Raw genomic sequence first — 282,586 nt, 5'->3', positions numbered from 1 at the left:
TCTGCATGTCCCCGAGGTAATACTTAAAATCTGGCCTGTTGGTGGGTCCCGAGGACAGGAGTTGAAAACCACTGGGCTAGATGGAGTCTGATTGGTCAGCGCCGTCCATGTGACGGTGCTGACCAATTGGAATGCTTCCTAACTACAAGCGGAGAGGTACGGATAGGAGATTAAGCCACAGGGATTTGAAATCCCCCTGACCAGTAAAGCTACATCCCCGTGTCTGACAGCAGGAGATCATGGAACTCCAGCACAGCGGGACATGGGGGGGGTCCAGTGTAAGTTCACCTTACAGATTTTCCGTAAAGGCAAACTTACCCTTTTATGGGTTACTTCCACCAATGTGCTGTTTATACTTTGTTCTGTACCTTGCAAGGTGAGCAAGGCTCGTGCTTCTCCAAAGTCATTACATAGAATTGATGGATGGTTCGGATTGATTCCAGAAGGACTTGGAAAGAGGGTCATTGAAATCTATTAAGCAAGTATCTCTGCCAGTTGGTACATTGTTACCTTCTATTTGGACCTTACTCCAAAGACTCGTCCAGTGTGGAAAATGTTCCCTATAAGGTTGAAAAACATTACATGCAGTGTCCACTCCAAGCAGAAAGCTGTAGTCTGTCTACTTTCAGGATAATTGATAATCCTGTATAGGGGGGGTCAGTCTTTAACCTACTCTTCTCCTGCACACTAAAACGAGGTGCTGATGTAATCTCTCTGCTTCCTACACAGTCACAGAGAGGGCGGAACTGCAAGGACGCAGGGCGGGCGCCGGGAAATGTCATCTCTCTGCTCCTGTGCCTGCCGGCTCCCTGATTGGCCAGCAGCGCTCACACACCGAGCAAATACCCCCCCCCCCCCCCCCCCCTCTGGTCTTTACTGAAAACATAGAGTCATATTTGGCTCAATGCTGCACCACTATAAAGTAATGTGGTGTTTGGCTTTTGCTTGCATCAGGTTTTGCATTCCCATGCAAGTCTATGGGAATGCCAACCATCTGCGGGTTAAATGTGCTTGTTAAATTATGAATAATCTAAGAAGCTTTTCAAACTTATGCTGTTGACATAGGCCCTTAAAGTATAACTAAAGGCAAAACTGTTTAGATTTTGGTCAGAGTGAAGAGGGATTAGAACACTTGTCAGTTTTTTTTGTTGCGATCTGTGTCCCATTTAGGGAGATTGACCCTCCCTAATTGTCTGTAATTACCGACAATCCCAAATTTTGGGCTGTTGCCAGAACAGAGGGAAAATATTCCAGTAGAGACACTAGTTCTGGATTTCCTAACTTTGGGGCAGTTTCCTGGAACTTCCTGTTTTGGCTATGAGACAGGAAGTGAAGGGAATTCTCAGTCTCCAGTAGTTTCCTTTACTTTAAAGCGGAACTAAATGCAACTTTAAAAAAAACTGCGGGCAGTTTCATTCCTGCAGAAGACATGTTATGTTATTTCTCTTCTATGTGAACCTACACTTACGCTTGCAGTCTATTGATTGCATACTTGAGTTGCGTATGCATGTACGTTCTTGGCACACTCTGGCTGTGCCGCAATGACTGACTCCTGTGCGCATGTTCAGGATGATGTCATCCTCCACTGGCCAATCGAGAGGCTGAAAACCCAGCACCTGGAGGTAGCCAATGGATAAGATGACGGTGGTCAGCGGCGGATGTAACTGTCACAATGCTGGAAGGTGGAGCTGGGAGTTTAGTTCTGCTTTTGTGATAGAAAAGTCATGAGCTACCACTGCTGACTTGTGTTAGGAGGTGCTTGCTCCAGGGCTGTCCTCATTGCTCTCCTTTCACTACTTGGTGGTGACAGACCTAAAACAAGCACATGTATACAAAGTATTGGGACACCTGATATGCCATGGGCCATATTAGGCTGGATTTACATCTATGCATTTGGTTAAAGAGTGCTCAATTCTATTTTTATTTTTTTTAACTATTAATTGAATTGCGCTATACATGCCTTGCCATGCATTCTAAATTGGCTTTCCAACGCACATCTATGGTAATTAAAAAAAAAAAAAAAAATTCATGTGTTGAGAGCACAGTTATTGAATAGGTTGCACGAATGCAATGTGCAAGCATACAATTGTGAATGGGTCCTTAGTATTGCAGCAAGGGTAATACCAGCCCTGGAATCTGCCATCACTTGTTTTTTTTTTTTTTTTTCAATCTAAAATGCAGTTAAAAACATTTTGGTGTTTTGCCTAGTGTTAGTCTCAGTAGAGCCTTTCTAAGGTCTGAATACATTAAGATTACTATAGTGCTTAAATTCCTAGAAATGAATGGTGCAGAGAAAAGCATAGATATACACAGCAGCCTATCAATTTCTCTTTTCTATACTTGGTGCAGCCTAGAGGAAGGAAGCAAGTGCCCGATTGGTCACTGAGGACTAGTTTATTCCGTTATTTGTTCCAGTTTTCACTAATCGGTCAGTGTGTAAAAAAAAAAAATGGGTACTCCCTTATAGAATTATTATTTTTTTTTTTCTCAATGTAAAAGGTATTAAACTTTTTTTTATATATAATGCAGTTCTCTATTGCAAACTCCCATACCAAGAAAAACAAATGGTTGACTTTAACCGCCCCCTCCCTGGGTCAGTGTGGCCTTGTAGTTGAGTGTTGACTGCTTCCCTGCTGGAGTGTCTTGTATACATGGCCTGTGGCTCTGAAATGCATTACAGGCCACTGTGCAAGCAAATATATTGTATTTTTTGTTTTGTTTTTATCTTGCTTCGTTTTGTCTTGAAAATGTTCTTGACCTGAACACACTGTGATGGCTTTATAGTTATTTTTTATCATTTTTGTTCTGTGCAGGTGTTTTTTTTTTTTTTTCTTAACAACAAATTTAAATCCTGTATTTTTTTGTGAAATGCAAATATAAGTTAATAAAAATGTTTGGAGAGACTTTCTCCAATAATCATTGAGAGTTGTGTAATTTTTATTACTGGTGCGAATACCTTTTTTTGCTTTCATCATTCATTGAGGCATAAGAGTTTTTGGAATGTCGGGTTATACTGCCACCTACAGGAAAGATGGACACTGGCAACAAACTATTGGTTGACCAACACACGGTAAACCTGCCTACTGTCGTGCTCAGTTTTTTTGCTAGTTTCCTGAGGATAGTGGATGAGTGTTAGGCCCCTTTCACACGTGCGGGACCGTATGTCCGCTTTTTTATCCATCTGCGGATGAAAAAGGGACATGCATTGGTCCCTATGAGACTGCGGGTGTCAGCGGATGAACATCCGCTGACACCCGATCTCGTCCGCCTCCGCAAAGAAACCCGATTTTGCAGACTGAAGAAAACCCTATTTTTCCTTCCGTCATCGGATAAACATGGACATACGGTCCGTGTTCATCCTATCTCCCCATAGGAGAGAAAAGACAGGGCGGTCCCCGCACACTGTGCAAGGACCGCCCTGTCATCCGCCAGCTCAGCGGGGATCAATGGAGCGATCCCCGCTGAGCATACTGATCCGCCCCGTGTAAAAAGGGGCCTTAAGCTCTGCTGTTCTCTCTTCAGTTGGAAGATTTTTTTCTGCTATCAACAGCTGCTGATCGATTGATGCCAGATAAATGAAATCCTGGGAGATTCTATAGTCATCTAACAAGTACTTGTAGGCCCCGTACTCACGACCAAACATGTCTGCTGAAACTGGTCCGTGGACCATTTTCAGCAGACATGTTTGGCCGTGTGTAGGCCCGAGCGGACCATTTTCGGACGGATCGTACAGGTTTCCAGCGGACAACTGTTTCCTGGACTTGCTGGAAACCTGTCCGCCCGGACATGTACGGTCGTCTGTACAGACCTACCGTACATGTCCGGCCGCCCGCCATCCCTCGCATGCGTCGAATGACTTCGACGCATGCACGGAAGCATTTTAAAGGCAGGTCGCCGTGTCATTGTCGCGGCGACACCGCGGACACGCCCCGCGTATTGTTTACGTGCGGGCCTCTGTTCGATGGTGTGTACAGCCATCGAACAGAAGTCCCCGGGCAGACATGTCCGATGAAAACGGTCCGCGGACCGGTTTCATCGGACATGTCTGCTCGTGAGTACTCGGCCGTAGATTCTTGCTGGATAAAAGGTACACGCAAATAGAGCTTTTGTTTGGTGGTATTTGATCATCTCTGCGGTTTTTATTTTTTTGCGCTATAAACAAAAGAAGAGTGACAACTTTTTTGTTTAAGAAGAAAAAAATAAAATTTTTTCTCAGTTTAGACCGATAAGTATTCTAAATTATTATTTTTTTTTTTGGTAAAAAATTGATTGGTTTGCGCAAATGTTATAGCGTTTACAAAATAAGGGCTAGATTTATAGCTATTTTTTTAACTAGTAATGGCGGCGATCTCCGATTTTTGTGACTGTGACAATGCGGCGGACATATCAGACACTTTTGACACATTTTTGGGACCATTCACATTTATACAGCGATTAGTGCTAAAAAAAACTGCACTGATTACTGTGTAAATGTGACTTGCAGGGAAGGGGTTAACACTAGGGGGTGCTGAAGGGGTTAATATGTTCCCCAGGGAGTGATTCTTACTGTAGGAGGGAGGGGGACTCACAAGGGCAGGAGACTGATGTGTGTTCCTCTGTACTGGGGACACACATCGGTCTCCTCACCTCTGACAGGAGGTAGATCTGTGTCCACACTCCTGCCGTCATCGCGGGTGCCCGGCAGACATCGCGGGCACACGCACCGGGTCCCCAGCTGTGGCGCGCGCCCTAGATTGCTAGGAAGAAAATACGTCATATGACGTCTACCCGGAGGGAGGCAGGGTTCCTGCCGGCGTCATATTATTAAGGCCCGATAAGGAAGGGGTTAATAGTGTACACAACTTTCAGACTATTTATTTTTTTTGCATTTCAAGGGGTTGTACATGTGTTTTTTTTTTTTTTTTTTGTATTTAAATCAATCTTAATCATTAGGATAAAAAGCCTTCTGTGTGCAGCAGCAGGCCCCCTAATACTTACCTGAGGTCCCGCTCTCTCCAGCAATGTCTCAGCCATCTGAGAGTCTCCTTCCTGATTGGCTGAGATAGCGGCGCTGTTGGCTCCCACTGCTGTCAACTAGTCAATCAGGGGAGAGAAGGGACAGGGTGGGGCTCTGTGTCTGAATGGACACAGAGCTGTGACTTAGCTTGGGTGCCCCCATTGCAAGCTGTTTGCTGTGGAGGGGCACTGAACAGGAGGGAGGGGCCAGGAGCGCCGAAGAGGTACCCAAAGCTGTTCTGTGCAAATCCCCTGTAACATAGGAGGTAAGTATAACATGTTGTTTTTTTTTTTTTTTTTTATAGGAAATGAATAAATCACTTTAACCACTTGCCGCCCACCCACCGTCAAATGACTGCTGGGCACAGCGCCTCTCATTCTGGGTGGACACCATATGACAGCCGCCCAGAACGACCGCTCTCGCCTGCCCCCGGGGCTTCAACCAAGTGATCGGCTGTGACCAATCACAGTCGGTCACATGTAAACACGGAGATGCCGGTAATTGGCTCTCCTGACAGAGTGTGAGGAGAGCTAGTCATTGGCATCTCCTCACAGGGGACAGCTAGGTATGTAATCGGGGCACTGATCATCGGTGCCCTGATTACAATTAAGTGCTAGCAATGATTGCCCATCAGTGCCCAAAAGTGATGCCAGTCAGTGATTACTTATTTGCAAAACTTACTGACAAACAAAAAAACTTTTTTTTTTCTTTTACAATTTTTTTTTTTTCAAAAGATATTTTTATTTTTTTACAAATTATTATTATTATTATTTTTTTAAAGATATATTTATTTTTACAAATTATTATTATTTTTTTAAAGATATATTTATTTTTACAAATTATTATTATTATTTTTTTAAAGATATATTTATTTTTACAAATTATTATTTTTTTTCAAAATTTGGGAAAAATTACTTATTTGCAAAACTTACTGACAGACAAAGAAAATATTTTTTTATTTATTTTGGTAATTGGCTCTCCTCGCCTCACACTGACAGGGTGTGAGGAGCGCTAATCAGTTTTTGGTCTTTTTTTTTCTTTCCACTTTCAGTGCAATTTCAAGTGCACTTTGCACTTGTAGTGCAAAGTGGATTTGTCTTTCGTAAATAACCCCCTCTGTCATTCGTTTTACAATATGAGCAGTGTAAATACCTATTTTGAACTGGCTTCAGGCCGGTGACATGTCTCACAGCCGATTTCCAGCTCCGATGGATTTGTCTGAGGGAGGGGGCCATGGTTTCCCTCTGATGTCAGTTGGGGAGATCACATGGCCGCTCGTCTCCTCCACAGAAGCTCTGTCTCGGAGCTGTAAAGCGGCTGCGAGTCATGTGACCAGCCTGAAGACGGCTCCAATTTGGTATTTACAGTGCTTGTTTTGTAAAACGAATGACAGTGTGCTATGCCAGCCTCATGACTGAGGAACGCACTTAGACCACAGTGATCAGGGCAGAACTACCCTGGTTATTTTGGGTCTATTTAGAGAGGGCATACAGGAAGTGCAATATTTTTTTTTTCTTTTTTTTAAACAGTTTAGAGAGGGGCAGATTACACAGCACAGGCGCTGTACTGTGTAATCTGCTTTAAAACATCAGGATCTACAATTTTTTTCATTTCAGTGCAAGTTCTCAATTTTTATTGTGTTCCCCCTGCATCAGGCCTACAGTTGGCTGTGTTCCAGTTCTCACAGGACTTCACTATTCAATTCAGGGAGTGTGCACATCGTATATAGAGTTAGTAGTGATCCTGGCAACTATACTGTAAGTTGGCTTTCAGTGGGAAGGACCTATACTAGTGGCTTGGGCAGTTGCATTAGAACTACAACCCTAATTCCCAAAAAGTTGGCAATTTGTGTAAAATCTACATAAAAACAGAATGCAATGATTTCCAAATCTCAAACTCATATTTTATTCACACTAGAAAACATACAGTGCCTTGCGAAAGTATTTGCCCCCCCTTAAGCTTTGCGACCTTTTGCCACATTTCAGGCTTCAAACATAAAGATATAAAACTGGAATTTTTTTTTTTGAAGAATCAACAAGTGGGACACAATCATGAAGTGGAATGAAATTTATTGGATATTTCAAACTTTTTTTTCAAATAAATAACTGAAAAATTGGGCCTGCAAAATTATTCAGCCCCTTTACTTTCAGTGCAGCAAACTCTCTCCAGAAGTTCAGTGAGGATCGCTGAATGACCCAATGTTGACCTAAATGACTAATGATGATAAATAGATTCCACCTGTGTGTAATCAAGTCTCCGTATAAATGCACCTGCACTGTGATAGTCTCAGAGGTCCGTTTAAAGCGCAGAGAGCATCATGAAGAACAAGGAACACACCAGGCAGGTCCGAGATACTGTTGTGGAGAAGTTTAAAGCCGGATTTGGATACAAAAAGATTTCCCAAGCTTTAAACATCCCAAAGAGCACTGTGCAAGCGATAGTATTGAAATGGAAGGAGTATCAGACCACTGCAAATCTGGCCGTCCCTCTAAACTTTCAGCTCATACAAGGAGAAGACTGATCAGAGATGCAGCCAAGAGGCCCATGATCACTCTGGATGAACTGCAGAGATCTACAGCTGAGGTGGGAGACTCTGTCCATAGGACAACAATCAGTCGTATACTGCACAAATCTGGCCTTTAGGCTGGGTTCACACTTGTCCGACAGAGTCCTACATTGGGAGCCTCATGTAGCATGACGTGTGAAAATCAATGTTTCCCTATGAGAGCCGTCTTAACTGGTCCTACACAAGTCGGTCCGACTTTGAAAATGCTCCCTGTACTACTTTTGGTCCTACATTGATCCTACTTCAACCCATTGAATATCATTGAAGTCGGACCAAAGTAGTATCCCGTTCATGAAAGTAGGATGGATGTAGGACCAATGCAGGATAAATGTAGGACCAATGTAGCAGAGCAAAGTAGGATGAAAGTAGTGTAGTAGTGTGAACCCAGCCTTATGGAAGAGTGGCAAGAAGAAAGCCATTTCTTAAAGATATCCATAAAAAGTGTCGTTTAAAGTTTGCCACAAGCCACCTGGGAGACACACCAAACATGTGGAAGAAGGTGCTCTGGTCAGATGAAACCAAAATCGAACTTTTTGGCAACAATGCAAAACGTTATGTTTGGCGTAAAAGCAACACAGCTCATCACCCTGAACACACCATCCCCATTGTCAACCATGGTGGTGGCAGCATCATGGTTTGGGCCTGCTTTTCCTCAGCAGGGACAGGGAAGATAGTTAAAATTGATGGGAAGATGGATGGCACCAAATACAGGACCATTCTGGAAGAAAACCTGATGGAGTCTGCAAAAGACCTGAGACTGGGACGGAGATTTGTCTTCCAACAAGACAATGATTCAAAACATAAAGCAAAATCTACAATGGAATGGTTCACAAATAAACATATCCAGGTGTTAGAATGGCCAAGTCAAAGTCCAGACCTGAATCCAATCGAGAATCTGTGGAAAGAACTGAAAACTGCTGTTCACAAACGCTCTCCATCCAACCTCACTGAGCTTGAGCTTTTTTGCAAGGAGGAATGGGCAAAAATTTCAGTCTCTCGATGTGCAAAACTGATAGAGACATACCCCAAGCGACTTACAGCTGTAATCGCAGCAAAAGGTGGCGCTACAAAGTATTAAAATAAAAAGAGGGGGTGTAATGGCGCTTGCCAATTAAACAATAATAAGTAACAAGCCAATTCACAATATAAACGCACATTAGCGTGAATAAATGACCAATGTATCCAATTGTAAACCGTGTTTCACTCCTTATTCCTTATATCCCACCAAACATCAACAGCAATGATGAGAGGGATGAATACCGTGATAATAATGAAGTCCAAAATGTATGATTGACTAAAAAATATTAACAGTCATCAAATGATTTCCAAAATAAAGTGAACAAACATCAAAAGTAATGGTGGGATGAAACAGTCCCTTAGTGGGTGTAACCAAACGTCCAGTGAAAAATTAAACAAATTGTGAAAAAATATTAATAATATACATATCAGCTACAAAGTATTAACTTAAGGGGGCTGAATAATTTTGCACGCCCAATTTTTCAGTTTTTTATTTGTTAAAAAAGTTTGAAATATCCAATAAATTTCGTACCACTTAATGATTGTGTCCCACTTGTTGTTGATTCTTCAAAAAAAATTACAGTTTTATATCTTTATGTTTGAAGCCTGAAATGTGGCAAAAGGTCGCAAAGTTCAAGGGGGCCGAATACTTTCGCAAGGCACTGTATCAAATGTTTAACCACTTGCCGATCGCCCGCCATCATTTGACAGCGGCAGTATGGCTCCCCTGCGTGAATCGCCGTAGCTGTGCAACAGTCACTTTAAGGGCTATAGGGCGCAAGCCCACCGCGTCACTTAGGAACGGGTCCCTGGTGGCCGCCATGTCTGCTGGGCACACGTGATCGCTTCTGACAGAGCCAGAATGGGGATCTGTGTATGTAAAACACAAATCCCAGTTCTGTCAGGGGAGTAGAGACAGATTGTGTGTTCCTAGTAAGTAGGAACAACGATCCCCACAGTTAGAACACACACTGAGGGAACACATTTAACCCCTTAACCACTTGCTTTCCAGCCCATAGTCAAAAGACGTCCTGTTTTTAAAGATGGATATCTCAGTAACGGCAGCAGCTGCTGCCACAACTGAGGTATCCATCTTTAGTGCCGACGGTCCTGTACACGATAACGGCGGTCTCCGCGGCGGATTCGCCGCGAGATCGCCGTTATCGGTGGCGGGAGAGGGCCCCCCCCCCTCCCGCCGCTGTCCCGCGCCCTCCGCTGCTTACCGGAGCCGTCGGTAGCGGCGGAGGGGATCGCGACCATCCGGCAGCTGAGCGGGGACGAGACTGAAGGAAAAATCTCCTTCGCCCGTCCCCCATAGCTCTGCTGGGCGGAAGTGACGTCAAAACGTCAGTCCCACCCAGCCTCTTAAAGAGAAATTTTTTTTTTTTGTCATTTGAAAAAATGACATTTCCAAATTTTTTTTTTTTTTTTTTGCATTTAAGCCCAAATATGAGATCTGAGGTCTTTTTGACCCCAGATCTCATATTTAAGAGGACCTGTCATGCTTTTTTCTATTACAAGGGATGTTTACATTCCTTGTAATAGGAATAAAAGTGATAATTTTTTTTTTTTTTCAGTGTTAAAAATTCTAAAATAAATAAAAATAAATGCGAAAAGCAAAAAAAAATTTTTTTAAAGCGCCCCGTCCCGACGAGCTGGCGCGTAGAAGCGAACGTATACGCGAGTAGCGCCGACATATGAAAACGGTATTCAAACCACACAAGTGAGGTATCGCCGCGATCGTTAGAGCGAGAGCAATAATTTTAGCCTTAGGCCTACTCTGTAACTCAAAAAATGCAACCTGTAGAATTTTTTAAACGTCGCCTATCAAGATTTTTAAGGGTAAAAGTTTGACGCCATGCCACGAGCGGGCGCAATTTTTAAGCCTGACATGTTGGGTATCATTTTACTCGGCGTAACATTATCTTTCACAATATATAAAAAAATTGGGCCAAATTTATTGTTGTCTTATTTTTTTATTTAAAAAAGTGAATTTTTTCCAAAAAAAGTGCGCTTGTAAGACCGCTGCGCAAATACGGTGTGACAAAAAGTATTGCAATGACTGCCATTTTATTCTCTAGGGTGTTAAAAAATATATATAATGTTTGGGGGTTTTAAGTAATATTCTAGCAAAAAAAACTGTTTTAGTCTCGTAAACACTGAATCTGAAAAACAGGCTCAGTAACGAAGTGGTTAATTGACCCCCCTAGTGTTAACCCCTTCCCTGCCAGTGACATTTATACAGTAATAAGTGGCTATTTATAGCACTGATTTCTGTTCAGATGTTAGTGGTCCCAAAAAAGTGTCTGATCTGTCCACTGCAATGTTGCAGTCCCGCTAAAAATTGCAGATTGCCACCATTACTAGAAAAAAAAATGCCATAAATATTCCCCCTATTTTGTGGACGTTATAACTTTTGTGCAAACCAATCAATATATGTTTATTGTGATTTTTATTTTATTTTTTTACTAAAAATATGTGGAAGAATGCATAATGGCCTAAACTGATAAAGAAATGTGTTTTGTTTTTTGGATGGGGGTATTTATTATAGCAAAAAGTATAAAATACAGTTTATATAATATATATATTTATTTTGGGTTTAAAATTGTCGCTTTTTTTTTTTTTATAGCGTAAAAAAATTAAAACTGCAGAGGTGATCAAATACCACCAAGAAAGCTCTACTTGGAGGGGGGGGGGGGGGGTAGGACATAAAATTTGTTTGGGTACAGCGTTATAAGATAATTGTCGGTTAAAGCAACGCAGTGCAAAAAATGGCCTGCTCAGGAAGGGGGCAAATTCTTTCAGGGTTTAAACTGAAAAAATTTACCATTTTGAGATTTGTTTTAAAATAACTTAATTTTGATATTGATGGCAGCAATGGGACTCCAAACTGTTGGGTCAGGGCAACAAATATCTGGTAAGTAAGTGGTACTTACAAGGAAGAGCTGGAGGAACATTTTGCAAATAATTAGTGTAATCTGCAGCAGTTTAGTAACTTGATTGGGTATAAAAAGGGCATCTTAGAGAGTCAGAGTGTCTCAGAAGTAAAGATGGGCAGAGGTTCACCAATCTGTGAAAAGGTTTGTCCAAAAAGTAAAAAAAAAAAAAATAAATACGCCCTAGGACAAACTTATTTCAAGTATAAAGAATAACACCACTGTGCAATTTGTAATACTCAATTGTGTCAGTAATAAAGTTATTTAAATTAGTGCTAAATTCTCCTAAAATGTGGTATTGATTTATTAAGAAAAAATGAATACATACACAAATTATTCTTATAGAAATAAAGTGCAAAGAAGTGCTTAACATGAAACGTGCTAAATTAAAGTGCAATTGCAACCTCAAATCATAACAGTTCCACCAGATAAGTGTTGTATTAGAAGGCAACAGTTCATGTGTTGATGCAATCTGTTTCCAAAAATGGTCAAAAACACTTAACCACGCTGGTCATCCAATGGCCTCCTAGGGCAAGCTGTATCCCCGATATGGACCATCTTCACCGCTGGGTATCGCCAACAAAAAGCAAGAGCAGTACAGATCCATAGTGAAGTATGTAAAAACTGTGCCTTTTATCATTTATTTTTAAATTACAGGTTGCGCTTATATAGCAAAACAAAAAAAAATATCCACAATCCTATACTCCTATATTCTTCAACTCTGGTAGCCAGCCAGCAGGCATGATGACGTCAAGTCGTAGCCACGTCCTACGAGTTTTGTCGGAAATTACATCAGGGGCAGCCTAGAAGGCGTACACCAAACAAGTTGTATAAATACTGCCTGTTGCTTACAACTACCACAGACGCCTTCATTAAAGGACATCATGCCCTGTAATCAACTCCCAACAATATCAGTATAAAACAATACATTGTATTACTTAATGATACTTCCAGACTAGGATTGGCTGCACTTCTACAGTCACTACTGCTGTGTAATACATAGCAACTTCCAGCTGCCATTTTGACAGCCAAGAATTGCGCATAATAGCAACTGGGAAGAAGGACAGGATTATAAGAATGAATATTGAACCCATCAACAATATACCGTATTTATCGGCGTATAACGCGCACTTTTTCCCCCTTAAAATCAGGGGGAAATCGTGGGTGCGCGATATACGTCGATCCCCGCTGTCTCTGGGCGCCGCCGACATAGACCGAGCCGAGCCGAGTGTACTGCGCACTCGGCTAGGCTCGGCCAAGCTCGGCTCCGCCCGCAGGACTGCAAGAGGAGCGAACACACAGGAAATCTGGCTCTGTACAGTTCGGCTGAGGCACCAAACTCAACAATTCACACTGGGCAAGACAGCAGACGGACGCCGGACAAGGCCGCCGAGAGGAGCCGGGCAAGCCACAGATGGACACCCACAAGGCTGGATGGACTCTGCGCAAGTCCACAGACGGACGCCGGACAAGGCCGCCAAGACAGCAGACGGACACCGACAAGGCTGCACCGACGAGCATTCAAAATGTACGTTTTTTTTTTCCTTAAACTTCCCTTAAGCTTGGGGTGCGCGGTATACGCCGATAAATACGGTACATACATTTTGGACAATTTCATGCTCTCAAATTTGTGGGAACAGTTTGGGGATGGCCCCTTCATAGTTCAACATGACTGCGCACCAGTGCACAAACAATGTCCATAAAAGACATGGATGAGCGAGTTTGGGGTGCAGGAACTTGACTGTCCTGACCTCAACCCAATAGAACACTTTTGGGATGAATTAGAGCAGAGACTGCGAGCCAGGCCTTCTCGTCCAACATCAGTGCCTGACCTCACATATGCGCTTCTGGAAGAATGGTCAAACATTCCCATAGTCACACTCCTGGACAGCCTTCCCAGAAAAGTTGAAGCTGTTATAGCTGCATAGGGTGGGCCAACTAAATATTAAGACTGGGATGCCATTACAATTCATGTGCGTGTGAAGGCAATATAGTGTATTTCAGAATTTTAGCATAAGGGGCCTTCATTTTATTATTTGCCCTGGGCCCATTTTGTGTTAAATTGGATATGACAGTAGCTGTCAGAGCACATGCCATCTGTTTTGGTGTGCTGCATTACCTACAGTATGACTGCAGCAAAGCCCCATTATTATTATAATATGGAATCTACATATTATCAACAATTTTGGCTTTACAATATAAAGGGAGACAATGCAGTTACAATACAATTCAAGACAAGATGGTTAGGAGGGCCCTGATTGTGAGAGCTTACAATCTAATATATTGCGAGCTGTGCCATGGCGTGATGTAACAAAAAGCATGACAGCTTATATGAAAGGAACCAGCCCTTAGGGCTTAGGCTAATGCCGCGTACACACCATCACTTTATGTGATGAAAAAAAACGACACTTTCTGTGAAGTAAAAAATGACGTTTTTGAAACTTCAATTTTCAAAGACGAAGTTGCCTACACACCATCGTTTTCTCACAATGATCTTGCAAAGTGAGGTTACGTTCCACCACGTTTTACCATTGAAGCTTGCTTCATAAGTAGCTTCTGGGCATGCGCGGGTGAAAAAACGTCTTAGAAAACGACGTTTTTTGCTACACACAGTCAATTTCTGTGAAGTAAAAAGTGCACTTTTGAAAAACGACACATAAAATTGAAGCATGCTTCAATTTTTTTTGGTCGTTTTTTACAAGACATAAAACAACGTTTTCCCCCACACACAGTCAATTAAAGTGACGTTTTTAAAAACGTCATTTTTTTTCATCACATAAAGTGATGGTGTGTACGCGGCATAAGAAGAGGCAGCTGAACCAACAGAACCTGAGCGCATTCTTCAGGTCTGTATGGGTCATTCATGGTTCAACAGTGCCACCTAGAGATTGTGCAGGAAGGTATTGAGCTTCTGTACTGTATATTTCTGATTGCTTAGTAGGAAGTGTTTGGGACTTGGCTAAAAATTCTCATTATATATAAGATGGGCACATCGGCATGGGTTTGATTCACAGAGATTCCGCCTATTGGGCTAGTAGGCAAACTATTGTCAAAAGTGACATGAGGAGCCCTGGCACTGTTAAGATATATAAAAAAAATAAAAATCAGGTCCTTTTAAAAGAGGATCGAAGGTAACATCAATGTATGTTATCGAATAGTACGATTTCACAGACCGCATTAGCAACGCCCTATTCTGTATTACATATTTTTGATGTTCTGTGATTTATTTTTTTTTTTAACATTTAGCTTTGTTTAGATAGAACAGCAGCACCCCAACCTGATTTATTTCAACCTGAAAAAAAAATTTTTTTAAGTAGTTTTAGCTGTGACACCAGATTTTCTTATCAAGAGGCAACTAGCTGAAATGGCTGATGGAAGTTACAAATTTAAAAGCTATAGGAGAGCTAAAGCTTTAAATTTCATATGAAATGCATAACGGTTTATTAGTATAGTTTGAGAGCTTCTTCTTTTTCACTACTACCCTTTAAAAGAGACGTTTGTTTGTTTTTGATTTATACTTACCTCGGTGGATGCCCCATCAGACCGATGCTGCATCTGTCCCCCACCGTCTCTGCACTGAGATCCGAGACACCAAACACTGCTGATGGCTCGAATTTCACAGATCCCTGAGAAGAGAGCTGTTGACTGTCAGTCAGCGTCTCTCCTCTCTGCTTCTCCACGCTCATTGGAGCGCTGAGCTCTGCAGGGGCAGGGAGCGGCCATCTCAGCGGCTCGCTGAGATGCTGAGACTGCCAGACTTGGGAAGTGGGGATGACGTGCTGCCTCGACTGATGGCAGTGACGTCAGCAGACTTCACTCCACTGAAAACGGGTCACAGGAGTCCAAACGAATTGCACTCCTGTGACCCAGAGGAGAAGCCCAGCCAAAAAGCTCAGGCTGGACTTCTTCTTTAAAGCCATATCCTTACACATAATACTAGGTATTATTTGAGAGACAATAGCAATGCATGTTGCACTATTAATTATATTGTATAGTATCAGTTGTGGCTGCACAGTATGTAAGCAACTTGATTAGGCTGCAATTTAAGAAGGACAGAAGAGGCAGGTTTTATATGTAAAGCGGAGTCCCAAAAGTTGAACTTCTACTGATATGTCTAACCCCCCCCCCGTCAGGTGCCACATTTTGCACCTTTCGGGGGGGGGGGGGAAGCGGATACCTGTTCTCACTTGGGGCATGGCACATGATGTCACCACTCGGCTCCCTCCTCCTCCCTCTGCCGCCTGGTCAGTAGGAAAGAGGAGTGGAGCCTTGCGCATGTACAGTAGGGTTCCTGGCGTGAAGCCTTAAGGCTACACTGCCGGGTTTCCTTACCCGCAATGGCGGCGGCATGCACCTGACAGCTGATGGAAACATCAAACGCGGTGCCGACATCGCTGGACTCCAGGACAGGTAAGTGTCCTATTATTAAAATTCAGCATCTGCAGTATGTGTGTAGCTGCTGGCTTTTAATTTTTGCAGCGGTGGGCAGAACACCGCTTTAAAAAACACAGTGAAACTCGGGTTGAAACTCGGGTTGTGGGTTGTGTTTCTTCTTGTACTAGTGAAATTCTCTTTTAGGCTCGGTTCACACTGCCGCGACTTGGAATCTGACTTTTGAGACCCTAAGTCACGAGACATGAAATCCCATGTGAGTTCATGAGAGCTGTCTTAATTAGTCGCTCCGACTTCAGAAAAGGTTCCCGTACTACTTCAAGGCGACTTCTAGGCAACTTCTATTAACTTCTATTCTATACTTCTATCAAAGTAGCACAAGTTGCCAGGCAAAATCACAACGCAAGTCGTTTGACTTTCAGGTCGTGGCAGTGTGAACCGAGAGTAAACCCTTGTATGATTTTTACCTATAGGTAATCCTATAGTAAGGCTTACCTATAGGTACAGTAACTATCTCTTGAACGTGCACCGCTTAGGAAATATTTACTTTAGATGCTCCTGGTGACGTCACCAGTGCATGCACTCTGAAGGAATAGCATGAGTATGCCGTAAACCGCGAATCCCGCATGCATGCGTGGGAGTGACGTCATCGTATTCGGTCATTCATATCTCCAAAGCCCACAAACCTGGAAGGAAGACAGGATGAAGATGGAAGCACCTTCAGCGGTGACAGCACACCATTGGAGGGCTTCGTTGTTACTACCGCTTTAAATTAAGAATGTAAAAAAAAAAATTTTATTATCTGGGGCACAACAGCCCCAAAGGTTGAATAGTGGCTCAACAGTACATAAACAGCTTGGTTAGACAGCAAAGTGAGGGGAGAAAAGAAGCAGCTGCAGGCATCATCCCGGTGGCTTTCCAAGGATAACAACCAATGTGGCTCGGTTGTTATCCTGGAGGAGCGTGAGGGGACACCTGGGCCTCCCGTCCCATCGGGAGACCCGATCCACAATGCGCCACTTCCGGCGCTTATACTGTAGACAGCCTGGCACGAAGCCGGAAACGGCTTTGTTCCAGTCTTCTTTCTGTAAACACGGAAGCGACAACACAACATCACTTCCGGTTTACTCGGCTGCCAATGGCGCCGGATTTAAAAAAATATACAGTATTCAGAATCACCGTTTTCATTGATCTGAATACTTTCAAGTTCAAATGAGGGATTGGAGGTCCTTTAGACCCCCAATTCCTCCATAAAGAGTACCTGTCACCACCTATTATTGTCACAAGGGATGTTTTCTTTCCTTGTGACAGCAATAAAAGTGATTAATTTTTTTTAAACACAATGTAAAAATATAAAAAAAAATAAGAATTTTTTTTTTCTTAAAAGGCCCCGTCCCCACGAGCTTGTGCAGAAAAAAAATGCATACGGAAGTCGCGCCCACATATGTAAACGGTGTTCAAATCACACATCCTCAGAGCGAGAGCAATAATTCTAGCACTAGACCTCCTCTGTAACTCTAACCTGGTAACCGTAAAAAAAAATCAAGCAACGCCTATGGAGATTTTTAGGTACCGTAGTTTGTCGCCATTCCACGAGTGCATGCAATTTTAAAGCGTGACATGTTTGGTATCTATTTACTCTGCGTAACATCATCTTTCACATTATATAAAAAAATTGGGCAAACTTTACTGTTTTTTTTTTTTTTTAATTAATGAAATTGTCTTTTTCCCCAAAAGGTTGCGTTTAAAACACCGTTGCACAAATACTGTGTGACATAAAATATTGAAACAATTGCCATTTTTTTCTCTAGATTCTCTGCTAAAAAAATATACCACCAGACAGGCGTCAGGAGAGGCGTTCTCTTCCTCACACCACTTGGTGAGGGCAACAGGATCCATTGTGATGTTGACGAGGGTTTGTCTAGGGGGAGGTTAACCGCCAAAGCCGTAGAAATCCTGGACAAGCCCCCACGTGTAGCACTACCCCCGGAGGAGCTGCTGGTTTGTTTTGGGTCTACGCTTTGTGGTCAACCCCTGAAAGTGGCTCAAAACCCTGGGAATTGTGAACCCCAATAAATCGTTGGAGGGAACAATATCCGTTACAGTAGATCAAAGTATGTAAGTTAGAGGTTACCTTAACTTGAATGGATCCTGCAGTATGACAGATAGACTGTACACAGATTTCAGCGTAACCAAAGTGATATTTTACTTGGAAAATAAAGCAAAGAAACAAAAGGGTAAAACAGTGATAAAATACCCGCAGAGCCCTGCAGAGTCAGTAACAATAATAATACATAGGTGTAAATGTAACTATAATGTCTAACAGACCTGTGGAAGCACACAGCAATGGGATTCCTTCAACAAGACATCCACGTTGAAGCACCCCCCCCCCCCCCCGCCAAGCCTCACCCAGCTCTCTCTAAGACTGCACAACATAAATAAAACAATTAAACATTACTCAATTAAAGAATATAAAATGGATATCCACGCTCTGTGATAACTAAGTAGGCAGTCTTTAAGTAGTATTACTAACTAATGTGGTTTGGCGGGCCAGGCCAAATCTCAGTTCAAATTATCCCAAGAGTCCGTGCACTAATACGTTGGCATGCGTTGGCGCGCAAGGGGTAATTTGTAATCCAATATGGTAATGAGTAAACTGGCAAAAGAACCCAAACATTGGAGCCTGTAACAGGCGCCCCCGCGCGCCTGCTACTTCGGTTATGACAGGCGCTTACAGCGCCGTAATGCATTACATGCTGGAACGCATATGGCGCTCGCACGATGACATCATCGCCCAGGGCAGTCCTGCGCTCCAGCGTGGAACGCGGAAGTGCGCCGTGGTATACGCTGATCCTTCTCAAAATCAATACTAATGCCTTCAGCTGTTCACTGCCTATAAAGGCATTCAGGAAACAGATGAACAGCATTCTATTATTGTCAGCCGTAGCTTGGCCTACGCTACAGAGATGGATGCCATTGCTCCCCATGCTGGAACACCGCTCCAGCCTCAACTACTTCTTTAAATGCCATCTACACTTACTGCTACCCGGAGCCATTGCTGGGAACAACCTTTCAGACTTCCCTTCTGAACATCCTTCACCACAGGATCCCTAGTACCTATACTGAAGCCTGCAAAACGGTCCTATTTCTGTTACTTGTAGTGCTATAGCAAGACCTGCTACTTATATACCAGCTATACAATTGCTATTGCTTATCATGTCTTCTGTTGCTCAACATCTAGGATATACTGTTGTGTTATAGGACTGTCTGCTAAGGAATATGTTAAAGGCACATCTACACTCAAATACCCTGAGCGTTTCACCTCTCATATATAACTACTGGTTGTTACTACAGCTCCTAACTAATATATGTACTCTCAAAGTACATGAGCTATTTACCTCTCATATATACTGTAACTAATTAGTTATTACTACAGCTCTTAGTTACTACATGTACTCTCAAAGTACCTGAGCTATATTTACCTCTCATATATAACTATTAGTTATTACTACAGCTCTTAGTTAATATATGTACTCTCAAAGTACCTGAGCTATATTGCCTCTCATACGTTACTATTAGTTGCCAGTACAACTCGTGTATTACTACGTAAACTCTCAAACTACCTGAGCTATATTGCCTCTCATATGCAACTATTACTTGTTACTACAACTCATATTTGCTACGTGCTTGACAGAAGTATAAAATACTTATAGGCCTTGTCCTAACTGTTTGAACATGTTCGCTCTAAATTTTCTATGCTAGAGGTTGATGCTATTTCATAGCTGCTCCCCTAGTGGCCTAATACATCCCTATATGCTCAAAGTGATATGATGTAGAGAATCCCCAAACTCCTGTTGCGACGCCTGGGGTCCCTTACTGATAATCACTTGCATATAGAGGTGTATTGGAATATTGATCTTGAACTATAATTTTAAACGCTAAGCTCTGGTCGCATGTCGTAATGAGCCTATGCTTAGTAGCGCAACGCCTTTCTTTATGTGACACAGAGATGATGTATAGATCCCCCTAACTCCTGTTGCGAGGAGTGATGCCTGGGGCCGGACACTGAGCTGATCGCCGCCATTAGTAGTAAAAATTTTTTTTTTATAAAAATGCAATAAAACTATCCCCTATTTTGTAAACGCTATAAATTTTGCGCAAACCAACCGATAAATGCTTATTGCGATTTTTTTTACCAAAAATAGGTAGAAGAATACGTATCGGCCTAAACAGAGGAATTTTTTTTTTAAATATTTTTGGGGGATATTTATTATAGCAAAAACTAAAAAATATTGCATTTTTTTCAAAATTGTCGCTCTATTTTTGTTAATCGCGCAAAAAATAAAAACCACAGAGGTGATCAAATACCACCAAAAGAACGCTCTATTTGTGGGGAAAAAAGGACGCCAATTTTGTTTGGGAGCCACGTCGCACGACCGCGCAATTGTCAGTTAAAGCGACGCAGTGCCGAATCGCAAAAAGGGGCAAGGTCCTTTAGCTGCATTTTGGTCCGGGTCTTAAGTGGTTAAGCATTAATGTGTCCCTGAGCACATTGTTTGGTGAGTTTGGTGTGGAGAAAATTGAGTTGTCTGCACAGAGCCTTGACCTCAACCCTATTGAACACCTATGACATGTATTCGAATTTAGCCTGTTAGCTGAATCTTCTTGTGCCCTATCTTAGTGGAGGCTGTTATAGCCGCAAAAGTGAATGCCAACTCTTTAATAATGACCATTTTAGAATGAGATTTCCACAAGCTCAGATGCGAAGGTCAGGTGTCTACAAATGTGACCATAACATTTAATTTTTTTGTGACAACTACCTTCCATTTGTGGCAGAGTTTGCTTGAAGTCTATTTTGATGTTTTTAGTCTCTTTCTAATTTAATTATGTTCATGCATAAAATTATGAACTAATTATGACTGATGTGGTTATTTATCTGATATTACATAATTAATCACGCAGTTAATGCTTTGTTTAATTTTAGTCATTTTTAATTATGTCTTACAATACTCGGGGGGTGATAATGTGAGGCCCAGCTAGCTAAGGTGGTTTGTTTTAAAGTGAATGTATATTTACATATACATTATAAATTTCGGGTGGTACTTTATGATGTATTATAAAAGTATATATTTCTTTATTATTATTCTTACGAGGAATCAGTATGTAGATTCAGGTCTTGCAGTTGGCAGAGTTGTCTGCAGGATGGGCTTGGCAACATGTCTGTGTAATCTACTACTTCACTAGAGTGTGATTAGTGGAGACAGCTACTGTTTTCTCTTGTGTTTTATAAATCATCCCACTGCCTGTAAAGAGATATTCTTCCTTTTTTTTTTTACATTAAAGATTTTATTGGCAAAAGTTCCAATACAGAATAGATATGTAGCAAAGTAATGCCAAGATGTTTAACATACTGTACATGTATCACAATTAGTAAAGAGATATTCTTAATATTACTAAATTTAAAGGGTCACTAAAGGAAAACATTTTTTTTTTGCTGAAATGACTGTTTACAGGGTATAGAGACATAAAAGTTAACTGATTCCTTTTAAAAATGATTACAAATAGATAAAAATCAATCCTATAATGTGCCTGCAGGTTAGTTTCACTTTTAAACTGGTTTCATGTTCCTGTGAACTAGAGAGACACACAGAACAAAAACAAACAAATCCAGAGTAGTGTTTTGTTTTTAAAATGAATCTGATTGGTTCTGTTAAGTTTTAGACACACAGTAATGACAGCTTAGACCACCGTGAAAAGCTCCCAGTACTGTGGTTAAAAGGAGCCAGACAAGCAGGAAGTGTGGAGATCACAGCAGAATTACAGCAACTTCAAAGCAAAAACGAACAATGAGGACATGAAACCAGTATTGCAGTAAGGTAAAGGAAGCTATTTAGCTAAAAAAAAAAAATTCCTTTAATGATCCTTTAAAGGAAATTGATTTTATTTTAGATACAGATAAGCTTGAAGCATAAAATGTAATCGGTCCATGTCAATGTTTTCTATATTTCTGTGTATAGTGTGTAATTCTATACGTAAATGGAGGTATTGATACCTCCCAACTTTTTGAGATAGGACTAAGGAAACACCTATCAGCAAAATTATGCAGGCATAGGACACACCCCTTGCACCACCCCTTAAAGGAGAATTGGACAAAAAAATCAAGATTGTTTAACCACTTGCTTACTGGGCACATATACCCCCTTCCTGACCAGGCGAAATTTCAGCTTTCACCACTGCGTCGCTTTAAATTAAAATTGCGCGTTCTTTTGGTGGTATTTGATTACCTCTGTGGTTTTTATTTTTTGCGCTATAAACAAAAAAAGAGCGACAATTTTGAAAAAAAAACACAATATTTTTTACTTTTTGCTATAATAAATATCCCATTTTTTAAAAAATATATATATATTTTTCTCAGTTTAGACCGATATGTATTCTACATATTCTTGGTAAAAAAAAAAAAAAATACAAAAAAAATCGCAATAAGCGTATAGTGATTGGTTTGCACAAAAGTTATAGTGGCTACAAAATAGGGGATAGAATTCTGACATTTTTTTTATTATTTTTTTTTTTACTAGAAATACGGCGATCTGCGAATTTTGTCAGGACTGCGATATTATGGCGGATAACATCGGACACTTTTGACACATTTTTGGGACCATTCACATTAATACAGCGGACAGCGCTATAAAAACGCACTGATTACTGTATAAATGTGACTGGCAGGGAAGGGGTTAACACTAGGGGGTTAAATGTGGATCCTGGGAGTGATTCCTACTGTGGGGGAGGGGACTGACTGGGGGAGGTGATCGATGCTGTGTCCCTATGTACAAGGGACACAGCATCAGTCTCCTCTCCCTGACAGGACATGGAGCTCTGTGTTTACACACAAAGCTCCACGTCCCTGCTCTAAAACTGCCGATCGCGGGTACCTGGTGGACATCGCGGCCGCCAGGCACGCGCATCGGCATCGCGGTGACGCGCCGGGGGCGTGTGCGCCCCCCATTGGCCGGAGGACCTGAGGCCGTAAAAAGATGGCCTCCCGGATTTATAGAGCCACCTTGAGGCCGTCTTTTTACATACGCCTGGGTCTGAAGTAGTTAAAGTGCTTTTTTTACCACTACTATTCTTTTATATTGGCTTTTGTAATTTACAACTGCAGCAATTTAGAAATCAGATGAAAGGTTTAGCACTGGAAAACACTTTTTGATAGATAAAAAGTGCATTTTATATACAACTAGATAGATCAGACTAAAATGAGAGACAAATGAGGAGGAAAGAGGGACAGGGGGACATTGTTCCAAATCAGGGACAGTCCCTGGAAATCAGGGACAGTCCCTCGAAATCAGGGACAGTTGGGAGCTATGCCATATTTGCTCACTGTATACAGTACGCATGTTTTTCATGCTGCCTTGGCCTGCTACCCAAATGTGCTTTATTGCTCCCTTTCTCAAAGCCAGTCTATAGGGGTTGATTTACTAATGGAATAGAGGCTGTTCACATAGCAAACTTAAAGTGGTAGTAAATTGCATTTTTTTTTAAACCTGCAAGGGAAGTTATAATGTGCTAGTATGCATCGCATGCTAGCATATTATGTGAAACTTACCTTAAAACAAAGCCCTCCACTGTCACCGCTGACAGGGCTTCCATCTTCACCCAGTCTTCCTTCCGATTTGGCAGGCTCCGGTCCTTTGATTAGAGAAGCCGCAATGACGTCACTCCAGCTCATGCGCGTGGAAGTCGCTGTTCGCGCCACAGCGCTCTGAAGGAACACCACGGTATGCCATTCCTTCAGAGCAAATGCGCCGTTTAGGAGATGCTTACTTGTGAAGCTGCCGGCGCACGTTTAGAAGATATTTACTGTACCTACAGGAAAGCCTTACTTTAGGCTTACTTATAGGTAAAAAATGTCCATGGGAGTTTACAGGCCTCTTCTCTTATGTGAAAGGATCTTGTGGCAGACCGGGGTATAGCTGAGAGGTGCTGGCAGTGTTAGAGATTGGTGGGGGAGGTGGGGAAGAACTGTGTAGGGTTGGACGATGGTGGGAGATAGCGGTGGGTAGGAGTACTACAGGTATATTAGAGCCCAGTGTTAGGCCCCATGCACACGAGACGCTGCTAAACTCGAGTTCAGAGGCATTTGGGCATTTTTTTCTACTGCCCCTGAACTCATTTAATGTTATCCTATGTGTCCATGCACACAATCACGTTTTTGGGCGTTTTAAAGCAGTTGGCTTTAGGGCCGTTTTTTCAGACGCAAAATTTTGGGTTCAGAAGCGTTTTTTTTGCGTTTTAAACTTTGGGAGGGTCTACAATGTCTTTCAGATAAGCACTGACAGCCGCAAACGCGGTAAAACGCCGCTAATCGCGGCAAAACGTTGCGCAATTCGCGGCAAAAACGGGTGTTTTAAACGCCGGTGTTTGCCTTTGAAAACGTGAGTTTAGAGGTGTTTGTAATTGCTTCTCGTGTGCATGGGGCCTTACAGTTGAGAATGCTGGTGTTGACAAAGTAGTCAGTTGCAAATAGAGTAAGAGCGGCAAGAAGATGGTGCATGTACCCTAAACGTAATAAAAAGCTGTAGGTGTGTAAGAACCCTCCATTTGACTGGAAATTGGTTGGGCTTACTTTTTTTATACTATAAAAGAATGGACACAGCGGGCACATTGGGGACGTCGTTTTCAAAGTTGCACTTATCTGTGTGAAAATGTCAAATGGTTTAGCAAAGTCTGAAGATACTCTATCCAAATGTCTGCTTATTTCAAGTTCAAAGGTACTCCATCCATGTTTCTGCCTATTTCCTTACAAAAATTGTAATTTTGATATTTTTCTTGAATGCATCCTGGCCATCATTTAAGTTATTCTCTTTCCTATATTCTTGTACATATGTGGGCTCTTACCAGCCTTTCAGAAAACTTTCTGACTATGGAAGTTACAGGTCTGTAGCATCTTAGTACAATAGTCCTCATACATAAAACTGCCTGGAGACCAAAAAGGAACATAAGTGCGCCTTATTTGCAGACGACCTTTTACTTTTTTTGACTGCACCAGAAACATCCCTGCCCGAAGTATACTCTCTTATGGACGAATTTTCTCTGGTTTCAGGTCTTGCTGTAAACATAGCCAAATCCAGGGCCCTCAATGTTTCACTTACTGAGTCCACTGTTTCTCTACTGAAAGAATGTTATAGATTCAAATGGGACGCCTCTTATATTAAATACCTAGGCATTAATTTGACCCCCAATATTCAGAATTTATATCTAGCCAACTATACCCCTATGTATAGAAAACTTGAGAAGGATCTGAAAGACTGGGGTACTCAGAATATAGGTTGGATTGGTAGAATTAATTCGGTCAAGATGACTCTTCTCCCTAGGCTTTTGTATCTCTTTCGATCATTACCTATACCGATAATCAAAAGTCAACTAAAATCCTTTCAAGGCAAAATTACCAAGTTTATATGGAACAACAAGGGTCCACGCCTTCCATCTCGCACTCTCTATAACTTATCTGAACAAGGCGGTCTAGGTGTGCCTAATTTGATATGGTACTACCAATCAGCGAGATTAGCGCAATTATCAGAAATTTTTCTTAAAAATGAACGTCCTGATTGGATAGACATCGAAGAACAGGCGATTCCGAATCTAACGATAGAGGATTTAATGTGGAGTCATACCAAGAAAAGGCCTTCTATATTATCTCCGACTCTATCTCAAACTTTAGTTTTATGGGATTCACTTAAAAACAATCCCTCTCTAATCTCTAAAGGTAGGCCTTTATCGAATATTTTCATAGACCCATTCTTTACTTCTAAAATTGATAAAGATTCCTTTAAATGGTGGCATGATAAGGGGTTGTATCGTATAGGACGCTTCTTTTCTCGTTCGGGTCCCCTCCCAGAGCAACATTTTATTGACAAGCTAGACCTTCCTGTTTCAGAAAAACTAAGATTTTCTCAACTACATGACTACGCTCAAAGCCTATGGGATAACGACTCGATATCTGGACTTTTGACACCCTATGAAAGTAAATGTGATCAGGGTTTGTCCAGGAAGGGGAATATTTCAATTATATATAATTCACTTGCTACTAATGACACCAAATTGCCGCATATGCTGGCATGGGAAAAGGAACTTAATAACGAATGGGATTTGTCGGACTGTTATAAGAATTATACCAGATCCATTAAAGGTTATGTGAATGTCTCTCTTATAGAAGCGAACATAAAAATTTATACTAGATGGTATTTAGTTCCCGTCAAACTGACCTCTATGTATCCGACAACTTCTCCCCTATGTTTCAGAGGCTGCCATGGATTGGGGTCTATGATACATATTTGGTGGGAATGTCCCAAAATTCGGGGTTACTGGAATAAGGTGTTCAATATAATCAGACGAGTCACAGGCTGTAACCTGCATCAATCTCCTACTATTGCTTAACGGAATGTTACCTCTAACTTCTAAGGTTACCAGAAAACTCATCTTATATATTATGACGGGTGCCAGGATTACACTCGCAGCTGCATGGAAAAAGACTAATGTTTCCATCCTATATATGAAAAGAAAGGTCACATGGATTATAGAACAAGAGAAAAGGGTCTGCTCCATGTTGGATAAGTCTACTCTTTTCTATGAAATCTGGGAACCTTGGTTGGAATACATGGGGATAACTTATACTCCGTGAAGGTTTTGATGACATCAGTGTCTTTTGGACGATGCTGGTAGATGGCAGGCAGGCTAATTTTCTATCTCTCCTGATTTTCTTCTGGCTTTCTTTTTTCACTTCCTCTCTTGTCTTTTGTCACTCTTTCTTTTTTTCTTCTGATTCTTCTTAGGTTTTATCTCATTATTTTATCTCTGGGGATAGAATCCTTAAGATTTTTGGTCCTCAGTTTGTTTTATTTTGAAAAGATAAGTTTATGTTTAAGTAATTGAAGGATTCTACCAAACCTTTGAAATAATTAGATTTGATGGGGATTCCGAAAATTTGTTTTCGGTTATCGGAGAGTTCCAGTAATAGTTATTGGAGGGAGGATTGGAGGTTTTGCTCAACCTCTTGGACACAGAAAGTTCCCGTTAAGGGTGTCGGAGAGGTTGATGCACTCCGGATATCTTATCCTTTAATTATTCTAAGTAATTTAATCTGGTACACTCAATTAGTTTTATTCCTTATATAACTTATTGTGTGATAACGCTAGACCTAGGAATTCCTTGATATATGAAAATATTCTGTTTCTCTTTCAAGTTTAAAGTATTACTTTGAAATAGTCTTTTAATTTAGCTTATGTGAACTGCCTTACTTTCACCACATGGTGTAGAGCATATAGGATGGATAGATATAAGTGTCAGTTAATAAGACAGGAATGATTATTATGAATTGAAATGTATTTAAATTATTATATTTCTGCGTGCTATTGACTTATTTCTTGCTAATTTAATACAAATGTATGTATTTATTTTATTGAAAATAAACTTAAATTTGAATGAAAAAAAAACTGCCTGGAGAAATAACGATCTTTTAGAACCAGCATTGGTAGCATGCTTGGTCAGAACCCTTTACCCAAAAGTGCCAGAAAGGTCTGCACCACGAGCTAGCCCTTTAGGCTATGTTTACATTGCTGTAATCTGATTGATTATGTAGTGCTACTTGGACGCTACTAGGATGTGGTCTGCAAATACTATGAAGCCAAAATTGTGCTGAAATCACACCCAAGTCGTACAAGAACCTTTTCCAAAAGTGCTCCATGCTGAATCGCATTGATGTGAATGGACACAATTGAAAATAATGTGATTTCCATTGTCATGCTATGTCTGAAATCGCAATAGTGTGAATCAGGTCTAATGCCGCTACACACGACCGTTTTTCATGACGTGAAAAATGCTATTTTTTTAATTGGTCATTAAAAACGATCGTGTGTGGGCCCCAGAGCAATTTTAAAAATGTAAAAATTTAGAACATGCTCTAATTTTTCTCGGCGTTTTTTCACGTTTATCATGAAAAGCGGTCGTGTGTGGGCTTTAACGAAATGAAAAAAAACGTGCATGCTCAGAAGCAAGTTATGAGACTGGAGCACTCATTCTGTCAAAACTAGCGTTTGTAATGGAGATAGCACATTCGTCACGCTGTAACAGACTGAAAAGCACGAAGACTGAAAAGCGTGAATCGTCTCTCACCAAACTTTTACTGAATGAATGAATGAATGAATGAATGAAAAACTTAACTTATATAGCGCAGCACATGCGAATTTAATCGCCTCTGGGCGCTTGTTGTTCCTGTCTCCTTTGGTATCAAAAGAGATGAGTCTTGATCTTTCTCCTGAATGCTAAGTGATTCTCCTCCAACCGAATGCTGGTTGGTAAAGCGTTCCATAGTCTAGGCCCTTGGACCGCGAATCTCCTTTCTCCTTTGGACTTGTATCTGGCTTTGGGTATCTGGAGGAAATTTTGATTGATGGAACGCAGAACGCGATTGGGTTTATGAGCTTTTATTTTTTCGCATAGATAATGGGGAGCATTCCCATAGATACATCTATGCGTTAGACAGAGTGCTTTAAAAGTGATTCTGTCTTTTACTGGTAACCAGTGAAGGGCTCTCAGTGAAGGTGAGATTGATTCCCAAGGTTTTTTCCCAGTCACAAGTCTAGCGGCCGTATTTTGAACGACTTGTAGACGAGCGATTTGGTACTTGGGGAGTCCGAGGTAAAGGGCATTTGCATAGTCCAATCTTGAGTTTACAATAGCTCCCACCACGACCGCTATGTCTTCCTTGGGAATAAAAGGAGTAAGTCTGCGTAGTAGGCGCAGCAGATGGTGAGATCCGCTGACTACTGACCCTATTTGTGCGTCCAATGTCATGTGAGAGTCAAAGATGACCCCGAGACTTTTGACTTTGGCGCTAGGGGTGATGATTTTGCCCAGAATGGGCGGGGGGGTCCAAGTTGTTGTAGGTTGATTCATACGCTTGGCGTGAAACAGGAGAAGTTCTGTTTTCTCTCCGTTGAGTTTAAGATAACTCTTTGTCATCCAGTCCTCTATCAAAGAGAGGCATCTCTCTAGATTGAGGTGATGATCCTTTTTATTGCAAATGCGGAAATATAGTTGCGTGTCGTCTGCATATGAGTGGTAGAGCAGTTTTTGACTGCTAATAATCTCAAAAAGAGGGCGAAGATAGATGTTGAATAACACCGGCGACAGGGGGGATCCTTGAGGAACTCCGCACGATACCGTGCGTTTCTCAGAAGTGAAAGTTCCTAACTTCACTATTTGCGATCGGTTTTCCAAAAAAGAGGAGAACCAAGATAAATCGCCTTCTGCGACTCTGGCTACTTCAGCTAGCCGAGTCAATAAAAGCTTGTGGTCTACTGTGTCGAAGGCTGCGCTCAGGTCCAACAGAACCAGAAGACAAGATTCTCCTTCATCTGCGGCCTCGAGAGCGTTGTCCCATATTTTGAGCAATGCGGTTTCTGTCCCGTGTCCAGGCCGGAATCCTGATTGAAATGGGTCAAGTAGGTTGTGGGTATCTAGATGACACTAACACGAAATCAGCAAAAGCAGCCCAAAGGGTGGCGCCATCTGAATGGAACTTCCCCTTTATAGTGCCGTCGTACGTGTTGTACGTCACCGCGCTTTGCTCGAGCATTTTTTTTCACGATCGTGTGTATGCAAGGCAGGCTTGACAAGCATCACGTCGAAATTTTTTTTTTTTCTAGGACATTAAAAATGGTCGTGTGTACGCGGCTTAAGCCAATAACCATTTCAGAACCATTTAAAAAGGAAAACACCAGCCTCAAGAAAAGACTTCAAGTCGTTGACTTGAGTATCACGTGAGTACAGTTTAAAGTGGATCTAGACTCAATACATTCTGCACCACTGTGTGCCTGCAATGAGGTCACCATATTGGTAAAGGCACAAGTTACCACTGGATAGCTATTCCTGAAGATACCATCAATGTAATCCTGAATCAGAAGCTGGAGTGAGTGGAATTTACCTCCAGGAAAACTGCGGGGAGAGCTTTTGGCCGAGAAAACCGGCCGTGTGTATGCTTCCTCACAGTTTTCCCGACAGGAAAACTTCCGGGAATCCCAGCGGGAAAATAGAGAACCTGCTCTCTATTTTCCCGCCGGTTTTAAACCCGAAAGTTTTCCTATGGGGAAACACTGTGAGGGAGCATACACACGGCCGGGATTCCCGGCCAAAGTTCTCCCCGCAGTTTTCCCGACGGGAAAACCTCTTGTGTGTACACGGGGAAAGTTACCGAGCAGGTTTTCGGTTTTCCCGGCGGACTTTATACCGCCAGGAATCCCAGTCGTGTGTACAGGGCTTAAAGACTCCTGATAGGCTTTTGTGAGGCTATAAAAATGGAAGGAACTTGCACTATCACATGCAGAAGTGCTCTACTATTAATTGGGAATTATATGCAGAAGAACATTTTTTAATAACTACTTTATCACTAATTAATTCCCATTACACAGCAAGACTTTGGATTTTAAGGATAAATCAGCTTTTACATTTTTTTAAAATAAAATCCTTTGGTTTGTGCTCTACGCAGGGGTGCTTTTCTACTGTTTGTTTTTCTTCAGCATCGCTTTCTTATTGTACTAAAGGCTGCCTGCTGCCCCAACATCCCAGACTGTTTTTTTTATTATCAGCATTTTGCTTTAGCTGAGAGGGAGACAGGCGTTCAGGAAGTGTACCACCTACACACTCACCCACTCTCCCAGATGCCAGTTATCAGTGTGAATTGTACAGTGATCATTACTTCTGTTCAGTACATCCTGTGCCCTGTGCCATTCTGAAGATGCATAACTAAGAAAGCAAAATGGAATATGGTGCAATTAATAACAGGGCTAACTAATGCTGTATTCAAATCATAGTATTGTAATTTATGTGTAGACCTGGGATCCAGTCTGCTGCGATTGACCTGTTAATTTTGGAACAGAATTGTATCTTTCATGTTCAGGATAACTGGTACTTTAACCACTTCCATACCAGGTACTTACGCAGCTTCCCGCCCAAGCCAATTTTCAGCTTTCAGCACTGTCGCACTTTGAATGGCAATTGCGCGGTCATGCTACACTGTACCCAAACAAAATTGGCGTCCTTTTTTCCCCACAAATAGAGCTTTCTTTTGGTGGTATTCGATCACCTCTGCGATTTTTTTTTTTTGCGCAACAACTAAAAAAAGGCTGAAAATTTGGAAAAAAAATTACGTTTTTATTTTTTTCTGTTAATTTTTTTGTAAATAAGTTTTCTCTTTCAATTACGGGAACTGATATGGCGGCACTAATGGGCACCGATGAGATGGCACTGATGGACATCGATGAGGTAGTACTGACGGGCACAGATGAGGTGGCACTGATTGGCGGCGCTGGTATGCGACACTGATGGGCACACATAGGCGGCACTGATGGGCACACATAGGCGGCACTGATGGGCACACATAGGCGGCACTGATGGGCACACATAGGCGGCACTGATGGGCACACATAGGCGGCACTGATGGGCACACATAGGCGGCACTGGGCACTCATGGGCGGCACAGATGGGCACTCATAAGCGGCACAGATGGGCGGCACTGATGGATACTTATGGGTGGCACAGATGGGCACTGATAGGTGGGCACTGGGCATGGATGGGCACTGTGGGGTGGCACTGATGGACACTGGGGTGGCGCTGATGGACACTGGGGTGGCGCTGATGGACACTGGGGTGGCAGCACTTATTTTTGCCAGGTTGCCAGTCAGTGCCCATTTGTGGGCACTGACTGGCATCTTTTTTCTTTATGCTTTTTTTTTTTATTTATTTTTTAGACTTTTTTTTTTTTTTTGCCATTTTTTTTTTTTTGCCCACCCTGGTGCTCCAGGGTGGGCATCCCTGGTGGTCCAGTGTGGCGATCCGAGGGGGGGCTGCGCTGATAAACAATCAGCGCTAACCCCCCCTGTCAGGAGAGCCGCCGATCGGCTATCCTCTACTCGCGTCTGTCAGACGCGAGTGAGGAAGAGCCATCGACGGCTCTTCCTGTTTACATCGTGATCAGCCGTGGTTGGACACGGCTGATCACGTGGTAAAGAGTCTCCGTGAGAGGCTCTTTACCGAGATCGGAGATGCAGGGTGTCAGACTGACACCCCGCATCACCGATCGCCGCGATGCGCGCCCCCACGGGCGCGCGCGGCATGAAATCCTGCAGGACGTTCGAGAACGTCCTGTCAGGATTTCATAACCACTTCCCGGACGTAAATCGGCCATAGGCCGGGCGGGAAGTGGTTAAAGTGGAGTGAAATTACATAAAAAAATAAAATAAAAAAATTCTAAAGCCCTCCTCAGACCTCAGATGCAGCTTAAAGATATACACGATATTACCAAAAGTATTGTGACACCTGTCTTTGCACACACATGAACCTTAATGGCATCCTAGTCTTAGTCCGCAGGGTTTAATATTGAGTTGGTGCACCCTTTGCAGCTATAACAGATTTAACTCTTCTGGGAAGGCTGTTGACAAGATTTAGGAGTGTGTCTATGGGAATGTTTGACCATTCTTCCAGAAGCGCATTTGTGAGGTCAGGCACTGATCTTCGAGAGAAGTCTGCGCTTTAATACATCCCAAAGGTGTTCTATCAGGTTGAGGTTTAGGACTCTGTGCAGGCCAGTCAAGTTCCTCCACCCCAAACTTGCTCATCCATGTCTTTATAGACCTTGATTTGTGCACTGGTGTTCAGTCATGTTGGAACAGGAAGGGCCAACCCAAAACTGTTCCCACAAAGTTGGGAGAATTAAATGTCTTGGTATACTGATGCCTTAAGAGTTCCCTTCACTGGAACTAAGGGGCCAAGCCCAAACCCTGAAAAACAACCCCACACCATAATCCCCCCTCCACCAAATCATTTGGACCAGTGCACAAAGCAAGGTTTTTAAAGACATGGATGAGCAAGTTTGGGGTGGAGGAACTTGACTGGCTTGCACAGAGTCCTGACTTCAACCCCATAGAACACCTTCTCACCCAACATCAGTGCCTGACCTCACAAAATGTGCTTCTGGAAGAATAGTCAAACATTCCCATAGACACACTCCTAAACCTTGTGGACAGCCTTTCCAGAAGAGTTGAAGCTGTTATAGCTGCAAAGGGTGGGTCAACTCAAGATTGAACCCTACAGACTAAGACTGGAATGCCATTAAAGTTCATGTGCATGTAAAGGCGGGCGTCCCAACACTAACATTGTGTACATTCAATTAACAAGAGTGAAAAAACAAAAGCTGCAGTGAGGGTCTGACATTGCCTAGTGACAACCATCCCAACCTTTCCTCTGGTGGGAAAGCCTCAATACCACCCCCCCTTCTAGATTCTAGATGGACATTAGATTTCAGACTGACCAAAATCTAGAAGTTGACTTACCAGATCTCTGATAGATTTCCTACTCCACATACCCACAGCGCCCCCCCCCCCCCCCCCCCCCCAGCCATTATAGGAAAAGCGTATTGCCACTTCTTCTGAAAGTGATCAACCTTTTCCTACCTATTTTTGGAAAAAAGCAGAAGTTCTAACTATGGCAGAACTAGAAAGGTATTGGACATTAGGGAGTCAGGTCAATGGATAGCCACATGTAAAGACTGATATGATAAATTCTATTGCACATGGACTACATGTAGCTCCGCCATTTTGAACAAGGTGAATAGCACTCTAATGCCCCGTACACACGATCGGTTTTCCTATTGGAAAAAGTCAGATGAGAGCTTTTGCTCGGGAATGTGTGTATGCTCCATCTGACTTTTTGCAACGAAAAACTGCTGGAAAAAGATAGAGAGCAGGATCTCTTTTTTACCGTCAGGAAAAAAACTGATCGGAATTTACGATCGTGTGTACAAATTTCAACACGCAAAATTCCGATGCATGCTTAGAAACATAGGGCCAGATCCACAAATATCCTGCGTAACTTAAATCTTCCGATTTAAGTTACACCGCCGCAAAATTTCTACCTAAGTGCCCGATCCACAAAGCACTTACCTTGAAATTTGCGGCGGTGTAACTTAAATGTGTCCGGCGCAAGGCGTGCCGAATCTAATGGGGCGAGTCCCATTTAAATTAGGCGCGCTCCCGCGCCGGACGTACTGCGCATGCTCCATCGGGTAACTTACCCGACGTGCATTGCGCTAACAGACGTCGCTCCGACGTCATTTGCTTAGACGTTAACGTAAATGGCGTCCAGCGCCATTCACGGACGTCTTACGCAAACGACGTAGAGTTTAAAATTTCGACGCGGAAACGACGGCCATACTTAATAGGGCTTAGTCAAATAGGACTTAGCCCTATTTTTACACGGCGTAACTCGACGTAAACAACGTAGATTTAGCGCGACGGGCCCGTCAGAACGTTCGTGGATCGCCGTAAGTGTTCATTTGCATATTCTAGGCTGGCCGCAATGGCCTCGCCACCTAGCGGCCGGCCTAGAATTGCATCCTTAAGATCCGACAGTGTAATTCAATTACACATGTCGGATCTTCTGCCTATCTATGGTAAACTGATTCTGTGGATCAGTTCCATAGATAGAAACAGGGATACGACGGCGTATCAGTAGATACGCCGGCGTATCCCTTTTGTGGATAACCCCCATAGAACTTAATTTTCTCGGCTCGTCGTAGTCTTTTACGTCACCGCGTTCTTGGCAGTCAAAAGTTCACCGAACTTTTGTGTGACTGTGTGTATGCAAGGCAGTTGACAGGAATTCCATCGGAAAAACCATCCGTTTTTTTTCCGAAGGGAAAACCGCTCGTGTAAGAAATAAGAAATATCCCAACTAAACTGAGATACTGTATAGACCCTTTACACCTATTAAATACTAAGGGGCAGATTCACAAAGAGAGTACGCCGGCGTATATCTACTGATACGCCGGCGTACTTTCAAATTTCTCACGTCGTATCTTTGTTTTGAATCCTCAAAACAAGATACGACGGCATCTGGGTTAGATCCGACAGGCGTACGTCTTCGTACGCCTCCGGATCTAAGATGCAATTCTTCGGCGTCCGCTGGGTGGCGTTCCCGTAGTTTTCCGCGTCGAGTATACAAATTAGCTATTTCCGACGATCCACGAAGGTACGAGCGGCCGTCGCATTCTTTTACGTCGTCTCTTGTCGGCTTTTTTCGGCGTATAGTTAAACCTGCTATTTGGTGGCGTACTCAATGTTAAGTATGGCCGTCGTTCCCACGTATAATTAAAAAAAAAAATATTTGTTTGCGTAAGTTGTCCGTGAATCGGGCTGGACGTAATTTACGTCCACGTCAAAACAATGACGTCCTTGCGATGTCATTTAGCGCAATGCACGGCGGGAAATTTAGGGACGGACCTACTTGCCAATTTGAATTAGGCGCCGTTACGCCGCGAGAGATACACTACGCCGCCGTAACTTACAGCGCGAAATCTTTATGGATTCGAAACAAAAAAAGTAAGTTACGGCGGCGTAGCGTATCTCAGATACGCTGCGCCGGGGGAAGATCTTTGTGGATCTGCCCCTAAGGCTTACCCTTTTAGACACTACTACTAATGGGAATTCCAATGCTGTTTGCGGTTTCTATGACAGTTGGCCAGAGTTGGGTCCGCATTGTGGATGATTTTTTTTTAAATGGTTTTATTATTATATAACAACTCTTTCTCCTATTTGGAGTCTAAGTGATTAACATCTTTTTTTCTAATGCCGCTTTCCTATTCACTTCTCAACATGCTTTTTTCACTTCTCAACACTTTCCTTTTCACTTCTCAACTATTACCATATGTTGTGTTATCTGATATTACAGAAAGGCAGCTGAAATACTTTCAGTGAGGATATTGCATTTGACGTACCTTTCTCTTTTCCAAACTTTCTTTGGTAGCTCAGTAATCTTTTATATAATGCACTTGGATAATTCAAGAAAGTAAAATGTGCATACAATATATGCTGATAAGATATATTATTCAGACCTTCTTTTTTGTCTATGGTGTTAAAATATTAAACTGTCAGAATAGAAACATGGGCGCCTTGCCTACGGAAATTATCTAAGAATGCAACATGCAGGCACCCGGCCAGCAACCTTACATTAGCAGGGCTTTCATCCTTTCCAATCGGATGCGTCCCATTATCACAACCCATGATTATGGTTCAAACAAGTTAAATAACGAAAAACTATCAGTGCACAGTTATAGTTAATGGGGTAGATTCACATACCTTTTGCGGCGGCGTATCTCCAGATACGCCGCCGTAATTTGAATTCCGCGCCCGCGTAGCGTTACGCCGATTCACAAAGGCAGTTACGCTGAAAAAATAGGCTTCCTCCACTGACGTAACTTGATTGCGGCGGCGTAGAATTGTGTGCAATATAACTTTGGCCACTAGGGGCGCTTCCGTTGTTGTCGGCGTATAATATGCTAATTTCCTAGATACGCCGATTCACAAACGTACGTGCGCCCGGCGTTCGTTTTTTACGACGTTTGCGTTAAGGCTTTTTCGGCGTAAGGCTGCTCCTGCTATTAGGAGGCGCAGCCAATGTTAAGTATGGACGTCGTTCCCGCTTCGAAATTTGAATTATTTACGTTGTTTGCGTAAGTCGTTCGCGAATAGGGCTGGATGTAATTTACGTTCACGTCGAAACCAATACGTTGTTACGCCGTACTTGGAAGCAATGCACACTGGGGTATGTACACGGACGGTGCATGCGCCGTTCGTAAATCACGTCAGGTCATCACATATTACCATAAAACACGCCCCCCCTTCCCCATTTGAATTACGCGCTTACGCCGGCCCCATTTACGCTACACCGCCGCGACTTACGGAGCAAGTGCTTTGTGAATACTGCACTTGCTCCTGTAAGTTGCGGAGGCGTAGCGTAAATACACTACGCTGCGCCGCCGTAACTTATAGCGTAGCTACCTGAATCTACCCCAGTGTAAAGCATTTTACTCTGAGAGAGATTTAAAAAAAAAAAAAAGAGTGCCTTGTTAGTAAGACCCTCCGCCTACTCTTACCCTGCCTTTGGAGCTTTCTATCACCTCCATCAGAAAAGATGGATTCCACTAAATTCATCATCTCCATTGATGATGTTACCCTTTGGGCAGAAGCACTCACAGGGAGTAGTGTATTGCATAATGCATATTTTCTCATGTGTTCTTATGCTCATATTTTGTATTCCAATGTCAACTGTTAGCATCAGGAAAATTGGGTTTACAGCCATGCGCAGGGGCGGACTGACAACTCATGGGGCCCCCGGGCAATAGGAGATTCTAGGACCCCCGGGCAATAGGAGATTATGGGGCCCCCGGGCAATAGATTATGGGGCCACATAATATACACACACATACAGTATACATACACAGTATACACAGACACCCAATATACACACACAGTATACACACATACAGTATATATACACACACACAGACACACAATATACGCACACAGTATACACACAGAATACACATACACACACTGAAAAGGTACTGGAGAGGCGGGGCAGCTATAATCTTGGGATTTCTTTTAAAAACACAGATTTTTTACATACTGTCCCTGGTTTTACTGAGGCTGGCAACCCTGATGGGGCCCCCCTAGTGGTATGGGGCCCTCGGGCAGTGCCCGAGTGCCCAAATGGTCAGTCCGTCCCTGGCCATGCGCCAAGGTATGCGCATAATACAGTTTGTGCACCCACATGTGCATTACCATGGAAGAGTGTGCATATGGGTACTGACGTTTTTGGCACCTAATGGCCTATTTAAAACTGTACGGGAAGTCAAAACATTGCTGAGTGGTCGTCAGCTTCTGTGTTCAGACCTGGCTTTGTTTGACTCTGTTGATCCTGATACTGTTGCTGACTTAGGCTTGTGACATGACCTTGTCTCCTGCCTGCTGTTCCGCTACCCTTTATGCTCGCCTGATACTGACCTCAGCCTGGCCTCGACTCTGCTTCTGTCTCCTGATTCTGTACTTCTGCCACCTGGTTGTTGCCAACTCTTGCCTGCCTGACCACAATTCAAAATTCTGCCTCTGCCAGCTGCCTGCTTGCCTGCCGCACAGACTCTAGTTCTGAACTTGCTACAGACTTGCACTCAGGGCCGCTGATAAGGCAGCACAGCTGGACCTCCTGTAGTGAGCCCAGGCCCCATCAGTTCAAAAGTGGATGGTTGTCCTGCCTTATTGCTCCTCTTGCGGTCCCCCTACAGAGCTTCCAGCTTCTCCCTGCTTTCTCCCTCTGGCTGTGCATCTGTGCCCCCATCGCCTTTCTGTCCGGGCCCGCTTGTGGTCACTCCCTCCACAGTCTTCCCGGCTTCCCTCCTCTCCTTTCCTGCTGGCAGCTGCTGAGGGCACAAAGAGGAATTGGTTTCATGATGGAGAGCAGGAAAATGTGCCCTATTTACTTGCCCCCTTCTTTCCTAAATGAACACAGTAAGCGCTCGGCATTGATTGTTCCTGTGCCCATTCATTACTGAAGCATGGAAAACTGTTTATTATGCTTTCGTTTGTGAATGAACAGGAAGCCCCTCAGCACAGAGTGCTTGCCATTCAATCACTGCCCAGGAATCTCTGTCCTCAGTTCCTTTCTCAGTCTGACACCCTGCATCTCCGATCTCGGTAAAGAGCCTCTGGCGGAGGCTCTTTACCACGTGATCAGCCGTGTCCACGATGTAAACGATGTAAACAGGAAGAGCCGTTCACCGGCTCTTCCTCACTCGTGTCTGACAGACGCGAGTAGAGGAGAGCCGATCGGCGGCTCTCCTGACAGGGGGGGTTCGCGCTGATTGTTTATCAGCGCAGCCCCCCCTCGGATCCCCACACTGGATTACCAGGGAGTGCCCCCCAGTGCTCAATAGAGCACAAATAGATATATATAAAAAAAAAAAACAATACGTCTGGATCATTGACGTCCAGCAGGATAACATGCCGGCGCACGCCCGTGGGGGCACGCAGTGCAGCGATCGGTGGTGCGAGGTGTCAGTCCAGCGGAGGCTCTTTACCACGTGATCAGCTGTGTCCAATCACGGCTGATCACGATGTAAACAGGAAGAGCCGTTAATCGGCTCTTCCTTGCTCTCGTGTCTGACAGAAGCGAGTAGATCGGAGAGCTGATCGGCGGCTCTCCTGACAGGGGGGGTATACATTGAGTGTTTATCAGTGTAGCCCCCCCGCTGATGCCCACACTGGACCACCAGGGAAGCCACCAGGGAAGGGGGCAATGTGGATGGCCAGGTATGTACCACTTGGCCATCCACATGTTAAAAAAAATATTTGCAATAGATGCCAATCAGTGCCCACAAATGGGCATTGACTGGCAACATGGGCACAACATAGGAAACATTTAAAAAAGTGCCCAGCAATGCCACCATCAGTGCCACCCCTCAGTGTCCATCAGTGCCACCCCTCAGTGTCCAGTGCCACCTCTCAGTGACCATCCATTCCCATCAGTGCCCACCTATCAGTGCCCATCTGTGCCACCTATTAGTGCCACCCATCAGTGCCGCCTATGAGTGCCCATGAGTGCCGCATACCAGCCCTGCTTATCAGTGCCCATCAGTGCCGCCTATCAGTGACCATCATCAGTGCCCATAAGTGCCACCTTTATCAGTGCCGCCTTATCGGTGCCCATCAGTGCAGCCATATCAGTGCCCGTAATTGAAGAAGAAAATTTACTTATCTACAAAAAAAATTAACAGAAAAAAATAAAAACGTTATTTGATTTTTAAAATTTCGGTCTTTTTTTAGTTGCTGCGCAAAAAAAAACGCAGAGGTGATCAAATACCACCAAAAGAAAGCTCTATTTGTGGGAACAAAATGATAAAAAAAATTGCTTGGGTACAGTGTAGCATGACCGCGCAATTGTCATTCAAATTGCGACAGCGCTGAAAGCTGAAAATTGGCTTGGGCAGGAAGGTGTGTAAGTGCCTGGTATGGAAGTGGTTAACAAGTACAATCATTTTGCTAATTTTTGTCCTGCCTTTATAGCATAGTCAGAAAACTATTTACTGTAACACGAGAGGGCGCCAGAGGAAGGAGAGTGCAGCGAGCCAAAGCCAGAGCCAGTCACTTGTTTGTCCCCAGAGTAGAAAACACAAGGTGGAAGGAACTCCAGAGAGGACGGCCTCTATTGTCTTTAATTACCAGACTGAAAAACCAGTGGGCTGTGTGCTGTACACACTACATGAGCAAATACATATTGATGTTTTGTTCCTCGCTCTCTCCAAGCCTCAATTATTTATAAAAAAGAATGACAAATAGTAGACCTTTTTTGTTAGAAATTCTGCTTCTGTCTACCATTGATCACAGTTTACATAGGTGACAAAATCCAGATGTATTGTAAACAAGTTTCCTCATTACTGGGCACTTAAATCCCCTTCCTGCCCAGACCAATTTTCAGCTTTCAGTGGTGACGCATTTTGAATGACAATTGTCATGCTACACTGTACCCAAATTATATTTTTATCATTTTTTTCCCCACAAATAGAGCTTTCTTTTGGTGGTATTTGATCACCTCTGCGATTTTTATTTTTTTGCGCTATAAACAAAAAAAGACAGAAAATTTTGAAAAAAAAAGCACAATATTTTTTACTTTTTGTTCTAATAATATCCCAATTTTTTTTTTTTATATATATATTTTTCCTCGGTTTAGTCCGATACGTATTCTTCTACATATTTTTGTTAAAAAAATCGCAATAAGCATATATTGATTGGTTTGCGCAAAAGTTATAGCGCCTACAAAATAGGGGATAGATTTATGATTTATTTTTTACTAGTAATGGCAGCGATCTGCGATTTTTTTGTCAGGCCTGCGATATTGCGGCGGACATATCGGACACTTTTGACCCAATTTTGGGACCATTCACATTTATACAGCGATCAGTGCTATAAAAATGCACTAATTACTGTATAAATGTGACTGTCAGGGAAGGGGTTAACACTAGGGGGTGAGGAAGGGGTTAAATGTATTCCCTGGGTGTGTTCTAACTGTGAGTGGGGGGAGGGAACTGATGCTGTGTCCCTATGTACAAGGGACACGGCATCGGCCTCCTCACTCCCTGACAGGACGTGGAGCTCTGTGTTTACACACAGAGCTCCACGTCCCTGCTGTCACCGCCGATTAGGGGCACCTGGCGGACATCGCGGCCGCCAGGCACGCGCATCGGCATCTCAGCGATGCGCCGGGCACAGTGTTTCCCTGCTGCGCGCCCCCAGTGGCGTGCGCGGGGAATGCACATAAAAGGTCCACCCAGCAGTTGAGAACCGCGCTGTGGACGTCTTTCGTCTATAGCGCAGCTCTCAAGTGGTTAATATGCATTCATTCTATGCAGTGTTTTCTCTATGGTGGTCCTCTGACATACCTTAAAACCAGATTTATGGAAAGGTCACATTTTTTTTTTTTTTAAACGTCTCGCTAAAAGATTTTTATTTCTTTTTTTAACACATCTCCCGCTAAAAAACCTCATTTTTAATCTTGAATTTATTAAGCTGTAAGAAGGTGGTCCTGAGGGTTAATGAGAGGAGTTAACCCAAAGTGTGCTGACGGGAGGACGACCAGGAAATACCCATTTTCATTCTGAAGCTGTCACTTTTTGCAGTTCCTATTCTTCGCCACAAGATGTCATCATTCTTCCAGGTTAAATGACACCCAGCAACCCCCAACTCAGAAGACATGGTGGGCTTGATTTACTAAAGGAAAGTAGACTGTGCACTTTGCAAAGTGGAGTTGCACCAGAGCTTAGTAAATAAGGTAAAGCTTCACTTTGCAAAGAATACCCAATCACATGTAAGGAATTCTAAAAGAAACAACAATTTTGCTTGCACATGATTGGATGATGGAAGTCAGCAGAGCGTCTGCTCATTTATTAGGCTCTGGAGCAACTGCAAAGTGCACAATCTATTTGCCTTTAGTAAATAAACCCCTGTGAGTGCAGGGTGTCATGGCCCGCCATTTGAGAACAGAGTTGTATTTTGATGCAGAGGGCAGGGCCGTCGTCATCATGTACCCACGGGTGAAGATTAAAGAGCAAAAAGGACCCAAGGCATCATGTGACCAGTCAAAAGACCTCAGAAAAACAAGTAAAAAGGTGGGTGGCGCTCAGTGTACCTTCTTGGTACCGGCAGGGCCGTCTTTAATACTGATTGGACCCTGGGCAAACACGTTCATGTATATGAATTTATGGTTGATATTGCAGGAGATTTGTTTATGGGCTTTCACATCTTTATGTCATTTCATTGAACACAGCCAGCGCAGGGATTCTTTACTCAAATTTTTAAAGGAACATGTACCTAACACCTGCACATCATAGGGCGGGGACATTTATATTATGTATAGAGTTGAGCGAACCCGAACTGTAAAGTTCAGGTTCGGTACAGACTTTGGGTTTTTCCCGAACCCGGACCCGAATAATTGGAAAAAGTTCAGGTCCGGGATCGGAGTTCGGGGAAAAAAAATGCGCGGAGGTCCCCGCAAATTCAATAACCAGACCCTTTAGGTCTGGTATGGATATTAAGGGGAACCCCGCCGTCAATTTAAAAAGAAAAATGACGTGTGGTTTCCCCTAAATATCTATAACCAGACCCTTCAGGTCTGGTATGGATATTAAAGGGGAACCCCGCCGTCAATTAAAAAAAAAAATTACGTGCGGTTCCCCCTAAATATCCATAACCAGACCCGTTATCCGAGCACGTTGACCTGGCCGGCCGCAGAAAAGAGGGGGGGACAGAGTGCGGCCCCCCCCTCTCCTGAACCGCACCAGGCCACATGCCCTCAACATGGGGAGGATGTCCCCATGTTGAGGGTCTCATCCCCACAACCCTTGCCCGGTGGTTGTGGGGGTCTGCGGGCGGGAGGCTTATCAGAATCTGGAAGACCCCTTTAACAAAGGGGACCCCCAGATCCTGACCCCCCCCCCCTGTGTGAAATGGTAATGGGGAACACTGTACCCCTACCATTTCACGAAGGAAGTGTAAATTCTTGTAAAAAAAAAACACACAGACACCGTAGAATAAAGTCCTTTATTAATAAAAAAAAAACTCCAGCGGTGATAATCCACTCGTTCCCGACTTCCTGCTCCAACGTTGTCCTGATCCAGCGACGGGTGCGGGTGATCTCCAGCGATGAGAAGATCCAGAGTCTTCCCTCTTCCTGGGCTTCCCTAGTGACGTAGCAGAGGGTACGTCAGAGGGTGCGGGGTCACGTGACAGGTGGCCCTGCCTCCCCTATATAAGTAATGTCACAGCTTCAGCACGTCATTCGCTGGGCTGTGTCCAGCGGTGAGAGGAGGTCGGCGATGCTGCTCTCTGGATGGATGGATCTTCTCATCGCTGGACAGGAGATCACCCGTCGCTGGATCTTCTCATCACGGGAGATCACCCGCAGCCGTCGCTGGATCAGGACAACGTTGGAGCAGGAAGCCGGGAACGAGTGGATTATCACCGCTGGAGTTTTTTTCTTTTTTTTTTTATTAATAAAGGACTTTATTCTACGGCGTGTGTTTTTTTTTTTTACAAGAATTTACACTTCCTTTGTGAAATGGTAGGGGTACCCCCATTACCATTTCACACAGAGGGGGGGGGGGGGGGGTCAGGATCTGGGTTCTGGTCATTTTACTAACTCCTCCCCTTTACAAATGTTTCTATAGCAATGACTCAATCACAGAGATGCTCCCACACAAAGTTGTCATTAACCTGGGATCCTTACATGATCTCTTAACAATAAACAAAATACAGAAAGAGAAGCAGAGTACTTTATTGGGACCTGGAGGGGGGGACATACTACAGACATGATAGACTGACAGACTACAGACATACTACAGACATGATACAGGAGATGGTCAGAGACTGCAGCCATCGTACAGGAGACGGTTAGAGACTGCAGACATGATATATGAGACGGCCAGAGACCGCAGACATAGTACAGGAGATGGCCAGAGACTGCAGACATACTGCAGACATGATATATGAGACGGCCAGAGACTGCAGACATGGTACAGAAGATGGTCAGAGACTGCAGACATGATATATGAGACGGCCAGAGACCGCAGACATAGTACAGGAGACGATCAGAGACTGCAGACATGGTACAGGAGATGGTCCATTGCCCTTTCACACTGGAGGCATTTTTTAGGCGCTTTAGCATTAAAAATAGTGCCTGAAAAAAGCCTCATATGCAATCCCAGTGTGAGAGCCCGAGTGCTTTCACACTGGGGCAGTGTGCTGGCAGGACGTCAAAAAAATTCCTTCAAGTAGCTTCTTTGAGGTGCATTAGGAGTGGTGCCTGCAAAGCGCTTTGGCACTGGTGCCTTTGAACCCTTTATTTGGCCGCTAGTGGAGGTTAAATGTACCTCTAAAATGGCAATAAAGTGCCGCTAAAACTAGCTTTACCGCTGATGCCCTCGCACTGTCAGTGTGAAAGGGCTCTTGATATATCTCATTATACATCACATCTGTAGATGGACTACTGAGGCGCAGGCATGGGCAGGGGCTGTGTATTCTATGCAATCTATCATGCCATAGAACATCTAGAGCAGGGGCAACCCAGAGCACGTGTAAAGGGATGCTGTGGATGCCATCCCCCAGCACACAGCATGCAGCACACTGAACACTGTGACTCACCTCAGTTCTCTCTCTCTGCAGCCCGAAATAGAGATGGAAGGGGAAGACATTCCAACTTGAGTTGGTGGAGACAGTGTGGGATACAAGACTCCCAGTGTGAGGAATTAATTCCTGCACATCAGCACTCAGCAGCCACTGAAAACTAGAACCCTCGTGTCAGGAGGAGGAACGTCCCCTCCCCCGAGCACTACCAGGCTGGACGGGCTGCCCTATGCTCACACATCTGTTCTGGACAGACACACACCTATGCTCAGAACACTAGTTCTGGATGGACACAAACAAGGAGAGAAGGAGGGAGGGGAGAACTCTGGACATTCGGCGCCCCCACCTCTGCAGGCACCTGGGTGCAAAGCACCCTGTGCACCCTGCCTAGGATCGGCCCTGGATTCGGCTGGTATTTTGAGACTTTAACAGACTTTTTTTACCGATGCAGCAATGGGGGGCGGGGCTTGGAGTATTTTTTTTTTTTTTTAATTCCTGGTGTTCAGCTTTCATTTTTGTACAGCTATTAAACCGTGGCATTGTGCAACCAATCAGGTCAATCGTACTACCCATTTTTTTTTGTAGCAGCCCAAATTAAAATCAATGTGATACAAGTAGATTTATCTCAGGACATACCAGCGGTGCAATCAAGATACTAAAAATCACCTATGCCAAAAGCTACCTGTTGAAAACTAGAGATAAGAAAGAGAAAAAAAAAAGTGGAGTTGTTGCCATAGAAACGAATCAATGTTCTTTTTTTTTTTCTTCTCACTGTGCCCTCCTGCTCCATGTACTGTGCCCACTTACCCTCCCCCTGTGCTGTGCCCACTTACCCTCCCCATGTGCTATACCCTCCTGCCCCCTGTACTGTGCCCACTTACTCTCCCGCTGTGCTATACCCACTTATCCTTAACCCTGTGCTGTGCCCTCCTGCTCCCTGTGCTGTGGCCATTTACCCCCCCCCCCTGTGCTGTACCCTCCTGCCCCCTGTACTGTGCCCACTTACCCTCTCCCTCTGCTTTGCCCACTTACCTTCCCCCTGTGCTGTGCCCTCCCACATCACACACTGGCACAGACCTACCTGCAGATACTGACTGGGATAAGGGGGGCAGAGGAGGTACTGTGGATTGGGACAGGGCTCTGATCTCCCCCTCTCTCTCATCTCCCTTCTCTCTCTCTGTCAGCCCCCCTCTCTCTCATCATCTCCCACGTTCTTTCTCTCTGTCAGACCCCTCTCCCTCATCTCCCCCTCTCTCTGTCAGGGGTCTCTCTCTCTCTCTCTGTCAGCCCCCCTCTCATCTCCGCCCTCTATCTGTGAGCCCCCCTCTCTCTCTCTGTTAGCCCCCCTCTTTCTCATCTCACCCTCTCTCTCTGTCAGCCCCCCTCTCTTCTCTCTCATCTCCTCCCTCTCTCTGTCAGCCACCTCTCATCTCCCCCTCTCTCTGTCAGTCCACCCTCTCTCTCATCTCCCCCTCTCTCTCTCTCTGTCAGCCCCCCTCTCTCTCATCATCTCCCTCGTTCTTTCTCTCTGTCAGACCCCTCTCCCTCATCTCCCCCTCTCTCTGTCAGGGGTCTCTCTCTCTGTCAGCCCCCCTCTCATCTCCGCCCTCTATCTGTGAGCCCCCCTCTCTCTCTCTCTGTTAGCCCCCCTCTTTCTCATCTCACCCTCTCTCTCTGTCAGCCCCCCTCTCTTCTCTCTCATCTCCTCCCTCTCTCTGTCAGCCACCTCTCATCTCCCCCTCTCTCTGTCAGTCCACCCTCTCTCTCATCTCCCCCTCTCTCTCTCTCTGTCAGGCCCCCTCTCTTTCAGCCTTCCTTTCTTCTCAGTCCCCCCTCTCTCTCAGCCCTTCTCACTGAGCCCCCCTCTCTCTTAGCCACCCTCTCTGTCAGTCTCTTTCTCTCATAGCCCCCCTCCTCTCTCTCTCTCTGTCAGCCCCCTCTCTCATCCACCCTCTCTGCAGAAACACTGCACATACTGACTCCTACCACTGGGACACTTACCTTACAAACAAAAACGAAACCTTCCAGCGGGGCGATGTCACCGCCGACAGGGCTTCCATCTTCACCTGGTCTTCATTCTGGGTTGGCGGCTTTGGTCCATTGATTGGATGAGCCGCAATGACACCACTCCTGCGCATGCGAGCTACTGTTCACGGTATGCCATTCCTTCAGAGCGCATGCGCCAGTGACGTCACCGTTGGCTTTACAAGTATTAATCTCCTAAATGGTGCACGTTTAGGAGATATTTATTGTACCTATAGCCAAGGGCGGACTGACAACTCATGGGGCCCCCGGGCAATAGAAGATTATGGGGTCCCTGGGCTTACAGATGGCCACCACGCAGCAATGCCTTACTATAGGCTCACCTATAGGTAAAAATCATTCATTGGAGTTTACTCCCACTTTAAGTCTATGGGGTAAGGCCTGGTTCACACCTATGCAGGTTGTAGTTTGCATACTCTAGGTGCATTTTGCTTTTTTCAATACACGTTTTTGATCTATTTAAATCTATGAAACCAAAAACCTGAAAAAAATTTCTGGCCCTTTCCATAAAATGCACAGATGTGAACCTGATCCATTGGAAACCATGGTAAATCGACTATAGTGTGTTTCTGCAAATCAGGAAATGCAATTAAAAAAATGCATATGTGTGAAGCAGGCCTAAAGGAAAAGGCTGCAATACTTACCTTATTCCTTGTACTTTTCTCTCCAGTGAATTGTGGGTGGGTCATTGCCATCTTCACATATAATGCAGGAATATTGACCCTGCATTGTTCGTGATGATGTCAGTGTATGACCGCCAGCTGAAGCGCCTTGGAGATAAGGCTGCAGGGTGCCAGTTGCACAGTGGGAGGAAGGTTGCTGGAGCAAGTTCTCAACCCCTAGACCTCAGCATTATATAAGTCTGCATTCACACTAAAGTACGAACGGTTGCAGGACGGTTGTGGCACTGACATACGCTTAATAATGCAGTTATTGCATTGGGGCCACAACAGCTCTGTACAGCTCTGAGCGGCTGCATTCTCTTTTGTAAAACTGCAGCCCATCCGCCTGCTTTTATTGCTCCCTGACTGTGTATGTCAATGAGCCCTTAACGATGCAGTCCCAGTTCATTTTTATAGCTGGCCGTCAGGATTACACCACTGTCCCCAGCCATTGCAGTTGGGCTACTTGTTTATTGTGTCACATTCTGTGGAACTTTCCAGAAGCCTGAGCTCTGCATTTAATGGGCGAAGGCGGTTGGATCTGAGGTGTTATGTAGCTGCTGTTGGGGAGGGCAGGGTGTGAGGTTAGCAGCTGCTGCAGGTTGAGTCCTGCTTTCTGCTGATGTTGTTTACCTGGAGTTTGAACCTCTCCTCGCATGGGCGTTGGCCTGTCTGAGGATAGTCATTATAGTGGCGGGAAAGGGAGGGATTGGCAGGCTGGGTTTGTGCATGGAGTAAATCAGGATGTGTGGGTGTAATCGGAGTTAACCCAAAACGAGCTGGCACCCTGAGCTCAGAATCTCCACGTGCAGATACTATATTACGTGGCCTCAGGCAGAGCAAGGGTTAGCTGTGTGTAGGAGCTCTCGTGTGAGGGACCAACATGCCTGTCACAGCTTGTGTGATGTCTATAGAAAGCACTACGCCGAGTGTGTACATAATACTCAGCTCCAAATTCCACACCGGGGACAATTCATGAAAACAAGTGTAAAGAAAATGGAGGCCTTGTTTGTAGCCACTGGCCACGTTTTTTTCCCCCCAGTTAAAAGGTTAATGAATTAAAGCTAAAATCTAATTGGATGCTAGAGGTAGAATACACTAGCGATTATACAGACAAGGCTGAAGTACTGGATATATACACAAAACTCACAGTAGTAAACAGCAACTTTAAGGCCCCTTTCACACTGGTTCGCTTCAAAACTGGCAGTAAAACGCTGAGCGCTTTTGCTGTGCTTTTGAGACGTTTGTGTTTTTTTAAGTGTCCCAAATACTGCACCAAAAAGGCTGTGGGGCATTTTTAAGGTGCTGCTCATTTATTTCAAATAAAAGGAAACATTTTGGTGCATTTTTTAGCTCCCTAATCATGCCCCAAAGGTGCTGTAGTATGTGCAGGATGGTATCAGTAGGGCAGTGGAAAGTGTTAGTAGTAACGTTTCTGGTGCGTTTTTTTTAGCTCCCCAAACATGCCCCACAGCGGTGGGTAGTATGTGCAGGATGGTGTCTGTAGGGCAGTGGAAAGTGTCAGTAGTTATTATGGGAATGAATACAGAAATCTTTAACCTTCTATAAATAAATACTATGAAACCTTCTGAGATGTCACCGCCGCTCTGCTAACGGTTTCTAGATGTCCACTTGTATTTATAGGCTCTCCAGGCTTAACAACTGACCAAGGGCTCGTGCTTATTTACTGACCAATCATCTTATTGCCTTATTAACCAATCCTATATAACAATCTATCTTATATTTTTTTTTTTTTTTTTAATTAACTTTATTACCTGATTCTGTCTCATTCCCATATTGATGGGAAACTAATTGTTTCCCCTCTCCCAAGGATGAGCTCCAGTGTGTTCGCATGGTACACGTGCAGAGCCCGCCAGGAAGTCTGCACGGCGCTGCGCTAATGATAGCCAGGGAGACATTTCCCCATCTCTGCAGCCAAGCATCGGGAAATGTCTCCCTGGCTGTGATTGGCGCAGCGCCATGCAGACTTTCTGGCGGGCTCTGCACGTAGGGTTGCCACCTCATCCCTTTAAAACAGAACACATATGAATTACACAGGTTCTGAGGCTAATTTAATGCAGGTAAGGCACCAAATGAGTCTAATTACCACCTTAATTAGCCTCAGAACCTGTGTAATTCATATGTGTTCTGTTTTAAAGGGATGAGGTGGCAACCCTATCTGCACGTGTACCATGCGAACACGCTGGAGCTCATCCTTAGTAGGTATTTATTTTTCTTATAATTTTCTTCTTCTTTTTTTTTACAACTGAATTTTTTTTATTTTCTTTTTTTCAAAATGCTTTTTAGGGGGCCAATGGATGGTGTCAGTAGGGCAGTGGATCAGAATTTATTTTATTTTTATATATTTTTTTTACAGTTTTTTTTATTATTTTTTACAATTTTTTTGGGGGGGATGATTGGGAGTGGGGGGTAGCGGACGGTATCAGTACAGCAGTGGATGGTGTCAGTAGTTTTTTCTTAAATATTTACAATGCTCTTTGTGGGGAGGGGGTTGGGGCAGTCATTTTTTATTTTATATATTTTTTTACAATTTAATTTTTTATATATTTATTTCAATTTAATATTTATTGCATTTTTTTTTTATCTGTTGGGGGGCTTTGGTGAGATATTAGTGGTCTAAACAGACCCCTGACATCTCCCCTTTGAGAAAGGGATTGAGGACAGAAATTACCCAGTTCTTTTCAGCACTGAAGATGAATGGAGAGTTTTTACAGGACACATGAGTGATCTTGCAGGAGCTGCAGCCAAAATGCAGGAGACTCCTGCACCTCACGGGAGACTTAGGATGTCTGCCAGTGTGAAAGCATTCATTGGTTTTAAAGGGTAGCATTTTTCTTGAGCTTTTAAAGGGCTTTTTTTTTTTTTAAAGCATAAGCGCTTGAAAAACTCCTCAGTGTGAAAAGAACCTAAAGCTGAACTCCAGGCAGATATAAAATATAAGAATGAATGCAGCCCTTTATTCATTCATACATCATTAAAGAGTTGATTCACCCTTATCCTATGCAGATAACAAGCTGTACAACTTCGACCAAAGTTGAATAATCCCCTTGCTATAGGTGTAGGCTAACATCCTGGGAGTATTCCAGTTGGGCTTTATGAGGTATATAAATGGTCTACATGGTGTAGGCCATTTATATACCTCATGAAGCCCGACTGGAGTACTCCCAGGTTGTTGCTAGGAGACACCTAGCTGTTACCGTTCACCTTCACCTTCACAGAAGTGAACTCTCCAATGCTGAACTCAGAGCTACTACATCAGGGGAGAGAAAGCACATGTGAGGGGGTTTGAATCAGAGAAAGAGATCACTCCTGTGATGGTGGAGGTAAGTGGTTGCAACTAGGCCTCCCTTAGCAATGTCCTTTGCAACGTCCTAGAAATTTTCCAGTCAGGCTTCATGAGGTACATAAATAGCCTATACCTACAGCAAGGGCATTATTCAACTTTAGTCAAAGCTGCATAGTTTGTTTTTATCTACAGACTCCCTTTACCTACATGGGCAGTTTTTTGGTAAAGGTTAGCTAAACCTTTAGGCCTCATTCACACGAGGCGGATTCTTCGCTACAGAGTCCGCCAGCTCAGCGGGAAATCTCTCCAATGATCTCCGCTGAGCTGGCGGATGACAGGTCCCTCTCTGCTCACTGAGCAAAGAGGGGCTTGTCGAGCGCCGCTGTCTCCTATGGAGAGATCTGACGAAAACGAACAGCATGTCTGTTTTTATCAGATCTCCCCCGATCCGATATGGATGGATGGCGACGTATTGCCATACATCTGATTTTAGCGGATCGGTTTGGATGTCAGCGGACATGTCACCGCTGACATCCGACGCTCCATAGGCTTGCATGGAGCGCCCGTTCAGGTTCGCCTTAAGGCCTCTCCTACACAGGTGGCCAAACTGCCATTTTACTACCCCCTGACCTTCCATGTAAAGTCTGCAATCCAGCCAAAGAGGGCTGTTCATATGGCGCAGTGTTATGAGTCTTGGCTGCAGCAAATTTAACGCAGCATACCGAGTTGACAGGCAACATCAATTTAGGTCAATGGGGTTGCAACCACAAACCAGATGTATACATTAGTCTCAGGTCTGAGGTGAGACATTCCCCGCACTGTTAGGCCCCTTTCACACGTGGTGGATCGCTCCGCTGACATCCGCCAACCCATACAAGTCAATGGGTGGCCCACTCAGATCCGCCTGAAAAATGGACAGGCAGATCTTTGCGGGCTGATCATGTGAAAGGGGCTTTGGGACCCTTTAGTGCCACATGCAGTGCAGTGCTTTCTTTCTGCATCAAAAACCCATGAAATTTAGATTATATGGGTTCCAATGGCCTATTTCGCACCAGTGCAGTGCGTTCCAGTGCTTTTCATTTCCAGAAAAGTATGATGCCGCGTACAGACGGTCGTTTTATGCGATGTAAAAAAACGACGTTTTCTGTGAAGTAAAAAACGACGTTTTTGAAACTTCAATTTTCAAAAACGATGTTGCCTACACACCATCGTTTTTTCACAGTGCTCTAGCAAAGCGAGGTTACGTTCACCACGTTTTTCCATTGAAGCTCGCTTCATAACTAGCTTCTGGGCATGCGCGGGTGTAAAAATGTTGTTTGAAACGTAGTTTTTTGCTACACACGGTCAATTTCTGTGAAGTAAAAAACGACGTTTTGAAAAACGACACATAAAATTGAAGCATGCTTCAATTTTTTTTGGTCGTTTTTCAGAAGACATAAAACGACGTTTTCTCCCACACACGGTCAATTAAATTTACGTTTTTAAAAACGTCGTTTTTTTACATCGCATAAAACCACCGTCTGTACGCGGCATAACATTCTTATTATTTTCCTGCACAGAACTGTACTGAAATGCGGTAAAAAAAAGCATAAACGGTGCATCAAAAGCACACTGGACCCCAGTAGAGTGGAAAAAAAGCATCTGAAATGCATCCGGAAACGCGTGAAAAATGCACTGGAATGCATAAATAAAGCATAAAAAACAAGCATGCAGAAATGCATCCAGATCGGTCCTGGAGAACGTTTTTGTGGTGTGAACGGGCACTCGGGGTTAAACGCTTCCTGCGCCTAGGGGGAGATGACAAGGTTGTGTTAGGTCTCTTTCAGACAGGCAGCAGTCGCTTTGTAGAGGGCGGTAGAGCAGTGGCTGACAAGCGGTCAGGAGGGACCCTACTGCCACCTCATGATGTCTGTTTTATTTATTTTTATACTTTTTTTAATTGCAGAACAGTTTAACATTTTTGTCCTCTTCTCCCTCTGGGTTGTGGGCGGTCCTTCAGCGTCATCACTTGCAATGTAGGGCCGATCAACTCTGCATTCTAATTGGAGGGAGAAGGAGTGTGACCATGGCCGGGAGCGCCTTAGAAAGCGGGCATGGTCCACGATTGTCACAATAGGGAAGCCCGCCATAGGAAATGCCATGCAGCCATTGCCGCAGTGCATGTATGTCTATAAGAAGTAGCTACAAAGAGGCTGCAGGAGATGAAACAAAAATATTGTCATTTAGTTAGGATTTGACTGCACTTCTGCTTTAATTAGAATTTAGAATACGGTTATTCTTACTTGGTACTCTTATACAAATTCGTTGTAGTTGGTACAAACACGCTGGCATTTTTTTGTTTGGTGCCATCCAAGTTTTTGTCATTGATAGATAATGGCATATTGTTTTGTCTTGGCACTGGAATATTTCTGTACAAAGTAATACCAGTGCGAAATTTGGCTGTGCTTGAAGTTTTAGATTAGCATACGTTTCTATGAATAAGGCTTTGAGGTGTAAGTGGCACACTGAAAACATCAGCGCTATATACACATGGCCAAATGTCAGGGATAGAATCTTCTGCCCTAATGATCCCACTTCAGAACCATAAGAACTAGCTTCTTGCAGTCTACAGTACAGCAGAGCTCAGACTGTCGGAGGAAGAGCAGCACAACAAGGGACCAGTCAGGTGTGCCGCAGTGAAAGGAGCCATGCTGATAGGAGGAGGGAACAGAGTGATGAAGAGGTGGACTTATCAGTCTGCTGCTTCTCTTTCACTGTCCAGTCACGGTGTGGGGGTGGAGGGGGGACCTGTTAGCAAATGTGAAACTGTAGCAGAGAATTATCCGGTCCTAATGATCCCACCTTAAAACCAAAGAACCAATGATGCCAGACCTACGTGATTTACCAGCCAATCTCCTGGTAAAACAAACCTGATAGGCCCCTTGTGCTGCTTCAGTTTCTCCCAGCCTGAGCTCTGTTGTACAGGGAATGCAACAAGCGAATACCAAGCCAAATTCACTTAGTACTATTTGCATTTATAAATGCACTTAAAATCCAACACCAGGCAAGACTCCAAATCTAACTTTGTTTTGGCAATAAAATGCCGTTATCGGTGCCTTCCGCAAACACATAATGGTGACACATACAGCTATATCCTCTCTCAGAGTCACGGTTACATTGCACTGTCATCCTTATTTCCTGTCCTAGGGACTGGACACATTTGCCTGCTCATTGGGATTTCATTTCTCTCATGTAGTTCTCAGCGCTGTAGTGCTAACATAAATTAGTCAGTGTGTTGTGGGCGGGGTTATTCCATTGCCACTATGTGCAGCGCTGCAAAAGACTGGGGGCACCTGATAAAAGGAGACACTCCGCTGGGGGCACCTGATGAAAGGAGGGAATCTGCTGGGGGCACCTGATGTAAGGAGGGACTCTGCTGGGAATGCCTGTTGTAAGGAGGGACTCTGCTGGGAATGCCTGTTGTAAGGAGAGACTCTGCTGGGAATGCCTGTTGTAAGGAGGGACTCTGCTGGGGGGCACCTGATGTAAGAAGGGACTCTGCTGGGGACACCTGATGTAAGGAGGGACTCTACTGGGGATGCCTGGGTTAAGGAGGGACTCTACTGGGAATCCCTGGTGTAAGGAGGGACTCTACTGGGAATGCCTGGTGTAAGGAGGGACTCTACTGGGAATGCCTGGTGTAAGGAGGGACTCTACTGGGAATGCCTGGTGTAAGGAGGGACTCTACTGGGAATGCCTGGTGTAAGGAGGGACTCTACTGGGAATGCCTGGTGTAAGGAGGGACTCTACTGGGAATGCCTAGTGTAAGGAGGGACTCTACTGGGAATGCCTGGTGTAAGGAGGGACTCTACTGGGAATGCCTGGTGTAAGGGGGGACTCTACTGGGAATGCCTGGTGTAAGGGGGGACTCTACTGGCAATGCCTGGTGTAAGGAGGGACTCTACTGGCAATGCCTGGTGTAAGGAGGGACTCTACTGGCAATGCCTGGTGTAAGGAGGGACTCTACTGGCAATGCCTGGTGTAAGGAGGGACTCTACTGGCAATGCCTGGTGTAAGGAGGGACTCTACTGGCAATGCCTGGTGTAAGGAGGGACTCTACTGGCAATGCCTGGTGTAAGGAGGGACTCTACTGGCAATGCCTGGTGTAAGGAGGGACTCTACTGGCAATGCCTGGTGTAAGGAGGGACTCTACTGGCAATGCCTGGTGTAAGGAGGGACTCTACTGGCAATGCCTGGTGTAAGGAGGGACTCTACTGGCAATGCCTGGTGTAAGGAGGGACTCTACTGGCAATGCCTGGTGTAAGGAGGGACTCTACTGGCAATGCCTGGTGTAAGGAGGGACTCTACTGGCAATGCCTGGTGTAAGGAGGGACTCTACTGGCAATGCCTGGTGTAAGGAGGGACTCTACTGGCAATGCCTGGTGTAAGGAGGGACTCTACTGGCAATGCCTGGTGTAAGGAGGGACTCTACTGGGAACGCCTGGTGTAAAGAGGGACTCTACTGGGAACGCCTGGTGTAAAGAGGGACTCTACTGGGAATGCCTGGTGTAAGGAGGGACTCTACTGGGAACGCCTGGTGTAAAGAGGGACTCTACTGGGAATGCCTGGTGTAAGGAGGGACTCTACTGGGAATGCCTGGTGTAAGGAGGGACTCTACTGGGAATGCCTGGTGTAAGGAGGGACTCTACTGGGAATGCCTGGTGTAAGGAGGGATTCTACTGGGAATGCCTGGTGTAAGGAGGGACTCTACTGGGAATGCCTGGTGTAAGGAGGGACTCTACTGGGAATGCCTGGTGTAAGGAGGGACTCTACTGGGAATGCCTGGTGTAAGGAGGGACTCTACTGGGAATGCCTGGTGTAAGGAGGGACTCCGATGACAGTGAAGATGGGAACCCCCCCCCCCCCCCTCGGCAGAAGACGTCGAAGAAGCCCGGGGCCCCCGCTCGTAAAAGAAGAAAGCGGGGGCCCCGGTAGAACGCCCCCCGGAGCTGACTAATAAATTACTTTAAAAAACCTGTGTAGTGTGTTTTTAAAAAAAAAAAAATCCGCCAGGTGAATGGGTAGGGGTACGATGTACCCCATACTCATTCACCTAGGGTGGGGGGCCTGGATCTGGGGGCCCCCTTATTAATTTATTATGTATTAATTTATTATTTTTTGTTAATAACAAAGATGTTATACTTACTTTCTCTGTGCAAGGGTTTTGCACAGAGTGGCCCCGATCCTTCTCTTCTGGGGTCCGCCCTGTGATGCTATTGGCTCCCACACGCATCGAGTGCCGTGTATACAGACGGCCATTCAAAAGAACTGCTGTTGAATGGCAAGAACGCGGTGACATCATCGACTACGACGAGCCGGCGCTCGTCACATTCGATGCCGTCGCCGCCGCCATCTTGCTACACCCTACACTATGCCTTGTATGCTACCACGCATGCGTCGAAGGCATGCGCGGGTTTACCTTTGGACAGGAAAGCGTATAGACGACCGGTTTTCTCGTCAGGAAACACTCTGCCGGGAAACCCGACAAGAAAATAGAGAGCAGGTTCTCCATTTTCCCGTCGGGATTCTCGGCTGTTTTCCTGACGGGAAAACTGCTAGGAAGCATATACACGGCCGCGATTCCTGGCCAAATACTCTCCTGGTAGTTTTCCTGCCGGGAAAACCGGTCATGTGTACGAGACTTTAAAGCGGAGCTCCACCCTAAAGTGGAACTTCCGCTCATCGGAACCCTCCCCCCCTCCGGTGTCACATTTGACACCTTTCAGGGGGGATGGGGGTATTTGCACCCACTTCCAGGAGTCCTCTCTGCGGGTAGTGCGTCACTTCCCGCCCCGCCCGTTGTGTTCTGGGAAACACTCGGCTCCCAGAACACAATGGGGACCAGTGAGGACAGCGCTGTGTGACTCGCGCATGCGCCGTAGGGATTCGGGCAGAAAATATTTACGTTAACAGAAAAAACACTACATGTCCTTTTTTTTTTTTCTGCAAAAACACACCAAACTTCACTTCGCTATTGTGAAATAGTCACATAGGAACAAATTGGATTTCTACCTGACGCGCACAAGTGTGAACAGGCCCTTGCATTGTCAAAAATACCTACAACGCTCCACGCTTTAAAGGGATGGCGACCACTTCCATAGGTGCTACAGATTGCAATGTACTCGCTGTATAAAGAGATGTTTTCAGGACGACACAGGATGGTGGAACCCTAAATTACCGAGCAGAATAAGGAGTAGGAAATGAGGCGGGTGTGCTACACATGGGTGAATCATGCTGTGTACCTGGAGTGGACTTAGGACAGGGGGAGGGGAGACACCACAGGCTGTCAGTGTAGTAAAGGAGGCGAGGAGGAGAAAAACCGTAGGAGGTGATGGTGGAAAAAGCAGCAAAGAAAGGTTATACCAACCGTGGAGATCGCGGGATGATTGAAGACAATAGAAAGGTGGCAGGAGACACAGGATATATATGTGAACAAAAAAAGGAAGATTTCCCTTAAAGCGGAACTTACTAAACAACAATGTCCTAAGTCTAGTACACACTATTAGAAAATTTATCGATCCCATATTGAAAACAAGAATGCCTAAAATAGTACAGAATTCTCAAACGACAGAAGACAACTTCCCACATGGGATTGATGTCCTTTTTTCCCCTCACAAATAGAGGCCCAGATTCAGGTACATTTGCGCGATATTTGCGGGGGAGCAGGACAACGATTTTGCCCTGCGCCCCCACAAATATTTTGAGCTGCCCTCGATTCACGGAGCAGTAGCTCCGTAAATTGCGAGGGCGCGCCGGCAAAATTGCCCGGCGTAAGCGCGCGCAATGTAAATGATCCCGCCGGGGGCGGGAATCATTTAAATTAGGCGCGCTCCCGCGCCGAGCGTACAGCGCATGCTCCGTCGGGAAACTTTCCCGACGTGCATTGCGGCAAATGACGTCGCAAGGACGTCATTTGCTTCAAAGTGAACGTGAATGGCGTCCAGCGCCATTCACGAATCACTTACGCAAACGACGTGAAATTCAAATTTCACGTCGCGGGAGCGGCGGCTATACTTTAGCATTGGCTGCCCCTACTATTAGAAGGGGCAGCCTTGCGCTAAAGTTGCCGTACGGAAACTCCGTACCTGGCTTGCGCAGGGCCCGCGCAAGTTTGTGAATCAGTGGTAGTATGCAATTTGCATACTACACACTGATCACAATGGGAGCGCCCCTTAGCGGCCCACGCAAGAATGCAGCCTAAAATCTGCGTGGCATAAGAGCCTTATGCCGCGCAGATTTTAGCCTGCAGTCGGTGTAACGAGGTTCCTGAATCAGGAGCACTCGTTACACCGGAGCAAGTAAGCAATTGCGCCGTGTAACTTATGGTTACACAGGCGCAATTGCTTCTTGAATCTGGGCCAGAGATTTATTTTGGTGGCATTTGATCACCTCTGCGGTTTTAGTTTTTTGGGCTATAAACAAAAAGACAGACAATTAAAAAAAAAAAAAAAATTAAACATATATAAAACATATCCAATAAAATCAAAAATCAAATGTATTCATCAATTTAGACCAATATGTATTCTGCTACATATTTTTGGTTAAAAAATCCCGATACGCGTATATTGAAGTGGTTTGCACAAATGTTATAGCGTCTACAAACTATGGGATATTTTTATGGATTTTAAGTATTTTACTAGTAGTTTTTTTACAGCGATTTTTAGCAGGACTGCGACATTGTGACGGACAAATCGGACACCTAACTGACACTTTTTGGGGACCAGTGACACCAATACAGTGATCAATGCAAAAACAATATGCACTGTCACTGTACTAATGACACTAGCATGGAAGGGGTTAACATCAGGGGCAATCAAAAGGGTTAAATGTGTCCCTAGGGGGTGCTTTCTAACTGTGGGAAAGGTGCTTTGCCTGGGGGAAGACAGAGATCCGTGTTTCAGAAACATCTTCCCCTCTGGCAGTCTGCCTCTCCCGAATGACATTGCGTCTGCCTGACCCGCTGTGTCCAGTTAAAGCGAGAGCGGGTCGCCGGTTGCGTGCGCCCCCAGATCCTGTGCACAAAATCACGTACAGGTATGTGATTTTGGGCAGGAGGGCCACCCGGACACAGTATATCTACGTGGAGCAGTCCAGAAGCAGTTTAACACAGGAGAAATTATCTGGGAACTATAATAAGTTCTCACACACACTGGCCTCCTGCTTCACGAAGGGTCTGATCAGGTCCGCCTGTCCGTTTTTCAGGTGGACCCGATCAGAAGGTTCATTCACCCCTATGGACTGGTGGGTGAAAACTGATTTGTGTCCATTTACCTCTACCTCCAGTCCAATCCGTTCCGCTAAAAAACAAACAAAGGGAGATCAGAGGGCAGAGTGCATTTACTCTTGGCTGCCCATCAGTGGCAGCTGGTGCTCAAAGTTTTTGGGGAGGGGCACAAACGAACTGAAAAATACTGAAACAAAAACATCCAATGCAGCCACTGTGCCATCATATGCAGCCAACTGTGCCCAGGAAATGCAGCCAACTGTGCCCATCATATGCAGCCACTCTGCCCATAGCAAATGGACGAAAAAACTCTGGATAGCCGCACTCCAAAATAACTAAAATAAAGTTGGTCTTTTATTCAAATGCACATGCATTCACCGCAAACAACAGATACAACAGATACAGGAATGGCCGACGCGTTTCACGCTGTACTTCAGCGCTTAGTCATGGCTCATTGTGCCCATAATATGCAGCCTCTGTGCCCATCTTATGCCCATCTTATGCACCCAACTGTGCCCAGCAAATGCAGCCAACTGTGCCCAGCAAATGCAGCCAATTGTGCCCATAATATGCAGCCTCTGTGCCCATCTTATGCACCCAACTGTGCCCATCATATGCAGCCAACTGTGCCCATCATATGCAGCCAACTGTGCCCATCATATGCAGCCAATTGTGCCCATCATATGCAGCCTCTGTGCCCATCATATGCATGCAACTATTCCCAGCCAACTGTGCCCAGCAAATGCAGCCAACTGTGCCCATCATATGCAGCCAACTGTGCCCATCATATGCAGCCAATTGTGCCCATCATATGCAGCCAATTGTGCCCATCATATGCAGCCTCTGTGCCCATCATATGCACACAACTATTCCCAGCAAATGCAGCCAACTGTGCCCATCATATGCAGCCAATTGTGCCCATCATATGCAGCCTCTGTGCCCATCATATGCACGCAACTGTTCCCAGCAAATGCAGCCAACTGTGCCCATCATATGCAGCCACTGTGCCCCGCCCACTGTCTGCCCTGCACTTACCCCATACGCCAATACTAGTAAAAAATAAAAATAAAAACCCAAATATCCCCTAGTTTGAAGACGATATATCTTTTGCGTTAACCAATCAATATACGCTTATTGGAAAAAAAAATTAACCAAAAACATGTAGCAGAATACAAATTGGCCTAAATTTATGAAGAAATTAGGTTTTTCAACTTTTTTTTTATTAAATGTGTTTTATAGCAGAAAGTAAAAAATGTATGTTTATAGCGCAAAAAATAAAAATAAAAATTGCAGAGTTAATCAAATACAGCCAAAAACAATCTTTATTTGTGGTGGAAAAGGACATACATTTTATTTGGGCATGACCGTACAATTGTCAAAGTAACACAGTGCCATATCGCACAAAAAATTACGTGGTCATGAATGGGGGGGGATTTAAAATCATGACATTGCACTTAGGCCCCATTCACACCTAGGCGTTTTTACGCCTGAAACGCACTGCTCACGAACGCGGGAGGGCAGATTTAACATTGTTTCCTATGGTGCCTGTTCACACCTGAACGCCTGAACGCCTGTCGCGCGAAGCTCAAACTAGTCCCGGACCTTTTTTTGTCGCGCGAAGCGCGCGACATAGGCGTTTCCGCGCGTTTTTTTTTACCATAGAAAGTAATGGGAAACGCGCGAATTGAGCGTATCGCGCGACAGCAAGCGTTTTTATGCGCGTTTTTACGCGCGTTTTGACGCCCATACAGCTCCAAAACAAAACAGGAAATGACATATTTTTTTACAGGAACTTGTGAAATCACCATTTTACTTTACTTACAATAAAGAAAAGTCACATTTTTCTCAATGGAGGCCGAATTTGATCGAACCCTTTCGATGCTGGAGCCTGAAAATTTCATCAGGATGGTGAAGGAGCACCCCTGTCTTTATGACAGCAGGGCACCGGGCTACAAAATGAGGACCACCCGTTGGGACGCTTGGTGTTCTATTGGGAGCCAAATCTACGAGAACTGGGCACGGATAAATAAGTCCCATGATAGCAAAGGTAAACTCTATCAAAAAACATAACAGAAATACAAAATGCCACTAATGAAATAATGGAATGATTGTTTGTCGTTACAGTAGGCATTTATTACCGTACCAATATGCTGTTAAGTTTAAAAATGTGTCTTTACAAATATGACTATTGTGCGGTCATGCGACATGGCTTAGAAACATAAATTGCGTTCTCTTCTTCCCACAAATAGAGCTTATTAATGGTGATATTTGATCCCCTCTGTGATTTTTAATAATCCAAAAATTTAGTGACATTTTTCAAAAAAAATATTATTTTACACATCTTTAATCTAAAAATATTAAAAAATTCAATCGACCTAGCGACTACAGCGTCAGGTGGGGACGGGGGCTACACAGGACCTACACTCTGCCTGCAGTGATCAGTAAATATATGTTCACTGCATTCATTGATACTGTGACAAGGGGATGGGGGAGTGGATTGGAGATCCAAAAGGGGATTGTGCCTACGTGTACTGGTGTCAATGTCATCACTTCCCTCTTCCTGTGTTTACACAGGAGGAGAAAGTGACACGCAGGGGGACACATATAGAGCCACTTAACCCCCGGATGTACCCTGGGGGTCCTGATCGGACCCCCAACCCACGTCTAGGCGGTCACTTACAGGCCCTTTATTAGACCACAGAATAAATACATAAACTAAGTTTACAATAGATAGAATGTCACTAATATAAAATGGCACACAATATCATAGGGCTATTGAACCCAATGATAAAACTGTATCAAAATAAAATTAGAATGAGACTTCTTAAAACATGAATCATTTTTTATTTTTTTCCACAAAACAGCATAGTAAAGAATATATTTCACAAAATAAGCGTGTCAAAAGCTGAAAAGTTCAATAAATTAAATGGAATTGAGCTGCCAAGGGACCTGCCCTTCAGGAGAGACAAAGTATGCGGCATACTGTTCACGGACATGTGTCCCCTGTGTGTTCCCACGTACACCAGTCCAATGAGCTCTTTCCAGAGTCTCATGGACTGGCTCCTCGTAATCTAGACCATCGCGCTGCCTGACAAAATTGTGCAAGGCACACGCCGCTTCTACAGCACTAATGGCATTTTGCATGTTGAGCACAATTGGTGTGTGGAGAACCCTCCACTTGTTCGCCAAAATTCCAAAAGCACACTCAACTACGCGGCGTGCTCTGCTAAGCCGGTAGTTGAATATGCGTTTGTCTTCGTTCAGATTATGTCCTGAATAAGGCCGAAGTAGGTGTGTGTTCAGAGCAAAAGCCTCATCACCCACAAAGACACTTGGTAGGGGAGGGCCGTTTGTGCCCGGGAGTGGACTATTTTGTGGAAGGTCCAGACCATCTGTTCGAAGTAATTGCCCAAAAGAGGAGTTCCCAAAAATCGCAGAGTCTGCACTACTTCCATAGGAACCAATGTCAATGTAGGTAAAGCAATAATTGGCATCAGCCACAGCCATTAAGACGAATGAAAAGTATTTCTTATAATTGAAATACTGGCTCCCACTAGCCATGGGCTTAACAATTCTGATGTGTTTCCCATCGATCGCTCCCAGGCAATTCGGAAAGTTACAGCGTTCCCAGAATACTTGGGAAATTTTTTCCCAGTCCTCTGCTGCCGGTTTTTTAAACACAATGGGTTTCAGGACTTCCCAAATGGCACTGCAGGTGTCCCGAATTATATAACTGGCAGTAGATCTTCCAATACGAAACGAGTAATGCAGACTTGCAATCGATTGTCCAGTTGATAGATACCTACAAAGAAAATAATATATATTATTTTATTTTATTTTTTACAGTGAAAATTCTAAAACTCAGATGGAAGAGTATAAGGGACGCCTACGCTCGCCAGCTGAAGGCACAGCGGGAGCAGCGCCGAAGTGGGAGTGGAGCATGTTCGGTGAGAGAATACGTTCATGCAAAGGAATTGGAGTTTCTGAGACCGGTGCTGGATTTGGGGAGGTAAACCATTATCTGTACTTTGCTCGGTAAACCAAATGTTTTAAAATTATTTTTGAATACATGATTTCTTTTTTCAGTACTGAAAGCTGCTGGGACGAGGCTGCCACAGCTGTAGTAGACAGAGAGAGCGTGGCAGAGAGAGGGGACAGAGAGAGCGTGGCAGAGAGAGGGGACAGAGAGAGCGTGGCATCGGGGGATCAAGCGATGGCTACTCTGGAGCCGGAACCGCAGCACTCCGAGGCATCAAATGCTAATGCAACAAGACCACTTGCAGAGCAGCCCCCAGTTAACATTGCGCATATTGGACCTCCGCGTGCTCTGCGTAGGAGGGCTCCTGCTCCGGATCCAGCCCTGGATCGTATGTTGGACATTATGACCAACATGTCTGACCGGATGAGCAATAGATCGTATGGGCAAAATGTAGCAAAATGTCTGGGGGAACTAATCGACAAAGTTCCCCCAAATCTGCAAGCGGTGGTGCTGTCCTGTACGGCTAGATACATCTCGACATTTATACCCCCGACAGACGCTGACGATTTATCCGAACCACCACCACCCTATGGCCCATATGCCAATAAACGGACCGAGCATGTCCCAACACCACCCACGACCCATTTCTCCCCACCACCCGTTACCCTTTGGACAGGACCACAGCTTTCCGACCAACCTCCTCGACCAACACCACCACCGACTTCTGCGCACCATCCTTTCACCACCACTCTAACTCATTTACCTCCTGTGCCAACACCTTCCACTCACACTTCTCTGAATCCTTTTCCTTATTCACAACCTTCTTCTTACCACCCTCATTCTCCTTTTCCTCATCTCTCAACACCACCTGTCACATACAGTACTCTGCCTCCTACAACACTTTCTTCTTACCACCCACCACCTTCTACTTACCCTGCGTTAACGACTACACCTACATCACATTACCCACATCGACCGAGACAATCGACTTTCAGGAATGCCCCAACACGAACACCACCACCACCACAAGCAACACCACCTTCCAATTGGTCAGGGGAAGACAGCACCACCTCCACTTGGCCCCCTTTTGCCCACGCACTGTCGGTCGCCATGTCACCGCACGGGGAAGAGGACTCCTCCCCAAATTTACAGCAATTGTAAATAAGGATTATGTATAAAACATTTTTGTATATTTTGTGTATTTGTGCACTTTGTGTATATTTTCCTAATAAAAAAAAAAAGACCCAATGTTTTGGTTGATTAAAATATTAAAATAATTTTGTTCCTACAGAATTTTTGTTTGGTTTTTATTACACATATATATATATATATATATATATATATAATAGAGTGTATTACATTCAAAGCGCTAAATAAAAATTACCTCAGTGTTATGATAAGTCGCTCCACAGGGGGGATACAGTTGCGGAAGTAGGTGTCCATCCTCTGCAATCTGTTGATCAACAATTCCAGCAACTCATCAAAGCTGTAAAGGAAAATGAAATTTAAAATTGGCAATGGATTGGTACTAGGGTTGCCACCTTTCCGGGATTCGCCAGAACAGTTCGGGTTTGGAATCATGTGTCCGGGTTTCAGACTGCCTGACACTCTGACAGATTTTTCTAACCAGAATATGGATTTCCGGCAGGGTTAATGGCTGCAGGGGATGAAAACTTACAACCCAGCAGCCACAGATATACCAGGATGAGATGTGCTATCTGCCAAGGGGTGAGTGAGCTCACCCTCCATCGCTGTCTAACAGAAGCACCCACCCCCTTTCTCTATCCTGCCTCTTGGTGAGTACACTAGGAAAAATCAGAGTTCTCACATTGGAGTCCTCTCCGTACATCAGAGATCTCGGTTTCCCCCTTAGATCATGGTTCACAGAGCATCCCTTATGTCTGAGTATCTTGAGGTCTCGCTTCAATCAGATTATGTTGGTTAACCCATACAGTGAAAGGGAAATCTGGGAGTTGAGATGCAAAAGGGTGACTGTGATGTAAAGGGGGACTCTGTGCACTGTAATGTAAAGGGGGATTCTGTGCACTGTAATGTAAAGGGGATTCTGTGCACTGTAATGTAAAGGGGGACTCTGTGCACTGTAATGTAAAGGGGGACTCTGTGCACTGTAATGTAAAGGGGTACTCTGTGCACTGTAATGTAAAGGGGGAACTTTGTGGACTCTAATGTAAAGGGGGAACTCTGTGGACTCTAATGTAAAGGGGGAACTCTGTGGACTGCAATGGAAAGGGGACTATTTTTATTATATTCATATGATTAGAAATGTAAAATACTAACAAAATATATGTATAGTTCATAGTATTAAAAAAAATAGTTGTGCACCGCAGAAGTGTACATGTTTGACTTGAAGAAAAGGTGGCAACCCAAATGGTACAATGTAAAAAATAAATGATTCCAGATCATTTTTTACTAACCTTTTTATGGACATTCTGGTGTAGTCCAGAAATTTGTCTTCATGGTCACGGAGGTCTTGGTACATCACCCAAAATTGCCCTCTTTCTTCCCGATCAGCAATGACGGGGTGTATCCAAAATCTGCGTTGCCTCTTCCTTTTTCTCTGCCTCTCGTTTACAAGATATTGGCTAGCAGTGGCTGCTGCCATGAACAAAGCCATCTCGTCATCACTCATTTTCACAATGGAGTCAGAAGCACAAGGATGACCCGGAAGAGGAATTATCACCCAGGAAGAGGAAAAAAAAACCTTTCACATAGCAACAAATGATGACAGAGGTGATCTATTTTACTATTGGTCAAAAAAAAAACAAAAAACGCTGGACGTCGCTCTGCTCAAACGCGCGCAAACGCGCACAAACGCGCGCAAACGCGCACAAAAACGCGCGAAAAAAACGCGCGTAAAAACGCCTGGTAACGCCAACGCCTAGGTGTGAATGCAGCCTTAGAGCCAGCTCACACAACATGCAGTCCAGTGCGTTTTTTTTTTTCTGCATCAAAAATGCATGGATAGTAGGTTATATGGTTTTCAATGACATAGTTTACACCAGTGAGGTTCCAGTGCGTACCAGTTTCACAAATAGTGTTGAGCAGAATATGCCATATTCGATTTCGCGATATATCTCGAATATATATTCGAATATTCGAGATATATTCGCTAAATTCGAATATTCGTGATATTTTATCGAAATTAAATGATTGCGATTTTTCGCTATTGCGAATGCGAAAATAATTGCGATTTTTTGATAACTGCGGTAGGAGCGCTCTGATTGGCTCAGAATATTCGTGATATTTTATCGAAATATCGCAACATGCGAATGCGATATTTATTGCGCAATTTCGAGAAATGCTGGAGGAGCGCTCTGATTGGCTCAGAATATTCGTGATATTTTATCGAAATATCGCAACATGCGAATGCGATATTTATTGCGCAATTTCGACAAATGCTGTAGGAGCACTCTGATTGGCTCAGAATATTCGTGATATTTTACAATACAAAATAATTGCGAATATTCGGCAAATGCGGAAGGAGCACTCTGATTGGCTCAGAATATTCTTGATATTTTACAATACAAAATAATTGCGAATATTCGGCAAATGCAGAAGGAGCACTCTGATTGGCTCAGAATATTCTTGATATTTTACAATACAAAATAATTGCGAATATTCGGCAAATGCAGAAGGAGCACTCTGATTGGCTCAGAATATTCTTGATATTTTACAATAGAAAATAAAAAGTGTTTTGCATTGGTGGTGATTCTTTACTCTATCCATCTGTCACAGCCGTTTGTCAATCAAACACCTTGAAGATTGAACACGTTCATGCTGCATGCTTTGGACTTTTTTTCACTTCACATATCAAAGACATTTTTATGAAAGATTATTTTTCTATTATTGGGACTATATTTCTTTATATATTTGTTTCACTGTGTATTTCACAAGTTATTTGCGCTTGCTTATTTTATAATTTGCCCACATGTCTTGTCACTAGACATATTTTTTATTCTTGTAGAGCGACTCCATTTTCTGTCTTGTATTAATTTATGTTGTATAACATTTTTGAGTTGCTGCTGTATTCTCCCCTTTTTTTAAGGTATGCGCAATTTTTTCCTTCTTACAAAAAATAATAATATCAAACATACAAATATTCATAACATACACATACACAAAGCCCCCCCTTTTGCATCAGAGACAATCAGAGTTCTCCTACCACAGTTATCGAAAATTCGCAATCATTTTCGCATTCGCAATAGCGAAAAATCGCAATTTTTTTTCTTTTTTTATAATTATATATATATATATATATATATATATATATATATATATATATATATATATATATATATATATATATTTTTTTTTTCTTTTTATTAAAAGGCCCAGAGGTCCCCAGGGCCCTAGATGTCTACCCCCCCGCCCCCCTTATTTTTTTAAATATATTTTTTTTATTTCTTTTTTTCATAAGGGGCCCAGAGGTCCCCAGGGCAACCCCCCCCAATTTGTGGCAATCGGCACCCCCTGCTTCTCACTGAATTTGCGGTAGCCCCCCCCCAGCGCTTCTCAACTTGAGGCGGCGGCACCCCCCCCCGGTTCTCTGCTCCAGGGGGCCCATGCCTGAAGCTGTGTAAGGGGCCCCATAATTCCTGATGGCGGCCCTGTGCAAAATGCATTACAAATCACACTGGAACGCACATGTCCTTTTAGGGCCAGCTCACACCATAGAAACACAGTCTGCATGTGCTCCAGATGCATTTCTTCATGCGTGTTTTTGACCCGTTACCTGTGCAGGGGGCGGACGTTCCAGTGCGTTTTTTGGTGCATTCCAGTACAGTTCAGTCCAGAAAAAAAATTCAGATTACGATTTAGAGCCAGTTCATACCATAGAAATGCAGTCTAGACGTTTTTTTCCAGATTAATTTCTGCATGTGCGTTTTTGACCCGTTTCCGGTGCGTTTTTTACTCACCTTAACCACTTCAGTACAGGGCATTTTCATCCCCTTCCTGCCCAGACCAATTTTTTGCTTTCAGCGCTTTTGCACTTTGCGCGGTCCCCACAAATAGAGCTTTCATTTGGTGGTATTTGATCATCTCTGCGGCTTTTATTTTTTGCGCTATAAACAAAACAAGAGCAACAATTTTGAAAAAAAAAAACAATATTTTTTTCATTTTGATTTAATAAATATCACATTTAAAAAAAAAAAAAATATGTTTTCCTCAGTTTAGGCCGATATGTATTCTTGTATATTTTTGGTAAAAAAAAAATCGTAATAAGCTTATATTGATTGGTTTGCGCAAAAGTTATTGCGTCTACAAAATAGGGGATAGATTTATTGCTTTTTTTTTTACTAGTAATGGCAGTGATCTGCGATTTTTTTAATTGAGACTGTGACATTGTGACGGACATATCGGACATTTTTGGGACCATTCACATTTATACAGTGATTAGTGCTATAAAACTGCACTGATTACTGTGTAAATGTGACTGACAGGGAAGGGGTTAACACTAGGGGGCGCTGAAGGGGTTAACATGTTCCCCAGGGAGTGATTCTTACTGTAGGGGGAGGGGACTCACAAGGGGAGGAGACTGATCTGTGTTCCTCTGTACTGGGAACACACATCGGTCTCCTCACCTCTGATAGGAGGTGGATCTGTGTGTTCACACATGCAGATCCACACTCCTGCCGTGATCGTGGGCAATCGCGGACATCGTGGCCGCCGGGCACGCGCACCGGGTCCCGAGCGATGCCGCGAACGCGCGCCCCCTAGCGGCCGGGAAGCCCAGGACGTCATATGACGAACACCCGGAGGGAGACAAGGTTCCTGCCGACGTCATATTACTATGGCTCGGTGGGGAACTGGTTAAATGGGGACATGGGCATTCCGGTGTGTTTTTAATGCGTTTTACCGCTTTTCAGTGCAGAACAATTGCTGCATGTTCTACTTTTTCTCTGGCACTGGAAACCATATAACCTACTATCCGTGCGTTTCTGGTGCAGAAAAAAAAAAAAACGCACTGGACTGCACAGGGTGTGAATCATGACTGGTTCACACCATAGAAACGCAGTCTGGCTGCGTTTTTGATGCTTTTCTGCATGCATGTTTTTAAAACTTTTCCGGTGCGTTTTTGATGCTTTCCAGTGCATTTTTTCATCTTAAATGGGGACATGTGCGTTTTATGTGTATTTTACCATGTTCCAGTTCCTTTTCTGCATGCGTGTTTTAGATGTTTTTCCGGTGCATTTTTTCTGCTTTTCAGTGCATTTTTTCCGCTTTTTTTTCTTCATCTTCAGGGCCAGTTCACACATGTGCGTTTTTGATGCAGTCCAGTCTGCGTTTTCCCCCTTTTTTTTTTCTTAAAGGGGTGGTTCACCCTAAAAACGACTTTCTAGTATTACATTGGCCCCCCACATTACAAAACAATTATGCCTATTATGTTTTTTTGTATGCTGTACATACCTTAGGAACAGCTAATTCACCCGTGGCTTCCGGGTTGCGAGTCCCGCGGGAGTGGGCGTTCCTAACATGCTGGTGATTGACGTGATGACCAAAAACGAGCTCCCCCCGTCGCGTAAGCTGCGTCACAATTGCCAAAAGGAGCCGAACGGCGGTGCGCAGGCGCAGTATAGCGCCGACTCGCCGCTCGGCTCCTTTCACCAATCGTGACGCAGCATACGCGACATGGGGGAGCTCGTTTTTTGTCATCACGTCAATCACCAGCATGTTAGGAACACCCACTCCCGCGGGACTCGCAACCAGGAAGCCACGGGTGAATTAGCTGTTCCTAAGGTATGTACAGCATACAAAAAAACATAATAGGCATAATTGTATTGTAATGTGGGGGGCCAATGTAATACTAGAAAGTCGTTTTTAGGGTGAACCTCCCCTTTAAGCTTAAATAAGTACATGTGTGTTACAGTTTGTTCTTGGTGCGTTCCAGTGCATTTTTGATGCGTTTTACAGAGTTCCAGTACCGTCCAGTGTAGTGCGATACATACTAGCTCATTATGCCTTTGTCTTGCAGGTTGTTGTTTTTTTTTTACTACCACTTTAAATAAGTACATGTGTGTTTTTGAGGCATTTTACGGCATTCCAGTGCAGATACTTTTCTGCATGCGCGTTTTTGACGCGTTCCAGTGCGTTTTTAATGCGGTCCAGTGCATTCCCCCCCCTCTGTTTTCTTAAACTTAAAGCGGTTTTATAACCGCTGAACTTTTTTTTTTTTTTTTAGAACCCTGTAAGGCAAAAGGCATAATGAGCTAGTATGCACCGCATACTAGCTCATTATGAAATGCATACTGTAGTGTAGTTCTACTTACCGTAGAACGAGGCGTCGGTAACTTACCTGGTCCACGCCAAGGTAGCTGACATGTTGCCTCGGCGTGTCTTCTGGGTATCACGGCTCCAGCGCTGTGAATGGCTGGCGCCGCGATGTCGTCACTCCTGCGCATGCGCGCAGGAGACTTCTTTCCGGCAAAGTCCGTCTACTTTTTTTTTCTGTACTTGCAAGCACTGGTTTGAATGCCATTAAAGACCATATAACCTACTTTCTTGCGTTTTTTAAGCAGAAAAAAAAACGCACTGAACTGCATGTGGTGTGATCTGGCCCTTTAAATGCATGCACCGTGTTTTTCATGTATTCCAATGGCTCTAGTTCACACCAATGCTGACAGTTCCAATTTCCGGTCAGTTTCTGCACTGGAATGGACTGCACTGATGTGAACTAGAGCCATTGGAATACATGGAAAACATTGTGCATGCGTTTGTAGTGCAGAAAAAAACGCACGGAACTGCATCGGGTGTTAACTAGCACTTAATTTTAAGAAAAAAGAAGGGGGGAAAATGCTCTGGACTGCATTAAAAATGCACATGCAGAAAAGCATCTGGAATGCATCCGGACTGCGTTGTTATGGTGTGAACCAGCCCTATAACCTACTATCTGTATGTTTCTGATGCAGAAAAAAAAAACGCATTGGACTGCATGTGGTGTGAACTGGCCCCAAAAATGCATGCCGTGTTTTCTATGTATTCCAATGGTTCACACCAGTGCAGTCAGTTCCATTTTACGGTCAGTTTCTGCACTGGAACTGACTGGCACGGACTGCACTGGTGTGAACTAGCACTTAAGGGAAAAATGCACTGGACTGCATCAAAAACGCACCATGAACGCATTAAAAATGCACATGGAATGTATCCGGACTGCGTTTCTATTGTGTGAAGCAGCCCTATAACCTACTATCTGTGCGTTTCTGATGCAGAAAAAAAAACGTACTGTACTGCATGCAGTGTGAACCGGTCCTAAGAGAAAAGAGGGGGGAAAAAATGCACTGGACTGCATCAAAAAACACAGACAATCCCCCGGACTGCGTTTCTATGGTGTGAAGTGGTCCTTATAGCATAGAAATGTCCTGAATAAAGCATGTCTGTCCCTGGGAGTGTGAATGAGGAAATTTCCTTTAGAAGGTAATACTTGGGGGTGATAACAGAGAGGGGGGGGGGGGGACAGGCCAGACACAGCCATGTGGAGAAGGTAATACTTGGGGTGATAATAGAGAGGGAGGGGGGACAGGCCAGACACAGTCATGTGGAGAAGGTAATACTTGGGGGTGATAATAGAGAGGGGGGGACAGGCCAGACACAGTCATGTGGAGAAGGTAATACTTGGGGGTGATAATAGAGAGGGGGGGACAGGCCAGACACAGTCATGTGGAGAAGGTAATACTTGGGGGGTGATAATAGAGAGGGGGGGGAGGCCAGACACAGTCATGTGGAGAAGGTAATACTTGGGGGTGATAATAGAGGGGGGGGGGGCAGGCCAGACACAGCCGTGTGAAGGTAATACTTGGGGGTGATAATAGAGGGGGGGGGGGCAGGCCAGACAGCCGTGTGGAGAAGGTAATACTTGGGGGTGATAATAGAGGGGGGGGGCAGGCCAGACACAGCCGTGTGAAGGTAATACTTGGGGGTGATAATAGAGAGGGGGGGGGGGCAGGCCAGACACAGCCATGTGGAGAAGGTAATACTTGGGGGTGATAATAGAGAGGGGGGACAGAAAAGACACAGCCGTGTGGAGAAGGTAATACCTGGAGGTGATAATAGAAAAAGGGGGGGACAGGCCAGACAGCCGTGTGGATGGAGAAGGGTGCAGGAAGCAGAGCCAGGTAAGGTAAACGTATGGAGGGAGGAGGAGGGAGGAGGGTCAGCAGAGAGGGAGGGGTCAGACGCAGCACGCAGTCCCTGTCCCCGCCCCCTGCACACATCCTCAGTGTGGGACCCTCCTCCCTCTCCTACACCAGCATTGGCTGCACCTAGACCGGGAGCATGGAGCTGACTGCAAGCCTGCACACCTCTCTAGCAGCACAGGGTTTTCCTGCTGTCACTTTCACAGCTTTTAATTAAAGCCTCCCCCCATCCCCTCTTATCCAGCACTCCCTCCCCTTCTCTCCCTCCCTCCTCTGGGAAGCTAGGGGGAACAAAGGAGGAGGGGGGACAAGCAAAGAGGGGCAGACTGAGAGCAGAGAGAGAAGGGGGGCAGGTGAAGAATCATCAGAGAAGAAGGATTAGACATCTCTGGAGCAGAGAGACAGCTGGGAAGAGACAGGTGCTGTCTATCTATGTGAGGAGAACGCCTGGCACCTGCTGGAAGACAAGGGAGACAGAGGACGGTCATCTGATTTCAAGGAGACCCCCCCCCCCCTCTTCCCTAAGGACTATCACAGCTCCACATTACCAGCCCATTTCATTTTCCCTTTATTACTGACAACTGGGGGAATCCTGACACTATTTTTGGAAGGAGGAGTCCTTTTTGGCTCTATCCATTCTCTACGACCGATCTGATGACACCGGGATTTTGGGTGCTCTGGAATTCCATCCTTATTGGACGCCCTCTCTTTTCCTTTTTTTTTTTGGCTACACCGTAGATTTCCATAGCCAATCCCTAATTTTCAGGCGTTTGCCCATAGGGATGCTCGGGATATCTTCTTAGCCCTCCTAGTGCCTCGATCTTTTTGGGGGGGCTCAGCCCCCTTTTCCATTCCGCTTTACTATCATCAGTTCCCCTTCCAAAACCATGAAGCCTTTGGAGAAATTTTTAAAGAAGCAGAGCTCCCACATCTCGGGTCCTAAGCACCTCCACCGAAGGCAAAGCGTGTCCAAAATTCTGCCCTCGTTCCTGAGGGATAATCCGGGGGACTCGTCCGGTGGGGAGAAATGCGAGGAAGACCCCAGCGCTGGACCCACGCCTTCCCACGACTGCTTGGAGCTGCCGGATGGACTGCGTTCCCCCCTGTCCTTCTCATCCGATGAACTGTCGCCTTCGGAACCGGTGACCCCACCGCCTGGGTCTGGTGGATGGACGCTCTCTCCTCCTGGTCTGCTGCTTGCCCCGGATACCCCAGAGGCTCTCCTAGGGAGGGTACTGGACCAGTTACTAACTGCCCCGAGACTAAGCGATGCAGCTGGTAAGTAGAGTGAAGGAATGAGCTGAGATATAAGCATGTCTTGTATTTAAGATCAAAGGTTAAATGTTCTAAGATATAATCATTCTTATTTGCCATACCAGTCGTTGTTTTTTACAATGAGAGCTGAAGGTAACAATAACAAGGCTGAACTATTGAACATTATGACACGTGTGTTATAGCTTGGTGAATTAAGCTGTGGGTGTAACGTTCTTGACTAAAATAGTTTTTGGTGGTACCAAAGCCGAGTTTGACATTGTAGTCCTCCAGGACAACGAATATGGTTCTTCTGCGCTGTAGTCTGAATAAAGTCTAGTTTGGTGGTTGGCACTTCCATGTCCAGGCGTCGGTTCAGCTTAGCAGTTGGCTGGTATTGGTGCAAGGAGTATGTGTTTTCCCTTAAGGCCCGTACACAGGATCAGAAAATCGGAGGTAAAATTTCATCCGATGAACAATCTGGCGATTATCGGATCGTTAGTACGGTGCTTTCGACAGCCAATTTCGAATGACGAAACCTGGATGTGCAGGCTATAAATGTTTTGTCGTATCTGAACACAACGTCCAATTTTCATTTTTAATTGGTTCAGTTTTTGTCTGAAGACGATCGTAAGAGCAAGATTACGCATGCTCAGAGACGAAAGAACACGTACAAAACAGTTTAACACGTTACATCACTTCTGAAGTTGAATTTGGTCGTACGATAATTTTCGTATGTTGAGTAACCTCTTCACTTTCACTTTCAACGGGACTAGCATGCAACAAAAAACTGACAAATTTGTTCGATAATCTGATCGTGTGTACTAGGCTTTAGAGTAACTTTACTTTTTTACGTGGAAGAACCCTTGAAATAACTTTCAGGCCTTGTGGTGCCCATACACTTGACAAAATATCGTTTGAATATCTGTCATTTGGACAGTTTGTTTTTCATCCAGTTGATGGGAACAGATCGAAAATCAGTTTGAACTGTTTGGGCCAAAAAGGAAGGAAAAGTTTGAAAAACTGCCGAATGGATGACAAATTGAAAGGTTAATATGTTTCTAGCCTGTTTTAAAAATTTGAACTGTTGGTACTGCACGTTAGGGAACCCCTGACAAACATGTACTATACTGTATCCATAACTCGGGGGGATATTAGCACGGTGGTCATTGGGAAGAATGCTCTTTACAATTGTGGTCATTGGGGGGGGGGAAAGCATGTCCCTTGCATTCGTGTTCAGGGGGAAGAATGTTCCTCGCGTTGGCGGTCAATGGGGAAGAATGTTCCTCGCGTTGGCGGTCAATGGGGAAGAATGTTCCTCGCGTTGGCGGTCAATGGGGAAGAATGTTCCTCGCGTTGGCGGTCGATGGGGAAGAATGTTCCTCGCGTTGGCGGTCGATGGGGAAGAATGTTCCTCGCGTTGGCGGTCAATTGGGAAGAATGTTCCTCGCGTTGGCGGTCGATTGGGAAGAATGTTCCTCGCGTTGGCGGTCGATTGGGAAGAATGTTCCTCGCGTTGGCGGTCAATTGGGAAGAATGTTCCTCGCGTTGGCGGTCAATTGGGAAGAATGTTCCTCGCGTTGGCGGTCAGATGGGAAGAATGTTCCTCGCGTTGGCGGTCAATTGGGAAGAATGTTCCTCGCGTTGGCGGTCAATTGGGAAGAATGTTCCTCGCGTTGGCGGTCAATTGGGAAGAATGTTCCTCGCGTTGGCGGTCAATGGGGAAGAATGCTCCTCGCGTTGGCGGTCAATGGGGAAGAATGCTCCTCGCGTTGGCGGTCAATGGGGAAGAATGCTCCTCGCGTTGGCGGTCAATGGGGAAGAATGCTCCTCGCGTTGGCGGTCAATGGGGAAGAATGCTCCTCGCGTTGGCGGTCAATGGGGAAGAATGCTCCTCGCGTTGGCGGTCAATGGGGAAGAATGCTCCTCGCGTTGGCGGTCAATGGGGAAGAATGCTCCTCGCGTTGGCGGTCAATGGGGAAGAATGTTCCTTGCGTTGGCGTTCAGGGGGAAGAATTTTCCTTGTGTTGGCGGTCAATGGGAAGGGTGCTCCCTGCATTGGCGGTCAGTGGAAAGGGTGCTCCTCTTTATGCCCCTTTCACATGGACAATGCTGTTGACTTGTGATCCATGGTAGATCCCTTTGCCAGCATGAAGCTGGCCTGCAGTTAGCAGGTGACTTTGCCACCTCCAACACACCAGTTTGATAAGGGATTTCACTCTGAAATCCCTGTTGACCACACTGTAACTGCGTAATTAGGATGCAGTGTGGTGGTGGCGCGGCCTTACCCTACTTTTTTTGCCACAGTGCACGCAAAGCCTCGCATGTGCGACAAGTTGAAAAGTTGAATTGAGCCATCTGACAGTCACTGCCGTGTCAGAGGTTACTTATCTAAGAGGCAGAAATTTGTATATTGCTCGAAGAACCTATAGAAACCTCCTGAAGGAACCTTACGGTTCCAGGAGAACCGGTGAAAATGGGGTAAACCCCCCCCCCAAAAAAAACGCCAAATGTGGCAGGGGAGGAGGACTTGAAGCTGAACTTCCCCCTTTGGGTGGAGTTCTGATTTAATGTGAATTTGACCAAGGAGTGTATAAAATATTATATATATATATATAATATATATATATATATATTTTTACCCTTTTTGACTTGGATTGTAAAGGTATTGGCTCCAGGGCTGTGATCCTGACTTCACCACCTTACAAATTATTGACCCAGAACAAGTCTTGAAGGAGATCTTTCAAATTCTGCCTGGTTGCATGTTGGCACGCTAGACAATTAAAGGCAAAGAGTTTTGCACCTTTAAGAACCAAGGTAACATTTCTATCCATGATGGTTGCTCCTATATTTGTCCTCGGAGACCTATGCCACATGAGCTGCTTTGTATTGTCACCTGATTAGTAATATACAGAAATCTATTTTTGCACTTGTGAGTAGCCCATGATGTGTCATGGACCTTAGACTGGAAGGTATGACCTCATGAAGTGCATGTCCCATTGATGACAATCGCTAGGCGTGTAAAGCATAACGTAAGTAGTGTATGAAAGGGTAAAATTGAAGACATCAAGATGTTGAATCTTTTTCAAATCGTATTAATAATAATGTACACTGGACATTTTACAACCTCTCCTGAAAGATTTAACTTGACAGATAGTAACCGGTGTTTAACCACTTCAGGACCATTTTGCTGGTCAATGACCGGGCCACTTTTTGCTATTCGGCACTGCATCGCTTTAACTGACAATTGCGCGACGTGGCTCCCAAACAAAATTGGCGTACTTTTTTTCCCACAAATAGAGCTTTCTTTTGGTGGTATTTGATCACCTCTGCGGTTTTTATTTTTTGCGCTATAAACAAAAATAGAGCGACAATTAAAAAAAAAAAAAAATGAATATTTTTAACTTTTTGCTGTAATAAATATCCCCCGTTTTTTATCCATCCGTTTGCGGATGGAAAAGGGACATACATTGGTCCCTATGTGATTGCGGGTGTCAGCGGATAAACATCAGGGCAGGAGTCTCCGCTTGTGTGGATGGGCACAGCTTGAGGTCATGGGAAAGCATAATAGGTGGGTGTCCTCTGTCAAACTGCATGTTGCGATCAAAATTGCCACAGAAATGTGTACCTACTCAAATGATGTCTGCTTGCAGGCGAGTGCTTAGGGTGAAGACATGGATCAACTACCTGTTGTTGTGTTTTTTTTTTTTTTTTTTTTTTTTTACCGCCCCCTTACCCGTGTGAATGGAGCCCAAAGCTGGTTACACAGATGGGTGGGATTTTATTTGTTCAACCAGCGGGCTGAATGAAAAACTCAAATTCTTGCATCCACACCAACATGTGGATGCAGTGATCTCCCTCGCTGCACTATATTGTATTCTGACAGTGGATACTCCCCCTGTCAGAATACAATGATCAGAACTACAGTCAGTGGCTGCAGCAACTGATCGAATGTCAGTCTAACAATTGGCTTCCGTTGAACACAGGCTTCTTAATGCAAGGAAGGTAAAACATTTTTTGACATCAGCATCCCCCCTCACCAATACTTACCCGAGCCCAAAATTCGATCCAGCACTGTACACATCTGCAGCTCTTCTCTCCCCTCACTTCTGTGCCTCGCTGGTGTGGTGAGGCATCGGGAGCTATTGGCTCCCAGTATTGTCAATCAAATCCAGTGACCAAGCTCCGGGGGGGGGGGGGGGGCGAGGTTGAATCTCACTGTCTGTGTCAATGCTTGAGAGCATGCATGCTTGAGTGCCCCCATGTGAAGAGGCTTCTCATGGGGGCACTGGACAGGGAGGAGGGGCCAGAAGCGCCGGCGGGGGACTGGCTAAAAGGAGGTAATTCCATTTCACAGAGCGGGTAAGTATACACCTGTTTGTTATACACCTGACAAGCATGACCCATTCAAGTGAATGAGGCCGCTCTGCAAATGCCCTGCAGTACAGCAAACAGGGGGTTAAAGCAGGCTGTGTTGTTGTGTTTTTTTCCACCACCTTCTTTAACCCTTTTTATCCTGCAGAAGCATGCAGTTGGGGGGTACTTGCAGAGTGGCCCTATTTACTTGAATGGGTTGCGTGTGGCAGGAGGTAGCACCCACCAAAAGCAACAGGGGTCCTAATTCCTGCAGCGGCATGTGTAGAGATTGGGGTGGGAAAACCAAAACTCCCTTCCCCCTAACTTTATCCGTGAATGAGCCCTAAGGGTGCCATTGCTGAATGCATCCAAGGGCCCATTCACAAGTGCAGCAGGATCCAAGTGTGTTTGAGAGGTGGTGAGGAGTTGATATGTTGCCTGATTTAAACCCATGGTAGCCATGCAATGCACGCTGTGGTAATATGGCAAGTAGAGGTTTAAATCCAGTGTGAGAAGGCCACACTGTGTCCAGTGAGCTTTGACGTCTCCCATGATGTTCAGGTAGATCTCCAACTCTTCAAAGCGGAGTTCCACCCAAAAGTGGAATTTCCGCTCTAAGCACTCCTTGCCCCCTTACATGCCACATTTGCCATGTCATTTTTTTGGGGGAGGGGGGGCTGGGTACCTTCTTTTTTAGTGGCACTTCCTGTTCCACTTCCTCTTCTCGGCCGCCTATGTGACTCCTCCTCTCACAGTAGGTGGCCCCTTCTTGCCACCAATCTTCAGGGACAAGAAGATTCCTCTTCGGGTCCCAGAAGATTGCCTGGCCAATAGCAGAGCGCAGTGCGAGCCCAGCCGTGAAGCTGTGATCTGTCACGGCCGGGTGCCCACAGTTGCTATGGCGGTGCTGTGGAGAGTAGAAAGGCTCCGTGCGGCCGCATCGCTGGACTGTGGGACAAGTAAGTGTCTGAGTGGGAAAGCTAATCTAATGTACTTGATATCAACCTCTTGTTATCCAATGCACTGTAGAGTAGAGGGGAAAGGCCAGAACTAGGAACCAGCTGGCCTTTGCCACAGTGTGCATGCACTGACGGAGGAGATATCAGAATGGACCTTATCTGCTGTTCCTTTTATTGCCCAATCAGCAAGCTATGCTCTATATCATGGGTGCTCAACCTGTGGCCCTCCAGCTGTTGCGGACCTACAAGTCCCATGAGGCATTGCAAGGCTCACAGTTACAAACATGATGGGAATTGTAGTTCTGCAACAGCTTGAGGGCAACAGGTTTGAGCACCCATGCTCTAAATCTATGCAGTATATACTGCAGTCGCAGACAAGGATTTGGCTGTGCCGTCCTGTAGTAGGGGGACCTGGATTCCAAGACTGGCTGAACAGAATTACAAATGTGTAAAACGGTCCCTATATATGTATTCTAACTGTAAATTTTAGCAGCGTACCTAGCTTTTAGCTTAGGTAGTGTCCCAGTATACACATGTAAGGAAAAATATGGAGAAACTAAGAAAATAAATAGAAAAAAGCTATTTCCTCTTATTACACCTGGGGTGGGGGGTTTACTAAAACTGGTGCGTAGTAACCAATCGGCTTCTAACTTCAGCTTGTTCAATTAAGCTTTGACAATAAGTAGGGTTGTCCCGATACTAGTATCTGTATCAATACTGAGCATTTGCGTGAGTACTTGTACTCGCGAAAATGCTCCCGCTGCTTCACCCAATACTTTTTTTTTTCGGAGAGCGGAGCAGAGATATCCACGGATATGTCACTAATGAGGAGAGGAGAGCTGCTGTCGCCGTCTAGTCCCCAAAGAGAAAGCCAAGCCCTCCCACCCCCATGACAGGTCAAATCGCATGACAAGTTGCACCCTATTGTTGACAATGGAACTGTTTGAATTTGTAATGCCGCACCGATTTGCCAAAAGTAGGGCAACAGCTACTTTTTCAATTTCAAGTACGACTTGCATAGACATCTGTGCATAGTCGCACAGATGTCAGCCAAGTCGCACAGATGTCAGCCAAGTCGCACTGACTTCAAGTGAAGTCGCACAATTTCCAAGCCTCATTCAGTGTGAAACCTAGAAGCTGGTTGGTTACTATACACCACTTCACCAGTTTTAGTAAATCTCCCACATAGAAAATATAGGGCTCCATTCACAAAGCAGTATGTTTTCCCTTTTAAAAATGTGGTAAAATGCTGCTCTGTGTTTTTCAAAATGTTTTTTGGGAATTCACAAAAAAGCTACTAAAATACTGCATGAGTTATTTTATGAAGTATTTTAGTAGTGAAAATATGTGGTAATTTAACGCCTGGCATTAGCCAGAGTATTTATTAGGAGTGGGCGGCCACCCGCATCATTAGCAACCAGTAAATCGCATGGTTTTTAAGGAGTGGGCAGCTGCGGCATCCTTCATAACTGAAGAGTCGTCAGCGGGGTTCTCCGCTGACAGCTGAATGCAAAAAAAATGCAGAAATACCAATTTATTTATTTTTTCAATAAAATGGGTCCCCCTCACAATCCGTACCAGACCCTTATCCAAGCATGTAGCTTGGCAGGTCAGGAAAGGGAGGGGGATGAGCGAGCGCCCCCCCCCCCCCCCCCCCCAAACCATTTCATGCCACATGCCCTCAACATGGAGAGCTCCCCCAAAGTGTATTTTGTGCATGTACTTGAGAGAGGAGCCGGACTGCAGGAGTTGGGAGTAGGCAGGCCTCCCCCAGAGGCAATCTGCCACCTTTCTCCATGCCCCGGGTGGCAATGGCGGGTGTGTGAGGGGGTCCTCCCACACAGCCCGCCCTACCTGCTCTGCTTTGAAGCCCAACGTGGTTTGATCCTCCACCTTGAATCTATAAGATCTAACTCATAGTTGGGCTCCCAAAATACAATCCGATAAATCCAGACCAATGCCCTGTCTTTGCGTACTGACATGCTGCTCCCTGTTGTTGTCTGGATCTTGACATGTAGTTAAGACTGCTTGACGTGAGTGATTAACCACTTGCCAACCGCCCTATAGCCGTTTTACTGCTACAAGGCTGCCGCGCTGCACATGATGTGTGTGTATGTGTGTGTGTGTATGTATGTGTGTGTGTGTGAGATATACATACACAGGGCTTGACAAATTTGTTTTGAATCTAGGGGCCAGCTAAAAAAGTTAGGAGCCAGGCTTTTTTTTTGTGTAGTGTGGGTTGTCAGCGCCGGAGGTAAGGCAAGTAATTTGCGCCCCCCTAACCCTAACGTACTCACAGCAGAGCAGCCAGTCCATAACCTGTTATAAGGGGGAAAGTCCTTATTATGCCTAATGCATTGTGACTGCGGCATGTAAAACGCCCTCATCTGCTGCCTAATGGAGCTGTTGGTGGGTGGCAAAAACATGTCTCTACTGCACATTTTTACCACCCAACTGCACATCTAAATGAAGCCTAAGTGACACTTTAAATAAAATACCCCAAAAAAGCTGCTAGTCTTCTGCTGCCTCTTTGCATCCACTTCCTGTCCACATGTGTGTGTCCCCCCCCCCCCCACAGTGACTATTAATTACTCTGGTGATTTATTTTTTATTTTTTGGTCACCATGAAATACTGGAGCCCAGCTGCACATAAAGAGTGGCAATTGTTGATGGTACACAGGGCTTTATCAGAGGACATAGACTTTACTGTTTTAGTTTTTGTTTTTTAATTCCTTAAAGTGTATGTTTTTCACAAAAATACAAAAATGTGTTTGAAAGACTGCTGCGCAAATACCGTGTTACATAAAATATTGCAACAACCACCATTTTATTCTCTAGGGGCTCTGCTAAAAAGATTTTTTTTATATATATATAATGTGTATGTGTTTGGGGGGGTCTAAGTAATTTTCTAGCAAAAAGAATACATGGAGGTATGGTCCTGGATATACAATAGATCAAAGAGGGTTCAAAGTGTTATTAACCACTTCCATACCAGGCACTTACGCACCTTCCCGCCCAAGCCAATTTTCAGCTTTCAGCGCTGTCGCATTTTGAATGGCAATTGCGCGGTCATGCTACACTGTACCCAAACAAAATTGGCGTCCTTTTTTCCCCACAAATAGAGCTTTCTTTTGGTGGTATTTGATCACCTCTGCGATTTTTTTTTTTTTTTTTTGCGCAACAATTAAAAAAAGACTGTAAATTTTGAAAAAAAATAAGTTTTTATTTTTTTCTGTAATTTTTTTTGTAACTAAGTAAGTTTTCTCTTTCAATTACGGACACTGATATGGTGGCACTGATGGGCACAGATGAGATGGCACTGATGGACATCGATGAGGTAGTACTGACGGGCACAGATGAGGTGGCACTGATTGGCGGCGCTGGTATGCGGCACTGATGGGCACACATAGGCGGCACTGATGGGCACACATAGGCAGCACTGATGGGCAGCACTGGGCACTCATAGGCAGCACAGATGGGCACTCATGGGCGGCACTTATGGGTGGCACAGATGGGCACTGTGGGGTGGCACTGATGGGCACTGTGGGGTGGCACTGATGGGCACTGTGGGGTGGCACTGATGGACACTGTGGGGCGGCACTGATGGACACTGTGGGGCGGCACTGATGGACACTGTGGGGCGGCACTGATGGACACTGTGGGGCGGCACTGATTTACGTATGTTGGCAGTCAGTGCCCATTTGTGGGCACTGATTGGCATATTTTTTTTCCCTCAGACTTTTTTTTTTATTTTTCAGACTTTTTTTTTCACCCTTTTTTTTTTTTTTCTTCCCTGGTGGGCTTCCCTGGTGGTCCAGGGTGGGCTTCCCTGGTGGTCCATGTGGCGATCCGAGGGGGGGCTGCGCTGATAAACAATCAGCGCAAACCCCCCCTGTCAGGAGAGCCGCCGATCGGCTCTCCTCTACTCGCGTCTGTCAGACGCGAGTGAGGAAGAGCCATCAACGGCTCTTCCTATTTACATCGTGATCAGCCGTGGTTGGACACGGCTGATCACATGGTAAAGAGTCTCCGTGAGAGACTCTTTACCGAGATCGGTGTTGCGGGGTGTCAGACTGACACCCTGCAACAACGATCGCCGCGATGCGCGCCCCCGGGGGCGCGCAGCGGCTCAGAATCCTGAGGACGTCATATGACGTGCAGTCAGGATTCTACAACCACTTTGCCAACGTCAATTTGTCATTGGCGGGCGGCAAGTGGTTAAACCCCCAACTCCAAAAACACAGCTTAGAGTTGGAAAGGGTAATGGCAGAAAAACTATATACAAAAACACTATACAAGGATAAAAACAAAATCTGCTGTACATACTTCATCTTTCCAATCGTTGAAGTCGATTTTAAACACTGGTAGAGAGAATTGCTGGCACAGTCCACACTTATAATAAACCGTCTGGGACTGCATGGCTGTAGTGCGGGGACTGTACCTGTAGGGGGAGCCAGAGTCTTCATGTTATGTATCACCACAACCTGCACAGAAGGCCGCAAAGCCGCGGCCTCAATTACCGGCCAGTGCAGCCCGGCGCGAGCGTGTGCCGGGGGGGGAGGGGTTGCGCACGGAGACAGGATACGCCAGCTGTACCGCTCCAGATGACAGCAATTTATGCTTTCCACTGGTAAAGGCACCTTCCCCACACTACACTAAAACACTGGCTAGGCACACCGTTAACCCTTTGATTGCCACTGATGTTAACCCCTTCCCAGCCAGTGTCATAAGTTCAGTGGGATGGTGCTTATTTTTAGCACTGATCACTGTATTGGTGTCACCAGTCCCCAAAAAGTGTCAGTGTCCAATTTGTCCGCCATGATATCGCAGTCCCACTATAAGTCGCTGACCGCTGCCATTGAGCTTGTAAATTGCCCACTTGGGCCTATATTTGTGGTTGGGTTGGAGATCTAATACCTGTACCATTTTAGTGTGGAATGCTTTGTTTTGTAAGAATAGTTGGGGTCAGTTGGCACACACAGGCTGTTTGCGTAGGTTGGTAATAATTGTATTTATCAAATTGTGAGATTAGTGAAGGATTTTGGTAATTGTTTTTTCAGACTGTTGGAAGCCTGTGACGGCAAATTTGATTTGGTGGAATGGAAACCGCACCCATTGTAGGCTGCTTGTAGCCATTCACATAATAAAGCCCCCTTGTGAAAAATGTGAGCTCTGCGTAGTTTTATACAGGCAGCAACCACATTCAAGCTTGCCATAGAAGTTATCATTTCGTTTTATGATGGAGAAAGCAGGGAATGGCTTCAGGAATTACACTCTCTGCATCCTCCCGGATGTTGGAGTGTTGCTGCCGGCCATGCTCTTGGATGGAACCATTTTGGACTGTGGTTTGGGTCTCTTAGCCGACTTCTGAATCTCTGCATTTACAGTTGTCCCATTTTCCCCTTTTGGGACAGTTTCACCATTGGATTATATCACCACAATACCAGGCTTATTGTTTTTATTTTCATCTGTGTGCTTGCAACCACTAACCACTGTGTATTTATGTTCCTTATGAAGAATGACACTCAAAACGCATCGGGTAGCTTCTACATCGAGACTGCTACACTTAAACCTATGAGAGTTATATATATGAAGTTCCCCTATGGTCTAAACCAGCAGTCCCCAACTTTCCCGGGAACCAGCTCATGGCAGACCACCCTGCCACCAACCCGGGAGGGAGATGGATGTTCAACCTATCAGCTGAAGTCAACTCAGTATGAAGGCCCCCAGGACGTGTGTGTGTGTGTGTGTGTCTCCATCTTACTCTCTCAATCCTGGCCCAGCTCTCCTCGGTCCTGTTATTCTACCCTTTTGCTTCATCTCTCTTAGGCCTCATTCACACTACGGGCCGTTCGGGTCCGTCTGTCACGGACCTGAACGGGCGCTCCATGCATTCCTATGGAGCGTTGGATGTCAGCGGAGACATGTCTGCTGACATCCGACCCGATCCGATCCGCTAAAAACGGACATATGGGGGCCACGTCCCCATCCGTCCATGCGGATCGGATCGGGTAAGATCTGATGAAAATGGACATGCTGTCCGTTTTCATCAGATCGCTCCATAGGACACAGCGGTGCCCGACAAGCCCCTCCCCGCTCAGTGAGCAGAGAGGAGATTGTCGGAGTCCGCCAAGTGTGAATGAGGCCTTAGGCCCCTTTCACACGGGGTGGATCAGTAATGATCCGCCCCGTGAACCTCCGCTTGCTCAGCGGGGATCGCTCCTCACGCTGTGCAGGGACCGCCCTGTCTTTTCTCCGCTCTCCCCTATGGGGGGATCGGATGAACAAGGACCATCTGTCCGTGTTCGCCCGATCCGATCCGCCAGACGGATGGAAAAGTAGGTTTTTCCTCCGTCACACTTTGGTGGATCGGATGTCAGCGGGCATGTCACCGCTGACATCCGCGGCTCCATAGAGGAGCACGGAGCGCCCGTTCAGGTCCGCCTAAAAAACTGGCAGGCGGACCTGAACGGGCCGCCCGTGTGAAAGAGCCCTTACTCTTCTTCCTACATGTTGCCGATGTTGACACAGAGAGGGAAGGGAGCAATGGGGCTGGGAGAAGGGGAGCTGGCACCCTCTGATGGTTGTAGAGTGGCAGCGCAGGTTCTGTCCCCAGCAGGCCACGGACTAGCACCGGTTCAGGGGTTGGGGACCTTTGGTCTACACCTACAGACCTACTGTGTATGTTTTGCGATATGGTTTTATGTTTTCTAATAAAGGTGTAATAAACGATTTTTATATACATTTTCTGTTTTTGAGTTATTTTTGGTGCCGGTGTTTTGCCGAGAAAGGTTCCCCGGCGGATTATGCCCCCCCCCCCCCCCCTGTACTGCGCAGGTGCGGTGCTTGCGTCCGAAAATTGCCGAACATGTAGAGCTGAGAGTCGGCTCTAGACGGCGCCTACGCACACCAAATTGTGCTACACTTCTTTCCTTACCATCCCCGTGGACATGGAGCATGTTAAAAAAAAGAGCCAGGAGGCCGAGCGAGCCGTCTGAGCGAAGTGAGGCCGACTGGCCACTTGCAGCGACGTCCACACAGGCGCCGTCTAGAGCTGACTCTCAGCTCTACATGTTTTGGCTAATTTCGGAGGCACATTCAGGTTCGTACAGGGCGGGGGGGGGGGGGGATAATCCGCCGGGGGGGGACACTCATCGGTCGAACACCGGAAATGTCCTTGTTACCTTGTGAGGTTCTTTCTGGAGTTTGGCTGCTGTGGATTACAGAGAACTTCGATGAAGATGACTTTAGAATAGCTGCGGCCAGGGGCGGCCTGTCCATTTAGGGTGCACGGGCGCCGCCCCGCCCATATCCATGTTTCTGTGCCCTTGCAGGACACCTGATGCATAAAATTCCAATATGGGGGGGGGCGGGGTTTGAAGCATTGATTAGATTCAGAGGTTTCAAAATGGGGTGGGCTTGGGGTGCCGAAAATGCACTTGGAGCCCATCCAGGTGTTACATTAGCAAATTAATATTCACTTTTGTAACACTGATCCTCCTCCCGGCCAATCAGGAAGCGAGTCCGAGACCTGTCACCCGATTGGCTGAAAGGACAGGTGGTATTATTGAATGCCTAGGGGGAGGGGATGAGATGCATGGCTGAAGGAGGAAAGGCAACAGGAGCTGATGCCCGCTGCCTAGATGGGGTAAGTGCCGGGCTGAATATGCAGCATGTTTGGCATTTTTCCACAATGCAAGTGAAAGTAAAACAAAACACGTGTTTTATAGTATTTTGACCTTATCATCGCAAAAGGGAAAACGAACCGATGACACAGGATAAAGGGTAAAAATACATTAAACACATGTCAAGATGCATAAAAATGTACTTAAACGCACATCTCTGCATGTGGACTAAGGATTTTTTTTTTTATATACATGTATAGTGTGGATGAGTAATTTAGACAACACTTTTAAAGGCTCAGAAAAAAGGCCTTATTCACATGGTGTCACGGATTCGTACACTCGTGCAGAGGGCCACATTTATCCACCCAGGAGGTACAGGTGGCGTGTGCGGCTAGCTTGGTATCAATGACAGGCTGATCTTCCCGCACATGCTTGCATGTACATTGTATGGGACATATGCAGTGCTCTGACAATCTCATTGCCCTCTGCACAGGTGTACGGATCCCTGCTCATGTGAATGAGCCCTTTTGATTGCCCCTGATATTAACCCCTTCCCTGCCAGTGTCATTGGTACAGTGAGAGTGCATAATTTTTTTTTTTTTTTGGAACTGGTCACTGTATCAGTGTCAGGTGTCCAATTTGTCCACTATAAGTCACTGATCGCCGCCATTACTAGTACAGAAACAAAATAAATAAAAATATCACATAGTTTGCAGACGCTATAACTTTTGCACAAACCAATTAATAAATGCTTATTTGGGATTATTTACCAAAAATATGTAGCCGAATACGGTATATACTCGAGTATAAGCCTAGGGTGAGAATGCAGCAGCTACTGTAAGCGGAAAAGAGGGTCAACAATGCCCATTGCAACATCACTGTGCCCATTGCAGTCTCACTGTGCCCATTGCAGTCTCACTGTGCCCATTGCAGTCTCACTGTGCCCATTGCAGTCTCACTGTGCCCATTGCAACCACGCTGTGCCCATTGCAACCACGCTGTGCCCATTGCAACCACGTTGTGCCCATTGCACCTGGCGTCCAGTCTCACTGTGCCCATTGCACCTGGCGTCCAGTCTCACTGTGCCCATTGCACCTGGCGTCCAGTCTCACTGTGCCCATTGCACCTGGCGTCCAGTCTCACTGTGCCCATTGCACCTGGCGTCCAGTCTCACTGTGCTCATTGCATCTGGCGTCCAGTCTCACTGTGCCTATTGCACCTGGCGTCCAGTCTCACTGTGCCTATTGCACCTGGCATCCAGTCTCACTGTGCTCATTGCATCTGGCGTCCAGTCTCACTGTGCCCATTGCACCTGGCGTCCAGTCTCACTGTGCCTATTGCACCTGGCATCCATTTTTTAATAGTCGTGGCTTCCTCTTGGCGTTCTGATCCGTAATAGGCATTTGACACTGTGTTCCGCCTATCACGGAGGTCCTCTCATCCTCGGACAGTTTCCCAGCAGACACTGTGTTCAGTGTTCCGCCAATCACGGAATTCTTTCATCCTCGGACAAGAGGACGTCCGTGATTGGCGGAACACTGAACACAGTGTCTGCTGGGAAACTGTCCGAGGATGAGTGGACCTCCGTGAAAGGCGGAACACAGTGTCAAATGCCTATCGCGGAACGAAACGCCTGAAGGAAGCCGCGACTTTAAAAAAAATTGATGCCTGTCAAAAATCCAGGTACACTGACTCGAGTGTAAGCTGAGGGGGGTATTCTCAGCTCTAAAAAAAGGGCTGAAAAACTTTGCTTATACTCGAGTATATATTGTCCCAAATTGAAGAAATATGATTATTTTATTTTCTCTTCTTCTGTTTTATAACGCAAAAAAAAATGCAGAGGTGATCAAATGCCACCAAAATAAAGCTGTATTTGTGGGGAAAAAAAATATACATTTTATTTGGGTACAGCGTCGTATGGCCGCGCAATTGGCAAAGTAACGCAGTGCCGTATTGCAAAAAATGACCTGGTCATGAAGGGGGGGGGGGTAAGTCTTCCGGAGCTGGAGTGGTTAAAAGATAAGCCCACCCAAGTATTAATTTCAGTTATAGGTATCGCCCAGTGTCTTTCTTTCGGGAAGAGATCCTCACCTGAATTTCAGGAAATTCCCTACCCTTGCCGTTAAGTCTTTATCATTCATTATGATGTCACTGAGAAATCCATCAGCATTCTATAAACTTTATTGTAAATGGAAGAAGCTCCTTTCCCTTTCAGGTGTGGGGCTGTCGGGCATGCTGGTACCCGCACATTTTCTTAGGAGTACAAAGCTGGGGTTTTAGGCTTTAGGAATATGCAGACACTCGGTATGGATACCGAAAAGCTTGATGCTTTTATGAGCAACTAAGTGTTACTGATGGGACCTCTTTATAATAAAGCATAAATAATTTCACTAGTTCCTATAAGAGTCGTACAGCATCTTTATTGCAGTGCCAGTCCTGACCCTACTGTGCAATCCAGAACCTGCTGTGCAAGTTTCTGTACATTGTGCAATATTGTTTAATGAAGCAGCTGTCGTCTTCATTGGTAACAATAGGAAGAACATAAAAGCTCTGGCTGAAGCAGAAAATCACTTTGCAGTTTATTTTTTGGGGGAATATGTACAGTGCAACCAGAAAGTATTCACAGCACTTCACTTTTTACACATTTTGTGGTACAGCCTTATTCCAAAATGGATTAAATTCATAATTTTCCCTCAAAATTCTACAAACTATATACCCCATAATGACAACTTGAAAGGAAGTTTGTTTGAATTCTTATTAACCACTTAAGGACCGGACCAATATGCTGCTAAATGACCCAAGGGGTTTTTACAATTCGGCACTGCGTCGCTTTAACAGACAATTGCGCAGTCGTGCGACGTGGCTCCCAAACAAAATTGGCGTCCTTTTTTCCCCCACAAATAGAGCTTTCTTTTGGTGGTATTTGTTCACCTCTGCGGTTTTTATTTTTTGCGCTATAAACAAAAATAGAGCGACAATTTTGAAAAAAATGAAATATTTTTTACTTTTTGCTATAATAAATATCCCCCAAAAACATATATAAAAAAAAATGTTTTCCTCAGTTTAGGCCGATACGTATTCTTCTACCTATTTTTTGTAAAAAAAATCCCAATAAGCGTTTATCGGTTGGTTTGCGCAAAATTTATAGCGTTTACAAAATAGGGGATAGTTTTATTATTTTTTTTTTTACTACTAATGGCGGCGATCAGCGATTTTTTTTCGTGACTGCGACATTATGGCGGACACTTTGGACAATTTTGACACATTTTTGGGACCATTGTCATTTTCACAGCAAAAAATGCATTTAAATTGCATTGTTTATTGTGAAAATGACAATTGCAGTTTGGGAGTTAACCACAGGGGGCGCTGTAGGAGTTAGGGTTCACCTAGTGTGTGTTTACAACTGTAGGGGGGTGTGGCTGTAGGTCTGATGTCATCGATCGAGTCTCCCTTTAAAGGGGATCACTTGATCGATGCAGCCGCCACAGTGAAGCACGAGGAAGCCGTGTTTACATACGGCTCTCCCCGTTCTTCAGCTCCGGGGAGCGATCGCGAGGGGGCGTTTCTAGCCGCGCCCTCGTCCTGGATCGCTCCTGAAGCCACGGGAACCGATGCATGTACCGGGGGGGGGGTCCCGATCGGACCCACGTCTAGGCAGGGACGTACAGGTACGCCAATGTGCCTGTACGTGCCATTCTGCCGACGTAAATGTACATGCGGCGGTCTGGAAGTGGTTAAAAGTATATTAACCACTTATTGCCCGCCATATAGCAAAATGATGTTGGCAAACTGGTTGTGTTATTTTGTCCGGACATCATATGACGTCAAGCAGGATAACAAGGGGGCGCGCATCGCATCAATCGGTGGTGCGGTGTGTCAGTCTGACACACAGCACGTGATCAGCCGTGTTTTCCTCACTCCTGACACACGAGTAGAGGAGAGCCGATCGGCTGCTCTCTTGACAGGGGGGTAGTTCGTCACTTCCTGCCCCTGCCCGTTGTGTGGGAAACACTCGGCTCCCAGAACACAGCAGAGACCAGTGAGGACGTTGCTGCGCGACTCGCAGGAACGCTTCACTTCCTGATTCCCTCACAGAGGATGGCGGCGGGGGGGGGGGCAGCAGATAGACGAGTGATTGCTTGTCTTCTGCTGCAGACGTCGCTGGACCCCAGGACAATTAAGTGTTCATTTATCAAAGGTCAGCAGCTGCAGTATTTGTAGCTGCTGGCTTTTAATATTTTTAAAATGGCGGATCTCCTTCTTGAGCCACTACAGGGGGTCCCCGACTTGTGAACGCCCAACTTACGAACAACTCCTACTTATGAACGGGACGTATCTGCCGTCCTACGCATTGCGCGGTCATTTTCGATGGCAGGTACATTCGACGGAACATCGGAAAATGACGTAATTGCCGTTCTGTGCATGCGGTTTCCAATTTACGAATATTTTCAACTTGAGAACAAACCTAAAGTCCCTAACTTGTTCGTAAGTTGGGAGGCCCCCCTGTACTTTGTTACCTTGGTCGTGCGTTTTGGGTCATTAACATGCTGGAATACCCACCCACTGCCTATTTTCAATGCCCTGGCTGAGGAAAGGAGGTTCTCACCCATGGTTTGACATTACATGGCCCCGCCCATCGCCCCTTTGATGTGGTGAAGTTTTCCTGTCCCCGTTTGCAGAAAAATGCCCCCAAAGCACAATGTTCCCACCTCCATGTTTGATGGTGGGGATGGTGTTTTGGGGGTCATAGGCAGCATTCCTCCTCTAAACACGGCAAGTTGAGTTGATGCCAAAGAGCTTGATTTTGATCTCATCTGACCACAACACTTTCACCCAGTTCTCCTCTGAATCATTCAGATGTTCATTAGCAAGCTTCGGACGGGCCTGTACATGAGCTTTTCTTGAGCAGGGGGACCTTTCGGGTGCTGCAGGATTTCATTCCTTCACGGCGTAGTGTGTTACCAATGGTTTTCTTGGTGAATATGGTCCCAGCTGCTTTCAGATCATTAACACGATTCTCCCGTGTAGTTCTGGGCTGATTCCTCACCGTTCTCATGATCATTGGAACTCCACGAGGTGAGATCTTGCATGGAGCCCCAGACTGAGGGAGAATGACAGTTATTTTGTGTTTCTTCCATTTGAAAATAATCGCACCAACTGTTGTCACCATCTCACCAAGCTGCTTGGCGATGGTCTTGTAACCCATTCCAGCCTTGTGTAGGTCTACAATCTTGTTCCTGACATCCTTGGACAGCTCTTTGGTCTTGGCCATGGTGGAGAGATTGGAATCTGATTGCTTCTGTGGACAGATGTCGTCTTTTATTTATATATAATACCATTTAAAAGTGAGTTCCATCTCTCATTTACATTTGGTATGGTGGATGTGTTACCCTATACCACTAGCTCATATTTTTGTTTGGTCTCTTTATCATTCTGTCTCCTTCCAGTGTTTTTTTCCCCTTATTTTCTTTCTTGTGAGAGTAGAAAGGATTATTTTATATTTATTACTGTCTGGATTTTTACATTATGCCAGGAGTTGGCCTTATGTGTGTGTGTGTACAATGGGCTTGTGACACATTTACCTTGCTTTTGTATTGATTTCTAAGGAAAAGAACGCAGACGAGAAGCAGCAGAATAAAACATGCTGACTTTACAAAGCAATATATGCTAAATACAACCATAGATGCAATATAATATGGCTTTGCAAATGCATGTCTAGTCCTGAAGGCCTAATTAATATATGTATGTGTGTATATATGTGTGTGTATATGTATGTATGTATGTGTGTGTGTATATATGTGTATGTGTGTGTGTGTGTGTGTGTATATGTATGTATATGTGTATATATATATATATATATATATATATATATATATATATATATATATAATAATAATATATGTTTTTATTTTTTTCTGTATTTTTTTTGTAAATAAGTAAGTTTTCTTCTTCAATGAGGTGGCACTGATGAGGTGGCGCTGGTATGCAGTGTTAACCCCTTCCCTGCCAGTCACATTTATACAGTAATTGGTGCATTTTTATAGCACTGATCGCTGTATGAATGGTCCCAAAATTGTGTCAAGTGTCCGATACGTCCGCTGCAATATCGCAGGCCTGACAAAAAAAACGCCATTACTAGTAAAAAAAAAAAAATCATAAATCTATCCCCTGTTTTGTATGCCCTCCAACATTTTTGTGCAAACCAATATATAGACGCTTATAGCGATTTTTTTTTTTTATTGATTTTTTTTTAAACAAAAATATGTTAAATAATACGCATCGGCCTAAACCGAGGGGGAAAAAAAAATTGTTTTGAAAAAAAAATTGGGATATTATTATAACAAAAAGTAAAAAATATTGTGTTTTTTTTTTTTTTTTTCTTTCAACATTTTCTGTATTTTTTTTTTTTTTTTGTTTCTAGCGCAAAAAATAAAAATCGCAGAGATGATCAAATACTACCAAAAGAAAGCTCTATTTGTGGGATAAAAATATAATTTGGGTACAGTGTTGGATGACCGCGCAATTATCATTCAAAATGCGTCAGCGGTGAAAATTGGTCTGGGCACGAAGGGGGTTTAAGTGCCTAGTAATGAAGTGGTTAAAAGACAGGTACAAAAACAGACCTGAACCCAGTGTAAAGACAACCAATAAATGTGCTAAAGGTAGAAATAAGCAGATAAGTAATAGATTTAAAACAATTTGAGCTCAGAACAGGGAGAGCGACGAAGGTGCCAACACTCATAGCAGAGCACTGGTCACAAAAAAATAAAAAAGATGAAAGCAACGCCATAGACCTATAGCAGGTGTAATCAGAGAGGAGATCACATAGAAAAGGGAAGCCCCAGAGTGGACAGCAAGCAAGAAAAAAATACCAGCCTGACCCCTGTGCCTTCTACTCTCCCCCATATCTGCAGCCCAGCGCCACATTTGTGCCATATATGTACCTACTGAAGCCTGTGCATACCTGCGTTAATCACACTAGTGTTTCTTTATGGACTGCATCTGAGTTCTATTACCATTGTGATTAGCAAGTATTTGTCCTATTGACAAAGTGACAGACCTACCTCCACGCATCCATCCAACCAGCACCCTTATCTCTGGATTCACCCTTTTTAAATAGCACATTCAGCTCCCTGAAACCCCCCTCCATACACAGGACTACGCAATGTACTAAAGTCTAGGGGTGTTCCCACTCTGAGCTGTGCTCCATTAATTGTGTGTTTGGTCATTGGGTTATGTATGTGTGATGCGCAGCTGCGATTCCCTTGATTTTAATTGACAACGTTGTCTTTTTTAACTGCGATACCACTCTGTTTATCTGCCATTTTCTATATGTCTTTTGTTGCACTATAATTTTTAAGGCCAGAGGCCCAGGCCAGGTTTTGCGATTCGGCACTGCGTCGCTTTAACAGACAATTGCGCGTTTGTGCGACGTGGCTCCCAAACAAAATTGGCATCCTTTTTTTCCCACAAATAGAGCTTTCTTTTGGTGGTATTTGATCACCTCTGCGGTTTTTATTTTTTGCGCTATAAACAAAAATAGAGCGACAGTTTTGAAAAAAATGCAATATTTTTTACTTTTTTTCTATAATATCCCCCAAAAATATATAAAAACATTTTTTTCCTCAGTTTAGGCCGATACGTATTCTTCTACATATTTTTGGTAAAAAAAAATTGCAATAAACGTTTATCGGTTGGTTTGCGCAAAATTTATAGCGTTTACAAAATAGGGGATAGTTTTATTGCATTTTTATTAATTCTTTCTTTTTTTTTTTTTTACTACTAATGGCGGCGATCAGCGATTTTCTTTTTTCGTATCTGCGACATTATAGCGGACACTTCGGACAATTTTGACACATTTTTGGGACCATTGTCATTTTCACAGCAAAAAATGCATTTAAATTGCATTGTTTATTGTGAAAATGAAAGTTACAGTTTGGGAGTTAACCACAGGGAGCGCTGAAGGGGTTATGTTTCACCTAGTGTGTGTTTACAACTGTAGGGGGGTGTGGCTGTAGGACTGACGTCATCGATCGAGTCTCCCTATAAAGGGGATGACACGATCGATGCAGCCGCCACAGTGAAGCACGGGGAAGCCGTGTTTACACGCGGCTCTCCCCGTTCTTCAGTTCCGGGGAACGATCGCAGGACCCCAGCGGTGATCGGGTTCCACGGTCCCGGAGCTTCGGACCTGGTCGTGGGCACGCGTGCGGCGACCCACGGCTGGGTAGATGTACAGGACATGCCGGTACGTACATCTGCCTAGCCGTGCCATTCTGTGGACTTATATCTACAGGCGGCGGTCGTTAAGTGGTTAATAAAATTCAGTGTTTTTTCCATAGTGTTCTAATCTCGGTCTTCTTTGGGGGAACTATTTTCTCTCGTTTTGTTGTTATTTGCGCGTGACCATTAGAACTGCATCCCTTGTGGATGAAGCTGGAATATTTTCATTGAATTATTTTTAGATATATGATGATTGTCAAATTAGCAGCAAAGAAAATCCAATTCCACAATATAAGCAAAAGAATATACAGGATCAAGGTCAGGCAGATGCACAGTGTATGCCCCATACACTGTGCAATTTGCCCGACCTTGATTCTACCACGGATACGCCATTACGCCCTGGACAGGAGATTTGTGTCCCCACGATGTGAGATGTGGGCTCTTTAAGGGGGATGATGAGAACACAATTTGAGTGCTGAGAGGTTCTCGCCTATGCAGGGTGATTGGGTTCTGGGGTAGCCTGGTCAAATAGAAGAGGAATGATTTATGGTGCTCTCTGGATTGGCAAGTCCTCATTTGGAACCAGTAATATGGAGGCTTACAGAGACACTGGGTGGGAAAGAGCCTGCACACCCTGATTACAGGGATGTTGGTCTTGAAAGGGTTAACCCTGCAGGAGAGTCCAGAAAAGGAACAGGAAACGGCCAGCAGGAGTCTGTGAGGTGTAGTGTGGAACAGCAACAGTTATGAGAGGACTGTAAACTGTTGATCGGCTGAGACCCTGCTAGGCTCTTGCAACCTTTCCGGATCCCCTGGACTTTAAAAACCTCATAAATGCCTGGTACATACTACAGGGTTTCTTTTTGTTCAACCCGGTGGGTTGAATGAAGAAAAACTGTCAGTTCTGGCCAGAGCCTCTGTACTAACCACATGAAGTTAGTACAGCGATCTCCCCCGCTGAGTTGTTGAGTTCTGACAGGGGAACAGCCCCCCACCAGAACTCCCCCTCGCCAGAACACCCCGATCAGCGCTCTCTACCATTGGCTGAAAGTACTGATTGGGAGTCGGAAGGATGCTGGTTTTCCAGCATGCTCATCCGACAGAAGCCAGCCAAACGTCCGGTGTCTCCCAACATTCGGCCCGTGTGTACGGGGCTTAAGGGCCAAGTGTTTCTGGTGGTGAGCCTTAGACTTTATTAACCTTGTTATGGGACGAGTGTTACTGGCGGTGAGCCTTGGACTTTATAAACCTTGTTATGGGACGAGTGTTATGCCGGTGAGCCTTGGACTTTATAAACCTTGTTATGGGACGAGTGTTACTGGCGGTGAGCCTTGGACTTTATAAACCTTGTTATGGGACGAGTGTTACTGGCGGTGAGTCTTGGACTTTATAAACCTTGTTATGGGACGAGTGTTATGCCGGTGAGCCTTGGACTTTATAAACCTTGTTATGGGACGAGTGTTACTGGTGGTGAGCCTTGGACTTTATAAACCTTGTTATGGGACGAGTGTTACTGGCGGTGAGCCTTGGACTTTATAAACCTTGTTATGGGACGAGTGTTACTGGTGGTGAGTCTTGGACTTTATAAACCTTGTTATGGGACGAGTGTTAGTGCCGGTGAGCCTTGGACTTTATAAACCTTGTTATGGGACGAGTGTTACTGGTGGTGAGTCTTGGACTTTATAAACCTTGTTATGGGACGAGTGTTACTGGCGGTGAGTCTTGGACTTTAGAAACCTTGTTATGGGACGAGTGTTGCTGGCAGTGAGCCTTGTACTTTATAAACCTTTGTTATGGGATGAGTGTTACTGGCGGTGAGCCTTGGACTTTATAAACGTTGTTATGGGACGAGTGTTACTGGCGGTGAGCCTTGGACTTTATAAACCTTGTTATGGGACGAGTGTTACTGGTGGTGAGTCTTGGACTTTATAAACCTTGTTATGGGACGAGTGTTACTGGCGGTGAGCCTTGGACTTTATAAGCCTTGTTATGGGACGAGTGTTACTGGTGGTGAGTCGTAATTGACTTTTAGTGTACCAGAAGTTGATTGACTATATTAGCTAGATATATATATATCAGAGAGAGTTACGGCAGCGTATCAGTAGATACGCCATAGTAACTCTGAATCTACGCCGTCGTAAATTTTAAGCGTATTCTGGAAACCAGATACGCTTAAATTAGGCTAAGATACGAGCGGCGTAGGAGACTATCTTAGGGTGCATATTTACACTGGCCGCTAGGTGGCGCTTCCGTTGTTTTCCGCGTCGAATATGCAAATGAACAAGATACGCCGATTTACGAACGTACGTGCGCCCGTCGCAATTAGTTACGCCGTTTATGTAAGAGATACGCCGGCGTAAAGATAAAGCTGCTCCCTAGGTGGCGCAGCCCATGCAAGGTATGGACGTCGGAACAAGCCAATTTTTTTACGTCGTTTTGCGCAAGTCGTACGCGAATACGGCTGGACGTAATTTACGTTCACGTCGAAACCAATACGTCCTTGCGGCGTACTTTGAAGCAATGCACACTGGGATATGTCCACGGACGGCACATGCGCCGTTCGTTAAAAACGTCAATCACGTCGGGTCACGAGTCATTAACATAAAACACGCCCCCCTGTTCCTCATTTGAATTAGGCACGCTTACGCCGGCCCATTTACGATACGCCGCCGTAACTTAGGAGGCAAGTGCTTTGTGAATACAGCACTTGCCTCTCTGACTTACGGCGGCGTAGCGTATATGCGATACGCTACGCCGCCTCAAAGTTAAGCCAGTCTTTCTGAATCTGGCTATTTGTTTGCTTTCCCATGCTGAGTATAAGCTGTTTTCTTGGAGCCCTCTGGCTTTTAGAGCTGACTGATATGGTAATGAATATGGCAGTATAGTATTTGACTTTATTCTAATTGTATAGTAGTCATCTACTAGTCAAAGAGAATTAAAGGTGGATAATTCCCACCTTGATGTTTTAAGTTCAGATCGGAGTATATTGTTACTGAAGCCATTAGAGCCAGGTTGGGGAGATTGACCAGCATGCTGGCAAATCATTTGATCTCAGTCTTGCTGTCCATTATCCCCCTTTTCTGAATGCGCCAAACCCAGTCAATAACTAGAACTGTCAGTAGAATGAAAAAAAAAAAATGAAGTGTGAAAGACAGTAATTGGTAGCAGTCCATCAAATGTCATCTTACCATGAGATGTAGATGGTTGCTGATTGGCTGCGGGGGGGTTTCTGCGTTTTTGCAAATTTTCATTACGCTTATTGAATCTTCTTTGCTAGATTCACAGCAGGCAAGCTTGTATTGATCGATTCACATGAAGATTCTGGGAGCCCTAGGACTGTACAGAACACTGAATGCTCTACATTAATACAGAACAGATTGTACAGCAGGTTGAAGCAAGACGTGAAGTTCTACTGAACATCCCCTCCCCCCCCCCCCCAATACCCACCCCCACCACATCACTCAAGCACGACGCCTGTTCGCTCAACACATGTACCCCAGAAAATTGAAAATGGGCTGCATAATGTAGAGAGGCGCTGGAATGCGGGGGGTCTGTCACCCCTGCCCCAGTGCTTGCATGAATGTCACACAGAAGGCAGATTTCGTCTGTTTACAAGAATAGAAACCGGTATTTATTGTACAGGTTAAATTATATGCTGGAGCCCCATTTTCGTGTTGCCACTTGTTATACTGAGCTATTATTATGGTGGTTATTGCAGAGCTGTGAGGCTCTATGAGTAGTGGGCCTGTCCTATTCTTTTACTAACAAGGTGCGTGGGCAGAAGGGACTGTCACTGTGTTTGCGCTACCCAGAAACTGATGGAATAGAAAGATTTAACCTTTTCATGGCTATAAATGCATGATTGCTTTGATACAATGCATTACTGATGATTTCAGTGAATACTGATCCTTATTTAGAAATTGATGTGGACTGAGTGCTGTGTTATGGACCGTGACCCCCCCCCCCCCATCTGAATCACACAGTACTGGGTGTCTATATAATGTACTGGGATCTCCTGATTGTAGATTATAGGACGGGATCACACCGTGCTGGGTGTCTATATAATGTACAGGGATCTGATTATAGGACAGGATCATACAGTGCTGAGTGTATATATAATGTACAGGGATCTCCTGATTGTAGAAGATGGGATCACATAGTGCTGGGTGTCTATAATGTACAGGGATCTCCTGATTGTAGAAGATGGGATCACATAGTGCTGGGTGTCTATATAATGTACAGGGATCTCCTGATTGTAGATTATAGGATGGGATCACACCGTGCTGGGTGTCTATATAATGTACAGGGATCTCCTGATTGTAGATTATAGGACGAGATCATACAGTACTGGCCGTCTATACAATGTACAGGGATCTCCTGATTGTAGATTATAGGACGGGATCACACAGTGCTGGGTGTCTATATAATGTACAGGGATCTCCTGATTGTAGATTATAGGACGGGATCACACAGTGCTGGGTGTCTATATAATGTACAGGGATCTCCTGATTGTAGATTATAGGACGGGATCACTCAGTGCTGGGTGTCTATATAATGTTTAGTGAATGATCTCCTGATTGTAGATTATAGGACAGGATCATACAGTGCTGAGTGTATATATAATGTACATGGATCTCCTGATTGTAGAAGATGGGATCACACAGTGCTGGGTGTCTATATAATGTACAGGGATCTCCTGATTGTAGATTATAGGACAGGATCATACAGTGCTGAGTGTATATATAATGTACAGGGATCTCCTGATTGTAGAAGATGGGATCACACCATGCTGGGTGTCTATATAATGTACAGGGATCTCCTGATTGTGGATTATAGGACGGGATCACTCAGCGCTGGGTGTCTATATAATGTACAGAGATCTCCTGATTGTAGATTATAGGACGGGATCACTCAGTGCTGGGTGTCTATATAATGTTTAGTGATCTCCTGATTGTAGATTATAGGACAGGATCATACAGTGCTGAGTGTATATATAATGTACAGGGATCTCCTGATTGTAGAAGATGGGATCACATAGTGCTGGGTGTCTATATAATGTACAGGGATCTCCTGATTGTGGATTATAGGACGGGATCACTCAGCGCTGGGTGTCTATATAATGTTTAGTGATCTCTTGATTGTAGATTATAGGACAGGATCATACAGTGCTGAGTGTATATATAATGTACAGGGATCTCCTGATTGTAGAAGATAGGATCACATAGTGCTGGGTGTCTATATAATGTACAGGGATCTCCTGATTGTGGATTATAGGACGGGATCACTCAGTGCTGGGTGTCTATATAATGTTTAGTGATCTCCTGATTGTAGATTATAGGACAGGATCATACAGTGCTGAGTGTATATATAATGTACAGGGATCTCCTGATTGTAGAAGATGGGATCACATAGTGCTGGGTGTCTATATAATGTACAGGGATCTCCTGATTGTGGATTATAGGACGGGATCACTCAGCGCTGGGTGTCTATATAATGTTTAGTGATCTCCTGATTGTAGATTATAGGACGGGATCACACGGTGCTGGGTGTCTATATAATGTACAGGGATCTCCTGATTGTAGATTATAGGACGGGATCATACAGTGCTGGGTGTCTATATAATGTACAGGGATCTCCTGATTGTAGATTATAGGACCGGATCACACAGTGCTGGGTGTCTATATAATGTACAGGGATCTCCTGATTGTGCACGGTATCTTCTAAATCTTCTTTTAGCAGAACAGGATCAGATGGTGATTGGCACCTGTGTTTGGATTTTCTACCATTGCTGGGGTGGGAATGCTCAGGTCCTTGCTCTCAGTAGATATATAGATATGTTAATTCATTGAGCACATTGTGTTATACAGGTACTAATTGGGCGTGCCGTACCGGCGTAGCACATGTAAACATGCCAGGGCACACACACAGGTAATTCTTGTGTTGCATAACTAAAGCTTTGGGAGGGTGCAAGTAAATTGGGTCAAATTGAACGTGTGAAGCATGTCCGAAGATGAATGATAAACCATTATGTAAATACCGGGGGAAGCACACCTCTGAGATTGAAGACAGATTCATTTTAACACCAAAAAAATGTCCTCGTTATTAAAATGTACAATCTCATTTCGATCTACTAGCAAGTGTATAGTGCAAGGGCATGCAATTGGATTGGATAATACAGATAGGGCCTCATTTGACATCGTTTTGATAGCGCTAATGCTGATTGTACAGAAATTGTATGATCAATATTGTAGCATAGCCCCTGTAGTTTGAGTCCTTATTCTCTGCTAAGTGTCACTGTGCACGATGTTACAGCGGATACTTGTTTATTTCACATTATGGAACCCCACTGGTGGCACCATCATTTGGGCAAAAAGTTTTGATAGGATATGCACCATATCGGATATGGTGCCATCAGTATCCCAGGGAGATTTAATTGGTTTGAGGCTGGGTTCACACTTATGCAAGTTGGATGAGGTTATCCCTGCATCCAATTTGCATGACAGGAGAGTGTGACCGAAGAAAGGTCCCCCGTTGAATAATGCACCGCCAATGTACTGCGCAGGCGCAACTCTTGCACAGTACGGAGCACACATAGCCACCGAAAGTCTCCAAACATGAACAGCTGTTGATCAGCTGAATACGGCGGCTGAGCGATGAAGACGACATTGTGCCACACACTGCCGCACACTCCCGATGCTCGTGCAACTCTGCAAGGGGCGGGTGTATTGTTCATTGAAGTCTGCAAGGGGCGGATGCATCCAGAAGAGGCCATATTGTATCATGATGGGCAGAGCTCAAACGATGGGGGTGGATTTCTCAAAAGGGTGGATGTATTATTGAGAAGCCCGTGTGGTTTATTGAGAAATCCACCCCCAATATCAGCTCAGCCCATCATTATTAAATACGGCCTTTTCTGTAGGCATCCGCCCCTCACACGCTTTAACCTCTTGCCGACCGCAGCGTGCCGATGTACGTCGGCAGAATGGCACGGGCAGGCAGATTGGCATACATGTACGTCCATTTAAATCTGCCACCCAGCGGGTGCACGTGCCTCGCAAGTGCGGCCGCGGGTCCCGGGAACTCGATGTTTCACGGGAGTCCGCGATTGCGGCCGGAAGAGCAGAACAGGGGAATGCGAATGCAATGTGTGTTTTTTTTTTATATATATATATATATATATATATATATATATATATATATATATATATAATATTATAAAAATAAATCTTTGATATGAAGGCTCTCTTCCCTTTTTTTTTCTTATGCCCCACATGATTTTGCGGGATTAATATACGGTGGGTGTCATTTTGGCGTTGTGATCTGCAGAGTGCGCCTGAGGGATTGATTATCTATATCTGCCTTCCTGCTGGGAGTTGCCTTCCATACTTATAGTGAGGGTTGTACTTGCTAAAGCGAGGTCAGACCCCTAACCAGGTCTTCCTTTTTGGTAAGAGGCGAACTTTTCCACCTTGGAGTGGAACACGTTTGGTGATCGCTTGCAGCACTAGCACAATAAGACGTGCACATGTGCAACACTATACTTAACCAATCGGTTATTTGGGACTTTTTACTTCTTTTAATAATTTTTCTGGACTCTTCTGCACATTATTTTCTTTGCATGATAGCACAGATTTTTTTTTTTGTGGATTATATAAATTTTGATGAGTTCACTTTTATTTTTTGGCTTGTGGCGCTATATGCACTTTATAAATTATTTACTGATATACATTTTATGAATTTATGTATGAACGTATTTGATGACAGCACAAAATTTCTTTCTTTTTACCTGCAAATCAATATTTTTATGTGCAATATTTTTGAGTGCAGCTGTCAGTAGTGTTAATTTTTATCAGTTACTATTCATGTAATTTCCTTTTTACACTGAGCGTAGGTTTGGTGTCATTCGATTTATATATTGTCTTATGTTAGGGGACAGTAATTATTCATTTTGGGTTTGAATTTGCCTACATATCATTCACACATTATTAGTCACTAGCAACCATTTATTCACTTTGGTTTTTCATTGTATATGTGTGTATTTTTATTTACTCTGAGCACAGCACAGTTTTTGCTATTATTTTTAGTATATTTTATCATTAACACCCTCTTTGTTCAGTTGACCAATGACATTGGGGCTGAAAGTGAAGGAAAGCCCAACATTTTGAGTTGTCACTGGACTATATTGATATCCTCAAAAGGGGATACTTGTCCTGGCAACAGCTGTCTAATAACCAGTGGCGGTTCCTCCATAGAGGGCGCTGGAGCGCCGTCCCCTCTGGCTCTCCGCCACTGAGTCTAATAACATACATTCATGCATTGCATGAATGTATGTTATTGTTGCCAGCTGCTACTGGCCGGAACTTGAGCGCCGGCCACCTGAAGAACGGCAGCTGGTTGGCTGTGCGGAAGTGCCTATCAGAGCCAGCGGCTCTGATAGGCTTTCCGAGTACAGCCCTCGGCTCCCGGATGTCTTATCCTCGGAACGCACTTGGGGTGCGTCCCTTGGATAAGACTGACGGCCGTCTCAGCCAATCAGGTCCCCCGATTCTGGTTATCGGTAACCTGATTGGCTGAAGCGTCACCAAGGCGGGAGAAGACATCGAGAGACGTGGAAGGAGTAAGGTAAGTGCATTTTATAGGGCACAGTGGCGACAATGGGCACAGTGGCATCAATGGGCACAGTGGCAACAATTAAAGGGCACAGTGACATGCACAGTGGCAACAATGGGCACAGTGGCGACAATTAAAGGGCACAGTGGTGACAATTGGCACAGTGGCAGCAATGGGCACAGTGGTGACAATTGGCACAGTGGGACAATTGAGGGGCACAGTGGCTGCGTTTGATGGCATGGCACAGTGGTGACAATTGATGGCACAGTGGCTGCATTTGATGGCCACAGTAAGGCTGCAATTTTTTTTTTTTTCGTTTGCGCCCCCCCCAAAAATTTGGAGCACCAGCCGCCACTGTTAACAACAATAATATAAGAAATGCGGGCGAACGATCCTTCGTTTTTTTTTTTTTTTTTCCTACGATGTTTCACAGCAAATCAGAACCGATGAACGAAAATTCGTACGGAAATTCCCTTTAAGACAAAGGCTTTTTTTTTATTGTTTCTGATCATGCACAGTCTTTTTCTGTTTTTTCCTTGTACGAAAACCATACCCTTTAAACGATAATCATTCATTTTGTTCCCGTACGAGTCGGCTGTCGAAAGTTGTGTACATGCTATACGAAAATTGTACGAAAGTTCCTGATTTTCGTATAGTGTTTACGAGCCTTAAAGGGGTTGTAAAGGTTTGTTTTTTATTTTCTAAATGGGTTCTTTTAAGCTAGTGCATTGTTGGTTCACTTACCTTTTCCTTGGATTTCCCTTCTAAATGTTTTTTTTCTTTGTCAGTGCCACCTGCCCAATTTTTTTTTAAATCGGCCTAAAATATCGGCTGCAAAAATCGGCATCATATATCGGCATCGGCCAGAGAAAAACCCATATCGGTTGACCTCTACCACCAACCATGACGGGGCGTATAACTCCTGCTGCGGTTGCGACATGTGTACACCCCTGGCCACTGCAGCTAAAGGGGGTGCAGTTGGGGCAGGGGTGGTAAAACATATTTTTACCACCCCCAAACTGCAAATGTAAATGAACCTTTACTGTTCTGAACCCCCTATAAGGCTGCTTTCACACTGGTGTGCTGCGGTTTACCTGCACCACGGGTGCAGTGCATCTGCAACTTTAATGGGTTAGTTACGCTTTGCCATAGACTTCTATTATATCCTGCAGGTGTGGTGCACTTTCTGAAAGAGCAGCAATACTCCTGCATTCAGAAGCACACCAAACCCACACGATATAATAGAAGTCTATGGCGAAGCGCAGTAAACCCGGTTCATTGTACTCACCTGCAGTGTGGGTAAAGCGCAGCACAATCCCAGTGTGAAAGCCTGAGTGCAGGCGCTGCGCTGGCAGGGCGGCAAAAAAATCCTTAAAACAATATGAACAATTTTTTAGTATAAGGATAATAGGGGAGGCTGGGAGAAGAATGTATTTGTGTTGCCTCTGTCACTTTCTAAAATACTGTAAAAATTTACACCACAAATCTCATTGGTTGCTGTGAGAATATATTTACTTGTTTTTAATAATCCGAATTTCATTTTTTTTTCTCTTGCTTTTTCCACCAGAACTAGCGTTGGACGATTTCATCCTCACCCATACTCTGTTTCTGCCTACGGATGAACTTCTGGTCCAGTTACAACAATAATATCCTTCTTGTTTTATTCTGTACATTGAAATACTTTATTAGGCCTGTATTAGTGATTACCTGTTCTTTTAAGGTTTGAAACTAAAGTCCAACTCCAGCCCAAACTTTTTGTTGTGGGCAGAGGCTGGAAGGGACCCCTCCGAGGAGATTTGCAATAACTTGGGGACACGGATTCAGAAACTGTCGGGTTATACTGCCGCCTAGGGGAGGTTCGGACACTAACAAACAATAAATGGCGGGCTCCGGTCCTTTGATTGGATGAGCCGCAATGGCGTCACTCCCGTGCATGCACGCAGGAGCCGCTGTTTGAGGCAACCTGGTGTGGGCAGATTTCTGCCAGTCACAGGCTGTGTCGCTTGAGTTTTAGAATAAGATGAAACCTCCATTTAATCAAGATGTAATATCCCACCCCATTGTGTTTCGCTGGTTAGTGGGCATGGAGGAGGGAAGGAGTGGGCTGTCATTTACCACTGTGTATATGCCCACATGTGTGACTGTTTAGTCACATGGACTGCTCAGATGTGATAGGGAGGAAATGCTCAACCTAGAAATGCACTGAAAACTGAGCATGTGCAGAGCTACACTTCTCTGCAAAATCCCCAGCTGAATTGGGGGACATGGACAGAAGGGAGCGAGAGAGAACAGCAGGATCAACCATTTTCTTTTGCAGAATGCAGAAAGAATCTCATAGTGCCTGAGTGAGTATGAACAGCATGCAATACACCATTTATTGATATTTTTTTTTGATGTGTGTTTAGTGACACTTTAAAGATGGAGGTGTATGATTTAAGCTTTTTTTGGGTAAAACCTGTCAGAGTAAGGCTTTGTCTGGGCAGACACTTCTGTGATCTAGTCCTTGAATCATAAAACTTTGGGAAGGCTGATGTCATTGAAGTGTGGCCAACTTGTTTGTCTCATAACCAGTGGCGTAGTGTGGGTTGTCAGCGCCCGGGGCAGGGCAAGAGATTTGCGCCCCCTAACGCGCGGATTTTTAGCACTCGGAGTCCCTTCCACTAGTACAATAGTACTGACCAGCCTGATTTCTACACAGACCTACCTGATCATTATACTAACCTACCTGATTCCTACACTGACCACTAAACTGACCTATCTGATTGCTATGCTGACCACTACACTGACCTACCTGATTTCTATACTAACCTGCCCTACTACCCTGCCCCCCCCCCAGTCTCCGCACAGTCACAATCCCTGGGATCATCATGGATGGTCTTCAGTGTACATTTCCTCATTGCTGTGTCAGTGTCACTGCTGGAGCCTAAGTGGGACTGCACCGCAACTTCTTTCTCATAGCGAAGCGGAAGAGCTTACAGTCTCCTAGACTGCACAACGCAGGAGAAGAGGTAATGCAGGTAATCTATCACCTGCCGCTGCGCCCCTCTAAACTTTGCACCCGAGGCAACTTCCCCCCCCCCCCATGCTACGCCACTGCTCATAACTCTTTCTTCTCCCAGTATGTCTTTATTTTATGCTACTGTGCAAGGAGGATAGACATCTTTTCTCTGCTACCTTTTTTTCGTAAAATACTTTTTATATATTTTCTTCAATCCTGTTCCTGCTACACAGCTGCTGAGCTGGTGTCTCTACAGAACTATCCATATGGGTTCTTCCTAAAGCTCATTTTGGAATACCATATCCGGAATACCCTAGGCTGGACATGCGGGCTAGCTTGGAATGTGACCTTCGGGCACTGGGCTCTGCATTATAGTGCTTTCCAGATGTGCGTGTACTGTTTTCACTGCGGAGCGTTTTCCAGGTTCAGAGCTGTGGCATAGCCCCAGCTGTGATCCTGTCTGAAAACTTGCTGTGTGTGTAGTCCACATGGGCTGAATACATGGAGCCTCCTTGTTACTAGGACCACTGGGCACCATTTAAAATTCCTGCTTTCCATCAGTTTTATGACGGAAGAAATTATTACTGAGGGATTGAGCTCTGATTTCCTCCATTGGGTGGAGTGTTGCACATGTGTGCATGATTCGTGCGCTCTTTCTAGTTTCTTCAGTGCTGAGGAAGTAACCACTCGCTACTGCAAGTGATGCATGGAAATCAGTTTCTGAGACCTGTCTACAGTGACTTGGTCACTTTTCGCTGCCCGGTCCTCTCCTGCTACCAACAGCCGAATTCATGAGTATTTAGGCCATTACCATGTGTTACGTTGCCCCCACCTGTGTTGATTCCTGGACACATAGGGAACAGTCCCGCTTTCCTGGGCACTTACAGCTAATAATCCACTAATAAACGATCATGGTTCTACCTGCATTGAGGTGCCCGAGACTGAGGACCTGGAATTTTGCAGTCATTTAAAGTCTATGCCATTTTTTGAGTCTTTACTGACTGTCAGACTCTTTCACCACAGTCATACAGAATTTTATGGGCCAAATAGCACATTTGATTGCTGGCTCTGACCATAACGCTTATTCTTCTACGACTTCCCTCTCCGGTATGTCTGATGCCTTGTCTGATGATCTTCCCTTATCAGCTTCTGAGCCTTCAGCCATGGAGACTCTGTCTAACATTGAGTTCCTTAAGGCCCCATTCACACCTGAGCATAGCATTTTTAGGCAGAAAGGCACATGATTTTGATGCGTTTTTGCAGCAATTTTGTGCAGGTCACCAATGTAAAAAGCAGAAAAATGCCTGTAATCTGCCTAAAAAAAAAGTTTCAGAAAAAGCTTCAGGTGTTTTGGAGCTTCTGGCTTCAGGCATTTTGGAGTGGAGTTGTGAACCATCTCCATAGAGACGAATGGATTTCCCCCCCCCCCCCCCCCCCTCCAGCGTTTTGTAGCTTCAGGCTATAAAACGCTTAGGTGTGAATAGGGCCTTAGTTCTTAAGTAACATCTCCTAATCTGAGGAGTCACGGAACTCAAACAAACTGACACCCCCCCACCGCCCCCTGCCAGAACACTCTGGCCATTGGCTGAGAGAGCTGATTGGGAGCCAGTTGGCAGACCTATTTCGGTCATGACCCTTGGACAGAAGCCGGCTGAACGATAAGCTTTTGTTGGACTTACTCCACTACACACAGGCCGAATGTTGGCTGGTTTCTATTGAACCGGCTGATGCCACTCGATGTTCGGCCTTTGTTTCCTAGGCTCAAGGCATGTTAGGAGTAGGTGGGTTATCCTTGGCTAGCCCACAATGGTTTTTGTTTGCCAGTGTCCAATCTTCCTATAGGTGGCAGTAAACCAGAAAATCCTTTAGGACAGTGGGCTCCAAACTGCGGCCCGGGGGCCAGATGTGGCCCATTGCTTGCTTTTATTCGGCCCTTGGAGCACTATTTCATCCACTAATACCAACAATGGGGCACAATTCCCCCAAATGACAACAATGAAGGGGCATAATTCCACCCACTGAAATAATCAATTGGGTACAATTCCTCCTACCCCCACCAATGATGGGGCACAATTCATCTAATGACACCGATAATGGGGCAAATTTTTCACAATGACTCCAATGATGTGACACAATTTCTCTCAATGACACCAATGATGTGACACAATTTCTCCTGACAACACCGATGATGGGGCAACCATTACTCCCATTGACATCAATGATGGGACACAATATCTCTCAATGACACCAATTATGGGGCACAATTTCTCCCAAGGACACAAATGATGGGACACAATTCCTCCCACTGACACCAAAGATGGAGCATTGTTTTTTCTCCATTGACATCAGGACCTTTTCTACTCCAAATGGCCACAGTCTGGCCCTCCTGAAGCCCGAAGCACAGTAAACCGGCCCTTTGTTTAGAAAGTTTGGAGACCCCTGCTTTAGGAGAAAGAGAAGTGAGACACATGATCCCCCCCCCATGCTTGAAACTACTGGGTATTAACCATCCCTCATGGCTGAATGGAGCGGCGAGGGAATATGTGCTGCTGGGGAAAGTGGCATTGAAAATTAATGTTTTGCTTTGTCTTGCAAATACCAGCACAGGTTCACTTTAAGAACTGTTGATATCGTGTACAGCTTAATGGGTAAGCTAATACACTAATTGGATTCTACCTAAAAAATAATGTCATTAAGGAGTGAGCGTCTGTTTTTTATAATTGCTCAAGTGACGTCAGGTTGTAAACTCCAACAAAACAGCCGGAACGGAAGTAAAAAGCTTTGGATTATGTTGGATCTAGTAAACTTGGATAGTAAATATTCTACACCACACAAAATCATTCTACACCACACAAAATCTTACAGTAATAAGAATGTCGGGTTATACCGTACTTCTTCAGGCAGTACAATGTGCCAACCAATTTTGGAACATACAGTAGATATAAACAGTCTACACACCCCTGTTAAAATGTCAGGTTTCTGTGATGTAAAAAAAAGAGAAGAACATAAATCATTTCAGAACTTTCCACCTTTTAACCACTTTCCCACCGCGCCATAGACAAGACGTCTACAGCGCGGTGGAGTTATTCTGGGAGGACGTCCCTGGGACGTCCTCCCAGAATCCTTCACTCGCGCGCCCCCTGGAATCATCTGTAAACGCCGGGTCTAGAAGACCCGGCGCATCACAGATTGCGGTAAATTGCCGCTGATAGCGGCCGTTTACCACGTGATCGCTCCGTCAAATGACGGAGCAATCACTTTGTAAACAAACCGGCGTCATGTCATGACGCCGGTTCGGATCGGTACAGTGTGAGAGGAGAGGGGGGAGAGCAGAAGCAGCAGCAGCTGCTGTGGGCTGGATCTGTGACAAATGCAGTCACAGATCTAGCCATCCCTCCCTGCGCAATACTCTGCAATAACACCAATACTCTGCAATACCCCCCATACTCTGCAATAACCCCCCCATACTCTGCAATAACCCCCCCATACTCTGCAATACCCCCCATACTCTGCAATACCCCCCATACTCTGCAATACCCCCCATACTCTGCAATACCACCCATACTCTGCAATACCCCCAATACTCTGCAATACCTGCTAATATGACAGAAACAAGATTTTTTTTTTTTTTTTTACAGAATTTTCAGTGTTTTTTCTTTTATAGCGCAAAAAATAAAAAACCCAGAGGTGATCAAATACCACCAAAAGAAAGCTCTATTTGTGGGGAAAAAAGGACAACAATTTCAGATGGGCACAATGTTGTATGACTGAGTTATTGTCATTCAAATTGTGAGAGCACCGAAAGCTGAAAATTGGTCTGGTTAGGAAGGGGGTTTAAGTGCCCAGTGGTCAAGAGGTTAATGTGACCTATAAACTGTACAACTCAGTTGAACAACAACCTGAAATCTTTTTAGGTGGAGGAAAGTAATGATAAAAAAATTCAATAATATGGTTGCATAAGTGTACACACCCTTAAACTAATACTTTGAAGCCTACTTTTTGATTTTATTACAAGTGTTAGTTACTAGCATGCTGAAGTGAACAAATAAACGTGAACCAAAAAATTAAGATTATCAAATGATGATTGCGGCCATTGTTGTGTTGTGTACTGATTACCATAAAATACAATAGAAGTAAAGGTTAATAAAGCGCTATCATCAACCTTAATTATTGCACAGTGATCCAATCTGTAGACCATTCTAGTGATCCAATCTGTAGACAATTTATATTTAATATCCAGTGACCCTCCAAGGAAATAAAATAAATAAAGTGGTTCCGAAAATAAATAAATAAATGAAAGTGCTTTCCAAATGTCTATTAATGTTTAAGAAAAAAAGACACCAGTCCTTGGTGAAAATAGAAATCGGAACGGAGGACAACGATACCCAGATGATCAGGATTAGAGTCTCCAATGATGTGATGGATTGCTTTCAAACCTTCATTACTTTCAATCCTTTATAGACTTGTGTTGCTCAAAAAGAAAAGAGTGATGTAACGGAACCCCAAATGGGATATTCCATTCCGAACCCAAGACAGCCATCGACACTCCACAGTCAGGCAAATGAACCCCAATAACCAGACACCGCTCTGTATTGAGGTTCAAAACGAATAGACTCTTTAATGAGATAATCAGGCTCTTATATACAGTTAGTAAGCAAAATGAACAATGACTCAACTCCACCCACACCATCACACAATGAGCCCAATACACATCTTTTCTGGTAGACATTCTGGCACCATCTCTGACATAATTTACATGAGCTAATTAATCATTTACCCAGACAAGGTGACTCCAAGATATGACCTTTTCAAGGTAGACATCCTGGCTCCTCTCACCTGCTATACAATACACATTCTTTTAGTAGACATAATTTACATGAGCTAATTAACTACAGCTGATAAGTCAGACATCTGACCTTTAGACTGTCTGTTAACTTGCAATACACATTTATCATCAATAGCCCTTCACATAATACAGGGTCAATTAGCACCACACAATGGAAGATACTTCAGAAGCCATACTAGATTAATTTACATCACAACAGACGACATTAACACCTAACAGTCTGTGTTCCCACATTGAATGAGTCACTCTTTCAATTAACCTGTTGAGTTCAGAATCAACAACCTGTAAATAGTTCTTACAGATATGCTGGACTATATTGTGGATTACAGACCCATGTTAAAGCAATCCAAGATATGTCCATTATTTCCTGGCTCATACTTTGTAAGAGCTTCTGGATTCCACGGGCCCTCCCGTTACAAGTGGTAAAACTTATTGCGCAAATAAATGAACTGGGAACAACATATGTGTAAAAAAAAAACATCTGCACTCACACATGCCTCGCGATATGATTGCATATAGGGTAGGTCAGTTGCATAACAGAGCTCCTCACTTAGCTGTCCGTGCTCACAGAGCACTGAGGTTGATGGCTCCTCCTTATGCGTTACATCACTGGACACGTGACACATTTGAAAAAGTCATGTGTCCAGTGATGTAACGCGTAAGGAGGAGCCATCAACCTCAGTGCTGTGTGAGCACGGACTGCTAAGTGAGGAGCTCTGTTATGTAACTGACCTTCCCTATATGCGGGGCATGTGTGAGGCAACTGTTTCTATTACACATATGATTCAAAGCAATCTATCACATCATTGGAGACTCTAATCCTGATCATCTGGGTATCGTCGTCCTGATTTTCAATTTTTACCAAGTTGTGGTGTCTAATTTCTTGATTTTATTACAGCCCTCAGTCTTTTTGGGTCTATCAGCATGGCACATCTTGACTTGGCAATATTTGCCCACTCTTCATTACAAAAACACTCCATATCTGTCAGATTGCGAGGGCATCTCCTGTGCACAGCCCTCTTCAGATCACCCCACAGATTTTCAATTTGATTCAGGTCTGGGATCTTCCAAAATGTTTAATCTTCTTCTGGTGAAGGCAATTCATTTGTTGATTTGGATGTAAGCTTTGGGTCGTTGTCATTCTGAAAGATGGAGTTCCTCTTCATGTTCAGCTTTCTAGCAAAAGCCTGAAGGTTTTGTGCCAATATTAACTGGCATTTGGAACTGTTCATAGTTTCCTCTACCTTTTAACTAAGGCCCTTGTTCCAGCTGAAAATAAAACGGCCCCAAAGCAGGATTCTGCCACCACCATGCTTCACTGTGGGTATGGTGTTCGTTTGATGTGCAGTGCTTTTGTGCCAAACATATCTGTTTGGATTTATGGCCAAAAAGTTCAACCTTGGTTTCATCAGACCATGACACATTTCCCACATGATAAATAATTTCAAAAAGTTATCTACCTTTTTAATGTGACTTAAAAGCATGATGCTGCCACCACCATGCTTCACGGTGGGTATGGTGCTCTTTTGGTGATGCGCAGTGTTTTTTGGCCAAACATCTTTTGGAATCATGGCCAAAAAGTGCAACCTTTTTCGTTTCATCAGACCAGAACACATTTTCCCACATGCGTTTGTGAGACTTCAGATGTGTTTTTGCAAAATTTAGCCGGGCTTGGATGTTTTTCTTTGTAAAAAGTCTTGCCACTCTACCCCATAGCCCAGACATATGAAGAATATAGGAGATTGTTGTGACATATACCACACAGCCAGTACTTGTCATATATTCCTGCAGCCGTAGGCCTCTTGGCAGCCTCCCTGACCAGTTTTTTATACTTTTAAATATGCAGATAAGGAATTCTAATGGGCTCTGACTTTCCTTGGCAGCACATTTTTTCCAGGTCAGAGACTCTTAAAATAGCAAGAAGTTTGGTGTAATATCATTGGAAACTAGTATTTTCAGAAGGAGGTCCGCAATGGTGGCAATCATAACTGGTTAACTTTAAGCAAATGAAAATGTACAAAATTAATTGCACACCAGGCAATTATTTTCTTGTTTTTTGCAGCACTAAGGCTATGCAATACCTCATCTGCATCTGTCCTAAAACTAGAAAAGTCACTTGTGCATCCTCATTTACGATTTATTGCTGTTCTGTGAGAGATAACGTCATAATTGGTGGTGTGTCCCTCCTGCAAAATTTCCTGAGATGATTAGAGAAGACACATTTCTCTGCCCCCGCACCAATATTCGGGACATATCTGACAATATTTATGCAAACCACAGTTTTTCTATTGCTAGCCCTTCTAAGCTCGGACTTTGCGTCCAAATTAGGGACAGATGGAAGAGCTGTCAGTGGATATCAAGATGGAAGAGCTGTCAGTGGATATCCCTTTTACCTGTAAAAATACACTCACCGGCGACTTTATTAGGTACACGCGTTCAATTGCTAAGCAGCCAATCACATGGCAGTAACTCAATGCATTTAGGCATCTAGACGTGGTGTAGACCAGTGTTTCCCAACTCCAGTCCTCAAGGCACACCAACAGGTCATGGTTTCAGGATTTCCCTCAGATGAAACGGCTGTGGTAATTACTAAGGCAGTGAAACTGATCAAATCACCTGTGCAAAATAATGGAAAGCCTGAAAACATGACCTGTTGGTGTGCCTTGAGGACTGGAGTTGGGAAACACTGGTGTAGACGACTTGCTGAAGTTCATACTGAGCATCAGAATGGGGAAAAAAGGGAATTTGAGTGACTTTGAACGTGGGATGGTTGTTGGTGCAAGACAGGCTGGTCTGAGTATTTCAAAAACTGCTGATCTAGTGGAATGGAATTTTCACACACAACCATCTCTAGGGTTTACAGAGAATAGTCAGAAAATTAGAAAATATCCAGTGAGTGGCAGTTGTGTGGACGAAAATGCCTTGTTGATCTCAGAGGAGGATGGGTAGACTGGTTTGAGATTATAGAAAGGCAACAGTAACTCAAAAAACCACTCGTTACAACCAAGGTATGCAGAATACAATCTTTGAACGCACAGCACATCAAACCTTGAAGCAGATGGGCTACAGCAACAGAAGACCACACTGGGTGCCACTCCAGTCGGCTGAGAACAGGAAACTGAGGCTACAATTCACACAGGCTCACCAAAATTTAGAGAATAGAAGATTGGAAAACGTCTGACGAGTCTCGAGTTTAGCTGCGATATTCATATGGCAAGGTCAGAATTTGGCGTAAATAACATGAAAGCATGGATCTATCCTGCCTTGTATCAATGGTTTAGGCTGGTGGTAGTGTAATGGTGTGGGGGATATTTTCTTGGCACATTTTGGGCCCCTTTAGTACCAATTGAGCATTGTTTAAATGCCACAGCCTACCTGAGTATTGTTGCTGACCATGTCCATCCCTTTATGACTACAATGTACCGTATTTATCGGCGTATATCGCGCACTATTTTCCCCTTAAAATAAGGGGAAAATCGTGGGTGCGCGATATACACCAATAGCCGCTTCCTGCGCTCAGTTTGAAATCCTGCGCCGACATATACCGAGTGCAGTACACTCGGGTACATTCGGCTAGTCTCGGCTTCGCTCGTGCTCACGCATAAACGTCACAGAGCGTGAGCGCGAGCGACGCCGAGCCTTGCCGAATGTACCCGAGTGTACTGCACTCGGTATATGTTGGCGGAGGCGTTCGAACTGAGCGCGGGAAGCGGGGACTTGACTTGAGGTGCGCGCTGGAGAAGCCGGGAGGACACCATCGAGGCCGGAGACGGACGCCGGACCGGACAATGGACGCTGGGAAGACACCAAAACTGTAAGTAATAAAATCATATAACTTTTTTTTTACAGGAATTTCGGGGGCAACTTTAGGGGTGCGCGGTATACGCGGGAGCTCGTTATACCACGATAAATACGGTACTCATCTTCTAATGGTTCCTTCCAGCAGGATAATGCACCATGTCACAAAGATCCAATCATCACCACTGGTTTCTTGTATATGACAATGAGGTCACTGTTCTCTAATGCAGTGGTTCTCAACCCTGTCCTCAAGTACCCCCAACAGGCCATGTTTTCAGGTTTTCCTTTATCTTGAACATGTGCTTTAAATCGGAGTCAATGGCTTGGTATTTTGGACTGTTATTTTAGCTAAGAGAAATTCCCAAAACATGGCATGTTGGGGGTACTTGAGGACGGGGTTGAGAACCACTGCTCTAATGTACACTGTACTCTTAACACAGTCGCCAGATCTCAATCCAATAGAGCACCTGGGAGATTTGCATCATGGATCCACAGCCAACAAATCTGGAGCAACTGTGTGATGCCATCATGTCAAAATGGACCAGAATCTCTGAGGAATGTTTCCAACACCTTTGTTGAATCTATGCCACGAAGAATGAAGGCAAAAGGGGATCCAACCCGGTACTAGCAAGGTGTACCTAATAAAGTGTCCGGTGAGTGTATGTTCCTCTATTTATCATTTAAACCAGGGATATGCAGTTAGTGGACCTCCAGCTGTTGCAAAACTACAAGTCCCAGCATGCCTCTGCCTCTGGGTGCCATGCTTGTGGCTTTCAGAGTCTTGCTATGCCTCATGGGACTTGTAGTTCTGCAACAGCTGGAGGTCTGCTAATTGCCTATCCCTGATTTAAACCATCATTCCATACTTTGGTCCAACCATACACCATGCTTTGGTTTTATGTTGTATTTTTCCTTAACTTGAACACTTTCTGTGGGTGCAGCCGACATACATCTCCGACGTGGGAAGGAAGTGATGCTGTGCAGAAGAAGCAAGCTGTCCTCTGTGCTCTTCTGCATCTCCTGGACACATATAAGGACTCTGTGCAGGAAGAGGAGCGCACTTTCCAGCTAATCAAGGTAAGAGACCAGAAATAGGAGACTTCACAAGTGCTCAGGGTGACCCATCAATGTTCAGGAGACTGAATATCACTGCATGTCAAAGGTCACGGTGTGGAACTCGAAGGCCAAAGGGTCACCTAAAACTTGATTTGAGGTTAGAAGGTTACCTATTACTGAGGTTAATGGCTCAAGGTCACATCTTCCCTATACAATGGCATACGCTCATCCAGTGCGATGCAAAGTGTGGAAACAATAGATCACTAACTGCTGTGCTAAAGGTTACACACGGTTACCATATGTTATTGGATTTTTCTGCTAGTGAAGATCCAATTTAAAAGCTGCACATGAAACTAATTTTTTTTTTCTTTTTTTTTAACCACTTGAAGACCAAGCTTTTTCTGGCGCTTTTTGTTTACAAGTGTAAATCTGTATTTTTTGCCAAAAAATTACCTATCGCCCCCAAACAACATTTATCTTCTTTTTTTTTTTTTTTTTTTTTTTTAGCAGAGACCCTAGGAAATGAAATGCAGATCGTGGCAATTTTTTTTGTCACGGGATTTGCGGTGTGTTTTTTTAAGTGCAATGAAAAATATATATATTTTTTAATGAATTAAAAAACAAAACACTATGTACCCCAATTTTTTTGTATAATATGAAAGCTGATGTTACCCTGAGTAAATAGATAACTAACATGTCGCACTTTTGGGCCTCATGCACGCTGGACATTAAAATAACGTTATAAAAATGCCAGTAGCTTTGCAGTAAGTTTTTCAAAGTTTTTGCAATAGCGTTATTTTTTTTAATTTTTTTTATTTTATTTTATTTTTTATATATATATATATATATATATATATATATATATATATATATATATATATATATATATATATATATATATATATATATATATATATATATATATATATATATATATATAATGCGTACCGTATTTATCGGGGTATTGCGCGCTCCGGCGTATAGCGCGCACCCCTAAAGTGGACCCGAAATTCCTGTAAAAAAGGATTTTAGTACTTACAGTTTTGGTGTCTTGCGCGGCGGCCTCGTCGGGTCCGGCGTCCGTCTGCGGCTTCGGGTGTCCTCTTTGTCGGATCCAGCGTCCTTCTGCGGCGTCCTCCTTGCTCGATCCCCGCTTTCCCGCGCCGAGTTTGAGTACTGCGCCGGCATATACCGAGCGCAGTACACTCGTGTATAGTCGGGCAGGCTCGGCTACTCTCGCGCTCACGTCCTGTACGTCCAGGACGTGAGCACGAGAGGAGCCGAGCCTGCCCGACTACTGTATACACGAGTGTACTGCGCTCGGTATATGCAGGCGCAGTATTTAAACTCGGCGCGGGTATCGGCGTATACCGCACACCCACGATTTTGCCCTGATTTTCAGGGCAAAAAAATGCGCGGTATACGCCGATAAATACAGTGTGTGTATGTGTGTGTGTGTGTGTATATGTATATATATATATATATATGTGTGTGTGTGTGTGTGTGTGTGTGTGTGTGTGTGTGTGTGTGTGTGTGTGTGTGTGTGTGTGTGTGTGTGTATATGTGTATGTATGTATATATATATATATCAACAAACGCTCAAAAACGTCGCTCACCAGCTTTTAACGTTTTTGATTAATTGAAATAATTTTTTTTTTATAATAATACCAACAAAAATTATTTTGGTAGTAGTAGTATTATTATTATTATTATTATTATTATTATTATACATTGTTTTTTTTTTTCAAATGGATCAAAAACCTTAAAAGCGAGTGAGCGAAGTTTTTTAGCGTTTGTTGACGTTTATCGGCGTTAGAGCGTTTTTACAGCTGAAAAACTTCTCTCAGAACCCACAATTTTTTTTTTTTACTCCTCAAAAACGCCACTGCCCAAAACTTCTGATAGCAGCCTATGTGCCCATGGACACATAGGATAATATGATGGAGAGTTTATTGACTGTAGAAATAAACGTCTACAGCCAAAAACAGCTGCTGTAAAAACATAAAAAAAACACCCAGTCTGCATGAGGCCTTAAAATTGCACACGCTCGTGGAATGGCGACAATCTACGGTACTTACAAAATCTCCTGAGGCGAGGGTTTAAACGCCTTTACAAGTTACCTGTTTAGAGTTGCATAGGAGGTCCAGCGCTAGAATTATTGCTGTCGCTCTAACGCTTGTGACGATATCTCACATGTGTGCTGCGAACACCGTTTAGATGTGTGTGCCTGACTTATGTATGCGCTCGCTTCTGCGCGTGAGCGCGGAGGGATAAGGGCACTTTATTTTTTTTTTTATTTTTTTTTACTTTAGATTTTTACAATGTCCCTTTAGTTTTTTTTTTTATCACAAGAAATAAGGATGACAGGTCCTCCTTATGAAGAGATCTGGGGTCAAGCGCCACACATCTTTACCTTTTTAAAAGAAAAATATGCTTTAAAAAAAAATAAATAAAACTTGTTTACTTCCACCCTGAACCAGAAGAGACCTCCTGATGTCGCTTCTGAAACCATTTCAGCGGTTCATGAGCCATAAAAACCCAATACTGGCTGATGTCTTTAGCCATAATCCTGGTAAACCACTTGCCAACCACAACGTATATATACGTATTGTGGTTGGCAGTTGGTTAATCTGTTACAAAGCTGAATTAATAATTGGTGCAACATAACAAATACTAAATAAATGTCCATTTTTTGTTTTTAGAAAATTGGACGCTTGTGATCTGTACACTGTTGCAAGAGCCATTTACTCAAGTGAAATGACCAGTTATTTAACCACTTCCAGCCCAAGGACGTCTTGCGATGTCCTGAACTTTCAGCGGGGATATCTAAATGTTGCCTGCAGTTACCAGCATCATTCAGATATCATTATTTTCTGCCGGCGATTCTGTGCACAGCAGGAACGATCATAGCGGCAGTTCCACTGATTGATCGTTCTAACAGGCGGCAGGAGTGGATGTTTCCACCCCTCTCCCCTCCATCCGGTGCTTCTCCGGGCTACCGTGCCATCGGGGACACGGAGAAAGAATCGGCCGCGTCGGATGACCATATGGTCACCAGTGATCTCTATGACCGTCGGAGACCTGGGCGCGACATTATGACGTCACGACCGGGCCCCGGATGTAAACAAAGCTGTGATTGCGGTTGTTGGCATGAGATCTGTGAATTTTTTTTCTCGATCTCATGCTTTTCAGCCTGGAGGAGAGATGTGGGATATTTTAGACCCCACATCTCTCCATAAAGAGGACCTGTCATGATAGATTCCTGATACAAGGGATTTTTTACATTCCTTGTAATAGGAATAAAAGTGATCAAAAACATTTTAATGTAAAAAAAAAAGTGTAAAAATAAAAAAATTAAGTAAAAAAAATATATATATATATTTTTGAAACGCATCTGTCCCCAATAGCTTGCGCCCAGAAGCGAACACACACGCAAGTCCCGCCCACATATGTAAACGCCGTTTAAACCACACAGGGAGGTATCGGCGCGTGCGTTAGGGTGTGCAACAATTCTAGCACTAAACCTCATTTGTAACTCTAAACTGGTAACCTGTAAAAAAAATTAAAGCTTCGCCTATGGAGGTTTTTTAAGCACCGAAGTTTGGCGCCATTCCATGAGCGTGTGCAATTTTAAAGCGTGACAAGTTGGGTATCTATTTACTTGGCGTAACATCATCTTTCACATTATACAAAAGAATTGGGATAACTTTACTGTTTTATTTTTTAATTCATGAAACCGTTTTTTTTTTTTCATAAAGAACGTTAAAAAAAAAAAATTCCCTTCAAATACTGTGCGAGATAAAAAGCTGCAATGACCGCCATTTTTATTCCCTAGGGTCTGCTAAAAAAAAAAGCATATAATGTTTGGAGGTTCTGAGTAATTTTCTAGCAAAACAATTGTGATTTTTACATGTAGGAGTGGAGTGCCAGAATAGGCCCGGTATGGAAGTGGTTAAACAAAATAAAATAAAAAAAGTTATTGAAGGACCTCGTACCCGAGGGATACGACTGCTTATCGTGACTAGTAGCTTAGCCTGAAAAACCGCTGTCCTGTTCTTCTTGGGAACGTGACGGGTTTGCATAAAATCTGCCAAGGCCTCCATTAATTACTGTTTTCCCTGCAGGATTTCTATGTCTTGGTAATGCGGGACGCTCCAAACCTTCCACAGCTCGAGGGGAATGTCATCAGGCTGCATCGACTGGTGGAGACAGCTGAACTCAGGTAGAAAAATACATAACAAAGATTGACATGTTCTATCCCAACAGTCTCACATTCCACAGTGCTAATGTTGTACGGGAGAAGCAAAGAACTCCACGCAAATTGGAAAACAAAAATACATTTTGACTATTAGGCTTCATTTCCATGGATGTTTTTACAGCCATTTTTCTTAGCCTTTTTTACAGCTTAAAAACGCCTGTCCATGTTTATTTTATTTTTTTTGAGCTAGAGCTCAAAAACGCAGCGGTAGCAATTTTGCGCGTTTTTTTTGCACGTTTTTTGAGCGTTTTTGGGCGTTTTTGAGCATTGTTTAATGTCTGGCGTATTTACAGCTCTAAGGCTGGAGCTTCAGAACGCACTGGTCCTGTTTTTTTTTTTTTTTTTTTTGAAGCTTTAAAACGGCTCAGCCATCTACAGCTCAAAAACGTCATGGTGGGCATGAGGCCATAGACTAACATGGAGAGCCGTTTTTAAGCTGCAAAAAACGCTCAGAAAAGTGGCTGTAAAAATTTCAAAAAACGTCCATGGAAATGAAGCCATAGGGGAAAATGTTAAACAGATTTTTGAACTGTGCTATGTGTAGTTACACAACCCTACTATATATTACATTTCTAGTAATCTGTACAGACTAGGTGAAATCTTAGATTTGCATGTTCTGATTTCTGAAAGGAGGTAAAAGGCATCAGAGCTGGGAGGACTGATGCCAATTCCTTTAGTGCCCCATCTGCTAGTGTCACTAGTTATGCATTAGTATTGGGCGGTGAGGAGGTTGGCAGCATTCAGATTTCAGAATTCTGGAATTTTTCAGGTGACTGTGGCCAGATCCAATAGAGGGATTAACATGAATGGGTTGTCAGTCATGCACGCTCCCTCTAATACCCTCTAATACAGGGGTGTCAAACTCGGTTTCATTGTGGGCCGCATTAGCATTATGATTGCCTTCAAAAGGGCCGGTTGTATCTGTAAGATTAGATGTCCAGCGCATCCCATCCCCTTCACATTAGATGTCAAGAGCCACCCCACCATCAGAAGTTGAGTCCCCCACTCTCCCTTACATCACAGTGCACCCCCATTTCCTTATGCTGCTGCTGGGAAGAAGCTGGATGCATTGCTTGAAAGCAGAAAGTAAGGGTCTGGAGGAGGACCAGAGGAGGGCTGTGAGGGCCACATGAAATGGCCTGGAGGGCCGGATTCGGCCCGCGGGCCTTGTGTTTGACACCTATGCTCTAATACATTCAGTATCTGATCAACAAAATGTGCACAAGAGCCTTGTGGCACCTACCCAGCAGGGAAGGGAGCACGGGTATTCGGACTATGGACCAGAACTGTCATTTTCTGTGGGCTCCATTCCATTCTCCTTTTTATGTAGCAGTCTTTGCCAAGCTCAGCAGGTATATATTTCCATTTGTATGTGCCCAATCCTTTTGGAAACACTGAACTGTACACAGTAATGTTTGGACCACTTTTTTTTTTTGTAGCTTGAAGGATACACTTGAGTCTTATCCTAACATGTCACATTTCATGCAGGCTTACAGATGGCAGCGCGGCACCCTGCTCCAAACAAGTCAAGCCCCTATTCCGCCATTTTCGACGGATTGACTCCTGCCTGCAGCCACGGGTAGCATTCAGGGGTTCTGATGAAAGTAAGTTTTTATGTCTATTGCTTTGTAGTGCTGTCAGTTTAACACTGAATGTGCTTCCAGGAGGGGAAAGCTGTTTCTGCTTCTTCAATGTTTAATTTGCCAAAAAAGAATGCAGAACTTCTGTAATGATATATATTTTTTTGTTCTGTGGTCGCCAATCGATTTGGTTCAGTACTCTTCCAATGATTTCATGGAGGTAGTACAATGGAACCTCGGATTACGAGCATAATCCGTTCAAGGAGAATGCTCGTAATCCAAAGTACTCGCATATCAAAGTGAGTTTCCCCATTGAAGTCAATGGAAACAAAAATAATTTGTTCTGCTCTGACTTCAATGGCATGCAATATCGCATGCGGCCAGAGGCAGGGGCGCCGGAGAGCCTCAAACGGCCTGAAAGCTGACCTCAGAAAGATTCTTTTGTCGAGGCCGCCGTTCGGCTCCGGCACCCCCCACCTCAGGTACTGCACACCGCTTTGGCCTGAATCCTACTCGTTTTGTGAGACAACACACACAAACCGAGTAAGAATTTTAGGAAATACAGTGCTCATATTGGGAAACGCTCGTTAACCGCGTTACTCGCAATCCGAGGTTCCACTGTATGCATAGAGCAGTGGTTGTCAACTTATGAGCTAAAGGGGGTCTCAAATGTGGCCCCTGACATAACCAAAGGGCCACATATAATGTTCAGTAATGCTTGAGAGGACCGTCAGAAACTGTGCAGATCTAATAAAGGAGATAAGGGTCAGAGTGTGTGGAAATGCTACATTTTTGGCTAGGGATATGCTGAAAAAGAAAATGGGAAACTGGGAACATATTACATGAGGCTATTAGGGATCAATGTTATTACCCCAATCAATATTCCCACTATAGACTGCTGAGGTCCAAGGCCTGCTTATCATATACCAAAGGGGCCGCAGGTTGGGCGCCAAGGTCTTAGAGCAGGGGTCTTCAAACTATGGCCCTCCAGGTTTTCAGGAACTACAATTCCCATCATGCCTAATTATGTCTGTGAATGTCAGAGTTTTACAATGCCTCATGGGATGTGTAGTTCAGCAACAGCTGGAGGGCCGTAGTTTGAGGAACCCTGTCTTAGAGGATGCTTGCAAAAGCAAGGTAGAACATTTCTATAGAGGATGTAACTGTAATACTGAGATTGTTTTAGACTGGAGAACTGTTAAAAAAATGTATTGAGCCCATATGTTCTTGTATTCGAACATGATGGACCTTGTTTGATTTTTACTGACAATTTTTTAGTGGTCTAGCCTGACAGTATTCTTATTATTTTCATCTTCAGTCTTCTGCAGGGTCTATATGCCGGACCACTCATATGTTACCATCCGAAGTCGCCTATCTGCATCAGTCTCGGACATTCTCAGCTCTGTCTCTGAGAAGCTGCAGTATTCGGAGGAACAAGGACAGAGGGAAGAGCCTCTAATTTTAGTGGCGGTTACCAGCGCTGGAGGTGAGTGCGACTTGTACCATTTTTAGAGTTCATCTGAGTAGACATATTTAGGCTGATTGAGTAAAGCTGTGCAACTAGCGCCAGTAAAATATAAAGCATTGATCAGTGTTAGTAAGAAGATCTTGATGTTGGTAGATCTTGGCACAGGAGAGGTAGATTTTGGCACCCATAACTCTAGCACTTGGCTGCTATAACAGCTGGGACTGTGTTTTAATTTGTAGAGTAGACAATGGGCTTTCAGGTGAAAGTTTTTTTGGGTGGCTTTAAAACTGCCTGATCACTTCCACAGATGCTACCAGAAACCCCCCCCCCCCCCCCTGTAGTCTGACCACCCATGCCATGTGTCCCAGGCACCGCTGTTCCACCTGCAGGTCTAGGACTGGCATTGTAGGTGGAGTGGAGGGGAAACCAGTGAACGTCTGTTCGCTAATCTCCACTCCAGTGAATGAATACGGAACTGACATGTAGTAATGTCGCTTCCAAGGTCAGCTGTCGCTAACATGTGCACCATTAACTTCAGTGGAAGGCAGAGGAGACAGGGGTCAAATAGACCTCTGAGGTCTCAATAAAGAGAACCTGTCATTACAGTAGGAGCTCACATTTAGAACTATTAGCCTCCTATGTAATAGCAATAAAATTTATTGTTAAAAAAAAAAAAAAAAAAAAGTAACGTAAAAAAATAAAACATTTTCACAGTCCCACGTACATGCACACCACAATAAAGCATGCAGTACTAGACCTTCCCTACTCTACTAAAAATGTTATTAAAGGGATTTCCTATCGCTTCCTGTCCTGATAAAATGCTAAAATCACCCCAAAGAGGACCACAGACAGGTCTCAAAAGGTGACAGAGGCTTCTACAGTCTACCAAAAAAATGAATTACAAATGATTTGACTGGTACAGTGAAACCTCGGTTTACGAGTAACGCGGTTAACAAGCATTTTAAAAGACGAGCAACATTTAAAAAAAAATCTGACTCGGTTTGGGAGAGTTGTCTCTCAAAATGAGCAGAGGTGGGGGGCGCCACAGCCAAGCGGAGCCGTTTCCGAGGTCAGCCGAGCTGTCCTCAGGCATTTCCGAGGCGCCCCCCCATCCCCCCACTTCTGGCTACATGAAGTCAATGCGAAAAAATTATTTTAGTTTTCGTTGACTTCTATGGGGGAAACTCGTGTGGTTTGCGAGTGCTTTGTATTACGAGAATTCTCCAGGAACAGATTATGCTCGTAATCCAAGGTTCCACTGTATTCAGTTTTAAGGCTAGGTTTAGGGAGTTAGGTGATAGGTGCAGTTTTAAGGTTAAGTGTTTTGGTTAATCTTAATTGTTAGCGTAAGGTAAATGAGGTAATGGTTTGGTTAAGGTTAAAGGATATCTTTAAGAGGTCAGGGAGATTAAGGGTTATTTAAAGCGTTTTTTAACAGTCAGGATAAGCATTAGCTTAAGTTTAGATGTCAGGTCATGTGTATACTAGCGCTCTATTTTACAATTGGTTTTCGTACCAAAAGTCCTGAAACTTGAACTCATGCATTCACCGCACACTCGAAGCCATATGTACAGTGTTGACTATGTGTTTAGGCTTGAAATTTACCAGCTCCAGACTTCAAGTGCAGCATTCCTGTAATCTATAGTAAGCATTCAGATCTGATTTTTATTTTATTTTTTTGAAGCCACATCCCAGAATGGTAATTTCTGGTTTGTTGCTACATGTCGGTGTTCTTAACATGTGATCAATGTGACAGACCTGGCTGGGTAGATCTGTCACAATCATTTAGTCTCTGGTTCACCCTACTAAATAAGGCTGTTAGTACAGTATGTGTAAATAATATTATTATTATACAGGATTTATATAGCGCCAACAGTTTGCGCAGTGCTTTACAACATGAGGGCAGACAGTAAAGTTACAATACAATTCAATACAGGAGGGATCAGAGGGCCCTGCTCATTAGAACTTACAATCTTGAAGAGAGGATGAAGTGGAACAAAAGGTAATAGCCATGGGGGATGATCGGATATGAAAATACAGTTAGGTGTGGGTAGGATAGGCTTCTCTGAAGATGAGGGTTTTCAGGGATCGTCTAAAAGCTAATAGAGTAGGAGATAATCGGACAGATTGGGGTAAGGAGTTCCATAGGATTGTGGAGGCTCTGGAAAAGTCCTGGAGTTGAGCATGAGAGGAAGTGATGCGGGAGCTAGAGAGCAGGAGGCTTTGAAAAAAACGAAGTTTGTATTTTGAGACTAGGTCAGTGATTTAGCTGGGGGCAGAGTTGTGGATGGCTTTGTAAGTAGTTGTTAGTATTTTGAATTTAATTCATTGGGTGAGTGGAAGCCAGTGGAGGGATTGACAGAGAGGAGTAGCAGACACAGAGCGATTGGTAAGGTGGATGAGTATGGCAGCAGCATTTATGATGGATTGAAGGGGGGCTAGACTATGTAGAGGGTAAGCCAATGAGGAGGGAGTTGCAGTAGTCGAGGCAAGACCAGGGAGTGAATTAAGAGCTTTGGTGTGTCATTGATTAGAAAGGGGTGTATTTGGGAGATTTTGTGGAGGCAAGATTTGGACAGTGATTGGACGTGGGGCTTAAAGGAGAGTTCAGAGTTCAGGACTACACCTTGGCATGCGGGGATAGGCACATAGTTGTGCCAATCGATTTTTGACAGAGGGATCAGGGGAAGAAAAATGAATGAGTTCTGTTTTGGATATATTAAGTTTAAGGAAGTGGTGTGATATATCTGAGGTCCATTTATTCAAACCGATCTAAATAAAGGGGTTGTTTAACTTTAAGATTCACCCATACAGTGGCTATAAAAAGTTTACACACCACTGATAGTGTCAGGTTTCTGTGATATAAAAAAAGATGGATCATTTCAAAACGTTTTTCCACCTTTTAACGTGACTTAAAAGCATGATGATGCTACCACCATGCTTCACAGTTGGGTATGGTGCTCTTTTGGTGATGTCCAGTGTTTTTGGGCCAAACATATCTTTTGGAATCATGGCCAAAAAGTTCAACCTTTAGTTTCATCAGACCATAACACATTTTCCTACATGCTTTTGTGAGACTTCAGATGTGTTTTTGCTAAATTTAGCTGGGCTTGATTGTTTTACTTTTGTAAGAAGTCTTGCCACTCTACCCCATAGCACAGACATGTGAAGAATACAGGAGATTGTTGTTGCATGTACCACGCAGCCAGTACTTGTCAGATATTCTTGCTTCCGGATCACCCTCCGCAGCAGCTGATCAGTCGTAGCTTTACTTTGGCCCTTTAAGACGCTGTAGGAGGCGAGCGCACCTGCAGCATGTCCCTGGAGCCGATGCGAGAGCTCGGTGGGCACCATGACCGCCAAGCACCAGTGATCGCTCGTGCCAGAGCGAGAACCTGGATCTTTAATAAGGGGGCCCCCAGATCCCAGCCCCCCATTCACCTGGAAAATGTTTTAAAAAATCGAACCCACTACACTACAGTTTTTTAAAATAATTTATTAGGCAGCTCCGGGGTCTCTTCCGACTTATTCATGCCTCTCCGGCTCTTCCCCCTCTGTCTTCTGCCGGGTCTCCTCCGCTATCTTCTGCTAGCTCTTTCCCGGTCTTCTCCGTTGTTGTCTTCTTCCCTCTTCTCTTCTTCCGATGTTGACACAATGCTCTCTCTCGCTCTAATGCCCAGTGCGCCACTACCGTTTTTTCGGCGTAGGGGGTTCCCCTTAAAATCCATGCCAGACCGAAGGGCCTGGTATGCTCCCAGAGGGGGAACCCATGCCGTTTTTTTTTTTTTTTTGGTGGGGAGTTCCCCCTCAAGATCATTAGCACAAGTCGCATGCCAAAGTCCGATCAGGCAAGACGGTGATCCGACTTCAGTGATATTCAGTGGACTGAAGTAGGATCAAAGTCTGACCAAAGCAGTGCCGGGAGCATTTTCAAAGTCGGACCGACTTGTGTCGGACCAGTTAAGACGGCTCTCATAGGGACACATTGATTTTCACACGTCATGTGACATGAGCTCCCAATATCGGAGCTTTTGTCACAACAGTGTAAACCCGGCCTGAATGCGATTGTGTAATTCTGAACATCTACATCCCCAGTTATAAGAGGGTGTGCACACTTATGCAACCACATTATTTTCTTTTTTTCTTTTTACCCTTCCCCCAAAGGTTTTCGGTTTGTTGTTCAACGAAGTTGTACAGTTTGCATTAAAGGTGGAAAAAGTTCTGAAATCATTTTTCTTTGTCAAATTTTTTTTACATCACAGAAAGCTGACATTTTAACAGGTGTGTGTAGACTTTTTATATTCACTGGATTTCTAATAGGATCATATAGGAAACATGGGTGAAAGTTGTGCAGATCTTTTTGTAAATCACCAAAGGTGCTTTTATTGTCCTAACAAGATGGGTTACAGCAGGGGTGTCCAAACTTTTTTCAAAGAGGGCCAGATTTGATGAACTGAACATGCGTGAGGGCCGACCATTTTGCCTGACATTCTTTAACCATTAAAATTTGGTCTGAGTGTGTTTGCCCAATCACTAATACACGGCCCAACAAGAATTCTCCTGCCTTTGTGGCTGTGTGCGGTGAAGAAATGAGCTTGGGTGTATTATTTGTATACACCGTATTTTTGGCTTATAATACGCACCTTCACTTTAAGGTGAAGAACTGTGAAGCAAAAAAAAAAGGGTCAGTGCCCATATGCAGCACCCCACACATTGTCCTGAATGCAGCACCCCACACATTGTCCTGAATGCAGCACCCCCACACATTGTCCTGAATGCAGCACCCCCACACATTGTCCTGAATGCAGCACCCCCACACATTGTCCTGAATGCAGCACCCCACACATTGTCCTGAATGCAGCACCCCCACACATTGTCCTGAATGCAGCACCCCCACACATTGTCCTGAATGCAGCACCCCCACACATTGTCCTGAATGCAGCACCCCACACATTGTCCTGAATGCAGCACCCCCACACATTGTCCTGAATGCAGCACCCCCACACATTGTCCTGAATGCAGCACCCCCACACATTGTCCTGAATGCAGCACCCCCACACATTGTCCTGAATGCAGCACCCCCACACATTGTCCTGAATGCAGCACCCCCACACATTGTCCTGAATGCAGCACCCCCACACATTGTCCTGAATGCAACACCCCCACACATTGTCCTGAATGCAGCACCCCCACACATTGTCCTGAATGCAGCACCCCCACACATTGTCCTGAATGCAGCACCCCCACACATTGTCCTGAATGCAGCACCCCCACACATTGTCCTGAATGCAGCACCCCCACACATTGTCCTGAATGCAGCACCCCCACACATTGTCCTGAATGCAGCACCCACACATTGTCCTGAATGCAGCACCCCCACACAGTGTCATGAATGCAGCACCCCCACACATTGTCCTGAATGCAGCACCCCCACACATGGTCCTGAATGCAGACTCACCATTGACATCGGTGCAGCCTGATTCATTCCCATCTGCAGCCTTGGAGACAGGGATGGGGCGGGACGAGCACCAACAGATGTACAGGAGAAACTCCTGTTTTCTTGACAGACTCTTTAAAAGAAAGTCCCGCCTCCTATGATGGACAGAACAGACGTCCAATGGCAGCGGGACTTCCTTTTACAGAGGCTGCCGTGCAAACAGGAAATACTGTATGAACGGCACTCGTCCTGCCCCCCTCCCTGTCCCCTCCGAGGCAGCCAGTATGTACATCTTTTGTGGCCCCGGCGCTGGGAGATGGTTGGGGGCCACAGAAGATATATACATGGCAAAATTCCCAGGCGGAGCGTCTGAAACCGGAACGCGGGCCAGACTTTGGACATGCCTGGGTTACAGTATACCAGTTGACGGGGTACAATACACTACATGCAAAGTAGACACATTCACAGACAGAATACAAGAAATCTTTTTGTAAAAGCATTGATAAATAGATTTCAAAGTGTTCATTGAGCCATATAGAAGAAATGGTATAAGGCAGAAGGATACCTGTGGGCCCTCTGTTAAATTAAAATCTGTCTACAACGTGTACAATAAATAAAATTTGTATAAATGCTTCCTTTTAGGAACTTCATCTGTAGTGTATTGTTGAGACTGATCTATCACTAACCATTATTTCAAGAGGTGCTCAGGGAAATCGTGAATAGGAAAACTCCTTCCCATTACATAGGGAGGCTGGTTGGTGTTTTACAGCTCATTAACTCCTACAGGAAAGCACTGCTTTTTAGGAGAAGTGCTTGAATATATACTGGAAAAACTGCATAGGTTTCTATGGCAGCACCTTCTCTAACAAGAAGCGCTGATGTAACCGGTAAGGGCTGAGACTGAATACATTTCTTTCTCTTATGTAAAAGTTAATGAGCTGAAGGCCGTATTGAACATCTTCATATAAAGGAGGAAAATGTTGAATTCTTTATTGAAGATTTTTTTTTTTTTTTATTCTCACAAAAGATTTAACGCACAGCTAGTCCGCTGTAAGCAACTAAATTCTGTAATCTTTTGTGCGGGGGCCAAGTTCTTTCCCCAGCAAAGATGTGTTGAGTGGAAAGAACAACTGCATACTTAGGGCCTGGTCACACTATGTGCACGCTGAGAGACTCAATTTTAGCATGCAGGATGGTGTCTGTTTTAATGGACAGGGAGAGGGCACTGTGATGTGCAGTTTTTTTTTTCAACTTTATTGAAACTGTACAAATGTACACTTCATTCAGGTCTTGGCACAGCAGCGCAGTGAGCTGCACTACAGCGTGGTGACCTATGATATCTATCCACTACAGAAAAATGCAGCATGTACTGTACAGTGAGAGTGGCTTTACATCCACTTTAAGGTTTTTTGGCTGTTGCTTGGCAACTCAAAGTTACATTTTCTATAGGATTAAGGTTTGCAGACTGGCTAGGCCACTCCATGACCTTAATGTGCTTTTTGAGCCACACCTTTGTTGTCTTGGAAGTATGTTTTTGGTTTCCCTGTTCTGGCCGAGGGAAGAAGGTTCTCATCCAAGATCTTACAATACATGGCCCTGTCCATTGGCCCCTCAACGCAGCAAAGTCTGCATGTACCTTTTAATGGAGAAACGGCCCCAAAGCATAATGTCTCCACCTCCGTGCTTGACTTTAGGGATGGTGTTCTTGGGGTCATAGTCAGCATTTTTCTTCTTCGAAACACGGCGAGTCAAGTTAAAGCGGGGGTTCACCCTTAGAGGGCACTTTTTCCCCTTAGATTCCTGCTCGTTTTCTCTAGGGGAATCGGCTATTTGTATTAAAATATGAGCAGTACTTACCCGTTTTCGAGCTGCATCTTCTTCCGTCGCTTCCGGGTATGGGCTTCGGGAATGGGCGTTCCTTCTTGATTGACAGTCTTCCGAGAGGCTTCCGACGGTCGCATCCATCGCGTCACGATTTTCCGAAAGAAGCCGAACGTCGGTGCGCAGGCGCAGTATAGAGCCGCACCGACGTTCGGCTTCTTTCGGCTACGAGTGACGCGATGGATGCGACCGTCGGAAGCCTCTCGGAAGAATGTCAATCAAGAAGGAACGCCCATTCCCGAAGCCCATACCCGGAAGCGACGGAAGAAGATGCAGCTCGAAAACGGGTAAGTACTGCTCATATTTTAATACAAATAGCCGATTCCCCTAGACCGAACGAGCAGGAATCTAAGGGGAGAAAAAAAAAAAATTTAACAAATGGGTGAACTCCCGCTTTAATGCCAAAAAGCTAAATTTTGGTCTCATCTGACCAGAGAAATTTCTCCCAATCCTCTGAATCATTTAGATGTGCATTGGCAAACTTCAGACAGGACCTGTACATGAGCCTTCTTGAGGAGGGGAACCTTGCAGGCACAGCAGGATTTCAATCCATGGCGGCGTATTGTGTTACCAATGGTTTTTTGTTTGGTGACTGTGGTCCCAACTGCCTTGAGATCATTCACAAGCTACTCTTGGCTGATGGTCTTGTAGCCCATTCCAGCCTTGTGCGGGTCTACAGTATTATCCCTGGCGTCCTTTGACCACTCTTTGGTCTTACCCATGATGGTGAGTTTTGAATGTAAGAAAGTGATTCTGTAGACAGGTGTCGTTTATACACATAACGAGTTGTCGTTAGGAGAACCTTATTAAATTGATAGGACCTAATCTGTGTGCCACATGAGAACATAGTGTAGCCAGTCTGTGGGAGCCAGAAATATTGTTGGTTGGTAGGGGATCAAATACTTATTTTACTTACTGAACTGCAACTCAATTTTTTCAACATTTGTGTAGCGCTACCCCCTCAGGAGCCGCTGGTTGTGTGGTTGTGTAGTTGATGAGCAGAGTAGTAAGCGAAGTAGTGAGCAAATGTCCAGTCAATGAATAAAGGTTTTCAAAAATGCTTTATTTCCAGGCCCAACATGGCCAACATCAACATGAGGTATAGCAAGAAGGTTGATGAAGCAAAAGAGAACTTTGCAGTATCAGGCCTGGATAAGAACCGAGCAATCCTGCTCTCAACAGCACAGTAGTAGTAGTTACAGTTCGCGGCCACTCTAGCCAGAGTGGGTGAAGTGCCCCCGGACAGACTCCTGCCACAAGCCTGGCAGCCGAAGTGTCACTTTAGGTTGCTGGGAGGAACATGCCTCTGCCACAGGCCTGGCTCTAGGGCCTCTGCCACAGGCCTAGTACTTTAAGTGAGCCGATGGATTGAGCGAATCCTCCCAGTAGATTAAATAAGGGTCACCGGGTGACAGTTGAAGTGTACCTGTCAATGTCCCGGTCACCAGATCCCCCGATGGTTCATTCAAGCCCTGTTGGACAAGCTGCCTTTGGGTTCTCCTCAAGCCGACCCCCCATCGAACGGCATCCAGCCTGGGATCTCCTCAGTAGAGCTGGGAACCCAGTAAGTCACTGGGGCCCCTTTCAGCAACATGGAGCTCCGCGTAGCGTGTGACCCCGGCCTGGTAGGCCATCACCAGGGTCCGTTGGATGCGCACACCCTGAAGGTGGGTGCCGCACCTGGAACCTGCGAAGAACAACACAAAATGGCATCTGCCACAGATATATTCTCCCCCAGCATGCCCCGCGAGGGAAAACTCCTTCAATTGGCTGCTGGGGAAAAGCGGCTCTGCCAGAACCCCTCTAGCGCCAACTGTCGCCCAGGATGGGATCGCATCCCGGTAGCGCAGACTGACCTACAGGACAGTTCAGGAATGACAGCAGCCCAAATTTAGCAAATTGTGAATGGGAGCAAAATAACTCTCCCACTCCCCACTAACTTTAGCATAGTGCCCATACTGAAAGTAAGGGGGCGCTACATTTGTATTGTGTTTTTTTCTCTATTTTTGGTTGATATTCTGTCTCTATCATTTAAAATACACCTATGATAAAAAATTATAGACCTTTCATTTCTTTGTAAGTGGGTAAATACAAAATCTGCAGGGGATCAAATAATAATTTAACCCACTGTATCTATAGTTTTGCCAGCTTCAGTGGCCTGTTATAGGATCCATTGTAGTTGCAGTTGGCCATGGCACACCAGTGATTTGTAGCTGCTTAGATAAGCCTTGTAGTCTGCTCCAACAGACTCAGTCGCCAGCTAGAAATCGCTAGAGAAAAAAGCAGATGGATTTATAGCTACTACAAATCTCTGCTGCAAAGTTTCTAAGGTGACATGGCGCTAATGCTTTTTTGTTTTCATCAAAGCACATTGTGATAAACTAGGAACACAAAGAATGAGTTGAGTACACTGAGATTAAGCACCTAGAGAATGCGGGGCATTTATTAACGGTATTTTTTACATTTGAGGGGGGGGGGGCAGGAGTGAAGGAGAAAGATTTAGCAAGCTGAGGATCATATGCCCATAAATTTCCCAACAGGAGCCTGAGAGTATACCGGAGAGAAGATGGGAGTAAAGAAAGTCTCATAGTTTGTGCCTGTGAGAGTAAACTGAGCTCTTTCATTGGTGTCAGTGGGACCAATTATCAGGGCTGCTGTTAGACTGTATGGGACCCTGTGATTTCTATCTGACAGGGCCCCCTTCCCCCGGCCGACAGCAACTCGGGACATAGATTTATCAGTCCCTTTTTCTGTAGCCTCAGCTGCACAGATGAATTTATAAGAAGCGCTCCAAGGCTTCTTGCTCAATCATAAACGCAGTAGCATAGTAAACAGTTTGCTATGCTTCACCGATGAATGGACACGGCAATGATTGGTACTGATCGCTCACAGTGTTTGTCATGGACCTTGGAATGCTGAAGTGTTTGAATCTGTTACACAGTGGTCTTCTGCCCTGTCTTAAGGCTAACCCCCCCCCCCCCCCCCAAATGGCTCCATTATCTGGAGGAAAAGCATTGTTCTGTGTTTGGCTGTTTGTGTACTTTGATTGCCCCCTGGGGCTTCTGTCTCATTACACATAGCAGACCTCCTATTCAAGCTATCGGACCAATCCCTGCTGACCCTGTTTCAAGTCCTCGCTTGCATGGCTAAGAGGACCTAATTGAGAACTACAATGTACGTTACAATTGACCAATAGGAAATCGGTTGTTGGGGGCGGGGTGTTCAAACTGCTGTATAAAAGTGTGTTGTGTACATCCAATAAAAGAGTTTCCTGTTTGAACTTACATACAGCCGGCCTGGTGTTTGTTCTGATGGATTTCGAACGGCACATAGCTGTAGTTCGAATGCCGGAGCCTTGGATGACCAAACCATCAGACGTTGCGATCTGCAATCTGATTCAATAGCAGCAGAGGAGTTTCGGGAAATTGGACCGAGCTAGCAAGGGTCTTGTTACAGTGTTCATTCAGGACAGCAAGGGGCCAATAAATGACATCCTAAAAATCGACCTGTGTGCCCACAGCATCTGCTGGTGGGAGAGGAGAGGAGGTAATCTGGCATCGCTGCCGGTGAAAGGGACACACATTGAGAAGAGGATCGGTGTCTGGAATAAGACTGTACAGCAGGCCCTCCTGCTCAGCAGGTGCCCTGGCCCCCCTTTTTGAACTGATGGGGCCCAGGCCCAGTCCAGGAGGGCTGGCTGTACTGCCTTATCTGTGCCCTGGTTTGGTATCAGTGGGATGTGTTGCGCTCCATCCTTGGTGTCCGCAGCATAAAACAAGTCCCATTGTTGATGTCGGCGGCTGTGAAATAAGCCCCGTCATTGGTGTCTGTCCAGAAATTCCCAACTAAGGGCCTGGGCATACACTGAAGAAAAGACTGGAGTAAACAAAAGTCCCAAAGTTGTTGTCGGTAGGATAATATGAGCCCAATCTTTGTCACTGGGAGTAAAAAAAGACCTATCATTGGTATCAGTAGGATAACATAAGCCTCCTCATTCTTGTCAGTGGGATTAAAATATGTCCTAACATTGATATCCGAGGGATAAAATAAGCCACATCATTGGTGTCCATAGCATAAAATATGCCAGTGAAATAAGCTCCATTAATGGCGTTGGTGAGAATAAAACATGTCCTATCATTGGTAACTGTGTAATAAAACAAGACCCATGACTGGTGTCAATGAGCTAAGAAATAAGATCTATGTTTATACTGGCTTTTAGTGGTTACTTCCGGGATTATAGGCTTTTGCGCTGCTCCTCTGCCATTCTCCTTTGAATGGAACTTTGCTGTTACTCTTGGGCTTGGAGGTCACTCCATCCAACAGTACCGGCACTTGGCACCTGCTACCACACTCTGTACATTGTCCTGGATTCTACGGGACAGTCTGTTGGATGTGACCATAGAGGTATAGTGCCCCAAATTCCAGGACATAATAGTTGCAACTATGACATATATATTTGAACAGGAAGAAATAAGTACCGTATTTATCGGTGTATACTGCGCACTTTTTTTCCCTGAAAATCAGGGCAAAATCGTGGGTGCGCGATACCCGGGTATAGTCGGGTATAGTCGGGCAGGCTCGGCTCCTCTCGCGGTCACGTCCTGTACGCGAGAGGAGCCGAGCCTGCCCGATTATACCCGAGTGTACTGCGCTCGGTATATGTCGACGCAGTGGTTCAAACACAGCGCGGGGATCGAGCGGGGAGGACACCACGATGGCCGCAGAAAGACGCCGGACCGGACGAGGCCGCCGATGGACGCGTTGAACGACGGGCAGGACGCGATGGACGACGGGCAAGACACCGACGAGGGGCATCCAAACTGTAAGTATTTTTTTTTTCCAGGAATTTTCCTTCAAGTTCGGGGGTGCGCGCTATACGCTGGGGCGCGTTATAGCAAGATAAATACGGTAGTTTTTGCATTCCTGGTCACTAAGGCTCTTACAAACTTGGTCATTAAGGCCTTTAATAATTTCAATTTTGATAATTTTTGATAAGCTGTATTATGCAATGTATGATGGAGAGCCTGCAGTTCATACAATGTCTGGTATGTGTGATATGGCATTATTACCGTGTGACGATGAGGACACCACTATGGGAAAACATGAGTTAGATGATCTTGAAAACAAATGCTGACGTACACATCTGAGTAGAGCCCGGAGATGACTCCTCCTACAAAATTGGCAAACCTGGTGGGGAGACTCTATTGTCTGTAGGCACTATTTTTATTTATTTTTCCCTTGTCTAAATATTGTAAATGCAAAGAAATAAATTTTCAAAAATATGACAACAGACCCGAAATAAAAATTAACGGGTTGATTTGTGGAGCTGCTGCTCATAGTCCAGATCCTTTGTTGCTCTGTGCAGATGAAAGAAGAAAATGAATTGCTTGCTATTTGCAGAAAACTGATCTTTGTTTCTTCTAGTGCTCACAATTCCGGCCCATTAAATGTTACATTTCTTCCTAAAGAGACTTCGAAAAGATCTCAGGAATAGGATTGGGGGTGGGTGACTATTTCTGGAGCAGGTCTGTCGGTACTAGTGAGAATGTGTCACAGCTTGAGCACGTGACCGTATGTGTGTGGAGTGATGGGAGGGGGGATAAGCAGCCACAGCGGGAGCGTGCATGTGTGGAAAGCCGTACAGCCTGGATCTGTGTGTGTATGGCTCTGGAAAAGGGAGGCAGTGTTCATAGTGCCTTTTGTATCTGAGAGGCAGTCTGTCAGTGATTGTGAATGTCAGAGAGATGTAAAGAGGCTGGCAGAGCGTGTCTCTGTCTATTTGAAGAATGACAGCATTTGTACCTTCTTAAAGGTTCCGTTCAACCAAAACTAACATTTCAGCTTTGGGTAGATGCTTGCTAATCCTATTTGTCAAAGACTATGGTGACAAGGTCTCCAAGGTCCACCTACCATGGTATTTGACTCTTTTCAATAATTTTACTTTATGACGAATGAAGCAGAAAGAGTGAGGCTGTATGGTTAAAGACTGTCCACTTTGCAAGGGAGTTTGACCTTTTCAGTTTTTTTTCCCTAAGCTTAGTGAATGAGGTGAGGCTCTGCTGGCTTCCGTCGTCTAGTCATCTTGCATGCGATTGGATATTCTTTGCAAAGCTAATTTTCACCACATTTACCAAGCTAAAGGAAAATTCCCTTGCAAAGTAAACAGTATTTGCCTTTTTTGCTGATAGCTGGACATTGCTGAAAGGAGACCTCCCAAGCAGGAGCCTAAGCGTATACTTGATACGGCAATGAATAGTAATATATAAATTTTGTATGTACATCTGTAAGGTGCCTATGGCAGCGTCAGGCACAGACGCATACAGCAGGAAAGGTCACCTACAGGACTTAAGATGGCCGATTGGGCACTTCCTGTGGAAATGGTTGGGAGTCCAACCATCCCACATTATATAAACCCTATGCCAGATACTAAAATAGCGGCACCAGTACATCCGAGTCCCCGCACTTCCGGGCTACAGGGAACGTAGGGGAGGAAAACCAGGGATATCAGCAGCGTTATGACGCCAAAAATAGTGAGGATTTGGGGCAGTATGGCGCTTAGCAGCTGCACCAATAAACACATAATTTGTCCCGGGGAAACACACTTAGCAATAGAGGTAATACACGGCCAGTATACAGGAGTTAAGATGGCCGCCGGGCCACTTCCGGTATAGTAAAAATGGCGACGCAGCCACTTCCTGTTTGGCCAGTATACAGGAGTTAAGATGGCCGCCGGGCCACTTCCGGTATAGTAAAGATGGCGGCGCAGCCACTTCCTGTTTGGCCAGTAAGTGCAATTTGACAGAGGGGATAAATACAGTGACAGCAAAATCATCCACCAGCTTTTCTGAAGACGCAAAACTGCGAAACGCGTATGAAGCTATGTGGACAGCGCAAGGGGGAGTGTAATTTTAACCAGTGAGACCACAGGTACAGCAGGAGCCAGGAACGCACCCGTACGATAAGCTGGTCAGCGGCTGTCTAAAAGACTGACACTGCCAAAGACACCAGGTGCTGGTTTTAAAGCACCTCTCTTGTGAGTAGTTTTTTATTATGAATTTTAAATAAATATATTTTTAAACGTATTTCACCATGATGAGCCCCTTGGTTTCTTTGAGGCATTGAGGAACATCCTGAGAGGACTCACCAACTTTAACGGAATAAGTTTTTGAGGCACAGCTGGGGTCTGGTGAGTTTGCATTTCAGCAGTTGGTGGTGGTAGCACTTATCTTTGTCGGGTGGAAGAAGTGACAGCACCCTGTATGCATGAAATATAGCACCAGGATTTAAACTCAGCAACACTTTCTGTTTGGACTGGAATTTGTGAACTGGCGCTTACCCATAATTGGGGACGTGTTGCAGCATGAATGCACATGAATTGTGAAAAACAAATTTTTGGCACCAACGCACCTTATTATTATTTTTATATATTAATAACATTATTCATTATTTATATGTTCGCACACTTGTGCATGTATATTCATAATAGTTTATAGACTCACTTATAACACTTTGGAATATTGTTTCACAAGCACATCATTTGGGGTAGCCATATTTATTTATTTATTTATTTATTTATTTATTTTTGATGGCACAGCATATGCACATAGCATCACGCTAGTACATATGTTCACAAGAGCTGTTTCTATAGTGACCCATCACGTACATCACTGTACTGGATCTAGCACTATATCACTATAGGGGTCAAATAGAAAAAAAAAAAAAAAAAAAAAAATTTTTGGGGTAAACTAAAAAAAAAAAATTTTTTTTCTAAAAAATATTTTTTTTTTTTTTTTTTTTTTTTATATCACATTATTATACCAGCGCAGTACCAACACCTTTTTAATTTTTTCACCTAAACCTCATAGAAGGTTTATACAGCACTGCAGCAGGTCAATATAGTATTATTTAGAACTTATTTTTGCGCCGGTGACAATCACTTTTCCTAAGCGTATACTTAACTGTTTTTATCACCGTATCATCCTATGCATTAAGGTGAAAAAACATCTGACTATTACAGGCCCTCCAGCAATCACCCCCTCCTCCTCCTCCTCCTCCTCCTCCTCCCCCCCCCCCCCCCCCGTTTCACTTACCTGAGCCCTGGAAAGTCCTGCGTCGAACGCGCTGGATTTTTGCCCGGGGTTTTCGGCTCTTCATTGGATAGATTGATAGCAGCGCAGCCATTGGCTCCCGCTGATGTCAATCAAATCCAATGATGCAGGGGGCGGGGCCGGGTCCTGCATTCGGCAGCTATGGACGCCGAATGCAGGACACGGGAGCACGCCAACAAGGTAACCCCCATGCTACAGCGCCCAGAGGCGATTCAGTTCGCATGTGTTGCGCTTTACAAGTTTCTCACTCACTCACTCAGAGCGCTTCCCAGAGGGGGTTATCTAATGTGGGGAGGAGCCGAGAGAGCCGCCGGGGGACCCCAGAAAACCGCGTTTGGGCCACACTGTGCAAAACAAGCTGCACAGTGGAGGCAAGTATGACATGTTTTAAAAAAAAATAAAAAAAATAGTGTCACTTTAAGAGAAGATGGGAGTAAAAGAAATTCCCATAGTTGGTGTCTGAGAGTAAAATAAGCTCTATCATTGGTGTCAGTGGGAGTAAAATCTGTCCTATTATTGGTATCGGTGGGATAGGTTAAGCTCCCTTGTTGGTGCAAGTAGCATAACAAGTCCCACTGTTTGTGTCAGCGGAAGTGAAAAAGGCCCCAGAAATGCCCAAATAAGGGTCTGGGCATACACCGAAGAAGAGATGGAAGTAAAAAAAGTCCCAAAGCTGGTGTAAGTGGCCAATTTAGACAGGAGCCACTTAACTTGCCAGCATGTCTGGAGTACCTGGAGGAAACCCAGGCAAACATGCAAACCCCTGGCTGAAATTTAAACCAAAAATCTCATTGATGCAAGGCACGTGCTAACCACCAATCACCACTAATGCCATAGCTCCCAATGGTCCCTCATTTGGAGGCACTGTGCCTCTATCCTTAGTTGTCCCTCTTATTTGGACCGGTATGTAAAACGCTATTAACAATGTGCTGTTTATCAGAAGTATTATACTCTAATAAACTTTTAACCTAAACCTTAAATTATTGCGTTTCTCAATATGAAAAGCCAGTATAAAGGAAAAAGAGTGGTAAAGTCCAATCATTTTTTGCATATTAATTCTTAATGGTCCATGTAATTGGGGGCACTGTAGGGGTGTGGCTACTTTGTGTCCCTCTTTCCCATCTCATAAAGCTGGGAGGTAGGACTAATGCTCATAAAGTTTTATAGGAAGCTTATTGTTGACATGAATGGTCTCTAGGGTCTCTCTTAATTGTTTTAAGGATATATGGGAAAGCAGTATCCTCCATCAAAACTTGTCTTATCCCTGCTAAACCAGTCTGATTTTGATCCATCTGTGACTACCTTAAAGCGGAGTTCCGGCCAAAATTTCACTTTTTAAATATAAATACCCCTGTAATACACAAGCTTAATGTGTTCTAGTAAAGTTGGCCTGTAAACTAAGGTCCGTTTTGTTAGGTTGTTACAGCATTTAGACACTTTATAAAATAGAAATTGACTGGGGCCATCTTAAGTGTGGGCATCATGAAACCAGACTGTATGACTTCCTGGATTTCAGCCTTGCAGATCTTGCACATGCTCAGTGCTGCACAAGCAGCGTCAGATCAGGTTTCAGCACCTGTGCTGTCCAAGTCACATGATTCTTTGAGACTGGGGAATGCACAGACTCCTGGAAAGTTACACCCACTACATTCCCAAGAGTCTGTGCGGTGTAGGTTAGGAAGCTTAAGCACCTAGGTGCAGGAAGTGGGAAGATTAACTATTCTGCCTAGCAACAACACTTTGAAGGCATCTAAAAAAAAAAAAAAAAATTCGTAAAGGACTAATGACATTTTTTTAAAACTACTGATGTAATGTTATATTTATGGGTGGAACTCCACTTTAAGGAGGCTTTTTACCCTGTTTGAAAAAAATACAAATACTGTAGCTGCTGACTTTTAATAAAGGGACACTTACAGCATCTCACAAAAGTGAGTACACCCCTCACATTTTTGTAACTATTTTATTGTATCTTTTCATGTGACAACACTGAAGAAATGTCACTTTGCTACAATGTAAAGTAGTGAGTGTACAGCTTGTAGAACAGTGTAAATTTGCTGTCCCCAAAATAACTCAACACACAGCCATTAATGTCTAAACCGCTGGCAGCGGTGAGAGACATTTCTTCCGGCCTAAACAGAATAAAAAAATAAAAAAAAATTGGGCTTTTTATTATAGCAAAAAGTAAAAAATATTGCATTTTTTTTTTCAAAAATTGTCGCTCTATTTTTGTTTATAGCGCAAAAAATTAAAACCGCAGAGGTGATCAAATACCACCAAAAGAAAGCTCTATTTGTTGGAAAAAGGACGTCAATTTTGTTTGGGAGCCACGTCGCACGACCGCGCCATTGTCGGTTAAAACGACGCAGTGCCGAATCGCAAAAAGTGGCCTGGTCTTTGACCAGCAAAATAGTCCGGGGCTTAAGTGGTTAAAAGTCCCAAGGTTTCTTCCCTCTTCCCTTCTTCTTTACGATAATACTGGGATGTGGTGTCCTCATTTCTCTGCCCTATCTGTCTAAAAAACCAACTGTATGCGGCCACTACAAGCCTATTCTGGGCACTCTCTTGTGATGGATCATCCAAAAAACAATTAGATTATAAGGGAGGATACCTTCTATACGGCTTGTAAAGGGTCAAGAAGTAGGAATCTAGCACAGGAACCCATTGGTCGTCACCCAAATTTGAAATATCGGTTGTACACCAATTTGATCTTTAGAAAATATCAACTCTGATGATCTAATGATATTTTTACACATTCTTGCTAACAATATGATCACTTCTTTTGCACAAACTAGCCGGTAATTGTATGTTTAGTGGCACTTTAAATGTAGGGGAATGGGATGAGATTTTGCTGTAGCCTGTGTCGGAATTTACGGTCATGATTAAAGAGACCCTATTAGCAGGGATCTAAATTCACATGACTGTTAAGTCAGAACGGGTCCCTAGAGAATCTTGTTAGGAGCCGGAGAAGCTAATCAATCTTGTTAGCATGCGGATGGCTTAGTCTCTCTGTTGGTCTCCAAGCGCTGTGTCAGCACTTCCATCATTCTAGAACAATGAGGAGCTCTGACAGTGAAGGCACGGAGCAGGAGTGCTGGATTGACAGAGCTGCCTAGTGAGGGGACCGTTTCTGTTTCAATAAGTGCACCTGTCATGTGGGTTTACAACCATGGGAAAATGTTTAGAACTGTCTGCACTATCATTTACAACCAAAATTGCCAATAAATATACCATTTAATAATTACTCCCCTTCAAAGCAGCAAAGTACTCACCTTCCCTTTGCTCTGTTCAGTCACTAGGAGTGAGAAGAGGACACAGTGGGCCAGATTCAGAGAACACTTACGCTGGCGTATCTTCAGATACGCAGCGTAAGTGTCCAGATGCGCCGTCGTATCTATGCGCCTGATTCCTAACACTAGATACGCCTGAAATATGGCTTCAGCCGACCGACGTAAGTTGCCGTACGCCGTCGTATCTTGGGTGCATATTTACGCTGGCCGCAAGGGACGCTTCCGTAGATTTACACATCGAATATGCAAATGACCTAGATATGCCAATTCACGAACGTAGTTGCGCCCGCTACGCCGTTTACGTAAGGCTTACGTCCGGCGTAAAGTTACCCCTGATATATGAGGCGCAAGTAATGCAAAGTATGGATGTCGGATCAAGCGTATATTTTTATGCTGTTTACGTAAGTCGTAGGTGAATGGGGCTGGGTGTAGGTTACGTTCACGTCGTTGCCATTGAGCCATCGTATCTTAGGGCGTAAATTCAACGTGATTCTGACCATGCGTGCGCATGCGCCATTCGTTCGTCGCTTAATTTACATGGGGTCACGATTCATTACAATACAACATGCCCACTACCAGCCTACTTTAAATTAGGCGTGCTAACGCCGGCCCATTTACGCTACGCCGCCGTAACTTAGGGAGCAAGTGCTTTGTGAATACAGTACTTGCCTCTCTAGGTTACGTCGGCGTAGCGCATATGAGATGCGCTACGCCCGCACAGAGATACCCCGATCTCTGTGAATCTGGCCCCCTGTGTATTTGGCTTACTCACTTTACTCCCACCCTATGACAGTACTGGAGCACTTAAAGGAGGAGAAGCGATTCCCGCCCCCCCCCCCCCCTTTCAAACCGAGGTCATGGACACAAAAAAGACCACCTTTTGGGAGAGATCCAACAAATGAAGCTGATTGTAAAGGCAGAAGACTTTTTATCTTAATGCGTTCTATGCATTAAGATAAAAAGCCTTAATTTCATGTTAAAAAAACAAAAAAATATATAAAAAGCCTTCTGTGTGCAGCAGCCTTCCTAATACTTACCTGAGCCCCCCCTCAATCCAGCGATGTCCACGATTGCCTCGGCCATCCTAGACTCTCCCTCCTGATTGGCTGAGACACAACAGCAGTGACATTTGGCTCCCGCTGCTGTCAATCAAACTCGGCTAATGAGAAAGAGGGGGCAGGGCCGGACCCCAGCTCCGAGTCTGAATGGATACGCAAAGCTGCAGCTTGATTGGGTGCCCCTAAAGCAAGCTGCTTGCTTTGGGGGTACTCAACAGGAGGGAGGAGCCAAGAGCTCCAGCCAAGGGACCCAAGAGGAGGACTGGGGCTGCCCTGTGCAAAACCATTACACAGAGCAGGTGAGTATAACATGTTTGTTTATATGAATAGAATAAAAAATTTGATTTTACAATCCCAAACCCGATTTTATTTTATTTGCAGAGAACAACCTCTGTCCGTTCCGCCCCCTTGCTGTGAGTGACAGGTTATTTACATATCTCATGCACTAGCCTGGAGAGAGGCATTATTTTTTAATTCCCACCCCCACTCCTTTTCTGAAGTCATGTGGTTACTTTTATGGATTTTGACTGGATGTTGGTGATCATAGCAGAATTTAGTGTAAGGAATACACAGGAAAAAATGCATATTGACCAGGGGGAGTGTAGAGGTGGGCGGGGAGTCTACTGACATCACGACTCCACCCACAGCGCTCCAGACAACGGATCCACCCACAGAATCTGCAGTTGTTCAGTTCTTATAACAGACAGAGGGGAGACATTTGACAGGTAAGGGTACATGCAGGAGGCATCTATATCCTCATAGATCAGCACTATGGCAGTAGTTTAGAAAGGATGAGAGTGGCTTTACATCCACTTTAATCCCTCTGTACATTAGAAGCTTGCTCTAACCCTTACCTCAACTATCTGGCATTATGGCACTATCCTTGAGTTACTTTTCATCTCATCAATTTCTCTCCGTGTACAGAGCTCTGATGAAGGGGGACCCCTGGAGCTCCCGAAACATGTGGGCTTTGGTTTTTACTTGGTAGAAAACACAGATAAACCATTTAGACTTATGTTTACTGTGGCTTTTCCTTTTATCCAACCATGTTAAGCCCGTCAAGGCATCTTTGGAAGCTTCTTAATCCTGGTACGCATTAAGTTTTGTTTTTCGCTGCATTGAACGATAAAAAAACTGACAGCTCCGGTCTGAGCCGCTGTACTAACGATCCAACGTTGGTACAGCGCTCTCCCCCTGCTGTGCTGTTGTGTTCTGACAGGGAGAAATACATAAAGGGAGTGTCCATCTGTATCTGAATATCCACTTTGGGTAGGCTTAACCCTTAGAAACAAACGATTTGTAATTAATCTGTAGTAGCTTGGAATTCCAGTCTGGGGTTTGTAATATTTCCTATGCTCAGTCTCTTTCTCTCTGTCTACAGACAAGGTTCTCCTGAAGCCGGATGACGGTTGCATCTTTACCACTTTGGGCATTAACAGTCACTTGTTTGCATGTAATCGGGATGAGCTGTGCTCTTTGGTAAGAAGCAGTTTATTTCTTCTGATATACTAATTTTATTTATGTATTGACTTTTTGAACTTTCACCCCCTTCCTGCCCAAGCAATTTTTCAGCTTTCAGAGCTGTCACAATTTGAATGACAATTGCGCAGTCATGCAACACTGTACCCAAATTAAATTTTTATAATTCTTTCCCCACAAATAGAGCTTTCTTTTGGTGGTATTTGATCACCTCTGCGGTTTTTATTTATTGCGCTATAAACAAAAGAAGAGGGACAAGTTTGAAAAAATCACAATGGCCCGGATTCAGAAAGGAGATACGCCGTCGTATCTCTGAGTGTGCGGGGTCGTAACTATGCGACTGATTCAGAGAATCAGTTACGCATAGATTTCCCTAAGATCCAACCTGCGTAAGTGTCTTACACCGTCGTATCTTAGGCTGCATATTTACGCTGGCCGCTAGGTGTCGCTTCTGTATATTTACGCGAGGAATATGCTAATTAGGTAGATACGCCGATTCAGAAACGTACGTCCGGCCGGCGCATTTTTTTACGCCGTTTACGTTCGGCTTTTTCCGGCGTAAAGTTACCCCTGCTATATGAGGCATAGCCAATGTTAAGTATGGACGTCGTTCCCGTGTCAAGTTTTGAAAATTTTACGTCGTTTGCGTAAGTCGTTCGCGAATAGGGCTGTACGTAAGTTACGTTCACGTCTAAAGCAATGACGACTTGCGGCGTAATTTCGAGCATGCGCACTGGGATTTTTTCACGAACGGCGCATGCGCCGTTCGTAAAATACGTCAAATACGTGGGGTCACAGTGAATTTAAATAAAACACGCCCACATCATCTACATTTGAATTAGGCGGGCTTACGCCGACACACATACGTTACGCCGCCGTAACATAGGGCGCAAGTCCTTTCTGAATACGAAACTTGCGCCCTAATTTACGGTGATACGTTACGCCCGCCGATAGATAGACAATTCTATCAGAATCCGGGCCAATATTTTTAACTTTTTGCTATAATAAATATCCAATTTTTTATTTATTTTTTAAACAAATTTTTTCCTCAGGTTTGGCCGATACGTATTCTTCTACATATTTTTGGTATAAAAAATCGCAATAAGCATATATTGATTGGTTTGCGCAAAAGTTATAGCGGCTACAAAATAGGGGATAGATTTATAGCATTTTTATTATTTATTTTTAACTAGTAATGGTGGCGATCTGCGATTTTTTTCTTTTTTTTTTCTTTATCATGACGGCGATATTGCGGCGGACACATCGGACACTTTTGACACATTTTTGGGACCAATTACATTTATACAGTGATCAGTGCTATAAAAATGCATTGATTGCTGTATACATATGACTGTCAGGGAAGGGGTTAACACTAGGGGGCGATCAAGGGGTTAATGTGTTCCCTAGGGAATGATTCTTACTGTGGGGGGAGGGGACTGACTGGGGGAGGTGACCGATCGTTGTCCTTATGTACAAGGGACACACCATAGGTCTCCTCTCCCTGACAGGACGTGGAATTTGTGTGTTTACACACACAGATCCACGGTCCTGCTCAGTTACTGGGCAATCGCGGGTGCCCGGCAGACTTCGCGGCCGCCGGGCACGCGCATCGGGTTCCCTGTAATGCAGTGGGTGCACGCCTCCTAGTGGCTCGGGAAGGCGCCACGTCATATGGCGTCCACCCAGAACCAAGAGGCTCATCGTCCCGCCATCATATGACGGTGGGATAGTGGTTAAAAGCTCAAGCTGCAGTACTCGCACTTAATCTAGAGCTGTCCTCTGCAGTACCTCCTTCTTTGCTCAAGATGTCCTCTAGTTTTTGGGTTGAATGACGTCCAGAGGCACTCAATCTAGAAGAGGAAGGCGCGTGAGTGCAGGTAGTCATGACCTCAAAGTGTATTGAGGCAGAGAGTGGCTCTGTTGTCATCAGAAAGCCTGGAGTTAGTTTTCAAAGAGGACCTTCGCTCACATGGTAGAATTTCCTTCACTGAATTTCTCCTTCCTTCACAATGGTGAAAAGTGAACCTATTTTCCTCACGTTTACTTTTTTTTCCCATTCTATCCGCCCCTCTGTCTCCATATTTTGCCTAGGCGAGAATAAGGTGCCTCTGCTTCAGGTGCCTCCTAGGATATTCACATCACATATCTCACGAGGCTTTAGAGCTTCTACGCAGCGCTGAAGGTAGATGGTCAAATCTCTGGAGGAGGGCGGACCTGTAGTGCATCATCAAGGGGCCAGCTGCCTGAACCTGGAAGAGACAGCAGGCTCCTGATGAGGTCAGAAAAGAAGTTGGTGGTGAAGCAGGGAACCGCAGATCACAGCAGAATATTGAAAGGCCGGCCATAGACGGAGCCACTCAATTCCCCCATCAACACATCGGTCTTGATAGGGGAATCCCTACCTCAGAGTTATTGTATTGCTATAACAGCCGCTAGCATTGATCGCATGTAAAGTCTAACAGGCTGGCTGTACCCAAGTTAATCACTCGATCACTTGGGTACATTCAACCTGCCCATACATGGTCCCAATCCTGCTGAACCGGCTATGTCTGGCTTAGGTTCGTAAATTAAAGATAACCTACCAAAGCAGGTAACGGAGGTATACAGCGAAGTTTCTATCCCTTTAAAGAGGGGTTCACATTGGATCTTTAGAGATTGATTGGCAGACAATGAAAAAATAAATGTTGCCTCCTTTACCACTTGTTTTAACCCCTAAAAACCCATACAACTGTGCCCCAACAGCATGCATTGCAGTATGGTTCCATTTAGTTGAACGGATACTGCCCAGCAAGCAAGATGGTGAGAATACATTTTAGAAAGCATTGCAGGCACAGTGTATGTACACCCCCATCCACTGCCTTTGCAGCTTAAGGGAGAGTGGTTGAGGGGACTGTAAAAATGTGTCTCAGCCCCAAACCACCAATGGAAATGAGGACTTTGTGCTGGCAAGATTAATCCAAATTTGGAGAGAATCCAAGGCCCTGCCGCTGCAGCCTGCCACTGATGGTAAATCTGCTAACTGTCAGTGACTAGGCATAGGTATCCAAGAACAGCATTTGCTTCTTGATCATCTCCAAAAATGTATGTGACTGAAAAGGATTATTTCTTTGAACAGATAGCAGAAAATGAGTTGCATATTATAGTAAATGTCCTTGTAGAACCTCCTTATGTTGGCAGCATATAAATACAAATACTTCATTTTCTCATAGGTTCCTTTGCCAGAAGAGGTCCAGCTGCCTCCTGAGGATTCCCATATTCATCGAATAGAGGCAGAAGATCTAGCCAATCACCTCAGTGCTTTTCATTGGGAACTTTTCAGCTGCGTGCATGAGGTGAGCCAATCAAACCGAATTAGGCACCATTTAGAACTGATTGAACAATGCTGGCGAGCGATTGCATTTGCGTCATTCTTTGTAAGCCAGTCTACACCTGATGGTTGGAACAGACACCTAAAACATCCAGACACCAAACCGCTTTGCTTACTCGTAGCCCTGTATTTTTATTCCCTGTACTCCGAGGCTGGGTTCTCGCTATACTACATGACAGCAGTACGACTTTCATCCTACGACATCGGTGCTACATTTATCCTACATTGGTCCAACATCCATCCGACTTTCATGAACAGGATACTTCTTTGATCTGACTTTATGATAGTCTGACTTGTTTTTTGACCAATCAAAACAATCCCAGTGTGACATAAATTCCTTTTACAGCTGCTGTAATCACATCTCGGATGTCAAAAGTTGGATAATAAGGATAAGGATCCTACTTTGATCCGACTTCAATGATATTCAATGGGCTGAAGTAGGATCAATGTCGGACCAAAGTAGTACAGGGAGCATTTTCAAAGTCGGACCGACTTGTGTCGGACCAGTTAAGACAGCTCTCATAGGGAAACATTGATTTTCACACGTCATGCGACATGAGCTCCCAATGTCGGAGCGTTTGTCGGACCAGTGTGAACCCGGCCTGAAAGCTCTCGTCATTAGCCCAGGCTGAAACTTGATTTTTTTTACTTTTGGCCATCTGCAGTGCACGCACAGACGGCAAAACAGGATTGAGAGATACAAAGAAGGAATCAAGAATCCCTCTAGATGTGAATTCTGCTTTGTAAAATTGCCTATCTTGGGTCATATGTGAGGTGGGTTTGGGCTGGCCATATCTAAAGTCATATTGGGAATGCCTTCATATTGCAGCTCCTGTTCTGTCATTGATTAGGGCAGGGCTTAAAGGAATAATTGTCCACCCATCTTCGGCCTCATCTTTTCTTTGCGCCCCGGTTTTCTTTCCTCTATTGAACCTAAACCTGGCACTTGCAGGTACGATGAAACCCGGTTCTCTTCTTTTTCTCCCATGATGCAGCACTGGTTGCCATGCCTCAACACTGTCAGATGGGTTGGGTAGGTTGTCCTTACCGCATTTGTTTTCTGCATTTACTATTTGTTAAGTCCATCTAAATCTGCAAATCATCTAACACAGGCATCCTCAAACTACGGTCCTCCAGCTGTTGTAGAACTACACATCCCATGAGGCATTATAAAACTGACACTCACAGACATGACTAGGCATGATGGGAATTGTAGTTCCTGAACAACTGGAGGGCCGTAGTTTGAAGACCCATGATCTAACACTACTCTCTACCCAGACTGACTGCTGCTGTCCAAGGATGTTTCCATTGCTCCACCATAGTTCTAGGTCTAACCCTGGACTCTGAGCTACCCTTTAGGCCCCACATCCAATTACTGTCCAAATCTTGCCGCCTCAACATCCCAAAAATACGCCTTTCTAACCAGTGACGCCACAAAGCTCATAGTTCACTCCCTGGTCATCTCTCGCCTTGACTACTGCAACTCCCTTCTCATTGGCTTAGCTTTACAAATGCTGCCCCCCCCCCCCCCCATTCAGTCCATCATAAAATGCTACTGCAAGGCTCATCTACCTTAACAACCACTTCGTGTCTGCTACTGCTCTCTGCCAATCCCTTCATTGGCTTCCGCTCACCCACCAAAATTAAATTCAAAACACTAACAACCACTTACAAAGCCATTCACAACTCAGCCCCCACCTACATCACTAGCCTAGTCTCAAAATACCAACCCAATCATTCTCTTTGTTCCTCCCATGACCACCTGCTCTCTCTCGTTACCTCCTCACTTGCTCACCTCCTGGACTTTTCCAGAGCCTCTCCCATCCTATGGAACTCCCTACACCAATAATCTGTCCAATTTATTTCCTACTTTGTTTGCTTTTAGACTATCTTTGAAAACTCTCCACCTTGGAGAAGCCTATCTTGCCCACACCTAACACCTGTAGAGAACAAACTAATAAGCCTGGACGGCAGCACTCCGATACAACATATTTATTAGGTTAAAATCCAGTGTACAGCAGTCGATCCATGCAGTACAAAGGGGAGGGGAGGGGGGGGGTTTGAGCTAGGCTATGACTAAGCACCAGATTCAGGTGTGAAACATGTAAGCTGTTTGCATCCCCCCTTTTGTACTGTATGGATCGACTGCTGTACACTGGATTTTAACCTAATAAATATGTTGCATCGGAGTGCTGCCGTCCAGGCTTATTCGTTTGTTCTCTGATCCCAGCAGAGCCCTGCACCTGAGTGCTCATCAAGGGTGTTGTATCACTTGGAACCTGTGCTTTGAGAGCGGCTTTTCTTTTTCTTCTACCTAACACCTGTACTTTGATTTTCTCCATCAGCTCATCCCCCACAGTTAAGGTCCTTTCACACGTGCGGACCGTTTTTTAGATCAGTTTTTTATCATCAGTTGATCAGTTTTACATCCGTTTTACATCCATTTTACATCCATTTTACATCCGTTTTACATCCGTTTTACATCTGTTTTTCTTCCGTTTTTTCATCCGTTTTTTTTTTTTGTTAGAACTTCATTTTTATTACATATTTTGATGAAAAACGGATGTTAGCGGATCGGATCGGATGTTAAACGGATCGTCCGCTAACATCCGTTTTTCGTCCGTTCCGGATGTTAACGGACGTTGGCGGATGCTCATCCGCTAACGTACGCTATCCCATTGGAAAGCATTGCAGTCCGTAAACGGACGTATGAAAAAACGGACGAACGGTCCGCACATGTGAAAGGACCCTTACAGTGCATCCGGAAAGTATTCACAGCGCTTCACTTTTTCCACATTTTGTTGTTATAGCCTTATTCCAAAATGGATTAAACTTATTATGCTACTCAAAATTCTATAAACACCCCATAAAGTAGAAAATGGGTGGGAGTAATATCTGCGCTTGGTAAAAACAGCAACAAGATAGCAGCTAAGCACTATAACCCTGATATTAGGCACAGAAATAAATATACAAGAAAAAGTGCTATAAAAATTCATCAAATAATACAAATGAGTGTAAACTATAGATAAAGTGCAGATGTGCAAATATTAACCGTGACTGTTGTACAATATTCCTGTAAGATCAGCAAAGTGCAGAGACGAGAATAAATATAGTACAAAATGAACACATATGTAAAAATGCTTTAAGTTCATTAAGAGAAATCCTTATGAGACATGGATCCAGTAAGTAGGCTTCACACTTCACAAGTGATTTCAAAGACTTGACCATGTGAGACCCGTCACCACATAGAGACAAGAGGCTTTCCAGAAAGCCAGCGACCACCCTTATTCGGGGGGGGTCACAAAACTCTTGTTGGATCTGGGATCCATTGCAGGGGATGATGTCCTTGGCGTCCCCCTCTGGAGGTTTCCACAGATACCAGGGTATTCGTCAGATTCAATACGATCGCATCAGTGCCAAAGTGCAAATATGCAGAAAAAACTCCAATAGTGCCTTTAAACTTGCTTTAATGGAGGGTAATGCAATGCTGCATGTAAACGGAATAACCCACATTCAAGTTATCCGATTAAAATGAATAAAAATAGAATTCCAAACAAAAGATAAAATCGCATTAACACGCAAGGGAAATCGCGCATGCGTAGAGCGTGTGTGCGTAACGTCCCGATGATCGTTTCGTCAGATGTGACGTCATCGGGGTTCCCTCGCACTTCCTAAGCTGATCTTACAGGAATATTGTACTACAGTCACGGTTAATATGTGCACATCTGTACTTTATCTATAGTTTACACTCATTTTGTATTATGTGATTTATTTTTATAGTGCTGCACTTTTATTGTATAAATACCCCATAATGACAACATGAAAAAAGTTTGTTTCAAATCTTTGCAAAGTTATTAAAAATAAAATGTCCATAAGTATTCACAGTCTTTGCCATGACACTCACAATTGAACTCGGGTGCATCCTGTTTCCACTGATCATCCTTAAGAGGTTTCTACATCTTGATTTGATTCTACCTGTGGTAAATGTTGTTGATTAGACGTGATTTGGAAAGGCACACATCTGTCTATATAAGGTCCCACAAGTTAACAGTGCATGTCAGAGCACAAACCAAGCCATGAAGTCCAAGGAATTGTCTGTAGACCCCTGAGACAGGATACAGATCTGGGGAAAGCATTGAAGGTCCCAATGAGCACAGTAGCCTCCATTATCCGTATATGGGAGAAGTTTGGAACCACCAGGACTCATCCTAGAGTTGGCCACCCTGCCAAACTAAGTGATCGAGGGGAGAAGGGCCTTAGTCAGGGAGGTGAGCAAAAACACGATGGTCACTGACAGAGCTCCAGCCTTTCTCTGTGGAGATAACCTTTCCAGAAGGACCATCTCTGCAACACTCCACCAATCAGGCCTGTATGCTAGAGTGACCAGACGGAAGCCACTTCTCAGTGAAAGGCACATGACAGACCGCCTGGAGTTTGCCAAAAGGCATCTGAAGGGCTCTCTGACCATGAGAAACACAATTATCTGGTCTGATGAAACAAATATTGAACTCTTTGGCCTGAATGGCAAGCGTCATGTCTGGAGGAAACCAGGTACCGCTCATTGCATGGCCAATACCATCCCTACAGCGAAGCATGGAGGTGGCAGCATCATGTTGTGGGTATGTTTTTCAGCGTCAGGAACGGGGAGACTGGTCAGGATCGCGAGAAAGATGAATGTTGGAATGTACAGAGACATTTTCTATGAAAACCTGCTCTAGAGTGCTCTGGACCTCCGACTAAGGCAAAGGTTCATCATCCAACAGGACACCAACCCTAAGCACACAGCCAAGATAACAAAGGAGTGGCTGCGGGACAACTCTGTGAATGTCCTTGAGTGGCCCAGCCAGTGCCCTGACTTGAACCCAATTGAACATCTCTAGAGGGATCTGAAAGTGGCTGTGCTCCGACTCTCTCCCCATCCAACCTGATGTAGCTTGAGAGGTCCTGCAAAGAAGAACGTAAAAACCTGTCCAAAAATAGGTGTGCCAAGTTTGTAACATCATACTCAAAAAGACTTGGAGGATGTAATTGGTGCCAAAAGTGCTACAACAAAATATTGAGCAAAGGCTGTGAATACTCGTATACATGTGATTTTTTTTATCGTGTTTTTTTGTTTTTTTTTTATATATAAAATTTTTTTTATATATAAATTTGCTACGATTTCAAACAAACTTCATTCACTATGTCAATATGAAGTATTGTTCGTAGAATTTGGAGGAAAATAATGAATTTAATTCATTTTGGAATAAGGCTACAACATAACAAAATGTGGAAAAAGTGAAACGCTGTGAATACTTTCCAGCTGCACTGTATTATCTTTTGTATCCCTTGACCCTTCTAGATTGTAAGCTCCAATGAGCAGGGTCCTCTGATTCCTCCTGTATTGAATTTTAAGTGGTACTGTCTGCCCTTATGTTGTAAAGCGATGCGTAAACTGTTGGCGCTATATAAATCCTGTATAATAATAATAATAATAATAGAATAGAATAATGTGGGGGCCATTCAATGGTATCAATTCCTTCATTCTTCAGTAACTGGCTGCATACTCGCTGCACCATTGTAGGGTCTGATAATGGGTCCAAGGATTTCATCCTGATACCCAATGACAGTCAGGGTGCCATTGTGTAGCCTGTAGAGATCTGTGCGTCACTCCATGGATATGCTTCCCCAGACCATCACTGACCCACCACCAAACCAGTCATGCTGGACAATGTTTCAGGCAGAAAAACATTCTCCACTACTTCTCCAGACTCTTTCACATCTGTTGAATGTGCTCAGGGTGAACCTGCTCTCATCTGTGGAAAGATTAGGGCGCCAGTGGTGGACCTGCCAATTCTGGTGTTCAATGGCAAATGCCAATCGAGCTCCACGAGCAGTAGCACAGGGCCCACTAGAGGACGTTGGGCCCTCAGGCCACCCTTATGAAATCTGTTTTTTGATTGTTTGATCAGACATTCACACCAGTGGCCTGCTGGATGTCATTTTGTAGGGCTCTGGCAGTGCTCATCCTGTTCCTCCTTGCACAAAGGAGCAGATACCAGTCCTGCTGATGGGTTAAGGACCTTTTACGGCTCTCTCCTAGAGTAACTGCCTGTCTCCTGGAATCTCCTCCATGCTCTTGAGACTGTGCTGGGAGACATGGCAAACCTTCTGGCAATGACACGTATTGATGTGCCATCCTGGAGGAGTTGGACTGCCTGTGCAACCTCCATGGTGTCCAGTTATCGCCTCATGCTACCATTATATCACTACAGTAGTGACACTGACCCTAGCCAAAGGCAAAACTAGTGAAAAACAGTCAGAAAGATGAGTAGGAAAAAAAATGTCAGTGGCCTCCACCTGTAAAACCATTCCTGTTTTGGAGGTCGTCTCATTGTTGACCATCTAGGGCACCTGTTAATGTCCTTAACACCAAAGCAGCTGAAACAGATTAGCAACCCCCTCTGCTACTTAACTGATCAGGTCAATATCCCAGGAGTTTAATTGACTTGATGCTATACTCTGGTTAAAAAGTGTTCCTTTCATTTTTTTTTTGAGCAGTAGAGAAGCAGAAAGGTGAATTTCTGAGACACGATGAGGCAGGATTGAGCCTAGCTAGAGTTGCACAAAGGACAGGCACCTGGAAAGGTGAGAAATCCGGTAATAACATGCATGAGAAATAAGGAGAGGCACCGCAAATAACCTGGTCTGAAAAGAGAAAAGAAACGGCTTGTGGTAAATATAGTCTCGTGATAAGACAAGCCCCTGATTGCCTCGGGAACAGCCTTTTACTCTGACAAACACCATGTTCAGCAAGTAACATGTTATTGGCCTATTTATAGTGTGGGGATGTGTCAGACAGAACACAGTATGTGGGATCTACAGATTTTCTAGCACAATTACTAATGAGCATTGAACTAGAGTGACTAACCAGGGATTTTGTCACAGGCGTCATTGTGTAGCAGCTAAGGGGTAATCAGTAAATTGAAAGGCAAGGTGAGTCACACCCCTGTATTTCACGATAAGTGGCCCTCTGTGATTTCATAGCACGCAGCAATCCCAACCTTACGGGGTTTGGGTCCTAAAAGGGTGAGGCTTGTTAGAAGTGGGAGCAATCAGGGGCAGATCAGGAACAGATTTTGGTGGTATGGGTGGGAGTAATGTGTCCTTTGGGAAGGGATACACACTAATAAATGCTGCTGGATATCTATGCAGGGGGAAAAAACATTGGGATCAATCGTCTAATAATCTATTCATTAGTATAAAGCTTTCGAGAGTCGATCACAACAGTTAATGCGAAAATATCCAAAGGGGCAAGCGTGAAAATGTTGTCTTGTAATATACCAGAACGAACAATTTATGTGCAATTAGTATTGTACTTTTACGGAAAAAATATTGTGACCAAGCATGCTCGGAAACGAAAGAATACTGGTGAGGGGGTTAGCTCAGCAGCTGGTGTGCGTGACCCCCTGGATGGGTTCACTGCACAAAAATTAGGCCCAGAAAACAACAGTGAAGGTGAAAAAACAGATGGTTTATTTACCCTGTGTACAATGGTCTAAAAACGGCAAAGCAAAAAGAATTAGAAAATAAATCCTTGCCAACTTGGCCACTTACTACACACAGGTTCCCTGGCTATCAATTGGGTGCAGCCTTGTGCTGTCCCCAGCACCTATCTCTCTGTTAAAGAGGCTTGCCACACAGACGCCATCTCACTGCACAGACTTGTATCACGCTCCCCAGTCTAAACAGGCCCAAAACTGGTTCCAGGATGGAGCAACTCCCTTTGCATGCTGGGAGTTTTTTGTAGAGGCCTTAAAGTGGATGTAAACCCAAAAGTGTTTTTTTTTTTTTTTTTTTTATGTCACACTGTAGAGTATAAGATTTCCTATCATCTGTGCCCAGTCTTGCCATACAGAGTTAATCCAGCTCTGAGCAATCCTCGTTTATTGTTCAGTGAAAATTAACAGACTTCCAGATAAAAGCCTGTCTAAATAAAAAGTCCTTTCCGTCCTATTGCTTCGAGTGACAGGGTTTTTACATTTCTCGTGCACTAGCTTGGACAAATGCACATTCCTGGATGTTTATCATAATATGGGGGGTGATCCACAGTTCATTGTGAGAGGTAATGTATGTCACTCGAAGCAAGGGGACGGAAAGGACTTTTTATTTAGACAGGTTTTTACTGAACAATAAAAGAGGATTGCTCAGAGCTGGATTAACTCTGTGTGGCAAGACTGGGCACAGATGATAGGAAATCTTATTCTCTACATTGTGACATCAAAAAATAAAATAACATTTTTGGGGTTTACATCCACTTTAACAAACACCTTATGCTATATATGCATTGGTAGACCATATGTTCGTTTATTCCTATGGAAGAACATTCATTCTGTGCTGCAGAGATGGAGACTCTGGGCCGGATTCAGATAGGAGATACGACGGCGTATCTCCAGATACGCCGTCGTATCTCTTGAGTGCGGGCCATCGTAACTATGCGACTGATTCAGAGAATCAGTTACGCATAGATTTCCCTAAGATCCGACCAGCGTAAGTGTCTTACACCGTCATATCTTAGGCTGCATATTTTCGCTGGCCGCTAGGTGGCGCTTATGTATAGTTACGCGATGAATATGCTAATTAGGTAGATACGCCGATTCAGAAACGTACGTCCCGCCGGCGCATCTTTTCACGTCGTTTACGTTAGGCTTTTTCCGGCATAAAGTTACCCCTGCTATATGAGGGGTATCCTATGTTAAGTATGGACGTCGTTCCCGTTTCGAGTTTTTCAAAATTTTGCGTCGTTTGCCTAAGTCGTTCGTGAATGGGGCTGGACGTCATTTACGTTCACGTCGAAACCAATACGTCCTTGCGGCGTACTTTGGAGCAATGCACACTGGGAAATTCCACAGACGGCGCATTTGGGGTCACAGTGCATTTGTATAAAACACGCCCACATCATCCCCATTTGAATTAGGCGCGCTTACGCCGCCACACATACGTTACGCCGCCGTAACTAAGGGCGCAAGTTGTTTCTGCATACGGAACTTGCGCCCTAAGTTACGGCGGCGCACCGTATCAGCGATACGTTACGCCCGCCCATAGAGCATTTTATCTGAATCCAGGCCACTGTCTCAAAGGTGAAACCTTGGAGGTCTTTTTAGACCCCTGATAATTCACTAAAGCCCCCAATGGGGATCCTAAAATTTTTTTTTTATAAATAATACATTTAAATTGTAAATGAAATTAAAAAAAAATGGTAAAAAAATAACAACTTCTTGTCCCTATACAGATTAGGTGGTAAGTCAGGACTTTTATTTTTTATACATCTGCTGATGATTTGGCCATGTGTAGGTGACAGGTGCTCTTTAGAGTTGGGCTGGAACTATGAAAGTAATGTATGCTTGGTTATTTTAAGAAATAACTTGTTTCAGCCAATGTCTAGAGCTTCAATCTCTTGGTATTCGCAATAATAAATCTGCCCAAAGCAGCGTTCATCCAAGGTATCTCATTACATGTAAAGTCTTGTATAAATCTCACATAAGCTATTAAGAATTGACAAACCGAGCCGCTGATTGATATTATCATGTTACCAAAGATCTTCAACACATTGCTAGTATAGTGCATTTCGGCTTGGTGTAGCAAATTTTCCACCACCATGCCTTGTTTAAATGTAAAGTGTTTGGGCCAGATTCAGGTAGAATCGCCTATCTTTAGGCGGGCGTAGCGTATCTCAGATACACTACGCCGCCGTAAGTTTGAGCAGCAAGTTGTGTATTCACATAGAACTTGCGCTTAAACTTACGGCGGCGCAGTGTAACTGGGCCGGCGTAAGCCCACCTAATTCAAAATAGGCTGGTTGGGGGCGTGTACTATGTAAAATAGTAGTGACCCCACGTTTTTGACGACAACGGGACATATCCCAGTGCGCATGCTCCAAATGACGTTGGCAAATCGTCATGCTTTCGACGTGAACGTAAATTACGTCCAGCCCTATTCGCGAACGACTTACGCAAACGACGTAAAAAATTCAAATTTCGTTGCGGGAACGACAGCCATACTTAACATTGGCTGCGTCTCATAGACCCAGGGGTAACTTTACGCTGGAAAAAGCCTAACGTAAACGACGTAAAAAAAAATGCGCCGGACGTACGTTTGTGAATCGGTGTATCTACCTAATTTGCATATTCCTCGCTGAAATCGACGGAGGCGCCACCTAGCGGCCAGCTTAAATATGCAGCCTAAGATACGACGGTGTAAGACACTTTTGACGGTCGGATCTTAAGGAAATCTATGCGTAACTGATTCTAAGAATCAGGCGCATAGATACGACGGCGCCCAATCGGACTTACGACGGCGTATCTGGAGATACGCCGTCGTAAGTCTCTGTGAATCTGGCCCCCTGTATATAATATATTTAAGATGTTTGGTACTAAAAAAAATTACTTTTTAAAAAATATTAATTTTGAATCGGATCGAGTCGGATATTAAAATTTTCAGGTAAATATTTAACGCTAAACTCTGGGCAAGCAGCTAAATACACACGTGAGAACACATTTTTGAAACTGAACAGCCAGACAGTAGACACACTTGGTTTCTAATGGCGCGTACACGCGGTCGGAATTTCCGACAACAAATGTTCGATGGGAGCTTGTTGTCGGAAATTCCGACCGTGTGTAGGCTCTATGCGACATTTGCTGTCGGAATTTCCGACAACAAAAATTTGAGAGCTGCTTCTCAAATTTTCGACAACAAAACTTGTTGTCGGAAATTCCGAGAGTGTGTGCACAATTCCGACGCACAAAATTCCACGCATGCTCAGAATCAAGCAGAAGAGCTTCACTGGCTATTGAACTTCATTTTTCTCGGCTCGACGTGCGTGTTGTACGTCACTGCGTTCTTGACGTTTGCAATTTCTGACAACATTTGTGCGACCGTGTGTATGCAAGACAAGTTTAAGCCAACATCCGTTGGGGAAAAAAAATCCACGGTTTTGTTGTCGGAATGTCCGAACATGTGTACGCAGCATTAGTCTTCTCACTGGTCAGTGGATTAGCATCTTCACCCTCTTTCCGTTAGAAGGGATCTGGCCCAGAAAATGTTAAACTGGAAGTGGCACAGTGCCCAGCTGAGCAGTGTGTATCACAAGAGGGAGTGACAAGAGTGAAAAATTCTTCAGCAGGTAAAACCATCAACATATACACATTCCCCCCCCTGTATTCAGTCCTTTGCCTGGAGTTGCACTTAATAATTACATTATTATATATTTTTAAGGCCAAGCTAAGATTCTTTGTTTTAAAAAAAGCCTTTTGTCTACAGAGCTCAACAGCTCAAGCCTAATCTATTTTCCCCACCTGCTCTGTTGATATGGAGATGTATAACATTTCCGTAAAGAGAATAATATATTCAGTTTCCTCATTATTTACAAAAGTCCACTGTGGGACCTGGAGCCTGGGGATTTTGTAGAGATCCGGGTGGGATGAAATCCCAAGTCCTGGATCCAGGTTTTGAGACAGATCGGCACACTGATTGTTCAGGTGTGTGTGGGCCTGATAGTAGAGTCAGGACCAGCATTCTGGGCTCCACCCTCCCGAGGAGACCAGGCTTGCAAGGGAGAAGCCAGAGAGTGCAGGTGTGCACAGCGAAAGTCCGAGACCCAAGTCTGAGGGTCAGAGCAGTGAGGGGCTGCTACCTGTATGGACAGTGTTGGCAAAGGGAATAAGTCTGTAGGAGACAGACAAGAGCCTGAAGCGGAAGGCCTGAGCAGCACTGCTGTATGTATAAGCCAGGAGGCTGAAGTTGTTGTTTTGTACAGACGGTGAAAACCCCCTGTGTGGGAAAACCTGTGATTTTTGTTTTCTTGAACTTTTCCTAACCACTTAAGGAACCAGTCACGCCGATATACGTTGGCAGAATGGCACGGATGGGCACAATCACGTACCTGTACGTGTCTCTTTAAGCCCAGCCGTGCGCTCGCGACCCAGTCCTAAGCTCTGTAACTGCGCCCGTGGGACCCGCGGACCCCGATAGCCGCCGGTGTCCTGCGATCGGTCACCGGAGCTGAAGAACGGGGAGAGGTGTGTGCAAACACACCTCTCCCCGTTCTTTATTGTGGCAGTGTCAGTGATCGTCTGTTCCCTGATATAGGGAAAGATCAACACTGACGTCGCACGTCCAGCCCCACCTCCCTACAGTGAGAAACACATATGAGGTCACACTTAAACCCTACAGTGCCCCCTAGTGGTTAACTCCTAAACTGCAATTGTCATTTTCCCAGCATTTTTATAGCACTTTTTGCTGTGAAAATGACAATGGTCCTAAAAATGTGTCAAAATTGCCCGATGTGTCCGCCATAATGTCGCAGTCACGAAAAAATCGCTGATCACCGCCATTAGTAGTAAAAAAAATTATTAATAAAAATGCAATAAAACTATCCCCTATTTTGTAAACTATATAAATTTGGCGCAAACAATCGATAAACTCTTATTGCGATTTTTTTTTTTTTTTTTTTTTTTTTTTTTTTACCAAAAATAGGTAGAAGAATACGTATCGGCCTAAACTGAGGGGGAAAAAAAGTTTTTTTGGGGGGGATATTTATTATAGCAAAAAGTAAAAAATCTTGAATTTTTTTTTCAAAATTGTCGCTCTATTTTTGTTGATAGCGCAAAAAATAAAAACCGCAGAGGTGATCAATTACCACCAAAAGAAAGCTCTATTTGTGGGGAAAAAAGGACGCCAATTTTGTTTGGGAGCCATGACCGCGCAATTGTCAGTTAAAGCGACGCAGTGCCGAATCGCAAAAAGGGGCAAGGTCCTTAACCTGCATAATGGTCCGGGTCTTAAGTGGTTAATAAAAGTGGGCCAACAAGCCCTGAAATTGAATTTCTGGCATGGATTGTTCTCGCTAGCGGGTGCTACACTTGAGCTAAAAAAAAAAAGCAACTTTACAATATAGGAAAAAAAAGTGCGACTAAGATTTCTGCCCCTCACTCCTCAGCCGGGGATATGCCACTGGAGCAGGCAAGACCTGATACTTTTTAGAACAATGTTTTTTTTTTTTCTGGGTCAACGTTAGACAGATTTCTCGAGTTTCCTCTGTCAGACCCAGGAACGTTGACAGGTCTCAGGCAGATGGGTCCTGGCTCATCCTTATGTTTTTAGGTTGTGGAATACCCCCATTTTTGCCTACCCTTGTGTAGGTGTTATTTGTTTACCCTTCTCCTTCCAAAGTCTCAAGGGTTATTTGTGAAGACCTCATTCTGTGAGGGCTCTTGCTTTTTATAAAAACTTGTTTCTGTGCTTATGAAGGATTGGGATTAAGAGGCTTGGGCTTTCTCATGCAGTCCTTTTTCTGTTGACCACTCCTTATTACCGGTCTGGGTTTTCCTTTCAAGTTAGGTTGTTCCGGTGGATTTCTGGTTGGTTTCCACAGCCACGTGCTGACCCAATCTCATTGTTTCTTCCGTAGTCTCATTGCTCTGAACAGTGGAACCTCTGTCCTAGTCTGGAGCACCAGGTAGATCCTCTATGGCACAGGTGTCAAACACAAGGCCCGCGGGCCATTTCATGTGGCCCTCGCACCTCTCCTGCAGGCTTCCGCTGGTCCTACTCCAGACCCTTAACTTTCTGCTTTCAAGCATAGCATCCAATTTTTTTCCCAGCAGCAGCATAAGGAAAGGGGGGTGCACTGTGATGTAAGGGAGAGTGGGGGACTCAACTTCTGATGGTGGGGTGGCTCTTGACATTTAATATAAAAGGTTAGGGGATGTGCTGGACATCTAATCTTACAGATACAATCGGCCCTTTTGAGGGCAATCATAATGCTGATGCGGCCCACAATGAAATTTAGTTTGACACCCCTGTATGGTCTTTCCTTGGTAGTGACAGTTCTCCTGTTTTGCTAGGGTTCTCTTTATTTGGTTCAGATTTGGGCATTGGTACTTCTGTGTGTCCCAGGCTACTCCCTATACTTGTCAGTGGCTGTTGGCTGCCCCTGAGTTGGATGTCCAAATGTTTCAGAAACTCTCTCTCACAATGGACGATGGAGAAAATATGATTTTGGTATCTAGCACCAAAATCTTTTCCACAGTCATTTTAGGAACACAGGGCCAGATTCATAAAGAATCGCGGCGGCGTAACGTATCGTCTTTACGTTACACCGCCGCAAGTTTTCAGCGCAAGTGCCTGATTCACCAAGCACTTGCGTGTAAACTTACGGCGGTGTAACGTAAAGCCGTCCGGCGCAAGCCCGCCTAATTCAAATGGGGGGTGTACCATTTAAATTAGGCGCCTTCCCGCGCCGAACGTTCTGCGCATGCTCCGTTAGGAAATTTCAAGACGTGCTTTGCGCGAAATTACGGCGCCCCGGCGTATTGTTTGAACGGCGTTGTGCGTTACGTCGTTTCGTATTCCCGGACGTCTTACGCAAAAAAAAAATTGAAATTTGACGCGGGAACGACGGCCATACTTTAACATGGCTGTTCTAAAGATAAGCCATGAAAAAGCAGGCCAACTTTGCGACGGGAAAAACCGACTAGCGACGACGTAAGAGATTGCGACGAACGCGCGTATCTTCGTGGATCGCCGTAATCAGCTAATTTGCATACCCGACGCTGGAAAACGACGCAAACTCCACCCAGCACCCAGCGGCCGCCGGAAAATTACACCTAAGATCCGAAGGCGTACGAAGCCGTACGCCTGTCGGATCTTAGCCAAAAGCCGTTGTATCTTTTTTGTGAATTACAAATTTGAAAATACGCCGGAGTATCAGTAGACACTCCGGCGTATTTCCTCTGTGAATCTGGCCCACAGGTCCTATTTCTAATTTTTATTGTCTTGGCCATGTGTATGGCTTTCCAGTACCCCAACCTGCCCCAAAGGCAGCAGTATAACCCATCTGTTTCAAATTCCCTGTGTCCCTCAATGGAGTTTTTTTAAAAATCGTATTTTCTTCCAAAAACGCAAATATTTTTATTTAATTCATAGCACATTATACTCGCCTCCCCTCACTTGAGTGCCGGCGTTGACATTGTTGTCAGGTCTTTTGCTGGGTTCGGGATCTTTGGGCATCTTGATTAGCTGGGCCGTGTAACATAACTCCTACATTCGTCCTGGCACCGAGGTATCCTGAACAGGCAGGTAAGAAGATTGCAAATAGGCAGCTACAGCAGAGGCGATATAGCATGTCTCTTCTGCAATAAAGAGCCTGCTCGCAGTTTTTTACTATTTAGTTCCACTTTAAGTAGCAGGAATGAAGACAACATTACAACAGGAGCAGACATGTGTTATATTTCTATGTGAATCTCCATGGCCTGGAGGAAGAAGGGTATGGATTGAAGTGTCAGCTGCTTTGTGCATGCATCTGTTCTGCACATGTAATATTCATAGACACAAGCTGCTGTGAGGGTATTGCAGGTTACTTTAATCAAGTGAGTTTGGATGCTCCAAGATCCTGCAGCTCCCAGTCCAAGGATTCTAGGAAAACACCCAAATTATGGCAAACCCCTCTTTTTTTCTTTTTTTTTTTTAGTTGACCATTGTCCATAATTTATAGGACAACTGTATCTTTAAAAATCAATATTTTAATGAGACTAACGCACTTCCTACATCCGCCAAATAAAGGCAATCTTTTGTCCACATTAACTATGATTTTGCATGGTCTGTCTAAGGGCCCTTTCACACGGGCGGATCAGTAATGATCCGCCTCCGTGTGTCCGTAAGCTCAGCGGGGATCGCTCCGTATATCCCCGCTGAGCCGTCGGCTGACAGGGCGGTCCCCGCACACTGTGCAGGGACTGCCCTGTCTTTTTTCTCCACTCTCCCCTATGGGGGGGATCAGATGAACACAGACCGTGTGTCCATGTTCATCCGATCCGATTCGATCCGCAGACGGAAGAAAAAATAGGACATTCTTCCGTCGGATGTTTGCGGAGGCGGTGATTACGAGTGTCAGCGGATGTTTATCCGCTGACACCCGCAATCACACAGGGACCAATGTATGTCCCTTTTTTATCTGCAGACAGATGGATGAAAAAGCGGACATACGGTCCGCACGTCTGAAAGGGCCCTAACTTAAACTTTGTTGCTAAAATCAACAAAATGGGTACCGCTTACATCATTACTAACTTTCAGTCTCCTGTGGAGGACCAAGTACACATGAGGCACTATCCTGTGTGCTACCCAGCATTTTCTTTTTTTTAAGTCCCACAATAACCACTTGGCCACTGGGCACTTAAACCCCCTTCCTAACCATACCAATTTTCAGCTTTCGGTGCTCTCACATTTTGAATGACAATTACTCAGTCATGCAACACTGTATCTATATGAAATTTTTGTCCTTTTTTTCACACAAACAGAGCTTTCTTTTGGTGGTATTTAATCACCGCTGTTTTTTTTATTTTGTGGGCTATAAAAGACAAATTAGACCTCAAAATACATTCTACTACTACTCCTGAGTATGGCGATACCACATGTTTGAGACTTTTACACAGCGTGGCCATATACAGAGGCCCAACATGCAGGGAGCACCATCAGGCGTTCTTGGAGCATAAATTACACATATAATTTCTTGACTACCACTTTTGAAGGCCCTGGAGCACCAGGACAACGTAAACGCCCCAAAAATGACCCCATTTTGAAAAGAAAACACCCCAACGTATAATCTATGAGGCATAATGAGTCTTTTGAACATGTAATTTTTTTTCTACAAGTTTTTGGAAAATGTGGAAAGAAAATGAGAACGCATTTCTTTTTTTTTTTTTTGTTTACACAAAGTTTTCCTATTCTACAATATTTCAACACATAGCATATACATAGCAAAAATGACACCCCGAAATTGATTCTCCTACTCCTCCCGAGTATAACGATACCACATGTGTGACACTTCCTCAGCCTGGTCACATAGACCGGCCCAATATGCAGGGAGCACCGTCAGGTGTTCTAGGGTCATACATTTTAAATCTAATTTGACTACCTGTTACACTTATTAGTATGGAGGGGATGGCGGAGTATGGAGGGGATGGCTGAGTATGGCTGATGCTGGAATTGTGACAGAGCAGCGCTGTGGGCACTATACATCCAGCCCAAAGCGCTGCTGCACCCGATCTCTCCCCTCACACTGTGAGATGAGAGAGGAACCGCAAATACCGCCAGTTTGTTTACAAGGGATCGCTCCATCATTTAACGGAGCGGTCACGTGGTAAATGGCCGCTGTCAGCAGCCATTTACTGCGATGCGCAGTCTTTCGGACTCAGCGGTCATGGATCCTCCCGGGTGCGCGATTCTGGGAGGACGTCCTAGTTCGCCCTCCCAGAGTTATTCGGAGTTATTCAGAGCCATTCGGCTAATTGCGTGGTCGTTAAGTGGTTAAACACACTTGCAAAAACGTAACACCCGGTGCAAAAAACAAAGTGTGCACACAATAGTGAGAACACAAAAAAAGTGCAAAGGGAGTATACATGGTCCTCCTATGAAGAGAAAGGACCCTTGCCCTGATCCCCCAGGGTGCAAGGATCCTTAGAGGGACTGGGGTACTCACTGGTCCACCTGGCCGAAACCAACCACCCAAAAGAACTAGATGGGGCTCCCCCAAAAAGAGGGCCCATTGGGGGGGCAAAAAACCTGACCCATGCCCCCCCCCCCCTTCAGGTCAGGCCCAAGCTCACAGCAATCCTGTTTTTTCCCTTTTTCTCGGGTATAGATACACTACATTACTAAAAGTATTGGGACACCTGCCCTACACACCCATGAACTTTAATGGCATCCTAGTCTTAGTCTGTAGGGTACAATATACCAAATAATTTGGAGCAGTGCACAAAGCAAGGGGCGCATCGAGGCCTTCGGGTAAGACTGTGTAGGTTAAGCACTTTAATAAATAAGGTCAATAAAGACATGGATGAGTGGGTTTGGGGTGGAGAAACATGACTGGCCTGAACAGAGTCCTGGCCTCAATCTGATAAAATATCATGGAAATATATTAGAGCAGAGACTGTGAGCCTTCTCGTCCATATCAGTGCCTGACCTCACAAATGCGCTTCTGGAAGAATGGTCAAACATTCCCATAGACACAGTCCTAAACTTTGTGGACAGCCTTCCCAGAACTGTTGAATCTGTTATAGCTGCAAAGGGTGGGCCAACTCAATATTGAACTCTACGGACTAAGACTGGGATGCCATTAAAGTTCATGTGCGTGTAAAGGCAGGCGTCCCAATACTTTTGGTAATAGTGTATGCTTTAACTAAATGGCAATGCTTTAACTAAAAGGCAACTGTGCCGTAAAATAAACATATTGATGCAGCCAATATGAGGATTGACTGGGAGTTGGGACACCCAGCTGCTAGGATATGCACACAGAGGCCCTGATTCAAAGAGCAATTGCGCCTGCGTAACCATAGTTACGCAGCGCAATTGCTTACTTGCGCAGGCGTAACGACTTCTCCTGATTCAGAGAGCTCGTTACGCCGACTGCAGCCTAAGATATGCGTGGCATAAGGCTCTTATGCCCTCATATCTTAGGCTGCATTCTTACGCAGGCTGCTAGATGGCGTTCCCGTTGTGGTCAGCATATAGTATGCAAATTGCATACTAACGCCGATTCACGTCGTTACGCGAGCCCTGCGTACGCAGTTTACGTAGTTTGCGTACGTCGGGTTTCGCGTAAGGCTGCACATGCTAAAAGCAGGGGCAGCCAATACTAAGGATACCCGTCGTTCCCGCGTCGTGAGGTTTAAATTTTACGTCGTTTGCATAAGTGAATCGTGAATGGCGCTGGACGCCATTCACGTTCACTTTGAAGCAAATGACATCCTTGCGACGTCATTTGCCGCAGTGCACGTCGGGAAAGTTTCCCGACGGAGCATGCGCCCTACGCTCGGCGCGGGAACGCGCCTAATTTAAATGATTCCTGCCCTCTACGGGATCATTTAAATACCCTCGATTCTGCCCCGTGAATCGAGGGTAGCGCAGAAAATTTGCGGGGGCGCAGGGCAAAAACGGTGCCCTGCGCCTACGTAAAAACTACGCAAATGTTACTGAATCTACCCCAAAGATTGCCATCCTGTATGCATCCTTTCCACTTGGGTTTAGGCATTGTCTGCACCTTTTGAGGTGTTGATCTAAATAAAACGCTCTCGCCATTGCACTCCCCTTTCCATTGCGTTTTACACATGCACATTACAATGAATTGCTTGGGAATGTTTTTATAGGTTACTCAAGATGCTCAGCAGTTTAGAAAATTATTTAGTCAGACCCCATGTTGTTTCACAGCAGGACGTGCTGCAATTGTCTTGCTTTGTTACTCCCAACGTAATCAGTTTTTACATTTCAGAGACGATCACTGGTAGACAATCACATACCTGCCTATTATGCCTCCATTACAATCTGAGAAGTTTAGCACATATATAAAAGTGTAATTAAAATGAGACGTCTTTAGCAGATAAACATTTAACAGCCTCCCAGTTTTGGTTAAGTGGATATTTGTCTTTTAATGTATATTCTCATATAAATTATGGATCCTAGAAGAATAGATCTGTAAATGTAGTAGGGCATGGTGACTGAATTAATCCTATATTTCCACAGCTGGAGTTTGTAGATTACGTGTTCCATGTAGAGCGAGGGCGCCGAGAAACGGCCAATCTGGAGCTCCTGCTGCAGCGCTGCAGCGAGGTACAGCACTGGGTCAGTACGCAAACCCTACTCTGCGAGGCCCCAGCGAGAAGGACTCAACTTCTCAAGAAGTTCATCAAGACAGCAGCCATGTGAGTTATGCCCTCAAGAAGACAAGTGTGTGCGTGTGTGCGTGGGATAGTAAGAGAAGCAAAGCCAGAGAGCGGTTTACCAAAAAATTCGCTTTTATCTTTCAAATGTAGAAGAGAATTTGGCTGCTAGGGCTGACGGCTCCCTTATGTATAAATGAGTCCATTGTGTGTGTTCAAATGGAAATGTTAGTTCTGCAACAGCTAGAAAGACAAAGATCAAGAGTTTAACCACTTCAGCCCCGGACCATTTGGCTGCCAAATGACCGGGCCACTTTTTGCGATTCGGCATAGTTTGAACTGACAATTGCGCGGTCGTGCGACGTGGTTCCCAAACAAAATTGGCGTCTCACAAATAGAGCTTTCTTTTGGTGGTATTTGATCACCTCTGCAGTTTTTATTTTTTGTGCTATGAACAAAAATAGAGCGAAAATTTTGAAAAAAAAGCAATATTTTGTACTTTTTGCTGTAATAAATATCCCCAATTTTTTTAAAAAAAAGGGCAAACTTTTGCTCAGTTTAGGTCGACATGTATTCTACATATTTTTGGTAAAACAAAGTCACAATAAGCGTATATTGATTGGTTTGCGCAAAAGTTATATCGTCTACAAAATAGGGGATAGTTTTTTTAGTTTTTTTTACTAGGAATGGCGGCGATCAGCGATTTTTATCGTGACTGCGACTTTATGGCGGACACTTTTGACACATTTTTGGGACCATTGTCATGTATACAGCGATCAGTGCTATAACAATGCACTGATAACTGTAAAAATGACACTGGCAGTGAAGGGGTTAACCACTAGGGGGCGCTGAAGTGGTTAAGTGTGTCCTAGGGAGTGATTCTAACTGTTAGGGGGAGGAGCTACCAGTGACACGTCAGCGATCACTGTTCCCGATTACAGGGAACAGTAAATCCCCGACATGTCACTAGGCAGAATCGCGGGCCGCCCGGGAATATCGAGTTCTCGGGACAAGGGGGTACACTCGCGAGGCACGCGGCGGGTGCGTGAGCCTGCTGGGCCAAGTGTGAGGCTAGAGCCACCTTTCTCAACCTTTTCAACATGGAGGTACCCTTGAAATAACTTTCCGGTCTCAGGGAACCCCTAAATATTACAATATGTACAACTCATGATACAATAGTGTGGTGGTCAGTGGGAAAAATGCTCCTTACACTTGTGGTCATTGGGAAGAATTACCTCCTTACAGATAGCTAAAAAGATCAGTCAGTGGTGTCACTGAAAACTTATCCGAGAGGCAGATATTGCTTGTTGCTCAAGGAACCTCTAGCAACCTCTAGAGAGGAACCCTAGTGTTCCATTATACCCTGGTTGAGAAACCATGAGATAGACTAAAGCTGGCCATACACGTATTGTTTTATTTTATTCAGCCTGCAGGTTGCTCAATCAAAGGATGTCGCAAATTTTGGCCGGTTCATCAGGAACTGGATGATATTTGCATAATGTATGTTCAGCTTTAGAATAACTGTTTTATTCAGTCCTCGTTAAAGGATATGGCATGAAAGGCACAGTGAGGTATAGAATGTGCGTTTGGACTATATAGAAGAGAGAAGATGGTCAGAGATGTAAAAATGTATTTGCTGCAGATTTGGAGAATCACAACTGTCCAATTCTTGTTTCTTCTTGGTTGCTCCTCCATTGATCAGGTCATTCGACATGCACATATTTTGGGGAAAAAGATGGTCACAATTTGTGTATCACATAGTAGATCTGTCTGGTCTACCCAATTCACTGCTAATCAAGAGCCAGGTTGCACTAGCTAGTAAAGCCGGCCATACATGGATTGAACTTTGTCCGGTTCAGCAGGTAGGAATTTCAGCTTGTGTACAACCAGCCTGTCGGGTTTTTCCCAAATGATCAGTGCTACAGGCTATAGCTGGCAATGCTGGTGATTGTATTCTACCAGTGGGGAAGGCTCCCCCGCTGTCAGAGTACAGTAGCTCAGTGGGAGCTTAGGCTGGCCATACAAGATTCATTTTCTTCCGTTTGAATGGAATGAATGGGGAAATTGGTTTATTTATTTTTTCATTCAAACGGAAGAAAATGTATTTCTTATATGGCCAGCATAAAGGGGCTTTCCACCTTTTTTTTTTAAGTTTATTAAAAGTCAGCAGCTACAAAAAGTGTAGCTGCTGGCTTTTAATAAACAGACACTTACCTGCTCCACGGCTCCAGCGACCAGCCGGCCGGGGCTCCGCTCCTCGCCCCCCCCTCGCCGGCCGGCGTCTTCATTCTTAGTGTGGGCACCCGGCAGTGACAGCTTTCGGCTTCACGGCCAGGCACCCACTGCGCATGTGCGAGCGGCAGTGCGCATGCGCGAGCGCTGTCCAATTGGACAGGCGCTCGCCTACAGGGAGGGGCTGTGAAAAGGCGATTAAGCTAATCGCCCTTTCCAGCCCCTCGGCGGAAGGAGGAAGTGGGACAGGAAGTCCCCTTCTCCTGAAGCCCCCATTCCCCCCCCCCCCCAAAAAAATTACATGCCAAATGTGGCATGTAAGGGGGCGAGGAGTGGGTTAAGCGGAAGTTCCATTTTTAGGTGGTTTCCATTGAGTCTTTGTCTTTCTTGTTTCTCCATTATGACTTATAAGACCATTACTTGCCATAGAACAATCATCACCAAACCCTTCTCCTTCTGTCTTCTTCTCTGTTGTTTCCTCACCACCCCTCTCTGCAGATGTAAACAGAACCAGGACCTCTTATCGTTTTTTGCCATAGTGATGGGATTGGACAATGGTGCAGTAAGCCGTCTACGTGTTTCCTGGGAGGTAAGAATAAAATTCAGATTTTCATTATTTGTTTATTAAAGACAATGGGCTAGATTCAGATACCTGAGCGCATCTTTTTTCCGGCGTAACGTATCTCCGATACGTTACGCCGCCGTAACTTTGGGCGCAAGTTCTGTATGCAGAAAGAACTTGCGCCCTTAGTAACGGCGGCGTAACGTTTGTGTTGCGGCGTAAGCCCGCCTAATTCAAATGGGGATGTTGGGGGCGTGTTTTATTGAAATTTTACTTGACCCCGCGTTTTTGGCGTAAAATATCCCAGTGTGCATTGCGCCAAAGTACACCGCAAGGACGTATTGGAATCGACCTGAACGTAAATGACGTCCAGGCCTATTCGCGAACGACTTGCGCAAACAACGTAACATTTTTAAAACTCAGCGCGGGAACGACGGCCATACTTAACATTAGCTACGCCTCATATAGCAGGGGTAACTATACGCCGAAAAAAGCCTAACGTAAACGACGTAAAAAAATGCGCCGGCGGGACGTACGTTTCTGAATCGGCGTAAATACCAAATTAGCATATTCCTCGCGTAACTATACGGAAGCGCCGCCTAGTGGCCAGCGTGATTATGCAGCCTAAGATACGACGGTGTAAGACACTTACACCAGTCGGATCTTGGGGATATCTATGCGTAACTGATTGTCTGAATCAGGCGCATAGATACGACGGCCCGCATGCCGTACATGTCCTCATTGGGGAGATTGGCCTTTACTTCCTGTCCCATTGCCAAAACAGGAAGCGAGACTAAACCTTTCCAAAGTGAGAGAATCCCTGGTTGTCACCAGGGTCAGCAGAGCTAGTGTCCCCTCTATTCTTTCTGAGGCCAACCCAAAATTTTGGGTTTTTCTTTTACATAACATTTTTGGTAAAAATGGCAAACATGACAAATCGAGAAGGTGAATCTCCCTACCGGGGCACAAATGGTTATACAAACTGACAGGTGTTCTAATCCCTCTCCACTCTATCCAAAATTAAAGGTTTTTCCTTTAGGTACACTTGTAAGCTGTCTATATAGTGCATTGCTTTATAGATGTACACAGGCAAATGTTAACCTTTTTTTCCTCTTCTTCTTTCATCAGAAACTACCTGGGAAGTTTAAGAATCTGTTCAGGAAGTTTGAGAATTTAACGGTAGGCAGAAGGATCATTTTTATAGGAGAGATTTATAAGATCGGGATTCTTTGTGTATTTGCTGAAAACTGACTGAAAGTAGCCACAGATGGTTACATTTTGAAAGTTAAAGTGTATCTGAACCCCCAAAAAAATTGTATTTATATATTGCAACTTACCTGTCGTTGGGCATAGTGGCTGGATTATTATTATTATACATTTATTTAATTTTTTTGTTTAATGTTCCCCTTCTGATCCTGTCAGTGACACACTTCCTGTCCTAGGGTGACAACGTCCACTCACTGTAATTTATTTATTATGGAAAAGCAGCGTTGTCACTCTTGGACATGGATATGCAATTAGCGGACCTCCAGCTGTTGCAAAACTATAGGTCCCATCATGCCTCTCCCTCTGGGTGTCATGCTTGTGGCTGCCAGAGGCTTGCTATGCCTCATGAGACTTGTAGTTCTGCAACAGCTGGAGGTCCACCAATTGCATATCCCTGCTCTAGGACAAGAAAGAATATTCGGACTTGGGAACACCTCCCTTTCTTTGTATCAAAATGGAGAGGTGTTCTATAGTCCCCATGCCTAGGCCACAGTTTGATTACTGGCAGGTCCGTTTGTGCATGTTATTTACATGTTATTTACCTTTAATTTTCATAATTTACTTTTTTTTTTTTGCACGTAAACTTGCAGATTATGCAAATTTTTTGCAACTGTTTTAAGATTTTTATCTGATTTTTTTGCTAGGTGGGTAAAACTGCTAACAGAGCTTTTCTCCCTCTTTCTTTAGGATCCATGCAGGAATCACAAGTCCTATCGTGAAATGGTGTCCCGCATGAGACACCCAGTAATCCCATTTATTCCTCTCATCCTAAAAGGTAAGCCTGGACAAAACTTGACCTCCTGTTCATAATTCCCCACACCTCTACCCCAGATATTAAACCCCATCGCTGCCTTAATCTGCCAATACAGGATCAAAGAAGAAACCCCTAGTTAAATGACATTTAGGTTTGCTAAAGCGCCACATATCATAAATGGTTCCCCTTTTTTTAAATAAAATAGTTTTTCACCTCCCTTTGTTGCATATTAGTGCTGCTGATCTGCTGCAGCTTCCATGCAGTCACTCCTTGGGCTAGATTCACATAGATCAGCGGATCTTTAGATCCGCGTGACCTATGTCATTTAAGATCCGCCGCCGCAAGTTTGAGAGGCAAGTGGGTAATTCACAAAACACTTACCTCCAAACTTGCGGCAGCGGATCGTAAATCCCCCGGCGGAATTCAAATTCCGCGGCTAGGGGGAGTGTACTATTTAAATCAGGCGCGTCCCCGCGCCGATTTAAATGCGCATGCGCCGTCCGCGAATTTTCCCGGCGTGCATTGCTCCCTAGGACGTCGGTGGTTTCGGCATGAGCGTAACTTGCGACGAGCGGTTTTGTGAATCGGCGTATGCAAACGACGTAAAAAAAAAAAATTTGACGCGGGAACGACAGCTATACTTAACATTGGCTGCGCCTCATAGAAGCAGGGGTAAGTATACGCCGGGAAAACCGCTACGTAAACGTCGTAACAACACTGCGTCGGGCCCGCGTACGTTCGTAAATTGGCGTATCTCGCTGATTTACATATTTCTCAGCGTAAATCAGCGAGAACGCCCCCCGCGGCCATTTTTAAATTGCAGTTAAGATCCGACGGTGTAACACAGTTACACCTGTCGGATCTTAGGCATATCTATGCGTAACTGATTCTATGAATCAGTCGCATAGATACGACCGGCCTAAGTCAGAGATACGACGGTGTATCAGGAGATACACCGTCGTATCTCTATGTGAATCTGGCCCCAAGTCTACAAGAATGCTCTCCAGCAATGTCTACATTTCCCAGAGCAGGTTTGTTGATGGTGTCAGCAGTGGACCATGCCTGTATAATGTGTGCTGAAATGACCCCCATGGGTGACAATGCAGAAGTATAATTGGTAGACAGGAACAGAGTGTCACCCTATTATAACAAAGGCCTAAACAGAACATTCATAGCAAGATCAGGTTTTATTATAATGAAAGCTGCAGATCTTAAAACTCTACAGCTTCGTCACTTCAATTTCTGTCTGTTTTTGTTTACTGTACTCAACATGGAGTCCTGCTTTCCATTTAATCCTCCTTTTATGTCATTTTTATGATTTCTCCCCTCAGACAGTGATCATCAATCTTTCTGTTTCTTTCCTCAGACCTCACATTTCTACATGAGGGCAGCAAAACCTTCATTGATGGGCTTGTGAATGTGGAGAAAATGGTGAGTCCTGACGCGGGTAACGCTGGTATCCTAAAAGCTGAATTTAAAGCAAACCGCAAAATACTCAGATGAAATGCATTTAAAGTAGAATTATAGGCAAAACTTTATTTAGTTTTCATTTTGAATAGAGCAAGGAGAGTTATAACCCCTGTTAGATTTTATTTTGCCATCTGTGTTCCATGTGGAGATTTTTTCCTTCACTTCCTGTCCCATAGCCAAACAGGAAGTGGGAGGAAATCCCTGCAAATTAAGGGAATTCATTGGGGACCCCCTAATCACCAGAACTAGTGTCCCCATTGGAAGATTTCCCCTCTATTACCGTATATACTCGAGTATAAGCCGAGGCACCTAATTTTACCACAAAAAAACTGGGGAAACTTTTATTGACTCGAGTATAAGCCTAGGGTGTCCATCTGCATGCCTCACTGTGCCCATGACTAGACTGACGTTTAACATAGGAGTCTATGGAACGGGGTGCCCGGCTTTGAAAAATCGGTGCTCCCCAGCCGTAGGTCCCCCAGACAACAAACACACTTATAGAGGAGAAATTGGGCTACATGTGTGCCAAGTTTCTGGTTCAGGGGACGGACGTACGGCCGGCCGGTACCAGGTCCCCAAAGTCCAGGAGATCAGGCACAAAAAGGTGACTCGAGTATAAGCCGAGGGGGCATTTTCAACACAAAAAAATGTGCTGAAAAGCTTGGCTTATACTCGGGTATATACGGTACTTTTCTAAGGACAACCCCAAATTTTCTTTTACTTTTCAGTTTTAATGATAATGTAAACAGGACAAATAGTGGTAGGTACACATACATGTTTATGGCCGTTTGCTTTCATTGACATATACCGAGGATGCAAGCATTCTGCATTCTGGTCATACATGCCTAAAAGTCCCTAAATGTGAGTACCACTCGATAAAGCATTCAGCTGCCACACATTTCAGTCTGTCGTATGTTTTGTCAGGCTGCTAGCAGCAGGGCTGGATGTTATATCTGTGGCTCCTGGGCACTATCGAATGCACCAAAAACTGTACAGGAGGGTGTAAAATCAGATCTGTCCTGGGCATCAATTATGCTAGGTATGCCAAATTTTATAGTCTTCTATATACAATTCCTAAAGCTAGTGATCATGGTAAAGTACCACAAACTGCAGGTAGAATTATTTTTTGCAAAGGTTCCCAAGACATGAAAAATATTTTAATGGTTCCTCTGGGGTAAAAAAATTGAGAAATTGTATTTAAGTATTTTTAACTCAAAAATTACCTTGTCTTGCTCTCATCCTCCCTCAGTCCTCCAAATTCCATTTATATACTGCTTTGATCCAGCTTGCTGTAAGAGGGTGGCTATGTTTGTTCTCTATAGTTCCACTGTATGTAGGAACATGGCCCCCCTCTCTTGCTCATTCTTGAGATGGACTATGGGATGTGTAGTGTGAATAGTGCAGTGCACATAATTGCAACTAACGTGTACGGCTTATTCCAAACGAATGGAAGTGAGAAGGAAAGGAGAAGTTCTGGAGCCCACAGAAGACATTACATAGAGGCAGGAAAGCACAGTAATGCCTTGTACACACTCGGTCGGACTTTTGACCGTGCAAAAGTCAGCCGTGAGTCAGACGGAAAGAGAACAAGTTCTCTATCTAAGGTCCGTCCGACTTCCGACAAAAAAAGCCGTCTGACTTTTTTTCTCGGGAAGTCCGGCCTTGTGTACGAGGCATAAGAAACAATTTCATGAAAAATAGATTGCAGGGCCATTAGGTAGTGGATGTGTATATAGATTATTTTTGAAGAATATCATTTATTGTTCCTTTAATACCAGCACAGGTGGCTGCCGTAAGCCTAAAGTAGCTTTACACAATGGGGTTGATTTACTCAAGGCAAATAGATAGGCAGTTGCTCCAGGGCTTCGTAAGTGAGCAAAATATCTGCTGACTTTCATCATATGCACACAAAAATGCTGTTTTTTCTTATTTTTTTTTCTTCCTTGCATGCGATTAAGTTTTCTTTGCAAAGTGAAGCTTTGTCGCATAAGCTCTGTTTGCCTTTAGTATATCGACTCCTATGTTCCTCCACAGTAGTCAGGGGAAAATGTGAGGGCTGGATCTGATCTGGGGTGCAGTATAAAAAGCCAGTGGACCTAATGTCAGCAGTATGACACAGATTCAGGGAACCCGTATTCCCACTGCGCTTCTATACCATGAGTCACAATCCCGAAATAGCGTCTTACAGACAGAGGTGGTGCAGAAGTGAACACGGAACACTATGTATTGGGTTGTGATTAGATCAGGACAATTAAACAGTACTTGTGCCTCCTTACATCAAGTGTCCCTGTCAGAGCACCACCCCCCCCCTTGCATGGGATGTCCCCATCGGAGTGCCCCCTTGCATGGGATGTCCCCGTCGGAGTGCCCCCTTGCATGGGATGTCCCCGTCGGAGTGCCCCCTTGCATGGGATGTCCCCGTCGGAGTGCCCCCTTGCATGGGATGTCCCCGTCGGAGTGCCCCCTTGCATGGGATGTCCCCGTCGGAGTTCCCCCTTGCATGGGATGTCCCCGTCGGAGTTCCCCCTTGCATGGGATGTCCCCGTCGGAGTTCCCCCTTGCATGGACTGTCCCCACTTACATTAATTGTTTTCACCAACTTACATCAGGTGTTCCCATAAGACTGCCTCGTGGATGAGTGGATGCACTCTTAGAAATCTGTTGAGACACAGCCCACCCAGCACCCCCCTAGATCCGGGCCTGAGAGAAATCTATAAGTTGTGATTGCTGTCTTGTTTTTAAAGCTGCAGGCTCTGCAGTCTAAACCTAGCTTCACTATCTAGCAATTCACTGACCTGGGAAAAGTGTGCAGGATGGGACTTTAGACTTCACTGGCTGCACGCTTTTTCCATTTTGATGCTTCCAATGGTTGTGAAGCTAGGATGACTTACTGCATTATATATATTATGAAATTATATATATTTAAATAAAATCTTGAGTGTGGACAAAAGTTGGCACTAATAGGTGCAAGGTTATAATTTTATTGGTTAAAAAAGCATCCTAACCAAATCAGCGTAAACCCCTGGTCTATCTGGACATGGCATGTTTTGTAGGATTCGTGCTTTAATCGTGGTTGCCACAAACTGTATGAACATCAGATGGAAGGAAAGGGGAGTGTGAGGTTGTCATGGTAACTGGCTCTCTTCCTCTTCACAGCACGCCATAGCAGAAAAAGTGAGGACCGTACGGAGATTTCGGAGCAGCCAGATGAGTAAGTCCATGAGGAGGAGGGGGAGGAATGTGCAAATATATTCTTCTCTCCTGTATAGCATCTTGCTTTAATTTGCAAATATGTGTGACTGCCTAGAATGTGCGTTGCCAGACTGCTAATGACTAAGGAACACTAAAGCGGTGTTGTTATTAGCAGCAAGTCAGGCTCCATCTTCTATTATGGGGGTAAACAAACTCTCATTTGCAGCAACAGATGTAATTGACACTCATGTGTCAGTCCTTTCTATGTGTAGAAGTAAAATGGCCACCACTTCATGGTAATGATGAGCCCAACTCCCAATTTCACAGAAAATGTTCTCGTCAAATGATCCAGTATTAGCCACCGCTAGTGCTTTGTCTCCATCTAGTGGTAGAATTTGATATTGCATTAAGCATGCATATTATTTCTATGATTGTACAGTATATCCCATACTTGGGAAACACCATATCAAGTTGAAAGTCTACTTCTACATTTCCAAATGAAAAAATTGTGGGGAATCTGCTAAAAATTCCATCTCATGGATTTACTTTTTTTCTAAACTTGGCAGCCCAAGGTCCTTTTGGGATTATTATTCCCTCCACATATAATACCAAATGCACCATGCACAAGAAGAATAGATCAACCAGGTACTGGGTTGTTCAGTCAGTTCCTGGTCCACCCAAGAACCTAAAATGACAGAATTGCAGGAATGGTGTGGCGCGGTCCGAATCCTTCCCATTGGCTCTAACACATATACATGTTCCAGTCACTTCTGCAGCCAATAGGCCTGATCAGAAATACATTTCAATTGTACACTTGGAGAGGCCTCTAGAACCATCTGGTCCATAGGCAAGACTATATCACAGATATCCTTTGAGTGTGCCAGTGGAACTTCAGTGCTAGAGTCCCAATCACCTGTTCACCTCCCACTCTTGACCTGCGCTAGCTGCTTCAACACTGCCAGGTATAGAATAGTCCTGAATTTGCAGCCCCAAAAAAACAACTATTAAATGACAGGCAAATGAATAACAAAAGTAAAAATAAAACAAGTGACATTAACCTAATAGTCCTACTGTTGTGCAGAAAAGCAGATATTTAAGTAAATCCCGTAAGGCTAATGATTAAGTAGGGGGAAAAAGTAATAAAGCCCCACTTATGTATTACAACAAAAACTGTGTTTGTGTGATTCTTCCACCAACTAGGAGTAAATTGCACCACTGTGTATCCAGCCTTCACCACTATGAGTGAGTAACTTGTATAGCGCTACAAATGCAAACTAAATCGCCTCAAGGCGCAATCTATGCAATCACCAGATAATAGGCTGCAAAAGTAAAGCAGCAAACCGCGCATGTACATCAGCAAACCATCAGACTCAGTCTTCAAATATCTCAGAACCATCACGTTCCTTATCACTAGGGGGCAGTCATCATATCAGTATAGATGTGTGGGGGAAGACCACTCACTGTATGGAGCCACAAAAGGACTTCATGTAGTGTAGTATTTTATAAAATATGATATCTCTTTATTGCAAAAGAGTTAAAAGCACATTTGGTACCCAAATCAAGCATTGAAAGCAAAAAACGGCAAGATCCAGCGTAGCACGGCAAAGAAATTGGGAGTGCACTCGCAAAGATGTCTGCCTGTCCCAGAAGTGGCGGCGTGACATCAGCCCATAGCTCCGCCCCGGCGGCCATATTGCCATAGTCCATCATTGTTCAGCATATATACAAGGGAAACAGGATGCCATCATATAAAGATCCAAAGATAGCTATGGAGTCATAAGGTATCGGCAACATTTTGTTGGGGACCAGTCCACCCAAAAGAAAGAAGGCAGCTCCGACAGCCGTGTTACTAATATATTCACATCCCAATAAGAGCATTATCTATTCAAAGGGACCAAGCGCGTTACTTTACCAATATAAAGGCAATGATAATGGCATATATCTAGGGGAAAAAATAGGCACCATGTTTGATAAAGTACAATTACACACTCCCAGGTTTAGGCCATGCTCTCGGCCTTCTCCTGCACCCTACTTGTACAATGCAATAAGGCGTTTTGTCTTTTTAAGTTCTTTTTTTTTAAAAGATCCAAATAATTGGTAACATGGAAATCCATATCACTGAAAGCCACATCCAACACAAACAGTTCAAGCCTCAGCCGCAACAAGGGCCAAATATTGGTTAATTGCTACAGTCCATGTGCTATATGAGCTATACAGAGGGTTGCTGCATTACTATATGCTGAATTACTATATGCTATGTGATGTTCTCAAATGCTGGAAGCTCACCCTTTATGAGTTGAGGCATCTCATCTACCATTTCCAATCAGGTTATTGTATGATTGGCCATTACAGGTAGCCCCCCCAAGGAGAAAGAAAACGCATAAGCTCCTAGAACTACAGTTGAACCTCAGATTACGAGCATAATCCGTTCCAGGAGTCTTCTCGTAATCCAAAGTACTCGCATATCAAAGCAAGTTTTCCCATTGAAGTCAATGGAAACTAAAATAATTTGTTCCGCATTGATTCAATGGGATGCAATACCGAATGCGGCCAGAGTTGGGGGGCGCCAGAGAGCGCCGAAAAGGCCTGAGGACACTTCGGCTTGTTTCCTGCGCCCCGTACCTCAGGCCAAATGAGGTACTGCAGGCCTATTTTCGGCACTGCTTGGCTTCTGCGCCCCCGTGCCTCAGGCCAAATGAGGTACTGCAGGCCTTTTTAGCTTGAATTCTGCTCGTCTTGCAAGTCAACACATTCGCAAACCGAGTCAGAATTAAAAAAAAAAAAGTTGCTCGCAAATCAAAACGCTCTCAAACCAAGTTACTCTTAAACCGAGGTTCCACTGTACATGTCTTTTATTGTGAACACACAACCCAACTCTGTCTGCTGAATTCTCCCATTATATAGCCACATGCTACATGCTAAAAGGCTTGCAGAGTAGCCCAACCCTCTTTTACACACATTCACAAGGAACATGTATGTGCCTTCATCTCTTCCTGAATTTGTGGTTCTTATTTACAGTGACCATCTTTATTTGTCTTTCTCTATTGCTTAGGACTGGACACAGATGTCTCCCCAACTCACTTACAGAATAAGGCTTATGTGCGCCAGTTCCAGGTCATCGACAACCAGAACCTCTTGTTTGAGCTGTCCTACAAGCTAGAACCCAGCGCACAGTGATCAGACTGTGCAAGACAAGCTGCTGATTGGCCATAGACCTCACCGCATGGTGTATTGCCTACGGCACGGTGGTGCCGAGGACATTCCGCAACCTGTGCCATATAAAATGCTGTATCATGTTTACCCTATACTGTATGTATAGCCACCTACTGCACTGCTGACGTTTTTTCAGCTGGGACTTTACTGGATTGGTGGCTGTGAAAGGGTCATGGACAGATATTTTTGTAAGAAGATGACATGTATAGTCTCCTTTGTGCTATTTTCTTATGGGGGGGGGGGTCAGAATGGAAATAACAGTATATATAGAAATGATATATATATATATGGTTGCATTGCTGCATATGAAGGTATGCAGGCTAAAGAATTGTGTACATACTTATTACTGGGAGTTCAAAATTCTTGCTATATACGTTATGTGTCGTTCGGAGGTAGATGTACAGGGGTTTATTTATATAACAGAGATTTTGCTCTTTTTGTGCAGCAAAAAAATGCTTATTGAAGCTGTATGTTGTGGGAATTTTGGTGATATACAGTATGTAAACGTGCATATGAGAGGTGCTTAATGTCCGAAACGGACTTGGAGGGTAAAGCAAAGTTCTCCTCACCTCAGTGGATTCATTTAAAGTTCCAAATAACTGCAAGGAACCCGCCACCTCTGTAGTTTTGGATGGAGGTCGGTAAGAGTTACACGTGTGTATCATATTCAGATATTCACAGCTGATAACAGAAAATCCATCATCATTATTCCGGCATATTTAATAAGGCAACGCAAAGAGCCAGGATGATGTGCAGAATGCAGTAGCCTATAACAGCCAATCAGATTTCAGTTACCCAGTTTAAGAAATTATTTCTGATTGGCTGCTAGGGGTGGCTGCACTGTGCACTCCTAATAATTCATTTTCATGGTGACTTACATTTTCACATACTATCATAATTTCATGATTGTATTTTATGAGTAGTTGGGGAAATTCTCCTTTTTGGTAGTTATCTGCATATCAGAAAATATCACTGCTGTGATAAGTTATATTATAAAGATTAATACATTTGCAGCAGGGGAGAGGAGCAGTGAAACTGGAGCGTGCAAAATCTGGAGCAGCTCTGCATAGAAACCAACCAGCTTCCATTTTTTTTTTTTTTATCAAAGCTTACCGTATTTATCGGGCTATAACACGCCCCGGCGTATAGCGCGCACCCCCGAACTTGAATGAAAATTCCTGCAAAAAAAAAATACTTAGTTTGGATGCCCCTCGTCGGTGTCTTGCCCGTCGTCCATCGGCGGCCTCGTCCGGTCCGGCGGCCATCGTGGTGTCCTTCCCGCTCGATCCCTGCTTCCCGCGCCGACATATACCGATAAATACGGTAATTGAACAATCTGAAGTTAGAAGCTGATTGGCTACCATGCACAGCTTCGCCATATTTTGCACTCTCCAGTTTTAGTAAATCAACCCCTGTCGCTTTTCAGAAGCATTAAGCAAATAGCACAGCCTGCTGTGAAGAAATTGATTGATTGTAAATCAAATCAATAAAAAACATAGAAGCTTAATCAAAAATAAATGAAGCTGAGCACATTCATGTGTATTGCTGAACAATTGTAAAAGGACTAAAGATGCCACTAAAAGAATATTAGTGTTTTTACAGTTTGTAGGAAAGGGATAACTTTTAAGAGAACAAGTTGTCAGTGGTGTATTTTAGAGAGTTGTTCATCCTGTATAATTGCATGTACACTTATTTAGTGAAAATGGAGATATAGGTTACTATTTTCTTTAGAGGGGTTTGGAAAAAGACTGCATTTTAGCAACTAGATGGCGTTGACGACCATAGTAAATAAGTATTTCCTCCTGTGATCGTTAACTCCATCTTGTGGCCATAATGCAGTATTTTTTTTAATTACTCCATTCTGTGTTAATATAAAACAATTGACCTGGAGAGAACATGGCCTAATAACCTTCAGTTCCCCCCCCCCCCCCCCATTCGTACAGAACAAATGTACATGCAGTTCACAGAATGAATAGCTCTGTTTTTTTTTTTTTTTTTTTTTTTTTAATACATACACCCATAGGGGAGATTTACAGAAACTGGTGCAGCTCTGCATAGTAACCAATCAGCTTTTAACTTCAGAATGTTCTATTAAGCTTTGCTAATAAAACCTGGAAGCTGATTGGTTACTATGCAGAGTTGCACCAAATTCTGTGTGCACCAGTTTTCGTACATCTCCCCTAGTGTGTCTCTTCAAAGGTGCCTCCCTGACCTCCTTATACGCACCTTGCCTTTGCTTGCTTGCTGCTTATTTCTACAATGCAGCCAGTGACATTACCTGTAATGGATGTCCAACGTTGTTCAGGTAGGATCCTGTGGCTGCGATACCCCATCCTCTACCTATTGCTGAACCTCTGGAACTAAGAGGTGTTAATAGCTCCAAGTCTTCTGTGAAGCTGCAGTGTACAAACTCCCAACAGGGACCTGCCCACTTCTCCTCCTCAATTGAGAAAAGTTGCTTCATAGTGTACACTGCATGTAACACGGTCTGTCAACGGGGAAGAGTATGAGTCTTGAGATTCTCTCCCCATTCCCCGATCCTGTTACATGCAGTATTATCAATGAAAAACCTTTTCTCAATGGAGGAGGAAGAGGCTTGTTCACTGCAGCTTCACAGAAGATTCTGAGCTATTAACCATAGCAGCAGGAAGAGGACTGGAATCCTTGCTTCGAAGATTTCTATACGATTTGGCTACCTGCAGAGGTAGGTTATGTTACTAAAGCTTTTTTTTTTTTTTTTTCAGCCTAAGGTTTAATTCCCTATGGGCCATACACATGGCATTGTGTGTTATCAAACTTTTCATTCCATTTTTTGTCAAAATTTCAAAGCAAGTGACTAGTGCACTTGACAAACCAAAGGAGATGGAATCAAAATTGCCCCAACTGAATCAGAAACATCTGATTGCTTTTGATGTTATTGCTGTTGTTTCTTTTTTTGTTGCACCTTTTCACCAAGCGGTACTGAAGTGGTCAATTAGTTGCACAGTTTCAATTTCACAATTGACTAAATTCTCGTGGTAGATTGCTTAGTTTAGGACTTATGGAGGCGGTAGATTGCCTAGTTTCTGGCAATTACGCTCAATTGTTTGTAATTCCTGGTGAATGGAAAGTGGTTCAATTTGACTTAAAATTGCCATGTGTATGGTCCAGTTTTAGAAAACGTTTCATGCAGTCCGAATTGACAATTGCAAGAGATGCTTTGACTGGATTGAGCCAGTTGCACAGCAGGGAATTGGATATTTGAGATAATTTGGTACACTAGCCATGTACAGATCCCCATCCATATTGCCATATTGCAATGAATGGCATTTTCATTTTTTGGGGGCAGGGGCTGGTTAGAAAAATCACATTGGCTACAAAGTGAAATGGAAAGTTCATTTTTTTATAGCATTCGATTTCCAAAATGGCTTGTTTAGCAGTTGTTAGATTTTTTTAGCAAAACTGAAGCTTTCTGTTACACAGGGGTGATGACTATATATCCTGATATATAGATGACCACTACCATTTACAGATACAATCTGTATATAAAATACAATCGTCAAATGTGGCACGAAAGGCAAGAGAGACTTCAAAAACTACTTTACAGCTCACAATTATTACTCAGCATTTGCACTTACTCTGAGTATTCCAATTTCTCTTTTCATGGTTGTAGATATACAGGCGCTCGTAACGGCTGATTTAGTTGAGTGGGTAACCTACTGGCTTACTTTTGGTTTTTCCGTTGTAAATCCCTTTCATTTAATATCCCTTCCTTAGCATATACCAGTTTTAGTCTTAAAGCAGACACTTATCTGTGGAACTTTAAGGTTCCTCCAGAGATTACCAAGGGTTCCCTGAGCTGGGGCTGGTTGGCCACCCGTTGATGGTGTCCCAAGGCCAACGCCACTTGGAAGAGTCAACGGCATGACAGCCATGATCTTTTCAGCGAACTGTATGGGGTGGCATTCTTCCCACTGCTGACCAATATAATTGACGTTTTTTTTCCTCTGACCACCAATTATATGGTCTTGATAGGGGTTCCCCAAGAGTTGAAAACTATTTCAACGGTTCCTCAGGGATGAGCTGAGAATGTCTGCCCTAAAGTGACCTTTTCAGTAAAACAAATTTCTCCAGAAAAGCCGTACCTGTAAAAGTAGAGTGTAAATACTCTCTGCGCCACCAAAAACCTTTTTCAGGAGGAGTCTGCTGGAAAATCCGACAATTCCAGGAGTGTCAATTGCCTGTGACCCTTGCCGCACTCAACGACTCCCACGCTACCGCAGTACGTTTCCTAGCAGACTTGGTTTCTCTTGAGCGGCATTCGGCATTGCAGGTGGCAGGGGATAAAAATATTTACACAATTTTTTTACATGTACAGCTTTTTTGGGGAATTTTGGCTTAAAGTGGAGGTTCACCCAAAAACAATTTTTAACATTAGATTGAGGCTCGTTTTGTGAAGGGGAATCGGGTGTTTTTTTTTTTAAATCGAAGCAGTACTTACCGTTTTAGAGAGCGATGTTCTCCGCCGCTTCCGGGTATGGGCTGAGGGACTGGGCGTTCCTATTTGACAGGCTTCCGACGGTCGCATACAGCGCGTCACGATTTTCCGGAAGTAGCCGAACGTCGGTGCGCAGGCGGCGTATAGAGCCGCACCGACGTTCGGCTTCTTTCGGGCTACTCGTGACGCGATGTATGCAACCATCGGAAGGCTGTCAATCAAATAGGAACGCCCATTCCCGAAGACCATACCCGGAAGCGGCGGAGAAGATCTATCTCTAAAACGGTAAGTACTGCTTTGATTAAAAAAAAACCACCTGATTCCCCTTGACAAAACGAGCCTCAATCTAATGTTAAAAATTGTTTTTCGGGTGAACTCCCGCTTTAATGACAAAGTCCCTTTAAGCTGCCCATAGACATGTAAAAACAATTGTCTGATCCAACATCTATGATGGCTGGCAGAGGCAGTCGGCGAATAGCTGTAATAATGGACTTTACTCGGACAAGTTCGAAAAGTTGCTTTGATGGTTGAATCTCCTTTGCACCGCTTTCCTCCTCCTTTCTTTCTTCGATGCTTTCCAATGCCATACATTATCTACGTTTGCACAGCTAATGTAGTACGTTTATAAACCGTCATGCAGCATTTTGCAGATTTGCTGCCACAGGGGGGCTCAAATGATACCCGGATGTCCTACTGTCCCCCCTTATATAACACACGAGCGATACTAAGAATAAAGACTCACTCCAGGTAATCAAGTGCCCAACAAGAACAAATCCACGGATATAATAGTTGTTGTGAAATGTTTCAGTTTAAATGCTAGAATAGCTTTAATAAATAAGCTACTTATTCTTTATACGATCTTCAGTTTTTACATTATGCGTTGCCTAAGAAATATACCTGTTAAAAAAAAATGTGTGTAGACTGGTGAAAACCTATATTATTACTCATATTGCCAAACCAATTGGCATTTCTACAGGGCAGCAAAGGAACCAAGACCCAAATCTACTCATTTTGTTGTGGGTTACCATAGTTTTTTTTCCTTAAACCTGTGTGGTTATATATACACCCATATCTGCAGACAGACTGATATTTCTGTATAGGTAGATACTTCTGTTCAAAAATACTTATTGCAATGTTTGTGTGTGTGTGTGTGTGTGTGTACACACCTGCACCTGTGTACAGCCATAGGCCATATCATTGGATTGTATGGTGTGCTCGGGTTTGAGCCCGTCTGGACGGGTTCTGTTAATATGTTTTAGTTTATGTAAAGGGGTTTTTTTTTGTACGAAAACTGTATAAATGTTTTTATATCTGTTTATTTTATGGTTATGGCAAAGTAAGATAATTTAGCACTTACGTGGGCAGAGATATTGGGGTAGAGACACTGGAAATAAAGAGGAAGCACTCAGCCATTAAAGTGTTTACAAGTTTACAACTTGCATTTTGGCTCATCTGTATTTACAGTATGTGTGTGTATGTATACTGTGTGTGTATGTATACTGTGTGTGTATACCGTATCTCACAAAAGTGAGTACACCCCTCACACTTTTGTAAAAAATGTATTGTATCTTTTCATGTGACAACACTGAAGAAATGTCACTTTGCTACAATGTAAAGTAGTAAGTGTACAGCTTGTAGAACAGTGTAAATTGTCTGTCCCCTTAAAATAACGCAACACACAGCCATTAACCACTTGCCGCCCGCCAATGACAAATTGACGTCGGCAAAGTGGTTGTAGAATCCTGACTGGACGTCATATGACGTCCTCGGGATTTTGAGCCGCTGCGCGCCCCCGGGGGCGAACATCGCGGCGATCGTTGTTGCAGGGTGTCAGTCTGACACCCCGCAACACCGATCAAGGTAAAGTCTCTCACGGAGACTCTTTACCACGTGATCAGCCGTGTCCAATCACGGCTGATCCCGATGTAAACAGGAAAAGCCTGTAATCGGCTTTTCCTCACTCGCATCTGTCAGACTTGTGCTTTTTAAAAGGAGTGCATTATGCTCAGAATGCAGGGTTCAGGAATGTTTTGTGCTCAGAATGCAGGGTTCGGGAATGTTTTGTGCTCAGAATACAGGGTTCGGGGGGGGTGATGTGAAGGCCAGTAGAGGACACTGCTATGGGGGTGGCATCGCTACGTCTCACACTGAAAGTGGCCGCAACAATAGTCCATGGGCTATCCTGCGTGGACAGCCCCCAGCCCAAATACAAGAGAAGGAACCTAATCCTTGGCACTCACAGTTCAGAACACTGTAGAAAGCTTTAGTTAACATGAAGGGCAGAAGAGCCAGTACACTTGCCTTGAATTTTGATTACATAATTTTGCACTTCAGGAACACAAAATCAAGTTGGGAAGTAAAAGAAAATGTAAAGAGGACAGCCTCCTAGAAGTAGATACCGACAGCGTTGGAGCAGGGACTGAGAGTGGATTACCAGCGCTGGATTTTTTATTTCTTTTTTTTTCTTTTTAATGAATTACTTTTTTCCACGGTGTGTGTGTGTGTGTTTTTTACAATTATTTACACTTCCTTAGTAAAATGGTAGGGGTACAATGTACCCCATTACCAATTCACATAGGGGGGGGAGGGTCTCGGGGTCCCCTTTGTTAAAGAGGTCTTCCAGATTCTGATAAGCCCCCTGCCCGCAGACCCCCACAGGCCAGGGTTGTGGGGATGAGGCCCTTGTCCCCATCAACATGGGGACATCCTCCCCATGTTGAGGGCATGTGGCCTGGTACAGTTCAGAAGGGGGGCGCCCTCTGTCCCCCCCCCCCTCTTTTCTGCGGCCGGCCAGGTTATGTGCTCGGATAAGGGGTCTGGTGTGGATTTTTGGGGGAAATCCACGCCATTTATTTTTTTACATTTGGGGTGGAGTTCCCCTTAAAATCCACACCAGACCTGAAGGGTATTGGATGGAATGGATATTTGGGGGGAACCCCATGTCTTTTTGTTTTTTAAATTGACGGCAGGGTTCCCTTTAATATCCATACCAGACCTGAAGGGCCTGGTAATTGAATTTGGGGGGACCCCCACGCTTTTTTTTTTTTTTTTATGAATGAATTCTCTCTGAATTGCCAGGAGCCGATAATTCATTTTAGCAGCGAGTCATTTTTAAATGACTTTTTTTCTTTCAGAAATGACAGTTTGTGCAGAGACAGTTCTAAGTACGGGAAACATGCCCTATTTCACATGTATACATGCATACTTTACACCCCCCCCCCCCCCCCCCCCGGTACGAAATTTAAAGGAATATTTCACTTTTATTGTTTCACTTTAAGCATTATTAAATTCACTGCTCCCGAAAAAACGGCCGTTTTTAAAACTTTTTTTTTGCATTTATACATGTCCCCTGGGGCAGGACCCAGGTCCCCAAACACTTTTTAGAACAATAACTTGGATATTAGCCTTTACAATTAGCACGTTAGATTTCAAACGTTCGAGTCCCATAGACTTTAACAGGGTTCTAAAGTTCAGGTTCTGGTGTGAACCGAACAGGGGGGTGTTTAGCTCATCCTTACTCACAATCACAAGGGAGGAGGAGGAGAATAATTTCCTTTTCTTGTGTCCTTCACTCTCTGCCATGTTCAGTCTCTGGTGCACTGTGATTGGGCGTATGGGGTCATGTGTGGGGGCGGTGCTGGCCTGTCCACGATTGTGGTTGCTCATGGAGTCCCGTCTGCTTACATGACCCCATTCGCCCAATCACAGGGCGCTGGAGACTGAACATGGCGGCCAGAGCGCAAGGACACAGGAAATTAAAATTAGGAGGAGGCAGCCAGTAGTGGCACACACTGGTGCGGAATTTCGCCCCCCTAAATGTTGCGCTTGGGGCCAAGGCCCCCCCTTCGCACCACCTATGCTACTGCTCCCACAGTACAGAGAACATGGAAATGCAATTATTTTAGTAAATATAACCTGCTACATACCTTTTCTCATCAGCAGTTAGAGCAGTTTTGTGACTTCTATCAGTGTCTGGTTAAAGATTATAGAAGGGGTTTTCTGACTGATCTATGAGACTGCAAGACCCCTGACCCTCTTTTTGGACAGTGTTGATTGGCCCTGTGCTGATCACATGCATTCTCCCAAGAAAATAATAAAAAAAAACCTCTCTAGCAATAGACACCAAACTGAGCATGTGCAGCCTGACTATAAAAAAAAGTAAACAATTAGGGCTAGATTCAGATAGAATGGTCTATCTATCCGCCCGGCGTTGCGCCGCCGTAATTTAGGGCGCAAGTTCTGTATTCAGAAACAACTTGCGCCCTTAGTTACGGCGGCGTAACGTATCTGTGTCGACGTAAGCCCACCTAATTCAAATGTGGATGATGTGGGCGTGTTTTATGTATATTAACTGTGACCCCGCGCATTTGATGTGTGCATGCTCGAAATTCTGCCGCAAATCGTCATTGCTTTCGACGTGAACGTAAATGATGTCCAGCCCTATTCGCGAACGACTTACGCAAACGATGTAAAATTTTCGAAACTCGACGCGGGAACGACGGCCATACTTAACATGGGATACGTCTCATATAGCAGGGGTAACTATACGCCGAAAAAAGCCTAACGTAAACTACGTAAAAAAATGCGCCGGCTGGACGTACGTTTCTGAATCGGCGTATCTAGCTCATTTGCATATTCCTTGTGTAAATATACGGAAGCGCCACCTAGCGGCCAGCGTAAATATGCAGCCTAAGATACGACGGTGTAAAACACTTATGCCGGTCGGATCTTAGGGAAATCTATGCGTAACTGATTCTTTGAATCAGGCGCATAGATACGACTGGCCAGAGATACAACGGCGTATCTTGTGTCTGAATCTACCCCTTACTGCGCCACCCGACTGGCTGAGTAAGCTGCTGGCATTACAATTGGACAAATTGTATGAAGGGAATAAGAGGTAAAGTGCAGCGCTGAATGAATAGTGAAAAGGATAAAGTGACAGTGCAATATTATAAAAAGGACCAATATTATCACCTGCAAGGCAAAAATATTATACAAAACAGTGAAAAGACATATGAGTGAACATATGAAAAAGGATAATGTCCATCAAACTGCGTCAAGGGACACTTGAATAAGTCCAAGTAAGTAATAAGTGAAACAGTGATTCAAACGGTGGAGGGTAAATGTTCAGCCTTCAGGACGAAGAGCACCCATATGAATATGTACTAAGCTCCTCAGAGGGGACAACCAAAGAGAGGATTCATCCAATGTGCAACCACTACCAATGAAGGTATTGGGGTACTCTTACCGAATGGTGTGGTCTACCTGCCAGCAGCAAGGAGCCAAATAAGCATAACTGATGAGACCTTAACATCACAGGAACTCGCATGTAGACTGCACAGCAGTACAGATTCAGCATCCAGGCATTCCAGGAACCGACATACAGAAAGTGTAGCAACCCAGATTCAGCATGTAAAGACTCTTACCCCAACATTCACACCTATGCGTTTTTTAGTGCGGTTAGCAGAAACGCACTACAGTCCACTTAACATGGTTTCCTATAGTAGTAGTTCACATCTATGTTTTGTTGCTGGTCTGTTTTTGGAAAGGGAGGGGGACTTTTTTCCGGCTAATAGATTTCAATGGAGCTGCACCAGAAACACAAGTGGTGCATTTGTGATGCGATTTTTGGTGTGTTTTGTGGTTCTTATTTTACCACTGTATATAGCTGGTTCCCCACTGAAAAATTAATTGAAAAAATAAATTGTCCGGCAAAAAAAATCACAAAAAAACAGCATGGGGCCCCCCCCCCAGGGTCCATACCAGGCCCTTCTGGTCTAGTATGGATTCGGAAGGAACACCAAAATAAAAATAAATGGTGTAAGGTCCCCCCTAAAGTCGATACCAGACCCTTATCCGAGCATGCCGCCCGACAGTTCAGGAAAGGGAGGGGGCGAACGAGCGCCCCCCCTCCTGTACTATACCAGGCCGCATGCCCTCAACATGGGGGGGGGTGCTTTGGGGTGGGGGAGCGCAGAGCCTCCCCTGCCCCAAAGCACCCCCCCCCATGTTGAGGGGGCCTATGTTAATGAGGACAAGGGCCTCTTCCCCACAACCCTTGCTTGTTGGAATCTGGAAGCCCCCTGCCAGATCCCGGCCCCCCACTACATCGTACCTCTACCCATTCATCAAAAAAGCAGTGAAAAGTTAAAAAGAAACTTTTTTTATGTCCCCCGCTCTTCGGCTCTCTTATATAGGCATGGGGCGTAGCCATCCAATAACATCGCCCAGAGAGCCCACCCCTTGTAACATGCATAAGTCTTAACAACATAGCTAGGTATGGATACGATATAGGACTTCTTTGTTTTTAGGTGCCCTTTAGTGTTTAGTACAGTGGAAGGTAAATTCAATCTACATGTTTCACCTAAATGAAGGGCTTGGTCTACCTCTTCGCTCTGAACTTTTTTCTTATTAAGGTGCTTGCTGTAGCTGGAGACATGTGAGTGATGTTTAAACATCAAACAAAATTAAATTAAATTAACCACTGGGCACTTAAACCCCCTTAACAACCAGACCAATTTTCAGCTTTCAGTGCTCTCATATTTTGAATGACAATTACTCAGTCATACAACATTGTACCCAAATGAAATATTTGTTCTTTTTTTTCCCACTAATGGAGCTTTCTTTTGGTGGTATTTAATCACTGTTGGGTTTTTTATTTTTTGCGCTGTAAAAGAAAAAAGACTGAAAATTCTGTAAAAAAATAAATTGTTCTTTGTTTCTGTTATAAACTTTAGCAAATTTGTAATTTTTCTTCATAAATTTTGGCCAAAATTTATACTGCTACATATCTTTGGTAAAAATAAGTACAACTTGGTGTATATTATTTGGTCCTTTGTGAAAGTTATAGCGTCATCAAGCTATGGTGCCAATATCTGAAAATTGTTCGGGGGTATTGCAGAGTACTGCGCAGGGGGTATTGCAGAGTATTGCGCAAGGGGTATTGCGCAGGGGGTATTGCAGAGTATTGCGCAGGGGGTATTGCAGAGTATTGCGCAGGGGGTATTGCACAGGGTATTGCAGGGATGGCTGGATCTGTGACTGCAATAGTCACAGATCCAGCCCACAGCGCTGCTGCTACACGCTCTCTCCTCTCACACTGTACCGATCGGTGCAGAGAGAGGAGGGAGGAACCGGCGTCATCAAATGATGCTGGTTTGTTTACATGTGATTGCTCCGTCATTGGATGGAGCGATCATGTGGTAAACAGCCGCTATCCGTGGCAATTTACCGCGATCCGTGATGCGCCGGGTCCTCTGGACCCGGCGGTCACGGACACTCCCGTGTGCGCGCGATTCTGGAATGACGTCCATGGACATCCTCCCAGAGTTAAGGAACCGCCTTGTAGCTGTAATTCAGCTATGAGGCGATGAATAAGTGGTTAAACAAAAACTTTGCTTACCGTCCACTCCCAAGATAAATTAGGGCCCTGGGAAAAAATTCAAATTAAGCCCTCAGACACAACCCCTTTCATTGAGTACAGAAGGTAATTTATGCTCCTTAAAAGCCCAAAGGTGCTCCTTGGATTTTAGACCCCTCTATGCATCTAGGTTGTGAAAATTCTCACACATGTCCCTTTTTTGGGAGGGGTGTAATTGCCAGTATGCCTACGATGTGTGTGTGTGTGTGTGTGTGAGAGAAATAACCTGTTAAAATTAAAAAAAAAATTGTGAAAACAAAATAAGAAATTGTATTTAATTTCTTCGTTTTGCAAAGAACTGTTGGGAAAAAAATGTACAACTTCATAAAATTCACCATGCTGAGTACCTTGATGAGTCTACTTTACAAAAAGGAGTCATTTGGGGAATATGTGTACTGTCCTGACATTTTAGGGCCTTAACAATTGAGATCCGTGTATATATATATATATATATTAGGATTGATACATTTTCTAATATGCAGTCCACATACAGTCCAGTGCATTTTTTTCTGCATCAAAAACGCATGGAAAGTAGGTTATATGGTTTTCAATGGGATAATTCACACCAGTGCTTGCAGTTCCAGTGCGTTCCAGTTACAGAAGAAAAAGTAGAACATGCTGCATTTTACCTGCACTGGACTGTACTGGAATGCTGTAAAATGCATCAAAAACGCACCTAAATGCACCAAAAACGCACTGCAACACACATCCTTATCTAAGGTTAATAAAAAAGAGGGGTAAAAAAAGCACTGGACTGCATTAAAAACATACCAAAATCGCACTAGAATGCATCAAAAACACGCATGCAAAAAAGCACCGGGAACGCACATGGATTGCGTTTCTATAGCGTGAACTGGCCCTAAATACCACCAAAAGAAAGCTCTACCTGTCTCAAAAAAAAAATATGAAAATGTGATTTAGGTACAGTGTTGCATACCTGAGTAATTGTCATTTAAAGTGTGACAAGGGGGTGAAAGTGTCCAGTATTGAAGCGGTTAATTTTGTCATATGTTTACTGGAAATATATGCTTGAAAAAGCACCATTTTACTCTCTGTGGTCTCTGCTTTCAAAATATATATAAGGTTTGAGGGTTTTATTTTAACAAATCTTCAGGCCTAAATTTTTTTTTTTTAGCATGCTTGACAAAAAAACACAACAGGCATTTGTACAATGAAGCAAACAGGTAATCCAGATCAAAGTCAGGATCAAAATTACCATCAAGTCAGTTTAAAAGAGAACATCTCCAAAAAATAAATAAATTATACTTGCCTAGATGGCTGCAGCACCGATTTCAGATGCAGCTGTCCCCTGCCGCCTCTAAGACCGAAAACTGAGCGATCAAACATCGCTGATCGCTCAGTTCTCCCCTTCCGCTTTGAGCAGAGAGCCGTGACTCGCTGAGAGGTTGAGCCAGCTCACGGCCCAGGCTTCTGGGCAGATCCCGATACCTGGACGTCTTTAGCCCGCTGTTGGCTGAAAATGGGTCACAGGAGTGCAGAACTAACTGCACTCCTGTGACCCACAAAATAACTTTGGTCATACTTCTCCTTTAAAGTGGTTCTAAACCCTCTGATCATACTTTTACTTACAGGTAAGCTTACATTAGGGCTTACCTGTAGGTGCTTGCAATATCTCCTTAACCTACATGGTTAGGGAGATATTTGCAGAAAATCGGGAACCAATGTCTACGGCGCATGCCGGGAACGCGCGCATGCGCAGGAATCGTGCCGGTTCCGCGTGCATGCGCGGGAGTGACGTCATCGCCGCTCCAGCCAATCACAGCGACGGAGCGGCGATACCCGGAAGTAACCTCCAGGAGATATGGCTGCGGCTGGAGGGAAAGACGAGGACGGCCTCGGGGGCTTCGATCTAAGGTAAGTGATACATAATGAGCTAGTATGCTAGTCATACTAGCTCAATATGCCTTTGTCTTGCAGGTTTATTTATTTTTATTTGGGTTTACATCCACTTTAATATTTGCAGTGTATATTTGAACTGTTGACAGGTATGAAAACGGGGCTGATGTGATTTATGACAATGACTTCTTGCCCGGAAAATCAGCAGCTCTGTCTATATTCATAGACTATTTACATTGTACATATCACTATTTACATGTGGAATACTTGTCTACAAAAAGGATTACTGCATTTTTCCCCCTTGTTGTCCTGTACTTTGAATATTTCCTTGTGATCGCTTAAGAAAAGCAATCGTATGACTGGTCTGAGTACAAATAGAGAGGTTTCAACCTCCAAAGCAACACTCTTAACGTTGAATGGGAACTGGTTGACCTCTATACCTGAAGTAAGTACAGTTGAACCTCGGATTAGGAGCATAGTCCGTTCCAGGAGAATGCTCGTAATTCAAAGTACTCGCATATCAAAGCAAGTTTTCCCATTGAAGTCAATGGAAACGAAAATAATTTGTTCCGCATTGACTTCAATGGGATGCAATACCGAATGCGGCCAGAGGTCGGGGGGGCGCCAGAGATCGCCGAAAAGGGCCAAGGATCACTTCGGCTTGTTTCCTGCGCCCCAGTACCTCAGGCCAAATGAGGTACTGCAGGCCAATGTTCGGCTTTTCTTGGCTCATGCGCCCCCGTACCTCAGGCCAAATGAGGTACTGCAGGCCTATTTTCGGCTCTGTTCGGCTTCTGCGCCCCCGTACCTCAGGCCAAATGAGGTACTGCAGGCCTAGTTTCGGCTCTGCTCGGCTTCTGCACCCCGTACCTCAGGCCAAATGAGGTACTGCAGGCCGAATTCTGCTGGTAATGTGAGTCAACACTTGCAAACCGAGTCAGAATAAAAAAAAAAAAGTTGCTCGCAAATCAAAATGCTTTCAAACCAAGTTGCTCTTAAACAGAAGTTGTACATGCAATTTCAGAAACATTCTTTCCAGGGGGAAAACAATAGAGTTTGTGGGGCACTCATATATTCTGAAGGCGAATTTTGCAATCTCCAGAAATCTTTACCTTTTATCATTATGCTCCATCCTTTAAATTAGTATGTACATGAAATATATTAGACCTGCTTTTCTCAACCAGGGTTTTGTGGATGGGCGCTCCCCGCCCCTCCACAGCTCAGCGTTCCAGTGAGCGAGGAGGGAAAAGAGCAGAGAGCGGTGACTGACAGTCAACAGCTCTCTGCTCACAATTTGCCTTTAGTCTGTGAATAGACTACATTGCACTGTGTCTGTCTCTCTGGCATCATGGATGGTATCATAACTCACAGGCACTCTATCATGGCTCTGGCTGGCTTTGTCACAGTGTGTCACATAACATGTCTGCTGGGTGCTGATTTTGGTAACTTATTGGTCCTATGTATCAGCACCCAGCAGCCAAGTTAAGTGACACACTGTGACCAAGCCAGCCAGAGCCATGATAGAGTGGGTGTCAGTCTGACACCCTGCATCTCCGATCTTGGTAAGGAGCCTCCGGCGGAGACTCTTTACCATGTGATCAGTCGTGTCCAATCACGGCTGATCACGATGTAAACAGGAAGAGCCTTTGATGGCTCTTCCTCACTCGCGTCTGACAGAAATGGGCACTGACTGGCAACATGGGTAGATCAGTGCTGCCCCACAATGTCCATCAGTGCCACCCCAAGTGTCCATCAGTGCCACCCCACAGTGTCCATCAGTGCCACCCCACAGTGCCCATCCATGCCCAGTGCCCACCTATCAGTGCCCATCTGTGCCACCCATAAGTGCCGCCCATGAGTGCCCATCTGTGCCGCCTATGAGTGCCCAGTGCCGCCCATGAGAGCCCATCAGTGCCGCCTATGTGTGCCCATCAGTGCCGCCTATGTGTGCCCATCAGTGCCGCCTATGTGTGCCCATCAGTGCCGCATACCAGCACCGCCAATCAGTGCCACCTCATCTGTGCCCGTCAGTACTACCTCATCGATGTCCATCAGTGCCATCTCATCGGTGCCCATCAGTGCCCGTAATTGAAAGAGAAAACTTACTTATTTACAAACAAATTAACAGAAAAAAATAAAAACTTAATTTTTTTTCTAAATTTTCAGTCTTTTTTTAGTTGTTGCGCGAAAAAAAAAAAATCGCAGAGGTGATCAAATACCACCAAAAGAAAGCTCTATTTGTCAGAAAAAAAGGACGCCAATTTTGTTTGGGAGCCACGTCGCCTGACCGCGCAATTGCCATTCAAAGTGCGACAGTGCTGAAAGCTGAAAATTGGCTTGGGCGAAGGTGTGTAAGTGCCTGGTATGGAAGTGGTTAAAGTATTATTTTGGCACTAGGTTTCTTTCCTACATGTCACAATACATGTTGGCATTCATGGTTCCCCCAATGAACTGTAGCTCCCCAGTGTCGGCAGCACTCATGCAGCCCCAAACCATGACACTCCCTCCACCATGCTTGACTGTAGGCAAGATACACTTGTCTTTGTACTCCTCACCTGGTTGCCGCCACACACTCTTGACACCATCTGAACCACATACGTTTATCTTGGTGTCATCAGACCACAGAACATGGTTCCAGTAATCCATGTCCTTAGTCTGATTGTCTTCAGCAAACTGTTTGCAGGCTTTCTTGTGCGTCATCTTTAGAAGAGGCTTCCTTCTGGGATGACGGCCTTGCAGACCAATTTGATGCAGTGTGTGGCGTATGGTCTGAGCACTGACAGGCTGACCCCCCACCCCTTCAACCTCTGCAGAAATGCTGGCAGCACTCATACGTCTATTTCCCAAAGACAACCTCTGGATATGACGCTGAGCACGTTCACTCAACTCCTTTGGTTGACCATGGCGAGGCCTGTTCTGAGTGGAACCTGTCCTGGTAAACTGCTGTATGGTCTTGGCCACTTTGCTGCAGCTCAGTGTCAGGGTATTGGCAATATTCTTATAGCCTAGGCCAGGGGTGTCAAACTGGCGGCCCTCCAGCTGTTGCAAAACTACAAGTCCCATGAGGCATTGCAAGGCTAACAGTTACAAGCATGACTCTCACAGGCAGAGGCATGATGGGACTTGTAGTTTCGGAACAGCTGGAGGGCCGCCAGTTTGACACCCCTGGCCTAGGCCATCTTTATGAAGAGCAACAATTCTTTTTTTTCAGATCCTCAGAGAGTTATTTGCCATGAGGTGCCATGTTGAACTTCCAGTGACCAGTATGAGAGAGTGAGAGCGATAACACCAGCAAATTTACACTGTTATACAAGCTGTACACTCACTACTTTACATTGTAGCAAAGTGTAATTTCTTCAGTGTTGTCACATGAAAAGATAGAATAAAATATTTACAAAATATGAGGGGTGTACTCACTTTTGTGAGATACTGTATATCATTTTTAGCAGAGACCATAGAGAATAAAATGGCGATCATTGCAATATTTTATGTTACACTGTTTTTGCGCCGCGGCCTTTTAAATGCAATTTTTTTTGGAAGAAATACACTTTCATGTATTAAAAAATAAAAAAACGTAAAGTTTGTATAACGTGAAAGATCATGTTATGGCGCATAAACAGATATCTGTCATGCTTTAAAATTGCGCACACTCATGCAATGGGGACAAACTAAGGTACTTAGAAATCTTCATAGAAGACGCTTTAAAAAATTCTCCAGTTTACCTGTTTAGTGTTACAGAGGAGGTCTTGCTCTAGATTCATTGCTCGCGGCCATACCTCACATGTGTGGTTTGAACACTGTTTACATTTGTGGGCGCGACTTGTGTATGCATTCGGGATGGATGGGATGGGGCGCTTTAAATGTACATTTTTTTTATTTTTTTATACCGTCCCTTTTAAAAAATAAATAAAATTGATCACTTTTATTGCTGTTACAAGGAATATAAACATCCCTTGTGACAGTAATAGGCAGTGACAGGTACTCTTTATGGAGGGATCGGGGGTCTATAAGATACTAAATCCCTCCTTTGCACTTAAAAGCATTCAAAATGCCAAGTTTAGCTGTTTTAAATAATGTAATTTTTTTTAAATCAGCCGCCTTTAAAGCGGAGGTCTGCCTAAAAAAAAAAAATATTAAAAGCCAGCAGCTACAAATACTGCAGCGGCTGACTTTTAATAAATGGACACTTTCCTGTCCAGGGTGCCCACAATTTTGGCACCCGAGGCCGACCCCCCCATTTTTCGGTCCTCGGATTCTGCCTCTGCCATCCTCGGTGAGGGAATCAGGAAGTGAAGCATTGCAGCTTCACTTCCCGGTTCCCTACTGCGCATGTGCGAGTCGCGCCACGCGTCCTCACTGGTCCCTGCATGTTTCCCGATCGCCGCTGGAGTCCCGCGATCGGTCCCCGGAGCTGAAGAACGAGGAGAGCTGTGTGTAAACACAGCTTCCCCGTTCTTCACTGCGGCGCTGTCATTGATCGTGTGTTCCCTAATTTAAGGAAAAATGACATCACTGACATAAATGACATCACACGTCCAGCCCCGCCCCCCTACAGTTAGAAACACATATGAGGTCACCCTTAACCCCTTCAGCGCCCCCTAGTGGTTAACTCCCAAACTGCAATTGTCATTTTCACAGTAAACAATGCATTTTTATAGCATTTTTTGCTGTGAAAATGACAATTGTCCCAAAAATGTGTCAAAATTGTCCGATGTGTCTGCCATAATGTCGCGGTCACGAAAAAAAAAACGCTGATCGCCGCCATTAGTAGTAAAAAAATAATTATTAATAAAAAACGCAATAAAACTATCCCCTATTTTGTAAACACTATAAATTTTGCGCAAACCAATCGTTAAACGCTTATTGCGATTTTTTTTTTACCAAAAATAGGTAGAAGAATACGTATCGGCCTAAACTGAGGAAAAAAACGTTTTTTTATATATTTTTGGGGGGTATTTATTATAGCAAAAAGTAAAACATTTAGAATTTTTTTTTTTAATTGTCGCTCTATTTTTGTTTATAGCGCAAAAAATAAAAACCGCAGAGGTGATCAGATACCACCAAAAGAAAGCTCTATTTGTGGGAAAAAAAGGACGCCAATATTGTTTGGGAGCCACGCAATTGTCAGTTAAAGCGACGCAGTGCCGAATCGCAAAAACTGGCCAGGTCCTTTACCTGCCTAAAGGTCCGGGTCTTAAGTGGTTAATATGTTGCATTTGTGTTAATTTAAATTCAGTTTCTATTTTTTTCTGGAAATTTGTGTTTGAAATCCATGTTTTACTCACCGTGGTCTCTGCAGTCAAAAAATATATAATGCTTGAGAGTTTTACCAAATCTTCCGGCCCTTTTTTTTTTTTTTAACATGTATGCAAAAAAAAATGCATAGACAGCACTGCAGCAAAAAGGGTTAAAAGGAGAATGGAGCAAACAGGTAGTCCATATAAAAGGCAGTTTAATGTTTGACTGTAGTATATATATTTAAACTGTTGACAGGTATGAAAACAGAGCTGATGCGATTATGACAATGACATCTTGCAGGAAAACATGAATCAGCAGCTCTGTCTATATTCATAGACTGTTTACATTGTACATACCACTATTTACATGTGGCACACTTGTCTACAAAAATGATAACAGCATTCCCCCCCCCCCCCCTTATTGTCCCGTGTGCTTTTCTTAAGAAATCGTATGACTGGTTTGAGTATAAATAGAGAGGTTTGTACTCTGAACTTGCCCAATAGAAATAGTTTCAACTTTCAAAGCTTCACTCTTAGCATTGACTGGGAACTGGTTGGCCTCTAAAGCTGCAACTCCACAAAGTACTATGGGCTAGATTCAGCATTGTTTCTGTATTCAGAAAGCAAGATACGCCGAAATTAGCCTAAGTTCCGACTGGCGTAAGTCTCTTACACCGTTGTATCTTAGGGTGCATATTTACACTGGCCGCTAGGTGGCGCTTCCGTCGTTTTTGGCATGGAATATGCAAATGACCTAGATACGCTGATTCACAAATTTACGTACGCCCGGCGCTATTTTTTTTACGTTTACGTTAGGCTTTTTCGGCGTAAGGTTGCTCCTGCTATTATGAGGCGTACGCAATGTTAAGTATGGACGTCGTTCCCGCGTCGAATTTTGAATTTTTTACATTGTTTGTGTCATGGACCTTGAGATATTAAAGTGTTTCTACTTGACATCTGTTACACAGGAGAGGGACATTCAATGCAAGGCTTTTGAAATGCTAAGTGGAACCAGCTTGTGAAATACCTTTTATTGTGTTCTGCAGGTTAAGAGCGGGTGTCGGAGACAGTCCGTCTGGCTAGAATTAGGGATTGAAGGTTAATTGAATCTATTATGTGTGGTTGAAGATGTATGTGTTTACACTAAGGGACTTTGTATTGTTCTAAAGGTCAGAAGCCTCCTGTCAGCTGTATTGAATTAGCATTCTATTGTCTAAAGCAATGTAACCTCTCAGAGGTAGTAATTAAGTAGAGGGTTATTGTGTACATTGATTACCCCCTGGGGCTTCTGTCTCAATACACAAGTCTTTCTATCCAAGCTATTGGACCAATCCCTGTTGACAATTTCAAGTCCCCATTTGCATGGTCAAGGAGGACTTGAGTGAAGACTGCATATACTTTACAATTGACCAATAGGAAAGGGGTTGTTGGGAGTGGGATGTTCCAAAATTCTGTATAAAAGTGTGCTGTGTACTTGAAAATAAAGAGTCCTGTTTGAACTTACATACAGCCTGCCTGGTGTTTGTTCTTAATGGGTCTGAACGGCACATAGCTGTAGTTCGGACCCCGGAACCTTGGATGACTGGACCATCAGACGCTGCAATCTGCAAGCTGACTCACTGGTAGCAGAGGAGTGTCGGGAGAGCAGAACTGGGCGAGAAAGGATCTCGTCACAGTTTGCCTAAGTCGTTCGCGAATAGGGCTGGACGTAATTTACGTTCACGTCGAAACCAATGACGTCCTTGCGGCGTACTTTGGAGCAATGCACACTGGGAAATTCCACGGACGGCACATGCGCCATTCGGGAAAAACGTCAATCACGTCGGGTCACCATCCATTTACATAAAACACGCCCCCCTCATACTCATTTGAATTAGGCGCGCTTACGCCGGCCCCACTTACGCTACGCCGCCGCAATTGACAGAGCAAGTGCTTTGTGAATACTGCACTTGCCCGTGTAAGTTGCGGCGGCGTAGCGTAAATAACATACGCTACGCCTGCACAAACTTACGGCGGGTTACTTGAATCTAGCCCTTAATGTACCTACAATAAGGAAAATGCAATTTGAGAAATAATCTTTCCTGGGAAAATAATAGAGTTTGTAGGGCACTCATATATTCTGAAGGCAGATTTTTAAATCTCTAGAAATCCTTACCTTTTTTCATTATGCTCCACCCTTTAATTTATTGCTCTGCATGCAATATCCTAGACCACGTATCTCCAAACGTGATAAACAGAGAGCCAGTTATCTGTCCGGTTAGTGGGGGTATAAATGTCCTGGGCCAGTGAGAATAAACATGGCCTCAGAGTTGGTGGTCAGTTGGAGGAAGAGCAGTGCCCCATCATTGGTATAAGTGGAAGAAATAGTGTCCCAATGTTGATGTCAGCGGAAAGAATAGTGCCCTATCATTGTGTAGCGCCTGTGTACTTTATGGTACTGAGTGTAGTTAAACTCTGATCAAGATTGTGAAGTGCAAAGCAGGGTCTCTGTCTCAGCTTGGCTGTGCTGTGGGCTTATTCTGCTGTACTGGGGTGTTCTTCCAGCCCCGGTACTGCAGCTGGCAGCAGTGGAGTCAAGGTTTGGGTGCTCTTTCCCAGCAGCCAATCAGGAGGGTTTGTCCTCGCTGTGCATGCTGGGGAGAGGTATTTATGAGGCAGATGCCATTGGTTCTGGGTCTTCTTCGTCCAGTGTGGAGTGGCCGAATTTTAAATAATTTGTCAAAAGCAGGGTCATTTCGGGGAGGGCACTGGGTGTTATCATTATAGTGGAGGAACCGTAGAATAATAAAGTATCGGGATCTGGGCATACGGGATGAGAAGACTGGCATGTGATGGATGGCTTTGGTAGACCAATAGGAGTAGGATTGTTTTTTTTTTTTGAAAGACCCATATTAAAGGTTAGGCCTAAAAATATTTTGAACTCCTCTACAGTCAGTTCTCTCCACTCAAAGGGGCGGGCATAACTAGAATCAGGGGCCCGGATTCAAAGAGATTTGCCCCTTTTTTACGGAGGCACAGGGCAGCGTTTTTGCCCTGCGCCCCCGCAAATTATCTGCGCTGCGCGCGATTCACGGAGCAGTAGCTCCGTAAATTGCGTGTGCGCTCTTTAAAATTGCCCTGCGTAAGGGCGCCTAATGTAAATGATCCCGTAGGGGGCGGGAATCATTTAAATTAGGCGCGCTCCCGCGCCGAGCGTAAAGCGCATGCTCTGTCGGGAAACTTTCCCGACGTGCATTGCGGCAAATGACGTCGCAAGGACATCTTTTGCTTCAGAGTGAACGTGAATGGCGTTCAGCGCCATTCACGAATCTAAGAATCGAAGCAAACGAAGTGAAATTCAAATTTCGCGACGCGGGAACGACGGGTATTCTTTAGCATTGGCTGCCCCTACTATTAGAAAGCACAGCCTTACGCTAAACACGCCGTACGGAAACGACGTAACTTGCGTACGCAGGGCTCGCGCAACCTTGTGAATCGGTGTTAGTATGCAATTTGCATGCTATACACTGAGCACAATGGGAGCGCCCCCTAGCGGCCAACTCAAGATTGCAGCCTAAAATATGCGTGGCATAAGAGCCTTATGCGACGCAGATTTTAGGCTGCAGTCGGCGTTACGATGTTCCTGAATCAGGAGCATTCGTAACGCCGGATCAAGTCAGCAATTGCGCTGTGTAACTATGGTTACGCAGGCGCAATTGCTCTCTGAATCTGGGCCAGGGTTGCTGACTACGAACTGCTGAGCGTAAAGGTTGCACTGGGCCACAATGGATGATAATAATTCTTCGGTAAAAATCAATAAAAAAAATCTATCATAGCAAAATTATCGGTGTTCACCTGGACACCTGGCTGGGCAGTGAAAGGGGGGATATTTGTTGCTCCAGAATTAGAAGGCAGCCACAGGGGGTTTTGAAGGCCATAGGGAAGGCTGACATGGCCCCTATCCCTTTGGGGCGGAGAGGACACCCTACTGGTGCCTGGCCTTTGTTGCACTGCTCGCGGGGTGGACGGCACTGCTCGCGGGGTGGACGGCACTGTGCTGCTAGTAGTAGGCTGCTGCTGCTCCACACCAGAATGCCTTCTTTTAGTGGGCACGCATTCCTCCTCTGATTCCGTATCAGACTCGCTGCTTGTTACGGGCTCATAGGCCGAATCCGAATCAGACAGAGACTCAGAGCTCCCCGCAGCTCTCATCAGTCGCGCATAGTTGCTGGAAGGCCTCCTCGGCGGTAAAAAAAATGTTTTGCCATACTGGTGGCTAGTGAGGCTGCACTACAGAACACTGGTGGGCACTGGTTGCGCTGATGTGGCACTACAGTGGCGCAGGTGGAACTGATGAGCAAGGGTGGCACTGGTGTGAACTGCTGTGGCTCTGGTTGCACTGCTGTGGCTCTAGGGTCGCTGATTAGCAGGCGGCACTGGTGGGCACAGGCGGCACTGGTGAGCACAGGCGGCACTGCAGTGGTGCAGGTGGCTCTGGTGGGCACAGATGGCACTGGTGGGCACTGGTGGGCACTGTTGTGGCACTGGTGTGCATTGGTGGGGCACTGGTGGGGCACAGATGGCACTGGTGGGCACAGGCGGCACTGGTGCGCACAGGCAGCACTGCAGTGGTGCAGGTGGCTCTGGTGGGCACAGATGGCACTGGTGGGCACTGTTGGGGCACTGGTGTGCACTGGTGGGGCACTGGTGTGCACTGGTGGGGCACAGATGGCACTGGTGGGGCATTGGTGGGGCACAGATGGCATTGGTGGGGCACAGATGGCACTGTTTGGGCAGAGATGGGGCAGAGATGGGACAAAAGGGGCACTGTTGGGCACTGCTATGGCACTCACGTTTTATCTTTTATCTCTCTCCTCTTCTCTCACGCTGCAACGGTGTGAGGAGAGGAGAGAGATGACCTGGAAACTACCTGTTTGCCAGGTTTGTTTACATTTGTGATCGCACCGTCATTGGACGGCGCGATCACGTGGTAAAGAGCTGATTTCATTGGCCCTTTACCGCGATCCTTGTTGCTGCGGGTCCCGTGGACCCGGCGAGCAACATTGATCGCGTGTGCATGCCCGCTCGGCCGCGCGGGAACGATTCTCTGAAAGACGTCCATAGACGTCCTCCCAGAGTTAAGCAACCGCCTTGTAGCCGTATTAGGGTGGTGATCAAGTGGTTAAATATGGGATCTGGGGTAAAAAAACTCAGTTCTCATATTAAGACTAAAATGCAATAAAAAAAAAAAAATGGCATTTGAAAAAATTACAAAAATAAAATGGCCCCTTTAAGACGTATGGGCCGAAGTGACATATTGAAGTCGCTTCCGCCCTGCTATGGTATGGAGACAGGTGGGGGCCATCCATACCCAGCCACGGATAGGACCCAAAAATCGACGGCTCCGGTAAGCGGCGGAGGGCACAAGAGAGTGGCGGGAGGGAGTCCGGACCGGACCGCCGCCTGATGAGATGGATACCTCGGTTGTGGCAGCAGCTGTTGCCATTACTGAGATATCCCTCTTCAAATTCAGGATGTCTTTAAGTGGTTAAACCCTTAAAACATATAACATTATTTATGGAGATCTGGTTAAATTGTATTAAAAAAAAAAAAAAAGCCAAGCTCAGGTAAAGCAAGAATTTGATTTGGTTCCATCAATCAGTGGAGGGAATGGTCATGTACTTTACTGAGGTCATCATATACTGTTTTAGGTAGATTCAGGTAGAGTAGTGCAAAGTTACGGCGGCGTAGCTTAGCCTGTTTAGGCTACGCCGCCGTAAGTTAGCTAGGCAAGTACATGATTCTCAATCTACTTGCCTGCTAATATACGGTGGCGTAGCCTAAAGCGGGCGGGCGTAAGGAGGGCCGAATTCAAATGACTTGGAGGGGGGCGTGTTTGATGGTAATGAGGCTTGACCTCACGTTTTTGACGTTTTTTTTTTCACTGCGCATGCACCGGGCGACAACATTTCCCAGTGTGCATTGCGGTTACGTACGCCGCACGGGCCTATTGATTTCGACGTGGACGTAAACAACGTAAATCCCGATTCGCGGACGACTTACGCAAACGACGTAAAAAATTTTGAATCTCGCGGCGGGAACGGCGGCCATACTTTAACATTGTTATTCCACCTAATAGATGTAATAACTTTAAGCCTGCTAATGCCTTACGGAAACGGCGTAAATCGACTGCGGCGGCCGGGCGTACGTTCGTGAATCGGCGTATCAACTCATTTACATAATATACGCCGACCGCAATGGAAGCGCCACCTAGCGGCCATCCGCAATATTGCAATCTAAGATAGGACGGCGCAAGCCGTCTTATCTTAGATATGTTTAAGCGTATCTCTGTTTGAGCATACGCGTAAACATAAGTCGGCGTAGATTCTGAGTTAGGTCGACTTATCTACTGATAAGCCGGCCTAACTCTACCTGAATCTACCTATTTGCGTATTAATATTTCTCCCATTAAAATGTTAATTGTTTATATTTATTAATCTTGGCATCTCATTTTGCTGGTGTTGTCCTTTAAATAAGCTTCTTGCTGCAGTGTGAGCAGAATTTGAGGCAGACCGAAGGCGCTCTGCAGGTAATAGTCATAAAACTACAGGGAAGACGAATCTTACAAAGATGAACAGCTGGAGACTGGAGAACTGTACAGATGATGGTACGGTCTCGCTTGCAGGCACCATTACTGCCACTCTCCTGATGAGCAACAAAACAGCATGCAACACAGTAGCTCAATGTGCATTAACTTGGCTGGGGGGGCAAAGAAAAAAAAGATACACTTCAGTCAAAATTGAAAAGTACATATCAAAGTGCATACAAGGGATATGGCTTACAAGGATTTTGGTGTTCACTAGGCATAGCTGTAATGGAACGAAATATCCTAAAGTCACAACATTTCTAAATTGAACATGTGCTTTGCCCATGCATGGCACAACAACACATTTATTTAAGCCCCGGCCCTCAAAAACCACACATACAGCCTTCATTCTGCCATTGCTCCATTCAGCCGATGGGAGAAAGGTAAAATACCTAGGGCCAGATTCTTGTAGAATCTGCGGTGGCGTAGCGTAAGCCATTTACACTGCCGTATTCTCCAAGCACTTGCTCCGTAATTTGCGTCGGCGTAGTGTAATTGGCCCGGCGTAAGGCCGCGTAATTCAAAGGGGGCGGCTTGTATTTAAATTAAGCGCGCCCCCGCGCCGATCGAACTGCGCATTCGCTGGGCTTAAAATAGCCCAGTGCGCATGCTCCAGTTCTCGACGGAAAACGTCAATGACGCCGACGTGGGCGTCATTGACGTAAAGTCGTATTCGCGGACGACTTAGGAAAACGATGGAACAAGCCGATGCTGACCCGACGCCATACTGAACATGGCATACGACGGACCTACGTAAACTTGCCCCTCATATTAGCAGGGGCAAGTTTACGCTTACGTAAACGTCGTAAATTCTCTGCGTCGTTCGCGCGTACGTTCGGGAATCGTCGTAAATTGCTAATTTACATAAGCGACGGGGAAAACAACGTCGGCGACACCTAGCGGCGGGAAAAAAAAATACATTTAAGATCTGACGCTTGTCAGATCTAAGGGATATCTATGCGTAACTGATTCTAAGAATCAGTCGCATAGATAGGCCGGGCCAGATTAGGACTTAAGACGGCGCAAATGGCTTTGCGCCGTCATAACGCCTTTGAGAATCTGGCCCCTAGAACTTCCAGGTATGGAGGAGAAATTTCTTTCCTGATGATTGACCCACTGCCCTGAGGGCCGTCTTAATAGCATCATGGGCCCCTGGGCAAAGTAATGCTCTGGGGCCCCTACAATGGAGACAGCGCAAGTAAATAGACATCAAGTAGGTAGGAGGCAGACAAGCGGAGCTTCCCCTTTTGGGTGGAGCTCGGCATTACCTACATGAACAATCATTCCAGGGGCGGACTGACCATTTTGGCACTCGGGCACTGCCCGAGGGCCCCGTGCCACTAGGGGGCCCCATCAGGATTGCCAGCCTCAGTAAAACCAGGGACAGTATGTAAAAATCTGTCTTTTTAAAAATCCCAAGATTATAGCTGCCCCGCCTCTCCAGAACCTTTTCAGTGTGTGTATGTGTATTCTATGTGTATGTATACTGTGTGTGTATACTGTGTGTCTGTGTGTGTGTGTATACTGTGTATGTATACTATATGGGTGTGTGTATACTGTATGTGTGTGTATATTGTGTGTCTGTGTGTATACTGTGTATGTATACTATATGGGTGTGTGTGTGTGTGTGTGTGTGTGTAAACTGCATGTGTGTGTATATTGTGTGTCTGTGTGTGTATACTGTGTATGTATACTATATGTGTGTGTGTGTGTATACTGTGTGGCCCCATAATCTATTGCCTGGGGGCCCCATAATCTCCTATTGCTGGGGGGCCCCATAATCTCCTATTGCCCCGGGGGCCCCATGAGTTGTCAGTCCGCCCCTGAATCATTCTGTACCGCAAATAAACAGTGAGAAAATACTACATACATAAAGTAACAAAGATGTCCTGTGCAATTAATATATCTGCTAGATTGATGCCTCCCCAGCACTATGGCCACTCTACACCCCAGATATCCCCCCAGCACTCTGACCCATCTATACCCCAGATATCCCCCTCAGCACTCTGACCCCTCTACACCCCAGATATCCCCCCCAGCACTCTGACCCCTCTACACCCCAGATATCCCCCCAGCACTCTGACCCATCTATACCTCAGATATCCCCCCCAGCACTCTGACCCCTCTACACCCCAGATATCCCCCCAGCACTCTGACCCATCTATACCCCAGATATCCCCCTCAGCACTCTGACCCCTCTACACCCCAGATATCCCCCCAGCACTCTGACCCATCTATACCCCAGATATCCCCCTCAGCACTCTGACCCCTCTACACCCCAGATATCCCCCCAGCACTCTGACCCCTCTACACCCCAGATATCCCCCCAGCACTCTGACCCCTCTACACCCCAGATATCCCCCCAGCACTCTGACCCCTCTACACCCCAGATATCCCCCCAGCACTCTGACCCCTCTACACCCCAGATATCCCCCCAGCACTCTGACCCCTCTACACACCAGATATCCCCCCGTCACTCTGACCCCTCTACACCTCAGATATCCCCCCAGCACTCTGCTCAAAATTTTTGGGGGGCGCAAACAAACGAAAAAAAATTAAATTGCAGCCTCACTGTGCCCATCAAACGCAGCTACTGTGCCCATCAATTGCAACCACTGTGCCCATCAAATGCAGCCACTGTGCCATCAATTGTCGCCACTGTGCCATGCCATCAAATGCAGCCACTGTGCCATGCCATCAAACGCAGCCACTGTGCCATCATTTATCGCCACTGTGCCCATCAATTGTCACCACTGTGCCATGCCATCAAACGCAGCCACTGTGCCATCAATTGTCGCCACTGTGCCCATTGTCTCAACTGTGCCCATTGTCACCACTATGCCATCAATTGTTGCCACTGTGCCCATCAATTGTCACCACTGTGCCCATCAATTGTCACCACTGTGCCCATCAATTGTCACCTCTGTGCCATGCCAAAGGCAGCCACGGTGCTATCAAATGCAGCCACTGTGCCATGCTATCAAAACGCAGCCACTGTGCCATCAAACACAGCCACTAATTGTTACCACTGTGCCATCAATTGTCACCACTGTGCCATCAATTGTCACCACTGTGCCATCAATTGTCACCACTGTGCCCAGCAATTGCCACCACTGTGCCATGCCATCAAACGCAGCCACTGTGCCATCAATTGTCACCACTGTGCCCAGCAATTGTCACCACTGTGCCCATCACTTGTCGCCACTATGCCCAGCAATTGTCGCCACTGTGCCAACAATTGTCACCACTGTGCCCAGCAATTGTCGCCACTGTGCCCAGCAATTGTAGCCGCTGTGCCCATCAATTGTCGCCACTGTTCCCTGTAAAATGCTGCCACTGTGCCCTGTAAAATGCCCCCCCCCCCCGCCTGGCACTTACCTTTCTGGGGTCAGCCATCCTGCTTCTACCGTCCCTCGATCTCTTCTCCCGCCCTTGATAACGCTTCAGCCAATTAGGTTACCGGTAACCAGAACCGGTGAGCCTGATTGGCTGAGACGCCTGTCAGTCTTATCCAAGGAACGCATCCCCCGTGCGTCCCTTGGATAAGCATCTGGAAGCCGTTTAGAGCCTGAGGGCCGCTGGCTCTGATAGGCACTTCCACAGCCAACCAGCTGCCGTTATTCAGATGGCTGGCGCTCGCCAGGGGGCGGCCATCTGAATAGTTGGCGGCAGCGGCAATACATATATTCATGCAATGCATGAATATATGTATTGTATCAGTGGCGGTGTGAGAGCGAGAGGGGGCGGCGCTCCGGCGCCCTCTATGGACGCACCGCCACTGCTTACGCCCGATAAATCTGCTGGTCCCTGCCACCTGATGGTGAGGTCGAACTGTTCATGGTGGACACTCTTTCCTCAGTGCTCTCCTTCCCTGGCCACTGCTCCCATCACACTGACAGATGCAAAGCTGAGGAGTTTTTTACTAGGGGTGGGCAGAGTCTGGGCTCCATTCACACCGATGCATTTTTTCATGCTTTTTGTAGAAATGCAGGACATTGTTTTTAACATGGGTTTTTTTGTTCCCCTGCGTTTTTAGAAAGCGTCAGGGACTTTTTTAAACGCAAAACACCATTTTATTTTTTTTGCTTTTTTAGTTCAATAGACTTAAATGAAGATGCCGCGGAGAAGCATGTAATGAGTTGTTACCTTGATTTTACGTTGATTCATATTTTTAGATCTGCCCAACAACAAATTTCCCCCCCCCAAAAAAAGCATAAAAAATACATAAAGCAAATCGCGGTAAAAAAACCCACCAAAAAGCACGGCAAAAAGCATTGCAGAAACGCTCAAAAGCAACATGCATAGATGTGAATGGAGTCTGATAGGGAACTTAGAGACTGGTCCCCCGTCAGGTCCTATGTATTTTTATGTTATAGGCACTATTAAGTCCAATAGCGCCAGCGTAGGATGGGCGCACATTTAGGCTGGACGCATGGTGGCGCTCCCATTGATTAGCTATTCAAATATGCAAATGAGGAAAATACAACGATTCACGAACGTACGTGCGACCGGCGCAGGCTACGCGAGGTGCGCGGAAGTTGTACGTCCGGCGTAAAGTTATGCCCCATAAAGGAGGTGCAACCCAGCAGCAGACATGCAAAGGTCTGCACCAGGGAACACAAGCCGGCGTATTTTACGTTAAACGTGTGTCTGGCTGGGCGTAGTTTACGTTCACGCCGTACGCAGTGATCCGGCATAGTTTAGGCAGTTGTTCTGACGTGGTTGTGAGCAGGCGCAGGGGGATGCGTCCACGTCACGGCGCATGCGCAGTTCTTGATGCGTATCTGTCTGATGCTCGGCCCATAATTTGCATGGGGTCACGCCTCATTTGCCTGGGTCACGCCTACTTTCACCTATGCCGGCTTACGCCTTAGAAACCCACGCCACGCTGACGCAGCGTTGGAAGCACTGGCTTGCTGAATTCCATGCTTGCCGCTCTGCGCTGCGTCATTAGGACTATACTGAATTTTCCTCTTTGTACTCTTTATGCAATAATCAGGAGCATTAAAGCAGAGTTCCAGTCTCCTGTGGAAAAAATCTAAGTCTAACTTAAATAAAAACAGCCACTCACCTGCGCTGCACATCATGAATGGTGGATGCAGTCTTCTGGGACCTGTCAGTGTCCCAAAAGACTGCAGGGAGGAGCGAGGGAGGGAGGAGAACTTCTGTTTCCAACCGATGTGGCGGTCGAAATGGAAGTGGGAAGTGGGCACCTGTCAAAATCGGTATTTGCTCCCCCCTGCTCCTCAAAAGTGCCAATTGTTCAAGACGCTAAACTTCGATACTTAAAAATCTCCATAGGTGATGCTTTAAATTGTTTAGAGTTTGAGAAGAGGTCATGGACTGGAATTGTTGCTCTTGCTCTAACGTTCACGGCGATACCTCACGTGTGTGGTTTACATATGTGGGTGCAGCGTACATATGCGTTCATTTCTGCGTCCGAGCACACGGGGACAGGTGTGCTTTAAATTTATTTTATTATTGTTTATTTTATTTTTTATTTTTTACACTTTCCCTTTCAAACTTTTTGTTTATCACTTTTATTCCTATTACAAGGTAAACATTCCTTGTAATAGGAATAGGGCATGACAGGTTCTCTATAAGACCCCACATCTCTCCTCTAGTCTGGAAAGACTGAGATCAAAAAAAGAAAAAACAATCTCAGCCTGTCCAGCCGAATACACGGCAGTTATTACAACTGCCGGAGCAATGGATTTGAAATAAACATACTGGCCCGGATTCAGATAGATTCGTCTATCTATCTGCGGGCGTAACGTATCGCAGATACGTTACGCCGCCGTAATTTAGGGCACAAGTTCCGTATTCAGAAAGAACTTGCGCCCTAAGTTACGGCGGCGTAACGTATGTGCTCCGGCGTAAGCCCGCCTAATTCAAATTTGGATGATGTGGGCATGTTTTATTCAAATTTAGTGTGACCCCACGTATTTGACGTTTTTTATCGAACGGCGCATTCGCCGTTCATAAAAGAATCCCAGTGCGCATGCTCGAAATTCCGCCGCAAATCGTCAATGCTTTAGACATGAACGTAACTTACGTACAGCCCTATTCGCGAACGATTTACGCAAACGACGTAAAAATTTCAAAATTCGACGCGGGAACCACGTCCATACTTAACATTGCGTACGCCTCATATAGCAAGGAGCAACCTTACGCCGAAAAAGCCTAACGTAAACTACGTAAAAAAATAGCGCCGGGCGTACGTACGTTTGTGAATCGGCGTATCTACCTAATTAGCATATATTTATTGCGTAAATCGACGGAAGCGCCACCTAGCGGCCAGCGTAAATATGCAGCCTAAGATACGACGGTGTAAGACACTTACGCCAGTCAAATCTTAGGGAAATCTATGCGAAACTGATTCTATGAATCAGGCGCATTGATACGATGCCGCAACTCAGAGATACGACAGTGTATCTGGAGATACGCCGTCGTATCTCCTACCTGAATCCGGCCCACTATTTCTATGCTGGTTAGTGCCGCAATTTCCTTTTTTCCTTCATAACTGCCAGGGCCAGACGTGGTATCATAACTCCGAAGGTCATAGAGACTGCCGGGGACCATCTGGTCCATGGTATTCTCTATGGTGAACTTCCGCCACGAGCAAGCCGGTAGAAGCTCCAGAGGGCGCCACCTGTAAAAACAATTCAAGTATTATGGCCTATTGCAGGACCGGGGTTCCCTTGGGAGGCCTGCTTATGTCCGGGAGTGGGAGAGAGACCTGCAGCATACGTTTACTGATAACCAGCTCAGCCAGTTATACCACCTCACACATTCTAGTTCAGTTGATACGAAAATGCAGGAAAACGGGTACAAGGTTTTGACCAGATGGTACAGGGTGCTCACTAGACTTAAGCAGATTTACCCGATGACCTCGGACACTTGTTGGCGGGAATGCGGCCACAGGGACACTTTTCTACATATCTGGTGGGAATGCCCTAAGTTGCGCTCTTTTTGGCTGGATGTTAGGTCTCAAATCAACTCTATCCTTGATATAGACCTGCCAGATGCCCTGATGAGCTTCCTTTTACATGTTCCCGCCATCCCCCTTGGCCTGTACCGGAAATCAGTGCTACCGCACCTCCTGAATGCGGCTAGAAGACTGATTCCTATTTTTTGGAAAACCAGCCAGGTCACGTCCCGTTCAGACTGGATTCGGATGGTAAATAATGTCAGGTCAGCGGAGGAGTGGATGGCGAAGCATAAGGATGAATACGACAAATGGTACGGGATCTGGGCTACCTGGATACGCTATGTGGGGGGGAGGGGGAGGGGGATGCAGCTATATCTTCCCTATATCTTCCCCACCTCAATTCCAGGGGGATGGAGGGCAGTGACAGGGTCTGTTTCCCTTTTTCATCTCTTCCCTCCCTATTGTCTTCCTCACGGAACCTCCGTACATGTGACCATATCTGCTTATGGACTGCCTTGATGCTTCTGAGTACACCCCCTTTTTTTTTTTTTGTTACTTGTCTCTTATTATGTTTTTAGTTTCGCTTGCCTGTCTGAACCAAGGTGATTCACTTATTTTGGTCCCTTACACATAGCGGACTGACTAGGGACAACTTCAAGTTGTTTTGGTTTATATGTATGTCTAACTTTGAAAATGTAACCTCCGTCCTTACTACTTAGTCTGCAAGGTGTCCAAGTGGGCCCTTTGTTCCTTTGCATCTCCTGAATATATGGCTAGGCGGCATTGTATGTTTCCTTTCCGTCCTTTTACTTTTTTTTTCCTACTGTTGTATACTGGAAAAAAAATTCTTTATGAATAAATAAAGATTATATAAAAAAAACAATTCAAGTAGTTGAAAAGCCGCTATGATTGTTTTTAAGATGCATGGAATCGCCAGTGGAAAAGAATGATATCTTGAATCATACTTACCTAGGTGTATGCAGCATCGGCCTAATGCTGCATCTGTCCCCCGCTGGCTCTAACACTGAGAACCAAGCGATCAAACACCACCCATCGATCGGTTCTCAGAGCTTTGTGAGCAGAGAGCCCGGCTCTCTGCTCTGCCCCCCCCCCTTGCTCACTAGAGTGTTGGGCTGTGGAGGGGGCGGGAGCGGCCGGCTCAGCCTCTCAGTCAGTGAGCCACTGAGTGGCTGAGCCGGGTGCCGGTCCAGGCATGTGGGCAGATGAAGACCATATGGTTGTAATCTTTTCTAAGCCTAGACTGGCTCTGTGATGTCAGCCAACAGCGGGCTTCAGCCTGCTGTCTGCTGAAACAGGTCACAGGAGTACAGAACGAACTGCACTTCTGTGATTCACAGGAGAAGTACAACCTAACAAGATTTGGCTGTACTTCTCCTTTAAAGCAAGGGGGAACATTTATAAAATGTCTGACTGTTTTATCAAATTATCTTTGCTATGCTAAAAATTGTACAAGATGAAATTAAGCCTGTCTCTGCAAAGTCTGCAATTTAACTAGACTGTTATTACCTAGGTTATTTCAAAGTCAAATTTACATAAACCCACTTGATTGCAGGTTAATGGTGTATGTAAGTGCGGCATAGCAAGGTGCTCACGTTGTGAACACACTGGGGATAGAAAATAAATGTATTTTTCATCAACTCAGTAAACTTTCAAAAATTATTAATATATTTTAATTTATTATTTGCAGGGAAAGAAAAAGAGGCCCAGTTGCTGTTTACCAGTCCTTAGATGGGGTTACTGCAATGGTTTTCCTTTTTAAGACTAAAAACATTTTAGAAAGTTTGGAAAATATCTGCTTATGTTGCCAGAAATGAACTGGAAGCAGAAACAATCGTATCTTTCCTGTGTAAGCCCAGGTTCACATTGCTGCGGGTTAGAAATCGTGCGAGTTCAGCTGAATTCGCACAATTTCGACCCGGTGTGCTATCAAGAAGTGCCCGCTATCGAATAGTGCCCAGGATGAACTGCGCATGCGCCATACATAACAGCACGACAGCTGAGTTTATAATCAGCTGTTGTGTCGGCTAGATGGCGCCTGCGCACAATAGCCGTCTGAAGACATTTTTTCAGTCAGATTGTGCCTTGCATTTCCGAGGCACATGTAGGAGAGAGGCGTCCCCACCCAAAATATACTCTTCCTATAGGTGGACAGAGTAGAAAATAGCCAGAGAAATTGGGACAGGGAGTTTCAGAAGATAGGAGAGACTCTGGGGAAGTTCTGTAGGTGGACATGGGAGGAGGTGGCAATGTGTTGTTTAACCACTTCCATACCATGCACTTACGCACCTTCCCGCCCAAGCCAATTTTCAGCTTTCAGCACTGTCGCACTTTGAATGGCAATTGCGCGGTCATGCTACATTGTACCCAAACAAAATTGGCGTCCTTTTTTCCCCACAAATAGAGCTTTCTTTTGGTGGTATTTGATCACCTCTGCGATTTTTTTTTTTGCACAACAACTAAAAAAAGACTGAAAATTTTGAAAAAAAAAATACGTTTTTATTTTTTTCTGTTAATTTTTTTGTAAATACGTTTTTCTCTTTCAATTACGGGCACTGATATGGTGGCACTGATGGGCACCGATGAGATGGCACTGATGGACAGCGATGAGGTAGTACTGACTGGCACAGATGAGGTGACACTGATTGGCGGCGCTGGTATGCGGCACTGATGGGCACTCATAGGTGGCACTGATGGGCACACATAGGCGGCACTGATGGGCACACATAGACGGCACTGATGGGCACACATAGGCGGCACTGATGGGCACTCATGGGCGGCACTGATGGGCACTCATGGGCGGCACTTATGGATACTTATGGGTGGCACAGATGGGCACTGATAGGTGGGCACTGGGCATGGATGGGCACTGTGGGGTGGCACTGATGGACACTGGGGTGGCACTGATGGACACTGTGGGGCAGCACTGATTTTCCCAGGTTGCCAGTCAGTGCCCATTTGTGGGCACTGATTGGCATCTTTTTTTTTTTTATGCTTTTTTATTTATTTTTTCAGACTTTTTTTTTTTTTTGTATGCTTTTTTTTTTTTGCCCACCCTGGTGGTCCAGGGTGGGCATCCCTGGTGGTCCAGTGTGGCGATCCGAGGGGGGGCTGCGCTGATAAACAATCAGCGCGAACCCCCCCTGTCAGGAGAGCCGCCGATCGGCTCTCCTATACTCGCGTCTGTCAGACGCGAGTGAAGACGAGCCATCAACGGCTCTTCCTGTTTACATCGTGATTAGCCGTGATTGGACACGGCTGATCACGTGGTAAAGAGTCTCCACCGGAGGCTCTTTACCGAGATCGGTGATGCAGACTGACACCCCGCATCACCGATCGCCGCGCTGCGCGCCCCCACGGGCGCGCGCGGCATGAAATCCTGCAGGACGTCCATGGACGTCCTGTCAGGATTTCACAACCACTTCCCGGACGTAAATCGGCCAGAGGCCGGGCGGGAAGTGGTTAAATAACAAAGAGATGGTACAAAAAATATATACAGCAGGTAAAATAAGTATTGAACGTGTCACCATTTTTTTTAGATAGATATATATCTTAGGCCCCTTTCACACCAGCGGATGTCCGTTTTTTCATCCATCCATTTACAGATGAAAAAGGGACATGCATGTATCCCTATGGGATAGCGGGTGTCATCGGACCCGATCTCATTGGTGTCCGCTATGCTCCGATTCTGCAGACGGAGGAAAATCCCATTTTTCCATCCGTCTACAGAGCGGATCGGGTGAACACCGACAGACAATCCGTGTTCATCCGATCCCTCCATAGGGGAGAGTGGAGATCTGACAGGGCGGTCCCTGCACAGTGTGCAGGGACCGCCCTGTCATCTGCCGGCTCAGCGGGGATCAACGGAGCGATCCCCGCTGAGCAAGCGGATAAGAAAGGTACGGCTCCTCGCGGGATCCGTATGTCTGAAAGAGCCCTTAAAGGGTCACTAAAGGAATTTTTTTTTTAGCTAAATAGCTTCTTTTACCTTACTGCAGTCCTGGTTTCATGTCCTCATTGTTCGTTTTTGCTTTGATGTTGCTGTAAAACTGCTCTGTTGTGGACACTTCCTGGTTGTCTGGCTCCTTATGAAAAAAGTCATGGGAGACTTTAGTTTCGTTTTCCTAGCCATGACTCTCTATGGCACTGTCCAGCACAGAGGCTTGAAATAACATGCAAAGACTAAACTAGTTTCACTTTCGTTTTTGCATCTAGGAGGTACATTTTATGATTGCTTTTTATCTATTTTTAATCGTTTTTAAAAGGAATCAGTTAACTATTATGTCTCTATACCCTGTAAACAGTCATTTCAGCCAAAAAAAAAAAATCCTTTAGTGATCCTTTAAGGTGCTATTGACATGAAATTTTCACCACATATCGGTAACAACCCATACATACAATGAAAAGAAACCAAAACAAATAAGTTCAGAAATGAAGTTATGTGTAATAAAATAGAATAATAGTGAAAAGGAGGTGCAAAAAGGCATGGCAAGCCAAGACACCAGCTGAAATCTATTAGTAATTAGAAAGCAATCCTGCCCATTGTCAGTGAAAATTAATATCAACTGGTTCAATCTCGACTGATAGCCTATAAAAAGGTTACCAAGGTGTCACATAAGAAACATCTCATCTCATAAGAAACATCTCATGATGGGTAAAAGCAAAGGGCTCTCTAAAGACCTTTGCAACCTTATTGTTGTAAAACATAGTGATAACATTGGTTACAGAAGGATTTCTACATTTCTGAGTGTGCCAGTGAGCACTGTTGGGTCCATAATCTGGAAGTAGAAAGAACATAATTTCACCATAAACTGGCCACGACCAGGCTCTCCTCAAAAGATTTCTGACAGAGGAGTGAAAATAATTACCAGAAGAGTAGTCCAAAAGGCAAGGACCACTTGTGGAGAGCTTCAGAAAGACCTGTTTTGCTGTTTTTTAGCATACAGTACTGGCAAACTTCATATCATTGGAGGATGGATGAGTGGAAAAATGTACCAAGACATTCTTGATAAAAATCTGCTGCCATCTACCAGGATGATGAAGATGAAACGAGGGAGGACATTTCAGCAAGACAATGATCCCAAACACAAAGCGGAGGAGACTCTCAATTGGTTTCAAAGAAAGAAAATAAAGCTGCTAGAATGGCCCAGCCAATCACCTGACTTGAATCCACTAGAAAAGCTATGGAAAGAACTAAAGATCAGAGTTCATAGAAGAGGCCCACGGAACCTTCCAGATTTAAATACTGTTGGGTAGATTCAGGTAGGGGCGCCTAAAAATAGGTCGGCGTAGCCTAGCTTGTTTACACTACGCCGCCTTAAGTAAGAGAGGAAAGTACATGATTCAGAAAGCACTTACCTCCTTACTTAGGGCGGCGTAGTGTAAACACGGCGGGCGTAAGGGCGCCTAATTCAAATGGTTTGGGGGGGGGGCATGTTTAATGCTAATGAGGCTTGACCTCACGTTTTTTGACGTTTTTTCTTACTGTGCATGCGCCGGGCGCCTACATTTCCCAGGGCGCATTGCGGCTAAGTACGCCGTACGGGCCTATTGATTTCGACGCGGACGTAAACAACGTAACTCCCGATTCGCGGACGACTTACGCAAACGACGTAAACATTTCGAACCTCGCGGCGGGAACGGCGGCCATACTTTAACATTGTTATTCCACCTCATAGATGGAATAACTTTAGGCCGCCTAAGGCCTTACGGAAACTACGTAATTCGACTGCGGCGGGCTCGCGTACGTTCAGGAATCGGCGTAAAAGCTCATTTACATAATCTACGCCGACCGCAATGGAATCGCCACCTAGCGGCCATCCGAAAAATTGCAAGCTAAGATAGAACGGCGCAAGCCGTCCTATCTTAGCTTTGTTTAAGCGTATCTCTGTTTGAGCATACGCTTAAACAAACGCCGGCGTAGATTCAGAGTTAGGTCGGCTTATCTACTGATAAGCCGGCCTAACTCTTTGTGAATCTACCTATGTTTGTGTGGAAGAATGGGCCAAATTCACACCTGAGGAACGCATGCGACTGGTTTCTCCATACAGGAGGTGTCCTGAAGCTGTCATTACCAACCAAGGATTTTGTACAAAGTATTCGAAAAATTTCAGTGTTCAAATTGCGTGTTCAATACTTTTGTCATTCCATTTTATTACACATAACTTCATTTCTGAACTTATTTGTTTTGGTTTGTTAGTATTTATGGATTGCATGGTATGTTATCGACATGTGGTAAAAATGTCATGTCAATAGAAACTTTAGAAATATACTGGTATTTACCTAGAAAAATGGTGATGTGTTCAATACTTATTTTGCCCGCTGTATATTGTTAAATAATGTAAAATCTTAGAATTACCCTAAAATAGTTATAAATTCATTTTAAGGGATAGAGACTTGTTTCAAAATCTTTGTAAAAAAATTGAGGGCATCTTGTTTTTTTTCTAATGAAATAGCCTTTGCATACTGTTCTTCCAAGAAAAAAACTCTGCTGTAATTTCAATTGGCCGGTGTTTCTACCTCTGGCACTCCGTCCTCATTGCAGTTAAAGCGGGGGGTCACCCTAAAAAAAAATATCTAACATTACAATGAGCTGACCTGTGACACGGACATTATGCTGGTCTTTTTTTTTTTTTCCGTACATACCGTTTTATCTGTATTTTCTCCCCGGATTCCCTGCGGGAGTGGGCGTTCCTATTCAAAGGGTAAGTGATTGACGTTCTTCTGACCGGCGCATACAGCGCGCCACGAGTTGCCGAAAGAAGCCGAACGTCGGTGCGTAGGTGCTGTATAGCGCCGTATAGAGCCGACCCGACGTTGGGTTTCTTTCGGCAACTCGTGACGCGCTGTATGCGTCGGTCGGAAGAACGTCAATCAATTACCCTGTGAATAGGAACGCCCACTCCCGCGGGAAATCCGTGGAGAAAATACAGATAAAACGGTATGTACGAAAAAAGAAAAAAAAAAGACCAGCATAATGTCCGTGTCACAGGTCAGCTCATTGTAATGTTAGAATTTTTTTTTAGGGTGACCCCCCCGCTTTAGGTAACATTACCCTATATACACAGGACTGCAATACTAAATTGGTTGCTAAGATGTTGGCAGCTGGGCCACGCAGCATCATTGGTTGTTAAGATGCAGGCAGCCACCTGTACCATAACAACCAATAACACTAGAGAAGCAAAATGATACCCCAGTATCACTGCCAATATGGTGATCTATGAACTGTGGACCAGTGCTCTAGCCAGGACGTTCAGGCCCCAAAATGCAATACTTGAATCAGAAAAGTGCTGGTGACTCAAAGCTTTGATGAAGGCTTCTTAGCCGAAATGCGTCAGTGTAGCCTGTACCTGTGTACCAATGTAACTAAAGAGGACTGTTATTCAAGAGCATCCGAGTCGCCAGCCCTTTTCTGATTCAAGTAAACCAATAACACTGTACAGTCCAACTGCTAGCATCCTAGCAACCTATGACTCCGATGGCCACAGTGGCATTCGTTACTGTACCTGCATTCTAGCTACCAAAGGGGAATCAGGTACATTTAGGCAGCAATTTCCCTACGCACACCAATACTTTTTTTTATTTTTTATTAAAGCGGGAGTTCAACCAATTCCTTTTTTTTTTTTTTTTTCCCTTAGCTTTCTGCTCGTTTTGTCTAGGGGAATTGGCTATTTGTTTTAAAATATGAGCAGTACTTACCCGTTTTCGAGATGCATCTTCTTCCGTCGCTTCCGGGTATGGGTCTTCGGGAGCGGGCGTTCCTTCTTGATTGACAGTCTTCCGAGAGGCTTCCGACGGTCGCATCCATCGCATCACTAGTAGCCGAAAGAAGCCGAACGTCGGTGCGGCTCTATACTGCGCCTGCGCACCGACGTTCGGCTTCTTTCGGAAAATGGTGACGCGATGGATGCGACCGTCGGAAGCCTCTCGGAAGACTGTCAATCAAGAAGGAACGCCCATTCCCGCAGCCCATACCCGGAAGCGACGGAGAGGATGCATCTCGTAAACGGGTAAGTACTGCTCATATTTTAAAACAAATAGCCGATTCCCCTAGACAAAACGAGCAGGAATCTAAGGCTAAAAAGTGCCCTCTAAGGGTGAACCCCCGCTTTAGGGATTGATTGGGAATGGTTGCCCCACATATTTTAAAATCATAGGTGGTGGAGGCATCCCCCTTCCCCCAGCTGCACACATATACACCGCTAGCATACCTGATGCTGCAGGGCAGGGAATGCCTTTGCCACCTATGATTGGGTGTCAGCTTGGAAAGTGTAGGGATCTGCTGCCCTCTGCTGTCTAATTTGTTAAATACCTATAAATATATTATGTATGCACTTCCTGTCCTTGGTTTGTTGGCTTTGAAAACCCAGAAGGAGGAAGTAGAAAGAGAGAGAAATTATCAGCCACATGTCCTGTTCATTTGGCTAAATCCTGGACCAGAACAGGCTAGCATGCAAGTATTCCTATGATCAAATAGCTTAAAGTGGAGTTCCACCCATTTTTTTATGTTTGTCTGTGCTGCATGCTCTAATCTCATAGTGTTCAGAATGGACAATTTTTATTTAATTTGTTGCTTGTAAATACCTTTATTTTGTAGTCCTTCATTACTTCCTCCTCCTTATTTGCCTAGGCTATTTGCAAGGGTTTCTGGGATAGGCATCATGTTTCCCAGTAGTCCTTGCAAACCTGACTGAAACCTATTACACTGCTTGTGCACTGAGCATGTGCGAGATATGCAAAGCTGAAATCCAGGAAGTCATACAGTCTGGCTTCATGATGCCCACACTTAAGATGGCCACGGTCTATTTCTAGATTATAAACTATTTAAATGCTGTAACAACCTAACAAAACGGACCTTAGTTTACAGACTTTACTAGAATACATTAAGCTTGTGTATTACAGGGGTATTTATATATAAAAAGTGAAATTGTGGGTGGAACTCCCCTTTAACGGGGTAGTTAAGTCTCTGTTCTTAAAATCCACTAACAGACAGGGTTTTTATAACAGAAGGTATCCTAGTGGTCTCTACTGTCATAAATGTCCCCTCTGTCTGTCAGCGGGAAATGTCATCTGAGCTGCACATGTGTAGTTCAGATCACATTTATGTGCCGAGGCGATGTGACTCCTGTGCGCTTGTGTGGGAGTGATGTCACTGCAGCCCGGCCATTCAAGTGGCCGAAGATGCGAAACCCGGAAAGAACACTGGGTTATATGGAACCACTGAGGGAGCCGTGACAGTGTTGCGCTGCAGGGCTTTATTTGCAGGTACATACTGACATGTGCACACTGAAATATTTTGTTTCGGAATTTCGTTTTCGTCCAAAAAATACATTTATTTAGTTACTCCCGAAATTCCTTTTTATTTATTTAGTTTTTCGTAAAAAAAATGCATTCGTCCGCAAATCCAAATTAATTAAGGTTGAGTCTGTCATTGAAGGCTTATGGTGTCTGTCGAATGTTCTAAGAAGATTAGACGGAATCTTTGAATCAGGTACAGTCCCTCAAAATCACGACTAGTTGGAAGCTATGAAAAAGATACAGATGAATGTTGTAGCAAAGCCCAGTTGCAAGGGCCCAAGAGGATGACGCAGTGTCTCTGTCTTGTTATTGGAGACCTGAGAGTGGCCCCGAACATGGTCTTCTGGGGTCCCTCGGCGGCTGTCTCGGTTCCCCCCGCAAGGACTCAACACCTTAATGCGAGCTTGCATGGTGTTGGGTGCTTGCGGGTGCGCTCCAGTGATACAGCCGGCGGCCATAGCCGCTCACTGTATCACTCGGCCCTGCCCCCCCGGCGTGCCACGTCATTGGATGTGATTGACAGTAGCGCAAGCCAATGGCTGCGCTGCTTTCAATCAACCAAGACAGCCGGGAAGACAGCCCAGAAGCCTGCGCGTTCATGGCGTGGGACTTTCGAAACCCCTTTAAGGTTTGAACATGCACTACAGACACAGATTTAGCCATTGTGATGTATAACGTCTTTATAAATAATGCAAAAATATTGCTTTTTGACAAACAGAAGTGCAAGTGTAAAATATAAAAAACAAAACAAAAAAAACCTGTAAACTCTATTGGCTGCAATGCCACACTGCAAGTGGGGATGGCTCCTCCTTTTATCTCTCCACAGGGTAGCACATCAGTGTCCTCATCTGTCCCCTGCACGGCTTCACCCCCCCCCCCCCAGTAATCTCCTCCTCTGCCCCCTTTTTGCTATCCCCCAGTGTCACTTTCCTCACCCCTCCTCAGCTCCTCCTCTGCTGTGGCGAGTGCACGAGGCGCTGCCCCGGCACCGCCAAGTCAGAATGAGTCAACTGGCATCAATTTAAACCGCAAGTTTTCAGCGTAAGTGCTTGATTCACAAAGCACTTGCCTGTAAACTTACGGCGGCGTATCGTAAAGCCGTCTGGCGCAAGCCCGCCTAAGCCTAAGCCCCGCAAGCCCGCCTAATTCAAATGGGGCGTGTACCATTTAAATTAGGCGCGTTCCTGCGCCGAACGTACTGTGCATGCTCCGTTTTGAAATGTCCCGCCGTGCTTTGCGCGAAATGACGTCGCCTCAACGTAATGTTTTGAACGGCGACATGCGTTACGTCCTTTCGTATTCCCGGACGACTTACGCAAAAAAATTGAAATTTGACGCGGGAACGACGGCCATACTTTAACATGGGCTGTCTATTTTTACACCACCTAAATAGCAGCCGTAACTTTGCGACGGGAAAAGCCGACTAGCGACGACGTAAGAGAATGCGACGAACGCGCGTACCTTCGTGGATCGCCGTAAACAGCTAATTAGCATACCCGACGCGGAAAACGACGCATTGGGCTCTGAAGTATTGCATCCTAAGATCCGAAGGCATACGAAGCCGTACGCCTGTCGGATCTTAGCCAAATGCCGTCGTATCTTTGTTTGAGAATTCAAAATAAAGATACGACGCAGCAAATTTGAAAGTACGCCGGAGTATCAGCAGATACTCCGGCGTACTTTTTCTGTGAATCTGGCCCAATGAGCTGATCTTTAATGGATTGTGATGTAAATGAGCTGATCCGTGATAAATACAGTGGGAATTTATGATTATTCCCAATATTTGCATACATGATACTGTTGCAAAGATGTAAATTCATAATTGCGTGGCGTATGGTGACCAAAAAGTTCTTATCATCCTATAACACTACGCGTTTCGTGAATCGCTGTCCATTTCCTCAGGAGTAGATGTAAGAAAGTTGTCTAAACAATTAAAACTCCCCTTGTCAACATGCATTTTCTCCTGTGTATTCCTTACACTAAATGCTGCTATGATCACCTACATCCAGTTAAAATCCAGAAAAGTAAAATCCAGAAAAGGAGTGGGGGGTGGGAATTAAAAAATAATGCCTGTCTCAGGCTAGTGCATGAAATATGTAAATCACCATTCATTCACAGCAAGGGGGAAGAATGGACAAAAGTTTTCTCCTGTTTGTCCATTTATCTCACTGAAAAAAGATAAGAGGATTGCTCAGAGCTGGGTTAACTCTGTGTGGCAAGACTGGGCACAGATGATAGGAAATCTTATACTCTATACATTGTGACAGCAAAAAAAAAATCTTCTGCCCTTGTTGTTTTAACTTTAAAGTAAAAAATTTTTTTTCTGCCAGTAAATACCTTATACAGCCCACTTCATGTTTCCTGTCTGGTCATTAGCCTAGGCTTATGACATAATGCAAAGCTCTCTCTCTCTCACTTTTGTGAGAGTTTGCTTGGAAGGGAGGAGGGATGAGTCATAAGAGGGCCAATGAGAGCTGCAGAGCTGGAGGTGTGCCTCTGTGTGTCTGTAAATCCAGGAAGTGAACAGGCAGCAGCTTCAGCTGCCCACAGTTGGTTGCAGCCAGACTTAGTGGGGGGAAATTTCTGCAGCATTTGGCAAGTACAGAATTACATTATATATAAAATAATATGCAAAGTGGTTGGAGGGAAGCTTCAGAATGGCATAGATGTTTTTATTACAGATTATGTGAGCAGACTGCAGTTCCTCTTTAAGTAGGATGTATATCCTTGTTACTTGCTGGTCAGCTCAGAAAATAGTCCCAACTGCCATATAGCAGGGGGTGCAAGAGAACATCTATATCAGGGACTGTGGCAAGGTCAACGCATGGACCACAAGGCAGTAGGAGGACCGGCCAGGTTTCCGTAGGTGTAAATCCAAGTGTTTAGAAATGATAATATCACATCAAGCCGATAATAGTAAGTAATCCCCATCATGTAAAGAGAAGCCAAAATCATCTGGGCAGCAGGAGGACACAAAAAAGACAAAGGGGCAGATCCACAAAGATCTGCCTATCTTTAGGCAGGCGTAGCGTATCTACGATACACTACGCCGCTGTAACTTACTTTTTCTTCTTGTGAATTCTCAAAGAATCCGCGCGGTAAGTTACGGCGGCGTAGTGTATCTATTGCGGCGTAAGGGCGTGCAATTTCAAATGGGAGTGATGGGGGCGTGTTCTATGCAAATACGTCGTGACCCGACGTAAACACCTTTTTTTTTGAACGCCGCATGCGCCGTCCTTAAAATATCCCAGGGTGCATTGCGACAAAGTACGCCGCAAGGACGTATTGGTTTCGACGTGAAAGTAAATGACGTCACATTCCTATTCACGAACGACTTACGCAAACGACGCAAAAAAATTTAAATTAGACACGGGAACGACGGCCATACTTAACATTGAGTACGCCACCATATAGCAGCTTTAACTATACGCCGGAAAAAGCCGAACGGAAACGACGTAAAAAAATGCCTCGTACGTTCGTGGATCGTCGGAAATAGCTAATTTGCATACTCGACGCGGAAACGCCACCTAGCGGACGCCGAAAAATTGCATTTAAGATCCGACGGCGTACTAAGGCGTACACCTGTCGGATCTAACCCAGATGCCGTCATATCTTGTTTTGTGGATACAAAACAAAGATACGACGCGGGAAATTTAAAATTACGCCGGCGTAATCCTTTTGTGGATCTACCCCAAAAGCTTTTAGAAAATTGGTTATTTATTATTATTATTTTTTTTTATATATATATATTTTTTTTAAGGGTTAGGGGTTAATTATTTATTATTACTAAGTATTCATTTATTGAATGTATTTATTATTTATTTATTTTTGATTATTTTTATTTATTGAAATATTTATTTGAGTATTTATTTTACATTTATTTATTAATTTATTATTATTATTACTATTAGTAGTAGTATTAACACCTTAACCCTAGAAAAAAATAAAAAATAACCCTAACGTCTAATCCCAACCCTAACCTAACCTTAACTCTTACCCTAATGAAAAAAAAAAAAAAAAAAAATTAATAATAATGAAAAAAAAAAATTATAATAGCGAATGGATAAGCTAAAAAAAAGCTGATATACCTAGCAAAAAATGATGCAACAGATGATAGTTTTCTCTATTGGCTAATAGAAAAACGCCAAAGCTCAAAATCGCTGTATACAAACACGCAAGTCATGCGCCGTCCGTGGGGGTATCCCAGTGCGCATGCTCGAAATTAACCCGGAACAAGCCAATGTTTCAGACGGTTACGTCATTCTACGCAAATCCCTATTCGCGAATGACTTACGCAAACGACGTAAAAATTTCAAATTTCTACACGGGAACGACGGCCATACTTAACATTGAGTACGCCTCATAACAGTAGCTTTAACTATACGGCAGAAAAAGCCGAACGCAAACGACGTAAAAAAATGCGCCGGCCGGACGTACGTTCGTGGATCGCCGTAACTAGCTAATTTGCATACTCGACGCGGAATTCGACGGAAACGCTACCTAGCGGCCGGCGAAAAATTGCATCTTAGATCCGACGGCGTACTAAGACGCACGCCTGTCGGATCGACCCGAGATGCTGTCGTATCTTGTTTTGAAGATACAAAACAAAGATACGACGCGGGAAATTTAAAATTACGGGGCGTATCAATAGATACGCCGGCGTAATTCTTTTGTGGATCTGCCCCATAGTTTGTAGACGCTGTAACTTTTGTGTAAAACCACCCAATATACGCTTATTGGGATTTTTTTTACCAAAGACAGGTAGTAGAATACATATTGGTCTAAATTGATGAAGACCAAGACCAGTCCCGACGAGCTCGCGCGCAGAAGCGAATGCATATGTGAGTAGCGCCCGCATATGAAAACGGTGTTCAAACCCCACAAGTGAGGTATCACCGCGATCGATAGAGCGAGAGCAATAATTCTAGCCCTAGACCTTCTCTGTAACTCAAAAGATGCAACCTATAGAATTTTTTAAACGTCGCCTATGGAGATTTTTAAGGTTTAAAGTTTGACGCCATTCCACGAGCGGGCGCAATTTTGAAGCGTGACATGTTGGGTATCATTTTGCTCGGCGCAACATTATCTTTCACAATATAAAAAAAATTGGGCTAACTTTACTGTTGTCTTGCTTTTTAATTTAAAAAAGTGAATTTCTTCCAAAAAAAGCGCGCTTGTAAGACCGCTGCGCAAATACGGTGTGACAAAAAGTATTGCAATGACCGCCATTTTATTCTCTAGGGTGTTAGAAAATATATATATATATATATATATAATGTTTGGGGGTTTTAAGTAATTTTCTAGCAAAAAAAATATTTTAATCTTGTAAACGCCAAATCTGAAAAAAACAGCCAAGGTCCTTAAGTGGTTAAGTGCCCAGTAAGCAAGTGGTTAAAAACGGTATTTTAGTTGCGTTTCCATTTCTCCCCTGTGACGTCAGGGATCTCCACAATACAACTCTCCCACAGATGACAGCATGGCCCCGCCCTCCTCACCCAGTACACACGGCTGCCCCGCCCCCGTCTCCCTATACACAGCGCTGCCCCTCCCAACATGGCCGCTCCCGCACTACGCCAGTAGCTGCGCTCTGACGCGATGACGTTCCCGGGGGCGGTGCGCCACGCCCCTTGCGGTGACTCCATTTTGTGCTTGTGGGCGAAGCTGCGGCTTCTATTTCCGGGTTGTCGGAGCCCGGGGAGAGCGGAAAGTGGAGGGAGCCGCGGAGAGAGGGTGAGGTGGTGGGGAAGGGGGTGGGTTGGCGCTGATATAAAGCGGGGCTCCTCACTTCATTAGACGGAGTGTCCAGACTTATGTGCGGGGTGACGGGCACGTCCTGTACACCGGCCTGTGTGAGAAGATACAGAGTCCGCACAGGGGGTGCTGATACTTGTAGCTCTCCACCGCCAGGGGGTGTAACGTACACCTGTGGGGGGCTCATGGGATGCAGCCACCCATAGCAACCAATCAGAGTGTGGTGTTGCTGCAGTGACAGCTGACTGGTTGCTATGGGTTACTGTGTGCTTGGCTGGGTTGCTATCAGCCTGTTTACCTGATTTGGAACTACAAATCCCAGCCAGACATTCTAGTCCTTCTATGCCTGGCCTCATAGACGTGTGTGTGTATATATGTATATATAAGAAGATGGCAATAGATTTCATCGTTTATAACCGACGAGGGACTACAAGTCCCAGCATTGCAGACAGCTTCTCTCTACTGGGGGCACACAATTTACTTTAGATGGCCCATACACTACACAGATCTGATTGTACACGGGATGGCCCATACGCTGCACAGATCTGATTGTACACGGGATGGCACATACTCTGCACAGATCTGATTGTACACGGGATGGCCCATGCGCTGCACAGATCTGATTGTACACGGGATGGGGCATACGCTGCACAGATCTGATTGTACACGGGATGGCACATGCTCTGCACAGATCTGATTGTACACGGGATGGCACATACTCTGCACAGATCTGATTGTACACGGGATGGGGCATACGCTACACAGATCTGATTGTACACGGGATGGGGCATACGCTACACAGATCTGATTGTACACGGGATGGGGCATACTCTGCACAGATCTGATCTTAAATTACAAAAGCAATGCAGTATGAGGATAAACCTAAACAATCCATTTGGTTAGTATTAAATCAGACAGGCCATTGGACTACTTGGGTGATAGTAGATCTAAAGGAGACGGTACAATCAGATTGTATATAGTGTATGACCAGCTTTAGATTTATGAAAGTATATGAGAACACACCTTGACAATGCATTCCGTTTATTTGACACAACTCGCTTTACTTAGATCTTTAGGAGATTGTACTGTGTATGATGGGGTTGCTGCTGTTGAGCACCAAGCTGTGTGGAGTGGATGGACACTGTGGTGACAGATTAAGGAATAACTATATATTTTTATAATTCAACTCTAACAAAAGGTTTTCTTTAGTTTTGGAAGGAGTGGAGAGGGAGTAGAGCCCCTGTCGGTGTTTATTGCTGTCTGTGTCCCCGTTGGGGAGATTCCCTCTCTAGGTACATAGAGTTACATGGTAGGTGAGGTAGAAAAGACACAAGTCATACCCATGTGTGTGATTGTAGGTCAGTGTTACATTGTATATCCCTGTATGTTGTGGTCATTCAGGTGCTTCTCTAATAGTTTATTGATACGATCGATTCCCCGCTGAGACCACCGCCTGTGGAAGGGAATTCCACATCCTTGCCGCTCTTACAGTAATGAACCCTCTACATCAGGGATAGGCAATTAGCGGACCTCCAGCTATTGCAGAACTACAAGTCCCATGAGGCATAGCAAGACTGACGGCCACAAGCATGACACCCAGAGGCATGATGGGACTTGTAGTTTTGCAGCAGCTGGAGGTCTGCTAATTGCATATCCCTGCTCTACACGGTTTAAGGTTAAACCTCTTTTCTAATTCTAGTTTTATTTTTCCTGTTTACTGTTATCAGCAAAAGTGAAAGCACATCCCACATGTTGAGTTGTCCCCAGAGCAGGATTAGAGGGGAAATCTAATGGGGACACGAGTTCTGGTGACAACCAGGGATTCCATCACTTTGCAGGGATTTCCTCTCACTTCCTGTTTGGCTATGGCACAGGAAGTGAAGGGAAATCTCCCAAATAGGACACAGATGGCAAAAATCATTATAACCCTCTCTCTTTATCCAAAAGGGGGGGGGGGGGGTTGTCTTTTTAGTTTCATGTTTATCCCCCCCCCCACCTATAGGGGGGTGGGCTGCTTCTTGTACAGGTGGAGAATTCCAGTCCTTCCTATTGGTAGATCATTTGTTATACACCCCTCTTCCCTTTTTTTCTATCTATTTATAATTGCCCGATTTATTGTTTTGATCAGCTAATAACCTTTAAAAAAAAAAGTGATTTTGCTGTGATTTGTGTTTATTTTTTTTGGGCCAAATTGTTGTTGGGCAGATTAAAAAACACAAATTGCTGCAAAAAACCTCATTGCATGCTTTTCTGCGGCTTCTCCATTAAAGTCTATTAAACCAAAAAAGCACAGCAAAAAAAAGTCCTTGTCCTTTCCAAATACGCAGCAGCTGAAAGAAGCACAGATGTGAACGTGTCCCATAGGAAAGCAAGTTATAGGGACTGTAGTGTGTTTCTGAGGTGTGACTCAGGCCTGAGACGTTTGGTAATAAACCATTAAAAAAACTAAAATTGTCCCTTTTTATAGTACAAAAAGAGCAAATATTTGCTACTGTAAGGGGTTAATTTTTTACTGTGGGACAGTGAAAGTAATATTTATGGTAGCGATTTTTTTTATTTTTTTTGTACTATAATAGGCTATTATTTTTTTTTACCCCATTATGTTACTGGCCCAGGATTATGAAAATAATATAGGGACCACGCTATAGTCTAATGACGGCTACAGCGCGGACTCCAATTGCCGGGAGGATATCAATAGACGTCCTCCCCTTAGCGCGCGCTGTGATCACGGATCCGAGTAAGGGGCCGGTCTCGGCCCCTTACCACGTGATCAGCTGTCAGCCAATGACAGCTGATCACGTGATCAAACCAAAGCTTGGTAATCGTATTTTTTTTTTCTCCCCTCGCTGACAGCGTGAGGAGAAAAAAGACGATCACCGGCTGCTGAGTGAGGGACATCGGTCTCCAGTGGAAGAGTCAATTCTGCCTCATTGGTGGACACAATTACCACCTGCCAGTGCCATCTCTCAGTGCCAATCAGTACCACCTATCAATACCCATCACTGCCACCTATCAATGCCCACCAGTGGTACCTATCAGTGCCACCTATTAGTGCCAATTCTCAGTACCACCCATGAGTGCCACTTCTCAGTGCCGCCTTATCTGTGCCCACCAGTGCAGCCCATCAGTGTACATCAATGAAGGTGAAAAATGACCCGTTTGCAAAATTTTATAACAAAATATAAAACGTTTTTGCATTTCTTTTTATTTTTCAATTCTGTCTTTTTTTCTTTTTTTTTTTTTTTTTACAAAAAATAACCTCCAGAGGTAATCAAATACCACCAAAATAAAGCTCTATTTGTGGGGAAAAAATGATTAAAATGCAATTTGGGTACAGTGTTGTATGACCGCGCAATTGTCATTCATAGAGTGAGAGCGCTAAAAATTGGTCTGGGCAGGAGGGGGGGTTTAAGTGCCCAGAGAAAGCAAGTGGGTATATCTCTCTCTATCAGGGAAAACGTTTATTGAAATTCAACAAACAATACAAATTGAAATCACATTCCAGAGAATTAGGTGAAAACTTTTATGGCAAGCCTGTTCTATTGTATATGACAATGATGGACGGCCCCCTCCAGGGAGAATTTATCTATTTTCTGCACAATAGAAGTGATGGACTGGGCACTGTGGCACCTTCCAGTGGGCAGCACAGCGTTGATCTACCAGGAGTGTGGGCAGAGAAGTGTAGGGTTGTGGGGGAAGAAATGAATGGAGAATTCTAATAAAGTATCATTATTCTGTAAATGTCTCATCTCTTACAGGTGTGTGTTAGTGAGGCACATGATGTAGAAGCACACAGCTCGGAGCTCTGTACATTGGAACACTCAGTGTAGACTGGTGCTTGTGGTTTTATGTACCCCCGGGGGGGAAGGGGGCCCCCCCTGAGTCTGGCTTCCATACTGTGAGGATCCAGCTAGTCAGATCCTGACATGATTCAAAATCGTAGAGATTGTGAACCTTCAGTTCTTTTTTTCAAATTAAAATAACAAACGTGATACTTGCCTAGTCTGTGTAATTGTATTGCACAGAGCTGTCCCTTTCCTCCTCTTCTGGGGTCCCCTGCCAGCACTCTCAGCTCCTCCCTTCCAAGTGCCCCCATAGCAAGCTGTGTGGTGTACGGCGCACTCTCAACTATGGCTGTTTGTGTCCATAGACAGTGTGGCTCAACAACCTCCACCGGGGGATCGCCAGTGCCCGTGGAAGTGTTTAGGAAGGCTCAGATATTGGAAGGTTTTTTGTTTTTTAGTTTAATGCAGAGATTACATTAAAGTGGTAGTAAACTCTGTACTACTACTTTTACCTATAGGTAAGCCTATAATAAGGCTTACCTGTAGGTATAAAGAATATCTCCTAAACCTTACAGGTTTAGGAGATATTCCCCCCCGCAATGCGCCGCTGACTGCAGCGGCGCATGCGCAGCGGGGATCCTCGGCTAAAGGGCCGGCAGCCGCCGGACCTTGCTGGGGAGAAGTCTCCCGCGTGCATGCACGGGAGTGACGACATCGCCGCTCCAGCCAGCCACAGCGCTGGAGCGGCGATACCCGGAAGACACGCAGAGGAAAGATGACATCTCCCTCGGCGTGGACCAGGTAAATTCCTCTCACCTCGTCCCGAGGTAAGTATTTCATAATCAGCTAGTATGCGGTGCATACTAGCTGATTATGGCTTTTGCTTTTCAGGTTTAAAAAAAAAAATGACAGCGGGTATACAACCGATTTAAAGCAATATTAAACCAAAAAGCAAACATTTTATTATATTGCCGCTTACCAATTCTTAGATGTGATGGCTGCATTGGTTTTTTAATTTTTATTTATTTTTTTAGATTTTTCTATCATCTATTTTCATCTAGAGATCCAGTCAGTCTCTTGTTTTTTAAAAGCTCAAGCTCTTTGCAGATGTATCAAGTTACAGGGATAAGACAAACCATTTAACACTGTCCGGGGTGCTTACAATGATCACGTTTTATTTATGTAAAATCTTTTCATCTCTAACCTGCAGCAATGTAAACCTGGGCGAAACCCCTTTGCACACGGGGGCGGGCATACATCCTGGCATTCTAGTGCCCCTGGGAAGCACAGGTGCAGCGCCCAGCCTTGCCGCCTGGTAAAATCCCGGTTGGCTGCGGCTGGACAGGGCAAATGCCGTACTGAGTGGTACTTGCTGTTGGTGCCCTGTGTGTTCAGTGATGAATGTCTTTATAAAGGTACAAGATGACTGTGCTGTCATTTGTAGTGTCGGTGGAAAAACTCTCATTCTGCCCCTAAAGTGATTGTGAAGGCTTCTTTTTTCCCCAGTAATAAACATATTCTACTTATCTGCCCTGTGCAATGGTTTTGCGCAGAGTAGCCCTAAATCTCCTATTCTGGGGTCCCCCCGCCGGCGCTTTTGGCTTCTTCTCCAAGTGCCCCCATAGCAAGCCGCTTGTTATGGGGGCACTCGTGCAGGCTTGATCTCGAGCTGGGCTGTGTGTGTCTATCCCTGCTCCCTTCTCGCAAGAGAGAAAAGGGAGAAGCGTTGCTGCAGACACTTACAGCACTGGATCGAGATCTGCTTCAGGTAAGTGTTTAATGCTGGGGGGCGTATAAAGGGTCTGTGCGGCTGCACAGATCAGAAAACGTCACACTGCCTGGGCAGTGCCGACTTCCTGGCGGGCTCTGCACGTGCGGCTGCGAACACACCTGAGCTCATCCTTGGCTCCTAAATTTGCGCACTGTTTACAAGGAAATTCCTGTATATATTTAGAGCAGCCTCAACCTTTTTTTACCATGCGATACTTTTCAGGTCTTGGGGACCCCCCTGTTTAAAGTGATCATAAATGAAAAATGTTTATAAAAACAAACATGTTATACTTGCCTGCTGCGCAGTGGTTTTACACAGAGCATCCCCGATCCCCGCTGGTGCTCTGGTCCCTCCCCCTTGCTGAGTGCCCATAGTAAGCCGCTTGCTTTGGGGGCACTTGTACGTGCTTGTTTCCGAGCTAGCTCTTTGCATCCATAAGACAGAGATAAAGGCTTAGTCCTGCCTCACTGGCTGTGATTGATAGCAGCAGGTGCCAATGACTCCTGCTTCTGCATCCCAGCCAATCAGGAAGGAGAGACCCAGGAGAGCCTTGGATCTTGTGCACATTGCTGGATCGAGATTGGGCTTAGGTAAGTATTGGGGGGGGGGGGGGGGGGAGCAAGCACACACTGAATTTTTAAAAAACCTTCAGCCTTTTTAACCACTTTAATTTCTGTCTACAACTCCCATTACATTAGTGTGATCGGCATGAGAAATGCCCCATTACATTGGTGGTTGGTGACAGAAGCCCCTTTATATTGATCACTAGTAGGGAAAGGGTCCCCTTTTGTTGGTGGTGCTTTGGAGATGTGGCCCTTTACAGTGGGGCTCAATGGGAAGCGTGTCCCCTTACAGATAGCTGGGGGGGGGGGGGGGGTTAGCAATGAACGCACATACTGTATATCAGGGATATGCAATTAGCGGACCTCCAGCGGTTGCAAAACTACAAGTCCCATCATGCCTCAGCCTCTGGGTGTCATGCTTGTGGCTGTCAGAGTCTTGCTATGCCTCATGGGACTTGTAGTTCTGCAACAGCTGGAGGTCCGCTAATTGCATGTCTCTGCAATTATTAAGCGGGACTCTTGCGGCAAGGTCTACTTTAAGCAGTAACAGGGGAGCGAGGTAGTCAGGATAGGGGATTGTGTGAAATGATGGGTCAATTCTTAAGTAGTTTTATTATTGCTCCTTTTAGTGATTGTAAAGTGACGCAGCCTCTAATTATGTGTGTTTTGTACACCAGTCAGCTGTAATTATGTCGCTTCATAGGTCTAAGCCTTCTGAAAGCTGCCACACAGCATGTATGATATGTTTTTTATGTTATGTGTGATTATAGAGTCACAATTTTATAGATCGTTTTAAGTTTAAGAAGTTCTATAATATAAAGAAGCTATTAGTAATGTGCATAAAATATGAATGGGAACAACACAGAAGGAATCGCTTTTGTCGTGACGATTAGAATGTTATTTACAAAACATTCTACAGTTTATGCCAAAACTTCAAACCTACCACATCTAAAAATGAGGGTAAGAGCTGGTTCACACTGCAGAGGCACGACTTCGGGGCCGACTCTGCACGTCGTCCTGAGGACGACTTCAGAGGAGATTTGCAAAACGACTTCTGTATAGATGTCAATGCAGGTCGCCCCGAGCCGCCCCCGAAGTCGTACAGGAACCTTTTTCTAAGTCGGAGCGACTTGCGTCGCTCCTATTAGAACGGTTCCATTGCATTGAATGGGACGCGACTCGTCAGGCGGCTGAGCCACCTGACGAGTCGCCCCTGTGAACCGGGTCTTAGAGCATCTGTCTTTTTTTTTTTTGCAGTATGTGAATTGGTTGGTAAGTTTTCTTCCCTCTTAGATTCCAGTGACATTTAGCCCTCTTTCACACTTGTGCAACTTGTCATGCGACAAAAGTCGCAGGACAAGTTGTACCCCATGTTTTCCAATGAGTAACATTCATATCTGTGCGACTTCAAAATAGTCCCTGCACTATTTTGGTCTGACTTTGATGCGACTTAAAGGGGTGGTTCACCCTAATAACGACTTTCCCTTATTACACTGGCCCCCCACATTACAATACGATTAAAGCTATTATTATTTTTTTGATGCTGTACATACCTTTGTACAGCATATTCACCCGTGGCTTCGGGGTTGCGAGTCCCGCGGGAGTGGGCGTTCCTAACATGTCTGTGATTGACGTTTTGACCAAAAACGAGCTCCCCCCCCCCGTCGCGTAAGCCGCGTCACGGTTGGCGAAAGGAGCCGAACGGCGAGTTGCCGCTATACTGCGCATCGCCGTTCGGCTCCTTTCGTCAATCGTGACGCGGCTTACGCGACGGGGGGGAGCTCGTTTTTGGTCAAAACGTCAATCACAGACATGTTAGGAACGCCCACTCCCGCGGGACTCGGAAGCTACGGGTGAATATGCTGTACAAAGGTATGTACAGCATCAAAAAAGAAATAATAGCCTTAATCGTATTGTAATGTGGGGGGCCAGTGTAATAAAAAAAAAGTCGTTTTTAGGGTGAACCACCCCTTTAAGGTTCATAGATCTCAAGATTACACAGGCAAAAGCCATGGCAAAATCGTGTGACTTTCAGGTCGCACAAGTATGAAAGGGGCCTAAATAATGAGGGTGATAGAGCGGGAAGGCATCATCACTATTAACAACCCCATAGAAGTTTTAACCTTTTCCTGATCTACTGTCTTTATCTGTTGGAGGGATTATAATAAAATGTAAAGCAGACCCAAACTCAAATTTTAAAATAAAGCTTTCCTAACGCTTTTTTATTTTATTTTTTTATGCTGGTATAGATCAGCAAAGTAGTAACATAAATTGTTCCCAGAATTGACAGCGTTCTGTGAATGGCCAAGGGGAGAGGATGCGTGGATAAATGACACTAGCACTTCTGTGTATGAGAGTTGCAGTGGGCCAAAAATACAACGCTTGCTGTAGTATCCACCTTAAAGCGGAGTTCCACCCAAAAATGGAACTTAAGCTTTTCGGAATCGGTTGGGGAGCGGATACTTGTGTAATTCAGGTATTTGCTTTCCACTTCCTGCCATGTCTGGTGCCTACTTTGTCCCCCCTCCCTGTCTTCTGGGAGACGTACAGGGCCGAGAAGACAACAGGGACCAGTGGGATCGTGCAAGGTGACTCGCGCATGCGCAGTAGGGAACCAGGAAGTGAAGCCGCAGCCACGATAGCCAGAGATGAAATATTGAAATGTGTCCAGTTTATCTATGGCCACCTAACAATCGACTTCTTTCAAACAGGACTGCTGGAAAATGTTTAGTTCAGCGGCTGCAGCGCTTATCTGTGTGTTTTGGCAACGGAGCTGTTCCTGCTGTCAGGATACAATGGCACAGCAAGGAGGATTCTTCCATCTACATCACTTGTGTAGATGGGGATTCCTCCTCCTTTTTTTTTTTTTTTTTTTTTAACTACTTGACCTCCAGAAGATTTACCCCTAAAGCCCCCCCCCCCCCCCTACCGTTCATGACCAAGCAATTTTTTGTTTGTGATACAGCACTGCGTTACTTTAACTGACAATTGTGCGCTCATGTATCGCTGTACCCAAATAAAATGTCATTTTTTTTCCACACAAATAGAGCTTTCTTTTGGTGGTAATGATCGCCTCCTGTTGTTTTTTTTTTGCGCTATAAACCAAGCAATACTGACAATTAAAAGAAAAAAAAAAAATTTTAATCTAATTTTATTTATAAATTTAGGCTAATATGTATTCTGGTACATGTTTTAAAAAAATAATAATCCCAATAAGTGTAAATTGGTTTGTGCAAATGTTATTTATATATATATATATATATATATATATATATATATATATATATATATATATATATATATATATATATATATATATATATATTTTTATATACTAGTAATGTTTTGGATTAGCAACTTGTAACTGGACTGCGATATTGCGCCGGACACTGACCCTTTTGAAACTTTGCAGGTACCAGTGACGCTAATATAGTGCTAAAAAATATGCATTGTCACTGTACGAATGACACTGGCTGGGAAGGGGTTAAACATCTAGGGCAGGGGTAGGTAAACATCTCGGGTATGAACAATATGGGAGAAGTCAAAGATTGAAGTGTTGCCTCCTCACACCTGATTTAAACCTCTAATTGATGTACTACAGTGTCACAATCATGTACATTGTGCGTCAATCATGGGTTTGAATCGGGGTGAAGGGGCAACATATTGCCTCCTCACCACCTGTCAAACACACTCTAATCGCTTTTCAGAGGTGCAGCAGTGCCTGCTACACTTATGAATGAGCTCTCAGTTGCATTCAGGGGCTTGTTCACACACAAAGCTGGGGGAGGTGGTAAAAGGTAAAACCCTGCTGTTGTATCAGGGTTTTACAGCCCCCCAATCTCTACCCCCTTTGGCTGCTGAGGCAGCAGCCAATGGTGTACACCTGCCGAAGTGGGAATGAAACCCCCCTGTTTCTTTTGGTGGGTGCTACTGCCTGCCAGTCATGACCAATTCAAGTACATGGGGCCGCTCTGCACGTGCCCGGTAACTGCATGCTTCTGCGGGGTTTAAGGGATTAGCACAGGTGGTGAGAAAGCGACACAACACTGCCTGCTTTAACCCCCTGTTTGCTGTACATCTCAAGGTTGCAGGGCTCTTGCAGAGTGGCCTCATTCACTTGAATGGGTCATGCTTGGCAGGTGCTATACCCACCAACCATGACAGGGGCTTAAACCACTGGGGTTAAAGGGGGTGTGGTGGGGGTGGTAAAAACACGTCTTAACTAAACACTAAACTTAACACCCCCCAACTTAAATTAACCCTTACTGCACCCACGGTGTGGGTAAACTGCAGCACATCAGTGTAAAAAGCAGCCCTATGCTATTCTGCCCAGTGTATTCACACTGACCTGAAGATCTTTCCTGCTGCTGGCACCACTCTGTACCACTAGTCGGGATAGGAGGTGGAGTGCAGATGGCACAGGAGCCAGCAGTACAAAGGCATCGGCTTGTGTAGCTTTTGCTCCCCACTACAACTCCAACTTTTACAAGTAGTCCCTCTGCATTGCACTTTCATGCTCCTGGGTGGCGGGTCAGCAAGCATGACCCGCGATCTACCTGTCACCTGGCTGCGATCTACTGGTAGATTGTGATCTACAGGTTGCTGACCTCCGATCTAGGGCAATCCAAGGGTTTAATGTGCGCCTAACCAGTGGTGCTTTTACTAAGGGAACTGATGAATTTTACTCCACAAAATCCATCACTTTTGCCCTGTCAGAATGGAGCTCTGCCTTGTTTACATAGGCATAGCTCCGTTCTGTGTCTCTCCTTGCCATTCGGCGACATCCATCGGCTGGCACTTGCTGATTGGCTTGTGATGTGTCAAATCACAGCACAGTGTTGGATCACATACTAGGTACTTGATCCTATGCAGGAGAGCCGCTCTGCCGCCGTATTAAGTTATGTGGCCAGCAAGAGTTTAATCAGCCCGTGGGGATGATTGAAAAAAATGGACCCGTCTATGGCCAGTCTTGGTATGCTTCCTCTATTGAAGGGGAGGATGCAAATCAGATTGGCCTATCAATCGGAGGTTATGTGGTTAACACTAAAGGGAGCATTGTGCAATGTTTTCTCCCCTTTTTCACAATCTGCCTGTACAGCTGAGTCTTCAGGTGTGATGGGGGGAGTGCGGGCCCCGGAGGTGTGACTGCATAGCGCCGCTGCATACCTTACCTGAAGGCAGGTACAAAACTTCTAAAAATGTGGATTATCCAGAAAACAGGAGGTACGTGATCTGTGGGTTGAAAGCCTGACGCTGCCTCTGGTAATCCTCTCTCCTCTCTTTTTATAGTGCATTACAGTGTTGGGGGGTCAAGGTTTTGTGGCCTTTGAAAAACGTGCGATTTGCCAAGTTTAGCTCATTCATTTCCTCAATAAGGAACTGCTATGCAGGAAACTCTTCTGGTTTTATTGCTGGATATACTCTCTTGGATCCTTGGATTTTTACTACACTGTACAAAGTTCTTGTCGGCAATCAAAAATCTGCTTTTTAGGCTTTACATTTAGTGCATCTCCGAAGTTGCATGATTACCAGTGCGACTTTGATCTGACTTTACATTCTCTGGACCAAAGTAAAGCAAGAACCTTTTCTGAAGTCGCAGCAACTTCTGTAGTGTCAGTAGGAACGGATCTCATAGAAATGCATTGAATTTTACATGTTCTGCAACTTGGGGTCTCAGAAGTCGGATCCCAAGTCGCACGAGTATGAAAAGGAACCTAACTCAAATGGGATCCGTTTCCTGTTGATTCTGATTGGATGGTTAGCAGACTTTATTGCTCTTTACTTTGAGAACTCTTGTGTGGTATGATAACCACTCCCGCAGTGCTATGCAGGAAATGGCAACAATGATGTATGCAAATATTTCTCTGATCTCTTAACTGATTGATAAAAAAATAAAAAGTAACCAACGCATCAGCAGGAAGTGGCATACCTGTTCCTGCAGAATGAATGCAATCTGGTACTGCCCAGAGCCTCCCATCTTAGATATGTCTAAGCTGCTTTATGCATAATCGTATACATGTCTTTCTGCCACACACATGACAATGTCTGGGCCTGCTGATACGTCATTCTGACACCATGCATTGAGTTGTGGGATTGGAGTAGAACAGTGTGCCCAACCTCTACCAATAAGACAGGAAGAAAACTGCTGCAACAGGTACATTCATGGGCTATTATCACAGTATCTGCCGCTGCAACAAGAAGTATAGGCTGAGGGGTTTGTTGTCTACCACCCAGAATGGTAGTTATTTTTACTTTTGATTTTTGCATGTTGCTTTTAAAGCAGGGGTTCACCCCCCAAAAAAATATTTTAACATTACATTTAGCCGAGTTGTCATAATGACAATCGGCTGTTTTTTTAAAATTTTATCCCCGTACATACCGTATTTTCACCGCCGCTTCCGGGTATGTCTTCTGCGGGACTGGGCGTTACTAATTGATTGACAGGCTTCCGACCGTCGCATACAGCGCGTCACGAGTTGCCGAAAGAAGCCGGACTGCGAGTCGCCTCTATACGGCGCCTGCGCAACGATGTTAGGCTTTTTTTCGGCAACTCGTGACGTGCAGTATGCGACGGTTGGAAGCCTGTCAATCAATTGGGAACGCCCAGTCCCGCAGAAGACATACCCGGAAGCGGCGGTGAAAATACGGTATGTACGGGGATAAAATTAAAAAGAACAGCCGATTGTCATTGTGACAACTCGGCTGAATGTAACGTTAAAAATTTTTTTTTTGGGTGAACCCCCGCTTTTAAGTAGTTATCCTTTAAAACAAGTCTCCAAACTACGACCTGTGAGCCACATCCAGTCTGTTTCGAGATTTTATCTGGCTTGCAGCTAGTTTTAGTGGTGTATCCTCAAACTTGATGCATAGACCGAGGATTCAGATCAGGTGGTTGCTGCTTCTAAAGGTGAACCTGATATTGGGGGGACTATGATACGGGTCCTGATGCAGGGGGGGCCCCTAATGGGGATCGTGATGGCGGGGACCCTGATGGGGATCGTGATGCAAGGGGTGGCACTGATGTAAGGGGGCCCTGATATGGATTTGGGATCCTGCTATAAGGGGGACTCTAATATGAATGGGGGACCCTGATATGGATGTGGGCTGATTGGGATCCTGGTGTAAGGGGGATCACTAATATGGATTCTAATGTAATGGGGGACCCTGATTGAAATCCTAATGTGGGGGGACTCTGATGTAAGGGGTGACTCTGATGGGGACTCTGATGTGAAGAGAGGACTTTTAATGTGAGGGAGGCTTCTGCTGTGAAGCAGGGCAAATCATTAGCAAGACCTTATCTGGAATATGAAGTTCAGTTTTGGGCACCAATTCTCAACGGATATCGGGGAACAGGAGAAAGTGCAGAGAAGGGCAACCAAACTGATAAGATGCATGGAGGAGCTCAGCTATGAAAAGAGATTAGAGGAACTGAATTTATTCCCTCTTAAAGGGGTTGTAAAGGTACAATTTTTTTATTTTTTCCTAAATAGTTTCCTTTACCGTAGTGCAGTCCTCCTTCACTTACCTCATCCTTCCATTTTGCTTTTAAATGTCCTTATTTCTTCTGGGAAAAAATCCTCACTTCCTGTTCTATATATCTATATCTCTATATCTATCTCTATATCTATCTATCTCTCTATATATATATATATATATATATATATATATATATATATATATATATATATATATATATATATATATATATATATATATATATATATATATATATATATATATATATATATATATATATATATATATATATATATATATATATCTATCTATCTATCTATCTATATATATATTTGGACTTGTGTCTTTTTTTTTTTTTTTCAACCTGACTATATAATCAGTGCATTGATTATCAGTGCAGACCCATCGAGGATGCCCACTTCAGACCATTGGGTAAGCCCACCAGCACTGCCAATTGGTGCCCCTCATTGATGCTTGAGCAGTGCCACCTATCTGTGATGCATATAAGTGCAGCCTCATCAGTGAAGGAGAGAACATAATTATTTACAAAGTTTTGTAACGGAAACTAAGAAGCTTTTTTTGTTTTAATTGTAGCGGCAGGGGAAGTGCCCAGTATTGAAGTGGTTAAAGTACACCTGTCATAAGGGAAATATGAAGACTGCCTTTGGTGATGTCCTTTTTAGAACAATGCTAGTGGATGAGCGGTTTTGCTGATCCAGTCACTGACCCCTAAGAAGTATGAAAATACAGAGAAAAAGTCCTACTGTCCATACTTGTTCTAGATTGGTTAGTATTAAAGCAAGAGTTTCAGCGTTCTCTGAGAGGAGATCCGCAGGGGCAGCCTCATTGGGTCTGTCCTCCACCATAGTTCTCTTCATACCCCGATCTCGTGTGTGTGTGTGTGTGTGTATAATGTGAGATATAAAAAGTTACACACCCCTGCTAAAATGTCATCTTCAATGGCAATATTTGCCCTCTCTTCTTTGCAAAAACACTCCAAATCTGTCAGATTGCGAGGACATCTCCTCTGCACAGCCCTCTTCAGATCACCCCACAGATTTTCAATCGGATTCAAGGCTGGGCACTGGCTGTGCCATTCCAAAACTTTAATCCTCTGGTGAAGCCATTCCTTTGATTTGCATGTGTTCTTTGGGTCATTGTCATGCTGAAAGATGAAGTTCCTCTTCATGTTTAGCTTTCTAGTAGAAACCTGAAGATTTTGTGCCAATATTGACTGGTATGTGGAACTGTTCATAATTCCCTCTACCTTGACTAAAGCCCCTGTTCCAGCTGAAGGAAAAACAACCCCAAAGCATGATGCTGCCACCACCATGCTTCACTGTTGGTATGGTGTTCTTTTGGTGATGTGCAGTGTTGTTTTTGTGCCAAACATATCTTTTGTAATTTTTGCCAAAAAGTTCAACCTTGGATTCTTCAGACCAGAACACATTTCCCCACATGCTTTTGGGAGACTTCAGATGTGTGTTTGCAAAATTTAGCCGGGCTTGGATGTTTTTCTTTGTAAGAAAGAAGGGAGGAGAAGAAATAAGGGAGGTTGTTGTCACATGTACCACACAGCTATTACTTGCCAGATATTCCTGCAGCTCCTTTAATGTTGCTATAGGCCTCTTGGCAGCCTCCCTGACCAGTTTTCTTCTCGTCTTTTCATCATTTTTTTTCAACTTTCTGAACATGTACCCCCTGATCTCCCCCCCCCCCCCCCCCCCACCTGCTTTCACAATTTAAAATCAGCGTCACTGTGTCGGGCCCCATTCACACAGCTGCATCATTTATTTTCAGTTTCCTGTGAATGAATAGACCATCCATTGTGGCTGACAGCTTGTAGTTCTAAATGAACGTCGAGGATGCTGATGAGCGCTCTTGTAGTTCATTGATTTTCCTGCTGTCAGGTACTGCCAGCCCATAGAGGAGGTACAGGCAGACTGCTATCCTGGGAATCTGCAGGTGCCTGGCATTGCGCCTGCCATCCGCTGATTGTGGATGCAATATTTTGCAAACTCTATTTCATCCTAGGCTGCATCAGCAATATGATTGCCCTCAAAAGGGCCGGTTTTGTCTGTAAGATTAGATGTCCAGCGCATCCCCTCACCTTACTTTAGATGTCAAGAACCACCCCACCATCAGAAGTTAAATCCCCCACTCTCCCTTATATCACAGTGCACCCCCCTTTCGTTATGTTGCTGCTGGGAAGAAGCTGGATGCCTTGTTTGAAAGCAAGGGTCTGGAGTAGGGCCAGAGGAGGGCCGGAGCTCCTCTGCAGCTGCAGGAGAGGTGCGAGGGCCAAATGAAATGGCCTGGAGGGCCGGATTTGGCCCACGGGCCTTGTGTTTGACACCTGTGCTTTGCAGGCTCCATAGGAACAAAATAATAAATGCTCCTATATTTTTTTTTTTTTTTCCATTTATTATCGAAAGCGAGAGTAAAAAACACAAATTTCGGGCTGTCCCTAGAAAAGCGTTTTTAAGGCCCCTTTCACACTGGGCGGATCAGTAATGCTCAGCGGGGATCGCTCCGTTGATCCCTGCTGAGCCGGCGGATGACAGGGCGGTCCCCGCACACTGTGCAGGGGCCGCCCTGTCTTTTCTCCGCTCTCCCCTATGAGTGGATCGGATGAACCGTCTGTCCGTGTTCATCCGATCAGCCAGACGGATGGTAAAGTAGGTTTTTCCTCCGTCACACTTTGGCGGATCGGAGCGCGTCGGATGTCAGCGGGCATGTCACCGCTGACATCCGCGGCTCCATAGAGGAGCACGGAGCGCCCGTTCAGGGCCGCCTAAAAAACTGGCAGGCGGACCTGAATGGGCCGCCCGTGTGAAAGAGCCCTTAGGGGAACATTTTCCAGTGAGGACACTAGTTCTGGTGACACCCTGGGATTCCCTCGCTTTGGAGGGATTTCCTCTCACTTTCTGTTTTGGCTATGGAACGAGAAGTCGAGAGAAATCTCCCCTATGGGACACAGTTAAAAAAAAAAAAAATAATGGGCAGGTGTTATGACACTATCTAACTACTCCACTACGCTATCAAAACTGGAAAAAAAACAGTTTTGTCTTTAGTTATACTTTAACTACAGCAGAGAAAAATGAGCTCTCCTGCCCTAACTACTATTCGACCAGCCGCCATTTTTATACTGCAGCAGGTCACGCGCGATCACGAGAGCCAGATAACACACACATCTCCGTTCTGAGGAGAGGAGAGATCTGCTGTTCCTACTAATCGGTAACAGTGATCTGGCTCCTCCTCTAGTCACTCGCACATGAGGGAATATATATTTAATCACTTGATCTCCCCCTAGTGTTCACTCCCTGCCAGTGACATTTACACAGTAATCAATGCATTTTTATAGCACTGATCACTGTAAAAATTTCAATATTCACAAAAATGTGTCAAAAGTGTCCGATCTGTCTGCCGCAATGTCGCAGTCCTACTAAAAATCGCAGATCACTGCCATTACTAGTAAAAAAAACAAGTTTTTGCGTAAACCAGTCAACACACACTTATTGCGATTTCCCCCCCCCCCTCGTGTTCCATGCAGGCACACCTGGCTCCTCCTCCTTAACCAGTGCCCTCAGTAGCAAGCCACTTGCTATGGGGATACTGGTGCATGCTCCTTCCTGACACCTGCTCTATGCATTCATAAGACACATAGGGGCCTGGCTTGGCCCCACCTCCTCATTGGCTCCCTGGGTGTGATTGACAGCAGTGGGAGCCAATGAGAAGAGGAAGTCCGGGGACAACCGAGGCTCTTGTGCACATTGCTGGACCGAGAGGGGTCTTGAGTGAGTATTAGGGGGCTTTGGGGAAGGGGGGGGGAGCAACACACAGGTTTTTTGTCTTCATGCATAGGGGAAAAAAAACGTCAGCCTTTACAACCACTTCAGTGTGCTACAATGTTTATATATCATTTTGAATTTTGGAAATGAGTTTGTTATACATTTTAAACGTATTGCCTCATGTTGTGCCTACAAAGTCTATGTTCATGAGACACTAGGTCTATCTTTTCTCTTTTCCTTCTCTATATAATTTGATGTTGGCAAGGTGAAGGTTCTCCTTTTTAAAGCTCTCCTGGATCATGTTGGCTATCTTAGCTCTTGGTTGCAGCTCCCTGCTGTACAGCCCATTCCTGGCCTATGGATTGGGGTTCTACTGTAACCCCAATAGGAGCCAACCTGACTTCTGGACCGGGACCTTCTGTCTTGTTGCTGTTAGCTTGAGGGACCTCGGTGAGACCCCCTGTCTCTTGGCTTCTGACTGGGGCACCACTGACCCCTCAGTCTCCCACACTGGGAGCCGTCTCCAGCTGGGAACTCTTGAGTTATCCTCGGACCTGAGTATATAATGACCCTGCACACCTGTATACTCAGACAGGTTGCAGGCATCTGGTAAAACCTAGGATACGGAATTGAAAGTTCTGATCCAGGAATACAGAATCCGGAAAAAGCCAAATACAGTTTTCTCTGTTTAGAAGCAATAGTCTGGAACTTCAAATTAACCCTAAGGCCCCTTTCACACTGGGGCGTTATTCAAGCGAAGCCTCATCTGCAATCCCAATGTGCTGGTACAGCACCGCTAAGACCCTAACGTTTTAGGGCGTTTTTGCAGTGCCTCAGTGTGAAAGGGTAAGGCATTTTTACAGCGCTTTCAATTCATTTCAATAGAGAGGGGCGTTTTTTCAGCGCCCAAAACATGCTGCTTGCACGACTCGGTGTGAAAGGGTCCATTGAGATGCATGGAGAGCGTTTTAATAGCGCTATTTTTAACGCTAAAACGCTGTAAAAGCGCTTGAGTGTGAAAGGGGTCTAAATGCCGATCCTGTAACACATTTTCCTATATTAAGCCTGGTACACACAATCAGATTTTCTGCGGACAAACGGCAAATAATTGTTGGCCAACAAACACGAAACTACATGTTTTTCCAGCTCTTTAGAGCCTCCCTTTGGGCAACTTCTGCTAATATTGTCTTGTGGTTAGCATTGCTTCCGAGCATGCGTGTGTGTACTTTAAAAAAAATAATAATAATTTCGACCGTTTTCTGTACATACGATCAAGTAATTTGACAGCACACATTTGTTATGTGAATGGACAGTCAGTGATAACTGACTCTGTACATTCAGAAAAGGTAGGAGCCGGATTTACCGGCTCCTACCGCCACTCTCCATCCTGACAGATCTGGGGGGGACACGGCGGTGGCAGCACGAAGGGGGGGGACACGGCGGTGGCAGCACGGAGGGGGGGATGCGGCGGCGGCAGCAGCACGGAGGGGGGGACACGGCGGCTGCGGGCTGGCGGCAGCAGCACGGAGGGGACACTGCGGCGGCAGCACGGAGGGGACACTGCGGCGGCAGCACGGAGGTGGAGGGACACTGCGGCGGCAGCACGGAGGTGGAAGGACACTGCGGCGGCAGCACGGAGGTGGAGGGACACTGCGGCGGCAGCACGGAGGTGGAGGGACACTGCGGCGGCAGCACGGAGGTGGAGGGACACTGCGGCGGCAGCACGGAGGTGGAGGGACACTGCGGCGGCAGCACGGAGGTGGAGGGACACTGCGGCGGCAGCACGGAGGGGGAGGGACACTGCGGCGGCAGCACGGAGGGGGAGGGACACTGCGGCGGCAGCACGGAGGGGGAGGGACACTGCGGCGGCAGCACGGAGGGGGAGGGACACTGCGGCGGCAGCACGGAGGGGGAGGGACACTGCGGCGGCAGCACAGAAAAAGAGATGGCAGTATGGAGGGGGACACAGAGGGAGACGGCAGCATGGAGGGGTACAGCAGCAGTACTCGGGCAAATGCTCGGTACCGATACTAGTATCGGGACAACCCTACTTTTGTGCATCGGGGACATTGACAACATAGAATGGCCCGTACTAGGGGGAAAAAATACTAGTTTATTTCAATACATAGATTAGCGATTTTATTTTTGATCTAATGCTTGTCCCAACTGCTTGTGATGTTGCACCTATTCAATGCCCCACTGAACTGTATACGAATCGCTGCCTTTTCAATCTCTCCTGGTTCTTACACTTGTTTTCTGCTTTCAGGCCATGATCCAGATCTTGCAGCTGTGTATTTAAGGTGAGGCTTATAATCCTGCCCATTTTTATAGTTTATCACTTTATTTGCTCATAACCCTTCCACTTGTTTATATTCTTTACTGAAAGTCATTTTAAAACATTTGACCTGTACTGATCTGATGCAACAAATGTTGTTCTGTGCCAGATTCGTAGATTTTTGGGCCTTACCATATGCATTGCAACAAAGTTGGTCACACAAATACTAGCATTCCATCAATACCAGTATCGGTGCGGATACTAAGCATGTCCCAATACAATAACTGATCCCCTTTTGGGTGGAGCTCCGCTTTAATTTAATGACCCCCCCCCCAAAACAGCTTGAAAAACAGTGCGGTTGCCTGGATCGGATCGCATGGGTGTTCTGATTTCCAGTGTGGAGAAAAAGAAAAACAAAAAACAGGGTCTTGCACTTTTTCTGATGCAGATGCGATTTGAGCCATACAAAATGAATGGTTCAAATTGCACCGCACAGACATCGCATATGATTTACACAGGAATGTGATGTTATTCCTGTGCAAAACCCATGCGATGGGCTACATTGTGGCAGTGTTGGCCTAGGTTCACTCTGCATTCCTGTGTAAATCGCATGCAATATCTGCGCGGTTCAGTTTGAGCCATTCATTTTGTGTGGCTCAAATTGCATCTGCATTAAAAATGGTGCAAGACCCTTTTTTTTTGTTTTTGTTCTTTTTCGAATCGGAACATCCATGCAATCTAATCCAGGCAATCGCACTGCGTTTGTTCGAGTTGTTTTGGAGTGTCTTTAATTTAAAGCGGAGATCCACCCAAAGGGGGAAGCTCAGCTTGTTTGGCACCTTTTGATGGGGAATGGGGGTGCGGGTACCTGGTTTTGACAGGTTCCCACTTCTGGCTCAGTTGTGCAGCCCTCCTTTCCCCGCAGCCGGTCCCTTCACAAATTGCAGTGCGTTTCACTCATGCGCAGTAGGGAGACTGGCTGTGAAGCCATAAGGCTTCGCTTCTGGTCTACCTTAGTTGAGATGGTAGCAGCAGCACCTGATACCCAATTGAAAAATCGGCTGGGGTGAGGACACCGCTGAATTCCTGGACAGGCAAGTGCCCCAATATTAAAAGTCAGCAGCTACAGTATTTGTAGCTGCTAACCTTTTTATTTTTTTTGTGGGGGGGGGGGGGGAGCCTGGAGCTCCACTTTGACACCTGTGGCAGATGGCATGAATGCCCTGTGGGAAACGCACAGGGTTCACTTAGTAACCCCAGTAATGCCATTCACAAATCTAGGATTACCGGTAGGTGCAAGTTGTAACAGTGGGTTATCTATCTATCTATCTATCTATCTATCTATCTATCTATCTATCTATCTATCTATCCTTTTTCTCTATCTCTCCATTGTACCTTTTCTCATCAGAGAGATATAGATATATATATCTAGCAGTCTTTTGACTTGTATCAATGTCTGGCCGATCACTAGCTTGTGGGAGGAGTTTTCATTCTCCTACTGTCCTACGAGGCTGCAGGACCCCTGATCATCTGTCTGGACAGTGCTGATTGGCCCTGTGTTGATAACATACACCCCCCCCCCCCCCCTCAAAAAAAAATTCTAGCAATACACACCAAACTGAGCATGTGCAGAGTGCCTCCAAAGCTCTCAGCAGATGGATTGGGGACAGTAAAAGAAGAGGATCAGAGAAGATAGGATGAAATGGCCTTTTTACACAATGCAGAGGATTAACCCCTTAGGGGAGTATATCCAGTATGCTTTTACTGTTTTGGGTTTAGTAACACTTTAAGCCAGCCATTTTTCTTTCTTGCCAGCTCTGGTTGCAGCAAAGAAAATTGCTTGATTCCCCTATGAACAGTCAGTGTTGATGGGGGGAATCCTTCCCATGAAGCTGTTGTGTTCACCCAGTCCCTGCACAAGAACATGTAATGGATTATTGCTAGCAGATAATCGATCAACTTGGGTACAATCGGCCTTGCCCATGCATGGTTTAAATCTCAACCAGTCCCTCCTGAGCCGGCCGGGGATTTAAACTGTCTGTGGCGGAATTTATATATCAGATATGTTCTGGAGCACAATTTATTTTTAACACAGAACCCCCATCCTACAGAGTAGTATATTGCATCTTTACTTGTATGTTCCAGCAGATAGTTTTCAATAATTCTCACTTTGCAAATGTGTTCATTATAAGATTATTTGCGGCTGCTTAGTTTGTGATGCTGGGAGTGATAATACTATTTTATTTTTTGGTTTCTCTTGTTACAGGAATTAAGTGGTTCCCACCCCTTTTGTAGGGGCTGGTTCTGGGAGCTTAGAGGGAATCTTTTACCAGCAGAAAAATGCCCATCCCACCTCCTCCGCCACCTCCCCCGGGGCCTCCCCCTCCCCCAACATTTTCACAGGTAAGGTTATTTTAATGGGAAACTATAGTCTGTTTGTTTGTCTGTATCCAAATATGTCTGGATTAATGTAAACGGTCTTAACCACTTGCCGACCGCCCACAGTATATATACGACCCGGAAGCAATCCGATCCGTCTGATGGATAGGCAGGAAGTCGAGTGAGGGCAAGATGACTCCCACTTGGCTCTATGCCCTTGGAGGATCGGTGCATCCTCCAACGTCCCTTCTGGATCTCAGGCTTAAGGCCCCTTTCACACGGGGCCGATCAGTAATGATCTGCACTGTGAACCTCCGCTTGCTCAGCGCAGATCGCTCCGTTGATCCCCGCTGAGCCGGCGGATGACAGGGCGGTCCCCGCACACTGTGCAGGGACCGCCCTGTCTTTTCTCTGCTCTCCCCTATGGGGGGATCGGATGAACACGGACCGTATGTCCGTGTTCATCTGATCCGCCAGACGGATGGAAAAGTAGGTTTTTCCTTCGTCACACTTTGGCGGGTCGGATGTCAGCGGCCATGTCACCGCTGACATCCGCGGCTCCATAGAGGAGCACGGAGCGCCCGTTCAGGTCCGCCTAAAAAACTGGCAGGCGGACCTGAACGGGCCGCCCGTGTGAAAGAGCCCTTAAGGGAAAAAAAGTGTGTGTGTGTATCTCTATCTCCTTTTTTTTTTTTTTTCTTTTAAAGGTGAATTATATATCCTCAAAGAGAACCTGTCATGCTTATTTCTATTACTAAAGGAAGAAATGTTGTTTACATTCCTTGTAATAGGAATAAAAGTGATAAATAAATGGACAGTGTAAAAATCAAAGATCTAAAAAGTGGCACCCGCATATGTAGACTGTGTTCAAACCACACGTGAGGTATTGCCACGATTGTTAAAGCATGAGCAATAATTCTAGCACTAGACTAGGGGTTGACCGATTTTTCGGCGTCTGATATTCACATTTTTGTTTTTTTTATGCATCGGTCCAAAAAAATTACAGATTATTGCTTCAAGCAGTTGTAACGGGGTGAGACCACATTCCGCCAGCTTGTTGAAGACCCAAACAAAGCCGATACTTTGTTCGTCTCTGATCTTAAAGGCGCCAGTTTAAAAAAAATAGAAAGTATTAAACGCCGATCTTGATGGTTTGAATACTGTGAAGTGCAGAGGAAGGGTTTGGAGTCTTGTAGACCCTTGATTCCGACATAAAGAGTACCTGTCGCTGCTTATTACTGTCACAAGAGATGTTTACATTCCTTGTGACAGCAATAAAAATGTAAAGGGACAATGTAAAAAAAATGTTTTCAATGTACAGAATTTCGGCACCCAATATCGGCTATCGTATTGGCCCTGAAAAAAATATCAGTCGATTCCCTACTCTAGACCTCTGGAACTCCAAAAAGGTAACCTGTAAGATTTTTTTTTTTAAAGCTTTGCCTATGGAGATTTTTAGGTACCGTAGTTTGTCGCCATTCCACGAGCATGCGCAATTTTAAAGCATGACATGTTGGGCATCTATTTTACTTGGCAACACATGATCTTTCACATTATGCAAAAAAAAATGGGCTAACTTTTAGTGTTTTTTTTTATTTTCTTTTAATTCGTTAAAGTGTATTCCCCCCCCCCCCCCCCCCAAATTGTGTTTGAAAGACCGCTGTGCAAGTACAGTGTGACATTAAATATTGCAATGGTTGCATTTTATTCTCCAGGGTCTCTGCTAAAATATTTAGATAGATAGATAGATAGATAGATAGATAGATAGATAGATAGATAGATAGATAGATAGATAGATAGATAGATTTTATCTATCTATCTATCTATCTATCTATCTATCTATCTATCTATCTATCTATCTATCTATCTATCTATCTATCTATCTATCTTTTTGTGTGTGTGTGTGTGTGTGTGTGTGTGTGTGTGTGTGTGTGTGTGTGTGTGTATATATATATAATATATATCTCTCTATCTCAAAAAATTCTAACTTAAATTTGCAAACAAAAAGTTCCAGAAAAGGCCTGGTCTTCAAGTGGTTAAAGCCCGACTCCATCTAGAGCATTTTCATTTAATTTTAAATGATCGGGGGAGGGTTAAAGTCCCTGCCAAGCTGCCTGTGTCCCTACTGGGGAGGATTTTTTTCCCCTTCCTGTCAGGAAATGGGAAATGCTAACTGCATGGTATTGTACCCTGACTGCATGCGCTGTCTTATATTGATAAATTTCCTCCTTTTTTGTGATGTGTTAATCAGAGGATGAATTACTGGTATAGTTACTCGGTTGACATTATGTACAGAAAGTGAGGCATGATTTATCAGGGGGTGTTGCCTTCTGCAGATAAGTGCTTGGCTCTCCTCCAGTGTGAGTCCATTTCTGTATTTCCACACCTTGTTTCCTGTCTGGTCATGATATCACATGCGTAAGTGCATGAAATGGTATCGATAAAATCTAGTATTTGGTTATGTCCTGCTGGAACTAGTAGTTCTCAATTTTTTTTTTTTAATGATGTCTTGGTAGAAAAAGAACTAGAAAAAAGAGCAAAGTGTCATCAATGCATAGAGCAAGCAGTCATATTTCGGCATCCAGTTTAAACCTGTGCTGGGATTATTAACCACTTCTATACCGGGCCTTTTCTGGAACTGTGTCCCCCCCCAGTTTAAATTGGTATTTTTTGCTAGAAAATTACTCAAAACCCCCAAACATTATGTTTATTTTTTGTGGAGACCTTGAGGTCCCCCTTTTTATGTCAGTCTTAGCGCAACAATTTTTCAAATGCGTATTTTTTATTTGAAAGATGTTACGCCAGGTAAATAAATACCTAAAACGTGACTATATGGCGGCACGACTTGCATATGTGTTGCTCCTATAAATTTTTTTTATTTCATTTTTTTTGTAAATTTTTTTTTCTTTTTTATCACTTTTATTCCTATTACAAGGAATGTAAACATCTCTTGTAATAGGAATAGTGCGTGACAGGTCCTCTTTATGGAGCGATGTGGGGGTCTATAAGACCCCACATATCTGCTCCAGGCTGGAAAGACAGATAAAACATTATAATTTTTTTTTTTTTTTTGTCATTTCCTCTGCATTGTTTGCTTTTGCTAGCCGGACTTGACATCCTAACATTGTGCCCAAACCTCTGAAGGTCATAGAGAAGACTGGGGACCATCTGGTCACCGGAAATCTCTATGATCAACGTGTGGCAGATTCCTTCTCTGGCTCGCCGATCTCACGGGCAAGCCGGAGGAAGCTGCCGAAGGGGGAATGGGTAATGTCCCATCCCACCGCCTGTAAGAATGATCAAGCGGCTGAACTTCTGCTATGATTGTCCTTGTGGTGCACAGAATTGCTGGCCGTAAAAAGGATATCTTAATGAGCATCATTCAGAGATCCCCAGTCAAAGTCAAAGACGTCATATAAACTGGAAGTGGTTAACGTGGTTGTAAACCCTTGCATATACCCAGTACAATGAATGGCCTCAGGTGAGACCTAGAGATTAAACAAATCCTCTTGCATAAGTTGTACCTGTTTATCTATATGCAGTCTTATCTTCTCTACATCACCTCAAAATCCAGAATTTTTATAAAGCTTGTCTGAGCTGTTGGAAAGAAAGAGCTCCTGAGTGGTTATAGGAGGGAACAGAGGTGAGGCTGTCAATCACAGGCTGTGTTGGAGCTCCCTCCAATTACTTTTTTTTCTCTTGCTGTTTTGGCAGAGGAACAAAGCAACAGACAAAAATTACACTTGGTGCTCTTAGACAAGTACACCCTGTAGAGGGATATGCTTTGTTCATAATTCATGTCTGAGGTTTACAACCACTTTATTTTTTTTCCCCCCTCATTGCTGATTACAGAACGATCTTCCATCTCTGATTATTTCACGTTGTACCGTTTTTTTTGTCCCCAGGCTAATATTGCGCCTCCTAAACTGAACCGCGATGAGCAGCGGGGACGAGGGGCTCTTCTAAATGACATCTGCAAAGGAGCAAGGCTGAAGAAAACCGATGTGGTCAATGACAGAAGTGCCCCTGTATTGGAAAGTATGTGTGACTCAGGAAGTGTTGACAGCAGGACATTTAGTGACCAAGCCCATCTGTATAAATACTGATGAGAGCACAGACTTTTTAGCAGTATGATTAGCTGGACTCTAAACCATTTTTTGGGACAAGTTTCTACACACAAGGAGTGAGAGAGTGGATTCAATTTACAAAAAATGGGGAGTGCGAAATCTGGTGCAGCTGTGCATGGTAGCCAATCCGCTTCTAAGCTTTTGAGAGTAAAACCTGGAATCTGATTGATTTCTATGCGAAGCTACACCAAATGATGCACCCTCCAGTTTAAGTAAATCAGCGTCTGTGTGTGTTTTTGATTTTGCATTCCCAATATTAAGTTAATGCAGCATTTAAATTAAGTTTAAGTTGACCTCACGGGCTTCGTTTGCAAGTGTCGCATAATGTGCTAGTATGCAATGCATACTACTAGCACATTATGCTTTTACTTTGAAGGGAACAAAAGTAAAACCCACCAGGGTTTACTTCCTCTTTAAACTGGGTTTAAAAGTATTTGTTCCCCAAGGGAATTCAAACATTTTTTTTTTCATATCATAAAGTGATCCCCTTCTACCCCATTTGCTTTGTACGTATTCTGGTCAACAGTAGTTCATCTATTTATACATGGTGTTTTGCGACACTTTTAGTCCCTCTTTATCTGTACATCATTCTTTGCTTTTCCCACTATATAGGAAGCAGGATAAGTTTACTTTTTAGGCACCCTTTATGGTCAATTCTACACAGAGGGGTCAGGCTTCTAAAAAAAAAAAAAAGTTTTTTATTTTTCAATGGGAAACACATTTTTTTTTTTATGGTGACTCGGAAGTTGACTGCTTTCAGTTTTTGATGCTCTCTGGTATTCTGAAATGGGGATTCTGATCTTTAAAGCGGGAGATTTGCTTCCTTATTTGTAGTAGCACATAACTAATTTGAGTTGTTTTTTTTGCAGAAGCTAAAGGTGCAGGAGGGGGTTCTGGACCCATGTCTGGTGGAGCACTGCAGCCCAGAGGAGGCCTCTTCCAAGGGGGAGTACCTAAACTGCGGCCAGTGGGAGGAGCCAAAGATAGTCCCGGTACGAAGTTTGTAATAGTTCTGCAGCAAGTTTTAAATAGCTGTATTTTTACTATAATAAGAAGGCTAAATTAATACTTAATTGGAGGAAGCTTGTACATGCATAAGCATAAAGCTGTCATTGCTAAAAGCTTCCTGATTTATAGCTTCTATACATAATGGTCAAGGAGGATATGACACAAGTATGCAAAAATGTGAAAATCTCACAGAAAAATATTTTCAGAAAATAGTTTAAAAACAATGTGCCTGGAGAGAACTTGGAGCCGGTTCACACAGGGGCAGCAAAACTTGCAGGGCGATCTGCCCTCGACTTCAGAGGCGACTTGCAAAATGACTTCTGTATTGAAGTCCACGCAAGTCACCCTGAAGTCGTCCCAAAGTAGTACAGGAACCTTTTTCTAAGTCCGAGCGACTTGGGTCGCTCCTATTAGAACGGTTCCATTGTACAGAAAGGAGCGCAACTTGTCGGGCGGCTAAGTCGCCTGACGAGTCGCGCCTGTGTGAACTGGCTCTAAGGAGGTGGCCATTGCTAAGCTCCTTCTGATTGATTGTGTTGCTCTGTCTCTGGCCTTGGTACTTGAGTTCACCGACTTGAACAAGCATTAAGGCTCCATTCACACTAATGCTTTTTTTGATGCATTTTGCAGAAATGCAGGGAAATTTTTTAACATGGTTTCCTATGGAACATGTTCACATCAATGCTTTTTTGTGCCTCTGCGTTTTTGGAAAGGGTCAGGGACTTTTTTTCCTGCAAAAAGCAGCGTTTTGCATGCAATAGTATTCAATGGACCTGCATCCAAGACGCAAGTGCTGCGATTTCGCCTTTTTTTAACCTGTTTATAGCTGGTTGTTAAAGGAAATGTAAAAAAAACAAAAAAGAGTTACCGGCTAAAAAAAAAACGCAAATCGCGGTAAAAGCGCACGTCAAAAAACTCAGCAAGCACCGCAAAAAGCATTGCAAAAACGCTCAAAAGCAACATGCATAGGTGTGAATCGAGCCCAAGTCAGAGAAGTCAAGCAAAGTCGGAACGCCTGGTTTGTATAGTTCTTCCACGTCAGTGGCTCTAAGTATTGGAGCCATTCAGAAAGCATTGCAGCAAAGCAAATACTGTTTTGAATGGCCTATTCACGTTTTCCTAAATTACTCATCTAAATATAATGTAATGTACATTTTATGTTCATTTTTTGTAAAAATATATATATACATACACACAATTTTTTTGGAATTTCATAGAAGAGCAGGGAGCGCTGACAATGTATGGGCAATGTAAGCTGGTAGGAGACGTCACCGCTCCCAGAATTCAGTCCCTTTTTTTTTCGAATGCTCCGTTAAATGAGACCTGGAGTTTCTGTATCACGTGACCACACCAGAGCCAACTGAAGAAAGACATTTACAGACATCGCTCCATTTTGGTAGCTTTGGTATTGGACTGTCACTGCCAACAGGCTGTAAACAAGCTTTAAGTGGAGCTCATGCTTACTGAGGCCTGTTGGCAGCTTCTTTAAAATGACAATCTGCATTTTCATCAAAAACAGTGTTTACTTCCCACACTGAAGTTGAATGATGCTTTAAAGTACCTATATCCAAAAACAAACATTTTTTATATTGCAGCTTAAAGCTTTATTTTTATTTTACCAGAAGTATACAGCATAGGTAGGAAGAGGTATACAGTGTTTTTTTTTATAAGCCTTCATTTCTTGGACTAGGATTCTTTTAATACAGCCAACAGTCTGTCCTTCAGGCAAATGCTTAATTTCTCTCTCTGTCACTTATTTTCAGACGGTCCATCTGGTCGGTCTCCTCTTCAGGGTTCTGCAGCAAGATCGGCTGCTCCTCGTCCCCCAGTCTCTGGAGGTAGACCGCAAGATGACTCCGACAGCAGCAGCAATCGATCCTCACCACCAGACGTTGGCCGCGCACACAGACCGTCCCTTCCTGATCTCACGCGACCCCCCAGTACGAGCAGTCCTGGCATGAAGCACAGTTCTTCTGCTCCTCCACCACCTCCTCCAGGCCGGAGACAAACAGGACCTGCTCCTCCTCCACCGCAGGATGCCAAACCGTACAACAGGGACAAGCCCTTACCGCCAACCCCAGGACATCGTAACCCTGCTGCACCTCCAGTAAAGCCCCCACCCTCTCCTGTAAATATGCGAACCCCTTCTTCCCAGGGACAGCCTCCTCCACCACCACCTTACAGGCAGCCCCCTGCTTCTGTCAATGGACCGCCCAGTCCTATAAATGACCTGGCACCAGAACTCCCACAGAGGCACAACTCACTTCATCGAAGACAGGCTGCTCCAGTGCGAAATTTGGCTCCACCTCCTCCTCCTTCAGCCAACCTTTCTCCAGGTGGTCACAGGCCACCACCTCCAAATAGGGATCCCCCAGGGAGAGGACCAGGTAAGAATTTCCTTTAGTTCCACCTTAACATAGACTTAAGTCCACATTGCGGTGGGTGGGCTTCATTCCATACTGTGCAAGTATGAACGGTATATTTGCATGTTACTCCACACTTGCATCCTAAAGCACCCCCTGTAAGTGTGGCAATGTCGGTGATGTCCATTTTCTGCGCCACTGACATCCTCTCTGGGTCGTCTTCCAGGTTTGGCATGTGCACATGGGTTATTCCGTTATGGCACCCATGTTATGCTTGGCACCGTGAAGGAGCAGGCAAAGAAGAAACATTTGAGTCTCTTCTGCAATTAAAAGCCTACCTGCATGCTGATTTTTTTTTTTTTTTTTTTTTTAACACTAGTTCGATTTAAGACTTTAACATTTATGCATTTAATTTGGAATTGGGTATAAAATGGTAAAGATTGGCTCATGTGTAGTGGCATGAGGTTGCCATCATCCCTTGATCAATGGAAAATTGAATACCTCTAAATGGGTGGGATTTTCTAGGCAACAATAATTATAGGTGACAACTAGGTCATAAAAATATTGATTTAATACAAAATGATAGATAAACAGACTAAATATCGCAAAAAAGACAGTATCAAAATATATTCTAAAAACATAGTTGTAGAAAAGTACTGTAGATCACCGCATGCCCCAGGACAAAGCTAAGGGCAGAGATGATTTTCCAACGCGTTTCAAATCTTTCAGAATTACATCCTTCAGGGAAAATTGTACAGTATAACTCTTCCTCTCCCAGACTAGGAGTGTTTGGATCTCCCCAAGGAAGACGTAATTGGCCCGAGAGCGACCGGATGGCACCCCGAGTGTCCAAAGGAGATCCCCCCACCTCTAAGGGCCCCCTAACCATGGGGGGTGGATATGCAAGATTAGATTCCACTTTTTGGTCAGCAAAGAAACACCGGCGGTCCCAGCAATCCAAGGGTAAAAACCCCATTCACTGCAAGCCCGACCAAACAGCTATTTCCAAAAAAGGAAAAGTCCAAAAATACGACCAGAGCTGCACAGGACAACAGCCATATGTACTCATGATGGGAGAGGTCTCCTGAATGAGTGGGAGTACATATGGCTGTTGTCCTGTGCAGCTCTGGTCGTATTTTCGGACTTTTCCTTTTTTAGAAATAGCTGTTTGGTCGGGCTTGCAGTGAATGGGGTTTTTCCCCTTGGATTGCTGGGACCGCCGGTGTTTCTTTTAGAGGTATTCAATTTTCCATGGGTATAAAATGGTGGCCATATTTTCCTATTAAACATGCAGGCATTGCTTCTTTCTAGATAGTACTGTACTGTATGGTGTACCTCTCTGTCATTACAAGTGTGCTGGATGAGAACGGTGTCTCTGAAAAACTTATGTGCCTAAAATCTGTTTTGTAATTCAGTACTGAAAATATAGTACAGTAAGGAGGTTTAAAGTATTATATTGCATTCCATAACTAATTCAGTAATCAGAATGTTTACTTCTGTGGCTATTGCATCAAACCTTTTAATATTTAATGTCCTTTATATTTCTCATATAAAAGTTGTTGGGGGTTTGTTAGTGTCATGACTTTGGCAACAAAAGGATCATTTACAAGCATTTAATTTCCTGCTATTCCTTTACCTTCCTAAATGGGACCTATCAAATACTTATATACTATGCAAAAGTTTTAGGCAGATGTGAGACAGTGCTGTAAATTAGAATGCTTTCAGAATTAGAATTGTTTTAATAGTTTATTTTTATCAGTTACCAAAATGTATCAATAAATGAACAGAAGAGAAATACAAATCAATATTTGGTGTGGACCACCCTTTGCCTTCAAAACAGCATTGAGTTCTTCTAGGTTCACATGTTTTTGAAGGAACTCGGCAAGTAGGTTGTTCCAAACATCTTGGAGAACTAACCGCAGATCTTCTATGGATGTAGGCCACCTTAAATCATTCTGCCTCTTTATGTAATCTCGGACCCAGCTGATGAGATCAGGGCTCTGTGGGGGCCAAACTATCATTTCCAGGACTCCTTGTTCTTCTTTACACCAAAGATGGTTCTTAATAATGATGAGCTGCGGCGTGTTCACACAGCCCACGCTCAGAGCACGCCAGGAAGTCGGCACTGTGCTGCGCTAATCACAGGTAGTGAGACATTGTCCCGATGCGCGACTGCAGAGATCAGGAAATATCTCACTGCCTGTGATTAGCACAGCGCCGACTTCCTGGCGGGCTCTGCACGTGGGCTGTGGGAACACGCGAGAGCTCATCCTTGGTTCTTAATGATCTTGGCTGTAAGTTTGGGGTCATTGACCTGCTGCTGAATACATTTGGGGCCAATCGCGCTCCTCCCTGATGGTATGACATGATGGATAAGTATCTGCCTGTCTTTCTTGGCATTGAGAACACCATTGATCCTGACCAAATTTCCAAATCCAATGCAGCCCCAAACTTGCAAAGAACCTCCACCATGCTTCACGGTTGCCTGTAGACACATTATTGTACCGCTCTTCAGCCCTTTGCCTAAGAAACTACCTCCTACTACAGCCAAATATTTCACATTATCACTCATCAGTCCAGAGCACTTGCTACCATTTCTCTTTTTTCGTATGTAGTTGAGTCTTATGCTAGTCATACACTATACGAAAAATTGCCCGAAAATCGGTCATTTAGACAGTTTATTCGTTTTTCGGCCAGTTAATGGGCACAAAATTGATAATCGTTGGGACGTTTTTGAGCCGAAAAAATAACGGACAAGGACAAGCTTGGAAATTTTCTAACGAACGATAAATTGAAAGGTTAATGTGTTTCCCATCCAAACTGTCTGCACTAGGTATATGTAAAAAAGGAACCATTTTTTTTTTTTATTTTATTATTTATGTCCTCTTGAACGATTTATCGGTCATTACATGATGACACCATCGTTTGCGGCCGAATGTTCATTTTTCGAAAATGGGTTCAATCGGGCGTTTTTTCGCATTGTAGCCTTGTTTCCACATTGTAGATGTGGCTTTTGGCTGCAATTCTTCCATGGAGACAACTTCTGGCTAGGCTTCTCCGGACAGTAGATGGGTATACCTGGGTCCTACTGGACTGCCAGTACTGTGCTGATGGCACTGCTGGATATCTTCCGATTGTTGAAGGGAAGTAAGCATGATGTGTCTTCCATCTGCAGCATTAAGTTTCCTTGGACGAACACTGCGTCTGTGGTCCTCAACGTTACCGCAGTGGTGTTCTCAATGCCGAGAAGTACAGGCAGATGCTCATCCATCATGCCATACCATCATGGAAGAGTGTGATTGTCCCCAAATGTATTCTGCAGCCAGAAAACGACCCCAAACATACAATGTCATTGAGAACTATCTTCCCTGTAAAGAACAAGGAGTCCAGGAAGTGATGATTTGGACCCCACAGAGCCCTGATCTCAACTTCAAGTCTGTCTGGGATTACATGAAGAGACAGAAGGCTTTGAGGTGGCCTACACCAATAGAAGATCTGTGGGTAGTTCCCCATGATGTTTGGAACAATCTACCTGCCGAGTTCCTTCAAAAACTGTGCAAGTGTACCTAGAAGAATTAATGCTGTTTTGAAACCAAAGGATCGTTGAAACAATTATTGAAAGGATTTAGATTATTCTTCTTTTTGCTCACTTTGTTTTGTAAATTTATGAAAATAAAAAATTAACCACTTCAGCCCCGGAAGGATTTGCCCCCCTTAACTACACGCCGACCAGCCGCCGCAGTTCTACGGCGGCAGGTCGGCTCTCCTGCGTGAGAGCACGTAGTACAGGGCTCAAAATTTCAAGTCCTGAGCTACTAGCCAGGCCTCAAGGGTTACTCGCCACCAGTTGCCCTGCCCAACCCCTACCATGTCCCGCCCCTCTAAATTATCTCATGAAATTACACTTAAATGTTTTATGCAGAACTAAGTTATAAAAATAAATATTAACAACACCTTTATCCGTGCCCAAAAATGCAGCCTCCCCAGTGCCGCCATGTGTCCCCAGTGCCGCCATGTGTCCCCAGTGCCGCCATGTGTCCCCAGTGCCGCCATGTGTCCCCAATGTAGCCTACCTGTGCTGGGTAAGAGAGAGGAGAGCCGCCGCCGCGAGTGTGGGAGTGATCTTAGGGGAAGAGAGAGGAGAGGAGAGTCACCACCCTTGCTGCTGCCGCCGCCGTGTTGTTCAAAGCGCGGGGGAACATACCGTAACCGCTTTCAATTCAATAGCTATTCAATCCTGGGATGGGTGCTCTGTCTCAAAGTGCCCGGAAAAGGGGGAGGGGCTGTATATGACGCTCGCCGCGGGGAACATAGCTATTGAATTGAAAGCTGTCATGTTCCCCGCGCTTTAAACAACCAGTCGGCGGCAGCTCCTCTCCTTGCTCCTAGCTTCTATTATGATCTGTGTTTTTGATATCACTAAATCAGGGCTAAAGTGGCATTACAAGCAGTGAGGCGATGTGATCTCACCTCCTCGCCTTCGATTTAAAATCCTGTAAATGCAAAAAAAAAATCCTGTAAATGCCACACTACCGTACCACAATTGCATGTGGATACAGCACGGCTCCCCTGACATTTATTGGTGACATTTAGCTGTGATAACACCCACTGAATGCAGCATGCTGTTTAGTTGTTGCCGCACCCATGACTTGTATACAGCCACAAATGGCTGTATGACCATGTTTGGGGGGTGATGAAGTCGCAGCTCACCTGCCTGTTTTTGTACCACTCCTAGTCACACGTGTAACCAAAAGGCTAAAAGCTTTCTGTACACTGCTTTTATCCAAGCTGTCCAAGACCTCATATAGGTATAACTTCTCAAAGTAGTCCTAGTGTTCCCACAATCCATGCCATAAGGGGAGTACACACTTTGAGAAAATCGTAGGAAAAATTCCTTACAAGACACGATCGTTCGATTTTTTTTTGTTTGTATAGTAAGTACTAGAGCTGCACAATTGTTAAAGTCGCAATCTCGATTCAACCCCTCTGACGATCTCAATGCAGTTTGCCTATATATAAAGTATACACATACATACATACATACATACAATTGGAGAGACTTATCAGCTGTCAAAAGAACATCGGGCAGCCTGCCAAGTTTTTAACATGAAACATTGCAACGAACTTCCTCCTTAGATCAAACTTCTGTGTGTAAATGCAGGAAGTTTAACCACTTAAAGTCTAAATCTTTTTCGGACACTTGTTTCTTAAAGGGGTTGTAAAGAATCACATTATTTATTTTTTTAAATAGCAAACATGTTGTACTTCCACTGTGCACCTTTGTTGGCACAGAGTGGTCTTCTGGGGTCCCTCGGCGGCTGTCTCGGCTCCTCCCCGCATCAGCTAACCCCTTTCATGGGGAGCACTCTCCCAAGGGGGTTAGCTAGCTAGCAGGCACGCTCCCGTGATACAGCCGGCGGCTATAGCCGCCGACTGTATAACTCGGCCTGCCCCCCGACGCGCCGCATCATTGGTTTAATTGACAGCAGCGGGAGCCAATGGCTGTGCTGCTATCGATCACCCAATGAATGAGCCGAGAAGCCTGCTCCTTCACGACGCGGGCTCAGGTAAGTAAACGGAGGGGGGTCTGGGGGGCCAGCAAACTTCAGAAGTTTTTTCACCTTAATGCATTAAGGTGAAAAAACATGAACCTTTACAACCCCTTTTTAAGTTGAAATCAATTGCTAGAAAATTACTTGTATAATATAATATAATTTTTTTTTTTTTTTTTAGCAGCGACCCTAAGGAATAAAATGGCAATTGCTGCAATATTTTGTCATACTGTATTTGCCCAGCGGCCAATTTCTTGGGGAAAAAATACACTCCAATGAATAATATAAAAAAACAAAACCGTAAAGTTGGCCCAATTTATTTTCGTTTTTAATGATGTTGCGCCGCGAGAATTGTGATCTTATTTTAGCCATAATCGTGCAGCTCTAGTGTGTACACAACTTTTGACGTCCGATTTCAGATTTTGCAAATGAGAATTTCTGAAGGGATAAACTCCAAAATTGTTCTTCTACGTGAACAGAACTAATGATTTTTGTTTTAATGTGTACGGTTTTTCGTACAATTTTCATACTAGAAACAAAAGAATGCGCATGATCGGAAACAATAACCAGTAAAAAGAAAGCCTTTGTCATAATGAGAATTTTTATGTTCTTTCCTTCCTCGGTTCTGACTTGTACACTTGTGGTCTTGCAAAGATCAGCTCCATGCAGTTGTGCCTCTTACCTCCTGGCTGATGTTTCCTTAGTCACTTGGCTGGAGCTTCATTAAAATAAAGTGTTTTTTTTTTTTTTTTTTTATTATTATTATTATTAAAGAAGTATATTGTTGGATATTCTAGTATGTCAGGAATTTATTTAAAGCGGACTCGAGTGTTACGGATAGGTCAACTTAAACTTTAAAAATTATTTTGCAGCTCCTCCCCCACCGCCACCTGTAATTCGAAATGGAGGTCGTGAACCTCCCCCTCCTCCTCCTCCATACAGAATGCATGGTGGAAGTGAAGTTTCTCAGAATCGGGTCAAGCCCCCTCCACCTCCCTCTCGAACACCTTCTGCACCTCCTCCACCTCCTCCTCCCGTGAGGAATGGACACCGGGACTCGATGCCTGTTGGCAGGTCTTTTGCTGGTAAGTGTGTTTTACTTTCTGCACAATTGTGTGTGGCATTATCACTGTGCACACTAACAGTGCAATCACAACTAAGCCAGATTCAGTGGCATCCCAGTACACCTAGCCACCCATCACAATGCCTTGATCTGAGCCTTCTGTGCATTGTGATGCTACCTTGTCAAAAATTTTGCAAGTTCATTAAAACTGTGTTGTGCTGGCAGCTCATTTTAAAATGAATGGAATGTCTTACCGTAACGCATAAACACGTGCAGTAACGCAATACCCTAAGAGCCCATTGTTAATATTTTTAGAGGTACAGCTGTATTTTAATCTTGCCACAGTGCTCAATTATATGAATTTGAAATACAAATGATTGGTACTAAAGCAGACTTTGCCCTAACAAGCAAGGACCTTTTTCTTTAAAGAGGAGGTTCAGCATCCTTCAGAAAACATTTAAGTCAGCAGCTACAAATTTTGTAGCTGCTTATTTTTTTATATTCTGACACTTTTCTGTCCAGGGATCCCGTTGTGTAAGATGATTTTTCCATCGACTCTCTGGTGCTGCCATTGGTTCTAAGGGAAAACCAGCCCGGTTCCCTACTATAGATGCGCTTAATGACCCTGCGGCAAATGAAAGGGGGAGGGGGGCTGAACTTCGTTAGACATGGGAGCAGATATCTGTCAAGAAAAAGTAGCACGCACACACGCACTAAATGTTGAAGCGGGGGCAGCTAAGCTGAGCTTTAACTTATGGGTGGAGCTCCACTTTACCTATTTTTGAACCAGTTTTGTGTGCTGCGAATCTACTCTTTAATCTTCTGTGTCAACACCGGCGCCTCCCGCTGTTTCTGAAAGCATTCCAGTGGCTTGTGAACGATTCGGAGCACTTTCAAGGGAAGGTGGAAAATAACAATACCGGGGTAATGGCTGATCTCTTCAGCCATAATCCTAGTACACTACTTGAAAACTGCAACGTGTATGTAGGTATTGCGTTCACCAAGTGGTTAATACCGATTTAGGCAAACCTTGCTTTATTAGGCATGTTTCACACAGGCGTCAGCTTGGATAACAGCGCTTTGAACAGCAGGCCTTTTATAAACCTTTTTAGAGTTTCCAGCAAGCTTTGTTAAACCTTTCAACCTCTTCACACCGACCACACACATATATGTGGCCTCGGAGTGTGTGGGCCTTCACGCCGAGCGGCCTCATGTATGCAGCCATGTGTAAACCACTAACCGCGTTGAGAGTACGCTCCCAGCACACTTGCCAGCAAGCTCCCGATGCACACTAGCAATCGGGAGCTTTCCGATCATGTGACAGCCAATCACTGAGGTCACAACGCCTCCTCCCAGCGTTTAGAACCCTTAAAGGGGTGGAAGGCGGCTGGCGGGAAGGGGTTAGGCTCCATTCACACCTAGGCAGACAAATTTGCGGTACAAATAGCGGCGTTTTGTACCGCGATTTGTGGCGACAAAACGCCGGTATTGTCCGCCTAGATGTGCCCCAGATTGACCCCCTCTATGGAGATGGTTCCCATCTCCTAGCCGAACGCTGAAAGCCGCCTGAAAAAAAGGTCCGGGACCTTTTTGCAGGCGTTCAGCGTGGAGATGTGAACCATCTCCATAGAGGGACATGTGTTTCTTTATCGTACATCACGGGACACAGAGCGGCATTCATTACTATATGGGTTATATGGAGTACCTTCAGGTGTAGACACTGGCAATCTCAAACAGGAAATGCCCCTCCCTATATAACCCCCTCCCATAGGAGGAGTACCCCAGTTTTTACGCCAGTGTCTTAGGTGTTAGTCATGGTTTAGCTTGCCTCCGCATCCTTGGGATTAGGTGAGCTACCGGTTCTGTCCAAAAAAGCCTCAGCGCTAAAGTGGTCAGTAACCGGACCCCAAACCCTTGGGGTATAGCCCATAATGCTTTTCTTTTTAGAGAGCTGGACCCTGGGCCCAGAACTTAGAAACCTTTGGGTACCTAAAGTTTTCTGTTGCCAGGGTGCTATATGGGCCCAGGACAGTGGATCCTTCATAGGAACCCAGGGCCTGAAGGTCTAGACATCCCCACGGAGATGGGGGAAGATTGGGCCTCTTGCTTGGCAAAGTCCTGCGGCATGGAGCAGGTAAGTGAGGGGAAAACTTGCGGAACTTGGTTCTTAGCAGGTTTTTTTCTGGGGGGTCACAGGGGACATGCCTAAAGTTATGCACTGCATCTGGCAAACTAGTCACATATCATAAAGATAGGATGGCTCTCTATGTATTATTCCCCATAAGATGTGACCTCCCTTGTAGTGTTGGAAAAGCATTGAGTGGGGCCTGTGTTATATAAAAATATATGTGTGTGTCAGAGAGCTTTGCTTACCTGCAGGCCTCCAGGCGATGCTCCATTCAGTCTTCCTCCTCAGAGCCTGCAAGCAGGCAAAACGCTGACCTCCTCATGGTTCCAGGCTGCAGGCTGCAGTTTGCTGGAACAGAGAGGTCCCTTCCTCCCAAAATCCCCCCCCCCTCCCCCTGTCGGGAGGGGCATTTCCTGTTTGAGGTTGCTGGGGGGGGGAAGGGCGGGTCAGTGGCTTAAAGGAAGGGGCGGCCCTTCCTTGTTTGTTCCATCAATACTTTGGAACTGAGGAGAAAGACCAGAGCGGCAGCACGGGGCGCCGAGGACACACAGTGGCCAGAAAGGATATTGCAGTCTTCAGAGGACTGTTTTGTCAAGCCTAGAAATAGGCTGTTTCTTTTCCATCTCATAGTTTTTCTTTGCAATACTACTCAGGGGGACAGAATGTTTTTTCTTTCCTGGATTTGAAACAAAAACGAAAAAAAAAAAAAAAAAAAGAAGTCATCTAGGGGAGAGGAAGCATTTTTTTATCCCCCAAACAGGTGTTTGGACAATTAACTTTTATAGTTCCAAATACCAATAGGTAGCAGGTGTACCTCGGTATTGTACCATGGTATGCCGCTGTTTTCCCTACAGGGAGCCTTGGGGCCATCGGGATCTGGGGCTGGAGCTGACGCGGGTCAGTCCAACCCTAAGATGGTCACGGAGGAGGTATTACTCACCTCTTTAAAAGAGATGCAGAAAAGCATGGGAAAAATGATATCCGCAGCTATGCGGGGCAGTAAGCGGAATAGATCTCCGTCGCCCGAGCGCGGACCCTCAGAAGAGGAGGTCCTTTCCTCAGGGGAATTGGACGACCTCTTGGACACGGACCAAGTAGGTTCAGGGATCGAAGACCCGGATACAGAGGAGTCTGGGGCAGTCTCCCTGAGGGAGAGCTGGTGGATTCAAGGATTGTCGGACTTGGTCCATAGGACATTCAACTTGCCAGTACCAGATCTCCAGGTATCGACGGTTTCAGCTTTGGGCTCACTGAGGGCGCCTCAAAGCAATGCTGTGTTTCCGATCCATCCTCTATTAGAGGGAATTTTGTTCCAAGATTGGAACAAGCCAGATAAGATCTTCTTACCACCTAAAAGGTTCTCTGTCCTATATCCTATGGAAGAAAATTTTTCCAAAAGATGGGCTACTCCTGCAGTGGACGCAGCCATCTCATGTGTTAACAGATCGTTAACATGCCCTGTAGAAAACATACAGGTGTTCAAGGATCCAGTTGATAAGCGCTTGGAAGCACTACTTAAGAACTCCTTCACTACTGCAGGGGCAGTAGTACAGCCAGCTGTGGCTGCGATTGGGGTCGCTCAAGCATTATCGGATCAATTTAAGCAGATGCTTAAACTTATTCCGGCCCAGCAGGCAGAAAAATTTTCGGATGTCCCTAAGGCCATATGTTTTACGGTAGACGCAATCAAGGATTCTATCCAGCAAGCGTCACGTTTATCGTTATCCCTTATCCATATGAGAAGACTCTTATGGTTAAAAAGCTGGGAGGCTGAGCCCCCATGCAAGAAGCTCCTGGTAGGGTTCCCCTTCCATGGAGGACGACTCTTCGGAGAAGACCTAGATAAATACATTCAGACCATTTCAAACGGCAAGAGTACTCTCTTGCCAACTAAGAAGAAGGTTCAGGGACCTGCGTTTAAACGACAGTATTCCCCTGGGCAGGGGCCCTCTAATGCCAAGCAGTATCGACGGCCTCCTGCAAAAGCAAACTTCGGCTTCAACAGCAGATCACAAGGACAGGCTGTTAGAGGCAAAAGGCAGTGGTTTCGCAAACCAGCAAAACCAGCCCCCAAGCCAACCTTATGAAGGGGCGCCCCCACCCACGAAGGTGGGGGGAAGGCTGCGACTCTTTTCAGAGATTTGGGAAGCCAGCATTCCCGACGAGTGGGTACGGTCTTCCGTGGCCACAGGCTACAAATTAGATTTCCTAAGGTTTCCTCCTCCTCATTTCCAGAAGTCGAGGATTCCAAACGATCCGGAAAAGGGAGCCGCATTAAGATCGGCATTAGATCATCTACTTTCCCAGGAAGTAATAGTAGAGGTACCAGTCCTGGAACAGGGGCTGGGTTTCTACTCCAACCTATTCATCATCCCAAAATCCAATGGAGATGTCAGGCCAATTTTGGACCTAAAGATGGTAAATGCATATCTAAAGATCCGCTCATTTCGGATGGAATCCGTGCGGTCAGCAGCTGCCACACTCCAGAAGGACGACTTCATGGCGTCCATAGACATAAAGGATGCCTACCTTCATGTTCCAATTTATCAGCCACATCAAAGATATCTACGCTTCATGGTGGCTTCGCGTCACTTCCAATTCGTGGCGCTTCCCTTCGGGTTGGCTACGGCCCCCCGGGTGTTCACGAAGGTCCTAGCTCCAATCCTAGCCAAACTAAGGATCCAAGGGGTCACGATCCTAGCATACCTGGACGACCTCCTAGTCATAGATCACTCGTCTCCCGGCTTGGAGCGAGCAGTGGCCCTCACGGTCCAATACCTCGAGAGGTTCGGCTGGGTCCTAAATCGAGAAAAGTCAGCTTTCCAGCCCACAAAGCAGTTGGAATATCTCGGCATGAGATTAGACACAGAACAACAAGGAGTGTTCCTACCTCTGAGGAAGGTAAAAGCCATCAAGGAATTAATCCTACTGGTTCTAAGCAAGAAAGAACCGACTATTCGCCTATGTATGAGGTTACTAGGCAAGATGGTGGCCACATTCGAGGCGGTACCATACGCCCAGAGCCACACTCGCATCCTACAGGCAGCCATCCTGTCAGCATGGAGCAGAAGGCCACAGGCCTTGGATATCCCGTTGCCGCTCTCATCAAGAGTCCGACAAAGTCTGTGTTGGTGGTTAGACCCTCAGAATCTACTGAAGGGGAGGTCTTTCAGCCCAGTGGCTTGGAAGATAGTGACCACAGACGCCAGCCTGACGGGCTGGGGAGCAATTTTGGATGGTTGCACTCGCCAAGGTACTTGGGCAAAGCCAGAGAAGCAGTTGCCCATCAACATCTTGGAGCTCAGAGCTGCTCGACTAGCCCTCAGGGCTTGGACGTCAAAATTGCAGGGGTTCCCGGTGAGAATTCAATCAGACAATGCCACGGCCGTGGCACACATAAATCACCAAGGGGGAACCAGGAGTCAAGCCGCTCAGAGAGAGGTGAGCTTGATTCTTCTATGGGCAGAGGCTCATGTGCCCTGCATATCGGCAATATTCATTCCAGGAGTGGACAACTTTCAGGCGGACTTCTTAAGCCGCCAGACTCTATGGCCGGGGGAATGGTCTCTGCATCCACTAGTCTTTCAAGCACTCTGCCAAAGATGGGGAGTGCCGGACGTGGATATCATGGCATCGAGACTCAACAAGAAACTAGACAGGTTCATGTCCCGCTCAAGGGATCCGATGGCCTGCGGAACCGATGCGTTGGTTTGCCCTTGGCATCAGTTCAAACTTCTTTATGCGTTTCCCCCGCTCCAGTTACTACCCCGCCTGCTGCGCAGGATCCGGGTGGAGCACATACCAGTCATCCTGGTAGCTCCAGCATGGCCCAGAAGGGCATGGTACTCACTAATCTTAAGGATGGTAGTGGGAGACCCTTGGACTCTTCCTCTACGGCCAGACCTGCTATCGCAAGGTCCGATCCTCCACCCTGCCTTACGGCATCTAAATTTGACGGCCTGGAAGCTGAATCCCTGATTCTCAGGGGTAGAGGTCTGTCTCAGAAAGTAATCTCTACCCTAATCAGAGCCAGGAAACCGGTCTCTAGGGTGATTTATTACAGGGTCTGGAAGGCCTATGTAGGCTGGTGTGAGTCCAAGTGATGGCTTTCTCGCAAATTTACCATCGATAGAGTATTAAGTTTTCTCCAGCTAGGAGTGGATAAAGGATTGGCATTAAGCACAATCAAAGGACAGATTTCTGCTCTGTCAGTGTGGTTTCAGCGGCCGCTGGCCACCCACTCGCTGGTTAAGACCTTCCTTCAAGGGGTCTTACGTATTAGACCTCCAGTTAAATCCCCGCTTTGTCCGTGGGATTTAAATCTTGTTCTGTCAAGTTTACAGAAACAACCGTTTGAGCCGTTGGCTGATATTCCTTTGGTTCTACTGACAAGGAAGTTAGTATTTTTGGTTGCCATAGTTTTCGCAAGAAGAGTTTCGGAGCTGGCAGCCTTATCCTGTAAGGAACCATATCTTGTTTTTCATAAGGACAGGGTCGTTCTCCGCCCTCATCCTTCCTTCCTTCCGAAGGTCATATCCAGTTTTCATTTGAACCAGGATTTGGTATTACCATCCTTCTTCCCTAAACCTACTTCCAGAAAGGAAGGGTTGCTGCATACCTTGGATATTGTCAGGGCCATGAAGGCCTATCTTAAAGCTACAAAGAAGATCCGGAAGACAGATGTGCTGTTCATTCTACCGGATGGGCCCAAGAAGGGGCAGGCAGCTGCAAAGTCCACCATTTCTAGGTGGATTAAGCAATTAATCACTCAGGCCTACGGCTTGAAAGGGTTGCCTCCTCCAGTATCATTAAAGGCTCATTCTACTAGAGCCATGGGCGCCTCCTGGGCAGCACACCACCAGATCTCTATGGCTCAAGTTTGCAAGGCGGCAACCTGGTCTTCTGTCCACACGTTTACAAAATTCTACAAGTTGGACGTAAGAAGGAATACTGATACTGCCTTCGGGCAGGCAGTGCTGCAGGCTGCAGTTTGAGACCCTCGGATTCCGGGGGCTCCTCTTGTTCGAGTTAAATTTAAAAATTTTATTTTTCTCAACTAAGTTGGATTTATTATGATTTGAGTATATCTCTAAATTAAATCCTTTTGTCTTGGAGATGTTCTCCCTCCCCTCATTGTAAGCATTGCTTTGGGACATCCCATATAGTAATGAATGCCGCTCTGTGTCCCGTGATGTACGATAAAGAAAAAGAGATTTTTAATACAGCTTACCTGTAAAATCTTTTTCTTGGAGTACATCACGGGACACAGAGCTCCCACCCCTCTTTTTTGAGGACCATTTTGGGAGGCATACTGCTTGCTACAAAACTGAGGTACTCCTCCTATGGGAGGGGGTTATATAGGGAGGGGCATTTCCTGTTTGAGATTGCCAGTGTCTACACCTGAAGGTACTCCATATAACCCATATAGTAATGAATGCCGCTCTGTGTCCCGTGATGTACTCCAAGAAAAAGATTTTACAGGTAAGCTGTATTAAAAATCTCTTTTTTCATCCCTCTGGCGGCAGCGGCGTAGCACTACAGGCGTAAAAACGCCTAGGTGTGAATGGGGGCTTAAAGTACCATTCAGCTCCAGTTTGTAAATGTTAAACACAGATCTTAATGGGAGTGCCAATTGCCACGTTAAACAAGCTGCTAGCAGACTTCAGCACAACTTGAAGCTTGTTGAAAGCCTGCTAGCAGCTTGTCTAAAGTGACGATCAACACTTGCATTAGAAACGGAGTACAACATTTCCAAACAGGAGCAGAAGGGCGCTTTTTAAAGGCTTAAAGAAAGTTGCTTGAAATTTGCCAAAAAGCTTGCTGAAAGTTTCTAAAAAGCTTGCTGTTCCCACTGCACTTGTACAAGCTGATGACCATGTGAAAGGGACCCAAGGCCTAAATGATTAGCCTTGCTTTGGCGTCTGTAGCGTGATCCACATGCAGGTCACGCTTCAGACCACAATAGACAGACAGTGGAGAGGTGTTGTATCGCCTCCTCCACCGCCTGTTTTATACCCCTAATTAAAAATCACGCAAAGCGTCATTCATTTGGTGGCACGGTTTACACATTGAGCGCAACAGGGTATAATTCTGCCACAAAGCATCCTGGCCGCGGCATATGAACATCCCACCCGCTGCCTCAGCAGCAACATGGGGAGTGGTTGTGCTTTGGTAAAAACATGGCTCAACCACTGGGTTTTTCTGCCCTTCAATCGCAAGTGTAAACCAGCCCTAAGTGTAACATTCGTGTTTAAATCGTGTAAAAGCTTTTAGATTTTTGTGCTTCCTGTGGTTAAACAGTTCAGTTTTACTGTACAAAATGACATGACCAGTCTAAATTCCTTGTGTCAGTTGTTCCTTGTTGACACTTCCTGTCCTTGTGATACTAGGAAATGGGATTTGTCACCAGGACAGCAATAAATCTTGTCACAAGCTTTTAACACGTTCTGATTTTGCTAAAATTTGCTTTTGTATTTGTTTGAATTCCTGTTGGAGAAATATTATCACTTCCTGTCCTGGGGGGGGAAAAAATCTTGTGAATGCCTAAGCATTGATTTGTGTTCTGAATAACAAAATTAAGGGATCTGTCTAAGTGTAAAAGGGCCTTTTGCAATAGATAAACACTTTAAGCAATGGTTGTTCTAATCTTACATTATTGCATGGCTTGTACATTTAGAGGAATGTGGTTAACCATAGCAACCAATTGCATTTCACCACACAGGAGCGTCATCAATGATAGATTAACCACTTCAGCCCCGGAAGAATTGGCTGCCCAATGACCCGGCCATTTTATGCGATTCGCAACTGCGTCGCTTTAACTGACAATTGCATGGTCGTGCTATGTTGTACCCAAACAAAATTGATGTCGTTTTTTTTTGTTTTTTTTCATAAATAGCTTTCTTTTGGTGGTATTTGATCACCTCTGCGGTTTTAATTTTTTGTGCTATAAACAAAAAAACGGTAAATAAAAAAAAAAACAAAAAAAAAAAAACACTATGAGCTAGATTCACAAACACTTTACGTTGGCGTATCTATTGATACGCCGCGCAAGTTGAAAGATGCGCCGTCGTATCTATGCGCGCTATTCAGGGAACTAGATACGACTGAATTCCTGCTTCATCCGACCGACGTAAGTCTTAGTACGCCGTCGTATCTAGGGTGCATATTTACGCTGGCCGCTAGGGGCGCTTCCGTAGATTTACGCGTAGAATATGTAAATGAGCTAGATATGCCCATTCACGAACGTACTTGCGCCCGCTACGCCGATTACGTAAGACTTGCGTCCGGCGTAAAGTTATCCCTGCTATATGAGGCACAGTCAATGTTACGGTATGGACGTCGGAACAGCCGTCAAATTTTACGTCGTTTACGTAAGTGGTACGTGAATGGGGCGGTGCGTAGGTTACATTCACGTCGACAGCATTGAGCCGATGTTTCTTAGGGAGTATTTGCGATGTGATTCGGAGCATGCGCCGTACGAACGGCCATTAATTTACATGGGGTCACGGCTAATTTTAAATGTAGCACGCCCACTACCTGCCTAATTTGAATTAGGCGGGCTTACGCCGGCCTATTTACACTACGCCGGCGCAACGTACGACGAGATCTTGGAGCATACTGTTCTGGGCTCCCTTTTTTACGTCGGCGTAGCGCATATTAGATGCGCTACGCCGGCAAAAAGATGCGCCAAGCTACCTTAAAACAAAAAAAAAATGTTCCCTCGGTTTAGGCCGATATGTATTCTACATATTTTTGGTAAAAAAAAATCGCAATAAGCATATATTGATTGGTTTGCGCAAAAACTATGGGAAAGATTTTTTTTTTTTTTTACTAGTAATGGCGGTGATCAGCAATTTTTTTTTTTTTTTTGCGGCAGACAGGTCGGACACTTGACAAATTTTTGGGACCATTGACATTTACAGAGCGATCAGTGCTATAAATATGCACTGATTACTATGTAAATGTCACTGGCAGGGAAGGGGTTACACTAGAGGGCGAACAAGGGGTTAACTGTGTTCCCTATAGTGTTTTCTAACCGTAGGGGGATGGGACTGAGTAGAGGAGATGACAGATCGTGTTTTCTACTTTGTAGAAAGACACGATCTGTGCTTCTCTCCTCAGACAGCACAGGGATTTGTATGTTTACATACACAAACCTCCTTACTCCTGCACGCAAATCACGCGTGGTCGGTGGCGATCGTGCCCGCCAGCCACCCGCAACGGGTTCCTGCTGTGCAGGGGGTGTGCTCCGCCAGTGGTGCTCTCTCGCTCTCTGGTGGCTCTCCTGGGCGCGAAGCCGTTTATATATACCCAGGATTTCGCCCAGGAGAGACATTCTGCCGCAGTATATCTGCATGAGCTGGTCGGGAACCGGTTAAGTCTTGTTGGTACTTGTGGATATGTGCATTTAACTCCTCATTTTAAGTCTTGATGAATAAGCGTGTGTATTTAGACCCTAGTTTTGTCATTGCCTTTTTCCAGTGTTGTGCACAATGGCTTCCTTCACATGGGCCATTATGTACATACAGTGGATCCCAGTGTCAGGTATCAGCGGGGCTGAGCAGAGCCATCTCTGTTTGCATGTATCCCAGTTGCATAGTTACTTGAAGCTATAGATGGACATCCAATCCTGGACTTATAAGGACCCTATTACTTATGTACCTAGGGTATTCTCATGCCCAAGGAAGAGTGTTCTGTAATAAATAGTGACTTTGAAAACGGCTGCAATAACCTTTTTTAATTGTGTGTTGCAGATGACTTTGAGTCAAAATACTCCTTCCATTCAGTGGATGAATTTCCTGCTCCAGAGGATTATAGACCTTTCCAGAAAATCTACCCTAGCAAATCGATCAGAGGTGAGAAAACAGGTATCGTCAATGAAAGAACAGTGTGCAATCACCCAAAGCAGGAAGTTTCATAGTTCTTGATATCCCTGGCCCTTCTGAATAGCTCATGTAGCTTTAAGCTGCTGCACATTATTTTCTCATTATGTTTTTTGGACTGACAAACTCCAGCATCAAGCCAAATCTGAAATGATAATTTAGGGTGGGCTAACAGTTCATGTATGTACTTTCTGCTTTTAAGTTGTGACAGTTGTGCCAACTGCTGCGGGCGCTGACCAGTGTGCTTTTTTGGGGGGGGGGGGGGGGCGGCTTGTATCAATTTTACTCATTGCACACTTTCCTGGATAAGGATTTAGGAGAGGAGTTTAAGTCCCCGTCAGAACACAATTGATCAGTGGGGAGATTGCTGTACTAACATCACATAATACAGAATGCTTCTTGCAGGCTTCTCTTCCTTCTTCTTTAGCCCGCTTGGCTGAAAAAAAAATATGTCCGTGTCTACCAGACTTTACTGCTAATACCATCTAGGAAACCTAATCATTGTCTTCTGTACATGGCTAAAACTGTGGTGGGCTTAGGCAGCCTGTAGACAGTGCAAATTTCTTGCTCATACATCACGGAACAGAGCCTTTAATGGGTTATGTAGTCACCACAGGTGATTAGACACTGGTAAACCCAATTAAAATAGAGTTCCTCCCCTATATAACCCCTCCCAAATGAACAGTACCTCAGTTTTCTTTTGCCAGTGTCTAAGGTGGTTGGTCACGTTGAACATGTGCTAAGAAGAAAAATCTCTTTTGATGGTCTTCTGCGGAAGCCTAGGAGCTAAAACCGGATCCATTCCTGGGGCCGATATCGAAAGCCTAAGATGGGTGGTACCCGGGTCTCGTGTACCCGGACCTGCAGGAAAGATATTTGCATGATTCCCCCATCAACACAGTGTTGACAGGGAAATCCCTCCCACGAGCAATTGTCTTCTCCCAGCGGGGGGCAGGTGGAGGAAGCGGTCCCCGCCAGGAGTAGACAGCGATTATCGCTATTGGCTATAACAGCCGCTTTCGATAATCGAAAGCTTATCCGGTAGGCTGGTCGATCGATCAACTTGGTACATTCAGTCTGCCCATTAAGGATCCAAACCTTGTATGGCTGGCTATAGGGAGGGAGTAGAATGGCTGAACTGGTGAACCGTGGCCTACATTATTGCAGTTTTTAGACATTTTGGCGTTGGAAACATTTGTGCAGCCATTAAGATTAGTGCATTAGTACAGTCATCTGTATAAATAAATGTTCTCATGAAAATGCGCAGTTGGCTTTATATAAAAAAATAAATCTGCAACGTCGTGATCTGTAATCTTTCTAACAATTCAAATTTTTCCTTCCAGGAACTCGTGGTGCTCCTCCCCTGCCTCCCATCCCAAGGTGAGACCATGTCGCCAGTCTGCTGCCTGGACTGTTTACCCCAGCCCACCCTCATCGCCTGCCTCCTCACACCTTACAGAGAGGGGTCACTCTCGCATGAAAACATTTTGTGAACAAAACGGATCTGGGAATCTTCCCCACCCAGCTACCTGTCTATGCATTCCACATCCTTGCCTCTGGCGCAGCCACCCTTCGCTTCTTGCACGGGAAGGGGGGTATTGTTTGGTCTCAGCTCCTGGGTGTAAACCAGGGAACTTGCGACTGCATCCAGTACAGCTTTCCATCTTCTCCACATCAGAGTTAACCGATCCTCCCATTTTCCGAATGCCATGACAAACCTGAATTTTTTATGTCCATGAGACGTGGGCTCCATAATATTGAAACTAGAAAAGAGCGAAGAATATATACCGAGGGATAACACTACAGAGGACAAATGGCCAGGGCAGACAGATCTGTGTATTCTGTTCCAGGCCTCCGCCTCACCACAAAGCACTTTCTGACTGTTACCCAATGACACTGGGCAGATCCATGTGCAGGCTCTTTCTGGACAAGACCGCGGAGCTTGGACTGAGGATGTGGGTTTCGAATGGTTGCCACTGGGCAGCTGGGAGACTGTGTATTGTCCACATTGCAGCATATGGCAACAATGAACATTCATGTAGGGTGGCTGGAGAAGACGCAAAAAAAAGAGAATGAAAGTGCCAGATTTTAACGACTTTCTGAATTGTGGCATGATATTAGTGCGGGTTGTTTGTGTGTAATAAGGTGATGGGAACAAACTTTCTGAATGGTAATTCATATGACTTTCTATGCAGATGAGGAGGGGATTTTCATAAGTGGTGTTCTCTTTCTAAGGTCACTGGATCTCTTGTCCGCTTCACCTTTTTTTCTTTTGGTCTTGTTTTGATGACCATACTCAAATTCTTTAATATTTTTTTGCCATATCTTAGTTTTCCAGCCCATTTTAAATGCAAGCTCCATTTTAAACCTCTTGTGTGTCTTGTCAATATCTGTTCATCCCTTGTTACTACTATAATCACTACATGACCGTGACCTACTTTATCACTTTAGCCAATAATGATTTTACAGGTTACTGTTTACCAGCCCTGGGCATCAGGAATGTTCTGTGGCTGCCAGTCCCCTGTATGGACACTTTTTAGGTTGATTTAGATGATAGTTACTAAAGAGCCATGCTGGTGCTCGTAGATGTTTCATAATGTAGATGGCACAGCACATTCGGCACAGCGCGGCAATGCTCTGAATTGACTTTCAACAGTTAGACGCTGTCATTTTCTGTTGCAGCATGTTTTATTATTCATGTATAGAGATGTCGACAACACTATAGGCTGCAGCATGTTCATGACTGCCAACACCCCCCACTGCTGCTTAGATTTGCAGGAATTCATTTGCCTTATAGCGGGGGCACATCCTAAACACTTGCAGCTCATAGGCCAGGCTCTTGGGATAGCCTACAGCCCCATCTAGCGGGTAATGCATTGCTACACATACATGTATGTCACCCTGTTTACTTAGTTGAGTGAGGAGAGCCCGAGGAGAAGTACATAAAGAAAATAGTAGCACAAAGCTGTCCGTTCTCAGGATTTAGACCAGTAACTGTCTAGGAATTTTGTCTTTGTAGATGTGTCTGGGTGAATGCTATTTTTTTCTTTTTTTTTTTTTTCTTTAATGCAATTTGCCCTTTTGTGTCTAACACAAACTTTCTATAAAGGTTACCTGTCACAAAGCAAAATGTGTATCTCAGGATACCTTTCTAATGGAAGCAACCATTTCATAGCTCCTACGCTGTGTTGGACTTTTGGATTAGCAAATTAAAGGACAACTGCACCAGTGAAGAAGTACTTGCAAATTGATCAAACTGTCATAAGAGAATTGGGAAGACTGCCATTGCAGACCTTATTCTTAAAATACTAGTTGCCTGGCAATTATGCCGAGCGCCTGCAGTTGGTAAGAGTGACTGCACATGTCCTTCTCCCTCTTCATTTGTTCCTTCTCCCTCTTCATTTGTTCCTTCTCCCTCTTCATTTGTTCCTTCTCCCTCTTCATTTGTTCCTTCTCCCTCTTCATTTGTTCCTTCTCTTAGGCTGCTTTCACACTGAAAGCGTCTGGGCATCGGCGGTAAAACGCTATATTTTTAGCGGCGCTTTACCGTTGTTTTTGCAGCGCTTTTTTAGCCGCTAGTGGGGTGCTTTTAACCCCCCGCTAGGAGCCGAAAAAGGGTTCAAAGAGGCGCTTTGTTGGCGCTGCCCATTCATTTTTCAATTGGCAGGGGCGCTTTAGGAGCAGTCAGTTCACTGCTACTAATGTGCTCCAAAGAAGCCTTTTTCTGATGCCCTGCCAGCGCAACGCTCCAGTGTGAAAGCCAGAGGGCTTTCACACTGGAGTGAATAGAGCAGCTGTTTCAGGGTGCTTTGCAGGCCTTTTTTTTAGCGCTATAGCGCCTGCAAAACACCTCGGTGTGAAAGGGGAAAACTCTCTCTGGGCACAGCAGCGGCTGAATGGGCATTTCTCACTGACCAGGTTGGTCAGCATGGACTTCTCCATTGCCCTGTTTTAGGACTACCTTCCAGGACTTTGTACAACCATTGACTTTGACACCCACTTCCCTCCCATTGCGCCAAATATTTTCCTTTTTAAAATCTGAGAAAACCAGTCCTTGTTTTCATGCTTGTGCTGGGCCAGTGGCCCACTGTATCAAAGCAAGAGTAATCCCCAGGCAGCTAGCATTTTTGGAAGGTGCCTAACTCTTTCTCTCATGACAGATTGCCTAAACGTGATTGTGAACTCTTGCCTATAGCCAGTGAAGTGGCTTGCCTCAGGTGATACACAGAGATGAAACAATCCTCCTACTTAAGTTGTACCTGTTTATCTATAGCTAGCTTTCCCCTACGTCCATTCAAAGTGCTGAATTTACACAGGTTCTCTCGGCATCGGAAAAGCAGGGGGCGGAGAGCTGAAGTTGCATCATTGAGAAGAGCTGATTGGAGGGAAGGGACACACAGGAGCTGAGGCTGTCAATTAGCTGGAGCTCACTCACATGTCACCTTTTTTTCTCTTGGTGTCAGGAGTGATTCATGCAGATAGCAGAGGAAGGAGACAGCGGGTAGAAATAACACTAAGGATTGAGACAAATACACACTATAGAGCAGGGATATGCAATTAGTGGACCTCCAGCTGTTGCAGAACTACAGGTCCCATGAGGCATAGCAAGACTTTGACAGCCACAAGCATGACACCCAGAGGCATGATGGGACTTGTAGTTTTGCAGGAGCTGGAGATCCGCTAATTGCATATCCCTGCTATAGAGGAATGTGATTTGTGTCTGAGGTTTACAACCACTTTAAGCAGGCAAACAAAGTAATGCATAAATATTACATATCGTCTCTCTTGTGGCAAGTCCATTCGGCCTGCGGCAGCTGGAGCCATTGCTTGCTGTGATTTGTGTCCGTTCTCCTCGGTCCAGTCCACCTTCTGGAATACAGGGAGGTATGTCACAGATCAGGCCTCCCCATATCCTACTGCACAATAAAGGTGGGCAAGAGTCATGAGAACGATGCCGCAGCATTGTAGCCAAGGGCTCTAGGTGCCACGGTCTGGTCTAAACTGACAGTTCTGCCGCCACAGATTGCTTTTACATATGCTTTTCGTATTTGCCTGTTTAAATAATGTTCCTGTTATCTTTTAGGCTGCATTGAAGCTTGAAACCGTTTTATGTACATCCTGAGTCTAATATCAGAGAATGGTTTCGGAGATGGGCATTTTGCTTTTTGACAGACACCATTTAAAGCATAAATAGAGGTCATTGTTGCCAATTTCCTATTTCGATATGCTTGACTTGTCTTTTGTATGCAGCGGAACATGTGTTTGCTTGCTGACACGGGACAGTTGTTTAGTGTTTCGTAGATCAACCTCCATAAATCAAAGTCTGAGGGTCCATTCACACTTGTGCGTTGCGGCAATGCTTGTGCCGCCGTAACGTATTGCAACACACCTGTTTTTGCATGTGGTGCATTTGCAGTGCCATTCATCGTGAATGCAATTCCTCTGCAGTGCCTTTTGTGTTGTGCTGCACTTTGTTGCATCTTTTAGATTGTGGAATGACTGGGCTTCTTTGACGCAACACGGCGAAATGCACTGCAGAGGATCGCAAAAGTGTGAATCCAGTCTTTGTTTTCCACTGCTCATCACTGATATATTAAAAGCTTGTCTAGTCCTAATGGAACAAAATAAATATATAATACAGTTTACTAAATAAGGGAGGGACTGTGCTTTGAAAAAGCAAATTAAAGATGGGGCAAGTCTGTTTTTGAATGAAAGCTGTGATTATTTTTTTCTTTAAATCGGAAACAAATAGCCTTTGTTAAGCATAACTGATGTTGTATACTGTGCACAATTGGGAAGGATTGGTCTGTAGCGTGTATCCCAAAGAGCCAAGTCTATGCGCTATCAAGGTGTTCATTGGGCCCCCTTCCTTAAACACTACTCAACCCTTTTACCTTGGTGATGGAAGCAACGCATGGATCTGCAGAGCACAGGCTGGTATGCACAAACCACTGCTGTGAAGCCTAGAGTGGTCAGCATATGTTCCTCATGATGCACTACTATGTGGTTACTGCAGACCAGCCCACAATGCATTGCTTCTTTCTCCAGCGAGAGAAAGGGGTAAACCTTGAGCAAAATTTGGTACTATTATTTTCTAATGTATATTTTACTCTGAAATAATCCAAACTTATAGATACTGATGTCTATTTTGTATGTTGTAAAATAGGACTATGAGAAATGGTTGAAAATACTAAAATATAAATATATCTATATATAAAATAACCTGCAGTCTGCCTGGTGTAATTGATTCATGGTGGCCATGCCATACGGCACTTGTGTTGAAGGGAATACAGGAGTCTCCAAACTGCGGCCCGAGGGCCAGATGGCCCTTTGCTATCCTTTATCCGGCCCTTGGGGCAGTATTGCTCCCAACTATATGAGGCACTATTCCTCCCAATGACACCAACAATGGGGCACTATGTATTCCACTAATGGCAATGATGGAGCACTCCTCCTCCTACTGCCCACCAGCACTGGGGCCATGTTTATTCTCACTGATGCTCGGCCCTGGGGAATTTTCTACCCCCACTGGTCAGAATCCGGCCCCCCTTAAGTCTGAAAGACCGTTAACTGGCCCTTTGCTTGAAAAGTATGGAGACCCCTGGAATAGACCATCTTTTTATAATCCTGTCCTCTGCAAGGGGTTGCCATGGGGGGATCCTCTTTTGAAAATGCTAGTCACCTGGCTGTTGGCATGACGGCAAACCAAGTGACATTTTCAGGAGAGGCTGTCTAAGGCAGATTCAATGTTCTAACAGGTTTTCTATTGAGATGTTCTTAAAGCTGCTGTTGCTATCCAGTTTTTAAATATATGGGTGTACATGTATTGCTTTCTGGGTAATAGGAGTAACAGTGGGTCAAATTAATATGAAACCCTCCCATTTTTTATGTAGCAAACATATCTGTATACAGCATTGTTTCCAAAAAACTGTCCTCCGTCACTTATTTACATAAAAATCACTTCCTCCTGATCCTCCGGTGCTGCTTCACCAAGCTTTAGGTTGGCACAGGAACGCACTGTAAAGGACACACAGGAGGAAAGTAGAAAGATGGCGCTGGATCTGTAGGTTTATTTTACTGGTATTGTTATCTTAACTACTTTAGCCCTGGAAGGATTTACCCCCTTCCTGACCAGGCCATTTTTTGCAATACGGCACTGCGTCGCTTTAACTGACAATTGCACGGTCGTGCGACATTGTATTGAAACAAAATTGGCTTTTTTTTTTTTTTTTTAACCACAGATACCACAGCTTTCTTTTGGCTGTATTTAATTATCTCTGCGGTTTTTATTTTTTGCACTATGAACAAAAAAGGCGACAATTTTGAAAAAAAAGCAATATTTTTTACTTTTTGCTATAATAAATATCCTCCAAAAAAATATAAACTGTAAAATTTCTTCCTCAGTTTAGGTTGATGTGTATTCTTCTATATATTTTTGGTAAAAAATTGCAATAAGCATATATTGGTTGCGCAAAAGTTATTGCGTCTACAAAATAGGGGAAAGATTTATGGCATTATTTTTTATCGACACTTTTGACACCATTGGCATTTATACAGTGATCGGTGCTATAAAAATGCACTGATTACTGTGTAAATGTCACGCAGGGGTTAAACACTAGGGGGCGATTAAGGGGTTAACTGTGTTCCCTTAGTGTGTTCTAACTGTAGGGGGGATGGGCTTCCTAGAACATGACAGATCACTGCTCCTGATCACTGGGAGCAGTAGATACCTGTCATGTTGCTAGGCAGAACATGGAAATGCCTGGTTTACAAAGGCATCTCCCCGTTCTGCCTCTCCCTGCCACGATCGCGGGCCACTGGTGGACATGGAGTCCATGGGCGCTTGCCACCGATGACGCAGCGACATAGGGGTACGTCCTGCGCACCCGTGCCACTTTGCTGACCGTATATCG

The 282,586-nt window shown here is 44.7% G+C and overlaps 4 protein-coding genes across 5 annotated transcripts; 3 read left to right on the top strand and 1 right to left on the bottom strand.

Annotated features, from left to right (window-relative positions):
- Positions 1 to 61,638: 61,638 nt before the first annotated feature.
- On the bottom strand, positions 61,639 to 62,324 carry LOC120918622 (protein ALP1-like). The gene has a single exon (XM_040330303.1). It carries the CDS (start codon positions 62,300 to 62,302, stop codon positions 61,664 to 61,666), a length of 639 nt encoding a protein of 212 aa, XP_040186237.1. The 5' UTR covers positions 62,303 to 62,324; the 3' UTR covers positions 61,639 to 61,663.
- A 218-nt stretch (positions 62,325 to 62,542) lies between these two features.
- Positions 62,543 to 63,960, top strand: LOC120918621 (extensin-like). The gene is made up of 2 exons (XM_040330302.1): positions 62,543 to 62,750; positions 62,828 to 63,960. The coding sequence occupies exon 2, from the start codon at positions 62,955 to 62,957 to the stop codon at positions 63,879 to 63,881; it is 927 nt and encodes a 308-aa protein (XP_040186236.1). The 5' UTR covers positions 62,543 to 62,750; positions 62,828 to 62,954; the 3' UTR covers positions 63,882 to 63,960.
- A 7,999-nt stretch (positions 63,961 to 71,959) lies between these two features.
- On the top strand, positions 71,960 to 180,257 carry RAPGEFL1 (Rap guanine nucleotide exchange factor like 1). Its single transcript, XM_040331183.1, has 15 exons — positions 71,960 to 73,150; positions 104,464 to 104,542; positions 115,465 to 115,615; positions 119,719 to 119,816; positions 121,341 to 121,456; positions 122,751 to 122,918; positions 144,053 to 144,150; positions 147,360 to 147,482; positions 167,072 to 167,250; positions 169,939 to 170,029; positions 171,131 to 171,181; positions 171,956 to 172,043; positions 173,389 to 173,453; positions 176,649 to 176,703; positions 179,737 to 180,257. The coding sequence occupies exons 1-15, from the start codon at positions 72,760 to 72,762 to the stop codon at positions 179,859 to 179,861; spliced, it is 1,878 nt and encodes a 625-aa protein (XP_040187117.1). The 5' UTR covers positions 71,960 to 72,759; the 3' UTR covers positions 179,862 to 180,257.
- Positions 180,258 to 227,388: 47,131 nt separating this feature from the next.
- LOC120919314 (WAS/WASL-interacting protein family member 2-like) lies at positions 227,389 to 277,040 on the top strand. 2 transcript variants are annotated; one of them, XM_040331412.1, is made up of 9 exons: positions 227,389 to 227,489; positions 247,163 to 247,196; positions 249,438 to 249,574; positions 253,456 to 253,588; positions 254,547 to 254,669; positions 256,449 to 257,072; positions 263,473 to 263,685; positions 274,545 to 274,646; positions 276,017 to 277,040. In XM_040331412.1, the coding sequence occupies exons 3-9, from the start codon at positions 249,512 to 249,514 to the stop codon at positions 276,055 to 276,057; spliced, it is 1,299 nt and encodes a 432-aa protein (XP_040187346.1). In that variant the 5' UTR covers positions 227,389 to 227,489; positions 247,163 to 247,196; positions 249,438 to 249,511; the 3' UTR covers positions 276,058 to 277,040. The 2 variants fall into 2 exon arrangements, with proteins under 2 accessions (XP_040187346.1, XP_040187345.1); XM_040331411.1 differs by having other exon boundaries at positions 274,545 to 274,658.
- Positions 277,041 to 282,586: the final 5,546 nt, after the last annotated feature.

The sequence above is a fragment of the Rana temporaria genome, chromosome 12 (assembly GCF_905171775.1).
Source record: "Rana temporaria chromosome 12, aRanTem1.1, whole genome shotgun sequence".
NCBI classification, from domain to species: domain Eukaryota; kingdom Metazoa; phylum Chordata; class Amphibia; order Anura; family Ranidae; genus Rana; species Rana temporaria.
This window is presented reverse-complemented; position numbering and strand designations above follow the sequence as displayed.

Excerpts from the sequence above, each read along its gene's own strand:
- LOC120918622 (XM_040330303.1), bottom strand. The coding sequence starts at position 62,302 with ATGGCTAGTGGGAGCCAGTATTTCAATTATAAGAAATACTTTTCATTC.
- LOC120918621 (XM_040330302.1), top strand. The coding sequence starts at position 62,955 with ATGGCTACTCTGGAGCCGGAACCGCAGCACTCCGAGGCATCAAATGCT.
- RAPGEFL1 (XM_040331183.1), top strand. The coding sequence starts at position 72,760 with ATGAAGCCTTTGGAGAAATTTTTAAAGAAGCAGAGCTCCCACATCTCG. Across the intron at positions 73,151-104,463 it reads GAGACTAAGCGATGCAGCTG|AACTAGCGTTGGACGATTTC; the intron begins GTAAGTAGAGTG and ends TTTTTCCACCAG. Across the intron at positions 104,543-115,464 it reads CTGGTCCAGTTACAACAATA|TTTCTGTGGGTGCAGCCGAC; the intron begins ATATCCTTCTTG and ends TAACTTGAACAC.
- LOC120919314 (XM_040331411.1), top strand. The coding sequence starts at position 249,512 with ATGCCCATCCCACCTCCTCCGCCACCTCCCCCGGGGCCTCCCCCTCCC. Across the intron at positions 254,670-256,448 it reads AGGAGCCAAAGATAGTCCCG|ACGGTCCATCTGGTCGGTCT; the intron begins GTACGAAGTTTG and ends ACTTATTTTCAG. Across the intron at positions 274,659-276,016 it reads GATCAGAGGTGAGAAAACAG|GAACTCGTGGTGCTCCTCCC; the intron begins GTATCGTCAATG and ends TTTTCCTTCCAG.